Source organism: Pleurodeles waltl, chromosome 3_2, assembly GCF_031143425.1.
Source record: "Pleurodeles waltl isolate 20211129_DDA chromosome 3_2, aPleWal1.hap1.20221129, whole genome shotgun sequence".
NCBI classification, from domain to species: Eukaryota; Metazoa; Chordata; class Amphibia; order Caudata; family Salamandridae; genus Pleurodeles; species Pleurodeles waltl.
Window position 1 is genome coordinate 156072636 of NC_090441.1, and position 288358 is coordinate 156360993.

Below are 288358 nucleotides of genomic sequence, written 5' to 3' on the forward strand. Positions count from 1 at the left end.
TAAGCTATCTGCCATCCTAGACTGGCCAACTCCAACTTTTGTCAAGGAGACTCAAAGTTTTTGGGGAGAAGCCAATTTATGCTATCAGTTACCCAATAATTTCACTAACATGACTAGTCACATCACCCACAAAGACTGAGGAAGTAGAAAAAGCCTTTCTAGGGTTAAAGAAGGCCTTTACTCAAACACCAATCCGTGTTGAGATCCAACACGAATATTTATAGTAAAGACTGATGCTTTTGAAACTGTGATAGGGGCAGTTCTACTTCAAGAACAACATTAGGATTATCTGCACAAAAACAATCCTCAAAGGCATTTTCCTCTTTCCACATGTGCTGAAGAATGCAGCACACTTAGAAAGAGGAAACAACAAGGAGAAATAAAGATATTTCTCCTCATTGTGCCTCTGGAGGGTAGGCAGACAATTCTGATGCATTCCCAGGTCTACCAGTGCTGTTAAATCTGGGAATGTGTCAGAATGCAGGGGTGGATGCATGGGAACACCCATGCTCCACCCATGGCACACCGCCCTGCTGCAGAGTAACTCAAGGCAGTGATTTGTGCTACCTTTTATTACTCTAGATTTATCAAGCCACACAGGGCCACGCAAGGAGGCTTTGTGTGCCTTGATATAATCTCATTTAGGTTTTCCATCACTCTTGGGTCCCCTTACATGGTGTAAGGGTGATGCAAAATTGATAAATATGGTCCTAGATGCTTTATGGCGGGGGTATACTGTTGCACCTGCCTGTCACTCACAGGTGGAATCTCTGCAGGAAGGTACCTCCCAAGGGAAGACAAGAGTATCATTGGTTCCCAGCCAGTGCAGAGCTGGTGGCAGCTGAGCGCAGATAGGCTCAAACTTACCTGCAATGCTTAGGGGCCGCACCTTGTCTGTCTTTTCGGTATCTGATAATGGCAGCTCCTTGGTAGTTCCACCCTGGAACTCAGTGCTGGTTGATAATGGAGGGGTGAAAGGCAGAGACTCACCAGCAGCCTCGTCGCCTTCCTGAAAAAGGAGGACTATCACTTGTCTAAGGGCTTATGAAAATCTTTTAAAAGGTTTCTCTTATTTAATCCAGTCTAGGTCTTTTATTTCTCTTTTCAGTAACTCCAATATGGTGTATTCCATTTGTTCACTCCTTTTCCAAATCCAACATGGTAGTCCTCATGTGAACCTTTTTGTCATTTCCATTTCTTATGTGTCTGCTATTTAAGGACAGCCTTCTTCTTTTTTCACTGTGTCGCAATGCACCCAAAGTAGTTTTCAGCAGGTTCTATGGCACCTAAGCCTCTTTATTTGCCTGATTTTGACCCTTCTGGAGTCAGATAGAGGATGCAGTCAAGTACTTTTCCTCTCCTCAAGTTTCTCTGGAGCTGTCCTCTTATACACCCCTTAATCTCCTTGGTTTTGAAACTTTCTTACAACATCCTGAAGGATTTGCCACTGGCTTTTCCTCTGGTGAACTGAAACCCTTCCTGCAGACACCTGTATTTCACACATTTAACAATAATGGAAAGGTATAGTGGTTACTTGAAAGAATTGTCCTCCCCTCGGACAGATAAGGAACCGGACCAAGAACAACAGGCTGCGTCCAGCCCTTGGCAACCAGTCCAGTTCATTGGTCCACACCTGTATATTTGGAGGTTGCGTTCCTCTCCATTTTTGAGCTATGTCCCGCATTATTACAATAAACCCTATGACGTAAAATGTTTTTGGTATTTAAGTGGTACATCATCACTGCATAAGCCCAACAGTGTTGCTCTAGAGACGCGGGTCTTAGTTCCATATTTCACCCATAGATTTGGTGACCTCTGTCCAGTATTCTGTATTTTGGGGGCACAGACAAATAATATGGCAAAAGGTTCCTGGGTAACCACAACTTCTGAAGTATTTTTCATCACAAGCTCCACAAAAGGTCTTCCCTTGTATTCTTGTATGTTATAAATTATTTAGTATATTTTAATCATAGCTGTACTAATCGGAATCTGGCTTTTATTCATTCTGTTCTAGGGTGCCTGCACACTTCACCCCCATCCATGTCTTTTATATGCATTTTTTCCAATGTAACCGTAGTTCCCATTGTGATACGGTTATTACATTTGTGCATGTTTGAGAGTTCACATTCAATCTGCAGCTCTTCAGGTGTTTTCTCAGATCCTTGTCCACACGCCTCCCTACCTTTGAGATGCCTAGAGTGTCCCATTTTAAAGCCCCTTAGGTCTCTTACTTCCCCGAATATACAAATTTCCTAGAGTGGCGTTTGCAGTGTTAACCTTCCCTTTAACTCCATCTTTGCAATGGCTGTAGGCTATGCTTTAATAACTGCCTGACTAACTCTTGGTTGTTGTTCTGAAATGTTGGTCTTCCATAGCAGGGAAGCATAATCTCGTAGGTATATTGCATCCCTAACAAGCCTGGCTGAGAGCTCTTGCAGTGCTGCAAACATAAAGTCGTTGATTATCATTAGTACATAGGCCAAAGGTATTTTCTCATACAAGGTATGCTATTGCATCTTCATACACTCCTATCTTCAGTGTCTCTAAGGAAATTCTGGGGGGTACCTCTATCCCACAGCAGAGTATGTGTTATTGTGTCAAAATAACGTCTCAGGGACCCGAAATGCTGTTTGGCATCACAAAGAAAACTTTTGGTAATGTCATCATTTTAAACATGTCTTCTCTGCCCAACAGAGATAGACACAGTTTTCTCCAATGTTCCATGTCCCATACAAATTTTGTAAAAATACACTTTAAAATTATCAATATCAATAGGTCTCTATATTTAGTAATGTGTATTCCAACATATTTAAATGTTGAATTTGTGATATGCAGATGGATTTGTGATGTCCTTATATTGGACCCTAGTGTCAGATAGTACATGATAGATTTTCCCCATTTCACTTTAAGCTCTAAATATTGTTTTTTTTATTTGGCGGCTGTATACGATCTTGTCTAGTAACATTTATGGGTTTGCCAGATATAAGAGTGTCATTCACATACTCAATATGCAGTCTTCCTAGTTCTCTGTTCATCTATAGCCCTCTTTTAAAGCCCCTCCTCCCTGACCCTCAAGGAGGTCCTGGAGACTCCATCCCTTAGAGCCGATACGCACCATAAAGGGGAGGGGCATGCAGCCTCCCTCCCCAAGCCTATCCAAGGGCCCGGGGACCCCATCCCCTGAGATCAGTATTTTTACCAAAGAGGAGGGGGGCGTGCAGCACAGTCATTTTATGGCCCTGGGGACCCCCATCCCTGGGGACAGCTCAGAGATGGTGTCCTAGGAATCCCAACCCCTGGGACACAGTCTTTTTCCCTTCCCAAGAGCACAGGCGGGGAGAGTATAATGTGGTCCCACCCCGCAGGAGCAGAAAGCTGCTACCGCCAGAAGGAAGCACATACTTTTTTCCCTACCCACATTCTTGGGCAGGGAAAAAACACAGAATTGATTCCTCCCAGCGGAGAAAAAGCAAACTGCTTCCACAGGAAGACAGGAGTCATGCCCACCACCCCAATGGCCAGCACAGGGGACCAAGGGACCCTGGGTATGGCCACTGCACCCAGTGCCATGTAGGGGGGGCCATTTCAGGGCCCCCAATGGCACTTAAAAAAAATACTTACCTTTACTTACCTATACTTACCTGGGATGGGGTCCCCCATCCTCTGCTGTCCCTCTCGTGTGGGTGGGGGTGTCCCTGGGGTCTGGGGAGGGCACCTGCAGGCTTATTCCATGGTGTTCCACCATGGAAATAGGCCCACAGGTTCCCTAACGCCTGCCCTGACCCAGGTGTTAAAAACTGGTGCAAAGCAAGCTTTGCACCATTTTTGGACCCCTCCTCCCTCCCGTGTGTGATTTTAGCATGAGGGGATAAATATGGCGCTAAGGCCATAGAGTCATTTTTTGCACGGGAACGCCTACTTTGCACCTCATTGATGCAAAGTAGGTTTCCACGTCCAAAAAATGACTTTAACTCCATAAATTTGGCACTAGATGGGTCTAGCACCAAAGTATAAATATGGAGTTAGTTTTGCACCGAATTTGCGTAAAAAATGATGCCAATTCGGCACAAAACAAGTATAAATATGCCCCTTGGAGTTCTGTTAGGTGGGTAATGTTCTGTTCTCACTCCTCAAATATTGAAGTATTTCTTCTTGCTTTACAGTGAGGCACTCTATCAGTTTGTGCAGACCTGTTTAACTGTACAGGAATCACTTACAATGGTTGTTCCTTTAGGTCTCAACTCAAGACCAAGGGCGAGGAGGTCCAGGATTGTATGAAGGACCCTACAGCGTTCCAGTAGGTAGAATGCTCCTTTACTTATAGGTGAAACCAGTTTACGCTTGTTCCATATGACCATGATTTGGGACCTGTCCTTTAGTTTATTTGTTAATCTCCTAATAAAAATTATTTTATGGATTTTAAAAACGTGCACTTCCTTCGATCGTGGTTACTACAAATAGAGATATGGCGAGTGGAAGGCAGGCAGGTTGAAAACATCAAAATTAGGTCAGGCTATTTAGGAAGCATCGCCTCCGTGATAAAAAGGACACTGTAAAAGGCTAAGGGACAGATTTATCAATCTTTCAGGAAACACAACGCAGCAAGACACCTTGTTGTACTACACTGCTTGAAAGGAAGGATAGCACCATATCTAACAATGTATGTTGCTTTCTTGTCCTTTCCTTTCGCTGGTGCATAATGTGCTGCCTTGCACCAACTCAGGCACACTTGCGCCTCAATACAAGGGTATCTGCGTTGCAGGCAGGATTGTTTTTGTCAAGGAGGAGGGCGGCGAACGGACGACAGGGGAACTACATAAAACACTTACCTCGAGCTGCCCGTCCACCGCAGCCGTCTCCTGCTGCCTCACTCCCCTTGTGGTGTCCCAGCATTTTCCCCAGCTGGGACACCAGCACAGGCTCCCTGGCAATCCTGGCACTGCTTATATGCTAAACATAGCATGAAGCAGCGTCAGGATTGGTCTGAACGGCAGTCACCGCCACTCAGACACAAGCCTGGGGTCTGTGCTGTTTCTCCAGCCCTGCTGTGTATACACCCGGGCTGGAGAAACCTGAGTGCGCACGTGTGTTTGGCCGGCTTGAGACGGCTGGCCAAACACACATGCGCACTTAGGCCCATATTTATACTTTTCTAGCGCTGCATTTGCGTCATTTTCTTATGCAAAAGCGGCGCAAACTCAGAAAATTCAATTATATATTGTAAGTTTGCACCACTTTTGCGTCAAAAAATGACGCAAATGCGGCGCTAAAAAAGTATAAATATGGGCCTTAGTGCACTCTCCCCTCCCCGTGGCCCAGCCCCTCCCTGCACCTGCTGGCTGAGCCAGCAGAAGAAAAATGAAAAATAAAACGATAGCAAGCTATCGTTTTATTTTTCATCTGCTGGCTCTGCCAGGGGAGCGAAGCCCCTCCACCCCTGCTTCTCTGAGCTCAGAGTAAATAACTATTTATATATTTTAGTGGTTTATATAGCACACATCATATCACAGGGGTATCAGAGAGCTTTAGATAGGTAAATTTCAGCTTTACAATAATAGGCATAGACATGAATGTGGGATCAGAGACCACGTATAGGGACAATGAGAGAATGCCGCACACCTTGGTGAAGTCCAGCACACTTTCAAATATTTAAAACTCCCATGAGCAAGTGATGGCTGCAAGTTCAGGAGGGGTCCTGGAAAGGACACTGTCGCTGGAATAGGGGGGCTTTCTGCCCTTTCTTGAGGAGTGGTAGACTCGGTTTAGCTGGATCTCAGTTGATAGATGGAGCTCTACAGATCATATGATGAAACGACTCTTGGGCTATTGATTCTGGAGAAATAACCAGCCCATCAGGAGTTCTCGGTGTTCAGCCTAACACGAGAGGCTGCAACACATAATGCTCAGTGGAATCTAAATACTGAAGCTCACACTCTTTCCTAAGGAGACACATTGTCCCTAGCAGAACTGACACTTCTTTTTGTATATAACATCACATGAAAAACGGGGATAAATAAACACAACTTCTGAAAAACTTTTATTGCAAGCAGTAAAGAGAAATGAAATTAAAAAAAATGTCTTAAGGTTATCTCTTCCCTGGCCTTCTCAGTATAGGGTCTTCATATTTTACCATCGAGCCCCCCCCCAATCCCCTATACTGTAGGTCTAAAGTGTGTAGGGGATTTGCGCCCTTGGTTTTAAAAATGCATCGAAACAACGATTCCGAGAGGGCTTTGAGATGCTGTGAGAGCCGGGTGTAGATTAATAATCCGTTTTAGGGCAAACAGGCTGGTTTAGACGGAGAGGGTAGCCCAGAATGGGCCTTAAAACAATAGATTGCCCGTGTGCGGCTCCAGGAGCATAAATGCCCTATTTCGTGTACCCTCGATAGCTGACTTGCTGCTGGCAAGAAGACCCCAGATTAATCTTCCAAGACCCAGAGATGAGTCTACGAAACATGGCGGCAGGACAGTTGCTCATCGACAGTAACTGCTCAGTCAAGATGTCTGCCGGAGTAACCTCTATGAAAGTCGGACATGAACAATGACTGACTTTTCAGCAGTCTCCATAACATAACGGGAGGTCCCTGGCAGCAGGTGTGGGCGACAATTATGCACACACTGACTGGGCAAACCCACTTTTGGGGACATTCCCAAAGGCCTCACTTCCTGGTGAAATGTCCAACAGCTTCATCAGTCACTGGTGGATTTCCTGCTAAAATCTTGACCCCCTCAAGTGGTACCTCCAGTGGAGGATATACTGAATCCGGTTGAAAAGCCTCCACTGCTAAACACACCTGAATGTGGTGTTTTTTGTTAACCCACCGCCTTTCTAACGGCTCTACATGTGCCATCATGGCAGACAGAAAATCTGACGCCCAAATAGGTTAGCCTCACTTAAAAGCTAGGGTTTTAATGTGTGTGACTGCAACACTTTTAATACTAAAGAAATAATTATAGCATGTGTTGATGAAAAAAGGGCCGTAGCCTTGGACTAACGCTACTCCTGACATTGAAGATGGTGTAGAAAATATTTGTCTTCTTTTCTGGTCAGGGGAAGTGTTGACAGTTTGGGCTTTTGTGAGTTTTTTTTTGGTACATTAGAATACCAGCTCTAAGATAATACAATGTCTTCTGGTCTGAAGGAACTTTTATTTAAAGAGATAAACATCTTCTTCTTAGGTTAAAGGGACCATCAATCCCACAATGTGATATATTTTGGCCAAGTATGAGGATTGCATTGCTCTAGTGAGAAGAATGACAAGACGTTGTAGTGTGTCCAGCTGTGGAGAGTGTTTTCTCCTGGTGAGATAGAACACCTTCCCGCGTGGATACACATCATGTCGAGGTTAGGAGACATCTTGTTCTGATGATGGGAGCACTTGTCCGACAAGGAGAGGTATTATGCCTACTTCTGGAGCAAACTACCTCAGAATGAGTTTGTGCAGCTTATGAGAAGTGAGATATAGTCTGAAGTAACCTTTTGTATACATGATGTGTCACGTGCACAGAGTGGCCGGAGTGAGAGAGGTGATATGGTTAACAACCACCCATTTGGCCCTTTTACCAGTTCCATTAAGCGCCCATCGAGAGTTAACTGCTCTCTACCCCGGAGTATTTATATTAGCGTTTCTACCCTGAGAGCATGGGCGTCGTTTGGGGTCGCAGCTGAGACCCCTGCCTTGCCCCTTGCGACCCCGGGCACCACCTTTGTGACCTCTGACCTCAGAGGAGACAAAATGAGTGCCTGGAGCACAGGGGCAGCTCGTCCTAATGGACGTTGTTTGGGGTCCCACTTTCCTGGTTTTCGGTCCATTTTTTGACTTCTCAAATACCGAATAATAATATTCACTATTTGTGCAAAGAAATGGAACACAGTTAGCTGGAATATGTCCCTATCTGGCAGCTAAGGTAAGTAAAAAATGTTTTTAAATGTATGTTGTGTGCGTGTTTGCAGATGGGAGTATGTTTATGTGAAAGAGAGTGTGTAAATATGTGTGTATGTGTAAGCATGTGTGTGTGAGTCAGAGTAAAGGTCAAATGGCGTGTGATGTCACTTCCGCCACCCCTGGACTTTTGGTGAATTGACCCCCATGCCTGAGTGGCATCATTTTCAGGGTCGACCTCAGGCAGTGGGGTCTCTCAGTATGTAGTCATTCTTGACTCTCCCTATGGTGGTTGGGAGGGATGTACTCTGCATTGAGCTGCAAACAGTCCGACACTTGAATCAACCTTGTGAGTCAATATACAGCCCGTCTGATTGTCCAAGCTATACTGAAGAGGGCTTATATACTCTACGGATGCGTCCCACCATAGCTGATCTTACCCACCCAAGGGAATGTGCAGGGGGCTTCTATGCGCCAGTCTTCATTCATGCCATAGCGAACATTACTCACCCAAGTATCACTGTAGGGGGCTTTTATGCTCTGTGTTTGCAACCAACCAAATCGAGCCCCACAATGTATGGGAAAATGAAAAGATAGGATCACATCACCCCCAATCTTACTCGCCAGTGTGAGGCAATCAAAGGGTGCACATGCTAGCATCTAGTAAGACTAACCATGAATGAGGTGCACAACTGAAACCAGCCAACCATGAGGTATCCACTGAGGTCAGCACAGCAGGGGGCATTGACTAAAACCAGCTGTGCACAAAACATCCAGAGTTTAGCTGCTCCGCGATGCAACCACTGAATTCGGCTGTGCGTGAGGCCACTGAGATTAGGCTTGTACAAGTGCTACGTAGAGACCAACTGTGCATGAGGAACCCTGCGAGAGACGTCATGGACGAGGCATCCTCTGAGGTCTTCGAAAATGAGAGGACCACTTAGATCAACCAAGCAAGAGACGCCCATTGGGATCAGCAACACACATGATAGCCACTGGGATCAGTCTGAAGGCTCTTACGACACATTCCCTAGGTTGGGAAGGATTCAGCGCCAGATTAAACTTGAGAAAGAGCCTTCCCATACGGAAAGTGCTGAGTTCTCTCTATGCAGCAGAGCTCCCCCTCACTCATACTATGTGTGCACTCATACTATGTGTGCTATTAAACCATCCCATGGATTTCAACTGGGAAAGTAGAAATCTTAAAGATAGCTCACAAGGGATTCATTTCAGTGTTGTAACTGAAATATTGACTAGGTCTGGGGTCTCCAGCCTCTTATGTAGTAAGAGCTAATTATGCTCTATAAAACGCACAGGGGCTACCAATACTATTAGAGTTGTCATAGTGACCACATCAGACAAGATTACATCAGTGGCCACCATTTGCAAGGTTACTAGCAGTGATCCCTTCAGTGCATAATACAGGGTTGCCAGAAGTAATGTAAAAAAGTGTTTTGTCAATTTGAAAGTGAAAATTAAGGGTTCACATCACTACATGGGTAATACAAGCCAGTCACAGCTGAGGTGCCCCTCGCACAAAAGCCCTAGTAGTAATAAGCCTCCCCACTTGATTTGTGACTCATAAATCAGCTTTAATGAAAATGTCACTTACCCAGTGTACATCTGTTCGTGGCATCAGTCGCAGTAGATTCGCATGTTCTGCAATAGCTCGCCATCTGGTGTTGGGCCGGAGTGTTACAAGTTGTTTTTCTTCGAAGAAGTCTTTCGAGTCACGGGACCGAGTGACTCCTCCTTTTGTTTCCATTGCGCATGGGCGTCGACTCCATCCTCGATTGTTTTTCCCCGCAGAGGGTGAGGTAGGAGTTGAATTGTAGTAATAGTGCCCATGCAATGGAGTGACTAAGTATGCACTTATTTAAGGTTGAGATGATACATATATAAATAATTGAAGGTAACTTCCAAACTGCTACAGGCTCCCGGGGAGGCGGGTGGGCACATGCGAATCTACTGCGACTGATGCCACGAACAGATGTACACTGGGTAAGTGACATTTTCAGTTCGATGGCATCTGTCGCTGTAGATACGCATGTTCTGCAATAGACTAGTAAGCAGTTATTTCCCCAAAAGCGGTGGATCAGCCTGTAGGAGTGGAAGTAGTCTGAAATAATGTCCTTAATACAGCTTGACCTACTGTGGCTTGTTGTGCGGATAACACGTCTACACAGTAGTGCTTGGTGAATGTGTGAGGCGTAGACCATGTGGCTGCCTTACATATTTCTTGCATTGGGATGTTTCCTAGAAAGGCCATGGTAGCACCTTTCTTTCTGGTTGAGTGTGCCCTTGGTGTAATGGGCAGCTGTCGTTTAGCTTTAAGGTAGCAGATTTGGATGCATTTAACTATCCATCTGGCTATACCTTGTTTTGAAATTGGGTTTCCTGCATGAGGTTTTTGAAATGCAATAAAGAGTTGTTTAGTCTTTCTGATGTTCTTTGTTCTGTCAATGTAATACATTAATGCTCTTTTGACATCTAATGTATGTAGTGCCCTTTCAGCTACGGTATCTGGCTGTGGAAAGAACACCGGAAGTTCCACTGTTTGATTTAGATGGAACGGTGAAATAACCTTTGGCAAAAATTTAGGATTGGTCCTTAGGACGACTTTATTTTTGTGTAGTTGTATAAAAGGTTCCTGTATAGTAAACGCCTGAATCTCGCTTACTCTTCTCAGGGAAGTAATGGCGATGAGAAATGCCACCTTCCAGGTTAGGAACTGTATGTCGCAGGAGTGCATGGGTTCAAAAGGTGGACCCATAAGTCTAGTTAGGACAACATTTAGGTTCCATGAAGGAACAGGTAGTGTTCTTGGTGGTATAATTCTCCTAAGGCCCTCCATGAATGCTTTAATGACTGGTATTTTATATAGGGAAGTTGAATAAGTAGTCTGCAGGTATGCAGATATTGCTGCAAGGTGAATCTTAATGGAAGAGAAAGCTAGGTTAGATTTTTGTAAGTGAAGCAAGTAACCCACTACATGTTCTGGAGTTGTGTGTAATGGTTGTATTTGATTAATATGGCAGTAGCAAACAAACCTCTTCCATTTACTTGCATAGCAGTGCCTGGTGGATGGCCTTCTTGCTTGTTTTATGACTTCCATACATTCTTGGGTAAGTTGTAAGTGCCCGAATTCTAGGATTTCAGGAGCCAGATTGCTAGATTCAGCGATGCTGGATCTGGGTGTCTGATCTTTTGGTTGTGCTGTGTCAACAGATCTGGCCTGTTGGGCAATTTGATGCAGGGTACCACTGATAGGTCTAGCAGCGTTGTGTACCAGGGTTGCCTTGCCCAAGTTGGTGCTATCAATATGAGTTTGAGTTTGCTTTGACTGAGTTTGTTTACCAGGTAAGGAAGGAGAGGGAGAGGAGGAAAAGCGTAAGCAAATATCCCTGACCAGTTCATCCATAGGGCATTGCCTTGGGATTGTTTGTGTGGGTATCTGGATGCGAAGTTTTGGCATTTTGCGTTCTCCCTTGTCGCAAACAAGTCTATCTGAGGTGTTCCCCAGAGTTTGAAATAAGTGTTCAGTATTTGGGGGTGAATTTCCCATTCGTGGACCTGTTGGTGATCTCGAGAGAGATTGTCTGCGAGTTGATTTTGTATCCCTGGTATAAACTGTGCAATTAGGCGAATTTGGTTGTGAATTGCCCAATGCCAAATTTTTTGTGCTAACATGCTTAACTGCGTGGAGTGCGTCCCTCCCTGCTTGTTTAGATAATACATTGTTGTCATGTTGTCTGTTTTGACGAGAATGTATTTGTGAACTATTATTGGTTGGAAAGCTTTTAGTGCTTGAAAAACTGCAAGAAGTTCTAGGTGATTGATATGCAGTTTTGTTTGATGTACGTTCCATTGTCCTTGTATGCTGTGTTGATCGAGGTGTGCTCCCCACCCTGTCATGGAAGCATCTGTTGTTATTACGTATTGTGGCACTGGGTCTTGAAAAGGCCGCCCCTTGTTTAAATTTATGTTGTTCCACCACAGAAGCGAGAGGTAAGTTTGGCGGTCTATTAACACCAGATCTAGAAGGTGACCCTGTGCTTGAGACCACTGTGATGCTAGGCATTGTTGTAAGGGCCTCATGTGCAGTCTTGCGTTTGGGACAATGGCTATGCATGATGACATCATGCCTAGGAGTTGTAATACCATCTTTGCTTGTATCTTTTGTGTTGGATACATGCGTTGTATGATGGTGTTGAAATTTTGAATTCTTTGTGGACTTGGAGTGGCTACTCCTTTTGATGTGTCTATTATGGCTCCCAGGTATTGTTGTACCTTGCGTGGCCGAATGTTGGATTTTGTGAAATTGACGGTGAACCCTAGTTTGAAGAGGGTTTGTATGATATGATTTGTGTGATTTGAGCACTCTATTAACGAATGGGCCTTGATTAGCCAGTCGTCTAGATATGGGAACACATGTATTTGCTGCCTTCTGATGTGTGCAGCGACTACCGCTAGACATTTGGTAAAGACTCTTGGTGCGGTTGTTAATCCGAAAGGCAGTACCTTGAATTGGTAATGTATTCCTTTGAATACAAACCTTAGGTATTTCCTGTGCGATGGGTGAATTGGTATATGGAAATAAGCATCCTTGAGGTCTAAAGTTGCCATGTAGTCGTGCAGCTTTAGCAATGGCAATACTTCTTGTAGTGTGACCATGTGGAAGTGGTCTGATTTGATGAAAGTGTTGACTACTCTGAGGTCTAGGATTGGTCTCAGTGTTTTGTCCTTCTTTGGTATCAGAAAGTACAGTGAGTAAACTCCTGTGTTTATTTGTGTGTTTGGCACTAATTCGATTGCATTCTTTTGCAATAGTGCCTGCACTTCTATCTCTAGGAGATTGGAATGGTGTGTTGTTAAATTTTGTGCTTTTGGTGGTATGTTTGGAGGGAACTGTAGAAATTCTATGCAGTAACCATGTTGGATAATTGCTAGAACCCAAGTGTCTGTAGTGATTTTCTCCCATGCTCTGTAATAATGACCTATTCGTCCCCCCACTGGTGTTGTGTGGAGGGGGTGAGTGACATGTGAGTCACTGTTTAGTAGTAGGGGTTTTGGGGCTTTGGAATCTTCCTCTATTTCTAGGGAATTGCCCTCCTCTATATTGTCCCCGAAAACCTCCTCTATACTGTCCTTGGTAACTGGACGGTGTGGCTTGTGAGGTGCTGGCTTGTGTGCTTTGACCCCGAAACCCCCCTCGAAAGGGCGTTTTACGGAATGAGCTGTAATTCCCTCTGCTCTGCGGGGAGTAGAGTGCGCCCATGGCTTTGGCAGTGTCCGTATCTTTTTTGAGTTTCTCAATCGCTGTGTCCACTTCTGGACCGAACAGTTCTTTTTCATTAAAAGGCATATTGAGAACTGCTTGTTGAATCTCTGGTTTAAATCCAGACGTTCGGAGCCATGCATGCCTTCTGATAGTTACAGATGTATTAATTGTCCGTGCAGCTGTATCTGCAGCGTCCATGGAGGAGCGGATCTGGTTGTTGGAGATGGCCTGTCCCTCCTCAACCACTTGTTTTGCCCTATTTTGGAAGTCTTTGGGCAGATGTTCAATGAGATGTTGCATCTCGTCCCAGTGGGCTCTGTCATAGCGCGCAAGTAGTGCCTGGGAGTTCGCGATGCGCCACTGGTTTGCAGCTTGTGCTGCGACTCTTTTACCAGCTGCATCAAACTTGCGGCTTTCTTTATCTGGGGGTGGTGCATCTCCAGATGTGTGAGAGTTGGCCCTTTTCCTAGCTGCTCCTACAACAACAGAGTCTGGTGGCAGCTGTGTTGTGATGAAAGCCGGGTCTGTAGGAGGCGGCTTATACTTTTTTTCCACCCTTGGTGTGATTGCCCTACTTTTGACCGGGTCCTTAAATATGTCTTTTGCGTGCCGGAGCATACCAGGGAGCATAGGCAGGCTTTGGTAGGAGCTGTGGGTGGAGGAGAGTGTGTTGAACAGGAAATCATCCTCGACCTGTTCTGAGTGGAGGCTTACGTTGTGAAATTGTGCTGCTCTAGCCACCACCTGAGAGTACGCGGTGCTGTCTTCTGGTGGAGATGGTTTTGTAGGGTATGCCTCTGGGCTGTTATCTGACACTGGGGCGTCGTATAGGTCCCATGCGTCCTGGTCTTGGTCCCCCTGGCTCATGGTGGTGTGAGCTGGGGAGTGTGATGGCGTTTGTGCTGGTGAAACGTTAATCACGGGCGGAGGAGAGGGTGGTGGTGTAACTCTTTTCACCACTTTTGGTTGTGGTGCTTGTTCCGTCTGGAACTCCAACCTTCTCTTTCTCCTAATGGGGGGAAGGGTGCTTATTTTTCCTGTCCCCTGCTGAATGAAGATACGCTTTTGCGTATGGTCCGCATCAGTTGCTTGTAGCTCTTCCTCAAACCTATGCTTCTGCATTTGAGAGGTTAGCGAGTGCTCTTCTGTATAAGAGCCTGAAGCTGGGTCGCTTGCAGTTTGTTTCGGCGTCGAAACTGTGTCTGCGTGTTTTTTCGGCTCCGAGGTGACTTTTTTCCTTTTCGGGGCCGAAACCTCTCGGCGTCGATCTGTTTCGGTGCCGCTGTCTCGGCGTCGAGCCGTGTCCACACCGGCATCTCGGTGTCGAGGCTTGTCTCCAGCACTTTCTCGGTCCCGAGAAGGCTGCGTGCCGGTGTCTCGACCGGAGTCGGACGATCTCGGCACTGTTTGGGCCTTTTTCGGTGCCGACGGTCGGTCACCGATTTTATGGGTTGAGCCATGGCCTGGTGGCAGTGGCGTCCCCTGGGCCTTGTAAATGTTTCTTTGTGTGGTTTTCGACGTCTTACTCACGGTTTGTGTATCGTCGAATCCTTCGGAGTCTGAGTCTTGGATCGAGAAGGTACCTTCCTCTTCCTGTTCCTCGAACTCCCGTCGGGCTGTCGGTGCGGACGCCATTTGAAGTCTTCTGGCTCGACGGTCTCGGAGTGTTTTTCGGGACCGGAACGCACGACAGGCCTCGCAGGTGTCTTCGCTGTGCTCAGGTGACAGGCACAGGTTGCAGACCAAGTGTTGGTCTGTGTAGGGGTATTTATTGTGGCATTTGGGGCAGAAACGGAACGGGGTCCGTTCCATCGGCGTTCTTCAGCACGCGGTCGGGCCGACCAGGCCCCGACGGAGGATCGAAAAATTACCCCGAAGGGCACCGGAGCTCTTCGATCTTCGATGCGGTGTTGAATGTAAGTATGCCGATCCCGAACGCAACAATACCGACGAAAATCTTCCGAAATTAACTATTTTTTCTGTTCCGAAACTCGGAGCGACAGGAACACGTCCGAACCCGATGGCGGAAAAAAAACAATCGAGGATGGAGTCGACGCCCATGCGCAATGGAGACAAAAGGAGGAGTCACTCGGTCCCGTGACTCGAAAGACTTCTTCGAAGAAAAACAACTTGTAACACTCCGGCCCAACACCAGATGGCGAGCTATTGCAGAACATGCGTATCTACAGCGACAGATGCCATCGAACATATATTTAGGAAATTCAGCCATTTTTCTCCAAACATCAACTTATGAGTTCTGAAAATACACGTTTGTCTTCAGTATACAGTTTAAGCATACATACATTAATTCAACCAAGCAAAAGGTTCTAATTTAGTAGGAAGGATGCACACAGGAGAGCGGATTACAGGTAGCTTGGAGACGCCTGGACTAAGGCATCCTCCTTGTTGGTAGCATCTGCCACTGCTCATCTACTAGTTTTTTCTGTAAGATGGGAACAGGAATCAAGCAAGAATCAGTGGACAGACCTTCCAGTGCACAGCAAGTCTGTGATGCGCTTACAAAAAGTAAACAAAATTTAAAAACACAGTCTACACTTTTGTAAAAGTCAATTAAAAAACAGCCACAAAATTAAAAGAAAGAAATGCTCACTTTTCCTAGGATGGAGTACGGAGCATGTGTATACTAAAGGCACGGCGTGTTTGTAAAGTTGTAAGTGCAACAGACAAGAAAGATGTTTGGTTCCAGTGATGAACTGTGAGCTGAAGGCAGACTTGGAAAAATGTAACTACCGGGTGAGCCTCGCCACCAACAGGAGCATTTAAGGGCCATGAGCGGTGATTAAATACGTGTCAACAATTAAAGTGTGTGCATTACATCAGGGCTAATTACCATGCTGGATATCTATCTGATGATACCTCCATCTTTCCACCAAGAAACGTAGATCCCTAAATTTTCCTCTGAGAAAGTAAAGGGGTTGAGAACTCTCCCTAACATTTCAGCTACTGTTCTCAGACGTTAACAAGGGCTGAATCAGTCTCCAGCCATGCGCCACAGTACATGGTGGTACTTCCTGAGTATTAATATGCATCTGTATGTGTTTAGAAACACACACATATGTCGCCATTGCCGGGGCACCTCCTTTCTCTCCCCACTAAAAGCAATTTATAGAAATGTTTCTGGTCTCTCGATGGTGATTGGAACCAGCCATATGTGAGGCTTCTTCGGGGAGCTTTGATAGCCTTCCCCACTCTGCCTCCATCTTAGCACATAGAGGACCATGCAGCATGTCTGGGGTGTGGGGCAGGACAACCATGAACGAGTCAAACCGGTGGAGGGGAAGTCAAGGCAGCCAGGTGTGGTTCCCTTTCATGGGAAGTGGGGGCAGGACATAGGTACAAGTCTATTTTGAGAAAGTGGACATCTAAGTAAGTCTGTTTGAGGGTCAGGACGACCAGGCACTAGGTGTGCGTATGGGTTGAGGGGTGGGTCCTACCAAAAAGATTGGGGACTGAAACCTGAGTTGCTGGCTGAATTTAAATTCAAAGATGAATTCAAAGATGTGGTACTACCGCACACGTGCAGAAATCACTGCAGAAAGACTAATATGTACAGTACTTCCCTACTGCTCAAGGCACAACCCACACCCCGCAGTACTTGTGTTTCTGGGTTTGGTACCCCCCGCACAAGGATATCAGTGACTTTCAGGATTAGTGCTTAAGAATGTCATATATCCAGGGCAACTGGAATTATACAAGTTTGTGGACGATGCGTTTTCCATTTTCCACATAATTTTTGATTTGCTGCATTTTCAATAGAAACCATCGCCTGCTATATAATCTGCAGATTTTAATAAAAAAATGTTTCTAGCTCAAACGGATCAAAAGTTACTAAAAGCACAGCAACACATGTTGCCATGCTGGGAAAATGCCTTTGTAAAAGTTGACTAGTCCCCGATAAACGGGTCCCAATGAGGTGAAACGTTTGCACAGTCAGTGTTAACCTGTGTAAAAATGACAAAATAAGAAAATAATACTATCACAAAATGTGCCATATTAGGATACATAATTTGCCTTTTCTTGCCACATAATTTAGCCAACTCTGCTGCATAATATGGTCCTCCCCTTCCACATAATTCAAGTGGCCCTACATATAACAAAGCACTATTGTAGAAAATTTATTTTATTATTTTGCTGCGACTTTGCAGGTGATGGGGGTCATGAAAGCTGCAGCATTTGATGCATGCCGCAGGAGCCACAGTGCAGAGGGAAGAAGCTGGTCCCTCTCTCTGAAATAGGTGTCCCTGCTGCATGCTGAAGGTGTGCTGGGGGAAACATTTAACCTGTTCAAATCTATTTTTACATATATTAGTGCCTTCTAGGATTGCAAAGCCCAGGCAGTGTTACAGCAATAGTTGCCTTCACGGTAACTTGCATCGTTTGCAGGAAGAGGAAGGGAAAGCTTGCAGCGTTATGGGGCAGCTAATTTCTCGTAATGCCCTCGAAGTGCACAGGGTCAGAGTTCTCGCACTTGATCTTGATGCGCCGTCTCCTGCCCTGGGACCTGTAGTTGCAGGCTGGTGGCTTCTCGTTATTGTTCAGCGGGTCGTGGTAGCAGTCGGTGAGGGGGTACTGGTTGTTGCTGAGCACGGACCCATCAGGGCCGGCGCACAGACCCTTGATGGTGCCTGGCGAGGCGTGAATGACGGTGTTGCGGTATTTGCACCCGGTGCGGTCGGTGATTCTGCGATGGGCCATCATATTGTTGCAGTAGTTGTTGTCTCCGCGTTGGACCGTGCTGTCGATGTGTTTCCTCTGGAATGAGGACCAGGACTGCGAGGAGGCCTGCCTGAGGCAGGAGAGAGCGAGGACCACCGCCATCAGCAGGAAGGCGCCGGAAGTCGCTTTTGTGTCAGCCATCTTGAAACAGCAGAACCTGCAGGAGAGAGAGGACAAGGTGAATGAGGAGCAGAACTGACTTTGGGACGCAACAGTCTCACACGCCAGCATCAGAATCTCATTTATGCAGTGGCGGTTCCTCCGTATGGGTGGAGGAGCGTCGCCCGCCCCTGTCAGCCACAACCACTGCAAACCCATTCACAAGGAAAGGATAATAAGCAATGTTTATTATCCTTTCCTTGTGAAAGGGGAGGGGCCTTGTGGGGTGACCTGTGTAGGAGGTTGGACTGGCTTGTAGTGAGTACCAAGGGGTACTTACACTTTGCACCAGGCCCAGGTATCCCTTATTAGTGTAGAGGGGTGTCTAGCAGCTTAGGCTGATAGAAAAGGTAGCTTAGCAGAGCAGCTTAGGCTGAACTAGGAGACGAGTGAAGCTCCTACAGTACCACTGGTGTCACTTGCACAATATCATAAGAAAACACAATACACAGATATACTAAAAATAAAGGTACTTTATTTTTATGACAATATGCCAAAGTATCTCAGTGAGTACCCTCAGTATGAGGATAGCAAATATACACAAGATATATGTACACACTACCAAAATATGCAGTAATAGCAATAGAAAACAGTGCAAACAATGTATAGTCACAATAGAATGCAATGGGGGCACATAGGGATAGGGGCAACAAAAACCATATACTCTAGAAGTGGAATGCGTACCACGAATGGACCCCAAACCTATGTGACCTTGTAGAGGGTCGCTGGGACTGTAAGAAAACAGTGAGGGTTAGAAAAATAGCCCACCCCAAGACCCTGAAAAGTGGGTGCAAAGTGCACCTAAGTTCCCCAAAGAGCATAGAAGTAGTGATAGGGGAATTCTGCAAGGAAGACCAACACCAGCAATGCAACAACAATGGATTTCCTGACGAGAGTACCTGTGGAACAAGGGGACCAAGTCCAAGAGTCACGATCAAGTCGGGAGTGGGCAGATGCCCAGGAAATGCCAGCTGTGGGTGCAAAGAAGCTGCCTCCGGATGGTAGAAGCTGTGGATTCTGCAAGAACGACAAGGGCTAGAAACTTCCCCTTTGGAGGATGGATGTCCCACGTCGTGAAGAGTTGTGCAGAGGTGTTTCCGTGCAGAAAGACCGCAAACAAGCCTTGCTAGCTGCAAGGGTCGCGGTTAGGGTTTTTGGATGCTGCTGTGGCCCAGGAGGGACCAGGATGTCGCCAATTGCGTGAGAAGACAGAGGGGGCGTCCAGCAAGACAAAGAGCCCACTCAGAAGCAAGCAGCACCCGGAGAAGTGCCGGAACAGGCACTACAAAGTGGAGTGAACCAGAGCTCACCCGAAGTTACAAAAGAGGGTCCCACGACGCCGGAGGACAACTCAGGAGGTCGTGCACTGCAGGTTAGAGTGCCGGGGACCCAGGCTTGGCTGTGCACAAAGGAAATCCTGGAAGAGTGCACAGGAGCGGGAGCAGCTGCAAAACACGCGGTTCCCAGCAATGCAATCTAGCGTGGGGAGGCAAGGACTTACCTCCACCAAACTTGGACTGAAGAGTCACTGGACTGTGGGAGTCACTTGGACAGAGTTGCTGAGTTCAAGGGACCTCGCTCGTCGTGCTGAGAGGAGACCCAGAGGACCGGTGATGCAGATCTTTGGTGCCTGCGGTTGCAAGGGGAAGATTCCGTCGACCCACTGGAGATTTCTTCGGAGCTTCTAGTGCAGAGAGGAGGCAGACTACCCCCACAGCATGCACCACCAGGAAAACAGTCGAGAAGGCGGCAGGATCAGCGTTACAAGGTCGCAGTAGTCGTCTTTGCTACTTTGTTGCAGTTTTGCAGGCTTCCAGCGTGGTCAGCAGTCGATTCCTTAGCAGAAGGTGAAGAGAGAGATGCAGAGGAACTCTGATGAGCTCTTGCATTCGTTATTTAAGGAATTCCCAAAAGCAGAGACCCTAAATAGACAGAAAAGGATGTTTGGCTACCTAGGAGAGAGGATAGGCTAGCAACACCTGGAGGAGCCTATCAGAAGGAGTCTCTGACGTCACCTGCTGGCACTGGCAACTCAGAGCAGTCCAGTGTGCCAGCAGCACCTCTGTTTCCAAGATGGCAGAGGTCTGGAGCACACTGGAGGAGCTCTGGGCACCTCCCAGGGGAGGTGCAGGTCAGGGGAGTGGTCACTCCCCTTTCCTTTGTCCAGTTTCGCGCCAGAGCAGGGCTGGGGGATCCCTGAACCGGTGTAGACTGGCTTATGCAGAAATGGGCACCATCTGTGCCCATGAAAGCATTTCCAGAGGCTGGGGGAGGCTACTCCTCCCAAGCCCTAACACCTTTTTCCAAAGGGAGAGGGTGTAACACCCTCTCTCTGAGGAAGTCCTTTGTTCTTCCTTCCTGGGCCAGGCCTGGCTGGACCCCAGGAGGGCAGAAACCTGTCTGAGGGGTTGGCAGCAGCAGCAGCTGCAGTGAAACACCAGGAAAGGCAGTTTGGCAGTACCCGGGTCTGTGCTAGAGACTCAGGGGATCATGGAATTGTCTCCTCAATGCCAGGATGGCATTGGGGTGACAATTCCATGATCTTAGACATGTTACATGGCCATGTTCGGAGTTACCATTGTGACGCTATACATATGTTGTGACATATGTATAGTGCACACATGTAATGGTGTCCCCGCACTCACAAAGTCCGGGGAATTTGCCCTGAACAATGTGGAGGCACCTTGGCTAGTGCCAGGGTGCCCACACACTAAGTAACTTAGCACCCAACCTTTACCAGGTAAAGGTTAGACATATAGGTGACTTATAAGTTACTTAAGTGCAGTGGTAAATGGGTGGCAAAAGAAATGCTGCAGCCCATAGGGATCTCCTGGAACCCCAATACCCTGGGTACCTCAGAACCATATACTAGGGAATTATAAGGGTGTTCCAGTATGCCAATGTAAATTGGTGAAATTGGTCACTAGCCTGATAGTGACAATTTGGAAAGAAATGAGAGAGCATAACCACTGAGGTTCTGGATAGCAGAGCCTCAGTGAGACAGTTAGTCATAACACAGGTAACACATAAAGGGCACACTTATGAGCACTGGGGCCCTGGCTGGCAGGGTCCCAGTGACACATGCAACTAAAACAACATATATATAGTGAAATATGGGGGTAACATGCCAGGCAAGATGGTACTTTCCTACAACCTGGACGAGGGGAGTGCACTCCCCTCAGAGCGCATGTGTGTATGGCCAACTGTCTCCGGCCGGCCAAACACACATGCGCAATAGGCTGTCTCCAGCCCAGCGATTGTGTTGCCAGGCTGGAGAGAGCATGCACAGGCTCCCAGTCTGCTGGGGAGCGCCGTGGCTGGGCGCTCCCAACCAATCCTGACACTGCACTGAGCGGCATCAGAATTAGCGCAGGGCAGGCTGGGAGCCTGTGCCTGGAGTCTGCAGGAGAAGAGCAGTGTGATGGTGGCGGTACGGGAAGATAAGTGTATTTTTTATTTTTTTTATTTTATTTATTCCTTCCCATGTCCCCCCCCTGCGCCGCCCTGCCCCCTTTATAACATGCGAGCCGTGACTGCATTTATGTACGTCAAACCCCTCACTCTGCCGTCTGATTAAATGGACCCCTGGACGTGTTTGCTACTTGTAGGTAGAAAAGTGCTATGCCATATAGCACGGATCCTCTGAAGCTCCCAGTGTTAAGTAGGATATCGGGGAAGTAAAGCGACCTCAGACCCAAGTGTCCGATGCACCAAACATAGGCACAAAATCGTACTGGAAAAGGTACTTGGTCCAAGCTCCAAGAAACAGCTGGAGCAGAGGACTAAAGAGAGGGAGTGCAGCCAGATTACATCAGAAGCTGCTTCTGACCAATGAGAAGCAAGAAAAGGAGAGTGACCGGGGAAACTTACCAATGGTAAGTTATTGGAAGCCTGTGGGTGGGCTAAAAGCCCTTTTTAGGATTTTTTTTAAAAATACAAAAGATTTCACACCAGCACATGCGCTGTGCACACAAAAGTTAACAAGCATTTGTAATGCAATGTGTCTTGAATTTGCTCCAGTTAGAGCTATTGGCGCTGCTAATTCCTCACTAGGCTTTTCTTGCCACATAAATTGAAAATGAAAAATAAAACAGTTGACATAAACAAGCTAATTCAAAGCGCATTGGCCGCCATGAGCACGAAGAAGAAACACAAAAAGAAAAAGAAGTTCGCTCACAGTCAAACATATCGCCAATCATACAATATCCATGTAACGGAGAGTCTGCAAGGCGGTAACAAAACCGCCCCAAGGAGGGACAAACGTAAAGCATTTACCAAAGTATAACAAAGGATTTTTGAAAGGCAAGCCCAAGAACAACTAAAAGTGATGGGCATGCGGAGGGTGTGGTTAAAAGCCCAGAACACTTACAACAGGTCAAAGCGCTTGCATGCTCGACCTAACAAGATGCTGACATGGCAGCAAACCTTAAATTTGGCACTCTTACAACAGCTTTTCCACGGATGGTCATGCCTCCTTAGTACCAACTTTATGGCTTTCAGTCCACCGTACTTAAACAAAGACACTATGGGCCTGATTGCGCATTGTACTTGCAGGGAGGTAAATCCACATGTAAAAATAACGTTACCATGAGCTAACATGGCACCTGTATCATGCTTTTACCAGTTAAGCGCCATGCAATGGGGTATTACCATTTAGGAACGGTTGGTTAACCGCATGGAGTACCCAGTTGCATGGGGATTAATGCACACGTTTACCACCTGCTGCTCACTCTATGTGAAGTGGGGTTGGAGGGAGAGGTGAGGGGGGAGATGGGGAAGCTATGTCCTGAAATAGGAAGCATTGTATGCACAGCTCCCCTGTCAGAAAAAAAACAGAGACACGGTTACTGCAACCAAAGCCCCGTGATTTTTCCGGGTGGAATTACCACCCAATAAAACTGAGTCCAGTGTGCCAGCCCACTGAGAATAAGGCTCAGTGGGATCCATACATTAATTCCGCCACGCCTGGCTCATGATCAGGGCCTGTGAACCTTGTTCAGATGCTACTCGCCTCCTCAGGGGTAGTAAGCGCTATATAAATACTAGTACAATACAATACAATTCTGATCCGAGTTTAAAGATGGTTGCACACAAGCACCGATGCACACTATATCTGGGTTTAGAAAGAGTGACACCTGACTCCAGCTTTCCTGTGGCTGATTTCCTGGCTTTTAAAGGGGACGTGTACTTTTACTCACAGTGCCTGTAAAGCTAGGGAATAATTATCTACATAAAAAGAACACAACCATTTCTGGAACAATCAGACAGAAAAAACATCCATCTGACAAGTAAGAAATCAGTTGTTGATGTGTCCATCTACGTCATCTGGCCACGCCTACCAACGCAATAATTAAAGGGGTAACCAGACACCCGTGCGGAAAAGTGCAGTGTGCTGGTGCCCCCACGGCCAGTGCCAGGGTTTGGTGCCGGGGGAGGGTGAATTCCTGGGTGAGAGAAACCGGATTACACAACATCAGACACCACCACAGGTTTTAGAATTTCTCGACGAAATAGTGCACATGAGGACGTGTTTTGCAGACTGTGTTTTTTTTTACAACAAACATGCCTCTCAAAGGTTGGTAGGGGCTGGGCCATGTCAGTCAAACAGATGTTCAGCAGACCGGAGCCCTAAAACCTTTTGAATTAAGAAAAATCTATCATCATACGGAAAATGTGTCCACATGGGTAAAAGGAACCAAAAAAAAAAAACGCGGTGTGGTTGTGCAGTTGTGTTTGTCATCGCAGCTTTAGTTGTCAGAGCCGGCGGTGACATGAAGGCGCATTGTACTAACTCCGCTCTGAGGGTAAAACCTTGTGTAACCTTCACAACCCCGACCCCCCTTCAGGAAACACTTCCCCCTGCTCCCCGGGAGTTTTACACTCAACAGGCGCTCTCAGGACAGACGAGGCCGGTTCCCAGCAGCCTCGGGGCGGGCACTTCCTTTAGGGTGACCACCCGTCCGTATAATTTTCACGGACTGCCCGTAATTTCGCCCTGCAGTCCGTTGTCCGTGATGAAAGGCTTCACGGACTGCATTTGTCTGTAATTTTAGCCTTTCACCAAAAGGACAATGGAGGGCAAGGCGAAATTACAGACAGGTTAGTTCCGGAAGCTGGACAGAAAGGCAGGGGGTCTCCTGTGCTATGAGGGAGGGAGGGGCCGACAGATAAGAAAAGGCCTTCTTGCCAGGGGGTCTCCTTCCCTAAAGACATGCAAATGTGGGCAATCTGCAAATGCAAAGGGGCTTGGAAACCTCCCTTGAATTTCACCAAAGGAGTCACTGGAAGCTTTCTGATGGCAAAGGCATTTTCTTTTAGAGAGGTACCTTAAGGGTGTTCCAAGGTGGACTGTGTGGTTTTAATGGAGTGTTATAAAGAATGTTAGTAATATGTATAAACTGCATATTATTCAAATCTGTATTTGAGAAGCACTTTTTTAAATTTAACCGAAATGTATTCGCACATTTTGTAGCAGCCTATATTATGATGTAATTGTATTTATATAGTGCTTACTACCCCGGACAAGGCGTCAAATGCATGTTTAAAATAAGGACTTTACACATTCACAGTTCTTTCAGGGACATCAGAACCTTATAGTACTAACAAACATTGGCAAAGCCAATAGGTCTCGTCTACGAAAGAGATATTGGCTTTGCTAATGTGTTTTAGCCATGTTATACACCAGAGTGGCTGCTGTTCAGCATGGCTAAAAGTTAGTGGCATAGTAGTGTGGAGTGGAATAGAGTGGCATAGGAGCAGTGGCGTAGTGGTGCAGAGTACAGTGCAGTGGGTTACAGTGCAGTTGTGTAGAGTGCATTGGCGTAGAGTGCAGTGAGTGGCGTAGGGTGCCGTGGCGTGGGACAGAGTAGAGTGACATAGAGTGCAGTGGAGTAGAGTGGCATACAATAGAGTGGCAGAGAGTGCAGTAGTGTAGAGTGGTGCAGTGGCATAGAGTGTAGAGTAGACTTGTGTGGTAGAGCGCAGTGGCGTAGTGTAGAGTGGTGCAGTGCACAGTAGAGTATAGTACTGTAGAGTGCAGTCACGTAGAGAGGAGCGATGCAGAGTAGAGTGGTGTACAGTATAGTGGCAGAGAGTGCAATGTTCCAGAGTAGAGTGTCAGTGCAGTGATGTAGAGTGGCACAGAGAGCAGTGGTGTAGAGTACAGTAGTGCAGAGTAGAGGGCAGTGGCGTACAGTGCAGTTGTTTAGAGTGCATTTGCACAGAGTGCAGCGGCATAGAGTGGCATGGGGCAGAGTAGCATAGAGTGCTGTGGAGTAGAGTGGCAATCAATAGAGTGGCAGAATGCAGTAATGCAGAGTGGTGCAGTGTCAGAGTGCAGAGTAGACTCGTGGCATAGAGTGCAGTGGCATAGAGTGGTGCAGAGTGGAGTATTGTAGAGTGGTGCAGTGCAGAGTACAGTATAGTGCCTAGAGTGCAGTGGCATAGAATGCAGTGGCACAGAGTGCAGTAGCATAAAGTAGATTGTTTCACAGTAGAGTGAAGTGGAGAGGTGCAGGGTAGAACGGAGTTGCATAGAGTGGCATAGAGTGTGATGGCATAGAGTAAAGTGTTGTAGAGTGCTGTGGCATAGAGTGCAGAGGTGCAGAGTAGATTAGAGTGATGTACAGTGTATTGATGTAGAGTGCAGGGGCATAGAGTTGAGTGTTATAGAGTAAAGTGCACTAGCATAGAGTGTATTAACATAGAGTGCAATGGCGTACAGTGCAGTGTTGCAGAGTGGCATAGAGTGGAGTTGTGTGGCCCAGACTGGAGTGGTATAGCATGCAGAGGAGTAGAGCACAGTGGTGCAGAGTGGCGTGAAGTGCATTGGCACAGAGTAGAGTGGTACAGAGTAGAGTAGAGAGCCATAGTGTGAAGTAGCTTAGAGTGCAGTGGCATAATGTGAAGTGGTTCAGAATGGAGAAGAGTGCAGTGGCGTAAAGTGGAGTGATAAAGAGTAGGGTGCAGTGGTGTGGAGTGGTGCAGAGCAGAGTGGAGTGGAGTATGCATGGTGTGGTAACACACTGCCATTACAGACAACACATTTTTTTTATTGAAATTAGCATTACATTGCACAGATATACAGTTTTTTTCAAATCAAAATATACTGTGCACAGATGATGATGTGTGGAAATTGCATCACCTAATGCAATGATTTGTTTCATATAAAGGAATTTGTTTCCAGCACAGTTCAGAATTAACAAAAATGTGCTTCACTTGATCTCCTAATTCTGATTTATTCTGAAGTTTATTTAAATGTTTTCATTTGATGGAAAAAAAAACTCTTACTGAACCCCAGGATCCAGCAAGATTGTTGCATAAATCCTCCCACTTTGAAGTCAGAGAAAGAAAAGTAAACACTAAGTTCCCACTGAAGACAGAGCCCGACATTTGACTTTGTTCTTTGAATGCACAGCAAATCTAGCCCCTGCTCACTCTTCACAAGCACGAACAGCAGAGCATTGCACCAAAAGAGTTTGCCAAGGTGGATAAGTGTTGCTTGTTCAACCACTTGACAGTGCCTCTTCTGTTTCTCTCCTGTGTGGAGAGACAATTCCCCAGGTACCCAATACCTTCCGATAGTCTTGGTGAACCCATCTTGTCTGATTTTAGGAATTGTCCCACCTTGGTCTTCTTTTCCTTATTTATCCACTTCTTAGCAACAACCCTTTGAATCACTTGCTGTGGATCTCCCATTTGATATCCATTTCATCCTCCTCTTTTATTAGCTTTGATTGGTAGTCCGGGCTCCCATTTCTGAGATAAATGTAGAGTCCCAGATATACACTCTAGTGCTGTGAGACTGCAGGCAAGTTGTGGGTACCTCACATCCTGGCATTAGGTGTGAGACTGTCACCCACACCATTTGCCCTGCCTCTTTAAAGATTTTTTAGGTTTAACATCCATGGGCAGTCGGGGTAAGCCATATGTTTTTTTAAACTAGCATAAGGTTAATTACCTTAATGTTTCCCAAACTGTTTGCTAGGGGTTTTAAAATGTTTAGAAACATAATAAAAATTTAGCTGTTCAAGAAAGATTGGGTAGATTTGGGTAGGGGTGATGGCCTTGCCACAGTACTGAAGGGCATTCATTTACTACTGAACAAGAACCTAATGTGACACGTGAATGTAGCATACCAGGAGGCAATCCCAAAAAGACCACAGTGAATAAATAGTGCTATGTTAAAAAAGAGTAAATAAGTGCACTGACAACATAGTGAGGCATGGCCTCTCTCGCGTGTGTCTGTAAAACTGATGTTTGTTCTTGAATTTTTGTCCTGAATTTTGACCCTTTGTCCTGAATTTTTTACAGTCCTGTCCAGAATTTTCCTCCTCAATGCCAGGTGGTCACCCTACCTTCAACTCTGCTGGGACAATCCGTGTCTGAGGGGCGCTGTGCACTTCACAGGACTGTAGGACCGGCACTTCAAAGCGGGACTGCTGTGCGTTCAACAGGACAGCGCCAGCACTGCACGGAAGGACACATGCACTTTAACTGGACAGCGCCAGCACTGCACTGAAGGACACCTGCACTTTAACTGGACAGCGCCAGCACTGCACGGAAGGAGAACTGCACTTTAACAGGACAGCACCAGCAATGCACGAAAGGACACCTGCACTTTAACTGGACAGCGCCAGCACTGCACAGAAGGACACCTGCACTTTAACTGGACAGCGCCAGCACTGCACGGAAGGACAACTGCACTTTAACTGGACAGCGCCAACACTGCACGGAAGGGCAATTGTACTTTAACTGGGCAGCTCCAGCACTGCACGGAAGGACAACTGCACTTTAACTGGACAGCACCATCACTTCACGGAAGGGCAACTGTACTTTAACTGGACAGCACCAGCACTGCACGGAAGGACAACTGCACTTTAACTGGACAGCACCAGCACTGCACGGAAGGAGAACTGCACTTTAACAGGACAGCACCACCACTGCACGGAAGGGCAACTGTACTTTAAATGGGCAGCACCAGCACTTCACGGAAGGGCAACTGCACTTTAACTGGACAGCACCAGCACTTCACGGAAGGGCAACTGTACGTTAACTGGGCAGCACCAGACCTGCACAGCACGGCAACTGTACTTTCAGTTGGCCAGTAGCAGCACTGCACAGCACGGCATCTGTACTAGCACTGCACAGGACGGCAACTGCACTTTCAGCTGGCCAGAAGCAGCACTGCACAGCTCGGCAACTGTACTTTCAGCTGGCCAGTAGCAGCCCTGCACAGCACCGCATCTGTACTAGCACTGCACAGCACGGCAACTGCACTTTCAGCTGGCCAGTAGCAGCCCTGCACAGCACGGTATCTGTACTAGCACTGCACAGCACGGCAACTGAACTTTCAGCTGGCCAGTAGCAGCTCTGCACAGCACGGCATCTGTACTAGCACTGCACAGCACGGCAACTGCACTTTCAGCTGGCCAGTAGCAGCTCTGCACAGCAGGGCTGCTGGAATTTCGAGTGAAAGGTAGCTGCACTTCTCTGTATGGCTGGTGTGCTGTGACCTGGTCAGTACCAGCATGCCTCGGGTGGGGAGCTGCATTTTTCCAGAAGAGAAGGGATTGCAGATTCCAACTGGACAGAGCAGACACTCCTCAGCAGGGCTGATTTCTTAGAAGAGTGTATTCACACTTTTCAGCAGGATCGCAGTACTACTGTCAAGAAACAAAGCAGTACTTTCAGGACGGATTCTGTGTTTCCAATGAGTATGTGTTAGCATACCTTGGAGGTTGTTCTGCTTATGACTTGACAGAAACTGCACTGTTCAGCAGTGCTGTTGTACCTTCAAGTGGACAGTGCCATCACCTTTGAGCTGGTGCACACTGAACTGGACAGCATCAATACCAAGGCACCAGTACTGGTGAGGCCGTACTAACACTTATCAGCAGAGCTCCGGTACCTTCTCTAACGCAGCCTCAGAAATTACCTGCAGCACTGTTAGTGCCTGCACACTTCACCTAGTTGGATGTACTTTTTAGGTCTGGCCTAGAAACACACAGCGGCACAGTATATAACATCACACAACAGCAAGTCCACCACGTGACAATGCAGCACAACAATCACAGCACGTGACGTACCATGCCAGCACAAGATGAAGTACAGCCAATTACAGGGCTTCACTTCCTGGCAACGCTGATGACAGCAAAAAACAAAACGTCACATCCGGGGACAGCGCATCACATGACACCAAAAAACACCCCACCACAGTACAACTTGGGAGTATGTGAAACGCAACCTCACAACATGTACAACAGCAGTTCATGAGATATCATTGCACGAAACACCGAACTACAGCACTGCAAATCACTACACAAACATATCAGAATAATTTAACACAATGTCAGCTCGCTAATGCTGGAGCCACAAAGTCGACATGAGCCTCTGTGCTGCCCCAGAGGGGAGTGTTGGGCCGTGAGACAATCACAGATGACAAACTACTGTGCTAATAGGCTAACACTACCCTTTGCACCACCCCACATTGATAATAACGTGATTTTCAGAAGAAAATCACAGTCGTTAACTATAATACATATTTGGATAAAATAAATGATAATGAAGCATACACATGCGCGGGCAAAATCTGCCAGATGCCCGTCCAGAAAAATCAAAGTGAAGTCTGCTGTTAGGCAGCAGGACACCGTCCAGTCATGGATATCAAAATGTATCTTCAGTGTTAAGTCCTGTTATAATTTATTTACTTTGTGTTTGGTGACTAGGGGCCAGATGTAGAACGCGTTTTGCATGGCGCAAACAGTGAAAATCGCAGTTTGTGCCATGCAAAACGCACATCGCAATGCACATTCCCATTTTGCGAGTCGGTACCGACTCGCAATTTCCGATTGGCTAAACCGATTTTTGCTACATCTGGCCCTTGATGTCATTGCATGCAGCCTAATAGCGACTTCACTGAACAATCATTCTACGGGGGTTGTGTACACGTCCTCTGCCTATAACGTACATAGGATAGTCAAAAAAGAAATTGTGATTCGTGCAGGAGAAATTGTGCGTTGTTTGTTGCACAAAGGAGAATTTAAATGGCAAGAATCGGGGGCTGCAGTCATCCTGCCCTGTCCTCTGCCTGTGGAGACAGCTCCAAGTGATGCATGAACTGTGCTCTCCATGGACTCTATTTGCTAGGCTCATTGATGCATACATTCTTGCAGTTGGCTGCTAAATACAGTCTCTGCAGTGTTTATAACAAACAACACTTTTGAAATAGGCCAGGCCTATTGGCTTTGCCAATTCTTGTATAACACTAGTATAGGCACTAGTCAGAAGAGATGTTGTGACAGTATCAAGAGGCAAACATTAAGAAGCAGCACTGAGAAAGGGGCTGGGCTCCACCCTATGTTGATGTTAAAGTCTACAAGATTTTATTGGGCAGACATTGTGTGCTTCCACTGAAAAAGAGTGCTTATGTTGCAAACATTATCAATACAGTAGGCCCACGCGGGCTCATTGGGGGACAGTAATCAAGGCTATCCCCTTGATTTGTTCGTTGGAATAAGTTATGTCAAAAGACATGGGTCTGTTATAAAATGTTATGACAAAGCCATTAGGCTTGACTTATTTATGGTTCAATACATATGCAAAAGCATTAAAGCAATTGGCCTGTAAAGAGGCTTTGTTATTACACTATGTTAAAGCCTGTAGATAGGCATTTTGCTACGTGTTATCTCACATATTATCAAAGTAGACACGGGGGTTTGGTGTTGTTACCTGTATGCATTTCTATACTGCATGTTTGTCATGTCCGATCACATGTACACATATGCCTAAAAGTTAGTGCTTTTCAATGCCAGGGCTGATAGACAAGCCCTTTAGTTTTTAAATACCTCTTTTCATTAGTCTCAGTTATTTTCTTTCCTTCTCCTATTTTTGTTTTCTTTATTGTTTTAATTTCTCGCAGTTCTCCAGGCAGTGCACCGTGATCCATACATCCACTGCTTCTAAACACGCAACCTTCTTGTGATGGCATTGTCCTTGGTGTGTCAATGTTTCACCTTTCCAAGATGACAAGATGGACACATCTTTTAAACGTGGTGGCCATGTTGGAACTTAAAAGGAATGATACATTTTGCACAATACCATTTCAAGATGGCCATCTAATGCAATGTCTACGTTTTTTTGGCTGATTTTTTTAATGCAAGCATTTTTTTACCTTTTTCTGCTTGTATTCTTTTAATATATCTTGCATATCCTTGTTGGTTTTCTGTGTGTATTTTACTGTTGATGAGTGAATGCAATAATGAGTCATTGGGCGGATAGATGCAGAAGTGGAAGAATAAGCAAGTGTATGTATGATGAGTTCAGTGCCTAAACTCATGAGTGGCTAAACAGGCACGTTCAGTTAGTTATAAGTCCGACCTAGTGGCATTAGCAATGCTAGTTCTTAAAAGACAGTAGGAATGTCTCCAAAGGTTCCTGCGTTTTTAATAAAAGAGCACGGACATTCTCCGCAGAGCTTCTGTGTCTTAAGTATAACACCACCAGACATTCTCAGCTGCGGTCTAGGCCCTCAGTTGGAGATCACATAACTTTACTGTTGTGCTTTCATTACACAGGCCTGCACTTCTCAGAAAGACTGATGTATTTTCAGTTGGACAGTACAAACTCTCTCCACAAGGAGGTGTACTTCCTGTGGCGCTGTGTTTGCAGTTGGACAGTACCAGCGCCAGATGTACTTTTCAGACTTTAACTCGACTGTTGTCCTTTACATGAGAATTCGCTGTCCTCTCGGCGGAGGTTCCTTTCTTTGAACGTGCAGGATGTCCCGGTGTTAAATGGACGGGACCAGCTCTTTCGATAGGGCTGCTGTACTGGGGACCTCCGCTCTCAGCCAGGCTGCTGCATAGCTCAACAGCAGAAGCACATATTCTCCTCGGCATTAGTGGGGAGGAAGTGCGCGGGGGTGGGGCTGGGGATGAGATGGCGGGGGTGTACGAGCAGCAGCAAGGGCGCTAGGGCGTAGTGGGGTGCTCAGACTCCCCGGTGGTGGTGGGGGGTGGGGGGGCAAAGGTGGTGATCAAATGGCAGCAAGGGGACCCGGGTGCGACTTGTGGTTGCTAGGGTGCACTATGGGTCCTCCAACTCCACGGAGGTGCCCTATACGTAGACGGGGTGCGCAGGCAACACCAGGGGTGCTTGGGGTGCAAAAAGAGGTGTTCAGACAATTTTGGGGAGTTTCCGGAGCAGCAGGGGTGCCCTCTGGTGCACGTGGGTGGATGTGCTGCATTGGAGGGGCGCTGGCTGCATCCCGAGGCGCTGCAACAGGGTTACAGCTGGAATGCAGAGGGTGTAGTGGGGTCACCATAGATAATGGGGCGGACGTTTTGGGTACAAGCTGCATCAGGCTGGTCATTCTAAATTAGGGGTGTTCGGACTACATTGTGGTGTCTTCTCTGCAGCGGCGAAGGGTGAGGTGTGTCCAACGTGCGTCCGGGTCTCAGAGGCGGGACTCGGGGTGCAGCAGGGCTGCCCGGTTGTGATAGGGGTGCATAGGGTGCAGGCGGAGGGGGTTTCGGGACGGACAGGAAGGGTACTCAGGCAGGAGGACGGTTGTTGTTCAAGCTCCAGGAGTGGTGCAAAGGGCCCCAAAATGGGCCTGTGGTGCGCTGTGGCAGAGCCACGGAGAAGTCTTGAGGGGCAGAGGGGGTGCAGCAGGGGTCCCCCGACCAGTGGCAACGGTGCTGGGGATCTTACCTGCGGGAGGGGCTCCCTCAGGCTGCGGGGACGGATATCTGGGTGCGGTTGGGAGCCAGGCAGCGCTGTGGAGCTCAAAGTCCAGGCTGCGGCAAGACTCGGGCGCCGCTCTCACTAAGAGCCAGATGTTGATATTGGGAAGGCGGCTGTGGGGCGGATTAACAGTAACTCTGCTGGAGCTCTCTATCCCGCCTCCTTGGTAACGGAGGCTGACATTGGACAGAGACTGCATCTGGGACATCCAATCAGCCGCAAGCTGATGACCTGAAGGATGGGCGAGGCTGAGCAGCGGGGACAAAACAAGGGAAGTGGCACAAAGTCCACAGCCGAGGAGTGACCGGCCCAACAAGCGGCCCCGGGCAGAAGCGGCCATCAGGGCAGGCCGTGCCCATAGTAGCCTGGGTCACGGAACTATTGTTGTCACGTGGGCTGGAGGGGGGGTGCAGATGAGATCATGCCTGGGAGTAAAAGCACAAGCATAACCTGAACCACATATACACACTTATCAAAACATGGATGATGTCAGGGGTTTTGGATTTTTATTCTAGCCACAGTAAACAAATATCATACAGCAGGCCTTTCAAACGCATGGAACATGACCTTCGCATGCATCAGTGGAAGCGTCCTTCACACACACAGGCGGAAGCGAAGCCAATTTATTCATTATTGGACCACATGTGCAAGCTTTTGGGGTGCTAGGTGGTGAATATGCAGTTTGTACCCCTGTAATTAAGTTTTAAGCTTCTGGTTAATTCCACGATGTGTGCCGCCATCAAATTCATTAACTCAATCTGGACATCAGGTTTGTCTGATTGAAAGTTCAGCACTTCATTTGGTTGTTGTAACATAGTTAAGAATGACCCCCTCCCCCCCACTGTTTAGTGTGGTACATGTGCGTACCTACTAGTGACGGTGATTCCGTTTCGTTTGTAGATGATAACGTGAAGGGTGACAAAGAGCGTTGACATCATTTGGAGTTGGACTTTTTACCCTGTTTCCGTGACCTGTCAAGGGATTAACCACTGGGGTTAATTTGGGAAACATTATTTGGCTTGAGTTTTGAGATGGCGTGGTGGCGCTCGCTTAACCTTCGTTTCCTCGTCCTGATTTCTACTCAGCTGAGGGGTTACTGGGACTTCTTCATGGTCGTTCCTTTCTTGTTCATTATGAAAGGAGGGTGTGAAGGGACCTCGGTTGTGGCCCGGAGACTGGAGACATATTGTTTTGCATTCCAGGGCTTGTCATAAATCAGAGTTATTTGATATTGACAATGAGCGAGTCCAGGAGCCATCTTTCTGGATCTCCTGAGTCCTGTTGCTGGGATGACTGTCTATAGCCGTATCTCCAACCTTGCTCTCCTCCTTATACTGTATATGTCACCTTTGTTCTCCTCACCAGCTCTTGAAGTCCTGTCATCTGCCTCTGGTGTGTTTGTTCTCTGTGATGGCGTGCTTACATGTACCTGAGCGGCTACCTGTATTGATTTACCATTTGGGATGGGCCCAAGCGGGGTAGATATTCCTGCTTTGTCTTCTACCACAGGCAACAACAACTGGGATCCGCCTACCCCGGGAAGCCCTGTCTGGGTTGTTCCATTCCAGTGCTTAATTTGTGCTTGTTGTTTCCGGCGCTTATTCTTCGGCCTCAAGCATTTACTGCGAGCAAAAGACACATATGGGTCAGACGGAGGAAGAGAAAAACGAAAAAGCGTCACAAAGGGAGCAAATAGAAAGCTGCAGGATTGAGCTGAAGGGGCAGGGAGTGGCTTTATAGGGATTGAAGAGGCCCGAGATGGCTTCAGGACTGCGCCGCCTCAGTTTTCCGTGGTCCGAAATTTAATTGCAGCAGAAGCGTGTAGGAGGAGGGATTTGGGCACCTGCACCTTTTTATTTACAAATTAAGCACTGTTTTCAAATTGCCTGTTTTAGGGAATTTAAGTCATTATCCGTTTTCTGGGGAGTGATAGGGCAAGATAGGCCAGGTACCTCCTCTGGCGTGGCATATATGGCGGCCACTGGGTCTTTTAAGAAAGAGAATTTCTGCTGAGGATGTATTTTCCCAAAGTATGAAACGAATAATTCAGAAGACGGTGCTGCAACGAACCTTTTTGTTTTTTCTCCTTTTTTAACAAAATGAATCTGAGTCTTTTGGCGAAGCTCGCAGGTTGGTGGTTGGCAAGACCTGCCCGATCTCATTCTTTTTGTTATGAAGTGTTTAGTAATAAGTTTCTGTTGCTGCTGCAATCATTGATCCCAACTCTCCTGGAACGCCTATTTCTGGTTCTCTCTTCTGAGCCTCAGATGATCTATTTGCCTTCCTCCTCTGTTTATGGGAGTTTGGCAATAATAGTCAATGAAGTCTGCTGGTCTTTCCTTTTTTGCGAACAGACTGCGCTGCCTCTAATTGCGTCGCCTCCTCAAGGCTGCCAGCGAGCACTACAAGGGTCGGTGGACGAAGGTGAATGTTCGAGGGGGATGGCCCAGGGGCCTTCGTCGCGTCACCTCCTCAAGGCTGTCAGGCACCATGGGGGGCACAAGCATGCGGCCTAATCTGCATTACTTTATCCCCAATGGTCAAGGGCCAGTGGTCAGAGGTGGTGGCCCCGGGGCCCAGGGCAGCTCTTGTAAGCCAAGTGGGCTGGGGGGTGAACAACCGTTGTGGGGGACGATCCAGCTGCAGAGTCGGGGTGCTCGCCTGCTTCCACAAGCCGCACCCAGGCTGGGCCGTCTCCATGGACCGGGGCTCTAGCCTGGAGCTCAGTCAGCCCCCCCGGCTGCGGAGACTGACTGCTGCGGCCTCTGCCTGCACGCCCACCTTCGCCACTTGTCTGGAACTTGAGCTTGGACTGGTCTTAATCCAGTGAAACCTCCTGTCCCTCGCTGTCCAGTAGAAAAAGCTATGGTAATTGGGGTGCCGGGACAACGGGGCGACTGTCAGATCGCCCCTGTCACACCTCAGCTTCCGGGTCTGCATTCTCCCCAGGCCTCCTCTGCCCTCCTCTGCGCTCCTCTGCACTCGCCTGCCAAAGCCACCAATCCTCCAATCCTCCAGGCCCCGGGCCCCAGACTCCGAGCTCAATGTACGAGGGGGGCGCGGGCTGGCAGGTGCAGGATGCAGGGCTGCGGGATGTTTCATGCTGCAAGGTGTAATACGATTACCAAGTACTGTTGCTTACAACCTCGGTTCTGAATGGGCCGGGGCGGTCCTGGGTTTAGTCCGCCTTTCACCGGCAGGCAAGCAGGCAGTAATGTCCTGGGTTCTCCTCGGGTTCCTCGGTTATCCTCGAGCGCCGATCGCGGGTAGCGATACACAGCAGCCTCCACAACGGCTACTGCAGCCGCTGCACACGTCAGCACACAACAGCACGTCAGCGGTGTCTGTGTACGTGTATACAGGGCATGGATCACATGGGCATCAGAAGTGCAAGCTTCTCGCACACACAGAACTGCTATCACACTGGCATCTGTGGCGCAAGCATCACTTGCACACACAGGGCATGGATCACATGAGCATCAGAAGTGCAAGCTTCTCTCGCACACAAAGAACTTCCGTCACAATGGCATCTGCAGTGCAAGCTTCACTTGCTCACACATAACATGGATCACATAGGTATCAAACGTGAAAGCTTCTCTCCCACACGTAGAACAGGAAACGCACGGGCAATAGAAATGCAAGCTTCCCTCACACATTACATGTATCACTTAGGCATCTACAGTGCAAGCTTCCCTGACACACACACACACACACAGGATATGTATCACATAATCATCAGAAATGCAAGCTTCCCCAGCACACGAAGAACAGGAAACACATTGGCATCTGCAAAGCAGGCTTCCCTCACACACACACACACACACACACACAGAACATGCATCACAGCCATCAACAAAGCAAGCTTCCCTTCCACACACAGAACTGGAACCACACTGGCATCTGCAGTGCAAGCTTCCCTCACACACATAGGACGTGTATCACATAGGCATCAGAAATGCATGCTTAGCTCGCACACACTGAAAAAGAAACACATTGGCATCTGCAGTGCAAGCTTCACTTGCACTGGATTGGACTGCCCTATGGGGCAATCAGACAGCACCCAATTGGCTCGTCTGATGAATCAGTGTGTGGGCCAGTTTTTTGTCTGTTTGTGGGCCTGTTTTATGGTCTGGTGGGCAGATTGTATTGTTGATTTCCCTGTTATTACCACAAATATTGCATGCAGCAACCACAAATGCATGCAGTCTACTCTACACGGCAAACACCTAAACAGCGTGTGTTTACAAGTTAAAAAGTTTGGGCCACATTTTTAGCTAACTGATTCGCTAATGGGGACCACTTTTATTTTGATGCCTGGGCCTATTTTCTGTCCCAGTCTGGGCCTACACTTTCGCACATAGAAAATTTATTACATGGGAATAAGAAGTGCAAGCTTCCCTCACTAACAAAAAACAGGAACTACATGGGCCTCAGTAATGCACAGTTCTTACATGCACAGATCTAGTACCACATGCACACCAGAAGTGAAAACCTCCACCTGACACAGGTGGAGAACAAGCAGCACAAGTGCAAGTGTGCAGGAGGCTTCTCTCACATACACACCAGCACTCCCACATACCTGTGCTGGTCAGGGCACGCCCCAGTCCCTGAAAAATCAAGTAATAGCAGCAGCACTCATTGGTACCATGCTGCACCATGAAAGACGATTTAGGACTTAGAAGAGTTTGCTCCTTACTGAAGCCATGGGAACAAGCTACAATGTGATGAAAGGACTGCTTCAATTAATCCTAAATAAATACTTGCAATCATAATTTCACCACTCTGCCCAACTCCCACTTTCCGGCTCACTCTGTCACCGACGACTGTCCATTCACCTCCACATTTCACCACTCCGCCTGACCCCACTCTCCGTTTCGTTCCCCCACCGACGACTGTGCATGCGCCTCCGCATTTCAACACCCTGCCGGCCCACCACTCTCTGGCTCGCTCCGTCAACACGGAGTTGCTCGTGCATCTCCGCATTTCACCACTCCGCCCGACCCCACTCTCGGTCTCGCTCGGTCACCGAGGACTGTGCATGCGCCTCCGCATTTCAACACTCTGCCGACCCCCCACTCTCTGGCTCGCTCCGTCAACACGGAGTTGCTCGTGCATCTCCGCATTTCACCACTCCGCCCGACCCCACTCTCGGTCTCGCTCGGTCACCGAGGACTGTGCATGCGCCTCCGCATTTCAACACTCTGCCGACCCCCCACTCTCTGGCTCGCTCCGTCAACACGGAGTTGCTCGTGCATCTCCGCATTTCACCACTCCGCCCGACCCCACTCTCGGTCTCGCTCGGTCACCGAGGACTGTGCATGCGCCTCCGCATTTCAACACTCTGCCGACCCCCCACTCTCTGGCTCGCCCCGTCCACGCGGAGTTGCTCATGCACCTCCGCATTTCACCACTCCGCCTGACCCCACTCTCCGTTTCGCTCCCCCACCGACGACTGTGCATGAGCCTCAGCATTTCAACACTCTGCCGACCCCCCACTCTCTGGCTCGCTCCGTCAACGTGGAGTTGCTCATGCACTTCTGCATATCACCACTCCGCCCCACCCTCCTTTGCACTTTACTCTCTTCTTGCTAGCATGGAGTTTATTAACTTTGTATTTGCTCTAGCTTTTCATTGTTGTACGCATTTATATTATTTTGCTTTTAGCACTTTATACTGGAGTACTGTATTTTGTAATTTACACATTTGTGATACGCAATGTTGGATTCTTTATGGAATCTTATTATTGGATAGTTTTTTAAATGTGTTCCACTTGGGTTTTTGTAGCATGCTGGATGTACTGTTTTTATTGTTTATGTGGACCTTGGTTGAAATTTAAAACATAAATATAATAAAATTGAATTGCGTGCGCCTCCGCATTTCACCACTCCACCGAACCCCCACTCTCTGGCTCACATTGTCACCGAAGACTACGTGTGCGCCAATTGTGGCTTGTGGCGCGGGTGGTGCGAAGTGTGGTGGGAAGGGGGTAACAAAACAAAGGAAAACATTAAATTAAAAAAAAAAAAACTTACCTGTCTCCCCACCGCCGCTCCACTCTTCTGACTCCACTTGCAGGCACAGGTTCCCAGCCTGCCCTGCGCCTAATCCTGACACTGCTCTCATGCTGCTGGCAGCATGAAAGCAGTGTTAGATTTGGCCCCAGCGCCCTGGCTTTGCGATCCCAGGTAGACTGGGAGCCTGGGCCTGCTGTTTCCAACCCGGCCACAGTCGGAGAGAGCTCAGTGCACATGTGTGTTTGGCCAGCCAGAGACTGCTGCCCAAACACACATGCACACAGAGAAGAGTGCACAGCACTCCCCCTCTGACCCTGTCATCCCCCATGGCCCGCCCATTTAAAAATAAAAGAATAATAAACATTGTTTATTGTCATTTTATTTTTAAAGGTTTACAGCTGCTGCTGCTGGCAGGGAGACGACCCTCCGCCGCCATAGCTGGTGTGCACCTCCTCTTTTCACCACCACGCCCAACCCCCACTCTCTGGCTTACTTGTCGCTGCGGACTGCACGTGCGCCTCCACATTTCATCACTCCGCCCATCCTCCACTCTCCAGCGTGCTCCGTCTGCGTGGACTGCGCATGCGCACCCGCATTTGTCCCTACCACATTCCCAAGGAGTGGTATTGAACCACCAGCTCTCCAGGGCCACAGGCGCGACACTATGCTTAGGGGAGCCTCGCCCACAGTAATATCACAAAGAGAAGATTTGGAAAATAATTAAAAATATGTTTAACCATTAGTGAGATTTTAAATCATACAATGCATTATCTTTTGTATTTGCTGTATTTGGTATTCACCATTTATCTTGTATGACGAAAATGAACTGAATATATTTCAGAGACTTATTCCCCTTAATTGTTTGGAAATCTAAATTTGTGTGCATTGATATGCTTTTCAGCTAATTTCAGTCAACCCTGGTTAAAGGTGTATAACACATAAAGGTGACTTTACACGGGTTTCTGGAGTTCCCCAACCCCCTCCTTCCCTAAGCTGCCCCATCCGTATAATACAAACACTGAAAGTGCTGTGAGAAACATGAAGATGCCAGAAAGTGCACAGGAAGAGCCAAGGAAATGATGCAGTGACTGGAAATTCAAGGAAATGATGCAGTGCCTAGAAACTCAATGAAGTATCAAGCACAGGCTGGCATGCGCGCTAAGTCTGGGAAAAGCGGTGTGAACTGGCAAAGACGTTCTACTGGATGCGAACTGTACACCTGGTGAGCGATAGCATCTGGAGCTCGGTGTGCCGTTCTGAGGCTCTCTGTGCCAAAGGCAGGTGCCTGACCATGTGTGCCATGTACATGGAGCGTGACTGCTGCCAAGAGGACCACTTCTCACAGACCAGATGGAGCCATTGCTCTGTCTCCCCCATTCAAGCTCACCTCTGCCCCCCTGAGGGGCATCCGCCGCAGATGTGTCCCATCCTAACCTCCCAGGATGCAAAATGCCCGAACGACTGTGCAGGATGCTGCTAGATGGGATGCCATGGAGACACGGCAGAGGGGCACACCGCTAGCCAAAGCCTTAACCTGCAAGTGTTCGAATCAGAACAAGACGAGGCTCAAACATCTGACCAGGGACAGCCAGGAAAGCCGGGAAGGCATGTAGGATAGAGGCGTTAATAACACCTTGCAGTGTTCGTTTTGTAAAGTGCTTTTCGACTGTCGAGCCCATTTCTTGGCACACACACACACACACATATATATATATATATATATATATATATATATATATATATATATATATATATATAATATTAGTAGCATATATTTAGGAAGCCACTGCGTGTGCGTCAATTTGTCATCCTCTCTGCAGCTACCACCCATGTTCGCTGAATTCATATGCAACATTTTGGGTAACATCTGAAGTTTGATTCCTTGGGTGACAATCACCATGAGCATGGCACTTGATAAAGAATTTATGGATCTTCGAACTTGTCTCAAAACAAAGTGCTCGTACACATTGTGAATAAATTGCAGTGCAGCAAACCTTTGCATACATATTGTAGAAAGTCATCAATTCTAACCCAATTCACCAACCTCCTTCTCTGCGGTATATGTTACCTTTCAAGTGTGGGGCCCCCTTAGAACTATCCAATAAATATAAGGTAGGTTAGTGTTGTAACAGTGTATGACCTTGTATGTGTCAATCGTGGATCTAAGACCCACCTCCTTCCCTTTCATCTCAAAGTCATAACTACATTAAGCTGGATCCAAGAAGTCAGTTTCTGTTGAGTACTGGTTGCTGCATTATTGTATGTCACTATTGTCAAAATCAGTGCATGTGACTGTGTCCCGTGTTCGGCATAAAACCCCCAGCAATCCTGAATAGATACTGGTATCCTTTGACTACGCAGAAGAGGTCTACATTTATTCTCTCAGTCCTTCACCTGACATCCTAGGTGGGAAACAAGTGCACAGTGGTTCTATAGTAGGCATTTCTGCCAGCTCTTCTGATCTCAAGATGTATTTTGCATGCATTTCACAGCCAAGTTCAGCCTCTCCATTTTGTGCGGGGATATTAAAACCAGGAAAATGACTGAGTTTCTGGATGAAATATTTAGAAGAAAAGGGTATACAGCAGGACTGGTTACAGATTATGAAGCAGTTATCTTCTGAGGAGATAAAAGAGTATTTACCAGGAAGGCCATTGCCCAACAGAGGATGGTATTACATAATCCGAGACATAATAGATTAGTGGAAAGAACAAATTGTTTCATTAAGGACAGTTAGATAGAACTGGTGGATTAGTGTGATAGAGGAAATGTCATAGATTCATCAAACATTGGCTAATGCAGGAATGGGAGTTAAGAGACTTTCATTATTAGGAAACTGCGGGCAAGTGCCAATTTGAATCCAGTGTCCTGAAGGGCGGTCATTGTGTGGGAAGAGCAAGCTTGAGGAGAAACACTAGTTAAAAAAGGCTCACTGTGATGATCATAGCAGCTGAAGTTGACAAACCTGAATGAGTAGCAACGTGAACTCATAGAGCAAGGGAGGTGCACTTTTGCACTTGCTCTTATGTTTCACATGCGAGAATACACACCAGAAGCATCCTGACACTCCCACATAACAGCAGCATTGGACTCCCGACAGCAGTCACACTGATCACAGTAGCAGCCGACACTATCAGGAGCCTCCACCACTCACAGACTAGTAGCCTTGCACCAGCTGCAGCACTCACACCCCTCACAGAGGAGTGTTACGCTGCCGACAGCTCGCGCACTCCTCATACGCTGGCAATCCCACACCTCTGACAGCACCCTCACACTCCTCACTGAATAGCAGCCTCACTCCACCAATATTACTCTCACACCCCTCACAGACTAACAGTCACAGACTGCCAGACATCTACAACCCTCACACGCTAGCGGCCACACACTCCTATCAGCACTCTCACCCCCTCACTGACTGCCACTCACACACTATCAACAGCACCGCCACACAACTCAGAGGCTAGGAGCAAGGCAAGTCACTCTGGCTTATAACTGAGCGCTTGGTCAATGCTTGTTTGTTGTAGTTGTAGATGCAAAGATGGCGGTCATGGGCTTACTGTCTGTGCCACAGCACCCAATGCAGAAGATGCCTCTGCCCCTTCCTCCCTGCCACTAGTGCCATGTTGTGTTGGAGCTGTAGTGTTTTTTTCTGTGCCTCTGTCCCTTTGCCCCTGCACCACCTCCCATGCTCCCATGTGTTGTCCCTGCTCCTTCAAGCAGATTCCATCATGGACGTCATTTAGGGGTCGCAGCTGTAACCACTAGCTTGCCCCGTGCGACCTCTGGCTTTGCGATCCCTGGCCTCAGAGGTGGCAAAATCAGTGCCAAGAGCAGAGGAGTATTTCACATTTTCAGTGCTTGATTCCAAACTCGCTGTCTGCTCATTTGTATTATACTAATGATGAAAAATAATCCATTATTCACTACTATTGTAGTAAAACGTGGAGTAGCAGGATCTGGAACAGACCTTCACTGGCATTTAAGGTAAGAAAAAGAAAATGGCTTTAAATGTGTGTTGTGTACGTGCACGTGGGTGAGAGTGAATTTGTTTGAGAGTGTGTGTAAATGTCTGATCATTTATCTTTGTATGTGGGATCGTGTGTGTGTTTGTGTCTGTGTGTGTGTGTGTCAGCGAGTAACTATAAGTGAGTATGAGTGAGAGAATGTAAATGAGTCAGGGTAAGACTGAGTGCAAGAGATGGAGTAAAAGTGAAGAAGTGCAAGCGAGCTCTGAGAAAGACCGAGTTTAAGTGAATGAGTGTAAATGAATGTAGGTAAGCATAAGTGAGAATGTGTTATGCTTGCAAGTCTGATGTTGGACTAAATATGCTTCTTGGCTTATAGAAACACAATTGTTAAAATGCTATCACTGGTATACTGGAGTCAGTACTTGCACATGAGATACCCATGGCAAAATGCTAGTGCTGGCCAAACTGTAGGTCAATTTTAGCATGGGGCACCCACAGAAAAACGTCGGCACTGGCACACCAGAGAAAATGCTTGGCATAGTTAACACTTGTGACAAATTGCTGATGCTGGCACACTGGAGGAAATTGTTTGGTATATGGGAGGACAACGTGGCTTATGTCAGGGGGTCATCTATGACAAAATGTGGTCCTCAACATGCTAGACATAACTTTTTAAATAAAGGCCCCCCCATAGTTCATGGATAGAAGTATTAGCAAAATTCTGGCACTGGCATATTGTATGTAATGCATCAACAAAAGGGGCGCCCAGAGAAAAATTTTGGCCCCAGCATTGGAGGTAATTTTTGACATATGCGACATAGGATATTTTAAAAACGTAATTGGTTCAACTCATTGGGACTATCAGATTTCAATAGCTTGGCACACAATGAAAGGACTTGAAATGCACTATTAGACACAATTTTTTTCAAACTTTTACCAGGGTAGAGAAACCCCGCCCTCCAGCCTCCACTAGAAGACATCAGACTCACTTTGCTTGCCTACTGCAATTCAGGTAGCTGTTCCCACAACAAATTATATCCACACCCTTACAGAGATGATATCCAAAAACAGACATTTGTGTGAGTTATATTAATCATGCAATTATTATAGAACTTCACCAGTATTAATTATTGTGATGTCATTGGGATTAAGGTTATGTGACATCTCTGCCTAGGAAGATTTAAACTCAAAGGTCATATGACGTCACTTCTTGTGACATCATTAAGGTCAAAGGGTATATGATGTCAGTTATGCTACCCCAGGCATTTTGGAGAATTTAAGTCCATGCATTCCATCCTCTATGTTGTAATACCACCTCTCTCTTCATCTGTCACTGTGTGGGTGCTTATGTGTTGTTTATTTTCTGTAGCCCCATTCTCTGCTTCATCTTTCCCACACTATTCCAAGACATCTGCATTGGCTTTCCATGCCCCATTCCAGCATTCCGTAGCTGCCATTTTGCATCAGTGGTTGCGGGATACTGTTTTTTTTATTGGGGACACTACACCCTGGCCTACACCCTGCCTCTTCCCCAGCTCCATGCTACATCATCCAAGGTATATTTACTATTGTCGAGCTACCTTTGGACTGCACATGTCTGCCTTGGTGATCAGATCTAGTCTGGTGCCTTCTGGGCTTGTGGACTTCAGTGCGGATACATATTTCCAGGTCCCAGTAGATGCAGTTATACGATGATGATGATGATGATGAATTTACTCCCTCACCCTCACCATTTCGTTCACCATCTCTATTTTCTCCATGTTCCTTTTCAAACTTTCTGCCTCTGCATTTCCCGGGTATTTATTTATATTCTTTCCTCTTGCGTTCCCCACTGTATATATTCACTGTTCCAACCTCTGTTCCCCCACTGTCTCTTTCTGCTCCCCCATTTTTTTCTAAAGTCTCTGTTCATTCTTGCAGTCTGTCTCTGAGATCAGGAGTTCCTACAATTAAAGCAGGACACCTGTAAAATTCATGATTAAGCACTTTTTTCTTGGCAGAGATCTCATCTTTTTGCATTGATTACTCCAAGCAGAAGGGCTGTTTGAAATCCTACCTCTGGCCATTAAGCTGAATGATTTTGTCCTAATTCACAGGTAAACTTAAGACCAACTGGCCTCAGTTTGGATGCTAAAGATCACCTCAGAAGAGATCTCATACCGAAGAGCCTTCAAAAGTGCAATTTGGGAAGCTTTGGACCAAAATCCCTTGCGTATGACCAATGGGACCAGTGAGTATAACCAAGAGTGGAACTGAATCAGTGACTCACACCCGGTGAGACTCTGCTCCAGGATGTGGGGTTCACACCAAACCAGTTAGACTGTGCTTTAGCACATTTGAGTCACATTCAGTGTGTCAAGGTGCGGTTCAAGTTTGAAATTCACAAGTAAAAACTGTTTAAATTCACAGGCAAAGAGTGTGTAACAATGCGTGAGCACAGATGTCAAGTTTCCCAGGTCCATGCGCGATCTGCTGCTCCAGTTCAGTTTTTTTTTCTTTGTACTGTGGGGCTTGTAGTCCTGTTTTATAATGCAATAAACAAGACTACAAGTCATGGACGTTGATTCACCAAAACACCAGGGGTTGTAGTGAATCCTAGTTCATTTTTAATGGGATAACGGGAGTTAGCTTCGCCTCTGGCTTGCAGACTCGTGCCCCCGTCACCTAGTGACTGTTAACCTACTTAGCTTGCTCTGTCTTAGCCCATTTAATTATTTAATTCTTCTAAGATGGCTGCCTTGTTTATAGTTAGGCCACTTGTTATGAGTTACATTATCAGTGTCACCCCGTTAAGGCGTCAAGATCTAGCAACAAAGACAAACCAACAGTAGGTGTTCACACTTAGGGATTTTCCCTCTCTATAATTTCGAGAGATTGTTTATATTAATTGCCGTCCCAAGCATGTCTGTTATCTATTGTTTGGGAACACACCTACGTCAGGGGTCCTTGTAGATCTGTATAAATACATCACACTTTAGACAAATAATCAGAGGGATTCCGACCAGAGGGCATCGCCACCATCGCTGATACCGATGCTGCAGTCGTCTTGACGCTGACCCAGTCTTCGGGTCCCTGCGGAGTCTGAGATAGAGACCTCATTCCAAGGTAACGAGGGTTGGGGGCTCCTCTCATGGACATGGCATTGGCAGATTAGGTTTAGCAAACCCAGCTCTCCTTTAGGTAGGAGGTTAGGCCTCTTATATTAGGGTAGTAGAGCATATTACATCTCATATGTCTTTTCCATGCATTGCAAGATGGTGGGGATTTTTGTAATAATGACTCTTGTCTTCACAATTCTGTTTGTTGCATTATTCATTATCCTAATCATTGCAGTCCATGCAACTTATCGCAAATTGCAGTTATGTTAAATAAAAACTATTGAAACTTTACTGCATCTTTGTCATTGCCTGTGTTTGTATGAGACATGATGTATCTGTGAGAAAGGGGTAATCTCCGTTTAACCACAACACTCCCTGAGATGTCTTATCCTCGAGTCCATGCGTAAAGGCTGCCACAAATCACCTTTTACTATTGTGTTTCTGGTGAGGTGCTGCTAGTGAGCCGGTAAGGTTGGGACAACAGTTGCGACTTGTTGTAGGAAAGGCATAGTCGCCTACAAACAAAAGTACTGTCATCCTTTAACCAGCAGTCTTGCCCTGAGCAAGAGTCCAAACTACGACAGGGTAGGGCTAGTGACATCACACACCCTTGATCTTAATAACATCACAGGAAGTGACATCATAATGACCTTTGAACTTGGATCTTCACATGAAGTGAGGCCACAAAGTTTAGGTACTTACATGGTATAACTTGGAAACCCTACTCCGTTCTCTTTTAATTGTAAAAAAAAAACATGTGAGAATATAGTGCAACAGAACACTGAACAGTACTGGGAGCCTAAAATATTTATACTACAAAGAGCCATGGCTTAATGGTTCCCTGAGTGTTTGGCACAATAGGATATCTATTAATAGATCATAGGGAGTACTAAGGTTCACATGAATAAATTAATAAACACCTTATATTGAACATGAACTATATTATTCTTCATTGCCAATGCATTTTGATTTCTGATCATTTGCAAGGCACTATCATTTGTGCAGCTCACAGAGGTTAAGGTTTTTCACACACATACTTCATGTATCAGCAGTAATTAAACAAAGCAGTAATTTGTACAAACGTGTTTGTAGTAATTTTGTTATTTAACTAGAAGAATATGCCCTGGTGAAATTATGGGGCATATTTAGGAAAAGTGGGGCTGCACACAGTGCAGCCCCACTTTTCTTGTGCCCCTTAGAGCCCCCCAACGCCACTATGTATGCGCTGTATTTAAAATATGGCGCACCATGGTGATAGTTAGGGGACTAGCGTCAGAATTTTTGACGCTAGCTCAGAGCTTTGCAGGATTAGTGTCAAACATTTTGATGCTAATCCTGCAAAGCTCATTGAGGCCTATTGAAATCAATGATGTGCCTCCTTTTAAGGCCTGCTCTGAGCAGGCTTTAAAATTGCCGAAAAAAAATGACGCAAAGAAATCTCTTTTTGCACCATTTTTTTCACCCCCCTAACGCAGGAACACCCTTTGCATACATTATGCCTGGCGCAGGCATAATTAAGCGCAAGGAGTTACAAAGTGGTGCAATGCATGCATTGCACCACTTTTTAAATATGGCGCAATGATTTTGGCCTCGTTGGGCCACATTACCATAAAAAATTACGCTAATGTGGTGCAAGGAAGATCTAGGGGCTCTTAAATATGCCCCTATGTACTTCGGAAAACCTAAATGTAACACCTTGGTCCCAGAGAAAGCTGCAGAAAGTAAACAGTGTGCACTAAGATCCCCTACCCCCATATGCCATGGGTGTCATCTTAGGCCAAAACACCATCCAATATGCCAGTGCCACAATAATTCAATCAGTGCTGTCCATAGGTGACCCTTATGTCAAAAATGACCTCTTGTATGCTAGGCCAGTGGTTCCCAACCTTTTGACTTCTGTGGACCCCCAATTTATCATTACTGAAACTTGGGGACTCCCCCACTGAATCATTATTGGAATCTGGGGACCCCCTACTGAGTCATTACTGAAAGCTCGGGAACTAATCTGTTAATATTTTTTAACTTTCTAAGAAGTCACAGACCCCCTGAGGAGGCTTCATGAATCCCCAGGGGTCCCCGGACCACAGATTGGGAACCACTGTGCTAGGCCACAGAATGACATGGTTGTCCTCTTTTAAGCCAGGAGTTGCCATTAGTCAGTGCTAGCATTGTACAAAAGGTACCCCTATGCCAAGAATTTTCTAGAGTGCTTCAGCAATAGCATTTTCCCATGGTTTTCCCCATTTGCCAAGTATAACGCTAGCGTGTTAGCCCATAGTGTCATGCTAAGAATTGTCTCTAGTATGCTAGCACAAGCATTTTGCCGGGGGCCTCAATAAACCAAGAATTACCTTCAGAATACCAGGCCAACACCACATTTTCTTTCACATTCACTCAGATTCACTCACTCAATCAACTTTAGTCGGATACACTCATAAATGATGACAAAGTCACCTAGACTCACTCATTCTTTCTCACTCAGTCACACATATTCTCACACTAATGCACTCATTCTCATTCTTTTGCACTCACTCACTTTCAGTTTTACTCATACTTTCTCACTCCCTCAAACTCACTTGTAAGCAGTCTTACTCTTATTCATTTATTCCCACTTACTATGAAGCATACATTCTCACTGTTAGTTTCACTCACTGTCACTCAATCACTTCTATTAATTTCCATTAACACTGCCTCACACTCTCTGTCTACACACTCATTCTTATTCATTCTCACAAAATCACCCCCAATTTCTCTTCACCCTCACTAATGTTAACTCACTCTAACTCACTTGATGACTCTGTCTCACTAGTTCTCACTCACTACTGGTCACTCCCTCTCTCTCCCTTTAACTCACATCCACGCTTAGAAAGACTATCTCACACAAGTGCACTCTCACCTGCACACAACATACATTTAAAAGCATTTACCTTGCCTCAGCTATCAGCAAAGATCTTGTTCCACCTCTTTGTGCTACATTTTTTCTACACAATTAATAAAAGACCATTATTAGTATACTAAAAATGGGCAGAAAACAAGGAGGTGGACCCCCAATACCCATGAGGGTGATTAAAGATAAGCCCTCTGTTCTTGGCACTGATCCTGCCACTTCTGAGGCAGGAGCGGTCACAAAAGCAGTGCTAGGGGTTGCAAAGAGCAAGCCAGGGTCACAACTGCAACCCTTGAAAACCTCTACACAATGTTTATTCCCCCGTTTCTCAAATCTCATCTCTTCTTTCCATCCCATTTGCCACATTATGCTCTCTCTTTCTCAGGTTTCCCTCTAGGTCCCTCTGTGTCTCTTTCTGAGGTTTCCACACCAGCCTCTCTTTGTTACTACTGTCTTCTTACCTGCCCCTCGCTTTGAACTTTTTGCCTCACCCCTCTCTCTCAAATAGCTCCCCTTTCTTTCAGGTGTCTCTTTTACACATGTCCACCCTCTCTGCTCTCTGTCTAGACTATCTCTTTGTCACACACTTGTCTCTAATTCTTTCTCGCTTAGCTGGGTCTTACACATTTGCTCCTTTGTCACATCTCTCACTCGAGTTTCCCTCTCTTACCCGGAAGTCTCTTTTTATTTTTTCTGTTATTTCTCACCTGTCTATGTTGTGTTTCCTCTTGCTCTCCTCCAGTCTCTCTTCTGCCCCTGGGCATCCATTCAGCAGCGGCTAGCACTGCATCAAAAACAGTGAAAACAGTACACAAACATAACAGAAGCATGCACAATTAAAACACTCGCATGCATTATATTAAAATTAGAAATAAAATAAATGTACTTACCCAGGCTGCGTGGTCCTCTGTGTCCTTCCCAATCTCTGACCAGCACGAGTGGAAGAGGAAACTTTCCTAAGCAATCCTGGCACTGCCCTCATGCTGTTATCAGCATGAGGGCAGTGCCAGGATTGGATGGAGCGGGCTGGCCAGTCGTTCTTTCATGCCCTTTAGGCCTGTGCTTGGTCTCCACCCAGATGTCCAGGCAGCCAGGTGGAGAGCTTCAAAGTGCGCATGTCAGTTTGGCCGGCGCAAGTCTGCTGGGCAAACTGAAATGCGCACTTTGCAGTGTCTGCCCAGCACTGCTCTAGTCCTCCATGCAGCAGAGGACACGCCTATCATTACTTGGCGTACCTTGTGAAAAAAAAAGGTAATTAAATAATTTCATTGCCATTTGATTGTTCACATCTAGTGCGGCACGCAGTGGGCAGGGTAATGCGCCCCCACCCTCAAGGAGAAACTGTCATTGCATCCATTAACTCTTCCCAGACTCTCTCTTTCACCTGACAATGTTTGAGTTGATATTTGGACTCCTGTCTTGTCGGCTCTCTCAACTAGCAGCACAAAAGTATGTTGCACGTTATTTTCGATTTCACACCTTCACCACGGGCTGCAAAGGCCGCTCACAACAGGGCCCCCACTTCACCAATGGTGGTAACATTTTGTTTAATTGCAGTGTCAGTTTCACTGCTGCTGAATTTAGACCTGTCAGTCAAACATCCAGTCTGCTGAGGACCTTCTGCCTCTCCAGGTGCAGCGGAGTGCATCTATTAACTCTCCAGCTTTGCAATCATTATCCATTGTCTATCCTTCGTACCCTGATGCAGCTTTCTTTTACGTGACGCACAAACAAAAAACATAAATAAAAATGTCACTGTTCAGCTGACCCATCATTTGCCCCCCCCAGGCAACCATAGCTCCCTCCATCTGAACAGCAGTCTCCCTACTCCATCCCCAGGAGATATGGTCCATGGGAGGGAACCCAGACTCCATGTCCTTAAGAGTCTAGCATCACTGTTCAAGTGCAGAGCAGGAGACACTTCCCTCCTACACTGAGATAAGCAAGACACCTTCCCGTGAATCATATCTTGATCTGTTTCTTACTCTAAAGGGTAGGGTGGTGGTGGTGGTGGTGGTGGTATTTAAAGTGGGAAACCAGACTGACTGGCAAAGAATCCGAAGTCAATCAAACTATTTCACTGTCTCCACCCAATATCTTCCGAATCGTGATCCAGTTCCTACAGAAGGAAATGCTTTGTGGCAAGAGCTAACACGGAGCTCCCTTCACTACAGACAAGAAACTTGACAACTGTTTGGTTCCCTCCTCCTGGGCTCCCTCTATTCTAAAACCACTCAGAAGACTGTCCCAGCATCTCCCTTGAAGAAGCCATTTGCGATCGCAAAAATGTTTGATACATCTGGCCCCTTGTCTTTTATATAAAGGTTCTTGTGTTGTGACATCTATCCCTGGTACTCGGAAGCTCTGCGTCTGGAAGCAGATGTCTGCCAGAGGCAAACCCTGCAGCATCCACACAGAAAGGCAGGTGATAGGGCTGAGCCAGAGGGCAAGTGACCACAGAGCACAGCAGCAGGCACCAGCAGACAGGAACAAGGATACTCTTTTTGATTGTGAGTATTTACTGATTTGCAGCACAGTCTCACTTTGCTTGAGTCTCTTTTTTCGGAGCACAGTCTCGTGCCTGGTTAGTAAGCTGTACTTCTTGGAGCAGTTTCACTCATTTGGTAAAAGTCTCCTGCAGCCCTGCCAAGTTTCCCAGGTCCATGTGTGATGTGCTGCTCCACTGTGGGTTTTCCTTTGAATTCTGGTACTTGTAGCATGGAGGTATTTTAGGGGTCATCAGGGGGTCGCACATGCAACCTCTCGATTCTCCCTTTGGCCCTTGGCACAGGCATTGCGACCCCTGGCATAAGAGGTCGTTAAAGCAGAGCCAGGAACAAAGCCTTTTTTAAATGTGCATTTTCTTGGGCAGAGCTAAGCTGCTGCTGCAAAGAGATCAAGAGTGCCGGTTGTAGCAGGACAATCTACAATGAACCTCACACAGAGTTGTTGGAAGCACCTTGCAGCTGAAAGCTATGTGATGGAGACTGAGGAACCAGTCCTGAACATCTGCACATGTCCCACCAAAGTACTTAACGTTAAGGGCGTTCTTTTCTTTCATTGTCTGACACAATTATGGCCCTTTTTTGAACAGCAACTCCAGACATGTTCCCTTTTCTTCTCCTTTTCAAACAGACTTTTACCAATAGTCATGTGTGCCAATGATGCTGTAACCTCTTATCTCTACATCAGATACTTTTAATTTTGTGACATTTTACTTTTTGACTAGCTTGGCTTGGGGATTTTTGCATTCGTTATTTTCCAAAATGTCTTGTTGTTTTGGTCAGTTGCTATACATACACCGGACATACTTCTCTGAGGAAAGACTTCCTGTTCGAGTCAGGTATTACGTATTAGCCAGGTATTCCACACAGAAGCTAATTTACCTAGTAGAAGACAGGTTTCAGAGGTTCGGGGATATTTTAGTCACAGTTCAAGACTGTGCCATCTTTGTCCACATATAATGCAACAGTCTGCCATGTTGTGCTGTCATGGAGCAGTGGCTCCTCTGCTAAGGAGTGTTGTCCCAGACGAAAGGGAAAAATAAACGGATCATAACGTGATGTTATTATCATTTTATTTTTCCTGGAGAGCAGGGTTAGGGCGGGGTGGGGGCTGGGTTGGAGAAGGGCTATGTGCACATAACTGCTCATGATGCTTCGGCTGGCCGTGTTGGGCCGGTCAAACAGTCATGGCAACTTTGCATTTCTCCACCCGGCTGTATTGAAGAGCCAGGAGGAGAAAGTGCACAGGGCTCTACTCCCTATTTGAGCGCCGAAGCAGGTCGCTCAGACCAATCACGACGCTGCCGTTATGCTGCTGACAGCAGCGTCGTGATTGGAGGGGAGTCTGGAAGCCTTGTGCTTCTGGGAGTCTGAGAATGAAGGAGAGACAGAACCATCTCTCCCAATATTAAGGTAAGTTTATTTTTGTTTTTGGTTTTCATTTCAGAAATCAAGTTTTGAATGACAAATGCGAATTTAGGCTTAACACTTTTCAGGTCAAGTTTTATGTGTTTAGCCGGCATGAAATGCTGCTTAAAGATTTACATCTTGGATTCTTAAATTCTTCATACAAAAAGAGACTATAGGACTCAAATTGGGAAGATGAAAGAGATAATTTTGATGAAACACATTTAATGATCCTGTAGCCCAAGGATGCAGCCAAAACATCTTCTGTGAACTACCTCTCCTCAAGACAGTGATTCACATGGTCCATAGAAATCTTCTATCACATGGCTTATACTGGAGGGCTTGGATCTAATGTAGGTCCAGCAGTGCTGGATCTATGCTAGATAGTTTGGGACAGCCACATTAAAAAGTTCACACAATGAATCTAATTCAAACACAACTGCATGTTCAGCTGTTATTCCTGCGAACTCTGACACAAAAGAATTGCCAACATCAACAAGGATCTGAGAGTACAAGATCTGTGAATACAAAACATGGGAGTTCGTTTTGAGAGGTATGCTAGAACCTCATTTTGAGAGGTTTGCGCTAAAAAGGTACAACCATGTATCTGATGCCTGAAAGGCCTGACTTCTTTTGTAGTATATGTCAACAATTTCTGCATAAGTGCAAGTCAAACTCAGTACCGTAATATTTCCAAACAGAAATACACCCTTACTATCAGACCTCAAGGACCTTATGATTGTCTGATAAAAACTGTTTTGTTCAACCCCCTTGCCATTTAAATCATAATATGAGATGCCATTTTTTCAAGGTTACCTCTCAGCTCTGAAATGCACTGTCAAATCTGCTACAGACAAGAAGGTCCTCAAACTATCTATTGATATCTCTTGAAGACTTGTACATGTCAGGTTTATTGTTTCCACATGGTCAAACAATTAAGAAAAGAGTGTTTAGCAAAGCTACAAAACACTCTATCACTTTTTCCTACTGCCAATCCTCCTTAAACTCTAATCACGCTTGACTCCACCCTTTCATTCTGAATCAAGTACTTGCTGTATTGTGTGCATCAATTGTTTTGATGTTACCATAGTGAATATAATTTGCAGAAAGGGGTTCTAGAATGGGGGGGCAGTCTGTGCCAGCTGTTCTGTGCCCTTTCACTCTGTTGGATGCAGTTCATTATCGGTAAATAAAGTTACACTTTCTTTGTACAAGTTGTCAACACTTCCTTTCATCTAGTGTTGAGGGTGTTCTGACAAAGCTTACCCTGTACCATCAGTGTCAAGTCTCAAGCCACTGTGTCCGGTCCTATCAATAGTGTTCCAGTGCCTGATTTGGCGTAGTCCAAGTTGTGCCTAGATACTATTGAAGAAACAAAAACTGAAAGGAGGAATGCTGGCAATTTTTGAGGGTAGCATTCCAACACAACATTTATTTGCTCAACATGTCACCTGAGATTAGATTCAATCATATGTAAATCAGCCTTGATCCTGCTCCAATAGGAATAGTTCAGTCTGAACTGACAAGGAAGGTCCTCTCTGAACCCGAACACAAACAACCCAGGACTGGTTTCGCCTAGTTGGCTTTTTCCAGTGGCACAGTGAGAATGAGACCCAAGTCTTGGCATACTCATTGTCACTTACAGCACTAGATCAAACACACCAAAAGCGATGGAAGAAATATTTGCAAATAGTGTACCAAGTGCCAATTGCCTGAGGTAGCATTCTAAATAACCGCTTTTACCTCACCGCTGAGGCCTAACAAGGCCGAAACCAGTCTGGAGTTGCTTGTGGTCACTTCTGTAAGGGCCCTCACCTGGCAGTTTCATATGGACTATTCCCATGAGGAGCATGGAAGTTTGTGATTTGCAATAGGTAGGCCTTTGTTTAGTGTGACACTGTGGGTGTAAAAAGATAGGTTGGAATAGTACCAAGTGATTGCCAATGGTTAAACTATTTTCAAACATTCCTCCCATCACCTTTTGTGTGATTGTTCTAAATATTATTGGTTCACTCAGGATGATGAAAGAAATCACTAGATTTGGAATTGTAGTTGTGGATTACCATTGGTGTTGGTTCTAGGTCAAATTTGTTATCTGTGCTGACAGCAACAATATCAGGAAATTCTGGGTTTATTTGTTTGTTAAGGAGGTAATATCAAATGAGATAGTAACAGACAATGGTTCTCAGTTCACATTTGTCACATTTGTGGGACTTCTAACTGAGCTGGGCATCTATCATGTAGCCAAATTGATGTATCATCCTCAAAGTAATGGTTTAGTGGAAAGGATGAATCGAGTGATTAAACTGAATATTCCACTGTCTCTCACCACTGAACTGAACTGCTCCGTAGAGTTTCAGAACATGTTGTGGAGTAGTCGCACCACGCCTAACACTGGTGTGTTGCATTTTGCCCATTTAAGAGAAAGAGATCCTTAATAATTTGTGGATGGGCAATCAGGAGGTGCCAGGTGTGAGAGTACATGAGGTGAGTGGAAGGAGGACAGCTGAGTCAAAGTATGCTGATTCTGCTGGTCACCTTATGCTGATTCTACTGGTCACATCTTAGTGTGTTTGTTGGTGATATAGTAAGAATGAAAATACCAGATGTTCAGTCAAAAGCTCACAGAAGGTTCATGGCTCCTAAGGGAGTTGTAGATGTGAAAACTAGTAGTGAAATTGGAGGATGACAAAGGTGGAACAAAAAGGATTTTTGTGTATCCAGTGATGGTTGGTTGTTGGTAAAACCCTGGGTGTTGATTTTGCTTGTTTATATATATCTTTTTCTGCTTGATTTTTATGGGTATATCCAAAACGTATTTAATTTGCTGTACCATAATTACGGGCAGCTATGGCAAAATGCATCTTGTACTCCTAAAATTACCTAAATGGTTTGTTCAAGTAAAATTTCAACTTGAAATGTAATTTCAAGTTGATATCTGAACTCTCATGTTCAAAACACTGCTGTCCATGTTCTGAAACGCTGGTTGGCTGCCCATGATAAAGAGACGGCTGCTCTTGTTCAAAACACTGCAGCTTGCATTTGTATTTGTAGTTTGTGTTCAAGAGTTGTCCGTTCTGGTAAAAAATCTACCTGAAATGTCGCTTGTGCTAAAAAATTACACAAACTGTACATCTCGCATTAAATTTCTCCCTGAAATTACACAATGTGGCATAATGGCATAACCTCAGTAATTTTGCAAAAACATTGTCATGCAAAATTATCAAAATTCTGCCAATTATGCAAGTAAAATTTCACCCGGCCTAGTTTTTTTTTCTCATTTTTCTTCCTATTGTAAGAGGGGGAAAAGTGTTGGGTCCTCCGTCTCCTCTCATCATGCCTGAATCTAGCCAATCTGATTAATGTCAACCTGCCACATGCCTCCTCTTGATTTGAATCAACCCAGTTCTCGTGCCAGTCTGAATCCATTCCTTCTTTATATCACAGTGGAGTCCACTGTATCTTTCCATCATGCCTCAATCTAACCTGTCCTCCTATTTGCCTGTCTAAATCCACCCTATCATCTTATTTTCAGTTCGTGACACGGGTAACTTACCAATTCCAGATGTTATCTTTTTATTGTGGTGCTAGTAGCCATGATAATATAATTGGATAAACCGGGCTACAAGTACCAGAATGTAAATGAGGAGCTTGAGTGGGTAAACTATTCATGAATGGAACAAGAAAATAAAAAGCTCATGTCTCAATCCACCCTTTTCTGCTAGGATGATATTCCTTTCCTTATATGTCATAATCAATGCATTCTTTATGCATGTCTGATACAATCACATGCTTCCGGCATATCTCACTGCACCTCTTCTTTTTATTTTATTTTATCAGAACCCATCCTGTCCACCCACCATGCCTGAATACACCCCATCTTCTTGTTATTCATCAGTGTAACTCATCCTCCCACCCTTCCTGAATCCATTCCATTCTCTGTGCCTCAACCTTCTCCATCCTTCCATTCAGCCTGAATATAACCAATCCTGTCAGCATGCCAAGATGAGGCTACCCCAGATGATAGAGGGCACCGCCCTATCTTCTTCTCACATTTTAATCTTTGTTACCTACTTGTGCCTTAATCTGCTGTATTCCACCACCACTGAAAAAGTGGCTCTGAAACTTAAACGCTGCTGTGATCTGCAGGACCTGAGTTTGAATCGCAAAAAGCCAACTCAGCCTTCCATGCTTCTGGAGTCTGTAATTGAGTACTGTATTAGTAACCCCTAGTACTTATAGAAACAACATTATCATATGATTTTATCATATGTAAATCCCTGTCGTTCTGTCGTGCCATAATCATTCCTATTTCCCTAGAAAACACTTTTCTTTTCCATCTTTTCCATAGTTGTCTTGACACAAGTTAATCTCATGTCTTACTTTCAATCTTTAAGATTGTCCTAAATGTGTTTCCAGATTTTATTAATCTTGTAAAGAACACAAGCCACAGATACACTGGGTGGTTAGACATCATGTTTATTGCCTTCAGTGGTGCATTTTGATACATATCATAAGTACACTGAGTATGTGTCGACGCACTAGCATCTGTAGTACCTACATTAGCTTGCCTCATATAAGTACCACATATGTTTGGTTTGGACTGTATGAATCCTGCAGCCATTGTAATGCCACCCTATAGAGGTGAAGCGGGCCATGATGTGACATGTTACATTGCTGCTCAGAGACTACCAGTGCCATGCTTCAGGGATGGAGTATTGTTGCTTCACAGCATTCCTTCAATTACAAATTCTCATTGATTCTGTATTGGTAACAAGACGCGTATTCACAGAAACCATTTGAATCAGGCACTACCGTGCTGACCAAGGTTCAGAAAGCTATTGTTCCGCGGCACATCCCACAGCAATGATTTGGGATATGGGTTGCTTCAAGCAGCTCTGGGACCTCTGAACGACATCTTGCACATTGCATTACAAAGGTCGAAGGACATTGGATCACATCATCCCCACGCTGAAGCAACTTCACAGGTTTCCTCTCCAGGCCCAGGTGCCCCTCAAGGCTAGCTGCATCACCCACAAGGCCACCAGTACCACCTCCCTGACCTACCTGGCCAGGAATGAATCCCCTCCAGTGGCCAGTGCGAGATGAGAAGCCATCCTGGAGGCGAACACGTGCAAGAAGGAATCCACTAGAAAGCGGGTCTCTTCCATCTATCGCCTCAGGATATGGAACAGTAATGCAATTCAGAAAGAAACCCAACACTCCCCTCCTCAAGGAATGCTAGGTCCTCACATGACGAGGATGCTCCTGTTACCTGCCTCTCGGTAAACAACCTGGACCGAACCCTTGGATTGGTGCTTGTGCAGAACTCTGGTTCTTCCTAGCTAGGTTTGTGCTTTATCAATACCCACTCATACACATACAAAAATGCACACATACACAAGCATTGGCTAGGAAAACATTTGTGCATTAGGGTAAATACAAGTAAGTAAATATGCTTCTGAAGACACTTTTTAGTTCCACAAGTAATATAGGGAAATGTATTGACAAGTGGCCCATTGCATGTGTGAGCCAATCAGCTAGTTCAGACCTTGTAGCCACAGAACATCACATTCTGGGAATCGTAGTCTAGCCTTTACTACTATAAGCATTGAGTATAATCCCAGCAGCTCAAAAGATGCTGTATAACGGAACAGGTCTGTCTGAAGGGTGTCACGCATGAAATGGGTCCTCCTGCAGCTTCATGGGTGTTCATGTGTGTCTGCAAGTGAGTTGTCCGTGTCTGTAAGTGTGTTCCTTTGTGTTTGCTGTGCACTTGGTCATTGGTGCAAACAAGTAGCTTCCAACCCTTGTAAACAAACCACCCAACTGTATAAGAAGGGCTTAAGAGTGACCTTATTTTTCGTCCAAACTAAGAGACGTGATTGGCTTATCCAGCCACCCATATTTGTTATTATATTCTGGTAAATGGGATTCACAGCCCTGCTTTTAGAATAGAAAGCTGCAGCTGTGCATTTATAAAAGGAAAAACACTGCACATTCAAAATGCAAATAAAAAAACACTAGTTCAGTGGTTCACAACTAGAGACCTCCCTGTCATCACCCTTTGCTTATATGCTATATTTTCAGCCGTGGCACCTGTTGTACACACCCTGTGCTACATTCTGTGCACATAGCTCTGTGCCCCTCACCCTACATTGCCCAGTGCTCCCTGGATGCACAACACGCAGTGCTCACCTCATGCAAAGCAACCAGTGCTGCCACGATGCACAACCCCCACTTGTATCAAACGGGGTATCAGCCAGGGCGCCCATAAAGCACATCAGATGGGGCTTCAGGAGGTGCATTGCCCTATGGTACCTTAAGGTGCATCCCAGGTACTCTTCCTCATGGCTGCCTCCCCTTTGTCCCTTTGTATCCATCCTGCCCCCCTCCCCCCATGCACCTCATTACTTGGTGCATCGGCTGCACGGGTTATGTGCACTGCTGACGAACATCGCCCTATGCATAGGGCTGTAATAGGTAGTATAGGACTGCTGTTTGTGCACAGTAACCTTTCAGTATTTGTTGGTGTGTGTGCGTGGGTGCCTGTAGGTCTGCTATTGTTGAAGCTGTGTGTCTCCAGACTTGTTGGTGCATGTGTGCACTTTACAAAAGCCAGACTCGTTGGCTTTGTCAATGCTTCTTAGAAAAGTGTCTCAAGTACACAATAAGCAAATGTATTTGAGGGATGTTTTGTCAAACAACACAAACAAATGGACGTGGGCATGGCCTTATCACCAAGTCCAGAGGCTTTCAGGCTTCTTCAAGCTGAAAACAATCAGCTTCTCCTGTCCTAGGATCCAGATGAACAAATGGCATGATTACTGGTCCTGAACATGTCATCTGAGACCCTCAATAAAGCGAGGACCACACCTCACCTTTTTTTGGGAACTTGTAAGATGGTCTGCACTGGGGATTGACATGGTACCTACAGTGCCCAGAAAGCGCAGTTCATTGGTAACCGGTCATACTCAGGGGCTCCTTATTCAGCCCCACAATGCCAAAAGGTGCCGTACAGGGGTCTGGACATCTTGATATGTTTTCATGAAGATTAGCACCGTTCGTCCCCAAGTGACTCATCTGCAGCCTGCAGGTTCCGGGGACGGTCCATGGTGCGGTTGACCGTGTGGTCCCGGAGGAGAACCTTCCTCTGCAATTCTGAATAGAAATCAACGCTATCTGACACCGAGCGGATGGGCTGATCCCGAAAGAATCCCATCTCTGTGGACTCCGGGAAGCCCTCTGGATCAGGAGGGGTCTGATCATAGGCCTTCTGGTTGCGTCTGAACTCCAGCACAGTCTTGGTGTAGGTGTTGAGGGTGGTGACGGCGGAGGCCATGCAGCAGGTGAAGGATGCCCAGGCAGTGCTGGAAAAAGGGCATATTGGCAACATGAGTAATGGCAAAACTATGCAAGCATTACACTGGACTTGTATGTACAAACCACAACATGTAACTAGTGCAAACATGCTACTCTACCACACATGTGTCCAGATCACAACTCCTTGGTACATAATGCAGTTTTAACGTGCGCACTGTCACAATCAACATATTGCAGTCTATCTTCATTGCTGCATTCATTCATAGCATTCCAACATACACAATATAGCTGAATTTTACTAACAGTTGTTAACCACAGAACCACATTAGTATTTACTTGAGTGTCCTGCAGAAGGCATCCCATGTATCAGAGTGAAAAGGTTGAAACGTAGGTTGACAGACAGTTTGTCAAATAATGCCTCACCTTATGCTTTCTTTATGGACTAGCTGCAGTCCAGCTGCACTTCCACTGCCTAGTCACGTTTTTACGCTTGAGGTAAGGCATTGGCAAATTTGCACACCCACCCTGTAGGTTCACATTCCAGGAACGACCTCCACCTCCAGGCCTCACACGCGCTACTGGAGCACAGGAAAGGACTCAAGGCCTGGCTGCTAGTCTGAGCCTCTGAGCAAGATCTTCAGCGCCTGGATACCCTCATGGGTGATTAGCCATGCTCTATAAGTCAGGACTGACTGAGTGAAACATGCCCTAATGCCTGACAGGCATGCAGTTGACCGGTTTGAGTGGCCTCTATATTCAAGCAATGGGCTTTTCCTTTCACATTTTCAGGCTCTAATGCTGAAGGCTGCCTGCACCCCGTATATCTGTTCTGTCACAATCACACAGCCTATCGCTGGCGTACAGGCCACAGGAAAGACATTCACAGTTTTTCACCTTTCCTCATTAGACTTCATTCTAGAGACTCAATGAACTCCTATTTCTAGCATCAGCCTCCTACAATAAAGTGATGCTGAAGTGGAGGAGGACTGCTGTTTGCAAATCAAAGGCACATTCAGTTTCACAGAAACTTAAGGCCTGATTTAGAATTTGGCGAACACAATGGTGACAAAAATCCCATTTGCCGAAATATAAATCCCATTATTTCCTATGGGATTTGTATTTTGTCAGGTGGGATATCCATCACCGTTGTAGTGGAGTAACCCATCTGTTGAAATCTAAATAAGTCTGCAGATTGGGTAACTGGAAATAGCAAATTATAAATTGAGCTATCTTGCCCAAAGACTCCAGACGCTTGCCTATTGAGATGGGAAGCAGGTAGAATATCATTGTCTAGTCTTCTACTTAGGCCTTTAAAGGCGGGAAGCAAGAGTGGAAAAGCACTTCAGAAAAGGGATTAAACTTAATAAGTTTTAATCAGCAGGGTTAAAGGTGTAGACACACCTCTATTAAGTAAGCACCATGAGAAGGGCTCTCTCACAAATTATAGGTGCAAGACGCAGGCGAGGGAGATGGACTTAACTAACTGTTGTTGCTCGAAGCAGGGTTGTAGCAGTAACAGAGCATTCACCCAATAAGGGTAGATTTTTTTTTATATTAAACACAGAGTAGGAAAAAGTCATGCCTTGGAAACTGGGAGCAGAAAGCCTCCACCTGTGATTATTATCGCTCTACCACTCCACAGAGGTCAGTGCACTTCACTGAAGTAATACAGCGGAATAGCCCCCATAAAAGGCTACCCTGGTCATTAAAGGCCCTTTATCTAATGTGGAACCACTAAGATGCATGCAACTGTTGTAAAAGCAGCAATTTGTGGCTTCTATTGTACCCCTCATAAAAGCCCAGCCTTATTCATGTGATTATTTTACTGTCATTTGTTTTGTTTTTCCTTATTTCTTACATTAGTAAGGAGTCTTCTTTTGTATGCCTGGTTGTTGATTTATTTTTTCTTTTCTTTCTTCATTTATTTGTTTGTATTCAATACATATCCTTATGAATAGATTCTATTTTCATTAGGTTTTGAGTTGATCCTACAAATAACATATTTCATAATTTTCTTGTTCACACCTTATTGTTGTTTGCAATACACCTAAGCTCACCAGGGGTTGTTGAGTTGCCTTTCTCTATTCTTATTGCAGTAGAGTAGCGAGCAATACGTACTAGAAAGCCCAGCCGTAGTCCCAGGAGTGCGGCCTCCAGTCTTCGGGTCCAAGGCTGACCGTGGCCTGGAAGACTTGCGTGTACATCATGTGAGCCACCATCCCAAGAAGGCCTGAGGACACAAACGAGGAACATCGTTCAATGAAGCAACTTGTGTTTCCTATTTCTATAAATATTTTACTGATGGCCTCCCCACTTTTAATTAACTCTATCGTTTATTCAAGATTATTTGGCTCTGGGCCATGATTTAGATATTGGTGGATGGGTTACTCCCTCACAACGGTGACGGATATCCTGTCTGCTGAAATCTAAATCCCATTATGGTTTATCGGATTTATATTTCAGCGGACGGGATATCTGTCACCATGGTGACGGAGTGACTCATCAGCCAGTATCGAAATCAGACCCTTAGAGTTTGAACTACTTGGCTGTTTTTGTCGAACCTCCAAAAAAATAAAGGTTAGCAGCCCTGTGTACAAACCTTTAGTCCCACAAATATTTTTGTCTGAGTAAGTCTACTCCAGATGGGGAAGAGTGGTATCTCCTGAGCAGGAATACCTGGCATTCTTCCTGAGAAATTGTTATAGATATACTTTGGTCAGGTTTAAGACAAAATTGGTTTCCTATGTGAGGCAGGCAGGGAAAACCCATAAACAGATAAACGATGCAGGGCAGGGGTTTTTATCCGTGGAAAAAAGCATGTTCCTATGGAGAAGCAAAATGTGGAGAGATAGCAAGTGCATGTGTGTTGTCAAAATAAAATGAAATTGATAAACAAGGATTTTAGGAAGACTTTGGGAAAACTGCATTGGTCACAAAATCTCAGGAGTGCTCCTAGAAACGTTTGTGGATTCCAGAACAGTTGGAAATTTAGTGCAAACAAAGGAGGAAACCGCTGACACTAGGGGGCCATACTTGCACGATGGTTGCACACATAGAAGGAGCAAAAAGCCTCTCAAAATTGTTTTTTTTGCAGAAAGGTGCCCGTTCTTGCATAAAAACAATCCTGCATGCAACACCTGCACCCTTGCACCATGGCGCAAGGCTGCCAAAAGGGCACCAGCGGAGGGAGAAACGACAAGAATGTGCTTTATTGCATAAATACGGAGCATCCCTGCCCTTTCCCTGTGCCGCAAGGTGCCTTGTTGCGCTGCCCTGTGCCACAAAACTCATGAATATGCCCCTAGATTTCTTTGTGTGATCCGGCCCAGAAAGAGGCAGCTGCAATGACGGTGGTGTAGCACCGAGAGGGCAGGAGTAAGGATGTACACGGCTCAGGAGGAGCAGACATTTCCCTGTATCGAGTTTATTTGCTAGGGTAGGACACTGTTATATAAATAATGTATTAAAATCTAAGTACACTTCACGCCACTACAGTTATAATTATAGTTTCATAAATCAGTAATAGAAGTTTGCACCTAGCAGACGTCAGACAGATGAGCTATTATCTGATGATTCTAATATCAATAAACAAAATACTCTCAATATTTAAACATCACTCTGGAATGGTTCTCAATAACAAAATAATGGTGGGTGGTTACCGCATGAGAACCCTAATCTAGGCATCACTGAGATAAGAAGGCTGGACCACGTACAATTTATTAAAGTATATTGTTTTACTTTATCTCCAAATCAGAATGATCAACAAATATGCATATAACCTGCACTGACATTCATTATCTGTCAATTTTCATGAGAATGTACTATGGGTAACCTGAAAACCTGACTAAGGTTCACTACTAAGTGGCTGAGAGTACCAGCCCCAGTGTGTATCAAAGGGAACACGTCAGAGAACTGGCCCATGGCTCAGCAATAACCTCAACCTTTATACAGTCAATTGTAAAGTGTGGCATCCTATGAAAACGAGTTATAAAGTGATCCAATGCCGGATTCTTTCGATAGCTTGATGATCCAGTACTGAAGCATCTTGTATCACCCAGTCATCTCTACTAGAGTTACAGCAGTGGAAATAAGTGAGTTTTCTTCAGTTGAATGGAAATGAGATAGAGGTGCCACAGACTGGAGACAGTATAGTGTGCTCCCTGGACCAGAGGCACTATGCCCTGCCCTAGGGCGACTGGGACACATAAGTTGTTATAGGAACTATGCTAAAAATATGAAATCAGTAGAGAAACTAGTAAAGCTTTGGAACAAACTACCACAGGGTGCATTGTTCTGATGAGAATTACTGTACAGCTCAGTTGTTGCACATGTTCCTAAACATTCAGATCCCAGTGAACCACAAGATTTGTGATCAGCTGAGGACACTTGTGGTCAAACTAGCTCGAGACGCAACCTAGTGTAGGTTGGCACACCGTACAATTATCATACAAGGCGGGCGGCTTTGCAGCACCCAATGTTTAGGTATACTGCTTGATCTCACTGGCACAATATGCACACTGCTGCTATCACAATATTAAAGATGCCCCACATTATCAAATAGAACGAAGCTTAGCCAGCCCATTCACTCTGCAAACAAACAGTAAGAAGAAATTCAGAAACATGGAAAAGAAAGTGAAACAGAAGAAAACAGCAATGGACAAACACAAGAACCCAAAGCTATTAAACAGCTGCACCACAGACAAATGTTTAAAATGAGAGACATATATGAAGATAAGAAATACATTATCTTACCAACCTGTAAAATCAAAGCATCACTGCACTTCTGAATATATTACAATACCATAGACTCCACAATGTCATTTAAGAGATATTCCCTAAGTCCCCAAATGAGCCAGAAGAGTGGAAACAGCTTTCCATGGTATCTCCAACCCCATACAAACTAAACTGATTGCAAATCTGTATAATATCCTGCTGATTGACATACATATGGATAACAGCAATGCAAGAGATAAATGGGCAACAGATACACAACAAATCATTCCAGTCCCTCAGTGGAGCAAAGATACTTCTCACAAGTGGAGGCGTTCATTATAAGTTCATTCAAAGATGCTGCACACCTGCCAGTTTGCTAAGGCTTGGCCTCGAATCATCAGATTCACAATGTAGGCGTTGTTGCTGATTTCATACACCTTGCATGGGGATACCCACCTTTCAGAGAATATTAGTCAAATATGTACACTGAAAGATACCTCGTTGGAAATGTCTACACTAATTGCACTTTTAGGCTACGTTAAATACAATCCTAAATCGGATAGGAAATGCACTGTGATAGCACTTTTATTGACAAAGCATAGGGTCCCCGTAACCCTCGGGAAGAGGCACATCACCTAAAAGAATAAGGTAGAAGTATTTGCAACTCTCCTACTGAGTACATCAAGACCCAAAAATATCTGGAACCCGGTGAAACAGTACCTCGAGACACATGAAAACAAGAGATACATCATCTTACTACCAGGAGCAGATCTCTGAGGACACCTGACTAATGGGACCATGTCAGTTACACGGAAGAGTGGCTTGAGAAAATGGAGATAACTCTGAGAAAATAGTTTTTATTGTTTTATATGCTATGAGGTAGTTGCTTCCTACAAGAAAGAGTTATGTGATTAATAAAGGATGAAAAAATAGAAATAGGTTGTGGTAATGTTTACCATTATGTTGTACCGCTTTTAGGCATGCGTGCCCAAATAACGAAAAAACTCAATAATGAAGTATTAAAAAATACTAGCAGTCCATCAGGATGCAGATCTCAGGTTTTGCACCCATATTTACCAGCTTTGGATCCTACAGCAATGTTTTCTTACCTGCCTGTGCACAGCATTTAATCTGGTCCACCTGCTATTACTTTGGTAAAAATCCACCTCTTGGCCTGCTGAGACACCAGATTTCTGAGATTTTCGGCCAGATTTATGAAGTCGTAGTGCCACAGAGCGCCACTTTTTGTGACGCTCCGGTAGTGCTGTGCAGTGTGATACACTTACAAAGCGGCGCTAAGCTACTTTTTGTGGCGTAACGTCACCTTGTAAATATGGGTCCCTCCAATGCAGTTTTCTGCATCAGAGGGGCGTGCAGCGGGTGTTGCTGTGGGTGTTTCACCGCTACACCCATTGCTTTTACTGCTGCCCCAAATTTACAAGAAGGCGTAAATCTGAGGCAGCACCAAAAACTAACGCCACCCCACGGAGTGGCGTTAGCATGGCGCAACGAGGAGAAATACTTTTATTTCTCCTTGTTTTTGCTTTTTCCATGGTTGCTGCGTTCTGCAGCACAAATTGAAAGAGCAAACGGCCATGAATTATTGTTTATGTGTAGGAAGGTGTCCCTTCCTGCACAAATATAATCCTGCCTGCAATGCAGACATCCTTTTCCCAGGGACACAAGGCTGCCTGCATTGGCGCTACGTTGCGCTGAGTGTGCCAGCACAGTGAAAGAGCAGGAATGAGCCATATCATGATAGAGATGGCATAGTCCTGTTCTCTCTATTGGACGCAGCACAGCATAGCAAGTTTTCTTGCTGCATTTTGCTGCATCAAATGACGATAAATCTGCCCCCAGGTCTCTTACCTGCCCTCTTTCACCATCATATTCCTCCCCATCTTCCTCGCTCTTTTAATGAGGAACTCTTAAATGTTTGTAGGCTTCCAAATCAGGACGGGTCTGGCTATTCGGGCACCTTGCAATGTCCTGGGTGGCTGCTGGCTAAGAGGCTGCCTTTAGAGTAGGATGGATGGCTGTGAGTTAACCATGTCCCCAAGGCCCACTCTAGTCCTGATGAAGCAGAAAATGAAGGTTTTACATTTATTAACACGTAAACGTAGTGTGAAATAATCATGTGTGACTTTAACCGAACTAATAAAGATTGTACGGGGACAAAATGTGCCCTCAGAGTAGTTTGCCAACATTTATAAGCGTGCTTTATATAACGTGGTGTATTAGAATTGCACTAATCCGACATAATCGTAAACGTGTGCTATGATTTGCTTGTTTGAAATGTTTTAGCTTAGCATTACTTTAGTGCAGGCTTCGGCCTAGTGGCCTGGTCTCACGGTTTTAGATGCTCGTATTTTTCCAATGTGCTATTAAACGTGTATTTTTGCTTGAAGCTGTACTTTTCCACTGAGATCGTTCACATGCTTATCTTAAGGTTTCGTGCCAGCCTGGCATATTTTCTCTTTACTCCAAGGTCGATCTGCAGGTGCGGACAATGGAAGCTCTGAAAGTGAGTTAATTGGTATAAAATGTTGCAACTTGCGTACCCATCTCCAAGGATAATGTATGCTTAAGTAAAAGCTTGAGAACTGTCGTTTTTGATTGGACAATTTGAAGCTAACCTATGAACCCTCCAATGGAAGACCCTACTGGATTTGAACTGTTGTCTATAAAAACCAGGTGCACGAGAAGAAAGTAGCCATTACCAGCTCGATACCCGCCATTTTGTAGACTTCGTAGCTATTATGGCCCACTTTGCTGCGACGCCATTTTGAAAGAGACTTTGATGCTTTCTCTAATCGAGAGAAAGAGACTTTAAATGATTCTTGCCCTAGAGACTTTAACTTTGATTTGTCCCTTTGCATGAAGTAGTAGTTTTACTTGCCGCCGTGAGGCAATTGCCCCGTCCACCCCTGCCCCTTTGCCCCGTCCCATGCTGATCGAAACGGTACCCATGCTGATCGAAGAACGGTACCTGTGAGACGAAGATTTCCTTGCATGCTGATCGTAATTGGTAAATATGAAAGGAAATTGTAAAATTGCATTGTGTTTCCTTTAGGTAACCAACTGCTGATTTTGTAAAGAGCCCTAGTTAGGAGTTTTCTAAATTAATGTTGTTAAATTGTTTTTGCATGAAGCCCCACATGCCGATGCTAATTTGAGGTTAGACGAAGATTCCATATGTCGCATGATGCAATTTGAGATCTTGTTATGCTGACTAAATGTATGCGATTAGTTCATTACAGATTATCGTATTAGTGATTTGCATTGCTATTATCGAATGCCTTGTGATTCAAATGCTACATAGATTGCACCTGTTTCGCCGCTATGGACAGCTATTAATGTTCATTTACGGTTATCATTTGGTGTTGAGACACATCTATATTGTGCTAGCTTTGTTAATATAGGGAAATAAAATTCACTAAATTTGAATAAACTGGTGTGGTTATTCCTGGCTGAAAGGTCAGGGTTCGCCGAAATGTATTCCGGATTAATTGTTAAGTGTTATGTCGATCAAGGTATTGCTTATGTCCGTTATTGATTACTGATTTGATTAAAATTAGACGATATAGAGTACGGAGAGTCCCACTTAGTCAAAAGATTCATCGGCCTAAAGAGCGTCCGGATACAGGTAAATTATTAGTACGGACCGCTCTATCAGTAGATGGTAGCAGAGGACGGTTTCGTCTTTTGGGACCCTGTACTCTTAAAGTACATGGTGTTGAATTAACGGTTACGCATTTTGAGACCCCACTTGAGAAGTTGAATTAGATTTTTCTTGGATAAAATAGATTGACAGAATGATGATGGGCTAGGTCCACCGCGACTTTCCCGGGATCTCGGAGCTTGCGAATGGAGAGAATGGAGGTGTGGAATCAGCGTTGGCGGTACTAGTGATGGTATGAGTGAAGTTAGGGTTTTGCGCTTGCACAGCTTATTGCCGCAGGGTGTGTGAAAAGGTTGCGAGGGTTTTTCTTTTTAGAGGATAGCGGAGGTGCGACTCCGAGTGTAGAAGTAGAGAAGTCGTCGAACTTCATAGAAATAGCGGAGGTGCGACTCCGAGGGTGAGAGTAGGGAAGTCGTCGAACTTCATGTGCGTGTGGCGCTTTGTGCATAAAAAGGTCCACGTGGTTGTTGTTTTTGAGACGGGCCCTGCGAGGTCAAGAGACTCCGGAGTATGTTGATCTATGTTGTGGTCTGGGCGGTTTAGTAGGTTGATCGGGCGTGGTCAACGAGTCGGTACGTGTGTAAGGGAGTGAAAGAAACTTCGACTTCGGGCTTTGACAAGGTTCTAAGTGCACTAGAACAGATCATTGACAAGTTGAGAGTAGGTCTGCGGGTCAGATTTGCTTGAGAACGTGGGGACCGAGAAAGATGGAATAACTGCCGAGGCTAGTGAAAAATCCCTAACGTCCTGAAGCGATTGTGGTACCCCTCCTGTATTAAACCGACAGATCTGTTTTATATTTTTGGTAGCTCGCGATACACGCAAGAAGTTGTTACGAGAGGAGGTGAGTGAAGGAAGACTAGCTGCGAGGCTTTGTCAGCCGCAGTGGGTGTGAGTGTGACGTCACTAGGAGCCGCGCTGGGATAGGTTGGTTGCAGAGAAGGGTCGCGCACGGATTGGACGCAGTCCGTGGGACTCGATTGGAAGGGGAAAGGCAAGTGAAGAGTATTCCGGGAATTAAAGTCACCTATTGATTACAAACTTTGTGAAATAAAAGACGAGAAAATGAAATTCTTTAAAGCATTTAGGAGTGCGATGAAGGGGGAGTCCTACATTAAAGCGAGCGTAGGAGAGGAGACGCCGCCCGAAGGCACACCAGCTTACATTGTAATGGAAGAGAAGGGGGTAGCTCCGTGTCTTTGGCTAAAGCAATGGCACAAACTGACAGAGAAACATGGGAGCGTAGCGTTCCCGATACATGGGACATTCAATATAAGGATCTTAGAGAATTTGAGATTCACGATGTACGACATGAAGGTGCCTCCAAGGCCAGCCCAGTTTGAGGCTCTAGCAATTTGGGAACTAATGGCCAGACAGCAACAGCAGAAGAAGTTTGAGACCAGGATGAGAAAGGTAGAAAAGACACTAGCGGATGCTAGGTGGGATAATGCACAGAAGGTGTGGAGGTCAGATGTATTGCAGGGGATAAAATTGTTTCCCGCAATTACTAAGGAAGAAGAGGAGACAGGTAAGAAAGCTACCTGTAAGACGGACAGGAAGTGTTCCAAGGATAGAGAGGACGAGGAAAAGTTGAGAAGAGAAGAGGAGTTAGAGGATGAGAAGTTAATAATGCAATTGCTGAACGACCGTCCACCACCTTATGCGGAGAATGGACAAGGTCCAAGTACCAGTTCTGCCCCTCCGGCACCGGTGCAGAACGGTGAAACCCAGAGTTCAGGAGCGTCATCGGGATATAAGGACCCGAGTTTATTGTTCACCCAGCAGATACCGCAGGTTAGGAGAATATATCCAGATGTGCCCATGCTGAAACCAGCAGAAAATTATCAGCCGCAGATGCCAGGGTACTACAGCAGTGACAACAGTGGAGGAATGATTCTAGAACAAACTGTAAGGGGAGGACAGAATGGTCACAACCAGACATTGACACAAGCTGAATCAACCCAGTTTTTGATGCCCCAAAAGCAGATGCAGGGGGGAACAGCACATGCTCAGATGACGGGGAGTCAGATGGGCATGCCGACAATGATGACCCATGGTGTGGGAATGAACATGCCTCAGAACATGGGAAATGGACAAAACCCAGATGCGATATCGCTACCCATTACTGTAGGTCCACCGGTACCTTTGTATAGTCAGCCTAACTTAGGTAAGAGCAGTCAGGGATCAATGCTGCAGAACGGGACAGAAAGAAGGTGCATAGAAAACACTCCAGGGATAACTCCGATAACGGCTCAGCCAAATGGACCCGGATCCCTGATGGAGTTTAGTCCCATATGTGCTCAGTCAACGCTGGTGAGGTCAAGCCCCCCACTGATAATACCTCTAACATCGAACACTGAAAAGTTGCCGCAACCATCGATGGCAGTCGATGTGAACGCTACACTTATGGGATTGAATGCGCAACAGCTGACACAGTGGTTCAACAGTCTGAATTCCACACAAAGCTCAGCCAGTGGGAAGGGAGAAGATTATATGAACAGGATGAGGCTGAACATGGAAGCACAAGAATTGGTGGAAGGGACTATGGGTGTGAATAGATTAGAGTCCTACTCGGAAGAGGAGCTGAGGTATCTATGTCCAAAGATTACGAAGGAAGTGAACAAGGTACATAAAAGCTTGCAGGAAATAGCTGACAAAAACGGGGTTGACATAGACAAGACAAAACATTTGAGCAGGAGCTACAGGTTGGATTTTGGGGCCACAGATTTTGAACACATGAGGTCAGCAGGCATGAAGGCACACCTTAGAGAATTGCTGCAGAGTGCACAAGTATGGAGGTGCTTAGACAAGTGGGAAAGCAGGTGGGTAAAGAGAAAGGAAAAGAGGAGGGACAGCGCTACAGAGCACAATGAGAAAAGACCACAAAGCAGCAAGACAGTGACTATGTTACCAATGAGGGAGACAGCAGGGGGGCAATTAATACATGTACCATGGCACAGAAGTGACATTCAGTCTTTTACGGACGATTTTCCCAAACTGAGAGAGAAGCCGATTGAATGGTATCAGCAGACTGACAGGTTTGTGAAACTTGCAAAATGTCTCTGGGAAGACCTGAATACTCTCTTTGAGATTGTGGTTCCGGCAGATTTGTGGGAGGATTGCAAAAGAGCTGTAGGTTGGCCGAAAAGTGAACCAGAGAGAGACAGGGAGACGGGTGCACCATCACCTATGGTGATGAGCTTGTACTATAAGGTGATTGAGCATTTGAAGACGAAGGTTGCCGCGAAAAATGTGGATTGGCAGAAGATCGATCGAACGGCTCAAGAGGCTAAAGAGTCGATTCATAGTTACTATGAGAGGTTGTTGAAGGCGTTCAAAAACTACAGCGGCACGGAAACAATAGAGGCGAAGGATATGCTTCATTTCGTGTTCAGATTTGTGGAAGGGCTGAGGCCAGAGATAAGTCAGATGATAAAGTCGCATTTGATTTGCTGGCAGTCGAAACCGATTGACGAAGTATTGAATTATGCGAAATACTGTAGCGACGAAATTGAGGTGAAACAGAAAAAGTTGAAAGAGAAGGTGATGATGATGCAGCTTAAGGCAGCTCAGACAGGTCTGCAAGGTTTGCAAGGGATGCAAGGGTTCCAACAGCAGGTACCGCAACCGCAGCCGCAGTTGCAGGGAAACATGGCGTTTCAGCCACAGGCCAGAGGCAGAGGAGGTTTTGTGAATAGTGGTCCGGATTTGAACACTGTTGTGACGGGTGTGCAGGCAATGAAGAAGGTGATGCCGTGTCACGTGTGCGGAATAGTAGGTCATTGGAAACGCGAGTGCCCGATGGTGGTGCAGGAAGGTGCAGGTGCAGGTGTAGGTGTTGGTCAGCAAAACAATGATGTCAATGCATTTCAGACAATGAAGGGACCGAAAATGAGAGGTCCAAACCCAAATTTTCAGACTGTAAATCAGTTGCAGGGATTGCAACCTATGCAGCCGCAGCAGATGCAGATGCCCCGTATGCAGATGACGCAAATGCAGCCAATGCAACAGCAGTTACCCATGGTACCTAATCAGCAAATGCAAATACCCTTGGCACCAATGAGTCAGCAGCAAGTGATGGTTCCTCCACAGGTCTCGGGTCTGGTAATGAGTACAAATGGCACCGTGCAACAGTTCCCACTACACAGTGAGAGTGGAATAAACAATGTATGGGAGAGTGAAAGCTCAGAAGAAGAAGGAGATTGCGTGCTTGCAGCATCCTTGGAAGTTGAACAAAAGGGTCCGTACGTAGAGGGAAGAGTAATGGGTCATCGTGTTTCATTCTTGGTTGACACAGGGGCCACACGTTCAACTGTTAAGAGCAGTGAAGTACCAAATTTGCCACTCTCAGGGAGGACAGTTCAAGTGGTGGGAGTAGCAAACAGACATCTGACGAACCCAATAACAGATCCGGTACCAGTCAGCATCGGTAACTATCAAGGGGTACATCAGTTTGTGGTATGTGACTCAAGCCCGATAGCACTATTAGGGAGAGACCTATTGTGCAAATTGGGTTGTTCGATCATGTGTTCGAACGAAGGAATAACAATACAGACGAGCAGTGATGGGGAAGAAGAAGACAGTGTAGAGGGGGACGAGATGGAAACTGTGGATGAAGAGTATCCTCTGATTTGTCTTTTCCCGATGATGACTGAAGAGGATATTCCAGCCGAGTTACGGGAGACAGTCGGAAAGCAAGTGTGGGATATGACAGGGAAAGAGGTGGGATTGATGAAAGGAGTGGAACCAGTGAAAGTGACTGTAAAGCCCAATGCAATCTTTCCCCAGACCCCACAATACCACATGGCACAAGACACCCTCATGAAAGTTGCTCAACTTAATGACGAATTTGTAAAACAGGGAGTACTGAAAGAAGTGTTAAGCAGTCCATGTAATTCACCAATAATGGGACTAATAAAGCCGAGTGGAAAGGTCCGACTCGTGCAGGACTTGAGGAAAATAAATGACATCATAGTCAAATGCTGCCCAGTAGTACCGAATCCAGCTGTGATAATGTTCCAGGTCCCTTGCGATGCCGAATGGTTCTCAGTCATCGACTTGTCACAAGCATTCTTCTCGGTGCCTCTTCATGAGGACAGCCAATTCCTCTTTTGTTTCAAATTCTTAGACAGAGTGTACAGTTGGTGTCGAATTCCTCAAGGGTTTTCTGAGTCACCGTCAATTTTCAATCAGATTCTAAAGAAAGACTTGGAAGCATTAGAATTGCCATTCGAGTCAACTTTAGTACAGTACATTGATGACTTACTGGTTGCATCAAAAACAGAAAGTGGCTGCACAGCCGATACCATTGCTCTGTTGAATCAGTTGGGAAGGAATGGACACAAGGTGTCTCCTTCCAAATTGCAGTTCTGTCAGAAGAAAGTGAAATACTTGGGTCACCAGATAGAGAAAGGGTCACGGAGAATAATGAAGGAAAGAATAACAAGTGTACTTCAAATGAGTCCACCAAAGACAAGGAGGGAGGTGAGGAAGTTTTTGGGAATGGTGGGCTACTGTCGCCAGTGGATTCCCAACTTCTCAACTCTAGCAACGCCTTTACTGAAATTGACCCAGAAGGATGCCTTGGATCAAATTGAGCTGAAAGGAGATGAGATGGATGCTTTTGTTGAACTGAAAGAATGCATGTGCAGGGCTCCAGCTTTAGGTATGCCTGATTACACAAAGCCTTTCACGTTGTTTTGTCATGAACGTGATGCATGTTCTTTGTCTGTCTTGACCCAAGCCCATGGTGGCGTAAACAGACCAGTAGCGTATTTTTCAGCTACTTTGGATCCGGTCGTAGCAGCACTCCCAGGGTGTTTGCGCGCCGTAGCAGCAGTTGGTATCAGCCTCACTCAGAGTGAAGGAATAGTGATGGGACACCCAGTAACAGTCATGGTCCCTCACTCAGTTGAGATACTTTTGACCCGCTCCCGAACGCAGCACATGACTGGAGCAAGACTCACAAGGTATGAAACGATAATTCTGGGCTCACCAAACGTGCAGCTGAAAAGGTGCACTACGTTGAATCCAGCAACCTTGCTCCCTGGAGAAAATGCCGAAATTGAGAACGCTGAAGACGTCGAGCATGACTGCCTTCAGGTGACTGAATTTTGCACAAAACCTCGACCGGACATTAAGGATACTAAGCTTGATGAAAATTATCAAATTCTTTTTGTTGATGGTTCATGTCTAAGAGACGGGATGGGGATTTTGAAAGCAGGATATGCTGTATGTACTGTAACAGGGGTCTTGGAAGCGGGATGGCTTCAAGGAGTCTATTCTGCACAAGTAGCAGAACTCGTAGCCCTTACCAGAGCATGTCAACTGTCTGCATTGATGAAAGTCACCATTTACACTGATAGTCAATACGGGTTTGGGATTGTGCATGACTTTGGACAACTATGGTCACAGAGAGGTTTCCTGACTTCTTCAGGATCCCCAGTGAAGAACGGGGAGAGGATAAGGGAATTGTTACACGCCATTCAAATGCCAGCCAAAGTTGCAGTGGTAAAGTGTAGTGCTCACACGAAAGGACAGGACTATGTTTCTCTGGGAAATGCATATGCGGATCAAGTCGCAAGATTTTGTGCCTTGAACTGTATATTACTCAGGGACGAATGGAATTCGATAAGTGAACCAGAACTCGAACCAGCTGAAGCATTTGCCTTGAAGGTCGTAGACACAATAGATGAATTAAAAGTATTACAGAATAGCGTCAGAGAGGATGAAAGAGATTCCTGGATTAAATCACAATGTATAAAGAGACCAGACGAGTTATGGGTTTCAAATGAGGGAAAATTTGTTTTGCCAAACAGTCTCTTATCACAGCTTGCGAGGTTCTATCATGGGCAAGCTCACCTAGGGAGAGATGCCATGATAAGACTGTTCAAAACCGATTGGTTTAACCCCAGATTTCGTCAAGCTGCAGAAGCAGTTTGTCATCGATGTGTCACTTGCCAGCAGATGAACCCAGGAAAGGGAACAGTTGTGAACGCGAGCCACATTGGTAGGGCAAGCGGGCCTTTTAGTCGTATGCAGATGGACTTCATTGAGATGCCTGTGCATGGAGGTCTGAAATATGTGTTGGTGATTGTGTGCATTTTTAGTCACTGGATTGAGGCATACCCCACACGTAGAAATGACAGCCTTACCGTTGCCAAGCTATTGTTAAGAGAGTTAATACCACGTTTCGGATTCCCAATCTCTTTAGAATCAGATAGGGGAAGTCACTTCAATAACGAGGTGATAAAGTTACTTTGCGAAGCGCTGAACATTGAGCAAAAGCTGCACTGTAGCTATCGCCCTGAAGCCTCAGGACTGGTGGAGCAAATGAATGGTACACTGAAATCAAGAATGGCGAAAATATGTGCATCGACAAATTTGAAATGGCCTGATGCATTGCCCTTAGTGCTAATGTCAATGAGAAACACCCCTGATAGAAAGACTGGATTGTCTCCGCACGAAATTCTCATGGGCAGGGCTATGAGACTTCCTGCAGTTCCCGCAAACGCGCTTTTGAATATTACAGATGATATGGTATTAGACTACTGCAAGGGTCTGGCTGACGTGGTTCGCTCTTTCTCTCACCAGGTGGAAGCGACCACCTTGCCACCGATCCAAGGTCCAGGACACGCACTGAAAGCAGGTGACTGGGTCGTGGTAAAGAAGCACGTGAGAAAGTCGTGTCTGGAACCCCGTTGGAAAGGCCCTTTCCAAGTGATCCTGACGACAACTACCGCTGTGAAGTGTGCGGGGGTTCCCAACTGGATTCACGCCAGTCACACAAAGAAGGTGTTGTGTCCCACAGATGAGGAAGTTGAAGCGCTGAAACTACCAGTGCCTGACAAAGCAGTGCTGAGTGCTGAGACAGAGCAAAACCGAACTGAAAGCGAACAGGCAGAAACGGGAGAGAGAGAGATATTCTCTGACGACGAAGAGACCAACTCGCTTGGGGGAGACCAAGGAGAAAGTTCAGACAGCGACGAAGCAGCTGAAGGTGACAAAGAACCTGAAGCAGCTGAAAGTGATAAAGAGCCTGACGAAAGTAACGGTGACGAAGGGCTCGAAAAAGGTGAAAAAGCAGGAGAGCCTGATCAGAGGAGGGCTTTCCCAGAAGCAGACGATAGAGAAAAAGAAAAGGAGAACGTGATTGATTCCCCAGAGGGAGGGGACAAGGTAGAACAGAACGAAGAAGTTCAAGCTTCCTCAGAAAAGATCGCAGGTCCATCAAATGGACACGGTGCAAAGAGGAGACTAAGTATATCACCAATAAAAGAAAGGACTAAAGAAAGTTTGAACGACGGGGAAAGGCCAAAAGTGAAAGAGAAAAGAAAGGAAGTGACTGTTGTGGATCAATCCTCAAGTGAAGAAAAAGACTTGACAAAAGAGGAAAGTACCAGCGAAGCAGAATCAAAAAGAGAAGCAAAATTGAAAAGGAAAAGGATACCAAACAGGAGGTATTCCGGTCCTGAATGGGCATATGTAGCCAATGACGATTGGACTGACGAGTTTGTATCTCTAAGCATCGAGAACGAAGAAGAGGAAGAGATACCAATAGAAAAGAAAAGTTTTATGGACAGTGTTGATTGAAAGGGTGATAAATGACATTGCTTGCTACAATCTAACGTGAAACAAACAACCAGCTGAGACATTGCTAAATCGGATGAGACACTTGCCGAACTGATAAAGACTGAATTATTGCCGAATTGAGACAAATGCTGCTAACCGATAAGTGACTGGCCTCCTGAAGAAGACGGTGTGAACATTGTGCTCGCTCAGCTTTGTAACTAAATTGCTAAATAGTTTCTTTTACAGGTGCTTCCAGCTCTCTGATTCTATACAGATCATGACGCAAAACAGTAGAAAGAAATATTGTAAATATGTGTGTATAGGCTTGATAATTGCATGCGTACTAATAATAATGGCAATAGTGCTTGGAATGCATGGAAAGGGTGAGGATGAGAGAATAGATGCTTCTACTTTTGCTCCTGTTACTGTCACCGAACTAACCGCATTGAAAAGACTAGCATTGGATGAGAGGCTCTTGCACGATAAGAAAGAGCTTTCGTATAACGTTTTCTATCGCTTGCTAACAGAATATGTTGAGACTATGGATGCGAAAGATTGTTATGTGTGTACACAGATATCGACATCAGTGAAGGAAGGGGTGACATATCACCACATGCCTCTTACATACGGGATTACATGTAGTATAGTAATGTCTAGATTTTATGGTCAAACTAACATACAGTATTTTTACTCAAATTATGATGTTACCTTTGCATATGTTCCTATAATAGCGCAGCTAAGCCAGATTGCTAAAGATTGGGATGCTAAAATAATGAGGGAATTTTTCGAGCCAATGCAACCTTTTGAAACGGCTCACGCTCATAGGGAAAACCTTACCTGCTCGCTCTCTGCAATAGAAATAAGCTTTTTAGATCGCACAGATGATAGAAGGGCACAAATGAAGGCGAAATTAGAAAAAGAGCTACATAAGAGGACTTCAGTAGATAATTATGATTTTGCCGCAATAAAGACACAAGGGAGAATAGCTTTAGATGCTTGGCATGTAGGGAAATTTTGTATATATCGGGGTGAATCCTATTATGACAATATTTTTGTAGGAGCGAGTGAGTGTAAACATACGTTTATTTTTAAGGCCAAATGGACATTCATGATGAACGGACTTGACCCTGTCATTCCAGGGGTATATTACATTTGTGGGTATAATGCCTATTATCGTCTTCCAAAGGGATGGTGGGGGAGATGTTATTTGGGTATAGTGTTCCCAAAGGTTTATCAACTGGATGACCTATCGATGATTCAAAAGACATCTGGATCCCATCGTATCCAGAAAAGAGAGACCGCAGCTGCTGTGGTAGGAGATATATTTGGAGCCATGATTCCTTCGTTGGGAGTCGTGTTGAATTCCATCAAAATAAGAAAGTTGTCTACTATAGTGGATAACATGTTGACAAAGTTTTCAGGTGCTATAATCCTGATAGATGCTGAACTTGCAGCGGAAAGAGCTATGACTCTTCAAAATAGGCTTGCTTTAGACATTCTTTTAGCAAAGGATGGTGGCGTTTGCAAAATGCTTGGTGCACGACACTGTTGTACTTATATTCCAGACAAGTGTGAAAATTAAAACTATGCTTGCTAATCTAACAAAAGAGAGTGCAGATTTGAAGGAACTGAAAGAACCAGGAGTGTGGGAGAAGGTTGGAAAAGGACTTGCATCAGTGGGACATTGGATTGGGGGAATTTGGAATGGAATATTACTGAAAATAATAGAAGGAATATTAATAGTAATAATTTGAATATTTGGAATTTGGGGAATAAAAAGGGGGATAATAATGATTATGGAAAGAATTAAAAGAAGAAAAGAAGAGAAAATTATGAAAAGAATGGCAGAAGAATACAAAGCGCAAACTAGGGGAATTAAAAGGAAAAGAGAACTGACAGAATTTTAATGGAATAAAATTTGTGGGCATGATTTGGTGTGATGACAAGTAGTCATCAGAGGAGGGATTGATGAAGCAGAAAATGAAGGTTTTACATTTATGAACACGTAAACGTAGTGTGAAATAATCATGTGTGACTTTAACCGAACTAATAAAGATTGTACGGGGACAAAATGTGCCCTCAGAGTAGTTTGCCAACATTTATAAGCGTGCTTTATATAACGTGGTGTATTAGAATTGCACTAATCCGACATAATCGTAAACGTGTGCTATGATTTGCTTGTTTGAAATGTTTTAGCTTAGCATTACTTTAGTGCAGGCTTCGGCCTAGTGGCCTGGTCTCACGGTTTTAGATGCTCGTATTTTTCCAATGTGCTATTAAACGTGTATTTTTGCTTGAAGCTGTACTTTTCCACTGAGATCGTTCACATGCTTATCTTAAGGTTTCGTGCCAGCCTGGCATATTTTCTCTTTACTCCAAGGTCGATCTGCAGGTGCGGACAATGGAAGCTCTGAAAGTGAGTTAATTGGTATAAAATGTTGCAACTTGCGTACCCATCTCCAAGGATAATGTATGCTTAAGTAAAAGCTTGAGAACTGTCGTTTTTGATTGGACAATTTGAAGCTAACCTATGAACCCTCCAATGGAAGACCCTACTGGATTTGAACTGTTGTCTATAAAAACCAGGTGCACGAGAAGAAAGTAGCCATTACCAGCTCGATACCCGCCATTTTGTAGACTTCGTAGCTATTATGGCCCACTTTGCTGCGACGCCATTTTGAAAGAGACTTTGATGCTTTCTCTAATCGAGAGAAAGAGACTTTAAATGATTCTTGCCCTAGAGACTTTAACTTTGATTTGTCCCTTTGCATGAAGTAGTAGTTTTACTTGCCGCCGTGAGGCAATTGCCCCGTCCACCCCTGCCCCTTTGCCCCGTCCCATGCTGATCGAAACGGTACCCATGCTGATCGAAGAACGGTACCTGTGAGACGAAGATTTCCTTGCATGCTGATCATAATTGGTAAATATGAAAGGAAATTGTAAAATTGCATTGTGTTTCCTTTAGGTAACCAACTGCTGTTTTTGATAAGAGCCCTAGTTAGGAGTTTTCTAAATTAATGTTGTTAAATTGTTTTTGCATGAAGCCCCACATGCCGATGCTAATTTGAGGTTAGACGAAGATTCCATATGTCGCATGATGCAATTTGAGATCTTGTTATGCTGACTAAATGTATGTGATTAGTTCATTACAGATTATCGTATTAGTGATTTGCATTGCTATTATCGAATGCCTTGTGATTCAAATGCTACATAGATTGCACCTGTTTCGCCGCTATGGACAGCTATTAATGTTCATTTACGGTTATCATTTGGTGTTGAGACACATCTATATTGTGCTAGCTTTGTTAATATAGGGAAATAAAATTCACTAACTTTGAATAAACTGGTGTGGTTATTCCTGGCTGAAAGGTCAGGGTTCGCCGAAATGTATTCCGGATTAATTGTTAAGTGTTATGTCGATCAAGGTATTGCTTATGTCCGTTATTGATTACTGATTTGATTAAAATTAGACGATATAGAGTACGGAGAGTCCCACTTAGTCAAAAGATTAATCGGCCTAAAGAGCGTCCGGATACAGGTAAATTATTAGTACGGACCACTCTATCAGTCCTCGCCTCCTGCAGGATGCTGATGGTTTGAACATTTGGCTAGGGCCGATTTTGTTTCCTCCAGGTCAGCCCTGTTGGTCCATCCCACACTGGGGAGTATAACTGGGAAACCTTGGGTGAATATTTGATTCCATTTCACCTAACAAAGCAACCAGAGAAACACCTTACCTTGTTTCTCACAAACAGCTGAATGCCTGCCTGTTGCTCCATTAATGTTGGTGAGCCAATAGCTGTTTAGTTTCTCATTAAGCACCAAGAAGCCCTGTTGACAGTCGAGCGCTTTATACAATCATAAATTAAATAAATGAACACATTTCAAATGCAGTCGATAAGTTCCTTTCACTACTTTATTTAAATATCAAAACTCTGGAGCAACTTGTTGCTGCTCGCCCACATTGTTTTTGTTAGTACTAGCACCTGAAAGAGGAGCATGCCTCAGTACCAGAAAATGCTGCATACCTGAGTACGGGACACACTCCCCTACTGTTATAAAACAGAAACCCGTGGCAGAACTTCCAGGTTGCCATCTCTCTATGAACTTGAACTGTTCCAGTGCTGTGTCACTGTAGGACACTAAGGAGATATACCTTATACCCTATTCACTTCACTTGTACCCATCAGTTCTACAGCTAGAATTGCTGCATTTTCAGGAAGCCCTGCTGAAACCCACCATGATCTATCTTCCAAGCTAGTCAAATCTCAAAAAGTAAGAAACAACGTAGTTGGGCACAAAACATTGCACAGGAGCCACCTTTATTTTAAAAACAAACTTCACAAATTCAATTGGTGGCAAATCAACCGGCTACAATTATATTTCGTAATTGCGTAAGATGCTAAATTGAATTTTAGGACTCACCATTGAAAATGGGCACCATATGCAAACATACCATCCAATAATTTAATTATACTAGCTTACGGCCTCATTTTAGGTTTGGCGGTGGGCCGCCACCAGCTGGCTTCCAATCCCCTGGCAGAGGACCACCCACTATATTTAGAGACCTTCACCTACCTTGTGGCATTTCTGTGACATGCCACATTTACTTAAAAAATCGTTTACACTGATTTTAAAGCAGTGAATTGAAAGGCTTTTTAGACAACACCAGTTATTAAAACCAGTAAGATCTCGAAGCCTTTCATTGTTTGTGTCATCAGAAACTAATCATCCAAATACACACTCTGGAGAGCGCACAGAGGCGCTACACTTGACTCGAATGTGGCGTGATGACGAGGAGGAATCAGCTGGAGGGTTCATCTGCCTATTTCCACTGAACCAAACTCTCTTTGGTACGATGCAGACATTTGTGGCAGATCACTGCATTGGCTCATAGACTTTCTCGGTTTGCAGGCTGCATGAGAGAAATGACTGATTGGATGACCAAAAACTGTCCCCAACTGAATGGCGAGAAAACCAAGATTGCACTATTTGGAAAGGCACAGGATATGTGGTTGGCTGATTAGTGGTCAGCTGGATTCGGTCCAAAACAGGGGTGAAGAATCTTGGCATAAAGCATGAGCAAACTTTACCCCTGAAAGAACAAATTAACACAACTTGTGGCATCTGCTTTGCAACAATGCGCCCCCTAAGAAAAGTTTTCTCCATGGCGTCCATCCACTTCAAGAAAGACCCTAGCACAGGGACTAATTACTAGTCGCCTGGACTATGGGATGCACTGCAAGTGGCGGCTTATGACACACTGCTGTCTAAACTGTAAGTGGTGCAGAACACCTCAGCTCAGCTAATCTGTAACCCTCCCTCACGTTCTTGTTCTGCACCCTTTCTGAGAGCCTTGCATTGGCTGCCCATTAGGAAACAACCCATCGTTAAGTTAGGTTGTCTCACCCACAAGGCACTAAATAGGTCTCTACCTGCTTACTTGCACTCCGGCCTCCGCCACCACCATCCCACCAGACTGCTTAGGTCTGCAAACGAAGCTTTACCAATGATCCCTTGCAAACGCACCTTCAGATTTGGTGGTAGATCCTTCTCCTATCTGGCCCCGCTTCATTGGAACAAACTCCCTTTCCATATCTGCACTTGTGCTGATCTTCCCAAGTTCCAAAACTTTTAAAGACTTGGATGTTTTAAGAGCATCGTTCTGAACTTGAGTAGCAAGTGCCATAGTACTCCTTCAGGAGTAATTCGTGCCCTATAACAAGTGCCAATAGCAGCATCCTCTGGTAGCAGCTGCATCTGTGGAGATGCTGTTCTCTGACTCTACAACACTGAGGCTACCCAGAACTGGTTCCCCTCAACAGCAGTACCGTCTAATGGGCAGATTCTTCTCAGCTCCTCACCACCTAAGCTTATTTGAGCTAGCTCCTCCATGGGGTAGCCTCTTCTGAAGAGATGGGTCCAATGGAACATGGACCCAAAGACGAGAAAATAGCCATACCTGTAAGCAAAATAAACGTTTAGATCAAAGTTGGGGTTATCTTTCCCCACAAATCATAGATGGGCAACCAGGAATAATTTAGTGGACAAAGTCAATGACAGACGGGAAAAGGCACAAGTACATTAATATGTTATTATGTTTTATAGAGCAAATCAATGCCTTGAGCAACTTCTTATTAGTAGGTTGCTGACATCAACCCCAAGGAAAATAGTCTACAAAAATCAAATAAAGCTTCCACTAATACATTTTTTAGCTTTACTAATCTGAGCTCTAAATGTATCAGTGTTAGGGTTGTCACTTTTGTAGAAAAAAAAAAATACTGGCCATTTGTTCTACTATTCTGGATGTGCCAGGAGTTTGCAATGTACTACCATTTTCCAAAAATCCTCCCTATTCTTTTAACAGTTTCCTTCTGAGTACTTTAGTAATCATTCATAAATAATTTATACAGCTCAAAATTACTTTCAAAGTGATTCCCTATTATATTTTGTGTCTCAAGAACATATTTCAAAGGGGAAAGTATATTGGGTTTTCCTAATTTTATCCATTTATTTACAGACCTTGACATAGAAATACTGATCAGACTGGTACTATTCTGAACAGGTGGCAACACTATTCACATTTGCTCTTGAATTGTACAGGGATGTTGGAGCCTAAAACGTTAGTAATGCGTTTAGTGACCCAGATGTCAGCATTAGATGACATTTATATTCACGTTTTAATAAGCCTAACAAATAGAAAAGCTGCATTGGCCCGTATTTTAAAAGTGTTCTCATTTTATTTTGAGTTGGATATCGTGCCTACCAGAATTTACAATGTGCTAACAAGATTAAAATAATGTTGAGGTATATTTCTAATCATTAGAGTAACTGCTAGTATTGAAACACATTTGATTTCTAATGTTTAATGTGATTCATTAGTATAAAGCCATGTGCGCAGAAAAAAAATGCACTTCCCTCTCATACCTATTGTGATGCTTTAACAAAGTTTGCAATTATTAATGAAGTGTTTTTACACATTCTGATGATACATTAAATAATGCTCAATTTCTAAATTTGCATATTATGTGAGTTTTATTAAAAACAATGTTAGCGCATTATATTTCTTATGTTAGCATGACTAGGCCTGAAGATTTTGTATTGGCAGTCATGTAAAAGTGGTGAATCATTTCATTTCCTCTAACATGAATTTTTCCATTAGGCTGTTTCTCATAAACAGTAAAGAGTCCCATTGTTCAATGTGTAAAACGTGTTTCCTAGTGAGCTTGATTCTGGAACATTCAGACCTATAGACTGAAAGCTAAAGTAGTCAATACTATTTAAACTGGTCCTTTCTCATGAGAAATGTGGAAATCGTCTTACACCATGAGAAGAATGTGGATTGCAACAAGTGATGTACAGAATTGTTAAACTATTGGATTCACACAGAAAGAAAAGATGACTTTGTACCAAACCTGAGAATTTTCTGTTATGTTGCAAACTTGATTTGTACTCAAATTCTAATTGGACATTGCCCCTTTTGCGTGATGTGGACTCATCAAACTGACCAATCAAACTGTTTGGAGTATTTTTGATTAGGGATGGACTTTGTAAGATTCAGTCAGTCCCTCTTTGCTCCTTGGATGTTCCTGATTTCCCTGTGCAGACCGGGTTCTGCACTTTCACCTGATGGTGCTTCTTGACAGACTTTGTTGATGATCTACATGCTTTGTTGATGATCTACATGCTTTGTTGACAAAACTGAATTGAATCCTGACTCTAGGAGAGATATATTTTATTGTAAATGTTATTTTCTCCTGACCTGCATTTTTTTAGTAGAAGATGGCATGCTGATACCTGCCTATTTTATTTTTCACAGTTTAACTAAGCCCGAGACAAATGATTTTCCAAATTATTTTTGTCTTTCCTTTTGACTTTTGCCTCCATGTGTAGCCTGCTCCAACACGTGCTTGTCCTAATTTTGTTAGAAGTAGGGACAACCTATGTCCAAAATCCTGATATTTGAGTCTTTGTAATTTGATTTGCCTAATGTATTCACAATCTGATATGAAGAGTATTTCTGCTACTCAAATTGTGTCATTATTAATAAGCAATCATCTTCTTGAATGTTTAATGGTATTGATGTTAAGTAGATTAAATTTGTTTCGTAGATTTGGTCAACCCATGGTTTTTATTTATCTTTACAATTTGATTTAGCACCCTATTTATATGATTTTGGCTTTGTGGCTATAAAATAAAGCTTTGAAACTTTTATTGATTGGAGTTTTCTTCCGTGGCCACATGGGTCATGGTGTTAAAAACTGTTGTTGAGTTTGAAATGATTGTGTATGGTTAACCCCATTCTTCACTGGGTCCAAAGATCCCATCAACCTCAGGGAAGCATTTTCAAATCCTGGGAATGATGAGAAAAATGAGTTAACAGGGGTCAATTCAAGGCCTGAGCTGCTTCGACTGCAAAATCTTTGCTGTATAGTAAAGATTTTCGAAGACTTGGAACAAGCAACTGAACTTAATGACTCTAAAGAGGGATTCTAGATGAATAAGAGGTTCATAGAAGTTCTCTGTGTAAAACTCAGTACTTTGAAACGTACTGCGTTCTTTAGTAGAAGCCATTTTGAATTGATCAGAGCCAGGGCGATGTATTTGCATGTCTGGATGCTCAACAAGGTGGCCTAGGAGAACCAACAAACCCCATGATAATGCTTCTCCCCTCTAAATGCAACAGACAACTGTGCAAGTCAACAAAAGCGATTGCTTTCAAAGCAATCCCTTATTTCATGAAAACACTTCCTTCATGAATACACTCAGCAAAGAAGCTAATTCTAAAGGCCTGTGCTGCAGTTCAGGAAACAAACTTCAAACTATTTCATTACTTATCAAACGGTCAGTGAAACTGCTCCTGCATGTTCAGGTGAAAAACAGCATGAAGTGGGGGTGATATGCTGTAAGATTCTCTGTAATGAATGCATTTGTGAAATACATGTTTTACTTGCCAGCTCGTCCCTTTTAGTTTGAGCGTGCAAGCGCTTCTGACCTGTTGTGTTTCTGTTGGGCTTTTAACCACGCCCCATTCACGCCCATAACTTTAACTCGCTCGTGGGCTTGCCTTTTAATATTCCCTTGATTTCATTTGTGAAATGCATGCACACGTCATATCTTTTCTGGTGTTTAGCCCTCCTCGAGTGCATTGGCCATGTTTCCCACATGGTTTCTGGACTACTTTTTCTATTTATTTCCTACACAGCACGCTCTCGCGGGGCAGTAATTGAGTGCTTTGCGTGACTACCAGTTTACTTCTATTGTTCATCCAAGCATTCCTTGGTGAATTCAAGGTTTTACACAGCGCGATTGCGCTGTTTTTAGAAAATATTTATTTCTAATTTCCCCCGTCCCTATCACCACCCCTGCCCGCCCGCCCCACCCCTTGAGATTTGCAGCAGCCGCTACTGCACATACGCATTGCCAAGCTTCCTCTAGTGTGATCATGCTTTGTTTCTTGTGTACACACATCAATGGCTGTAGTTGATATTTGAGTTGGTTCTCAGATGAAGAGGGTAAATGGAAGTGCTCTAGTTATACGCAGGGACACAGGTTTTATTTTGTTCTGCCTGCGCGTTTGAAATGTTGGCTTTTATTTCTGTGCTGGTTTATCCCTCTCTACTTTAGGATCAGCATTTGTCATTTTCCTTACAATTCAGTTTAGGAACAGCATTTTGTTTGCTTTCGCCAATGTGTTATTAAAAGTTTTCACGTGGGCATTTCTCTGCAGTTTTGTAGGCACAGGGAGAGCCCACCATGGGCGTAGGAAGTGTGGGGGACGCGGGGGATGTATCCCCCCCAGATTTTGGAGGGTGGGGGACACGGGGGACGAAGGTGGGGGGGACAAGGGGACACAATTTCCCCTCTCACATCTATTATTCAGAGGGCCATTAGTGCACAAAAGCGCTACTTATAACAGCCCTGTACCGACCATCCTCCAATCTGATGGTAACAGAATGAAGGTGAGTCAGGAGGCCCCCTGCGCCCTCTGCTCTTTTGTTTGTCCTGTTCACACCTGTGGGCATTAAGGGTGCTCATAAGAACAAAGGGCACGAGGAGGAGAAAAGAGTTTTGGATGATTACTGTCTGCATCACCTGCTGCCTTGAAGAGGAGCACTGCAGGATGCCTTCAAGAGGAGCTGCAAGACATTGAGCAAGATCTAAAGAGATAACAGAGTCCCACTTAGCCTGACACCTGCAGGCTAGAAAGGAGACTCTGTGAAACACAATGTTTGTATTTGCCTAGGATCAAACCAGTTGGTGAAACAGTGAAGTCAAGATTGGGCCCAGATTTTACCTTTTCACACAACAATTTAGCTATTAGAAGGGTATATTTTTCTAACATTTATGTTTAATGTTTTGTTATCTAGGTAATGAAGGGCTTGATTATACTGTAGAGTGGCTAACAGGGAGAATGCCATATTTAATTTTGGGCCGTTATGTCTAGCGTTATTATTTATGTTGTTATCGTTACATACTTCAGCATATTGAAGTATATTATCTTTTCTCTATCTTTTCTTCACTGTACTCTGAAACAATCTACCCTATGCCACTGCACCCTACACCACTTTTCTCCACTCTGTGCTAATTTACGCCACTGCAATCTATGCTGTACCACTCTACTCTACACCACTCTACTCTGCAGCACTCTACACTACGCCACTGCAATCTATGCTATTCTACTCTAACCATTGCACAATACACCCCTACACTCTTCACCACTTTACTCAAATCCAATGCACTCTATGCCACTGCACTCTATGCCAATCTACTCTGCACCGCAGCACTCTATTCCACTGCTTTCAATGCCACTGTACTCTGCGCCACAGCACTCTTGGCGACTGCACTCTATGCCACTCTACAATACACCACTGTACTCTGCGACCCTCTAATCTGCAACATTGCACTCTGCCACTGAACTCCACGCCACTCTACTCTGCACCACTGCATGCATTCAATGACACTGTACTCTGTCCCACTGCACTCTTTTCTGCACCACTGCACTCTAATCTACTATACTCTACACTACTCCACTGTAGGCCCTTCACTCTACTTTGAAATCATCTCCTCTATGCGACTATAATCTACGCAACTCCACTCTATGCTATGCCAGTCTAATCCACCCTGCGCCACTCCAATCTGCTCTGCACCGCTCTATGCTATTGCACTCTACATCACTATGCTCCACTCTGCAACAATCTACTCTTCACCACTATACTGTACTCTGCAGCAATCTACTCCATGCCACTGCACTCTATGCCACTCTATTCTACTCAGCACCACTGTACTCTAAGCCACTCTTCTCTACTCTGTATCACTCTACATTACTGCACTCTACACCAATGCACTGTATGCCACTCTACTCTACACCAATGCATTCTATGACACTCTACTCTACACCACTGCCCTTTATGACACTCTACTCTGCAACACTGCACTCTGCCACTGAACTATACTGCTCTCTACTCTGCACCACCGCACTCTACTCTGCACCACTCAACTATATGCCACTCTACTGCACTCTACACCAAAGTACTATATGCCACTACACTATGCCACTCTACTCTGCATCACTGCACTCCACCACTGCACTCTACACCAGTCTACTCTACCTTGCACCACTCCAATCTACCATGCACCGAATCACTCTATGACACAGCACTCTGACCAACTGCAATCTATGCAGTGCCACTCCACTCTGCTCCCCTCTACTCTTCACCACTCTACGCTACTGCACTGTACGCTAAACCAGTGCTGTCTTCGTCAATGCACTCTACACCACTTTACTCAAAACCAACGCACTCTATACCACCACACTCTACGCCAATCTACTTTGCACCACTGTACTCTATGCCATTTCACTCTAGACCACCCAACTCCACTCTATGACACTTCACTTTGACATTACACTCCATGATACTAGACTCTGACACTCTATTCCATTAAACTCTAACACTGTCTCCACTCTGTAACTCCCTACACAACTCCCTGTACACCACTCCATTCCACTTTACTCCACTCTATGCCACTCCACACCACTCTATGCCACTTCAATCTACGATACTCTACTCAACGCCACTGCACAGCCCTCTATGCCACTCCACTATTCAACAATGTACTATGCTCAACAACACTCTACCCAACTTTCTCTATGCTAGTTCATGTTACTTTACTTCACTCTACTCCAGTTTACTCTTATTTATGCCTTTCCACTCTACGACACTCTGCCACTCCACTCTATTACACTGTGACACTACTCCACTCTACTACTACGTTATGGCATTGGCGCTTGATTAGAGATTCAGATCTCCATTGATTGCCTTGTCACTCATATGAGACGTGAGTCAGATTTATCTTCGCCGTTTTGGTTACAAGCACTATGTAACCCTTTTAACTCAAGCTTAACGAAGGCTTAGGATGATCCTGATACCTGTCTAGGGGATCGAAATATCGTCGGCCAAAGTACCTTGACTTGAATTTGTGATATTGTACATAAGTTGGCATAAGCATAGGTACTATGAGCTAATGACTTCTTGATTCACTATTTGAGTCATTCATGTAAAAGTGGGTGTATAACAGCGTGTAAATCACTATTGTGGATGCTAACCTTGTATGAAAGTAGCCTCTTTCTAGCTTGGTTACCCCCATATTTGGCCTGTTTGCCAGTGTGTTTGAGTGTGTCTACTGGGATCCTGCTAATCAGGACCCCCGTAGTTATGCTCTCTCCCTTAAATTATGGTTGTTGCATACTGGTAACCCAGTATTTCACCCAAGATTGGCATACTGGTGCCCCCTTATAAGTCCCTAGTATATGGTACTTAGGTACCCAGAGCATTGGGGTTCCAGGAGATCCCTAGGGGCTGCAGCATTTTTTTTGCCACCCATAGGGAGCCCATGCAATGGCTTCTACAGAACTGCCATTGCAGCCTGCGTGAAAAGGTGCATGCACCCTTTCACTGCCAGCTACACCGCACCAGGTCACTTATAAGTCACCCCTATAGCAGGCCCTCCAGCCCTGAGGGCAGGGTGCAGAGTACCTGTGTGTGAGGCCACCCCGGCACTAGCAGAGGTGCCCCCACGACCTCCAGGACCATTTTCCCAGACTTCAGGAGTGTGGGGATGCCATTTTACACGTGTACTGGAAATAGGTCACTACCTATTCCCAGCTACATAATGGTAACTCCGAACATAGGTATGTTTGGTATCAAACATGTTGGAATCATACCCCAAGGCTTTTGCAAGCATTGGTTGTATGATTCCATGCACTCTGGGGGCTCCTTAGAGAACCCCCAGTATTGCCATTCCAGCCTTCTGAGGTTTTCCAGGCAGCTCCAGCTGCTGCCACCTCTCAGACAGGTTTCTGCCCTCCTGTTGGTTGAGAAGCTCAAGCCCAGGAAGGCAGAATAAAGGATTTCCTTCGATAGAGGGGTGTTACACCCTCTACCTTTGGAAACAGGTTTGGAAGGCTTAGCTTCCTTCCCCAGGCCACTGGAAATGCTTTGAAGGGCACATTTGGTGTCCTCCTTACATAATCCAGTCTACACCGGTTAAGGTACCCCCAGTCCCTGCTCTGGCACGAAACTGGACCACCACCCCAGGTGTGCTGTTCAGAGCTCCTCCAGAGGGTCCCTGGGTTTTGCCATCTTGGATTCCAAGTTGGCAGCAAACTCTGGGAGCATCTGAGTGGCCAGTGCCAGCAGGTGGGTGTCAGAGCCGTTCCCTGATAGGTGCTTACCTGTTTAGCTGACCAATCCCCCTTTCAGGGCTATTTAGGGTCTTTCCTTTGAGAGGTTCTTCAGATTCAGATTGCAAGACTCTGCATCCTTTACTTCACTTTCTCACCTAAGAAACTGCATCTGGACCCTCCAGGAACTCCACAAACTGCAACAACGAAGCAAAGACGACTTCTGCAACATTGTATCTCCAGCTCTTGCCAGCAAATGCAACTGTTTCCCGGTTGTGCATCCTCAGAGGACAGCCTGTCTTCAGTCTGCACCAGAAGAATGAACGAATCTCCCTTGGAGTGAAGGAGTCACTCCCCTGCTTCAGCAGGCACCTCTCTGCAACGATGACCATCTTCATGGGTCCCCTCTCCTGACGAGTTGCATGGATCCTGCATCACGGGTGGTGGACTGAAGTGGTCCTGATGGTCCTGACATCCTACTGTCCAACTTTGGTGGAGGTAAGAGCTTGCCTTCCCACGCAAGACAGTACTCCTGTGCACCACGTGTTTTTCAGTTGCCAAGGCTTGTTGGCATCCTTCTATGAAATTCTTTGTGTACCATGTAGCTTCGGCCCCCAGCACTCCTTCCTGAGATGCACCGCTTCCTGAGTGGTTCTCTGGCGGCGTGGGATCCTTTGTTTTTGTGCTGCGTGGACCTCCTTTTGCAACTCCTTTGTCCCCATGCTGGGGACTCCTATGTGCGCTGCCTGGTATTCCGTGGGCTCTCTGAGTTGCTGAGAGCCCCCTCTGACTCCTCCTCCTGGATGGCCATTTTCCGGTAACCATGAGCTTTGCCTGTGCCAAGGCTTGTTGGTGGAATCCAGCGATGCAAACCAGACTGCAATCATCTATCCGGTGTGGGATATCATCTGCACCAACCACGAACCAGCATCCATCTTCTTGGGTGCAGTACTGACTGTTGTTCTTCACCAGTGGTTCTTCTTTTGCACCTTGATTTGGGTTAGCAGGGGCTCCTGTCCTCCCTGGACTCATCTGTGCTTCTTGGACTTAGTCCCATTGTTCCACAGGTCTTTAGGTCCAGGAATCCACCCTTTGTGTCTTGAAGTATCTTCTGGTTCTTGCATTATCTTCTTTCTCGTGTTCTTGTGTGTTCTGGGAAAGTTACTGTGATTTACTTCTGCTTTCCTGGGCTCTGAGGTGGGTTCTATTACTTACCTTTAGTGTTTTCTAATACTCCCAGCGCCCCTGTACACACCACATTTGCCTAGGTGGGAAACCGACATTCGCATTTCACTTTCTTAGTATATGGTTTGTGTTTCCCCTAGGCCCATTTCTAACCATTGTAATTTTCGCTAAATGCACTGTTTTCTAACTGTTTTTATTGCTATTGCTGCATACTAGTGTATATAATTGGTGTATTACTTACCTTCTAAGGGAGTAAAGTCTCTATGGTATTTTTGGCATTTGTGTCACTAAAATAAAGTACCTTTATTTTTGTAACACTTAGTATTTTCTTTCATGTGTGTGAGTACTGTGTAACTACAGTGGTATTGCATGAGCTTTGCATGTCTCCTAGATAAGCCTTGGCTACAGCTACCCCTAGAGAGCCTGGCGTCTAGGCACTGCCTACATGTCACTAATAAGGGATAAATGGACGTGGTATAAGGTGTAAGTACCATAGGTACCCACTACAAACCAGGCCAGCCTCCTCCAAACCACTGTACTATATAGGTTACCTTTTACATTTTTCTTGTAATTGGTGACATTGGGTCATCCAGATAACTTGTGTAATGCCCGAATACCAGTCTTTCTGGATTTCCCCTGTTGATGTTTTCCCACTACATTTGATCTTTTATATTTTGATTGAATAAATGCATAAAACATTCCATTTGCATACTACTTTAATATCATTGTTTATGGGAGTGGTGTTGCATTTTATTCAAGGGACCCCTGTTCCTTTAAAGTTAGTTTACTGCTCCATTCTAGGACACTCTACTTACTCCATGATACTACGCCACACCAGTCGGTGACACATCATTCTCCTTTATGCCATTAACTTTAAGCCATGCTGAATAGTAGTCTCACTAGTGTACAGCATGGCTAAAACACATTGGCAAAGGCAATATAACTTGCATAGGCGAGACCTATTGGCTATGCCAATGCTTGTTTATAAGGTATGAACTTTAAGGTGATTATGTACACAGGGGGTATTTTACCCCATATAATACATGGTCACACCACCAACTTTCCCACAAACCACTTAAAACCCTAGTGCATTGCTTCTGTCATTCCAAGCTATTAAAGTACAGCAGAAGAAAGAAAAGCAACATTCATTTTTTTTATTTAAACAGCTGCATTAATTATGCTCTGTGACCTGATCTGCCTTTTACCTTGGCTGCTAGCTCTGGCAGAAGACAATGTAATGTCAGAATTCGACTGTAATAACCCTATCATAGTCATTTTCTGATGTATTTTCTTTCTAATCAGTGAATGTCTTTTCTTTACACGCAGTGACTTGGTGCATCACAAACAGCCGTTTCTAAAGAAATTGGTGACTGTAGTTTATACAGAGATTAGAGAATCCATGTTTATATAGCTTGTAACTCCAAGAGCTTCTTCAGTTGAAATGCTCCTAGTTATGATTGATGTGGAGCTGAGCTTCCCAAGTTCACACAAAGGAGTAGAAGTGTTATTAGAACTATGGTTTCCGAGCACAGTTTACAACTGTTGTAACTAATCACTTTTGATCTCTCCAGTGTGGTTCCAATTGGCATGAGGCGAAGGGCATGATGGGTGTGGGGCGCAAAGAGTATGTTCTTCCTTTTTACCCTCCTACCTTTATTTGCTTGGTGCATGAAGATGCAAGGTTAATCAACATGTTATTTTCACATTTGAGCTATTTACTTTGTGAATGTAAATAACAATAAAAGATACTTTCAGACTGTGAAAACATGCCTTCCTTTCTCCCTATTTCACTTCCAATATATATATAAGATTCTGCATGCTGCAGATTCACATGCTGTGCACAGTCCGCCGTCTGGTGTTGGGCTCGGAGTGTTACAAGTTGTTTTTCTTCGAAGAGGTCTTTTCGAGTCACGAGACCGAGGGACTCCTCCCACTTCGATTCCATTGCGCATGGGCGTCGACTCCATCTTAGATTGTTTTCCCCGCAGAGGGTGTGGTAGGAGTTGTGTATGTTAGTAATAGTGCCCATGCAATGGAATGAATAGTATGTACATAATAAAGGTTAAAGTAATATATTTACAAATGTACAAATGTTGAAGATCTACTTCTAAACGGCTACAGGCTCCCGGGGAGGCGGGTGGGGGCATGTGAATCTGCAGCGACTCATGCCACGAACAGATGTACACTGGGTAAGTGACATTTTCCGTTCAATGGCATATGTAGCTGCAGATACACATGCTGTGCACCGACTAGTAAGCAGTTATCTCCCCAAAAGCGGTGGTTCAGCCTGTAGGAGTTGAAGTAGTTTGAAATAATGTTCTTAGTACAGCCTGACCTACTGTGGCTTGTTGTGCAGTTAACACATCTACACAGTAGTGCTTGGTAAATGTATGAGGCGTAGACCATGTTGCTGCCTTACATATTTCGTTCATTGGAATATTTCCTAGAAAGGCCATGGTAGCCCCTTTCTTTCTGGTTGAGTGTGCCTTTGGTGTAATAGGCAGCTCTCTCTTTGCTTTACGATAGCAGGTTTGAATACACTTAACTATCCACCTAGCAATGCCTTGTTTTGAAATTGGATTTCCTGTATGAGGTCTTTGAAAGGCAATAAATAGTTGTTTTGTTTTTCTAATTAGTTTCGTTCTGTCAATGTAGTACATTAGTGCTCTTTTGATGTCTAATGTATGTAGTGCTCTTTCAGCTACAGAATCTGGTTGTGGGAAGAACACTGATAATTCTACTGTTTGATTTAAGTGGAACGGTGAGATAACCTTTGGTAAAAATTTAGGATTTGTTCTTAGAACTACTTTATTTTTATGTATCTGAATAAATGGTTCTTGTATGGTAAATGCTTGAATCTCGCTCACTCTTCTTAGAGATGTGATGGCAATCAAAAATGCAACTTTCCACGTTAAGTATTGCATTTCACAAGAATGCATGGGCTCGAAAGTTGGACCCATGAGTCTTGTTAAGACAATGTTGAGGTTCCATGAAGGAACCGGTGGTGTTCTTGGTGGTATGATTCTCTTTAAGCCTTCCATAAACGCTTTAATGACTGGTATTCTAAATAGTGAAGTTGAATGAGTAATTTGTAGGTAAGCTGATATTGCGGTGAGATGTATTTTTATGGAAGAGAAAGCTAGATTTGATTTTTGCAAATGTCGTAAATATCCTACTATATCCTTTGGAGATGCGTGTAATGGCTGAATTTGATTATTCTGGCAGTAATACACGAATCTTTTCCACTTGTTTGCGTAGCAGTGTCTAGTGGTAGGTTTCCTAGTTCGTTTTATGACCTCCATACATTCTTGTGTGAGGTGCAAGTGTCCGAATTCTAGGATTTCAGGAGCCAAATTGCTAGATTCAAAGATGCTGGATTTGGATGTCTGATCTGTTGTTTCTGTTGTGTTAACAGATCTGGTTTGTTGGGTAGTTTGACATGAGGTACTACTGACAGGTCTAGTAGTGTCGTGTACCAAGGTTGCCTCGCCCATGTTGGTGCTATTAGTATGAGTTTGAGTTTGTTTTGACTCAACCTGTTTACTACATATGGAATGAGAGGGAGAGGGGGAAAAGTGTATGCAAAGATCCCTGACCAGTTCATCCATAGAGCATTGCCTTGGGATTGATCTTGTGGGTGCCTGGATGCGAAGTTTTGGCATTTTGAGTTTTGCTTTGTTGCAAATAGATCTATTTGAGGTGTTCCCCAAATTTGAAAGTAATTGTTTAGTATTTGGGGGTGAATTTCCCATTCGTGGGTTTGTTGGTGATCTCGAGAGAGATTGTCTGCCAACTGGTTCTGAATCCCTGGAATAAATTGTGCTATTAGGCGAATGTGGTTGTGAATCGCCCAATGCCATATTTTCTGTGTTAGGAGGCACAACTGTGTTGAGTGTGTCCCTCCTTGTTTGTTTAGATAATACATTGTTGTCATGTTGTCTGTTTTGACAAGAATGTATTTTTGGGTTATTATGGGTTGAAATGCTTTCAGCGCTAGAAATACTGCTAACATTTCCAAGTGATTTATGTGAAACTGTCTCTGATGTATGTCCCATTGTCCTTGGATGCTGTGTTGATTGAGGTGTGCTCCCCACCCTGTCATGGAAGCATCTGTTGTTATGACGTATTGTGGCACTGGGTCTTGGAAAGGCCGCCCTCGGTTTAAATTTGTACTGTTCCACCATAGAAGCGAGATGTATGTTTGGCGGTCTATCAACACCAGATCTAGAAGTTGACCCTGTGCTTGTGACCATTGTGATGCTAGGCACTGTTCTAAGGGTCGCATGTGCAATCTTGCGTTTGGGACAATGGCTATGCATGAAGACATCATGCCTAGTAGTTTCATTACCATTCTGACTTGTATCTTTTGTGTTGGATACATGGCCTGTATTACTTTGTGAAATGTTTGAACCCGTTGTGGACTTGGAGTGGCAATCCCTTTTGCTGTGTTGATTGTCGCTCCTAAGTATTGCTGCGTTTGACACGGCAAAAGGTGTGACTTCGCGTAGTTGATGGAGAAACCTAGCCTGTGAAGGGTTTGTATGACATATTTTGTGTGCTGTGAACACTGTTTTAGCGTGTTGGTTTTGATTAACCAGTCCTCTAAGTACGGGAACACATGTATTTGCTGCCTTCTGATATGTGCAGCTACTACTGCCAGGCATTTTGTAAAAACTCTTGGCGCAGTTGTTATTCCGAATGGCAACACTTTGAATTGGTAATGTATTCCTTGGAATACGAACCTTAGGTATTTCCTGTGTGAAGGATGTATTGGTATATGGAAATACGCATCTTTTAGATCTAATGTTGTCATGTAGTCTTGCTGTTTGAGCAGTGGGATTACGTCTTGTAATGTGACCATGTGAAAGTGGTCTGATTTTATGTAGGTATTTAGTGTTCTGAGATCTAGTATTGGTCTCAGAGTTTTGTCCTTTTTGGGTATTAGAAAGTACAGTGAGTAAACTCCTGTGTTTTTTTGTTGAATTGGTACTAATTCTATTGCCTCCTTTTGTAGCAATGCTTGAACTTCTAGTCCTAGAAGATCTATATGTTGTTTTGACGTATTGTGTGTTTTCGGTGGGACGTTTGGAGGGAATTGGCGAAATTCTATGCAATAACCATGCTGGATAATTGCTAAGACCCAAGTGTCTGTTGTTATTTCCTCCCAAAGTTTGTAAAATTGGCTTAGTCTTCCCCCCACAGGTGTTATGTGATGGGGTTGTGTGACTTGTGAGTCACTGCCTATTTTGAGGGGTTTTGGGGCCTTGGAATTTTCCTCTATTTTTTGGGAATTGGCCCCCTCTAAATTGCCCCCGAAAACCTCCCCTCTGATATTGACCCTGGTAGGTAGGCCTTGTTTGTGAAGTTGTGGTTTCTGTGGGTTGACCTCGAAACCCTCCCCTAAAAGGTGTTTTCCGAAATGTACCTCTGCTCTGCGGGGAGTAGAGTGCGCCCATGGCTTTGGCTGTATCAGTGTCCTTTTTGAGTTTTTCGATGGCAGTGTCTACCTCCGGCCCAAACAATTGCTGTTCATTAAACGGCATATTGAGCACAGCCTGCTAGATTTCCGGTTTGAACCCAGAAGTGCGCAGCCATGCGTGCCTTCGTATTGTGACTGCAGTGTTTATTGTCCTTGCAGCTGTATCTGCTGCATCCATGGAAGACCGTATCTGATTATTTGAGATACTTTGTCCCTCTTCCACCACCTGTTGCGCTCTTTTTTGGAACTCCTTGGGTAAGTGTTCGATGAAATGTTGCATTTCATCCCAATGAGCCCTGTCGTATCTTGCTAAAAGTGCTTGTGAATTGGCAATACGCCACTGATTTGCTGCTTGTGCTGCAACCCTTTTTCCCGCAGCATCAAATATGCGGCTCTCCTTGTCTGGAGGTGGTGCGTCGCCTGAGGTATGAGAGTTGGCTCTCTTACGAGCTGCCCCCACAACTACTGAGTCTGGTGTTAGTTGTGTTGTAATATATATTGGATCTGTGGGCGGTGGCTTATATTTTTTCTCCACCCTTGGAGTTATGGCTCTGCCTTTAACTGGATCCTGAAAAATTTGTTTTGAATGTCTTAGCATTCCTGGGAGCATGGGAAGGCATTGATACTGGCTATGGGTGGAGGATAGGGTGTTAAAGAGAAAGTCATCCTCAATTGGTTCCGAATGTAAGGAGACATTGTGAAACTCGGCTGCCCTTGCGACCACCTGTGTATAGGATGTACTGTCCTCAGGTGGTGACGGTTTTGTAGGATAAGAGTCTGGGCTATTGTCAGACACTGGAGCATCGTAGAGGTCCCATGCATCGGGATCATCCTGACTCATTGTGGTATGAGCTGGTGAGTGCATCAGTGGTGGAGTTGTTGCTGGTGATGCATGTATTGATGGTGGTGGAGACGGTGGTGGGGTTGTTTTCCTTGCCACCTTTGCCTGTGGTTGCTTGTCCTTTTGTTGAAAGGCAAGTTTCCTTTTTATTTTGATTGGGGGAAGAGTGGTTATCTTCCCTGTGTCCTCATGAATATGAAGCCTTCTTTGTGTGTAGTCAGGCTCTACAGCTTGAAGCTCCTCTCCAAATCTATGTAATTGGGAGGTTAATCCTTGTTCCTCTGTATAGGAACTAGTTTTCGGCTCCGAGGCTGGCTGTTTCGGAACCGAAACCTTTTCGGAAGTCTTTTTAGGCTCCGAAGAAACCTTCTTTGTTTTCGGCGTGGTGTTTCGGTGCCGAAATTCTTCGGTGCCGCTGTCTCTGTGCCGAAGTTTCTAGGAGCCGCTGTCTCGGCTCCGAGGTTGCTGTGTGGCGGTATCTCGACCGGAGTCGGATGACTTCGACACCAGCATGCCCTTTTTCGGTGCCTTGGATGGGTCAGCTATTTTTCGGGTTAAGCCATGGCCTGTTGGCGGTGGCGTCCCCTGGGCTTTTGTAGACTTCTCGTGAGTCTTGATTTTCGACGTCTTACTCACGGTTTTGGTTGTTTCTTCGGCGTCGAGTTCTTCCGAATCCGACTCGCGGACGGAGAAAGCTTCTTCTTCCTCCTCGAAACGATCTTGACCTGTCGGCGTGGACGCCATTTGTAGTCTCCTGGCTCTTCGGTCTCTCAGCGTCTTCCTCGACCGAAACGCTCGACAGGCTTCACAAGTATCCTCCTTGTGCTCGGGGGACAAGCACAAGTTACAGACCAGATGGTGATCCGTATACGGATACTTGTGATGGCATTTTGGGCAGAAGCGGAATGGGGTCCGTTCCATGAGCCTTGAAGTCGCACGTGGCCGGGCCGACCAGGCCCCGACGGGGGATCGAAAAAACCCCGAAGGGCCACCGGAGCTCTTCAAAATTCGGTGTCGATTTGTTCTAACTAACCCGATACCGAACGCAAACAATACCGATGTTTTTTTCCGAGATTCTAACTAACTTTCCGACCCGAAACATGGAGCGAAAAGGAACACGTCCGAACCCGATGGCGGAAAAAAAACAATCTAAGATGGAGTCGACGCCCATGCGCAATGGAATCGAAGTGGGAGGAGTCCCTCGGTCTTGTGACTCGAAAAGACTTCTTCGAAGAAAAACAACTTGTAACACTCCGAGCCCAACACCAGACGGCGGACTGTGCACAGCATGTGTATCTGCAGCAACACATGCCATCGAACATATATATATATATATATATGTGATTGTGTATATTTATCGGAGCCTGCAGTTCGTAAACAACAAGCGATTTGTATAGGGTTGATTGAAAGTCCCCCAAGGCTGTGCCTGTCCCCCCCAGAAATGTATTGTCTCCTACACCCCTGGAGCCCACACTGAGACCTGAACCCGGTTCTCCAGTTTCAAAGTCAGCAACTCGGGATGTGAGGCCACAGCCTCTCTCTAGAAACATTGGCATGTTTGGATGTTTTTGTCTCCATTTCCCTTACTGAGTGGCCCTCCCACCAGGCGTCCACCCTTAACCCCTTCCTCCCTTTTGTTTCCCTGAGCGCCCCACTGGATCGTTGATGCGCTATTATTATCCATTTGAGCGCCTTGAAGCCGTATTTATGAGCTCTGTGTGGAAAATTACTGTCAACTCAAGCCTATGACAGATAGCCAGAAATCATTTTCATAAAAAATAACTGTGTTTTGAATACTGGAGGAGAAAGCAGTGAAAATGTGATATACAGGAGAGAAAAAAGCATAATGCTTTCAAAGCGAAAACTGAGACATTGGCAAGGGTGCTGGGTAGCCGATAAGTGGCGAAATTGATGCAGACAGTGTTAAAAATGCACGCGTAAGCGAAAAGCGTGCTCTTCACAGTCGGTAAACATACGAGCCCACACAAACACTGGCATACACACACACACACAGCACTGTGGGGATCACTTCATTCGCTCTCAGAGCAACCGAGATGCTCTCTCGGCCCGTGACTCTGGGCCACAGGACAGGCACCAGACGTTTAAACTTCTAAGCAGGGTTGTAAAATACTTTCATCCTTCCAAGGTCAATTCAATGCGAAATGTTGAATCGGGTCTTTTGTATAAACTGCTACCAAAGAGAGGAGCGAATTGAGATGCGAACCCCAAATTTATTTTGACAAGCAAAGCATAAAATGGAACACGTATGGTATTTTAAGTGTACTTGTATATCAGCATTTTGCCATTTGTATGCCCCATGGCACTTAACACTGTAGTTTTGTTTACTGTTTGGTGATAAATTATCATGTATTGTATATACTTCTGCAAGCGCAGTATAGACTAATTCTTGGGTAATGATGTTTCAAATGCAGGGCCACTGGAACTATGCTGTTCTGTGGCCGTGGTCTTTTCTGTGTCATTATGTATTTTCCACTCTTGCCACATAATCTATCACCTGATTCGTAATTTGCAGATTTAAATGTTAGAATTTTTATGTCACAAACAGGTAAAAAGTTATTAAAACACTGCCACTTGAGTTGTTGTGCAGTGGCAGCCCCTTATACCCCTGAACTGGTTGCATTTCTGTTGCTGATTACTTTATGTAGGTGTTAAACTGAACCTTTGCCCAGAAAGTGTTTGCCAATGCCTGCTTACATTTATAGACAATAAAGTACATGAAGGCTTTGAAGCCTGAGTAAACAAGCACTGGGACAGAGACATGAATTCCTGCAGCCGCTGACTCTGGGCATTCTACGGCCACAGATGATCCTTAATGGCTATATCACTAGGCGCTACAGGTGGCTGCCAATAGACCACATGGCGAAACTGCGCAGTTTCACTCTGGATTCCGACAGGAGTCCTTCTAAGGTGAATAAAGTGAAAGCCTGCTGGCAAACTCGATGGCCGCACTCTCTGGCCTGCCTGAGCCCCTTCTCCCTCCTTTCTGCCTCCCCTATTACTTGTCCTCCTAACTCCCTCTTTGTGCTGATCCAGTTCTGCTGCCAAACACATGGGTAAAAGCCATTGTCATTTACAACGCCAATAGCTCTAACCCTTGCAAATGCGAGACCTGTTGTACAGCAAATGCTTCACAACTTTTTCAAGTTATCCATCCTAAACTGGCTCCTATATGAGGCAAGGATACAGTTATAAATTGCCTGCTTGACCCATAAAGCCTTACACTACAACACCCCAATGTACCTAGCTCAAAAAGTAGAACTATCTGGTGTCTGCAGATCCTCTAGGAGAACCAGCACCCAATGCTGGAACCTCAGAAATGCCATAAAAAGAAAACTTGTGACAGAGCCTTCCCAGGTATTGCCCCAAGAATTTGGAACTCCTTACCACCGGAAATTAGACTGAACCACTCAAATTCTTTGTTCAAAAAAGAAGTTAAAGTACTACTTATGTACACATTTCTGCTCTAGTTCTCAAAAAGACACACTTCAAACACCCATGATTATTATGTGCATGTTTGATCGGGTCTGATGACTTATCGACTTGGTCCTGTAGCGGCATCTCTCCTCAATTTGTGCGCTATTTACACTCTGTACTTCCATTGATTATGTTGTTGTTTACTCTTCTTGTTTCTTCCTTCTGAACATTTGTAAAGTACTCCGATACTCTCTCATGGGTGATGTTCACGCTATATCAAACTTTATAAGTAAATAAAAAAACAACGCCCCTGACACATGGCCTTAGATTGCCTGATCACTCATCAATCTTGGGCTCTTCCATTGTCTTAGCTCTTCAAAGTGCATGTAGAATGGTTAATAGTTAATCAGGGAAGAAGGACATCATGAACAGCCTTAAGGCCCCGATTCAGAGTGAGCGGAAAATATGTGCTGAAAATCCAGGTGGCTGAAATTTATTTATAAAGCCCGATATTTCCACACATATTTCCTTGTATTATGAGTTAAACCTCACAGAATGGGGAATTACTGTGCAGACCCGGATTAACAGGGTGGAATTCCGCATACTAACAATTAATTGGTGTTGAATGTACCTACTGTAACAGGTGATAAATGTGTGCAAACAGGCAGAGGGTGTTGGGGGAGAACATGGGCGATGAGTGTGGTCTAGGAAAGGGGAGGGTGTTGTATAACCGGGTTGAGCATTACATGCTCTTCTAGTGCCTTGGTAGAGGGTCAGACAGGGACCAGGGACAGAAGGCCTGGGCCGGGCTGCCCTACATCCCTTTCCCAATGTGATTTTATCAGCAGGATTAGCCGGCTGGTAAAATAGGGGTGGAGAACATCAGTCCACTCATAATTGTGTGGATCTGTGTTATGCACTTGCATTTCACTCTCCACAACTAGTGATCGAGCTATGGCTGGTACACTGACATAGGGCTACCCATGCTGACACTAGCAAAGTGACACAGAGGCACAACAATGACAAAGAGCCACCAACAAGGGGTTACCAACACTGTCATTGACACACTGCCACAGGAATACCACACTGAAGTGGACATTGACTTGGGTACAGTTACTCAGAGGCACTGACAATAGGACACAAACAAAGGGACAGTGACTCAGGGGCATTGGGAAATAGGCACTGTCACTAGGATACTGGTACAGGCAAATCAACACTGTCATTAGGACACTCACACAAGGGACACTAAAAAAGGAGGATCACGGGAACAGAGACAATGGAAGTCCAACATGGGGCAGACCACTAATGCTGAAACACTGGAATGGGGGTTTTCCCTACGACACTGAGACAGGGGTTTTAGGGCACAAGGATACCTACACTAAAAGAATGGCACTTAGACACAATACCAGACCAGTGGCACAACATAGGGACACTGACACAAGTACACCGACTGGGAGATGAGACACTAGTGTATTGAGGGAGCACAAACATTGATGCAGAGCCAATGGCATGTTGCGGTGACACTGGGAGATTGCAACACAGGTACCAGTAGACTGGAACTAAGATACGGATGCCTAGACACTACACTAGGACAGTGACATGATACAGGGACACTAACACCTCGGCACCTATGATTTCTTACATGCCTTGCTAATACTGGGACAACGACACAAGGATGCTAGCCTTAATACAGTGACATAGAAACATAGGGCATGATCTAGATTTTGGGGGACGGGTTACTCTGTCACAACTGTGACGAATAGCCTGTCTGCCGAAATATAAGCCCCAAAGGATATAATGGGATGTATATTTCGGTGGGCAGGTTATCCGTCACCGTTGTGACGAAGTAAGCCGTCTGCTGAAATCTAAATCAGGCCCATAGTCGTACATACTAACACTGGGACACTGACATTGACATTGGGCAACGCTGCACTCCCAAGGGTTAGTGTCACAGTGCTACTACCTGGGTACTCCGACAGACACTAGACGAAGAAGAGACTGGCAAGGAGATGCTGACAATGGCACATGAGCAATGATACAGGAAACTGAGAAGAGGTCATTGACATTGGGACACATGTAAATGAGGAGGAAGGAGCACTTATATGGGGAAACAACCAAAGGGGAGCTGACACATATTCACTAACAGTGACAAGGAGACACTGTCCAAGGAACACTGATCAGCTCACAAACAGTAATGCGGATAATGTGACACAAGGGCACCCGCATTAGGACACCGACACAGGGATGCCACAACACATGGTTACTAGCACTAACACTGAGAAGCTACAAGGGCACTGACACTAACACTACAAAGACACCAGGGAACCAGCGGAGAGGCACTGGCATTGCTCATTGATGCCAGTGGGACTCAGCCACAGCTTCTGGGACACTTACACTTACATGGGGACATTGACATTGGAATGGTGGCACAGGAACATTGAGATGAGGTTATTGGCACTGGGACACTGAACCTGGCAAAGGGACACATGGACACAGATACTAATGTAAGAACATTGACATTTGGACACAGATATGATTTAACTGAGAGACGGGTATTGTGGCTGATACTGCCACTGGAAGACTGACACTGCTACATTGACACTGGGGCATGGGGAAACAGGGACACACAAGGTACTGACATGGACACTCACACAAGGTCTGAGACAAGAGGACACAGGGACACAAGTACATGGTCATAAAGAAAAGGACAGTGTTATAGAGTGGGAAAACATGGACACTCGGACCATCAGCATCTGAACGAGCAAGTCTATGGCCCCAACTAAATACCAATTGTTCTTTAACAGCCCTCAGCACTAGAAGGTAAATGCAGCTCATCAGCAAAAATTATTATCCTTTGTTCTTCAAATAACCAGAAACCGTGCATCAGTTATAGGAGTTCCCAGAATACACCTTTTTGGTTTCCAGCACTGGGAGAAGGCCACCTGCTTTCCACTGTTCCAATGTAGGAAAAGCATTGTTCACTCTGGCTATGCCAAGGAGAAGATGTGATCTTCTTTGCTTGTTGGTTGAGCCTTTTTTGCAAAGCCTGCCACCTTACCAATCAATTTAGAAGCACCTCTCATGCAGCCACAGAAAGATGCCAATACAAAGTGAGAGTCTGGAGCTAAAAGAGATGACCACCAGTAACTGTCAATGGCATTGGGGCCAAGCAGTGCTTAATTTGTAAAAAGAAAATAAGTGCAGCGACCCAAAGTGTACCTTAGGGGTTGGCCACTGGCATTACTGAATGCCAGCGTTGTGGAACACCAAGGCTACTTCTTCCACCACCCTACATTCCTATCTATTGTTCTTACTCTTGTTGGTTCTTTTCCATCCCTCCTATCCTCCCTTGTCCCTGTTTCCATATCGTTTGCTTCTTCCTTTCCCCTTCCTCTGTCTTTCTATCCTTTGGTCTGAGTTGAAATCTAATGATGAAAAACAAGGGCAAGTTCCCAAATATGAGAGTGGGGCTCACCGCCTGCAAGCACCTGTAGAAATTTAGTATTGGGTCAAAGGCCTTGGAATGAAGGCCGGGCGGCTACCTGGCTACGTCTTTCCCCTTTGACCAGTGGAAGCAGCTTTCTGGCCACACTCACTACATGAGCTGTACCCATGATCCCCCGACAATCTGTCTAACTTGCTTCCCTGTCCGGCGGACACTTCCATCAAGAACTCTCCCACAGGAGCCGGGTACAGCCAACGCAGCACCGACTGACTGACAGTGGGACCATGTCTTTGCATGTACAATGTCTATGTGCTCTAAGCTATGGGCCAATGTGTTTAGAACTGCCTTTAAACCCATTTAATTATTATTAATGGTGGTTAGCAAAATATACAGAGAGGTGCAACATTTTCCAGGCGCGTCCCATAAGATATTTTAAGGTATAGTACACAACTCTGTACATACTTGCACACATGTTCTATTTGGGGTGTGTCAATATTAGGCAGAAGATACCTCAGAAAATCATTTCACACATATTTCCTAAAATGTCCCAGTGTTTCTGGCTCGATGTGCTTTAAAAGGCCCCATTTCCTATTAATTATCACACATAGCTTTAAAGGTATAATAATGTTAACACTTTAAAATATACAGCAATATATGCTGTGTCCTCATGTGTCATTTGTTACAGATATTTTCAAAGGAGCCAAACCCCTGTCCATAACCAAGACCTCTTTTAGGCTGTAATTGTCTTTTCGGGGTCTCTGAAAGGAAATATATGTTGCACATTTACGGGATGAAGCATGGCCTGGCCTGCATTATGATGCTATAGCAAGTCACAGTGGAGTTTGTGGCAATGGAGGAACGAGGGATTCCTTCATAAGGTCATTGAACTATGAGAAGTTTTGAATTGCAGCTTTGGTTACCCTCTCTGTCCTGCCTTTCCACTGTGCTACTGGCTCTGGCAGCAGGTACTGTGGTGTTACAACTAAACGGTAATAAGTTATTACAGTTCAGCAGCTACATTGTTTCTTTATTACGGGCAACCAAACACGTCATCATTTGCCTGTACAAAATAGATTAGGGATGGGCTTTTATATAGGAATTGCAGGCACCCGTGCATTGTATAGATTATATACAAAAGAAAGAGATCCTTGACAGCCCAAGACAACTACCAACTCCTGTGCTGTGCTCTGTGTGAGAGGCCCATTAAAGAGTACTAGACAGCACAGTAAACACGAGGCCCACAGCGGAAGTGCCTCCAGAATAGACACATTATATTTACGTAGTTATGCTGATGGTCCTGGAGAAGTGGCTACTAGGAAAGCATGCAGTCTAAAATATCACACTGTTATTAAATTGCAACTGGGAAATTCCATCCTTTACTACAGATTGCCAAAGCAATACTCTTGGCAGCTGCAGGGGGAAACTGCAGAGAGAGAGAGAGAGAGTAATTCTTCAAACAAATATGTCTATCATTTAAAAGGGTAACAGCGGAATCTATAGCTGATGCCCATAGCAATAATATGTATTGAGGAAACACACCAGAAGGATGGATTTCCACTGACTATGACACTGATTCCCCTTTAGATTAATTTAAGGTACATTTATTTCATTTGACTGACCTGAAAACAGTCCTAAAACAGGAACCATTCAGAGAAGGGCAGAGGTAGTACTCAGAGGGGGATGGTACACAGAGGGGGCGGTACTCAGAGGGGGGCGGTACTCAGAGAGGGGCGGTAGGTACTTGGAGGGTGGCAACACTAAGAGAAGGGCAGTACTCATAGGCCAGATGCACGGTTCGCATGTACATGCCAGGGTGCAGGTACACTACAAACATGCCATATACCAGATATTTGATGTTTTGATAGAATTTTGGAGCATCTGCTCGTTTTGAACACTTTTATTAAAAGGATGCCTGAATGACATTGAAAACTCTGGGTCTGCTGGAGAGCAGAGACAATAGCTAATTCCTGACCTGAAAGGTTGCTCCGTTTAATGGCAGCAATAATCACAAAAAGCACACAAAGTAGTGAAAAACACTGCTGGTACTTGAGGGTACATGAAGAAACGAAAGCCACATTACATTCCTGGAGCTGGATTACATGTTTGAACGGTCATTTCTGGATTACATTGAATCCTGCATCACTATCACAGAAACCTTTGGACCTACCATCTGTTACAAAATAACACTTCAGCACTGATACGTTGCCATGATGTCAATGTAAAATTGCAAGAGCACTGTTGCATTATGTGTGAATTGGAAGTGATGTTGCAAAATTGTAGATGCACTCGGACAATCTATGTATTTCGACCTGAGGGTAGTACATAACATAGAATCAACCAGTGGTGATAGTAAAAAGATACTACCAAGTGTAGTTCCTCGGGATGGCTTTGCCTTGGAAGGAGTTGTGATTAGTAGGTTGGGTTCTGATTTATTTAGTAAAGTAGACAGTTCTCACCTGAGAGCACCGAGGACATTGCAGCGAAGGCGTTGACCTTCAGTTTGCATACTGGGTTCCCCGTGTAGAACATCTCGAGGATCAGCAACCCGAAGCTGGCTACCAGGAAAGCAATGTAGAGCATCTCGGAGCCCAGAGACAACCAGAGTATGCCTGCAATCAGAAACCATGAACACCTTATGCACAGGCTTTAAGGGCATGAGGCTAGAGGAGTGTCCATGGTCACACATGGACACAGCCAGCCACAACTGGAGGTGAAACACTCCCCATCCCCATCCATCAGCGGCTGAAGCTTTGTACCTACACCTGGAGATTAAATATATCACTAACACAGCTGAAATTCTGAATTGACACCTTCTGTCATAACCTACAGCCAGAAGACATCACCCACACATTGCAACTGAAGTACTTCCCTGAAACACTTCACTGCCACCTGCAGCTGAAAAGCTCTACTGACACATGCAACTGAAGCACTTCATGAGCCAAACACTGGTACCCACACCTGAAATAGTTTAATTGCAACTGCAGCTGTAAGGCTTTGCTGACAACTGCAACTAAAATACTTCACTTACATCCCTGGCTGAACACGTCTACCAACACACACAGCTAAAACACTTCACTGACACCTGCAGTTTAAAACCTTCAGTGACACCCACAGCTAAACACTTCACTGACACCTGCAGTTTAAAACCTTCAGTGACACCCACAGCTAAACACTTCAGTACACCTGCAGCTGAAAACCTTCAGTGGCACACAGCTAAAACACTTCACTGACACCTGCAGCTGAAAACCTTCAGTGACACACAGAGCTAAAGTACTTTAGTGATATCTGCAGCTGAAAACCTTCAGTGACACACACAGATAAAACACTTCACTGACACCTGCAGCTGAAAACCTTCAGTGACACACGGAGCTAAAGTACTTTAGTGACACCTGCAGCTGAAAACCTTCAGTGACACACACAGCTAAAGTACTTTAGTGACACCTGCAGCTGAAAACCTTCAGTGACATACACAGCTAAAGTACTTTAGTGGCACCTGCAGCTGAAAACCTTCAGTGACACACACAGCTAAAGCACTTCACTGCCACCTGCAGCTGAAAACCTTCAGTGACACCCACAGCTAAAAGCCTTCATCGATGCCTGCAGGTGAAAACCTTCAGTGACACACACAGCTAAAGCACTTCACTGCCACCTGCAGCTGAAAACCTTCAATGATAATTGCAACCGAAATAGTTCGCTTACACCTCCAGCTGAAGACTTCTACCAACACACACAGCTAAAACACTTCACTGACACCTGCAGCTGGAAACCTTCAGTGACATCCACAGCTAAAAGCCTTCATCGATGCCTGCAGGTGAAAACCTTCAGTGACACACACAGCTAAAGCACTTAAGTGACACCTACACCTGAAAACCTTCAGTGGCACACACAGATAAAGCACTTTAGTGACACCTACACCTGAAAACCTTCAGTGGCACACACAGATAAAGCACTTTAGTGACACCTGCACCTGAAAACCTTCAGTGACACACACAGATAAAGCACTTTAGTGACACCTGCAGCGGAAAACCTTCAGCGACACACACAGATAAAGCACTTTAGTGACACCTACACCTGAAAACCTTCAGTGGCACACACAGCTAAAACACTTTAGTGACACCTGCAGCGGAAAACCTTCAATGAAAATTGCAACTGAAATACTTCACTTACACCTCTAGCTGAAGACTTCTACCAACACACACAGCTAAACACTTCACTGACACCTGCAGCCTAAAAAGTTCACTGACACATACTACTAAAACACTTCATCATCACCTGCAGATAAGAACCTTCAGTGACACTTCCACCTCAGGCTGATAGAACTGAGCAGAAACTGCAGCTGAACTACTCAATGCCACTAGCAGCTTTAGGACTAGCTGGCACCTGCAGCAGTATCACTGCATCAACAACTGCAGAGGAAACACTCCACTGACGTGCAGGAGAAAGGCTTCACTGAAACGTGCAGCTGAAAAGTGTCACCAGCACCTGCTGCTGAAAGACTTCCATCACATCTGCAACTGTATAATGTCACTGACACCTGCAGCTAAATTACTTTAATGGAATATTTTACTGATGCATGGAGCTCAAAAATGTGACTTGCGCTTGCAGCTGAAATACTAAATTCACTCCCTCATCTGAAAGACTGCACTGACAAATGTGGCATAAAAATGAAAAACATTGACAATTACAGCCAAACCACCACTTAGTGGCATGTGCAGTGGAATGATTTCCCAAATACCAGCTGCTGTAACACTTCAATGACGTTTGTCTGAAAGGATTTACCACCATAGATTTCATGTCATCAGTTATGTAATGTGTGAGGTCCTAAGCAGTGCATCTTAGTGGTGCAAGTTATACTTAGGCCAGCTACATATAACTTGTGAATTTTACTGTTTTTTGGTTTTGAAACAATAGTTTTTTAGTATTAAAAGACCTACATATAACTCCACATTAAGGGCCAGATGTAGCAAGTTCCGATTTTGCGAATCGGAAATTGCGAGTTGGTGCGACTCGCAATTTCCGATTCGCAAAATCAGATGCAGAAGGATGTCTCAGACACCGTCTGCGACTCGCTATGGGGTCGCAAAGACCCACCTCATTAATATTATTGAGGTGGGTCGCATTTTGCGACCCCATAGCGAGTCCCTGCACTCACAGGGATGGTGGCCTGCTGGAGACAGCAGACCTCCATGTCTGTGACTGCTTTTTAAAGAAAGCTGTTTTTTAAAATTTATTTTGCAGCCCGTTTTCCTTAAAGGAAAACGAGTTGCAAAACGAAAAAAATAACGAAACCATTTGGTTTCGTTTTTTCAGAGTAGGCAGTGGTCCATTGGACCACTGCCAGCTCTGAAAAAACCTTTTTGGCAACATTCACAAAGGGGAAGGGGTCCCATGGGGACCCCTTCCCTTTTGCGAATGAGTTACCACCAGTGTGACACTGGTGGTAACTGCGAATTGCTTTGCGACCGCGTTCGCGGTCACAAAGCAATTTGGCATGGCGATGCGAGTCGCAAATAGGAAGGGGACATCCCTTCCTATTTGTGAGTCGTATTCACATTTTGCGAGTCGGTACCGACTCGCAATATGTGAATGTGCATCGCGATGAGCATTTTGCATGGCGCAAACTGCGATTTTTGCAGTTTGCACCATGCAAAATGCTTGCTACATCTGGCCCTAAGCTATGTTTTTCAGTGAATTTCTAAGGTTATTTAATGCAAGTTCAAATGTTACTACTTTACTTATGTATAACTCCACTTCAACCTTGTTTGTTAGTGAATTTCTATGTTTTTTAACATAAAGTAATGTCTTATTACGTCTGTGGCCAAACCCCTGCTGAGCACGGCCTTTGGCAACTAACCCCCCTGCGGGCAGCCAACCCGTTACCACGAACAGCCTTCTGCCATAGGGGGTCTAGGCCCCGTGAGTGACCAACCACACCACATTCTTAATTTTTTTATATTTTTTAAAATCCTGCAGGAGTGGGAGGGGGTGCTGCGCTGGCCACCGTGGGAGTCCTGTAGGCCCACACGGAAATTCTTCAAAGCAAATTAAAGTTAGCTGACACTTGAGTGTTTCCCAAGCATTGTCATTGTGAAGATAATTGGTGATAAAACTGATGAGCTCATCAGGGATTCATCATGATATTATTATTTGAGATATGCAATGTTATTAGTGATGTCATGTGTGAGGTCATGAGGCTGACGTTGAAGTGCACGAGTTAAAATGTGCACAGCTAACTATAACTAATCTATTTCAGGAGTTTTAGGCTTTGAAACTGTAACGTTAATTAAACTGTGTTTTTTTCATGATGGGTGGATGGATAGAGAGTTAGATAGATAGATAGATAGATAGATAGATAGATAGATAGATAGATAGATAGATAGATAGATCATCTTACCTCGTTCTGTGGGTGGTGTTAGCTCCAAAAAACTTCTGCATTTTTCGTCTGAAAACAAATGCAAGAAAAGAATATTAGTATGACTACATGTTGCAATAATGATGCTTCAGCTTAATATCGTTTGGGGCATAAGGTTTGCAATGCGAAACCATAAAATGCAGCACCTCTGATACATAAGTGTTTGTCTGGTCCTTAGTAAATTATGGTACGTTCTAAGGACTAAAATGAGCCTGGAAGTAGTCATATGATGCCCAGTATAGGTGTGTGTTCAGGTCTAGTTTGGTCTTGAGGTTTGCAAATTGCTCCAGTAGGCTCATGAATAACTTATTGGAGTTTGGACAGGAGGCTCATAGAATTGGCTATCCGCCCGATAAGTGAATGAGGCTCTGATTATGGTAATCCCTAAGGATGGAAAATGCCAAAGGAGGTAGGGTCCTACCACCCCCTATTTGTGATTAATACAGTAATTAACATCATCACAAATTGATATCCCACAGAATATTGAACGTAATCTCCACACGTACATGCAGACCAATCTGTGTGTATTATTTTACACTCTGGAATTTCAAAGACGAAGGAGTGGTTGAGGATGGAGTATTGGTGGCTGGGAATGGATGTGCAAGTAGAAAGGTTTGTGAGGGATTGTGTGCAATATGTGGTAAATGACAAAGCACTTAAGTCTAGGGTTCAACCCATGACAGAGAGGTAATTACCTAATGGTCCATGGGAAAAAGTAGTGTTTAATATTGTAGGACCTATACATTCAAAGGTGGGAACAACGTATGTTCTGGTACTGCCAGATATGTTTTCAAGGTGGACAAAGGTTATATTCACTCATGGTATCAAGGCAAGACATGTAGTGGCGTTCTTGAGAGAACTAATATTGAGAGAGAGGGCACCCGTTACGGTTCTGACAGACAACAGGCTAAAGCTGGTCTCTAACGAAATGGAGGTATGTCTTGAAAAGAAAGGTATAAGGCACAAGAAGTGTGCGTTGTATTACCCAGAGGCCAGTGGAATGGTTGAACTGTTTAACAGGGTTCTGAAAGAAACCATTCAGCTAGTGCAAAATGGTGGGTTTCACTATATGAGGAAAGTCTTGAAGAAAGAGTCTTCAAAGGTTTATTCTTTAGTACAGCACTCATGAACCATCCCAGCTACCACTCCTCGGGCTGCTCGCGCCACGTCATTTCGAAACATCACATACACTCTTCAGAACAGTCTTAGATGATGTCCTATACATGGCACATACACATTCCATAATAGAATATATTACCCCCAAACCACCACCTATTTTTCTCTCTTTTCTCCCTTGTGGTGGAGTGAACAGTGCTATGAAGCGATTACTTGTGCTATGCCCTATGGTGCTGGAACAATTTTCAAAGCAGGGGTGCTGCCATTAATGTTATATCACTGAAGTCATAGAAATTGTGAAAAATCCAAGTGTCAGTCACAAAAAAAGAGGAGCAAATGTGCCAGGCCCATTCAGCAGAAGAGTATGGTATGTAGCTAGGGGTGCATTTTGGATCATTGGTGAGGTACTACACTGTAATTTACAGACAGCATATTTTCTGTTGAAATGGCCACTATATTTGCGTAGACATGCAGTTATACTGGTAAAACTATATAATGCACAAACGAAATGTGTGGAAATTGGGTTTCAGCAATTATTTAACATTTACACATCACCCAGTAAAGTGTCTTTATTTGTTTTGTCCTAATAAAATCTTTGTTTCCAATACACTTCAGAATTACAAAGAATGTGCTTTCTTTGTGCTTTCCTAATCACTGACTTTTAAAATATTTATATAGTTGATATACAGGTATTTAAATGTTGTGTATTAGAAAAAGAACTGCTATCCTATAGCCATTCATTTCACTTCTTGTCCTCAACCAAGACTTTCACTTTTACAAAATCCTCTCACCTTGCAATTAGAGAAATAGAAGTATTTACCAGTTTCCGAATAAGCAGCAATCTGTCAGAAGACATAGTCTGACAGCTGACCTGAAGACCAGCAAGTGTGACAAGATAAAAACAAAGTCTAATGGCATTCTTATTGCTCAGTCGCCTTCTGAACTCCAGCATGGTCATTCCTGGGAACGCCGCACCCAAGGTGAATAGAAACCATGTGAACATGTTCTTGTTTATTATGTTTTTGGTTATATCTAGAGGGAGAGATGCCACTTCTGTCTTGGCCAGGACTGTGAAGTTTAGAAAAAGACCAGAATTCCGATACTGAGCTCATGTATCATTGGGCACCATAAGAGGTACAATGAAAGACTGCAACCCGCAGAGAGCGCTTGCCATGCAAATGTTATAAGCAATGCACATAAATTGCCCACCCTCCATGTACATAATGGGGATGCTGAGTATTCCTAGCTTCTACTGCAACTACTAAATAGCCACAAAATATAATTGTATTACCTGGAATGTGAGGGTTTCGGAACTCCTGATGAATGATACAGAGTTCACACCTTCCTTGGGAGTAGGAGGCATACTTTGCTTCTCTACAAGAAACACATCTGAAAGGCAGCTCAGGAGATTACAGAAGACATGAAGTGTTCGGATTGTTGGCATTTCTTACTCTGCATATGCTCGGGCACTCTGATATGGATAGCACCAGGGGATGCCCTATGCAGTTGAAGTTAAACACATTGAGGCAAATAATTATGAAAACTCAGGCGGCACAGATTCGGACCATAATCCACTACCGGTGACAGTACAATGAGGGCACATTACCGCAATGGTACCCACTTGCCACTTTCCTCGACGCGTCCTTCTGATCATCTATAAGTGACAATATAGATGAGTATTTCAGTATTAACAAGGGAACAGGCAGTAGCAGGACGACTGTATGGGGTTCCTTCAAAGTTGCTATGAGAGGCATTTCTACCAAAACCATCACTGGCAGGGGACCGACACTAGGCAGTGACATCGCTGCTGGTGAAGGAACTGTTGGACAGACAGAATGTGCCTTACCAAAGGACCCTCAATGGTGCAGCAGTTAGCTGACACGAGGAAAAGACATACCGACTTGACAGATACATATTGATGTCTGGACTTCAGGGAGTACATCAATAGGTAGCAGTCAAAGGGTGACAAGGCAGGGAGGTTGTTGGCCTGGCTGATAGAGGAGAATCCTCCAGACTACCCATATAGCACCACACTGAGATAAATGCAACATTTCTGGCTTGTCACAAGCAATTCTACAAGGTCTCGGCAGGGGAGAAAGCTTGCTACATACTGTTGGGTACCTGACAGCCATACCAATCTTATCTCATGCACCTTTGTAAAGCACATGGTTACCCTTGGGCATCCTAGCACTAAAAATGCAACACGGATTACGCCACTATGCTTAACGAAATTTAGGACATTTATAATTCTCAAGTTTTTAGAGATTTCTGGAATGCCATTGCTGGTAATAACGCAAGAAGCGAAGAGATGCGTTGGATGCACCGCTCATGTCGAAAATCGAGGCGCTGGTCTAGGAAAGTCCACAAGACTAGATGGGGTCACAGAACTACTTTATGGAGCTTTTAAAGATAAACTGGAGCCTAAATTGGTGCCAGTGTTCGAAGAATCCTATGAGAAGGGCATCCTACCTTGGTCTACAGGGGAGGCAACTGTTGTGGTATTGCTGAAAGAGACAAAGAGCCATTAGGCGTGAAGTCATGCCGTCCCTTGTCTCTGCTGAACACTGAATATAAAATATTGTGCAAGATCATTGTTAACAGATACCGCAGCCGTTGCCCCGGTATTGTGCACCTTGACCATTGCTGGTTTGGCAGAAACACACAAACTAAACAGGGTTCCAATGGAAGGCCCAGCGCTGGTGGTTTCCTCATTAGATACAGAGAAGTCCTCGGATACGCTTCCATAGGCACGCCTCTTTGCTGTTCTTAAAAAGATTGGTATTGGCGGAGGATTACCGAGGTGAATTATGGTATTTTACAATAAGCCGCCTATTGAGTCCAGACCTGGAGTATGACTTTGGAGCGGTGGACGATGGGTGGATACACCAGGAAGGGATGCCCGCTCTTTGATCTGGCCATGGAATCAGTGGTGCGCCTGCTTCAAGGCAAGGGTCAGGAGCGGGGTTTTAAATTAACAAGCGGTTTGCAAATCGTATCTTCATACACTGATAATTTTCGCTTTCCAGATAACATAAGTAACGAGTGTTTCATCAAAGTCTGGCCAGGTATCGGGAAATTTTCACACTTAGGACCCCACTTACCCCAGATTTGCTGCCACAACAGAAAATGACTTACTCTGTTGGTATCCCACTATGAAATGTGTAGATTTATGTAACGCGGCTTATCACCCGCGAGGGTATCCAGGCGCTGTCCATGGGCACAGGAAGATTAAGTGATTTGCCCAGATTCACAGGATGTTGCACCAATGACGAGGCGTGAACCCAGATCCCCAGCTACCAAGGTGGTTGTCTGACCGCTGGGCTACATCCTCATCCATCGCCCCTAGTTTCAACAGATTGCACACACCAGGGCCAGCCTTTCACGGAAAGAGACAGGCATAGATACTATTGGTAGGGCCACTGGAATGATGCAATTATGCTGCAGCGGATATTTTTATATAATTATAGATCTGATACAGATTTCCATCAGTTGCCGCATAATCTGAAGATTTTAGCAAAAACATGTGCTGGACTGATCACCCTTCTGCTGCTTATTGCTGCATCTGGGTGTCAATCAAGTACTAATGAGATTCAACCAATACCCAGACAGTGTTACCAAGTTAAAACAAGCATTTGCAATGCAACGGGTCTCGCATTTGCTCAAGTTAGAGCTTTCAACGTTGTAAACTCCTAACTGGACTTTTCTTGCCACACAAATTAAAAGAAAAAAAATTATTGTGCTGAAATAGAAAACTGAAAAAAACGAGCGCGATTGTGCTATGTAAAACCAAGCACGATCGCGCTGCGTGGAAAAGAAAAAGATAAAGTAGTCTCAAAACCATCCTGAAAACATGGAGCCTCGTATGTTTTTTTTGTAGTTGGCCGGTGCGCTCGAGGAGGGCTAAACACCGGAAAAGACATGACGCATGCATGCCTTTTACTAATGAAATCAAGCAGATTTTAAAAGGCAAGCCCACGAACCAACCAAACTAATGGGCGTGACCTGGGTGTGTTTAAAAGCCCAAAGAGAGATTACAACAGGGATGGAGCGCTTGTGCGCTCGACCCTAAAAATGATGAAATAATGAAGTATTACTTTGACAAAATGTGCCGCATTATGCAAAATAATATATCTTTCCTTGCAGCATAATTTAGTCAATCCTGCCACTTATTTTGGCCCTCTCGTGCCGCGTAATTCCAGTGTAATGACCATTGGAGATCTATTTGAAAATGGAGCGCTATGTTCATTCGAACAGCTCCAACATGTCTGTGGCCTAGGGCCGGGACACTTTTTGATATACGAGGCAGTGGCAAATTCATTAAGATAGATCTAAGGGGAATATACTGCGCAGCCCCTACAGTCTAATTTATTGCATCTATTACTCACCCACGGGTTAGGTAAAGATGCTGTCACAGTACTTTATAATGACATATTGCCAGTTCTTTACTCTGGTGATTCCAATATGTGAAGAAGATGGGAAGAGAAACTGGGGTCAGCCCTGCTGGATGAAAAATAGACTAAAACACTTGATTATACTAACACGGTCTCTAGGAACTCCAGCCTAAAACTAACACAAGTTAATTATTTACATCAGACCTACCTGACGCCAAAGAGGTTGGCTAAGATGTCCCCACAGACATCAGATTCTTGTTCCAGGTGCGACAGAATGGGGGCAGATTTGTTCACCACGTGGTGTGGAGCTGCCTGCTCATCACACAGTTCTGGGAGGAGGTACCAACCTTATTGGCTGAAGTCACAAGTAAGATGTCGGATGCCACACTCACTACATTTAGGTGCATAGATCTTGCATTAGTCTTCGCGGATCGCAGAATAGCTGTGCACTGGCAATCGAGAACCATTATTAAGTATTAGGGTACGACTGGTAGATGTTAAACGATAGGTGGACTCCAGGGGCAGCTGTCCTGGCGTTGCAGAAAAGTGGAGCGGGATGGGAAGCCCATGGTCCTGTCGGGGGTACCATGATGTCAGTCGTGGAGGCCTAAGTACACCTGTTACTGTTTTTATTTTGTAGTTTGCTCTGAGTTTATGACACAAAGGGCCTGATTACAACTTTGGCGGAGGGGGTTAATCCGTCCCAAATGTGACAGATATCCTGCCCGCTGTATTACGGGTCCATTATATCCTATGGAACTTGTAATACGATGGACGGGATATCCGTCACATTTGGGACGGTTTAACCCCCTCCGCCAAAGTTGTAATCAGGCCCAAAAATGTTTTGCTAATTTCCAAACTTCTCAGGAACAGACTGTGCAAAAGTTCCAGTATGTTTACAGCAAACTCAAAGACTGCCATATTCTTCTATGTGTGTTTTTCTGTTTCTCTCTTATTAATTTAGAATATTCTATCCTCAGCAGGTGCATTGTTCCAATCAGTGGCAGCTGGTGACCTTTAAAAGTGGCGGGCATAGTCCGTGGCTCAAATTCCGAATAGCTTTTTCTTGAAAGGCTCTCTCACACTTTCTTGCACTTAGTTTACTGTCTCACCCTGATTTACGCAGACTCACTTATTCTACTCAGGCCCACTCTGTCTCACTCAGTCCTACTCATTCTCACTCATTCTGAATTAGTCTTACAGTGACTCCGTCTCACACACAGTAGCACTCAGTTACACTTGCTGTCATTCTCCCTGACTCGCTCACATTCATTCTCACACATACTGGTCCTTAATGTCACTCACTGTCACTCACTGTGACTCATTCCTTCACTGACACTCTCTCACTTTAACTCACGCACATAGTCACACAGACGTGCTCACAGTGCTGGGATTTCACCAGCTCTGAACAGGAACTCTGATGGTCTGACGCAGGCACCTTCAGGCTCCCGTGTCAGCAATCAGACATTGTCACGAGCTGCCTTAGTTTGTTGCTGGACATGAAGCGGGTCTGCATTTTATTTTTCTTATATCAAGAGTGAATAATTACTCTTGATACAATAAAGATGGACCACAAAACAAAGAGGGTGCAGTGTAGCTGGAGAGCCCATAAATGAGAGCCACACCTAGTCAAGGGTCACCTATCCATCAAACCAATCCATCCACTCAGCCATCCACCCTTACACCCATCCATCCACCCTTCATCCCATCCATCCATTCATATATCCCTCATTTACCCTTTCACTCAGCCATCCATCCTTTCACTCACTCATTCATCTAGCTATGTATTCATCCATCCATCAATTCACCCTTTCATTCATCCATCCTTTCATCCAGACATCCATTTACCTTGCCTTTTACTCATTCATCCATTGTTTTACTCATCCATCTTTACATACATCCTTTCACTTATCCATCCTTTTGCTCATCTATCCATACTTACCATCCATCCGTTCATCCATCCATCCTTTCACTCATTCTACCATCCATCCATCATTTCTCTCATCCATCCATCTTCCCTTTCACTTATGCACCCTCCCTGCCTTTCACTCTTCCATTCTTATGTGCATGCTTTAACTCATTCACCCATGCATCTATCTATCCACCATTTCATCCATCCATCCACCCACCTATCCTTCCTTTCACTTACTCATCCTCCCAAGTTAATTATGAGCCTTTGTCTGTGGAGCTGCAGACAGAAGAGGCCCATCAAGAACCCAACCCCACAGTAGCTGCTAAAGGGGAGGTAAGGGTGCCGATGCCCCTGATGCAAGCAGAGGCTTAACTGCACATGTACCCCTTAGTCCACTAGTGAATTGTTGGCCAAAGCTGGTTACTTCCCTCTCTTGGGCCTCTACAGTCGCCACAAGGAGCACTTTGTTACGCTCAGCTCCATAATGTTTTTTTCAAACTGAAACCAAATGCAGTACTAAACACATGTTACTGCGAGGAGAGCAGCCCCTGCTCCCCCTACAGCCTGCTTCTCTGTGCAATCAACAAACTGTTGCCACCCACTCCCTCCTTGTCCTCAAAGTCCTGCCCCACCCCAGCTACTTAAGTGAAGGGAGCTTTGATAACTCCTCCATGGGCACTCAAGAGATTCAGCACACTGTCTCCAAGAAGTGGTTTATTTTTATCTGCTCTGTGTTTATTTCCCTGTTCTTGCCTCTCCATGGCAGAGGGTGGCAGGGCAATGCCCCTTTTGCCCATGAACACCCGTCGCCTCGGGTTCTAATAGCACTACAGCTATTATCCTGTGGGCTATATTGGTTGTTAAAGGCACTCTCCTTTGTTATAGTCCCCTTTCCTGCTGCCTGGGCCAACAATGCGGGTTCAAGGCATTTAACAACCGGCATAGACGTCGACAACAGAATGTAAAGATTGTGACTATTAGCAAAGAAGAAAATAATGACACATTGGCTACAATCTCAGGGCCCGTGCTGACATCTATGCAAAATAGATGCAAATGAGTGGCTGGTGACTGAAGAGATTTTTATGGCTACAAAAAAAACAAAAAATAAATAAAGAGCAAGAAAATGATTTAAAAAACTTCCTTCCACAATAGGACAGGACATTTAGAAATGCCACATTTTAACAAATTAAAGCATGGAGTGGAAGCCACAGGATGGATTGAGAGAAGGTGCCGTGTGTTTGGTGACATGTAGAAAGGAGACATATTCATAATAGCTGACAAGGCCGCACATAGATTTTACAATAGGGGCAGAACTGTTTTTTACATTCACAAAAAAACAAGAACTGCAATATTTAAATGATGGGGATTCCCAGGACACAAATATAGCACCATGGTCACTATTACATATGTCATACAAGAAGGAAGTCCCATGTCTAACATCTATGGGGCACTACTGCAAGATTGAGTGCATCGCCACCTATTAGATAAAAATGGGAATGAGATAACACAAGAAAACTTGTGGATGCTAAATGGAGCAAATTATTGAAGTACCATAAAATAGTGTCTAGTAATGCAAAGTTCCACCTCACCCAGTTTCAATTAGTACATTGACCCTGCCTCCCTTCACAAACACTGCCAATGATCTACCCAGCCACGATAGGGGCATGTCTGAGGTGTCGCTGAGATGGCATTGACATCTTACATATCATATGGTCATGCTTGGTAGTAATAGAATTTCTGGAAAAAGTGGTGATTATCCTTAAAAATGAATAGAGAGAGTGTAATAACACATTCATTATCGCACCATGTTTTATGCATACGCACAAAACCTAGAAAGGGGAAAAAAGTTGTACATTTGTATTAGAACTATGGAATGTTGAAAGCTCCATTAAAGACAATGAAATAGCAGCGGCCTGTATAAGCTGATTTAGGCGTGCTGCTGTCAACATTTCATTGTTTTATTCCACAGCCTCTGCCTTTCTCTTTCCCCTGTGTCTCCAAATATATGGAGTAGGCAAGGGAAAGCAGGGCAGACCAGAGCCTTCATCCTCCCTCCTCTCTAGCTCAGAGTCACTGGTCAGCTTCTGGATCTCCCTGGCCCGGCTGAATGAGAAAAAGCAGTTTAACTGAACCATGGGAGCGAACCAGGGTCTGACTTCAGCCCCCCCTCACAGGTCTTGCTGAAAATGTTCAACAGCTAACAGCCGTGGCCCTGCCCATGACTGTAAGCAAGAGCTGTGACACAAGGAGAATTTTACCCCCTCCAGCTCTGAGAGACCTTTGTTTTTATAATTAGGTCGTTCTGCCCTCAATGGGCGGAATGTTCTAACAGCCTTATGGCCCGCTGGAGCAGGCTATACAAGCCATTAAGGGCCCGCTCGCTTGTTAAAGGCCCTCACATTCGGCTCGGGCCTTCAACGGTGGAGCAGGCCTTTAGTGGCTGATGTAGCCCACTACGGGAGGCTAAAGGGCTATATTAGAACACTGGAATGTTGGAAGCTCCACTGAAGACTTTGAAGTGACTCAAGGCAAATAATGGCGGGTATAAGCCTCCTGCTCCAACGTTCCAGTGTTTTTCTGTTTCTCTGTTTTTAATTTAGAATATTCTATCCTCAGTGGGTGGATTGTTCTAATGGCATTACAGCTATTCTGCTTTGAACTATACTGGCAGTTAAATGCCCTGTTTTTTGTTATAGGCCCTTGCCTGCCGCTTGAGCCTACAATGTGGGTTCAGGAGCTTTAGCAACACGAATTGGCCTCAGCAATGAGATTTAAGGATATAGCGTTATTGTTAGGTAATTGATATAACGCTACAACCCCAGAGCCCCTCCTTACATCTATAAAAGGTAGATTCAAATGAGTGGTTGGTGACTGTAGAAATGTGTATGGCTACAGTGCAAAAGGATGGAAGGCTGCCACGTGATGATATCCAAGAATAAAGAGATTGTCAAATAAGATGAGTGAGAATAAAGCAGGCCTCAGTCCTCCACATGGCTCCCTTCCATGATGTAAGCAAAAGAAAACATGAGTGACCATGGTAAGGCCTATACATGATTTAAAAGAATTGGTAAATGCTGTTAAATGTACCAGGAAAATATTAATTTAGCGCCCTGTGTTATCACTGTTCTCTTGGATGTTCTTGTAATGATATGTTATGAGAAAAATAATGAAAGTGTTTAAAATAATAGGGGAATCAGAGAATACGAACCCACAGAAGTAGCATGCCTACAAAATACACAAAAATATACCTAATGTATTAAATGCTGGTAGATACCCGACTGCATAGTCCTAATATAAGCTGTGGAGCCAAAGAACCAGAACTAAAGCTACAAATTAAGAAATAGATCACTGGGTTGTATAGTACCTAACATATTTTGGCTCTCAGATCTTCATCACCGGCTTGCTTGAAACACCACTACACATTGCCTCCAAGGACTCTTCTCAACCGTCTTGTGATTTACCACCACTAGGTACAATTTTAACTCACCTACCACTCCTACTAGGCTGGTTCTGACTTCCATCACATATTTTTTAACGCGTTTCACCCACAACTTGAGTAAAAGCATCCACCTCCTAGTGCTCAATCCATTCCTTGTTCAGTGTTTATTCAGCAACTCTTCCTCTCAGCAGGGTGAAAGATGGAACCTCAGTTCTAAAATGTGGAATTATCCGGATTGCCCGTAACATATTACATTCGGTTTCCTACCACCTCAAGGTACTAACCGAAGTCATCTGCAATTGGTATGTATCACCAGGTTGAGCCACTCCATGAGACCATTGCTCCTGGGGTGATACAAGGATTTGTTGACATGTTTGCAACTAATGAAATCTCACTGATTCTGTGGGGCACACTCAACCTCTAGAAACTTTCACACACGTAATGCCTCATTACTAGTTTCCCAAACTGGGGGGAGCCGCTTTGGCCCACTAAACGCTTTCAAGTATTTCTGGGCCAGAATTTATCGGGCATCATGCTTTGGATCCGACCTACCCAGAGACAACACACCCCAGTATACTACAAGTTGTGAGGGATGCAAGCAGCTCCTTCACCTGGTCTCCACATACTTGCATTCTCCTGCTGAGCCAGCAGAATAACTTCCTCCAACTGATGTTTAAAGCTCTCTGACCTAGCACCACATTCCCTGCATCTGCACTACAGTCACAAAAAGGTCCCCTGCAACTTTTACTACCTGCTTTAAACAGGTGGCAAATGTGTGTAAATTTGTGCCAGTTATTCTCCCCCACCCACACACACGGAGGGAGGAAAACATGCAAAATCAGACTTGTTGTCCCTTGTTTGTGTGTTATTCCCCTTTCTGTGAGAAATAATTCATAGTTTGTGTCAACTCACAGGGGAAATGCTGTCTTGAAAATATGATGACACCCCCAGTATCTCCCTGCGGAGTAAATGGTCATCACCAAAAGAAGACCCCATTGTTTGCATTCTTCACATTAGCTCCAGTTCCTTCGATATGCAGTCACCCATCACTATAGCAAACTGGGGGGTTTCTCCCAAAACTCCACCTGGTCTGCTTATGCCTAAAGCGAACTTGGACCAGGGCAGGTTGGATACTTTGATTGCTTCTACCATGACTGGGATTTGCTGCTCAAGATTCAGGTGCTGCAATCTCTGACGAAGCGCTCTGCTACCTAGCCTAACCCAGGATATCATAAATCTTCACTGATCTTCTGCTTCATGGCCATAATCCCAATTGGTTCCTGGTTCATTAGCTCCAGTACCCTACCACATACCAGCTAGAGTAACCAGTAAATCCTTCCACCTTACTAGGCCTCGCTCAGATGTCAACTGTTTGACAATCTGACCATCTAGCTTCATTTCACCCTCCATTATCAGGTGAGCCTTCCACAGCTCCTTCTCAACCAGACTTTAGAAAACCAATCCTCTTCAATATAGCTCTTCCATTTTTCTTCCTTAATAACACCATTCATCCCCATACTGATTTTCCTTCTCATGTATATAAACTATTTGCTTATACCTTCCCATTCCCCATTGTCACTCAGTGGCTTATGTGATAAGAAACCGTCCAAAACATTGGACGGTTTCTGTAACATGTTCCTTGAAACTAAGTGAGGTTATTTCATGAAAAGTATTGTTTTATTTATTTTAAAATGAACAATGTATTTAACAAGTAGGGCAAAAAGGAAGTGAATTGGGCTCTGTTGTAACCATGCCTGTCAGAAACAGTGACACTATTTTCATCCAAGTTACTTATTTCAGACATGGCCATTGGGCAAATTGACAAACTAGTCAAAAGGAAAAACTACTTTTAATGGCTTGTGCATTATTTCTGCCTATGGTGTCTTTATCAACAGTTCATAACGTAAAATACCTTTATAATATAAACATAAGCACGCACCTCAGTATTCTGTGGTTGATGCAACTGGCCTTAGACATATGTAGTTACATGAATAATTTAATTAGAATGATAGTGAAAGTGCACCTTGATAAAAACCTGTGTGCCTATCATTTGCTCACCATCATTTCAAGTAAGGTAGCACGGGGAGTAGGTGTACAGGGACTCTGGATGGATAAATGATGGCATGTGCATCAAGCGAGGCAAACCCAATAGGTTACACTTGTCTTAAATCTGCAATGGCAAGGCAAATAGGTCTGTCTTTTTCTTGAAGAAAGTGGTTGGTAATAGTTGGGCGACTGTGTGTGTTACTCCCTATGGTTCTAGAATGAAAATACCATAATAAAGCAAACTCTTGAGCAATAGAATTATGACAGGTTGGAATAGAACCACTTTGTTGAAAAGATTACATTAGCAGAGTTAAGCTGCACCTTCAAAGAAGAGTGTTCTTCAAAGTTAGAAAAATAACTTTATGTATTTAGTGAACATGAAAGCCAAAGTCAGCAAACTTTTGAATGTAAAATAGCAATTGGCTGATATTTTTGATGTAGCTGTAAAAAAGCCTATGTGCGTGTGTATAATTACTATGTGAATTAAAAAAAGCTGTAAATGCAACCATGGGTTAACATAGTAAAGTAAAACATATGAACTTGCAAGGCTGATTAGTGAATGGCTTTAGTCTGCCATTAATGCAAATAGGATATGCTTCCTGAAAAGCCATAGTACAGCAATTAAATTGTCATAATTGCATTAAAGTAAATAAATAAAAAAACACACAATGCAATCTAGCAAAAGGTCCATTTGAGCATCATCACCATGTCCATAGCTCTCACAAGCTGGCGCTATGGATGTGGAGGTCACGGCCGAGGGCAAGGACTCCCTCTGGTTCCCGAACTTCCCTCTGGTTCCCGAACCAAAGGGATTCTCTTTTTTTCTTTCCAGGTTGGGCTACTGGGGAAGACATTTCCCAGCAACCCAAGGCTGTTTCTTTTTTTTTTTGTAATGACGATCAGTGCTCATTGTGAGCTGATGTCTTTACCACAAAAGTGTAACTAAAACTAGCTGATCGTCTCATTTTACTTTAACTGAATTGGTGCTCGGGGACATATCTCATCCCTGAAGCACTGATTTAATTGTGTGATCATTGGAAAGACCAGGGTAGAAAGCCCACAAGACACCAGGGAAAATATTATTTTTTATTTAAAAAAGGGGGTGTGGAGTGGCCCGCCATGGCACAGGGCCTTGCTTCCCACCCCAAAGTGGACAGTTCAGTATTTCTGCCCCTCCTGGGAGGCATATTGGTGGGGTTTTCCCCCAATTTGCCCCCTGGAGGGTGGAAAAACTAAAAGACACAAGGAAACAAATATATATTTTATTTAAATTAAAAGGGAGTGGTGGCAGCCCACCCTGGCACAGCGACATGCCTGCACCCCAAATGTTTTATCATTTTTTATTACTTTTTATTTCAACAGTGAGTTATATTGAGGTATCTACATTAATGACTCCTTGCTGAATTTAGGGTTTTGGCTCATTTTTAGAAAAGTATACCTTTCTGGGTTCACTCATGGGTTTTACACCTGTTTGCACCAGAAGCACAAGTAGGCTCAGATCACAAAAATTAGGAAAAATGGTTAAACAGTGGCAAAATAATTGTTTTTATACAACTCTGTGTGTTTTTGAAACTGGGGGAAATGGTGATGCAAGCACAGCAGACATTTTATTAATGGCATTGTTAGGAAAAAATATGCTTTATGGCACCACACTTTTCCCATTTTTCCCACAAACACCAAACTTTAGGTATATTTCGGCAATTTTCTCAGTTCCCTTTAGGAGATCTACAAACTGTGGGTACCTCTGGATTCCTCAGAATATATAACAAGCATTTGCAATGCAATGGGTCTCGCGTTTGCTTGAGTTAGAGCTGTTTGCACTGTAAACTCCTAACCAGACTTTTCTTGACACATAAATTGAAAATGAAAAATAAAACAGTTTCACACAACTAACCGGACTTTTCTTGCCATATAAACTGAAAAGTAAAAGTTTCACATAAGTGAGCCGACGGCCGCCATCAGCGCAAAGCAGACACACAAAGCGAAATAAAAGTTCACTCGCAGTGAAACCTATCGGCAAAAGTGCAATTACCTATGTAACAGGATCGATGTTATGTAAAGTGCTCGACTACTGCCCAGAGAGATTGTGCTGCTAAATAAAGAGAAAAAGTAGTCCAGAAACTTGACGGAAAACATCAAGCCTCGTATGTTTTCAGTAGTTGGTCGGTGCGCTCAAGGAGGGCTAAACACTACAAAAGGCATGGCGTATGCATGCCTTTCACCAATGAAAGCAAGGCTTATTTTAAAAGGCAAGCCCATGAATCAATGAAAGTGACTGACATGACATGGGCGTGGTTAGAAGCCCAAAGAGAGATTACAACATGGGACGAAGCGCTTTGCACTCATCTCTAAAAACAAGCACTTGCAAAGTAAATAGGTCTGGCTTTTTTCTAGTAGAAGTGTTTGGTAAAAGATGTATGACTTTGTGTGATACCCCCACCATTTGTTCTAGAAATTAAATCCAGGAATGATATAACATCTTGGTCTACAACAAGATGGAAGCTGTGAAAGAAGACTACTGTGGAAAAGAGTGAGAAGATGTAGAGTGCTTGAAAGGCATACAGAATAAACTATTGCATATTAGATGCTTTTGACAAAGAGGGAATACTTCTGTTGCATCTTTAAGAAAGCCTATGTGCGCATGTCTTTAGATAGTGAAAAAACAAACATGTCAAACCAGCATGATAGCAAATAAATCGAACAGGCAAGGGCAGCTGGTGAGTAGCACTGTGACTTTATGATAGGATAATACATCCAAACAGCATGCACGTCCTCATGTCCAAACGTCGTCATGTCAACAAAGTAAATACATAAAAGAGCACATAGTGACTCGAGCCAGAGAAAAGCAGAACTTGATGCCCTATCACCAAAACCTTAAGAGAAATACTGGGCAGTGTAACCAACCAACATATCCATTGACATTTCAACGCAATGATAAACCATGAAAAACACATGAAAGTAAAGTCTCTGTGTATCTCTGATTGTATTTTTGTTTAATAATTTATCACAAGCTGTCATCTACACAAGTAAAGCAGTCACATCTGAAAAAACGCATGCATGGGAACAAACTATACTAACTTGCACCCTGTAACGTACTAGCTGGAATTGCTTTTGTTAATAGAGAGTTGAAATGGGGCAATGACCAACAGTCAAGAAGACCGGATTACCTGTTTTACCTCTCACTTTGGTTAACTTCCAAACTATACTTACAAGCTAGCATGACAACAAACATAATAAGAAATAAATCTGCTTCTAATGATCAATAAATTATTTTGAAACATCATGAAGTTAGGAAATCTCAACTGCCAAAAAGTCACACAACATTCATTTTGGTTCAAACAAAATGAAATCTGAAAGTCAAATAATATTACACTCTTATCTTTAGGGAATCAAAGCAGGCAATAACCAGTCCATTTTCAATCTGACAACTCTTAGGTGGATGTGCAAACCTGCATTCCTCATCAGACCGCGAGCAAGTTCCCCTCTGAAACTGCCTGCACACTTCAATCGTCAGCCATTTTATAACACGTACAGGAGAGCCACATTCAAAGCCATGTTGGAAACACAGGTTTCCTCTGTTGGAAATATAAAAACAAAAAAGGCAACGCAAGACCCAGCGGGTCTCAAAATTCACGTTGAGAATAAAAACCATGCACCGAACGGCGATGACGTGAGGGAATAAAATGTTTTATGCAGTTCCACAGTCGCAAAGCAGCATATATGAAAACTTGGGGCCTGATTACAACTTTGGAGGAGGTGTTAATCCATCCCAAAAGTGACAGTAAAGTGACGGATATACCACCAGCCGTATTACGAGTCCATTATATCCTATGGAACTCGTAATACGGCTGGTGGTATATCCGTCACTTTACCGTCACTTTTGGGACAGATTAACACCTCCTCCAAAGTTGTAATCAGGCCCTAGATACCTGACGAGTGAAAAATAATCACTCATCTATCAATAATCCCCAGGTGAGGATTCAATGCAGCAAACAAATCATGCTCAAAGGTAGCCCATGTGGTTATTGAGGAATCTTGATTGTTTCGGCCAATAAACTTTTAAAATAGTTATTTCAGGGCAGGAGCACAGTTACGAGTTAATTGCTCAGTCTGCTCGTTGCTGCTGAAAATTAAAAATAGATGTTGGCTCAAATACTGTGAGAAACTGTCCTCGCCCAGAAATTGTTTCCCGTTTCTGTTTCCTGTTGAGCGCAGCAGAGACTTGGCAAAATGGAGTTACAGCTATTAATAGCAGTTGTAAACTCCCAACCGGATTTTTCTTTCTACACTGAAAGAAAAAAACAGCGCGATCGCTCTGCTACAGTTCACTCGTAATGAAACCTAACGGCAAAAGTGCAATTAACTTTAACAGCACTTTTACGAGTGAACTGTAACAGGGTCGATGGTATGCAAAGCGCTCGACTTCTGCCAAGCGAGATCGCGCTGCAAACAAAAGATAACAAGCATTTGCAATGCAACGGGTCTCGCGTTTGCTCATGTTAGAGCTGATCGCGCTGTAAACTCCTAACCCGACTTTTCACCTATCGGGCAAAAGTGCATTTATGTACATAACCCGAAAAAGTGAAATTAACTATGTAAAGCGCTCGACTTCTGCCATGCGAGATCGCGCTCGTAAATTAGAGAAAAAGAAGTCCACAAGCCCGATGGACTTGCATGTTTTCTGTACTTGGTCACTGCGCTCAAGGAGGGCTAACCACCAGAAAAGGCATGACGTATTGCGTGTCTTCCACTAATGAAAGCAAGTAGATTTTAACTGGCAAGCCCACGAACCAATGAAAGACACTGACGTGACGTCAACGGGGCTCCGAGCCCTTTTCTAATTCCTAAAGCGTCTCGCAAGCGAAATGCATGCTCAAGCACATGCGACGCAGGCTCAACCCTAAAAAGGACACAAATTTGGCTTGGATACCTTTTGTTATGAAGTTTTAAACGCAAGCTGCCCCTAACATCCAAAAAGAAGCTTAATTCAAGATGCTGAAATCCATTAACTGACAACGTTACTGTTAAGCACAGCACTGCTTAAGCATATCATGATTGCCTTTGAATATGTTTACGGTTCCTATTGATTCTAATCGTGGTATATTTGTCATTGCTAAAGTATAACGCATGGTCATTGTTATTAATGTGCTGGCATCATGTCAAAGTCAGTAGGCCTGCCCTATATATATTTATGTTGTGACCCCCTTGACAAAGCCAATAGCCTTGCCATATATATATATATATATATATATATATATATATATATATATATATATATTGATGTGGTCACTGCTTGACAAAGCCAGTAGCCTTACCTTTTAACTTTTGAGCCCCCATATATTGTGAAACTGCCTCTGGTATTGGACAGTGATATTGTGATTTTGGGGTTCAGGACCCACTACGGGTAATATGTGATATGAGGGTGTCAATAAAGGTATTTCCATCTAACTGATATATATATATATATATATATATATATATATATATATCCACAAGAAAAACGAAATTCAGAAGCCTTCCAATTCCAGTCTGACACAAGTTTATTTTATAATAAATTGGCAGCAAATCATTCCTTCCTTTCCTGACGCGTTTCGGCAAACAGCCTTGTTCACAGGAGAGCAGTTGCATACAATCACAGATGCTTTGAATTACATTTATACATGTCACATGATTCAATGGCTGAATACTTCAACTCCCAAAATGCATCCTTTTTATCATCATATTGTCACATTGTGGCGTATTTACATTATTTTGCTTGAATAGTGTTTCTTCGCCACATTTCATATTGTACTTCATATTTAACCCAGTGCAAATAAAGTGATCACGTGCAATTGGTTTAAAAAATAAAAAGAGCTATCAAAGTCAAGCAACCCTCATTATCATAGATGCTGCCATAAACAGTGCTTTAGTGTCTCTGTCTCTTACTGTGAAAGTTTGGAATGGTGAAGGACTATTTATGACTGAGGGGGCATGACCCACTTGCCTGTGTGCCAAAGGATGGATTTAACCTGTGATTAATGAACAGACAGACAAGAAAGGGAAGAGAGAGGGATTTTTTCTCCTTCACTAATCCAAACTTTGCAGTTCCCACTGCACTACATATAACTCTCATAGGGCATCAGTAATTGTCCTGTTTCCCTGGCTCAGCTCATAATCAGATTCCAGGCCTTCCTTCCCCAACACCTACTGTGCTAAATTATTAATCTGCTATTCAGCAGAGGAAACAAAGGGCTCTCCACACAAGAGAAGCACTTATCAGTGATTGACCCAGTTCCTGGGAGATGAAAGGGCCATTAGGGAAATCTGTACCTGATAATTAGCTTGTCACACTGCACCTGGGCTGGAGCCGCCGAAGCCCATTGAAGAAAGTAGGGAGCCCAGACGTCTGGAGAGTACAGAGGAGGGGCACGTCTGAGTAGGCGTTTGACTGTTATGCTTTGCTACCCTGAGAGAGTCAAGTGCTGCATAAGGTACTTGATTCTCAGTAAAGCAACAACTGCAGACATATTACGTGTACAGGACTCACATTCTTGACAACTAATAACCCAATTTCTTACGTGGAGCATTAAGGGGTCGTAAGGGGTTGATAATGTTCAGGGACTGGTAGCACTACGAGGTAGTTAGGGGGTTGTCAGGGAATGTTTTTGGGGTTCTAGGGAGGGTAGCATTAAGGGGTACTTCAAGGTTTAGGGCTGGGATGTGTTAAGGGATACTAATAGGTTATTACGATACAGTTAGGTAAATTAAAGTAATAACAAGCATTGGCAAAGCCAATAGGTCTTGCTTATGCGAGATCTACTGACTATGTCAATGTTTTCAGCCCCTTTGAGCAACAGCCTGACTGCAGTGCAACATGGCTGAAAGTTTTAAAAAAGTGCTGTGACATAGTCTACGCAGGCCACTTTATAGCGCTTTTTTTCTTAATTTCAACCATACTTCGCATCAGCTACACAGCTGTACAACATGGCAAAGAAAACACTGAAAAGCCAAATAGCTCTATCACAGCCTCTGGATGGTGGGATGGTGTCAGGGCGACCCAGAGTTACTGAAGGAAAGAAGGAATTAAAACCAGATTCTAAATATATTGTCTATATACCATAACCTCCTCAACATGAGTACATAAGAATCCAGGTCCACGACTGCCACGATACTCTGTGGGCATAGAGAATTTGCTTGTGAGCCCACTCACCCATTAATAACATCGTAGTGCTATTTCTTGTTTAAGTGCTCAAGGAAAGCCCCAAAATAGCATATTGTGAGAGGTTACTGTACTGTGAAATGTTTTCAAAACCAACAGAGCAGCTGCGAGGCTGATTCAAGGGCCATCTAGATAGACCATAATGAAGGCCTATATTGTGGATCTAAATCTCTGTACCAAGAAAAAGTCGATGTTCAGTATTGCATGTATAAAAAGTAAGGCTGGGCAATCTGTTTACATTACAGTGTCAACACATCCGAATGGCTGCAGCTCGTTCAGGAGCCATAAAACCAAAAAAACACTACTAGGCGTGCGAGTCACTGTTCATTTAAAAGCAGAGCTTTAAATAGACTTTTAAGGCAAATTCATTGAACCACTAAAAGATGTGCTTACCTTACTCCCATCTGAACAAAAACAAGAGAAAGATGTGTTGTGGAAGGAGCAGCCAGCAGGTGTAGGGGGAAGAAATAGCACCTCTATCACAGAGGGAACAGCAGACGAGCACTGATGACGTTGAATTAATCTGTGCTTGGTCTCTGCTCCACTGAAACGATCTGAAGTGATGTTTGCCCGGCACTGGCTAATTAAGGAGACGGCAAGGAAGAGGGACATTGGAGCCAACAAATGGTGAACAGTAGGCAGCATTCAAGCCCTTTTTTGTTAAAAATAGTGTCTCGCAAGCAAGACACATGCATAGCGCATGCTCTCGCAATCTCAATCATTAAAATTACTTTTTGGCATCGGTAATGCAGGACACAGTGTTTATTTCCTCAACAATTTCAGCTCAGCTTTAATGGAATTAACATAAAAGTAAACTTTATTACGTACAACCAATTACTCTGGGGAGCATTTAATTCCATTACTTTTGGTTGCTGTCTCTCCATTTCAAGCGACCATGGTTTGGACACAAGTCTTAATTAGGCTAGGGCAAAGTTGAAATTATGCAAAGATAATTTGCATAATTTTGTGAATTTCATTTTATACTAGGTTTGTGCAATTCCTGAAATTGCTCCACTTCGTAATATTATGGGCCATTCATGGTAAACATTTACACCTAATACGCCTTTTGCGGTAAAAATTTACGGCAAATGGGTGGGACCAACAAAACATTAGTGGCTGTTGCTCACAGTGCTTTAGTTTTTTCTACACTATTGTTCAACATGAAATGAGTCCTCATGTGACAAAATTGATGTGAGGAAGCATTTTGCAGTAACATATAGAAACAAAGGAGAGATTTTCATTTCATGAAATTATGCATAATTTCAAGTAATTTTGCTGAATATGAGAAAGCACACAGCCTTAGGGCCTGATTACGATCTTGGGCGACGGGGTTACTGTGTCACAAAAGTGATGTATATCCAGTCTGCCAAATCAAATTTCCATTATGTTATATGGAACTTGTAATACGGCGTACGGAATATCCGTCACATGTGAGGGCGTATTCCATCTGCCAATATCCTAATCAGGCCCTTAGTCTTAATATTTCTGTAGCACTGACAAAACAGAGATCTTGATCCTAGGTAATTCTCCTAACTTCTGGTGGTCCAAGTGGTGTCCTGAAGACCTTGACCCGGCTCCATCTACAGTGGCCTTGGTTAGGAATCTGGGTTTCCTATTTACAGTCTTGTTACAGACAGCTCCAGCTATCTGCCGCAGAGAGGCTTGTATACCCTACTCCACAGAGCCAATCCTTGGACTGGATGGCTTTTGTATCATTCTCAGTTGTCTTGTTCTTGTTTGTGACTTTCTTTCCTTTGTTTGACCCACCTACAGGAGCTTTTTGGTTTCACCGCTGGTAGAATTGTCAGTGGTCCTGGTCCAAACGTAGTATTACATCTAAAAAACAGATCCATGTTTAAACGAAACCAGTTTGCTACATTTCAGTGCCCTCAAGTGGTCACCGGAAAAACACTCCTCAGAATGTGGTGATACAACCTCGATCTTGACAGAAATTGAGGGCTATTAGGAGGGCCACTGGAATTATGCAGCAGGAGAGCATCAAATTATGAGACCAAATTGAGTAAATGATGCGGCAATAAAAGGAAAATTATGCGGCATAAAGCGGCACATTTTGCAATAGTGTTACTTCATAATTTAATCATTTTTAAACTTGGCAACAGTCTCTGGGCATTGGTTGCACCTCTTTAACACAAGTTTAACACCCAAATATAGATATAAGCAACTGAAAGGTGGCCTGTCCAGCTTTGCAAAGGGACCTTCGCTGCGCTGCAACCCTTGTTGCTGCCTTTTTAGTAACTTTTGGACCATTTGAGGTAGAAACAACATTTTTTTTGTTAAAATCTGCAAATTATTCAGCAGATGATACATTATGTGGCAACAACAGCACATCTATAATTATGCGAAATCGCCGAGGTTGCACAATCGCATAATTCCAGTGGCCCTGGCTATTAGTTAGAGAACCCAGAGCACGTGCACGCAATAATTAGTGAAATTCTGAAATAATGTGAGATGTAGGCAGTCCTAATGTAGTGGTCGAGCGTGTAGGAGCGACAGTTACCTTTTTTTTTATCTGACTTTTTACATCTTTGTTTTTCCTTTGACGCTCTGCCGCTTGCCTTTTCCTTCATGCAAGCTTTGCTAAAATGTATTCTTCATTGAAATGTTGAGATGGCCACTATTTCTCACTAACATCACGAGGGCCAAACGTCCACTTTTCTGTGACAATAGTGGAATAACTGGGCAATCCTGGCTGCTCTTATCACACTGGTTAACCTCCGGGTGACCCCGCATTTAGCATTCTTGAGCAGTTTATTGTAGATATTGTGTTGACTGCTCCAAACGAATCTATTATGTGGCCTTGATAATGTCAGATGAGAAGTGTTGTCCAAAAACGGGGCCTGTAAAGGAGGCAAGACGTTCGTTTTATCACTGTTTCAGAGGGGCTCTATAGAGGGGCAAGGTTTTTCATTTAATAGACCAAGGCTCCCCTACAAGATGAATATTTGAAATGTAAAATTAAATTGTCCACCACATCCCCTTATTTAAGAAGCAAGAAAATTGTGTGTGTGTGTCTCACTCTCTCTCTCGCACATTTTCTCTTTCTCTCTAAAACGACAAACATTGCCAAAGACAGTTTGTTTCACTTGCTTTTACATAGAGCGAGACAGTTTGGTATCGCCAATCCATGTTGGTAATTCTCTTTCTGTTTCCGTATAGATTAATCAACATGGACGTCATTTAGGGGTCGCAGCTGCAACCCCTGGCACTGCCTTTCCGACCCCGGCCTCATAGGTGGGAAATTAAGCGCCTGGAACACAGGGTCAGATCGTCCTAATGGGGCTCCACTTTCCTGGTTTTTTCAATTTTGTATTTCAGAAATAGTGAATAACATTATTCACTATTATTGTAATAAAAATGAGTACAATTAGTTGTAATATGTTCCTATCTGGCAGTTGAGGTAAGTAGAAAAATATTTTATTTATATATTTATATGCCTTCTTGTGGGTGGCAGCGTGTGTATGTGAGAGTGTGTGTAAGCGTGTGTGTGAGTAAAAGTAAAGGTCAAATGGCACGTGACATTACTTCCGCTTCCTCTGGCATTATGACGTCCGCTGCTTCTGTGCAACACAGCTAAAAAAAAAAAAAAAAATTGACGCGATGACACGGCACATTGGTATTTCATGCGCACACCTACAAATGGACAAAGGCTTGTTTTTTTTAAATTACCACTCTAAAATGGATTGATAAATAAAACAAAAAATAGTACAAAAGTACTCTTATGAAATGGAGCATGAAAGCACTTAAAAAAAACACAAAATAATTTATGAGTGGCGAACATGCTGGGGAGGGTGGGTGCAGCAACACTACGGACAGAACAAAAGAGAGCAGAGGGAAGCAGACTAGAGAAAGAGAGCGACAACAGCGAGGGTGGGGGGAGAGAGGCAGGTAGGCGAGAAAGAGCAATGCAAAAGGGGAAGAAGAGCAGTTGAAGGAGACAGCTGGAAAACAGACGCAGAAGCACTCATGGAGAAAAAAAGTAGTTCCCTGAAGAGGGGCAGAGGATGCATAAAAGCCGGCGAACCAAAAAGATGATAAATAGGCTATGCTGCAGAGTAGAGACAAACACAAGGTGGACAGCCTGAAACAAGGAAAGCCAGACAGTAAAGGCAACCAATGAAAATCAAACCAAATAGCTTTTCTGGTAGCCTCCAACTAAAATGGATTCTAACTTTTAAAAGCTGCAATCTGTTGAGGATACCTCAGTGCTAAAATGAGGGTATTGGAATACATTGCAAATGATGAATATTTTGGTTATTAGCAGGAATGGTGTCAGGCGTGGCCCGTCCTTTAGGGCGGAGGGGCCGCGCCCCCCCACCTTTTGTCCCTCATGAAGAGTGTCTGTCAGGCTGAACAAAGGTCAGCCTGACAGACACTCTTCATGTCAGTTCAGGCAGCCAGGAGCAAACATGTGCGATTTGCGCAGACTCCTGGCTGACTGATCTGAACTTTGCTGGGCTGAGGAGGTCACAGCTCCTATGGGCGTGACCTCCTCAGCTCAGCAAAGGTGCCTCGAGGCCCTCCCCCTGGGTGACGAGGAAAGCGTCACCCATTGACTTCAACATGGGCGCTTCAGGTTTAAGCCCTGAAGCGCCCCGGGCGAGTGTTAATCAGTGACACCTCGTCACAGAGTGGGGTGGGGTCAGCAGTCTCACTGACCCCATCCCACTCTGTGACGAGGCTGGGACTGTTGCCTTCCCTGATTGCCTGACCTAAGGTCAGTCAATGAGGGAAGGCACCAGTCCCAACCCTCCTGGGACCTCGAGGCTGAAGATAAGTGTGCGTGTGTGTGATCTTTTAAAATGAATGTTTGGTGCATGCGTGCATGCTATGAGTGTTGTTAATGGATGTGCGTGCGTGAAAGAATGAGTGTGTGTGATCTTTTAAAATGAATGTTTGTTGAGTGCATGCATGTTTGAATGTTATGAGTGTTGTTAATGGATGTGCATGCGTGTGTGTGTGAAAGAATGAGTGTGTGTGTGCTTCCCGCCCGCCCCCCTCCCTCCTAAAGCTGCTGGCCGCCACTGAATGGTGTACATGTCCACAGAATAATGGGGGTTAAATGAGGGATCAGCCTTTTCAAGAAGGCCTCTGAGCTGAATACTTGCATAACATAAACAGTGTGCCTCACTGAAAGCCTACACTGTACACTGTTCAGTGGAAAAGCAGGTCCTAGAAACCTATGATCAGATTTATTGAGACTTTTCTCCAGTCCACAGTAACACTAAGTGATGGAAAGCTGTGCAAAGTATTGAAAGGGTATTTACTTTCTAGTGCAAAACCTTTTTTTCATACTAGGCAGACTGTGCCAGCGCATGGAATAACAGCAGCAGCAGGCCATTTTTTAGGTTCGAGCCCACGAGTGCATGCACTAGCGTATGCAACGCGCTTGAGAGACTTTGTTGTGCACAGTAAAGGACTTGGAGCCCGCCTGTTGCTCACCATTTGTTGGCTTGCGTCGCACTCTTCTTTACAGCCTCATAATTCGCCACTGCAGAGCTGCCATCATTTCCGTTCCTCTCTGTGGCTCAGGGACCAAGCACTGATTGATTTACCTTAATCAGTACCCGTCCGCTTCTCCTGACATCACGAGGTACTATTTTGTTCTTTTTAACTTCTAGTGCAGTGCAAACAGAAAGCTTGTGACTGGCAGAAACATGCCCTTAGTATTCTGTAATCGACCTGCTAATAGTGACCTTTTCCATTGCCAGTCTAACTCCATCTGGCACCAGGTATTCAATTCACAACATTCTTTTCTCAGCTTGGAACGCGTGCGCGCCTTAATGTGAAGGTTCCAAGTATGACAATTATCTTGTTTGAGATATTGCAATGCAATATTGTTTCTTTATTACGTGAAATTTATTACATTTATTAAGCTTTAACATATAATCGTGCAGTACACCCCAGTACACCTCACTCCAATCCGCCCCACTACATTCCATCCCAATCTACTCCACTTTACCCCACACCAGTCCACCCCACTCCAATCAAAACTACTCACCCCAATCCCATCCAGCCCACCCCACTCCAATCATCCAAACCCTCTTCATTCTAATCTGCCTCACTACAATTCACCCCACTCTAATCCAAAACAATCTGCCTCACTCCAAAACAACCTGCCCCACTCCATTTCAAAATAATCTGCCCCACTCCAGTCCAAAACAATATGTCCCACTCCCATCGACCCCACTTCACTACAAAACAATGTGCCCCACCCTAATCTAGAGCAATCTGTACTACTCCAATCTGCCCCAGTCCAAACAGTCTGCCACACTGCAATCTGATGCACTAAATACAAAACAATCTGCCACACTTCAAACTGCCCCACTCCAATCCAAAACAATCTGCCCCCTCCAGTCCACAGCACTCCCATCTGCATCATTTCTTTCCAAAACAATCCGCCCCACTCCCATCTGCCCCATTCCAATGTAAAATAATCTGTCCCACCCAAATCCACCCAACTCCAAACCAAGACAATCTTCCCCACTCCAATCTGCCCTAATCCAAAACAGTTTGCCCCACTGCAATTTGCCCCACTCCAATCCAAAACAACCTGCCCCACTTCAAAGTCCCCCACTGCAATCCAAAACAATCTGCCCCATTCCAATCCAAAACAATCTGCTCCACTCCAGTCCACCTCACTCCAATCTGCCCCACTTTAATCCAAAACAATCTCCCCACTCCCATTTCACCCACTGCCATCTGCCTATTCTAATCTAAAACAATCTGTCCCACCTTAATCCACCCCACTCCGATCCAAAACAATCTGCCCCACTCCAATCTGCCCCACTCCAATCCAAAGCAATCTGTCCCACTCCTATCCGCCCCACTCCAACCTGCCCCAATCCAGTCCAGAACAATCTGCCCTACTCAAATCTTCCCCTCTCCAATCCAAAACAATCTGCCCCACTCCAGTCCAAAACAATCTACCCACTTCAATCCAAAACAAATTGCCCCACTCCAATCCATTTAAATCTGCCCCACTCCAATCTGCACCTACTTTGATTCAAAGCAACCTCACTCTACCATACCCGCTCCAATCCCAAACCCAAACAATCCACTCCATTCCAAAACAATCTGCCCCACTCCAATCCACCTCAAATCACCCCAATCCAATCCACTCCACTCACACCCAATTCACACCACTCCAATCCACCACAGTCCACCCTACTACAATGCAGTCTACCCATCACAATAAAATCCACCCCAATCCAACCCAGTCCAATCTACCCCACCCCAATCCAATACACCTCACCCTAATCCAATCCACCCCACTACAGTCCAATCCAGTCCAATCCACCCCTCTCCAGTCCAATCCACCCCACTCCAGACCGATCCACCCTACTCCAGCCCAATCCATCCCACTCCTCCAATCCACCCCACTCCTTCTCACCCCAGCCCAACCCACCCTACTCCAATCCAACCCACTCCATTCCAACTTACCCCAATCCAGTCCATACCAACATCCTACTCAAGTTCAATCCATTTCACTCCAGTCCAATTTACTCCCACCATCCCACCACCCAAATCCACCTGACTCCAATGGAGTCCACATTAATTCACCCTACTTAAGTCTGACCCACCCCACTTCAAATCACCTTAATCTACCCCAATTCAACCCACTCCACCCATCTCCAATCAATCCACCACACACTGTTTCAATCCACCCCACACCAATCTATTCCAATCCACCCACTCCAATCAATCCAGCACACTCCAATGCAATCTACACCCACTCCAGTCATAACCACCACAATTCACTCCACACCAATCCACCCTACCCCCTCGATCGACCTCACCCCAATCCAACCTAATTTACCCCACTCCACCCCAATTCAGCCCACCCCACCCCTATCCAATTCCCACAGTCCAATCAACCCCACCCTCACCCACCCCACTCAATACAATCCATCCCACTCAATACAATCAACCCCTCTCTATCCAGTCCACCCCACTGCAATCCACTCCACTCCACACCACCCCAATCCAAACCACCCCACTCCAATCCATGCCACGCCAATCCAAGCCACGTCACCTCAATGCAATCCACCCCAATCGACCACACCACACCCCAATCCAACTCACCCCAATCCAATCCACCCCACCCCATTTCAATCCAATCCACCCTACTCCAATCCACCCCACTCCACTCTAATCCATCCCAGTCTACTCTAATCTAGCCCACGCCATCCCAGTTCAGTACACTGCACGCCAATCTAATCCATCCAGCCTACCCCACTCCGATCCACTCCACTCCAATCCACTCCAGTACACCACGCTCCAATCCATCCCACCCAAATCCAATCCCCCCCACCTCAACCCATCCCAGTTATTTCCATCCCACTCCAATCCAATCCATTCACCCACCACACTCCAATTCACCTCAGTGCAATTCAGCCCACTCTAATCCACTCAAATCCACCCCAATCCAATCCAACACACCCCACCCAATTTCAATCCACCGCAATCCACGCCAGTCCAATCCATCCTACTCCATTCCAATCTATCCCACACTACTCCAAATCATTCACTTTATCCCAATCCAATTCCCCCATTCCAATCCAATCCACCCTAATCCTATCCACCCCACTCGAATCCTATCCACCCCACTCCAGTCCAATCCACCCACTCCAGTCCAGTCTAGTGAATCCAATCCACCATACTCCAATCCAATCCACCCCACTCCAGTCCAGTCTAATCCACCCCACTCCACTCCAATCCTATCCACCCCAATCCAATCCACCCCAGCCATATCACTCCATCCAAACTCGAATCCACCCCAATCCCATCCACCTCATCCCATTTCAATCCAACCTAGTCCAATCCAATCCACCCCATATCAGTCCACCCCATTCCACACAATCCACCCCACTCAACCCAATCCAATCCACCCCACTATCTCAATCCACTCCACCCTTTTCCACCCCACTCCACTCTAGTACACTCTCTGCCACTGAACCACTGAACTTCACTCCCCTCTACTCATCTCTATGACACTCTACTCCTCCTACTCCACTTTACAACATTTCAAAAAATCCACACTACAACACTCTACTCCCCAACTCCACTCTGACACTCCATGCCACTAACTTTTAATCATGCTGAACAGCAGCCACACTGGAGCACAACATAGCAAAACACATTGTAAAGCCAATAGCTCTTGTATAGGCGAGACCTGTTGGCTTTGCCAATGCTTGGATATGGCCCTACTAAGCTCTATCATCCTGTTGCAGTGATGTCCTGAAAACTATTACATCTGCCGCATAGTATGCCTCACTGAGATGCTAAATTACCCACTTGTTCAAGAGAAAAGTAGAGTATAGGATCATACTTACTTGCTAATAGTCTAAATTTTCTCATTCTTCAAGAGAAAAGCAGGTTCTAGAAACTTTACTGAAAAATCTGCCATACAAACAAACCCGGTGTTGAAAGACCTTCAACAGTATGTCTTCATGCAGTTCCACAGTAAACAACCAACACTAGCGAAAGATGCTTGGCTCTGCTTTCCAAAGTAAATAACAGAACAACCTTCCTCATGACCCAAGAGTGAATGGGACCTGACATCAGACTCAGGGAGCCTAGACAGGTGGAAGAAACCAGCTACAGAATGACCTGTCTGGGTACCACCATTACCTGTGCCAAGAATGTTCTCCTCACAGGAAAACCAGATTCCAGTATGGAAGTATCGGAATGCGAAGCGGTCGTCTCCAGTTTCCCAGCTGTAATGCACTACCTCGTGGCCCGATGCATTGGTGCTCTCAACTGCAACTGGGACCACGATGCACTTGGTGGTCTTGCCTTTCCCACACAAGGGCTTGGGGACTTTCTGTGTTCCTTCACACCAGTAGCTGCTGAGAAGGGCTGTGGTAGACAGGGTCAAGGACAGGAGATTCAACACCACAGCCAACACCGCGCGACGCCAGTGCAAGATTTCATTAAACTCCATCTGCGAAAGCAAACAGAAGAAGAACATCAGTCACTGTACTCCAGAAAGGACTCATTGAAGTTGGTTTCTCCAGAATGAACTCAGTCCTGAGTCTCTACACGCCTACTTTACACCTTCCTTTGTAGATGTGGTGTGGCAGGAAGATGTTATACATCTCAATCCCTAAGTCAAGTCATGCTAGGATAATTTTCTGAATTCCCCATTTTGCTTTGTTTCTGTATGAAATCCATCAGCATTCCTCCACTTGCATTACATCAGGAATGGCTTTCGTATTTATCAGGGGTTATTGCTGTTGGAACCATCAGACAGAAGCTTCAAAGATTCAGACGCATATGGGCACTTCCTTCCTGGATGTTGGCTTCTCTTGCTTTCCAGTGTGAGACATCACACACACTTGACCAGATGACTCTACCCCATCAGGAACACTATATTTCAGACCAATTTACCTTCTACAAAAATGTTATTTAACCCGTTAATTCAAATGATTTAATGTACCCCAGCAAGAACTACAACTCCCAGAATGCATTATGATGATCTGGTTACCTCAAAGTAATTTGCAGACAAGAAAGTCAATATTCTGACTGTCAGGTGTTCTGCTACAGACACAAAATACTCATATCATGACATTGTAATACCTTGAACATATGCAGAAATGTGAAATGTCCCTCCAGGACTACCCTCATTCTTATCCTCTTCTGTTCTATAATTTCAGAGTGCAGATATGGAAGAATCCCCCCAATAAGCTTGCTGTTAGTTTAGACTTTGGGCACTGGGAAACTGTTATATAGCTAATTGTGATTGATATATGTGAATTTTAAATAAGGCTTAAGTAAGATGATACAGCTACATGGGTTAATGACATAAAGGTCCAATGCAACTTCTGCACTGAGCACATTACGGGCTCTAAATGAATAGCACCAGGCATGTCCTGGCAGCCGACCTGGACTGCAGCCAGCAAGTTAAGGGTAAAAATAATTTTACATGGTGAACAGCCTACTGCTCACCTTAGCTAAGGCACCAGTATTAGGTGTATTATGACATTAGTCAGAAGTTTATATACATCATTCATTTCTGGCACATTGTTTATTTCTGACTGAGTGAGTGCAGCTAAGTTCATGGTGCCTACCTGGGGCTTTCCCTCGCCCACCTGTATGACTGTAACCAGACTTCCTCAGAGAATAGCTGACTTAGGCTCCAAGTCAGAAACCCCCTCAAGGCCCACTGGTAGGCCAGGGAGCATATTTAGGGCAGCTGGCTTGCTTGAGCATGTCTGGCAGGAGGAAAGGCAGGGGTATTACCTGACGAATGTGAGGAGTGGAGAAAAGCTACGCCCTTCAAACAATTGCACCAGGCACTAGCAGGACCTACAGAGGTATACTTCATGTACCAAAAGAGAGCTATGGTTTGCAGCAACTGAGCAGCGAGGAGGGAACAACATCGAAAGGTAGAACCGTAGAATGTCACTGTAAGAAACTGGATTATTGTTTAGGGTGGGCAGTCAACCACCTCAAACAATAATAACACTAACTTGCAAGGGTGCGCCCCAAACTCACTAAATTAACCTGAGCTCAAGCCCTGGTAGCTATGGCACAGAGCAGACAGACTAAACTTAGGACAATGTGTAAAGTAAACCAAACAATAAAAATCCCAAACAAATTAGAAGGATAGAGTAAAATTGAATAAACAAAATTATACAAAAACTCAAATAAGAGAAACTAGAGATATGAATGTTTATAGTTCAAAGTAAAAATGGTGGCAAAAACCAATAAGTGGCAATAATAGTCTACAAAATCAGTAGATGAGGGTAATCCAAGAAGGCACAGACCTTCTGCCCTTGGAGTGAGCTAGTATGCCTATCAGTGGTGTCTTTAGAGAAATGAGCAATCCCCTCCTATTCAACTACCAGAAACTGGTTCTGGCATCAGCCCCCAACCCCTGGTCTGGTGTCCAACTGGCTACCTAGGGCCTAAATAACAAAGGCTGTCCCTTCCTTAGTTTTCCCTTTACACTAAACTATGAATGGGCAGGCTTAATGTCTGTCCCTTTCAGGTTAGCAAAGTTCCTAGAAACTCCCAAGCTTACTGTGCTGATATGTATGACACTCTCCACCCCAGCGTCTCCTGTCACCAGGCCTAAGCCATTGTTCCGCTCTGAGGACAGTGGTGACACCTCATTAAGGTCAAGTATAGGCTGTGTAGCTGCTGACATGCAAGGAAAATGTAACTTTATAAACATTATTTTTCTTACATATTTATTAACAATCTAACTTCATCAAAGAATCGGATTTTGAACAAATATGAGAATTAGCCTTTGAATTACCTTTTTCACAGTTTATTATCCTTTATAATCTGTACTTTGAAGTTTTGTAGGATCCAGCTGCAGCCATACAGTGAAAATAGTGTTTGGGGTCTAATCACTTGATGAACATGCCAACTTTAATTTCGCACATGTACCACCTTTACTTATAAGACACGCAACCATGTGGGCAACAAGGTCTACCTAGAGGTGATTTATAAGATTTAAGGGCAGGGTTTTCTACCTGTCTGAAAGATTTAGGGCCAGATGTCGGTGTTTCTTGAGGAGCTCCACTCAGTGAATGGAGAAAAGAGCTCTCCCAGCCTTGGGGTGCCCTATCAAATTGAGGCAATAGTGAATACTTTATGCAGTTTGGCTATGAACAGAGACGAAAGACGGAGCTGATTTCTTACAAAGTATACATTTCTGCAGGTCAGGATTTCTTAAAGAGGTAGTTCATTAATCTCTGCTTGAAAGGAGACTCCCTATTAAAAAGCACTAGCAAGTCAAAACGTCTATCTTCAATGTTCCAGAGCAGGCAAAACAGGCACTCACAAATGCTGTTTATATGCATGGCATGCACACATGCTATTTATGACTTTCAAGACTGGCTTTGCTAGTGCTGAAACAAAGTAAGTAGCAAAAGTGATTTGATTTTGTACACAATGCACATAGAAGGTAAAAACACTAATGTGACAAACTGCATACTGTTCAGATATAAATCACAGCTGTATGTTTTACAATGGAAACACTTCCCGGAAGATAGAATGATATAACAAATAGCCACCCCATAGCATGAAGTATGAAGGTAGTGGTTCTGCGTAGAGCCAAAGCCCACTCTATATACTTTAAAGAACTGGGAAATATATGTCATGCAGACAGAAGAACTGCCAAACCAACCCCAATTAATCAATGTGAGTGAAAATAGAAAGTCAGTAGGAAATTCATAGCATATTGTGTTGTGTGAATGACAAGTAAAAGGGAGCACGTGGAGAGGACTTGGCCATTTTGTGCCACAGAACATACAACTCCTATTTTTGAAATATGTCTACTATTCAAGGAAAATCAAGGAGGCCAAAAGATATGAGAATACTGAACATGCATTCAAAGAAATTATCTGAAAGATTGAAAAAACAACATTCAGAATCTGCAAACAGCTGGATTAATTAGCAAGGTTAGTAATAAACGGGAGGTTAATATGGATAAAACTGAAAGCACCTCCAGGGCACAGCAGATCAAATCACTGCAACTAAAGGCAAATGCTCAGAAGAGGTCATCGGGGAAATGTCAGCATCAAGCCTTGACGAAAGTAAATAAGCAAGCAGAGGTTCACCTAGACAGAAAAGATAAAACCAAAAGAGGACTGCAAGAATAGTTTATACAAAGCTGGCTTGATGGCCAACTGAGCCACAATGTAAGAAATCCTGGCTCTGAAGGGGGATGTAGTGAGCTATCTCCCTGTGGAATGTGAAAAATATATATTCAGGCAAGAAGAAGGCAGAACAACAATTTATAGCCATGTGGAATGATGAGGCAGTCAGTTCCATGTGATTATTTTAGATCACTAAATAAGAGTAATCTTAGGTGATTAATCGTAGACTATTAATTTTGCAACCTTTTTTGACATGAGGACCCTTTTAGTACCCTGGTTGGGCACCCATGTTTTAGCTTAGTTTCACAGCTTGTGCCTTATTTACATCTACACACGTTTTATTCATGATTTAGCAAGACTTCCTTTAGCGATAGATTGTACATATTTTATCAGCTGCTTCATTCTAAAAAGGCAAGGATCACATTGTACATTTAATCAGCCTTTGCACCATCTATAATCTGTAGGTTTATCCAAGGCTGTTATACAGTACATGATATGCCAACTCGTGCTGCTAGTTCAGGAGCCAGCTTCTATCTCCGAGACACAGCATTACATCAGAACTGTGTTCCAAATGAGGCATGGGTTGTTATATAAACTACACATTCAGCCAAGGGGGGTAGAGGGAATTCTGGTGATGAACATCAAGGGACTCGTACTACACCACACCCAGCGGTGCTGTTGCTGACTTCTCAGCTTCCCAGGAGGCTTGCCATCTAACCAACAGTTAAATCCCTGCTATCCTATTCAGGTTTGGGACCGGGGCAATTCCTTTAGATCGGGTCAGGCAGGAGGTTACAATGAATATGCTCTGAGATGTAGACATAGGGTTAGGTTAGAACCTCTAGAACATCTAGAACTACACAACATGGTGGGGCTGTTTATCTTCTTCACTTTGATCATGATGTTGATTACCTTGCTTTGTTTCATCTGTCTAACTATTGCAGCACGTGCTTTTTGTACCAGAATGAGATTGCATCAATAAATGTTTTTCATCCTTTGTCTTGCCTTGGCATGCGTGAGTAACTGAACGAAAGGGGTACAATCTGTTTCCATGACTTCCCTGAGGAGTCAGAGTGTCAGGTTCAGGTTTCCAAAATCAGCTTTCACCCCACAGGTTTGGAGGTTTGGGTGAGGCACCGCAAGCTAGCCAGGAGTTAGACCAACAGCTACTAGTGGTGTGGGTTGCATTCATTCTCCCTCACTTGGCAGTGCTGCCATCCCAAACATGCACTTCTATTACGAAAGTAAGACCTGTAAAACACTTTATTTTTCACAATCATTCAGAAGTGAGTCATTTAGAAATCTTAGTAAAACTAATCACCGTGGATTGGTGTTTATGGAATACCGATTGCAGAGGTTAAATGGGTTGTCACAAATAAGTTAGAGTGTGAACCAATACAGCACCAAGAGTTTACACATCTTATATAGTATCCCTGAGAAAAAGGCTAGCTTTATAAGGAGAAAGTTTCAGTAGCTGGTTTCTAGGACAGTGGTACGATATGATGACTGTGGATTTAACATATTTAAGGATAGGTGCCAGGATGGAAACAGTGACTGAAGTGTTTAGGTAGGACAATACACTAGGAAAAAGCAGCAGAGGCTGAATTTAGTAAGTGAAGGTGTGTAGAGGAGCATGTTTGAATAGATAAAATAGGTAGATAGGTAAAACAGACTAGAGTTTTCTGGGAATTTCCATTTAGAAATGAAAGCAGTTGTTATTGGGGCAGGAGGGAAAGCATACATTTTCTTGTTCGATTAGGACACAGTCTGATTGAGAGTGGGGCTAGAATAAGTGGTCAGAGACTAGTTGGTAAAAATGAATCATGTTCCCATTAAGGTTCAGAACAACAATGAAGGGATAGCAGGTGGACAAAAAGTCACGAATCATAGGTAGTAGTACAAATAATTGTCCACTCACTTAGGACACTACAGTAAGATGGTATATAGGCAAAAGACAGTAGTGGAAATCAGGGGAAGAATTGGAATCTGCTAGATCCGCACTATACAAACACCACAAACATACATGCATCTATACATATAATAGAGGTGAATAACTTATTGAGAAGGAATTCACCTCTGCAATCATGTGTGTGTGTGAGGGAGTGCCTGTGTGAAGGGCAGCAGGATCTTAGTCACTCAATATCATGAGGCACATTTCTGAAGGGTACATATCTCCCTATAACATGGGGTACAGTTCAGCTATGTAACTATTACTTGACAGTAGGAGGGCAGAGTTCAGCAGGACGCCAATTAGTCATGATTATGAGGCAAGAGGTCACCAGGATACCGTTTAGTAAATGATATGGGGCATAGCTCAACAAAGTTTAACCACTCACTAATTCGTTCAGCAGCTTATCAATCATTCAATGTCATGAAGGCAGATTTCAGTAGGCAACCAATGTGAGATTACAGTTTCCTGCTGCCTAAAATATATTATGTACACCTTTCGTGAGCATTATCCCTCCCTAGCGTACCTAGAAATCCTTACAGTAACTCGCTGAAGTGAGAGGCAGTGCTCATAGCAGTAGTTCCTTGGAGTACTAAATTCCTATGTCCCAGTTAGTGGACAATTCCCTTGGGATCATCCAAAACATTGGCTCATGCCCCCTAGTGCTTCAAAACAATAATGCAATATTTATTTGATTAATAGCAATACATATTTATTTATTCAATCTGGTTATGTGCCAATCACCAGAAGCCCAGGGAATGGAGGAGGAATAGCAAGAATAAACAATAAGTCAATGAAAGTACAGTATCATAGATATGGACCTACCATTCGAGAAAACAGGTAGTCCGCTTCACTGTAAGGGGCCTTAGTCTAATGGATAAGGTGTTCCTTTACATATTTTACTCATGAGCTGTAGGTTTGCTTTAATAGCTTTGTCTTAAGATTTTTTTAAAGAATGGTAACCTGGGAGGGGCTCACACCAATGGCACCAAGGAGTTCCAGAGAAAAGCTCACTGAGTTCTCATTGCTTTACAGTGTTTCTTTACCATGAATTAAGATATGGTGATCTTTTCCTTGTGAATGACCATTGCAGACATCATTCAGAAATGGTTTAGGATATATCTGTCAGCAATTGGACTATTAATTTGAAGGGGGAAGCACTACCAACTTAATAACAAAATGTGGTTAGGTAACAATGCAGTTCTAGGAGAATCTCTGCTCAAGTCCTGATAAGAACGACACGAGGTGCTGGGAATTCCATAAAGAAAAAGGCTGTTAAACTCAAGGAGTACCAAATAACAATAACGTCAAGAGCACAACACATTACATTTCCCAACTAAAAAAGTAAAAACGTAATGAGCAAAAAGATACCAAAATCTTTAAAATAGAATGAGAGAATTCAGAGCTATGAAGGCAAAACGTCTACAATTAAGCAAGGGTCTTGTAAGCCAAGCAGGTCGCATTAGACAAACATTTTAACTTGGGAGTATGAAGATTTTCTGCTTTTTAAAAACCTCTAATGGGGCAAGGCAGGATGCTAAAACCAATGAGATACTCTTGAAGTTGGATATGTCTGTGTTGATCAGTTTTGGAGTGAAACGCTTCAAGCAGGGTAAAGCAAGATTCAATATTCACTGAGGTCACTTTGCTGTTGGGATAGATATGCTGCCTTGCACCAGTCCAAAATGTAAGTAATTTTTTTCAATATTGAAAATCTTTCAGTAGAGCAAGACTTGAAGCTGCAGCTGGGTAGGGCTCCATGAAAGCAGATTCATTGAGAGGTCTTTTTCTTTGCCTCGAAAAGCTCAGAGCAGATCAACCTGTATATCATACTCGGCACCGAAAGCCTCAGCATCTTGTCCAAGATCATAGAGCTCAGAACAAAAGTCCCAATCAGTTCTAGGTTCTGGAAAGCCACTCCTACTGCCCCAGGTGATAAGGGCTGGCATCTAGGCACCACATTACATGTCAGACAGAATTTCTTCACAATCTAGCCTTCAGTGGGTACCTGGGATTTCTTGGGGTCAGGAAGCCATTCTGCCTTTTGTGTCCCTTAGCATCAACAGGAAGCTAAGCACTTTCACCTTGGAGAGTCTTCTGGTGCTAGCAGGAGTCAGCGTTTAGGCTGTCTTCTTTCTTCGGGTGGCGTAGTCATTGGCGGGTACCCAGGCTCGGGATGGCGCTACATCTAGAACTTGGCACTTCATTCTATGGCTTCAACTCTTCTCAAGCTTACTCTCACCCACTAAGTTATCTCCCTTTTTCCTCCATTCCTTCCTATGCATCACCTTTCCTTCAGTATAATGTAAGTATATTCATGCTGCTTCGCGCTCTTTACTTGGCCTCAGTAAAATAAACAATGAAGCTGCTCCCTAGAGTACAAGGTTATCCTAGCAGTAGCCCTGTGGAACACCAAAGTGTTCTTATATTACAAGAATATTGTCACAGTAACCCTCTGGAATCAATCAATCAATCAGAGATTTGTAGAGTGCACTACTCACCCCTAAGGGTCTCAAGGGGGTGGGTCCTCGATGCATGTCGAAGAGCCAGGTCTGAAGGTTCTTCTTGAATTGAGGTAGCGATGGTGACTGCCTGAGGTGCAGGGGCAGGGTGTTCCAGCTCTTTGCCGCAAAGGATCTTCCTTCAGCCGAGGTCTTCCACATGTGGGGTAGGGTGGCTAGTGCCTGTTGACAGGAGGGAAGAAGTCTGGCGGGGGAGTAGAAGGTGATGAGGTGGTTGAGGTAGGTGGGCCCAAGGTTGTGAAGAGCCTTGTAAGCGTGTACAAGGAGTTTGAAGTTGATCCTTTTCTCGATGGAGAGCAAGTGGAGGCCTTTCAGGTGTCTGGTGATGTGTTTGCGGTGGGAGGCATTCAGGATGAGTCTGGCGGAGGCGTTCTGGATGTGTTGTAGTTTCTTTCTTCTTCTGGGTGGTGCCCGCGTAGAGGGCATTGCCATAGTCAAGCCTGCTGATAACCAGGGCGTGAGTTACAGCCCTGTGGCAGTCGTTTGGGATCCATTTGAAGATCGTCCAGAGAAGTTGGAGTGTGTGGAAACAGGAGGATGTGACAGAGTAGACCTGGCGGGTCATGGCGGGAGATGAATCCAGGATGAAGCTGATGTTGCGTGCGTTTTTTGTTGGTGTGGGAGGGTTCAGAGTGTAGCAGGCCACCAGGAGTCATCCTAGGCTGATGTGGAGGCTCCCAGGATGAGGATCTCAGTCTTGTCTGAGTTGAGCTTGAGCCAACTCTCCTTCATCCAGGTGGCGACAGCTTCCATTCCTTTGCGGAAGTTCTTCTTGGCAGTTGTAGGGTTTTTGGTCAGTGAGATGATCCGCTGGGTGTTGGCGGCATAGGAGACGATGTTCAGTCCTCGGCTTTTGACGATGGACACAGACGGGGCCATGTAGATGCTGAAGAGTGTAGGGCTCAGAGAGGAGCCCTGGGGCACTCCGCAGCTGATCTCCAAAGGTTTCAACAGGTATGATGGGAGTCTGACCCTCTGGGTTCCTCCGGTCAGGAAGGAGGGTAGCCACTGAAGGGCCTTCTCACAGATGCCAAGTGTATGGAGCCTGGAACAGAGGGTGTGATGGGAGACCATGTGCAAGGCAGCCGATAGTTCCAGTAGGATGAGGGCTGCTGTTTGGTCACAGTCACGGTTGAGGTCAAGTGGATGTCATCTGTGGCGGCAAGGAGGACGGTATCTGTGCTGTAGTTGCTCCTGAAGCCTGATTGGGTGATGTCCAGGATGTTGTTATCCTCTATGTGTTTGAGTAGCTGTTCGTTGTTGGCCTTTTCAGTGACCTTGGCTGGGAAAGGCAGCAGGGAGATGGGGCAGTAGCTCTTGAGATCCAGGGGGTCATCTGTGGGTTCCTTCAGGAGCTAGCGGATCTCGGTGTGCTTCCAGTCCTCGGGAAAGGTAGCCGTCTCCATGGAGCAGTTGAGAGTGTGGCAGAGCTTGGGTGCGATCGAGGTGTTGGCTTTGTTGAAAATGTGGTGGGGACAGGGATCAGTAAGGGCTCCGAAATATCACAACATCATCAGAGCTTCTTGGCGTCCTCATGGTAGTTTCTTGGGGTAGCAGGAAGTTCTTGCAGCAGCTCTCAGAAGTACCAGAATGAGCTTGCAGCAGCTCACTGAAGTACCAATATGCTTACAGTACACAACCATGCTCAAAGCTGCTCTCTGCAATACCAGGGCATCATCACAAGACCTCCATAAAACAGTTTAATATGAGCAACGTACCTGCATCAAGTATGATAATGTGCTAGTGGTGACTCTCTGGAGTATCACGCTGTAGTCTCTTACGGATGCCACACTTGACTACATTGTGTGACATCTCTGTACCATAAGCCCATCACTCACCAAACTGGGAAACCATTACAAAGTTGTGGACTTCTCACTGGTAATAGATACACATAAATAGATCAGTGGTAGAAAAACCTAACCTCACTAGAGCAGTGGAATGTTTGTGCTTGAAAGGTTTCTGCAGGGATCGGGTGAGGTCACATGGTTCCATGGGCGCTGGACTTGGCCTCTTAGGAGACGGGGAGGTCCATGTAGGCTTCTAATCATCTTGCAAATAAAGAAGTTTCTTACCTGTTTGAACTCAGCGTCTTCACTACCATTTGGCAATGAGTGTCTGCTGAGAAGACAACACCAGCAGGCTGCTGTGAAGGTGCACCTCAAGACGTGATTGCTGTCATTTGACATTACAACATCTATTGTAGGAATAGAACAGCGCACGGACATTGTGACAGAGCAGTGAACTAACTGCAGTTTGTGAACACTTTCCCTCCTTATGCTAAGGCACATTTAAATGAAAAAATATGTTGGGGCATTTTTCTTAGAGACTGGATAGTTATAAATAGTTTTCCCACTCTCAACATTTCAGAAATTATGTTGCTACTTAAACATGTCATGTATTTCAAGAGTTTAAATTTAAAATCCGTGTACCACCAAAAAAGAATTACACCTAAAGTTTAAATCTCTAATGGCCTTTGTAATGATGAAGCAATGCGTTTCAATTTACAAGGCTTACATTAGATTTAGAATGCACATCAAGCGTTTTCAACACATGATGAGCAAGAACAAGATTACATTTTGATCTTTGGAGCAACAGAAGAAGAACTTCTCTGGTGGTTAGGGGACGTTTTGACAGTTTTGAGGCAGTACGGTCTCACTCCCCTAAAAGATAAATGTTGATTCCTACTAAGAGTATTTGAGTATCTGTGGCATACTATTTGAGTCCAACCTGTTAAGCCCAAGGAAGAACTGGTAAAAGCAATAAGGTTACAACCATCACTCCAAGGAAGGGACCAGCTTTGCTTGTTCAAGGAATTGATTGAATAGTATTCAAAATTTGTGAGACATCGTGCAGAAAAAAAATAATCTTCAAGAAAAGAGGACGATTCAAGAAAATAAACAAGCATTGGCAAAGCCAATAGGTCTGGCACTGGCTGCCAGCCTTTTCTCAATTCTTGTTTTGTCATGGTTTTTGCAAAACTTCATCGCTCTGGAAGCTGCCGGGGACCCATTAAATCGAAAAAACATACATATAAGTATTTTTCTGCTCTAGAAAAAGTGCACATTACCACAGTACACTCAGAACTGAAGGGAACTATCTTGTGCATGGATGTGCTCCTTGTGAAAGGGCAGCATGTCTTAACTCCTAATCGAGCCAGCTAATGGTTGAAGTGGGCTAACATTGCCTCTTGGTACATGCTGGAGTGGGTAGAAGAAAAATGTGAACAACTCAATAATAGACTAATGGACAAAGTTTGTCTTAAAACCACTATAAGTAACTTTGCTGTTCATAATTGTACTAAAAATCAAAAGTCCTTGGCTAACATAGACCTAAAAAAGCCATTGGTCTGGCATTGGCTGCTAGCCTCAAAAACGACAAGAAAGAAAGTAAGGAAGGAAGGAAAGAAGGAAAAATGGAGGAAGGCAGACATAAAAGGTACAAGAAGGGCAACAATTGAAGGCAACGGAGAAAAAAGGTGGGAAGAAGGAAAGAAGGCAAAAAGAAGAAAGAAGGAAAGAAGGCAACAAGAAGAAAGAAGGAAAGAAGGCAAAAAGAAGAAGGAAGGAAAGAGAAGAGGAAAGTAAGAAAGAAAGAAAGAAAAAAAGAAAGAAAAAAGAAAGAAAGAAAGAGAGAGAGAAAGAAAGAGAGAGAGAAAGAAGTCAAAACAAAAAAGCAAAATAAAACAGTTAAGAAAGAAGGAAAGAAAGGAAGAAAGAAGGCAAAAAGAAAGACAGGACAGAAAGCACACAATAAAGAAGGAAAGAAAATAAAGAAAAACGCAAAGAATAAAAAAGAAAGAAAGATGGAAAAAATAAAGAAGGAATGAATGAAAGAAAGAAGGCAAACAAAGAAAGTCTAAAAGAAGGAAAGAAAACTGAAAGAAGGCAAAAATAAAAAACGAAGAAAGGAAGGTAAAAGAAAGAAAGAGTGAAATAAGATAAAAGGGAAAGAAAGAAGACAAAAAGAAAGTACAAAGGAAAGACTGCAAAAAAGAACAAATGAAAGAAAAAGAAAAAAGTAAAGAAGGCAAGTAATAAATATGCAAAATAGAAAAGGCAAGTAGGAAAAAGGAACAAAGGTAGAAAAGAAAGAAGAGGGCTAACATTACCTCTTGATGCATGCTGTAGTGGGTAGAAGAACAATGTGAACAACACACATATGGACAAAGTCTGGGGCTGAAAATCCCTATAAGTAACTTTTTTATACATACTTCCACTAAAATCAAAAGGGCTTAGCTAACATAGACTTTAAAAAGCTATTGGCCTGGCATTGGCTGCTATCCACACCTTGGGAAATAAGGCAAGAAAGAAGGAAAGAAAGTAGAGAGGGAAGGAAAGAAGGAAAAAATGGAGGAAGGCAGACAAAAAAATGAACAAGAAGGGCAATAAAGAAAAAAAGAAAGCAAAAGTGAAGGAAAGAAGGAAGAGAGGAAGGCATAAAAGAAAGGAAGGAAGGAAGGCAAAAATAAAGAAAGGAGAGAAGAAGGAAAGAGGAAAAAAGGAAAGAAGAGTGAAGGAGAAATGAAAAGAAGGCAAGAAAGAAGGAAAGACAGAAAGAATGCAAAAAGGAAGAATGAAAGAAAAAAGGAAAGGAAGGAGAAAAGAAAGGAAGAAGGCAAAAAGAAAGAAAAGGATAGAATGCAAAAAATATGGAAGGAAAGAATGAAGAAAGAAAGAAAGAAAGAAAGAAAGAATGAATGAAAGAAAGATGGAACAAAAACAGAAACAATGCAAAAATAAAGAACAGAAAAGAAGGTAAAAAGAAAGAAAGTGAAAGAATGCAAAAAGGAGAGAAAGCAAAAAAGAGTAAGAAGGAAAGAATGCAAAAAGGAAAAAAGAAAAATGAGAGAAGGCAAGTAATATAGATGCAAAAACACAAGGAAAGAAGGAAAGAAAAAGGTACAAAGGCAAAAAAGAAAGTAAGGAAAGAAATAGGGAAAGAAGCAAAAAAGAAAAAAGGAATGAAATGAAAAAGAAGGAAAAAAGGAAGCAGGAAAGAGAGAAAGAAAGAAGGAAAAAGAGAAAGAAGGAAAAAGAAAGAAAGAATAAAAATAAGACGGAATGAAGGCAAGAAAAAGGAAAGAAAATAAAAGAAGGAAAGAAGGCAAAACGGACAGAAAAAGAAAGAGAGAATGTAAGAAGGAAAGAAGGTAAAAGGTAAGAAAATAAGACATCAAAAAAGAAAAAAGGGAAGACAAAAAATGAAAGAAATGACCAAAGTAAAAAGAAAGGCAAAAAAGGAAGAAAGAAGGAAAGAAAGAAGGCAGAAAAGGAAAAACGAAAGCAACAATGAAGAAAAAAAGAAAGAAAAGGGAAAGAAAGAAAAAAGGAAAAAAGAAGATAGAATGAAGGGAGGAAATAGGGTTCATAGTATAAAATATTGTATACTAAAACACAAATCACACCCCACATATTCTTAAGTAAAACTGTTACAGGTTAGCTGCAATTTAAACACCACAAATGTTGGCTTTATTCCTGGGCAAAGATTATCAAGGAGCCATTGGTGAAAAACCCAGTCCAGGAACACAATAAGGTGAGCTGTGAAATAGCAGCAGTCCACTTCAAATATAATTTACAACAGACAGCATTAGATGGAGTGAATAACTGCTAAAACTGGTATGTGCCCTGTGCTCACTTTAGATGCGTAGGGCACTAAAGGGAACTCCTTGTGTGTGAATGTGCACCTTGTGAAAGAGCAAAATGAAATCACTCAAAAATACATGAACCAGAGTCTTAAGTAGGCTGACCCACTACCCCGTGCTGTATGCTGTAGAGGGCAAATGCAAAATGTGAATGCCACAAAAACAGACCAATGGGTGAAGAGAGGTGGCTGATAGTCCCTTTAAGTAAGAATATTATGCATATTATTTTAGTAAAGTCAAAAGGGCTTTGTAGGGAGCTGGCCTGCTGTGTGGTTAGCACCTACGGTGTTATCACCTTATACAAGGTCAAGGTATTAGTGAGGTGTAGTTAGTGTCTAGGAAGCCAGGCTCTCTAGAAGTAGCTGTGGATAAGCAGCCTAGGCTTATCTAGGAGACATTGAAAGCTTATGAAACATCACTGTAGTCACAAAGCACTTACACACATGAAAGAATCACAGAGTGTTACAAAAATAAAGGTACTTTATTTTAGTGACACAAATACTGAAATACTATAAAGGCAATATCCTAACTGGAGGTAAGTAAACACACTATTATATGTACATTAGAAGTCAGGAATTCGCATAAAATGCAATAGAAAACAGTGAAAGCAATAGAAAATACTGAAGGCCTAGGGTAGGACCGAACCATATACATACCAGAGTGCCCCTCAGAGACCAGGAGAAGAGAGGTAAATACCTGGTTTTCCCCAAACCCACCAAAAAGACTTCAGAAGAGGATAATGCAAGACTCAGACAAGAGTCCAAGAAACCAAAGGTGGATCCTGGAAAAGAAGGGGACCAAGTCCAGTTTACGTTGCAGTGTCCGGTGGTGACAGGAGCCACTACACACCCATCTGTGGATGCAGGACCAGGTCGACAGTGGACGAAGACAGTCAGCAGTGCAGCCCTGGAGCAGCTGAAGAAGGATTACAGTCAGTCAGTGGTGTGGAAAAATCACCAACAAGCCTTGGCAAAGACAAATGTTGTGGATGAAGAAATGCGGAACTGCCAGGAACCAGCAAGGTCCAGGGGACTCAACCCATATAGAGGAGTCCCGGGTGACCCTCAGCAGTGAGGAGAGTCACAGGCAGAGGAGGCAGCCCCCAGAGGCGACCTACAGGTAGCAAGCATAGGAGTCGAAGTGAGGCCCATGCAGCACACCTTGGAAGGAGTCCCAAGTCTCAGGAAAAGCACGCAGACAGCGTTGCATCACAGGGAAGAGTGCTGGGGGCAGGGGCTACATGGAGCCTGAAGATCCTTTGGAGGAGATGCCAACAAGCCTAGGTATCTGCAAGAGATGCATTGCAAGGGGGTACTGTCCTGCATGGAGAGGTAAAAGCTTACCATATTCCAAGTTGAACAGCTGGTAGAGAGGACCAAGGGAACCACTCCAGACCACCACCGTGATGCAGGATCAATGCAGCTCTGGAGGAGAGGAGATCCACACAGCCGTTCGTCGTTCCATTTAGTGCATGCAAGGGAGATTCCTTCTTGCTTCTTGGTGCATACTGAAGACTCTCCGCCATCAGAGGATGCACAGTCGAGGAAATGTTGCAGTTGCTGGAAAGAGCTGGAGAAACAATGTTAAAGAACAGAGTCGTCACCGTAGCTGCAGATTGTAGGTTCCTGTGAAGTCTACTTGCGGTTCCAGTGGCCAGAAGTCAAAGAAAACCTATGCAGAGGAGACCTGCTGGAATCTTGCACCTCAGATCTGAGGACCCCCCCAAGAGGGAGATCCTAATTAGCCCTGAAAAGGGGATTGGTCACCTAGCAAGGTGACCACGTATCAGGATGGGGCTGTGACGTCACCTGCCTGACCTGGCCCCTCAGATGCTTCCAGAGGCCTCTGCCCATCTTGGATTCAAGATGGCAGAATCAAGTGGCCACCTGGAGGAGCTCTGGACTTCCCATTGTCCAGTTTTGCACCAGATTACGGACTGGAGGTCCCTGACCAGTGCAGACTGGTTTATGCAAGGAGGGCACCAAATGTGCCCTTCAAAGCATACCAGTGGCTTGGGGAGGCTATTCAAAAGGGAGAAAGTGTTGCTTCCCTCTCCCAAAGGTAATCCTTTGTTCTGCCTTCCTGGGCTCGAGCTGGTCAATCAGCAGGAGGGCAGAAACCTGTCTGTAGAATGTCAGCAGCGTGAGCTTCCCGGGAAAACCCTACAAACCGGTAGGAGCAAAGCTGGGGATCCACTAAGGAGCCCCCAGAGTGCATGGAATCATGCAACCAATACTGGATAACAGTATTGGGGTATGATTCCAACATTTTGTATACCAGACATGCCCGGGTTCGGAGTTACAATTATGTAGCTGGACACAAGTAGTGATCTGTGTCCAATACACAGGTAAAATGGCTTCCCCGCACTTTCGTACGTCCAGAAAAATGGAGCTGGAGTTGGAGTTCGTAGGGGCACCTCTTCTCATGCAGGGGTGCCCTCACACACAGGTATTTGCACCCTGCCCTCTGGGCTAGGAGGGCCTACCAGAGGGGTGACTCACACTGACCCGGTGCAGTAACCTGAAGTGAAAGGGTGCACGCACCTTTTCATGCAGGCTGCAATGGCAGGCCTGCAGGCACATTTTACTTGGGCTCCCATGGGTGGCACAACACATGCTGCAGCCCATTGAAATTCCCTGGTGCACTAATGCCATGGGTACCTGGGTACCATATACTAGGGACTTATATGGGGGCATCAGTATGCCAAATGTGGGGTATGTGAAGTCCAAGCAACCAAATTTAGAGGGACAGAGGACAATCACTGGGGTACTGGTTAGCAGGATCCCAGTGAACACAGTCAAAACATATTGCCATCAGGCAAAAAGTGGGGGTAAGCATGATAAAAAGTGCCTACTTTCCTACAGTCTTGGCTAAAGCCAGACTTAAAAATGAGAATTTCAAAGCAAGTTGAATATCCTGTTTGATAGCAAATCCGCAAGTGTATAAAATGTGAGTGCTCAATGTGTGGGCGTTGTACTGTCACAAAACAGAGGGAGCATAGAAAAGCAGGTGACTTTTGCATCTAGGTCACTAAGCCCAGCAGAAAGCAATCTTGCTGTGATCGGAAGAGAAGCATTAGTAGCAGCTTGGGGTGCGGAGCACTTTCACACTGATTTGTGAGGCCTGATTTTTAAGTTAAAAAGGGGCCATAAACCATTGGTAAAAAGTATCGGAGCCAGGAGGGGTGAAGAGTGGGAGCAGGCTGCTGGCACTGACATGGGGATGCAGGTGCTGACAAGATGTGTGAGTACCTGCAGGGTGGAACAGAGGAGCAGATGTGATGCCTGCCTTGCGGAGTTACTTTCAGGTCCAAGAAGAAGTGAGTTTAGATGTCACCAACAGTGTAGTGATGGAGAGGAGAGGAGAGGTGAGCAAGCCACCCAAATATCAGAGAGAGTTGACCTAGAGCCGAGCCAGGGGTGTGGCTTGGCTCTAAGAGCCGTAACACGAGCCGAGCCCTTCAAATATGTTCTATGTAAATTACACTACAAATGTTGTTTTAAAATATGATGGCCTTTAAAATTAAAAAGAAGTGACAATTTCTAAACATAAATCTAGAAACATTATAAACAACCAGTCTCTCTCCAGGAGAAGATAGAATTTCTGAACAAGTAGCAGGTCGATTTTCATGTCGCCACTCCATATTGGCCACTATTGTTTAACTACATGAAGTAGCAATATGGTCAATTGCGTCCAATCAAGACAGGTTTTGAACAGAGCCCAGCAGGTGCTTTCCAATACCACGAAAAGAAAAGGAGCTAAAGTAAAGTCAAATACTTGCCTAGGATGACACCATTTGGTCTAACGAGAAGCTGGGATTAATCCCGGGTTTCCTGGCTCCATACTGCGCAATTAAGCCACAGAATGGGTGTCTCCTCATATCTTCTGCTTAACTCCAAAGGACAGTGCTTTATGTTCAATTCTTCAGTTAACTAAATTGGTAAACTCGCCGATTGTCACACATTAAATAAATTGACCCAAGAAGTGCTTCTAAGGTTGAAAAAAATAAGTATTCATGTTAGAAATGGGGGATCTAGTTGGCAGAGGTATACACCCTTGTCCAAGTAGGGACCACAACCCTAGTCAGGGTAAGTCACACACAATCCAAATTATCCTGTGCCTACCCTCTGGTAGCTTGGCACTGAGCAGTCAGGCTTAATTTAGAAGGTAATATGTAAAGTATTTGTGCAAATAAATCACACAGCAACACAGTGAAAACACCACAAAAATACACCACACAGGTTTAGAAAAATAGATTATATTTATCTGGTTAAAATAATGTCAAAACGATAAAGATTCAATAAGCACAAGTTGAAATATCACTTTTGCAGGCTTAAAAAGAGTCTTAAATCTTAGAAATCGACAGTTGTCTCTTGATTACACAAAGTATCTGGTTTGCGTCAAAAATAACACGCACGGAGACCGCAGAGGAGGAGATGCGTGGAAAAATATAGTGTGTGTCGGATTTTCCAACACGGCACAGACAATGCGTCGTCTTTTTCCAAGCTGCAAGCGGCATGCGTAGTTTTTCGTCTTGGTTCCTCACTGCGAGCCGGGGATCTTTTTGATGCCCAGGGACGATGCAAGGAAATCCTGGGTGCGCTCGAAGAAGTCACAGGCGTTGCGTAGATCCAGTAGGGCTATGCGTTGAATTTTCTGTCACACAGCAGGAGTTGCATTGATTTTTCACTCGGAGAATCGGCTGCGTTGTTCTGGTTCAGCTGTGCATCAATCTGGTAGGGCTGTGCATTGAATTTTCTGTCACAATGAAGGCACTGCATCAAATTGCCACTACGGAAGTCAGGCTGTCATTCCAGTTCAGCTGTGTGGCGAGTTCTCTGTCGCAAGACGACTGTGCGTTGTTTCCGGTAGGATGTGCGTCGATTTTCGGCGCACAAGGAGTTTCCTGAAGAGATTATGGCCCTCATTACAACCCTGGCGGTCGTTGTTAAAGTGCCGGTAAGACCACCAACAGGCCAGCGGTTTAAAAAATTGAATCACAACCATGGAGGAAACCGCCAGCATAGACAGCCACTTTAACACTCCGACCACCACGGCGGTACAAACAAACAGCATGGCGGTCACCACCAAAAGACAGGCGGAAGACAATGTACAGCCCACACTATTATGAGAGGCCAATCCGCCACATTTTCCGGGGTGGATTCAACGCGAACAAAAACACGGCAGAAACAGGACTTGGAAGGGGAAACACTCACCTCTACACAACCCACGAGGAACCAGGATACCATGGAGCCAGAACTCCAAATCCTCCCTGCGATAGTATTCCTGCTCTCCTACCAGGAGCACGAAAGACGGCGGCGACGACCACGGTGAGTACTGCACCTACAACACAAGGGGGGGAGGGAAAAGAGAGTGACACACGCAACACGCAACACCCCCACCCTCACCCACAACAACACACACACCAATACATGCTGCAACAATAGATTTACACCCCCCAACCCCTCCCTGGAAGAACGCAATGACAAAAGGAAATGATTGTAACGATTGTAATCAATAAAAATCCATTAGTCAAAACTTTAAATACAGTATAAACAAATATGTACACCAACTATACAAGTCCGGATAGTGCACCATTCAAAGTCCGTGGACCACTGGGCCCAAAATGAATGGGCGAGGCCCACACTCGATACCAGACTGCAAACGGAGAGAATACTGCTGCGGCATCAGATCGGAATGACGCAGGCACCTCAGGGGGAAGGGAAGGGGGGGCACCTCAGCCGGATGAGTGCACGGCGCCAGCTCCGCGAGGGGGCTCAATTCCCATTGATGTATCCTGGGGAGTGCAACGCCACAGTCTCTCAAGTCTCTCCAGTGGGTGGTTTGCCACTGCTTTATCCTGAGGAGTGCAAAGCCACGGTCTATCAAGTCTCTCCAGGGGGTGGTTTGCCCACTGCTTTATCCTGGGGAGTGCAAAGCCACGGTCTCTCAAGTCTTTTTAGTGGGTGGTTTTCCCACTGCTTTATCCTGGGGAGTGCAAAGCCACAGTCTCTCAAGTCTTTTCAGTGGGTGGGTTGCCCACTGCTTTATCCTGGGGAGTGCAAAGCCACAGTCTCTCAAGTGGATGCCTTTCTCCACTAGTTCTGGAGGGGGCTTTGTGCCCAGAGTGCTTCATCCTGCCAAGGACTGAGGGAGTGGATGTGATACTCCACTGGTTCTGGAGGGGGCTTTGTGCCCAGAGTGCTTCATCCTGCCAAGGACTGGACTGAGGTAGCGGATGCCTTTCTCCACTGGTTCTGGAGAGGGCTTTGTGCCCAGAGTGCTTCATCCTGCCAAGGACTGAGGTAGTGGATGCCTTTCTCCACTGGTTCTGGAGGGGGCTTTGTGCCCAGAGTGCTTCATCCTGCCAAGGACTGAGGTAGTGGATGCCTTTCTCCACTGGTTCTTGAGGGGGCTTGGTGCCCAGAGTGCTTCAGCCTGCCAAGGACTGAGGTAGTGGATGTGACACTCCACTGACATTGGTGCAACATGCAAGCTGGCCAGGCTCCTGGAACTGACCACCAGCCTTGTGCGACTGACCGCTGGGGATGGCAGCCATGTCTGCGGTGGTGCCACTGGCTCAGGATGTCGCGGGCCGCTGGCGGTGCTCGCGGCGGTGTCAGTAGCGGCGGTGCTGGCGGTGGTGTCAGTAGCGGCGGTGCTTGCGGTGGACTCTGTGGCATCAGTGCTGGCGGTGGGCTCTGTGGCATTGGTGCAGGCGGCGGGCTCTGTGGCATTGGTGCAGGCGGCGGGCTCTGTGGCATCAGTGCAGGCGGCGGGCTCTGTGGCATCGGTGCTGGCGGCGGGCTCTGTGGAAACGGTGCTGGTGGCGGGCTCACTGACTGCGGTGCTGGCGGCGGTGTCAGTAGTGGCGGTGCTGGTGGCGGGCTCACAGACTGCAATGCTGGTGAAGGGCTCAGTGTCTGTGGTGCTGGCGGCTATGCTGGTGGTGGGCTCACTGACTGCGGTGCTGGTGGCGGGCTCACTGACTGCGGTGCTGGCGGCAGTGCTGGTGGCGGCGGTGCAGGTGGCGGTGCCGGTGGCGGTCTTGTCCGCCGTGCAGGTTGGCGTTGACTTGGACCTGCCTTTGATTTTTTGGCCCTTTCCCACCTTGGATGGTGGCGCAGCTGTCTTCCCACTTTCCACTCTTGTTTTGCCTGAGCCCTTGGTGGCAGGTGTTTTCGCCTTCTCCCTCCGGGATGTGGGCACCTTTTTCTGTTTTGGAGGTGGGGGAATGTCCTTGCCCTCGCTCCTTGGGACACTGGCAGCCCTGTTGCTTGGCGCACTCCAGAATCCCGCTATTGCTGGCACCACTGTGTCTGGTGATGTGGTGGCTGAGGTGCTGGGTTGGGACCTGGAAAGGCGGGCCCTAGGGGACGGACGGGGGGGTGGAGGTGTAGGGAAGAGGTCAACATTTCATAGGAAAAGCCTTTTTTAGACACACTGGGAAGGGTAGATGGAGGGGGTTTGGAAGTGGAGGAAGAGGTAGTGGTTGTAGGAGGTGTACGTTTGCTGACTTTGGGTGAAGGTGCATGGGCTGGAGGCTGTTGTGAGGTGGATGGCTGTTGGGTGGGTGTGTGACTGCGTTTGTGTAGTTTGGGAGGAGGGCTCACAGACACACTGGGAGAGGACACAGGGGATGTGTGAATGGTAGTAGGGGTGGTGAGTGCACGTGAGCGGTGTGTGGTGATGGGCGTGCCGTTGATGGAGGTAATGGCTGAAGATGTAGTGCATGCAGGTGTGAGTGGAGACGAGACAGGGAGGGAGGAGGGAGACGTGGAGGAGGTGGACGCAGTGGAGGCAGTGGATGTTGGTATGTCTGCATGGGTATGTTGCTTGTGTGAGTGCCTGTGGGATGTGTGGTGCTTATGTTTGCCTGAGCCACTTTTGTATGTTAATGTGTGTGCATGCTGGTCTGATGGTGTGCTTGGGATAGGCTGAGGTACAGGGGAATGGGTCTTGGTGGAGGAGGTTGGAGGGGGGAGGCTGGACACAGGGACAATGGCTGCCATCAGTGCTGAGGCCAGAGCCTGAAATGCTCGCTGAAGGGCTGCCTGGCCAGAATGAATGCCCTCCAGGTATGCATTTGTTTGTTGCAACTGCCTCTCTACACCCTGGATGGCATTCAGAATGGTAGACTGCCCAACAGGGAGGGATCTCAGGAGGTCAATAGCCTCCTCACTGAGGGCAGCAGGGCTGACTGGGGCAGGGCTTGAAGTGCCTGGGGCGAAGGAGATGCCCACCCTCCTGGGTGAGCGGCCACGGGACACGCGCTGAGGGGCTGCTGGTAGGGGGGTTGGCGGCTGTACCTGTAAATGCAGTGGGCACAGAGGGGCCCGCCGCCGCAAGGGAGCTCCCATCAGAGGAGTTGGTGTCGCTGGTCTCTACTCCTGTCCCTGCCGTGGAGCTCCCCTCGCCCTCCGTCCCGCTGGTGACTTCAGACTCCATTGTCTCGCCCTCCAGGGCCATGTGGGATGCAGCTCCCTCCTGCTCCGATGGCACTGCTCCTCCGCCTGATGATGCTAATGCACACAAGAACAGGGAGACCACAAAAAGGGGAGGGTGAGAAAGAAGAAAGACATGTTCAGTGCATGCAATACCGCTACCGTTGGCGGACACTACAGACCCAGCAGCCCTCTGCACTACGCCATGCACTTAGAGTTCCCTAATTAATCACAGGGACATGGGGTACAAGGCCTATGCCCGATTGCTGCACACATGGAAGTCACAGCAGCCTGACTAGGTGCAGATGGCTCTTCCACTGGTGGGGTTGGGGTGCCGCATAGCCTGCCTCACAAAGGGTCCTTGCCTACAAAGCTCGCACTGGCCTAGGGTAACCCACTGCCCGCCTCCCCCACCTAGACACCTCGTAATGCGCGCAGAGTCAGATGGATGTGATGGTACTCACCACCTTGTGGCTGCTGTGATGCCCTCAAGCGCCCATCCAACTACGGATACGTCACCGCCAGGATCCGGAACATCAGGTGGGTCATGATGCGAGGGGCACCCCTCCCACGTTGGGACGCCATCCACAGCTGGGCCTCCGCCGTCTTCTTGCTCCAGCGGCGAATGTCCTCCCATCTTTTCCGGCAGTGGGTGCTCCGTCTGTGGTGGAACCCCAGGGTCCGGACGTCGTTGGCGATGGCACGCCAAATATCCTTCTTCTGGTGGGCGCTGACCTAGAGGAATAGTACAGGGGAAAAGGAAAATCTTCAACCGTCCAGACCGCCACAGTCATTGGCCCACGTTCCGCCCCCTAGCTCTGATGCACATACACTCACCGTCCGGTCATGCAGGCCTCAGCCCCTCCCTGTATCTTCCATCCACACCACTCCAAATAGGCATTGCCCATACAGCATGCTCACAGTGTACTCACCTGTTTGTCTGGAGGACCGTAGAGTAGCGTGTACTGGGGAAGGACCCCATCCACTAACTTCTCCAACTCCTCCGAAGTGAAGGCAGGGGCCCTTTCCCCAGACATGTGAGCCATTGTCGCTTCCAGACACAGGTCACAGCAGCACTTGCAGTGTAGGTCCTCTCCTGTCGAAGGTCAGGTATCAAGTGAGTGAACAGAGAGAAAATGGCGGTCACATCCGCGACGGTGCGTACCATCACCACCGGCGTACATCGACATTGCCTCCTCGGACCCATAGGGCCCAATGTTAACCAATGCAGGATTGTGCTGCGGTCTTCGACCGCCTACCGCGACGGTGCACGACGCCAGCGCAGTTACCTCATATCCCCTTGTCCCACATTACAGGTCAGGCAGCCGCCATTTCAGGTGGCCACATGGCATTATTTTTAAATGCGTCACACATATGTAGGCCTTGCATACACACAGTGACAGGCACATAGCGGATTGACAAAGGTGTGCAATAAATTCTTTTTTTACTACCTCAGTGTTGGCTGACTCTGTGCTCGCTGTTCTCGTCCATAGGGCACGCCCGCTGGGGCAGGTGAGGAGATGGCGGCATCCTCCGGTGTACGTACCGCTGGTGGACCTGTCGACAATGGAAGACAGACACATCATTATCACTTACAGACTTGATCATGCCACAATCCTGGAACTGTGTGCCCAGTTGGAGCCAGACCTGATTTCAGCTATCCGCCATCCCACAGGAACCCCCCCTCTAGTGCAGGTCCTGTCAGTACTCCATTTCCTGGCAGGTGGGTCTTTTCAAACAACAGTTGCCATTGCATGAGGGATGTCCCAGCCTATGTTCTCAAACGTGTTGTCCAGAGTGTTGTCTGCCCTGCTGAAACACATGCGCAGCTACATCGTTTTCCCTCAGGTGGAGGATTTGCCCACAGTGAAAGGTGACTTCTATGCCCTGGGACATATCCCCAACATCATAGGTGCCATTGATGGGACACATGTGGCCTTGGTACCCCCCCCCGCAGGAGTGAACAGGTGTACAGAAACCGGAAGAGCTACCATTCAATGAATGTGCAGATGGTGTGTTTGCCCAACCAGTACATCTCCCATATGAACACCAATGGTGTTCATATGGCTCAGTGCATGACGCTTACATTTTGAGGAATAGCAGCATCCCTTATGTGATGGGGCAACTCGAGAGGCACCCTGTGTGGCTAATAGGTGAGGACAAGGAACCTATACCCTGTGAATAGTTGTCTGGGTCTGGGGTTGTCCCTAAGGGTTAGTGTGTGTCTAACAGTTGTCCCTCGACATTTGCAGGTGACTCTGGGTACCCCAACCTGTCATGGCTACTGACCCCAGTGCGAAATCCCAGGACAAGGGCAGAGGAACGCTACAAAGAGGCACATGGGCGAACTAGGAGAGTGATAGAGAGGACCTTTGGCTTCCTGAAGGCCAGGTTCTGGTGCCTCCATATGACAGGTGGTTCACTCTATTTCTCACCAAAGAAGGTGTGCCAGATCATCGTGGCCTGCTGAATGCTGCACAACCTGGCTTTGCGACGACAGGTGCCTTTTCTGCAGGAGGATGGTCCAAAAGGAGGTATTGTGGCAGCTGTGGAGCCTGTGGACAGTGAAGAAGAGGAGGCAGAAGAAGAGGATATCGACAACAGGAACAACGTGATCCAGCAATACTTCCAGTGAGACACAGGTAAGACATCACTGCCTCCTACATCTCATACAATTGTTAGACCTACCATATGTCTGTCACTTTCACCCAGTGTCACTTTGCCTTTCCATTTCACAGATGTGGGTCCCACTGTGTGACCTCTGCTATGTTACCTCATGGACTACAGCTGAGTGACATAGGTATGTTGACAATACAATTGACATTGCTATGTTCCTTAGTTATAGCAAACACACATTTGTGAAAGCACAGACTGACTCCAGCTTGTTTTGCGATTCAAGGGTGTTTATTTAAGTGCAAATTAGTGGAGGGGGTTGGAAAATGGTCAGGGGTGATGGTGGAGGAATGTCCATGGCAGAGTCCAGTTATTTGTCTCAAAGGTGCATTGTCCAAAGGGGCATAGGAAGTGGAGCTAGGGCAGTTTAAGGATGGACAGGGTGATGAAGTGGGATAGACGGATGACATTCAGGGTGGTCTCATTTCTTGGCGGGGTCTTGGCATTGTTCTCTGTCTTTGTCCTGGATCTCAGGGACCGTTTGCGGGGTGGTTCTCCATCTGCAGGGGGTGGGGTGCTGGTGTCGTAGTCCTGTGGTGGTGCCTCCTGTTCACTAGCGCCGGCGGAGGTGGTGGGCAGTTCATCATCGAGGCTAGTGTCAGGGGCCCCTTGTTGTGCCACAGTGTCCCTCCTGCTGTTCACAAGGTCCTTCAGCACCCGTACAATGGTGACCAGGGTGGTGTTGATGGACTTGAGTTCCTCCCTGATGCCCAAATACGGTTCCTCCCGCAGCCGCTGGGTCTCCTGACACTTGACCAGTACCATTGCCTTCGTCTCCTGGGAATTATGGTACGCTCCCATGATGTTGGAGAGGGCCTCGTGGAGAGTGGGCTCCCTGGGCCTGTCCTCCCCCTGTCACACAGCAGTCCTCCCAGTTCCCCTATTTTCCTGTTCCTCTGTTCCTTGAACCGTGTGCCCACTGCCACTGCCCCCAGATCCCTGATGTTCTTGGGGTGGTGAGTTTGCCTGGGTTCCCTGTAGTGGTGGACACACTGCTGCTTGACGTGTCCTGGGGACAGAGGTATGGGCCCACTGGGTGGGTGCTGTGATAGTGTTTCCTAAGGGGAGGCTCTGTGGTGGCATGTGCCAGTGTGTGGGGAACCGACTGTCCTGAGGTCCCAGTTGGGCCGGGCTGGTCATCTAGATCCAGTTGGACAGAGCTGCTGTCATCACTGTGGGCCTCTTCTGTGGGGGGAGGTGGGGTGGACATGTCTGGAACCTCCTGTCCGGTGACGTTGGGTAGGGGTCCTGCAGGGGTGTAAAGGCATGATTATTGCATCTGTGTGTGCCATCGTGTGCAATGGGTGGGTGACCCCAGTGCTTACATTCTTGTCTAGGACCTTGTGTGATATTTGGTTTGGGGATCTGTGTGGGTATCTGTAGTGGACATGCTTTGGTGATGGGTGTCCATGCTTTGGTGTTGCCTGCAGGGCTTGGTGTTGGGATGGGTGGATTGTGATAGTGGGACATTTGTGAGGTGTTGGAGTGATGGGGGTGAGGGTGGGGGTGGGGTATGTGATAGCATGCAGGTAGGCTGGGGGATGTAATAGCTAAGATTTGACTTACCAGAGTCCATTCCTCCTGCTACTCCTGTGAGGCCCTGAGGATGCAGTATAGCCCAGACCTGCTCCTCCCATGTTGTTAGTTGTGGGGGAGGAGGTGGGGGTACACCGCCAGTCCTCTGAACTCCAATCTGGTGTCTTGAGACCACAGAATGCACCTTCCCCCGTAGGTCGTTCCACCTCTTCCTGATGTCATCCCTAGTTCTTGGGTGCTGTCCCACTGAGTAGACCCTGTCTACGATTCTGCGCCATAGCTCCATCTTCCTAGCAATGGAGGTGTGCTGCACTTGTGATCCGAATAGCTGTGGCTCTACCCAGATGATTTCCTCCACCATGACCCTGAGCTCCTCCTCGGAGAACCTGGGGTGTCATGGTGTGGTGAAGGTGATAGTGAGGTGGTGTGTGTTGTGATGTGTGAGGGGTTGTGTTTGTGTATGTTGTGTGAGGTGTGTGGATGTTGTGTGAGTGATGGTGTTTTGTGCCTGTGGATGCTAGTTTGTTGATGGTGGTGTATCTCTCTGTGCTTCGTTCTAAATTTTTGTCGTAGGGGTTTGTGGGTGATGTGGGTGTGTGTTTTATATTGTATTGGGTGTGTGGGAGTGGTGTGTGTATGTGTATCGGGTGTGTGTATTTTGATTTGTCCAATGTGGTTGTGTTTTGTAAATGTGTGTGTATTTTGAGCGCGGCGGTGTGTACCGCCAATGAAATACCGCGGTTGATAGACCGCCGCGTGGATTTGTGGGTCGTGATAGTGTGGGAGTATTCTTGTTGGCGTGACGGTGGAGGTTTTGTTATCGCCAGTTTATCACTGACCTTTGGTGTGGCGGACTTGTTTGGGTGTCTAGATTTTGGCGGATTCCGGCCTGTGGGTCGTAATAGCTGTAGCGGATTTCCGCGGCCGCAGCGGTGTGTTGGCGGTCTTCTGCACGGCGGTAAGCAGCATTTACCGCCAATGTTGTAATGAGGGCCTAAGTCTTTTTGGCCCTGAGACTTCAGAAAACAGGAGGCAAGTTCAATCCAAGCCCTTGGAGAGCACTTCTCAGCAAAGTTAGAGGGCAGCAGGGCAGCAGGGGAAAAAGCAGGGCAGCAGTCCTTCTCGGCAAATCAGTCCAGATGATTCCTTTGGGCAGCCAGGCAGTTCCTCTTGAGAGATTGCAGGTTCATGTCCAGAAGTGTCTGAGTTGGTGGGGTCAGAGACCCACTTTATATATCCAAAAATGCCTTTGAAGTGGGGGAGACATCAAAGAGTGGTTTTGAAGTGCACAAAATCACATTTCAATACAGGTCTTTGTGCCAGGGTCCCAGAATGGGGTTTGGCAGTCCATTGTGTGAGGGCGGGCAACTAGCCTTTGAAATGTGTCAGGCCCTCCACCCTTCCAGTCCAGGAAGACCCATTAAGTATGCAGATTAGTGCAGGTGTGACTGAGTGTCCTGTGTTTGTGGTTGTCTGGGTGAAATGTACAAGGAAGCTGTCAACCAGCCCAGACGTTGATTGGAGACAGGATGTAAGGCACAGATGGTTTTTAAGTGCAGAGAAATGCTCACTTTCTAAAAGTGGCATTTCTAAAATAGTAATATAAAATCCAACCTCACCAATAAGCAGGATTTTCTGTTACCATTCTAGCCATACTGAATATGACCTGGTTACACCTTTCTGATCAGAATCTACCACTCAGACAGTATATGAGGGCAGTCCTAATGCTAGCCTATGAAAGAAGCAGGCCTCACAGTAGTGGAAAACGAATTTAGGAGTTTTCCACTACCAGACATATAAAACACACATGTACACGTCCTGCCTTTTACCTACATAGCACCCTGCCCTATGGGTTACCTGGGGCCTACCTTAGGGGTGACCTATAATTAAAAAAAGGGGAGTTTAAGGCTTGGGAAGTACCTTTAAATGCCAAGTCGAAGTGGCAGTGAAACTACACACACAGGCTTGGCAGACCTGAGACATTGTTAAGGGGCTACTTATGTGGGTGGCACAATCAGTGCTGCAGGCCCACTAGTAGCATTCAATTTACAGGCCCTGGGCATTTGTAGTGCACTTTACTAGGGCCTTACAAGTAAATCAAATACACCAATTGGAAATTACCAATGTCGCCATGTTTAAGGGAGAGAGCATATGCACTTTAGGAGTGGTAAAGTGCGCAGAGTCCTAAAACCAGAAAAAACTGTGTCAAAAATGTGGAGGGAGTCAGGCAAACAATTGGGACATGACCACCCTAAGGCTGTCAGGTCTAACAATTGTGTTGAACAATATGTGAAGGCTCTAAGGACACTCTGTTTTTATGCTAGAGTCCCCAGACTTAACAAACACACCTACAGCAAGAGAGACCCAAGCCCCTCAATGCCTCAGAAAAGGCAAATAGAAGCATGTGGAAGTCAAAGGATTTTAGAGAGCCCACAGCTCTAGGTCTGCACTGAGACCGTACAGAGCTGGACTGCAGACAGACCTTCACAGAGAGCTCAGTTGGGACTGCAGGCCTTTCTGTTTTTGCATTTTTGATTACCCTCTGTGGGAAAGTGGTGGTAGTTCAGATGAGCTAAATAAGATCAGACTGAGCCCCAAAGATGTCATCACACATGTAAAACGAAAAGCTCTACTCCACTCACCTGCCTCCTCCCCTCTCTCCTCCGATCCTTATCTTTCCCTTCTTGCCTCTCACCATCCTACGTTTGTCTCTTATGCTCCTCTAACTTTTCTCTCTCCCTTTTGCTCTCCTTCCTTCCTCCTCCTCACTTTGGGTCTCTCTTTTCACCCTCACCAATCTCCCTAATTTTGTTCTTCTTCCCTCTCACCCACACTAGTATGTCTTTCTCAAGTCATTGCAATATGTTTCTGCTCCCTTTCTCTCTACCTTTCTCCAGTTCTCATTCTAACTCCTGCACATATTTGGTGCACCTGCACCGTTTAGTGTACCTCTTATGTGACCGAGTGGCCTTATAGGAGAGAATTTTGAGAGGCGCAAGAGAACGAGACTTAAATTATATAAAATGAACACACAAACATTCAGTATATATGGCTTAATTCCGTTTTTTTTTACTGTATAAGCATTACAGTCTTTTGAAAACTATCACTTAAGAGCACAAAATCTGTATTTTAATGTTCTGGGCACTGTGAGACAGAGGGTGTGAGAAATTGGGTTGTTGGGTGAAGCCTTATTCAAGCAGCAACCATCCGTCTCGGGGTGAACCATAATAGGTCACTAAATGTACCTGTCCTTAATCGTCTGACAGCTTGGCACAAAAGCAGTCAGGCTTTATTTGGAGGAAATGTGTAAAATATTTATGGAGCACACAAAAAGCAATACGATGAACACACAACACAAAAAAAATCCCACACTATTTTAGAAAAAAAGAATAAATAACTAGACGACAAAATGTCAATAATTAAATCAGTAGAACCAGAGTTATGAATTTTAAAATTTTAAAGTGAAATTTAGTGCCTAAATTATCAATCCGCCAACCCTGGACATCTAGTTGTAAGAGACTGGGGCGAATATTATGGGTGATCACCATGGAGTGCAGATTGGATACAAGAAGTGGATTGGGCCCAGTTTCCGCTTACCTTTAGATTTAGAACAAAATCTGACCAAAAATGTCAGATAAGTAAAGCTCAGCAGGGCGAAGTGGCTGGTGATGTCTGAGGAGGAAGCGGCATTGTTGGGAAGCTGCTGGTCGAGGTCATGGTGAAGAATCCTTTGTTTGGACTTAGTCTTTTTTGGGGGGAAGATGAAGATCCCCAGTGGGATGAAGCTAGCCAGAGTCTGTAGCTGACGAGACCTCCATGAGGCCAGTACCGTGTCAGCAAAGAGCCGCTGAACAGGGTTTGCTGCTACAGAGAAGATTGTAGCGGGAGCTGCCACAAAGTCAGGCCAACCAGCGATGCACCATGGGCGGATGGACAAGCAGGTTGGTCCCTATCTCCACTCGGTTCTCAGAGCACTTTTTGGTTGAAACCATGTTTTGGGTTGTGGGTAACTGGGCACCCACAGCACCACTTCCAAGAGCCCAGGACTGGAGAGCAGGCTGGTTCCAAGTTCAGGATCAAGATGGTTGGAGCCTTTTCTGTCCCTGAGGTTCGGATCATGAGACCAGCCAATTAGTATCTGGTAGTCCTGGGTTCAAGCAGTAGAACAGGGCTCAAGCAGCAGGGTAGTCCTCCGAGGGTTTGAGGCAGGCTTCAGACAGCAGAGCAGTCCTTCTTGGTGCAGCAAGCAGTTCCTCTGAAGTACACAGCAGCTCACAACAGCAGGCAGTACTCTAAGAGTTCTTCCACAGGCCCAGAAGTGAACTGAAGAGTGGGTATGAGGGTCCTATTTTTAGGGTCGACCCTGCGAGTTCATGCGCTAGAGCATACGTCTTGCTTGCGAGACGCTGTTGTGTTTCATAAAGGGCTTAGAGCCTGCCTGTCACTCACCATTTGTTGGTTTACGTGGTACTCTTATTCACAGCCTCGTAATTCATCAAGGCATGCCTGGCATCATTTCAGTTTCTCTGTGTGGGGCAGGGATCCAGCACTAGTTGATGCAACTTAATTAGTGCCCATCCACTGCTCCCTACATGATCAAGGTACTATCTGTTCTTTTTAACTTCTAGTGCCCCGCAAACAGAAAGCTTGTGACGGGCTAAATCGTGCCCAGCAGGCACAAAATTGCAAAGTTTTATTTTTTAAAGCTAACATTCTGTTATTTTGCCAAGTCGTCTTTTCTAAGTTTCTTCTCATGTTTTCTTTTGTTTTTGCTTGGCGCTGTTGTCAAAAGATGACAGTTGTTCAAAATATGCAGACCTATTGCATTGTAAATGCTTGTTATACATGGTGCATCATTTGAAGTAGGAGAGGTTTCTAGAGATTTCCTTTTCAAAAGTGCTTGGGATTTCCTGCCTCTTTGCCCTGGCTACAGGCACAATGGGCTAGTGTGAAGATCTTTGTGTGTGAGCAAGACCCTTCCCATTGATGTGTGAGTGGAGTTGTGCACAGCTTCGCCTTTCCCATCCTGCCAGTGATGGCCCATTAAGGCACACCTATTGTCTCTATTATGCAGCTGTCTGGAAGGAAGACGTAATGGGCAACTACACACAGTCATGTGACCTGACCCAGGAACAGGCTGAAGGCACCAAATTGTTAGGACAGGAAAATGCCAACTTTCAAAAAGTGGCATTTTCAAAATTGTGACTTACAATCTGACCTTACCATGAAAGAGGATTTTAAATTACAATTTCTCAGACACCAAATGTGATTTTCCTACCTTCTTCCAATCAAAGGTTAGCACTTAAATGCAATAGGGTAACCTATTGTAATCCTATTGGAGAGGTCAGCCTCACAATAGTGAAATATGTGAGTTTTTCACTACCAGGACATATAAAAATTAAACGTACATGTCCAACTTTTTAATTACAATACACCTTCCCATGGGGCTGTCAATGGTCTACTTTACAGATGGCTTGTATGTAAATACAAGCATTTGCAATGCAACGGGTCTCGCATTTCTCTGAGTTAGAGCTATTAACAGTTGTAAACTCCCAACCGGATTTTTCTTGCCACATTAAATGGAAAAAAGGGTGCAATCGCGCTGCTACAGTTCACTCGTAGTGAAACCTATCGGCAAAAGTGCAATTATCTACATAGCCGGCAAAAGTGCAATTAACTATATAACAGGGTCAATGTCATAGAAAGCGCTCGACTTCTGCCAAGCGAGATCGCGCTGCGAAAAAAGATAAAAAGTAGTCGACAAACCGGACAGAAAACAGCGAGCCTTGCATGTTTTCAGTATTTGGTCGCTGCGCTCGAGGAGGGCTAACCACCGGAAAAGGCATGACGTATGCATGCCTTCCACTAATGAAAGCAAGCAGATTTTAACAGGCAAGCCCATGAACCAATGAAAGACACTGACGTGACATAGACAGGGCTCCGAGCCCTTTTCTAACTACTAAAGTGCCTCACAAGCGAAACGCATGCGAAAGCGCAAGTGACGCAGGCTCAACCCTAAAAAAGTACATTAAGGCTTGGAAAGGGGGTTATTTTGCCAAGCTTAATTGGTAAACTGCTAACAGGCTACAATGGCAAACTGGGACATATTTTAAGGGTCTACTAAAGTGGGTGGCACAATAAGTGCTGGAGACCAACTAGAAGCATTTAATTTACCAGTGCTGGGTATATGGTATACCACTTTACTAGGTTCTGATATGTAAATTACATGTGCCAATTAGGTGTAAACCAACTTAGCATGTTTTGGGAAGCGAGCACAAGCACTTTAGCACTGGTTAGCAGTGGTAAAATGCACAAAGTCAACAAAACCAAATTCAGCAAAAATAGGAGGGGTGAAGGCAACAGGTTTGGGGGAGAACCTGCAGAGAGGGCCAAGTCCAACTGAGGATATCACCCTGCCCCATGGCCCTAGGGAGGTAGCCTGCTGGGCAAGCAGAGCAATGAGCAGCATTAAAGCAAATTATAAAATACACTGACTTTTTAGCTACTTTTTCCATTTTGAGCAGTGTGAGAAAAAAGCAGGTCAGACACTCCTTGATCTGTTCTTCCTCTGACTGAAATGCAATGCTTAACTCACAAATGTCACAGCAACCTTTGTTGTGAGCTTTACATGTACAGGTAAATTAATTCTATATGCAAACTTGAAACTTAACTGGTTTTGTTTTAGAAGGTTGGAAATGAAGTTTGTGAGAAACATAACCATGAAAACGGTCATTAGGCTGTTATGGAAAGTGCTCAGCAGGGAGAGTAAGACACGAATAATGGAACTCAACTCACTTTTGGATTGATGCAAGACTTTTTGATACGTAAAGGCATATAACATGTTAGAACTTCATTGTACAATCTGCAGAGAAATGGCATAGTGGAGCGTGAAAACTGAGTTGTCAAAGGTACTATTGAAATGTTGGTGATAGGAAATATGTGACAGAGGTTTTGGAGGAAATGGTCTGTGCTTATAATACTTCTCAGAATGGGGAAAAAGGTAGAACACCTTTTGTGAGAACGAGAAGGAGGGAGATAAAAAATAAATTGTCACAATGGACAGGAAATGTAGTCACAATGGACAAAAAATTGAATCAGATAATGTAGAGAGTGAGGAAGGGCAGGTTGCACAAAGCAGTCTAAGGACAGTAGAATTTGTAAAAATTAAATTGGGGAGAAAAGAAATATGATATTAATAAATTCTCTGGGCCAGAGGGTGTGCACACATAGCAAGCGGTACTGACTAATGGTCATAGAACAAAATGAGAGAGGCTTTCTATTGTAAGTGAAGTGTGAGAAAGGTCAAAATGATGAAAGGAAGAGGAGGTGAGGAAAGTAGCAGGCTTTTTATGATGAATGATGCAGAGATGGTAAATGGACTATGAGAGTGCTTGAGAGCGAGAGAGAGGAGATGGTAGAAAGATGGTGCTTTCAGAAGAGGACGCATTATGTAGGGCACAGGTGGAAGGACACAGGGAGCGAATTGAGCCAGTAACGTTCTGTGATCTTGTGCTGATGTAAGAGAGGGAAGACATTTATTGCAGTTTTCTGAGTCATCGAGAAATCATGTTATCACAGTTTTCAGTTGTTATTTTGAATTTGTTATTTGTTTAATTGCAGAGAATGGAGGTATGTTATGATGTTATGAGTGGATTATTAAAGTGCAGCATCAGTGGTAGAAATACCTAACCAGACTGGGTCTGTGGAATGCTTATGCTAGATGGATTGCCACAGGTATAGGGTGAAGGCACAGGGTTCTTTGGACGTTGTGCTTGGTCTCTGACCAGGCCAAGGAGATCCATGTATGCTGCTGGTTACTTACCTGTTTCAACCCAGCATCTTCACTTCAAACACATGCCAAGGAGAGGTGAAATAATGGAGAAAGTTCTTAAAACAAAACGCTACACATTTTAAATGAACTGTTTCAGTCTGTTTTCCATTTGGTATAAACTGAATTCCAACCCCATGGTAGAACCTATAATTGCCTGTACGTAAAGAAAGCATTCTGTTTTCTCAACTGCTGTCCTGTGCCTAAAGTACTGGACAACAAACATCCATGCTTAGAGTAAAGAATGTGAAAAGATAGCCACCTTCCTCTTGGTCTGCAGTGACTCCAGGTCCCTGGCCTTCTGACAGCAGCAGTGATCAATCTCCTTCACCTTGAGTATTTTTATTGCATTCTCATTGGAACTTTCCATTCCTGCAGTTAGATAGAAAGGAGATTCTTGGTTACTTTAGGTTGTTTCTTTCACTGCAGTGGCCTAACTAATCAAATGAGAAATACTTTTGTTCTTGAGAAACAGGTAAATTGTGGTTTTCCTGGTAATGCTGGTGCTCTGTGTATGAAAGGGTCACTGGCAGCATCAGTATATCAGACAGGCAAGGGCTACTTTGTAGCAGTCAGATTTAGAAATACTGTCATTATGCAATGATGGACAGATGACAATTCACCCTTAGGTATTCTAGCATCACAGACACCATCACAGTGTGAGAGAAAGCAGTATCCACACAAAAAAGCAGGAAATGAACCAGCAGTGTCATAGAACCGAACAACGGGGAACTGTTTGGCAACCTTCTATTCGGACATTCCAGTGCAATGAGACAAAAACAAATCAAAGAACCAAGAACATTATGAAAATACACAACCCAGACAGCCCACACTGTGTCGGAGACACACAACCCAGAAAGCTCACAACCAGCTCAGGACTGGAAATCACAATTGGCCCTGGCAAATATGTGGCACTGCATTGTTGCTCATAGCACCCCAACCAGATTTTAAAGTAGAGCCCAAACCTGCAGCTCAATTGCCCGAGTGGAAGAATGACGAGACTGGCCCTGTTCACAAACTGTACAGATAGCCGATATATATGAGGCAACACATAGTCCTTACAACCCATAGCTGAGTGTGTAATACACAATCCAGCCCATAACCATGTGGCAAAGCAGAAGGGAGGCACCCCCAAGCCATGTGTCAACAGAGAGCCATGTGCTATGTGACAACACTCAATCCAGAGTCATGAGCATAACACAAAATGCAGACAGCATGAAGCTGGCTGGTGACACAATTCAGACATCCCTAAGAGGTATGGACAACATACCAGACAGGAGCACCAAGAGGTCACATCTCTGGCAGACATGAGCTACACAAACACAAATAACATAATAATGTCCTTTGTAAGGCTGCTCTGTCGACACCAGAATCATCCATCCAAGAAGGGACTGGCCCCAATTCAACTCAGAAGCAACAGCTTTCAAGTAAGTTGGCATCTGCCCCCAAAAGCCAATGAGCCAACGGATCTACGGTGCTCTCAGGTGGCTGAAAGGCAACATGTTAAATGTGATTAACAACATAAAATAAAAGTAAAAAATATAGGTTCCACAAGAAGATGTGACAACATAGGCATAGATAGCTCTTGCTTAATTTGTGCCCGTGGTTGCAGGTGAGTGGCACTGACACTCATTTTTGTAGTCTGGTACTTATTTTTCATAATCAGATTTTTGAAAGAGAGGGAGAGATAGAACAGCTGAAAAGGGAGGAAGAGAAACAAGGAAAACACTCACAAAGGGAGGCAAAATGCATGAAAAAGAGCCTACAAGAGTAAGATAAAGAAACAAGGATTGTAGGGTGGTGGGAGAAAGAGGCATGAGGTGAAATCAGGACTAAGCAAGCTTGGTTTTTGACATATCAGGCATTTGGCACAGCAAGTGGAATGCTCCTGAAGAAAAAAGTTATGCCCTCATCTTTTTTTAAATTATGCACTGGACATAGCTACCAGAGGACATATTAGTCCTGGTGATAGACCCTTCATTACCACAACAGGCAACACCATAAGGGAGTGAGAGAAGGAGACGGCAAGACATGTTCCTTTCTTCCATTCCTTTCCATTTTGTTTGTTTTCTTCTTCCCCCACCCTCATTCTCTTGGTCTGCCTATGAATGTTGCCAATGGAAGCATTCATTATGTTACAGTTGGGGACGCTTGGGATATGACTCTCAACAGAACCAGTGATGAACAGATTAACTCTCAATAAATTATTGTAATCCTACGTTGCTTGGTCTGAATTACTATACCCAGAGTGGCAATGAGAGCGGGATCCACAGTTACTTGGCAACTCCTTTGTTCAGTTCCATCTGGTTGTAGGTAATCTTATTGCCTTGCGGTGTGCCATCTTAAGAGAGCCATCAGTGCATCACATCCTTCAAAGAGACTTCAATGCGGCCATTTAGATGATTTCCCCATGCGGAAGACTTTGTTTTGTGCTACAGCTTGTCATCATGGATTTTGTATTTGGATGCCTCCTATGTCAATCAGAGAGGAGACATGACCTGGCATGTCATTGAGGAGCAGAGGTCTCAAAACCTGTACTTTCTCCAGCCTGTGTGCCTCTCCCTTACAGGTGGGAAGTGGAATAGGGATCGAGTCAGGGTGTTTTTTATTGCCTATGTCAAAGACAATAATCTCCTCAGGGGTGAGGCATTCCAAAACCTCTTTTGGTACCCAGAAGCCATCTTTGATTTACATAGACTTCCATTCTACATTGCATTCTACTGTGGAACACACACAGTGTAATTGATGATGTACCAGGATCTTGCTCCCTGCAATCTGAACACTGCTTATACATATTTTTGTGTCAGTGATGCCACTGTCTTGCCACTATTTTGGTCCTCAGTGAACTCCTTTGTAAGGATAAAATATTCAAGTTGTACCCCAAGGTTTACAATGAAATGTTGGGTAAATTAAAAAACTTGGTACATAAAATTCAACTGAGGGAGGGGAATGTACCACTCAGGCAAAAATTGTGAGAAGTACCAATATGTGTTTGCAAGGAACTTCAAGACCTCCTTGATTCTCTTCAACAAGAGAACTTATTTGGAGAAGAAGACTCCTCCTAGTGGATTTCCTCTATTGTTCTTACTAAGAAAAACAATGGGGTTTGTGCTTATGTGTTAACTTGAGGGCACACAGTGTAAATAGAATATCCGACATACATCCACTGTCTAAACTAAATGAAATGATATCCATGTTGGATGGGGCTACTGTTTTTTCCACCTCTGGCCTCCATTGAGCATATCATCAACTAGAACTTGTGGAAGAATGAAGGGTGTTACCTCCCTTTACAGCCCAATTTGGGTTGTAGAGGTATAGACATATGCCTGGTATCCACTCCCTCAGTGTTCCAGCATGCCATGTATCACATGTTTATAAACAGGGGAGACTGTGGTGTTTTCAAAATGGTATATTGGGTTTTACAAGAAATTAGTCAGAATATGATCTTGTGCTGAAGGATGCATGTGCTCGCTTAGAAAAAATGGTTCAGTGCTTCCACTGGAAAATGCAACTTGTTTTGTTCACAACTGGATTACTACACACTACGGGCCAGATGTATGAAAACTGGGGTCTGCGAATCGCAAAATGCGATTATTAAGAAATCGCTATTTCCGAGTCGCAATTGGCCATGTAACAAAATTGCGATTCGGAATTAGCGATTTCTTAAAAATCGCAATTTGTGGTTTGCGAGGCCCATATACCGACTCGCAATTTGCATTCTCGCAATTTGCGATTTGTTTGCGATTCGGTAAAAAATCGCAAAATGCGAGAAGGTTCGAGAATGCACACCTGGAGGAGCCTGATGACATCACCAGCAGGAAATGAGTCATCCCAGGCAGTTTCAGGTGCCACACCCAAACCTGCATCCTGAGTGAGAGCAGCCCAGCCACATTGAGCAGCACCCTGAAGGAGCAGCATCACCTGAGCCACAATGGAGCCCCAAGGTACATCACAGGAGAAGCAGGAGAGGAAGCACAAACTCAAGTTCAGTGAACAGGAGCTTGAGGTACTAACAGAAGAGGTTGTGAGGAGCCATGACCGCCTCTTTGGTAAATCATCACTCCAGGTGCCTGAGAGCGAGAAGAGAAGGCTATGGCTTGAGATCCAAGGTAAAATCTGCGCCATTGGAGTGGCACAGCGCTCCATTGAGGAGATCAAGAAACGCTGGTACGACCTGCAGTCCTGGGCAAAGGAGAGGGTGGCAAGGAGACTTGCAGAGGCCAGGGGCACAGGAGGAGGACCACCAACCGAGCCACCTGCCACACCACTGGAGGACCTGGTGGAATCGACACTCCTCCCAGAAGCAGTGACAGGGGTCACAGATATAGACACCTCCGCTCAACCGAGTACCAGCCAAGGTAAGTGCAATGTTGTCGTGTGAACCCAATATATGCATGCATAAAAGCCCCTTAGGAATTAGCATGTAATGTGAAGTAGTGTGTGAAGTAGTCCATTTTTGGACAGAGAATATAACATACAGAACTGACATGCTGCATATTGTTGTTGCAGGTGGGCCTGGCCCAGCAGCCACAGAAATTCCTTGTGTAGGGGAGACGGACACACAGCAGCCCTCCGACACCAACACCAGTGGGTCCGTCAACATCTCCACTGTGCGCCGCAGGCCCAGGCCATTGCCACTGCCAGACCTCAGTGGTGACTCTGATGTGCAGCAGGAGGGGCCAAGCACACCATCTGCAACAGATAGGCACAGCCAGATACCGGAGGACAGGGGTCATGCAGCACATCGCAGAAGTTCCACAGTGTCCCAGCAGCAACCGCAGGAGGCAGCTGAGGGTTCATCCTTGTTCGGGGGACTTGAGGCTGCTATGTTGCAGCAACAGCGCCTGCAAAACAGGAGAATTTTGAGTCTGGACAGGAACCTGAAAGTCCACAACAGACATATGATTGGCCTGCATCAGCGAATTGACACCCTGAACGACAATATCACCCAGCTGCGTGAGGGACAGGTGCAGGCCTCTCAGGACACTAGGGAGCTTACCAATGCAGTGCGTGACCTGTGTGAGGAGCTGCGCCACGAAAGGGTGAGTCGACGCAGACATGAACACCGCTTCCGAACCATGTTTGCTAACTACTGCAGGTCCTCAAACAGGATGGCAAACTCAACCGCACTCTTCGCCCGGCGCGCTGTGGCGGCCCAAGTGGAGGCTGCACACACCAGCAGGGATGTGGTCCAGGGCCTTGTCCAAATCACTAATGTGACTGAACTAGTCATGGGACAGAGATCAGCCACTCCCAGTGAGGTAGCCCTGGGGGACACTAAGGACAGTTCGAGCCTTAGTAGTCTGGCAGTACCTGCATCAGACACCAGACGGCGTAGTGCCAGGCGCAGCACTGCCACTGAGGGTGACATTCAGGGTGCCAGTGAGTCAACTGGGCACCCCAGTGGTGTGCGTGGGAGGAGGAAGTGACTGTTGCCGCATTGACACTGGTGTTCCCACTATGATGTAATAGTGTGGGACTCAGTTTTTTTGTTTCTTTTCGTTGTTCTTATTCACCTGTTTACTTCATTTTTCACCATTCATTACCTGACGCAAGGTAATAAATTTCTATCACTACAGGTACAGTTGTCAGTGGATTTTTTTCATTCATACTCACGTCTGAAATGGTTGTGTGTGATGTCAGCACGCCTTTGCCTTCCCTCTGCTGCACTAGTCCTGTCTGCTGGCTGTAGAGGTGGTATGGGATCGTCATCCTCATCTGATTCAGTGTCACTGATTTCTATAGGTATGCCCCTGGTTGTAGCTATATTGTGCAAGATTGCACAAGTAGCCACTATTCTACATGTGGTCTCTGAACTGTACTGTAGTGCCCCTCCACTTTTGTGGAGGCACCGGAAGCGACTCTTCAGCAGTCTAAATGTGCGCTCTACCACGTTGCGGGTTGCCCTGTAAGCTGCATTGTATCTCCGTTCTGCTGGTGTTGTGGAATTGAGGTAGGGCGTAATCATGTAGGTGCGCACTGCCTAGGCACTGTCTCCTGGAAGGGACAGAAGGTGTGATGAGTAACTGAGCCATCTGACATGTGTTCGCCATCTATGCACCAGTGTACAGAGTGACATTACCTAGTAGATATCCTTCTCCAAACTCCCCAGCTAGCAGTCTTGTGTGAATGCCGCTGTGGTGAAAGATGTATGAATCATGTGTACTCCCTGGGTACCTGGCCACGAGATCAGTTATGATATAGGAGGCATTGCATATCACCTGAATATTCATTGAATGTTGGTATTTACGGTTTCGGTAAACATACTCTGTGGCTGATGGTGGACAGATTGCCACATGTGTGCCATCTATGGCACCTAGGACATGGGGGAACTGTGCTATCTGGTAAAACTCTATTTTTTCCTGCTGTATTTCCTGTGGGGTGTGGGGGAATCTGATATACTGTTGGAGTTTGCTTAGCATGGCGTTGATGAATGCATTGAAAAGTCTGGAGAGGGTACTCTGTGAAACCCCTCCAGCTGCTGCAATGACCCCTTGATAGCTCCCTGAGGCAAGTAGGTGTAGGGAGCATAATACCTGCACATGGGTGGGTATGCTGTGAGTCCTTAGTGTTCTGCGCTGCAGTATGGGTTGTAGCTCAGCTATCAGATCAAGTATCATGGCTGAGTTCAACCTATACCTCTCAAATATTTCCTCCTCTGTCTGGTCAAATAGTGTAATGCGCACTCTGAAAATGCGCTCCTGTCTCCTTCTCCCTCTCCTCAAACCTGCCAAGATCCTCATCCTCCTCGCCATGACGTAGAGTGCAGTCATTGTGGAAAAGAGTCTGAGGCATTCTGGGCCTCTTTATATAGGTTGCATCTGGTTACCACCAGGTTTCACTTAGTGGTATTTTGCATGTGCAAATTGCCATTCTGTGAAAAATCGCTAATTGCGAATTTTTGCTGCATCTATTTGCGACTTGGAATTTGTGAATCGCATTTTGCGCCTTGCAATTTCCTACTGGAAATACCGAATCGCAAAATGCGACTCACAAAACCAGGTCGCAACGCAGAAAATCGCAATTTTTGTGATTTCTTATTTTTGGTCTGCGAATGCCTTTCATGCATCGTTTTTGCACTCGCAAACGGCCGATTTTGCGATTCGCACCGTTTGCAAGTGCAAAAACTTTTGATACATCTGGCCCTACATCTGCAAAGACGGTTGTACCCAAGCACTCCATGGTACATGCTATAAAGGAAGCTCTTGCACCTGATGATAAGGATAAGTTGTTATCCGTCTTGGGACTTTTTGAATTTTATTCCAAGTTTATACCAAACTTTGCAACTTTGATGGAGCCAAGGATAAGAATTTTGCATAATGGGGATTTGTACCTTTGGGATAATGAGTAACAGATCGCTTTTGAGAACGTTAAAAAACAAATTCACCTTGCAGACCGACAACAAGCCCCTTGTTCATATACCATCTCCTGGGGTGGTTTATTTGCTAATGCCAGGACTGCAAGTTTATGGTCTAAGCTGCAGGAATATTGCTCTTTGAGACTAGATATGTACCTGAAAGAATGAATCCACTGCAGATTGCTTGTCATGCCTGCCAATTGAGAGTAAAGTGGATCACAATGATGAAGGGAAGGTTGATATCCTGGCGGGAAATATAGATGTGTGTTCTGTGGCTGAACCTCAGTTGACTTAAGAAGTGTGGAGACTGGAGGATAGTGTGATGGAACTGGTTTGCAACTTTATCAACTACGGTTGGCCTTCTGTTAAGTCCTGGTAGACTCAATTACCTCGCTATTACCGGGTTTTCGAGGAATTGAATGTTGAGAATGGGTTTGTTTTCTCGCAGAGATAACTGCATTTTACATGGAAGGATTTCTTCCCTGATCCTTAAAGCCAGTCTTTCTGGCCATATAGGGATGTCGGTCTTGAAGAATCTTGTCTGGTTGCCTTTTTGAAGGCTACAATGGATGCTGAGGCAGATAATTTTGTCAGAGATTGTGAAGTTGGTTTGAGAAGAGATAAGTGTGCATGGTGCCATATCCAACCTCTCCAGCCCATTAAATGGCATCAGTCTCTCTGATGGTCGTTTAGACTTGACATTATTGGAGCATTTAAAAGGCTCTCTTTCTCTTTGCTGTGGTAGTTGCTGTTTACGATTAAAAGTGGCCTGAGGTTAGGTTTGTGGAAAATATCACAATTTGTGGGGTAATCTATTTTTGATGAAAGTGGTTAGCAAGGAAGGTTGCTCTGATGCACTGGTTACTGACAATGGTGAGCAATTGAGACCTCAAGAAATGAGCACATTTTTGGGAGCACATAGTATGTCTCATGCTATTTCTGCCTTTTATGACCTGCAACGTAATGGTCAAGTGGAACGCTTTAACTGTTACCTAAAGGTTATCGCCCAATTGGCTCTGACTAATCATAAATCTGCAATCCAAACTGTAAGAGAAAGAATGTGCTCCTATAGATTATCACCTACTTCCATTGCCAGGGAATAGTCCTTTTCCTTTTATTGAATGGTAGGCAACCTGTTTCTGATTTATGTCTGTGGCGGCTGAGGAACAAAATTTCAGTAAGCAAAGGAAAAGACCCTGTGGTTGACTGCATTAGTAGTTCTATCAGATAAAGTCCAAAATGAGATACAACCACAAGCATATGGTTCTACCCCCTGATTTCCGCGTTAGAGAATCTACCAGAATTAAGATTCCTGGGCATGCTGATCAAAGAGTCTCATGAAGATAATTAAGGTGAACAGAGGTAGTGAGATAACCCAAGATGGTAAATGTTGGAGCATGAAACCCCTGGCAAAAGTTGTGAAGGGCAGTGATGTAAAAGTTGGCACTGAAATTGTTGAACTAGAATATGATGGTAGAGCGGTGCATCGTGATTTGGTAAATCCTATTTCTATTCATGACTTCAGATCTGATCCATCTCTTATTAACAAGCATGGTTGAGATGCAGCTATCCCACATGAAACTCTGGTGGAGCCTCAAGTTTTTGGTGACTTATCTGATGCTTCTATTGCACAACAGGTGAAGTCATCTGCCAGAATTAGAACTCTATGGAGGATTTCACAAGGGTAATTTTATAGATTATTTTTATCTGTGTTTTGAAGAGGAAAACGTGTTATGTACTGCCTTTCTCACATATGTTGTACTGCACATTTTGTTTCTTCCATTCCTTTCTATTTCCTTCGGTTTCCTTTTTTCCACCCTCCCAGGTTCTCTTGGTCTTGGATGTTGGTAAAGTGGGCATTCTGTTGGGTGAGAGTTGTGGACAGCTGGGATGTGACTCTCAACAGAGCAGGTTGTGAAGGGATTGCCTCAATACATTTTTATAATCCTACCTCGCTTGGTCGAAATTACTAGACTGGGTTTAAGAAAAGGGAGCTGAAAGCAAAGAAGAGGAAAGGAGACAGCAGAGAAAATGTGGATAAATTGGATGGGGCAAAAGAGGTTCAAAGGGAAGAGGGGCGGGAGAGAAGAAAAAGAGATGAAATGGAGTGACGACTAGAAGGTGAGAGGAGAGAAAGGGAGATCTGAAAGGGAGAGAATGAGAGGATTTGAAGGTTAGTGAGGGGGTGAAGGAGCGTGGATGGTGAGACAGGAACGAAGGGGAATCCCAAAACAATGGGTACAAGGTCACAAGAGGAGAAAGAAGCCAAGAGCACCAAGATAAGGGAAAGGGAGTGGGAGAGATTAACAGGAAGAGACGGAAAAGGCGATAGAGAGGACAGAAAGGTGGAGAGGGAGAAATAGGAGGAAAGAATAGATAGGGGAAAGGTGGAAGAGGAGGGAAACAAGACAAAGGAACGCAAGAAGGATGTGAAACAAAGGTGAGGGAAGATGAACAAGAGTGGGAAAGAAAGAAGGGGAAAGGGGGAAAAGGAGGGAAACAAAACAAAGGAACGCATGAAGGATGTGAAACAAAGGTGAAGGAAAATGAACAAGAGTGGGAAAGAAAGATGTGGGAATGGGGGGAGTGAATCAGAAGAAAAAAAGTGGGAATATAGGAGAGAAGCGCAGGGTAGAGTGTGAAAGGAACAGAAAGTGTAAGAATTACAAAAATCATATCTAGAGAAACAAGGGGAAGGAGGAAGCAGAACGTAACTGAGGAGAGAAGCAAAGAGCGCCCCACTCTGACTGTCTCTTCGGCCATTGTGTATCCGGAAACAGACAACTTACGTTGTTCTTTAGATGTAAAACAATCTTCCACACAGAGGTTCTGTTCGCCTGCCCCCCCGTTCATACTAGGGGTTTGCAAAGTTTTTATTAAGAATGTGGTTTTCTTTTAGGTGACCCGCTATTGACCAACTCGTAGTTCGCAGAGTTTCCAACATTTCCTTTGTTTACTTCCTCAATAATACAGACTTGTGAGTGTGAGTTCCCACTGGTAACTCACTGCCATTTCGTTTATAACTCCAGACCCTAATTCTCTATTTCTTGCACATTTTCTGAAATCGTTTTGCGTTGGTAATTCACAAGTACACCGCCCGCTTGGCGTTGCCTCTCAAGTGACCCAACACAAACTGCGCTTAAATACAAAGGGCCAGATGTATCAAAGCTTCTTGCATTTGCAAACGGTGCGAATGCCCGTTTGCGAATGCAAAAAGCCCTTTCAGAATGTATCAAAGGCATTCTGAATGCAATTTTAAGGAATCGCTAGAATAGCGATTCCTTAAAATTGCGACCCTGTTTAGAGAGTCGTAAATTGCGACTCTCCAAATAAGAATCGCAAATAAGGAATCCTTATTTGCGATTTCTAAAGCACATGTATGAAGCAATTCCTTAATGCGAATTGGGCATTAAGGAATCGCTATTACCACCAAGTTGAACTTGGTGGTAACCATGTGCAAATTTTAAAAATGTATTTAAAATGCATTTTTAAAATGTACATGTAAAGCACACATGCCCTTTTGGCATGTGTGCACCTTACATGTTGTAAAAAAATGTTTGGGGTGCAGCAGAGGGGGCCTTAGGCCCCCAGCACCCTGGACTTTGCATGTCCCAAAATTGCGAATTCCAGTTAGGAATTCGCAATTTGGGACATGCAAAATATTCACAAATATGTGCCGACAGGCCCATAGATGCAAATGGGGGCTGTATTGCAATTTGCGATTCGGTAATAGCATTTGCGATTTTTAAGAAATCGCTATTACCGAATCGCAAATATGATACATTGCATTTTGCGAATCAGAAATAGCGATTTCTTAAAAATCGCTATTTCCGAATCGCAAAAGGCTTTTTTTCATACATCTGGCCCAAAATGCTCACGAAAGTCCAGATTTTTACACAAAATCCTAACCTGCGTGAATGTTTGAGCCCTGCACGTATTTTTCAATGTTTTTTCCGAGAAATACGCCAAAGGGTCCAGAGTTTTGCTCAGAAGCCCACCGCCTGCATTATTGAAGGACGGGGTGCAGCATCCCCAGGCTGGGTGGTCTTCATTCCACCTCATACAGCTTCAATCCACAATCAAACACTCCCTACCTCTTTATCTCACTCTTGCAGGTACTTCCTCATCCACGCATTCTCCCCTGGTCATTGTTTTTCCAATTTCTCTTCCTCCTTTTTGCCATTTTCAGTTTTTTTCTTTGTTTCTCTGGATCAAAGTCTGTCGAGGAAAAATAAGTTCCAGCCCCAAAAATGTGTACTGGTGAACCCCACCTGCGACCACCGGTTCAAATTAAGCACTGCATACCATGCTGGATGCTTTTCTCTATGTAGCTTAGTTCCATTTTACTTTCCTTGTATTTTACTCTTTGTTTTACTAGGATTTAGGATAGGAACCTTTCCTGTTCCGTGGTTACGTACTGGCTTCACCGTGTGATGGAGGTCAACCGGCAGTACATTTTGCTTCTCCCACTGTTACATGATAATCAACTTGTCTTTAAGACCTGATTCTGAGAGCCGGATTATTTCTGTGCTTTGTGGTCTGTGATCCGTCAGCTTTAAGGAGTACAGAGGTATGTTGACACACTTTTGATGGCCAGACCAAGTGACAGACGATAATCACGTTTGGGAGTCTAAAGTCTTGCAGAGCTGGCGGTAAGAGACTTAAATCAATCAGAACGTTCTTGTAGAGCACAAGCTTGTCACCCGATGGGTCTCCAGTCGCTATGGTGGTCCTGCAAGTCTGACCCAGAGGGAGATGGTGGTTGAAAAGCCAGGTTTTGAGCTGCCATCTGAATTCATCAAGTGAGGGGGATGGGCGTAGGTGGAGGGGGAGGTTGTTCTAGGACGTGACGGTGAGGTAGGAGAAGGAGCGCCTTCCGAGTCGTTCTCTGCGGATGCAGGGTATGTCAGCCTGGGCAAGGGAGGCTGATTGGAGTTCCTTGGTCGGTCAGTCAAAAGTGAGTCACTTGTTGAGGTAAGCGGGTCCAGCGATGTGTAGGGCCTTAAAAGCATGTGTGAGGACCTTGAAGAGACATCTATGCTGTATGGGGAGCCAGTTGAGGACCGTGAAGTGGGGAGTGATGCTGGTTCTTTTGCAAAGGTTGAGGATGAGTCTTGCTGCGGCATTCTGGATGGTCTGAAGGTGGTTATGGAGTTTCTTTGTGGTTTCAGCACAGAGTGAGCTACCTTAGTCGAGGCGGCTGGAGATGAGGGTGTGAGTGACTGTTTTCCTGGAGGGGAGGGTTATCCAGTGGAAGATCTTGCGGCGCATGCAGAGAGTGTGGGAGCAGGCAGAGGAGACAGAGTTGATCTGTTGCTTCATGGTAAGTTGGGTGTCAAGAAGGATTCCGAGGTTACGTGCATGGCTGGAGGGAGTGAGCGGGAGGCCAAGGGCGGTAGACCACCAAGAGTCTTCCCAGGGTGGGTGGCTTGTTTCCGAAGATGAGGATCTCTGTTTTGTCTGAGTTGAGCTTGAAGCAATTGGTCTTCATCCATGCGGCGATGCTGGTCATGGTGCTTTGGAAGTTGGAGCATGTGGAGGTGTCGTCAGTGAAGGAAAGGACGAGTTGGGTGTCATCTGGGTAGGAGACGATGTTGAGTCCGTGGGTACATGGGACATCCGCTAAAGGGGTAATGTAGGCATTGAAGAGGGTGGATCTGAGAGAGGAGCCCTCGGGTACACCACAGATTATGTCTTTGGGAGTGGAGACATAGGGTGGGAGGCAGATCCTCTGTGTTTGACCGCAGAGGAAGGAGGTGATGCAGTTGAAGGTGATTCCTAAGATGACGATGATGTGGAGTCTGGTGATGAGAGTGTGACTAAGGCTGTGGAAAGATCGAGGAGGATGAGGGCTGCTGATCCACCGAGGTCTAGGATGTGGTGATGTCGTCAATTGCAATGATGAGTGTGGTGTTGGTGCTGTGGTTTGGTCGGAAGCCGGATTGAGATCGGTCGAGCAGGTTGTTATGTTTGAGGTAGTCCGTGAGCTGATGGACTTTTCCAGGACCTTGGTGGGGAATGGGAGGAGCAAGATGGGGCGGTAGTTGTTGAGTTTGATGGGTTCCGCTGAGGGTTTCTTTAGAAGGGGTTTGACTTCGGCGTGTTTCCAGGCATTGGGAATGGTGGCTGTGGCGATGGAGGTATTCAGGATTTCTGTGAGGGGTTGCTCCTAATATCTTCTTTCCTAGGTTGTAGAAGTGATGCGGGCAGGTGTCTGTGGGAGATCCAGAGTGAATGGAGGTCATGATAGAGATGGCGTCTTCGGTGGAAAGTTGCTTCCATTTGGTGATTCAGTGAAACGTTTATTAATGCAGCATGCAATAAAGTATAGAAGGAAAGATTGGCAGCAAAAAACAATACATGGGGCAAACAATGGACTCCAAGGAAGACAGCCCGGTCAGGACAGGAGGTGCTCATTCAGCAAGGGAGGTAACAAGGAAGAAGAAGAGGAATCGCTTGGATTAAGGGCACCATAAGGAAGGGAGGAACCATCAAAACCGAGCAAGATAAGCAAGAAGGACAGAAAAGGGATGGAATGTGAAAAGTGGTCCTAGGGTAGACCACATTTAAAAAAATTGGAAAATATTAGATAATTGGAATTAGAAAACCCAGGCATGTAAAAGAGTAAAAGTCAGGGAAATCATGGGGCGTGTGGAAAAAAAAAGCAAAGAGCAGTGTGGGAAACAAGAAAGGGTAAAAGAAAAAAACAAGAAGAGGTCAAGGGAGACAAAAGAGTACAGAGGGATAGATATATTTTGTAGAAAAAAAAGGAAGCAAAGCCAAAAACTAAATCAAAAACGATAAATGAAAAAGAAGCAAAACATTTTCAAAATGTAAAAAACAAATCAACACTATAAATCTTCCAGATGCATTCTTCTTGTACCTCACCTTAATGAGAGTTGGTCTTACTTTGTTAAATTACTTCTTTTTAAGTGGGGTCTTTCCTTCTAACCATTGGGTATAGTTTCAATCCCTGTCACCCGTAAGGGGTCGATTGACTGTATGTTGGCTGGCACTCCCATCCCTCCACTGCTTGTGGTACTTAGCTGTACGATTGCCAATTGCCACACCAGTTGCTCTACAGGGGGCACTTCCTGTCTCAGCTGACTTTAGAAGTCATCTAACATTGGCTTATCATCCTCAACCCTGCGCTGTCACCAGACCTCTCTTGAGCGTTGCGATTGACACTTGGGAAGCGGGTGACTGGCGAGTGGAAGTCATGGCAGTGTCCGAAAAACCCTCAAAGCATGAGGACTGGGATGAGGGTGAGGGACAGGTGGTAAAGGTTTGAATATGAATCTACAATCCTCATAGTCCTCTCCATCACTGTCCTTGCTGTGGGATGTGTCTTGGACCTCTGTGGTACTGCTTGAGTATTGCAAACACCACTTCTGGGCGAAGGGCCAGATATTCATGCACTGAGGGCAAGAAGGAGCACCAACTGTTAAGTTTAAACCCATGGACTGTTGCCTTTGGATACTCCTTCGATGAAGGCGACGAAGAGTAGGATTCAGCGTAGTGGGGATAACAATCAGAGTAATTATTTGACCCACCATCAATATGTGTCAAAAAGGACCTGACTTGATGCATCATAAGATAAACCACTGGGCGAGGTAGGAACATCACTTCTTTGCACCATTCAATCGCTGCCTGTTTATATAAATTGCTCATTACTTTCAGAAGTCTCAGTGGATAAGCTGATATGGAGATTGTATTTGTAATGTGCTATTTTTGGCATTGTTCTGTATGAGGGGCCATGATTCACAAGAGGCGATGCTTTGAGCGAGTCATGTAGATGTATAGGTTTTGCCATGCAGTTTTTTCATGAGCAGTAGTTATACAGAAAGGCATTTAACCTTTATCAGAACACAGAGGGGTAAATATGTGCAGTTAGAGAATAACATGATAGCCTGGCCCTGTGAGTTTGCCCCAATTATTTTCTTTTGTAAAGTGATTCCAGAATAGAATCAGTTGGGCATTAAGCATTATGTTTTTCCAAGCCACTTAATCTGCATGACTGTAAGAACTAGATCTGCGCGAATTCTTCATTATGCTGGTGTAATTTCGCATAATTGCTGGTATTTCACATTATGCTCGTGATATGAAATGTCTGAAATTACGCCAATATACCACGGCAGATAATTTCATTTTTGTTTAGGTGAAAATTCTTTTAAGGAAGCACTGGAACTACACAAGTGAATAGACCGTGAGCAGCTGTTATTCACGGTACGTGTGCTTTTTTCGCTTTTTTTTTATTGTGAAATGTATTCTCCTGTCCAAAGTGGACAGAAGGACTCATTTCATGTTAAAATATAGCTCTAAATGTCAGATTTGCATTTTGCATAACTTCATGTAATTTTTCCGAAATTTCACGTAATTATGCACTTTGGAAATTCTGCGAATTTCACACACTCCTCTGAATTTTGTACTTTTAGAACCATCGGTATTTGAATCATTAACTGCAATCAGACGAAATGCATGTTTTGTACTTTCCTTTTTTAATTTTTTTATATAAAACTTGTTCATCCCCTTCGCCCCCTGTAGTATTTGTTATGTGATGTCTTGAAAGCTCCCATACAAGAAGCACTAATAAGGTGAATAAACAAGCTTATATGTTGCCAAAAGAGTTTTATTTGAAATGTTTATGCCTACCTAGAACTGTAATGGTACATTGCTACTTCACTAAGTATGAACTATTAGCAGCATTAAGTTTGACAATATCACGTACATCTTTTATCATTTACTTCGCACGTGCTGGAGAAAAACACATTCTGCTATTGCGATGTACCATTAGAAGACCCAGCTGGCCGGCTTCGCGTTGCCAAGGCTTGTTGGACGTGTGTCCCTGTTGTTACCGGTGTGCAAAGCAAGCCTGTTCAGACAATACACCCGTCCCGTCAGTGCACACTCCACACCCACTTCACGAAATTGGTTACGAGAGGTACCTTTGAGCAGTGCTGCCCCCCATCCAAAAGCTTAAACAGATTTTTTAAATTGTATTTTTGGTTTTATGTATCGCGAACTCGCCCCGAACTTATTGGAGCGCTCCAGTTACGTTACACGATGACACATTCATTTTTAGCTATCACGAGAAAAGTAAGTAAAGTTCATAGCATCAGAGGATGTCGAGACTCGACGCTAAAGTGGGTAGCTCTGGCCATTAGCCACATCCTTGGTAACTTAAAACACTGCCGTCGCTAAGAGACTGAAGTGTGATAGATAGTCCGCTGTGAAAACATGAAATACAAGAACACGCTTGTTCTTGTCTCGCAAGCTCGCCCCGTGTGCGAGAAAAAGCTGTTTTTGACAATAAAAGGCATACGACAAAAATTCGGAAGCGTGCGACAGGAAAGCAGCACATTGTCACGTGCAGTGTGATGCAGACTGTTACACACATCAATGACGATGTCACGCACACTTCCACAGGATGCTACGCACCTGCGGTCACAGACGCGCACCCACACAGGTTTAATCACCGCCATGCACCCTGCAACAAACTGTTCTGTTGCGCGCACTATCATAGCAACACATTGTCATGTATATGGTCACATGCCATCACACAAAGTAGCGCATTATTTCATCGACACACCAGTACCAAAAAACAACGCCTCTCCCCAGACCCCCTCCCCTCACCCCAAGAAGAATGTGATAAGGGGCCCCTGAGGCACAGAGAGTCAAAGGCCTGGACCCGAAGAACGCCCCCCGTTCCCCGGTGGGTCCCACCTGTGCGGGAGGGGCCTGCGTTACGCACCTGTGGGACACCATCCCGCACCCTCAGACACATTGTCACCCGGACTAGAGACCGCACCAACCTCGCAGTAGCTCCTTCTGGGCGCTATTTTCGAGCCAGACCAAGCATTCTGACTTCATTCGCCAGCTCTGAGGAGTCTCCTGTTGCGCACGGCGGCCCCCACGCCTCCTCTTCCGCCCTCTCCCGCGCACTCCCACTGCTCCCCGGCAGCCGGGCCACCGCTGTAATCCCGAGGCCCACCCAGCACCCTGATTAAAGGCAGGAGAGCAGCTGTCGGGGGCGCACACTGTCTAATCCTTGGAGCAATCAGCCTCCAGCTGTGCGGGGGAATAGAGCCTTTTATCATCATTAGTGGCTGTCATATAAAGAGGAGATGGGTTGGGGTGGCAGTCACCCTGCTCCTCTGCACCCAGACGGTGTCCCCAGGCTGAGCATCCACCGAGCAGGGACGGTTCCTCAGGCACATCTGTGGCCACCACCTCAGGTGCATGTACAATCACCAGCCACACATGCAAACATACCATTGTGTACTCGTGCAGTCACCATTCACCCCTCTGACCGCCACCCCCTGTGGCGCACATACAATCACCAGTCGCACATGCAAACATAACATCCTGTACACGCGCAGTCACCATTCACACCTGTGACACCCATCCCCCGGTGCTCATACAATCACCAGCCACACATGCAAACATACCATTGTGTACTCGTGCAGTCACCATTCACCCCTCTGACCCCCACCCCATGGGGCGCACATACAGTTGCACATGCAAACATAACATCCTGTACACGCGCAGTCACCATTCACCACCTCAGGTGCATGTACAATCACTCATGCACCTGAGCAATCACGACACGTGTACCTGTAAAACAACGGGCACATGTACTGTTCAATCACTGCCACATGTACCTATGTAGCACCACCAACACCTGCAATCACCATGCACCCCTGTGATCACTACCTCAAGTGCAACTACAATCATTACCTCATGCACCTGTGCAACCACACCACTAAATGTACCTGAACAATCACATGCACCTGTGCAATCATCATGCACACCTGCAGTCACATGCTTATACAATCATCTCATGCACGTTCATTCCCCACTCACACATGCAATCTCCACCTTATGCACCTGTGCATTCACCAAAACATATCCCTGTACTTCCCTTGTCCCAGTCATTATCTAGGAGGTGATCCTACCTCCATGAGACAAAAACAACAGGAACTGCTGAAAAGGAAGCCCACTCACCCTACTGGGTGTCATAAAGAGGATGAAGGTGTGCCAAAGGCAAGCCCATCCGTGCCTGGACTGCACCTAGCACCAGGAACCCTGCCTTTCCCACCACCTGACGAGAGACATCTACCAATCTCCGAGCCCTGGACTCTGAGCCCCACATCAACAACTGCTGCTGCACTTCGCATCTATCCACAGAAGGACATTTTACCTGCCGACACTGTCTGTTCTTCTGCAACATGGAAGCATCCGCATGCACAACAACCACCACCACTCCAACCACAACTGCTCCAGAAGAACTCCACTGCATCCTACTCAACACACAATCACTCCACAAGCATGCCACCGAGGTCTGGGACACCATCACCCACCTCACCCTAGAAATCATCCTCCCCACGAGACCTGTCTCAAACCCACATCCACATCTGTCATCGCCGCAACTACTCCAGATGACTACAAGATAGCATACTGAGACCGCATCAACAAAGACAGAGGTGTAAGCGTCATCCTCCACCCAGAAACCAACCTCTCCATCACCACAGCAGACGACACCACCCTGATTATGGAACACCTCAATTTCCAACTCCGAACCAACAGCAAAACCACCATCAGAGGCGCCCTCGCCTACAGACCACCAGGACCACACCCCAGTTTCTGTGACACCATCCCCAAATCTATCGCCCCACTCGCCATTGACTTTAAATACTACATCTTCCTTGGAGACCTCAATTTTCACTTTGATTACCTTAATAACACTAACACTGCCAACCGCCTCAAAAGCATGAACAATATCAGCCTCACCCAGCTAGTCACCAACTCCACACAACACAGGACTCACGCTCAACCCCATCTTCACAGCCAGTTACAGAGTCACATACAGCCAAGTCACCGAGCTCACCCTGACAGACCATGCCATTGTCCACTTCATCATCACAGGATCCTCTGCCACTTTCACAAAGCCATCCAGACCTAACACTGCAGATGGGACAAAGTATCAGAGAGCCAGTGGACCAACACCCTCAACACCTCCCACCCTGACACCACAGCTAACCTAGAACAGGCTGTCAAGAACTTCTTAGGTTGGATTACCAATTGCGCCGACAAAGTGACCCCATCAGGCCCTCAAAACTCAAGAGACCCACCAAGCAGGCTAGTTGGTACACCACAGAGCTGAGAACTACGAAACACAACTACAAGCGACCAGGAAGGAAATGGCATACCAGCAAGGGGGCCCACAGACCGAGCCACCTTCAAGTCATCACTCAACCAATACCACCAACTATTGAAAGAGATGAAAAAGAGCACCCTAGCTGACTGCATCAAAGGCAGCTCTAACCACAGCAAGGAACTCTTCAACATCATCAAGAGTTCCCCAATCCCTCAGCCACTGAAAACATCTTCACCCCTTCTCAGGAACTCTGCGACACCATGGTGGACTTCGTCCATGACAAGATCTCTACCATCTACAACATCTTCAAACTCCAACTCACTGCCACCGACACCCTCGGCCTCCTCGCTCTCACAGATGCAAACCTTGATGCAGACTCAGACTACCTGCTCACCACCTGGGACCAGCTCAACACACAAAACACCGCAGCCATCATGAACTCCGTCTACTCAGGAGCACCCATGGACCCCTATCCCCACCACATTTTCAAACTCAGGAGCAAAATGATCAGCAACAAGCTCACTGCCATTTTAACTCATCCATAGCCACTGCCACCTTTCCCAAAGAATGGAAAATGCAGAAGTCAAACACCTTCTCAAGAAACCATCTGCCGACCCCAGCGTACTCAAGAAGTACCGCCCCATCTATCTGTTCCCCTTACCCACCAAACTCCTCGACAAGGTCATCACCCGCCTGTCAGAGGTTGGCCCTCTATGTATTGTGGAAAACTAGGCAAACTATGCACAGGGTCCAGAAAACGGCACGTTGGTTTCCAGAGGTAAAAATGAGACCACCTAATGCTCCAATTTTTAAGGTAGCTGGTTGAGCATTTAGGCTAATCCAGGAGATGTGCTAAGCATTTGCTGTACTCACAAATCCAACCATGCACCCCACACACTCAATGAATAACTCAAGACCAGATTTTTTAAAAATACTTCAGACTTTTATATACTTTTTAATACCAAGATCTTTAAGATACGTAAAGTACTTTTTGAGATACGACTTTTCAAAGTTTTAATAAAGTTAGTCTTTCTGTGTGTAATTACACACCAAAGGAATCAATAGGCAGTCACTTTTAAAAATGCATTCAACATCATACAGTTGGGTTACCAGTCTCTTCTTTTGCAGGGTGGTCGAGGTAGTCCGTGGGCACTGTGTGCCAGCTGGAGAGCCTCAGGCGGCTCCCGGTTCTGGCAGGAGCAGCATTGGAAAACCTCTTGGCACAGGCACAGGGCCACCTGGTTGGGCCACTTGAAAAGGAGCTGGTTTGCAGATTTAAAGTTGGTGCCTGGAGGTCCCCTTGGGCTGTTGAGGTCGCAAGAGGTTGGGGACCTGTGGAGCACAGCTGCTTCCTCATTGCAGTGCGAGTTGGAGATCCAGGAGCTGTGCGTAGTGGAGTTCTTTGGAGCAGGAGGTGAGTCTCTTTAAGAGCTGCTTGCAGGTCAACAGGGCACTCTGGGTGGAGGTCCAGGGTGTTCCTGAAGTCCCTCGACTGGGGCTTCCCCCTGATCCATTTTCACCTCTGAGGCAGCTGATTTTCTGGTTCTCCAACGTCAGCTGACCAGTACCCAGGGTATTGGTGTAACTCGGCCACTGGAGGGAGCAGTGCCACCAAATGTAACAGACTTGTAGGTCACGTCCAGGCAATCATTGGTGTGTCGTCGGGTCCAGCTGTAACTTCCAGTTGCGGAGATATCGGCCGGTCAGTGAAGTGACCCTCACTGGCTTGTTGGTTCTTACTTGATTTTTGAATGGTGCCTCCACTCAGAAGGGAGATCTGGGGTGAGCCTTGAAGCCCAGAGGTCCCCGTCGTTTCTTGGGGTTGGTCCAGTGTCCAGCTCCTCCTTAGCGGCGCTTTTCGGGTCCTGGGTGCAGCAAGCAGGGTTTGGGACCTTTTCTTGTGCAGCAGGTCCACAGTTCTCTTGCTTTGGATCTTCTTTGGTGCTGGTCTTCTTTGTCTTTTCCAATCTGATTTCTTGGTCTAGGGGATCCCACTAAATACTGAATTTAGTGGGCCTTTTCAGGGGGAACCTGGTAGTGTCCAATGAGACACTTACCCTTGGGTGGCTACACCCGTTACACTGACCACTTCCTGTGGGAAGGGTCACTTCCCTACACCTGATTGGCTATTTTCGTGCCATCCAACATGGAGGAAAATGAAATGGAGGATTCGCCTCGCCTGCAAGCCCCTAGTGGTGGTGCATGCTCAGTGAGACCACTCCTCCTAGCCTTTTTGTGGTTTCCCGCCTTTGCTCTCTCCAAACGTGGTGGTTTGCAAAGGGGGAGGCCATCTGCTGCTAGCAGCAGGCCTGGGGATCGAGTTTCAAAAGCAGTAGCCCTTTGAAGCTCACTGCCAGGGTAGTGTACATTCCTGAGGGAAGAGGTGTTAGCTCCTCCACCCAGGAAGGGCATTGTTTTACAAACCAGAGAGACAGGGCTCTCCCCCAGGTTTGTATATTGGCTGTCTGGATGAGACAGGCTTGCTGGAACCAGTCAGCAACCATGCCAGGATAGTTAGCTTTTGTAGGGGCACCTCTAAGGTGACCCATGGGTACATTTTATAATAAATCCAGTACTGGTACCAGTTTGGATTTATCATTCTGAGTTGTTTGATACCAAACAACCCCGGGTTCAGAGTAGCCATTATGTAGCTGGAAAACTCATATTGACCCGTATCCAGCACACATATTAAAATGGCTGCTCTGTTCACTCACTATGTCCCAGTTTTACCAAGGACGCAGTGGGGGCATATTGCTCATGCAATTATGCCCTCACATATAGTATGGTGCACCCTGCCTTAGGGCTGGAAGGCCTGCTAGAGAGGTGACTTACCCATAACATATGCAGTGTAGGGAGGACAGGGCACACAGGGAGTGTGCCATGTCGAGTTTGTATTTTAGGTTTGCTCCAGGACATCCTACTGTCCAGGTCACACCCTCTGGGGAACTGACCTACCTCAACAGCTATAGGACCCTATCTGAAATGTCTTATACCTGTGTCACACGTGTCTGCACCTTTCCCTTCTGTCTAGGGGTCAGAGGTGTCAACCTCTGCTATCCCTATCTTAGCCAGGGCAACCCCTAGCTTACCCATAGAGGCTACCCATATCTGGAGTAACCCCACCATGACCAACAGGGTCAGGAGACCTAACTTACTATTTGGTATGGGGTCAGCCCACCATGCCAAGGACAGTGCAGCTATAAAGGCTAACACACAGCAGAGGCCACTGACAGCTGTCAGTGCCTAGAACCACCCCGTTAAGCTCCATACCCACAGGGGACAGGGCTAAGTTATAGGCTTCTTTGGGTTCAGGGTGCCTGTCTGCTGTAAGGGAGTGGGGGATCTCTACATCCTGCAGAGGAAACCCTCCTTCCACTCTCCTTTCTGACAGCTGAGGAGCAACCAACTCAGGCTGAGCAGTTGCCTGACTAGTCAGGCTTTCTTGGAATTCAAGCTGGGCTTCACCAGTTCAAACAGTGGAGCTCTCCCCTAATGGAGTAGAAACTCCTTGGCTTTCTGGTGCCTTAGTTAAAGGTTGCGAACATTTCCTTTTCTTTGGCTTTCCCCTTTTCTTCTGGGGCCTACTTGCACTCACTGCAGGGGCAGCACCTCCAGAATCCTTGGGAGAGGACTGGCACTGGACCAGTTCCTCTTTTGGGCTCTTACCAACCTTTGGGTTGTCATTTCCAAGGAGACAGTCACGAGGGAGGTCTGCACTGACTACCATACTTCTCCAGCTAAGGGACCCATCTATCTATAAAGGCACTACAGCTATTGGCCTATCAGTGACTTTCCCTGGAATGACCCATGCCCTGGCAGTCTCTCCTGGGACATACTGGTTTGAGAGCACCAGTCTGTCATGCACAATTGTGTGACTGGCACAGGTGTCTCTCAGGACAGTGGTTGGGATTCCATTCACCAGTAGGTGGTGGAAGTGGATACTCCCCTGTGGAATCTCCAACTCACCTGTGGGGCTCACTTTCCAGTTAAAGGCTATGAGGACATCCTCATCTGAGGAGTCATCCCCAGTGGCTACACTGGTTACCCCTGGGGGTTACTAGTGGGTCTGTTTTTGGGACAAGAAGTGTCCTTGGTGTGATGCCCTGTCTTTTGACAGTTGTGGCTCTATGCCTTAGTGGCATCCCAGTTTTTACCCTGGCACCCACCTTTGTTTTGTGAGGTGTCTTTGGGCCCACCCTCCTGAACAGATTTTTGGGGGCCTAAGGACTCCTTTTCTTTATTTCTAGGGTGCTCCATCTTTTTCTCTTGGTGGGTGGGGGAGGCTTCCCTGACTCTTTCTGTTGGTCACACCATCCAGTTATAGTTTTGGACACCCTAGTTCTCACCCAGTGATCAGCCTTCCTCCCAAACTCTTGGGGGGAGTCTGGTCCCAAATCGACCAGGTACTGATGCAACGTTTCATGGACACAATTATTTAAAAGGTGTTCTTTCATCATTAAACTGTACAGCCCTTCATAATCATGTACCTTGTTGGCTTCTAACCAATCTCCTAGCATCTTTACTGAGAAGTCCACAAATTCTACCCAGGACTGACGCTGAGATTTTTGAGTCTCCCTGAATTTTATGCAGTATTCCCCAGCGGTAAGTCCAAAGCCCTCAATTAGGGTACTCTTCATGTAGTCATAGGATTTAGCATCTGTTTCACTCAGTGTCAGTAGCCTATCCCTGCACTTCCCTGAGATCAATTCCCATAATAGAGTGCTCTAGTGCTTCCTTTGGACATCCCTCCAATGCAGGCTTTCTCAAAGGCAATGAACCATTTTTGGATATAATCTACTTCTTGGTAGAGGGGGACAACTCCTTTTGGGAGTCTTAGGTTGGAAGGTTTCTCTTCCACCGCATTTATTAATGTGCTCCCATCAGAGATGAGTCCTAGGCCCAACTCTTTTCTTTGTTTCTCTATTTCCAAGAGCTGCCTCTCTAAGGCCAGTCTCTTGGTCAGCCTGGCAATATCCAGGTATGTTCTGGGGTGCGCTAGAGCTGCTGAGTGAAGAGGAGCTACCATCATCCCCATTCTCTACAGGATCTTCATCCTCCTCAGATGCATCATTATCTTCTCCTGGTGGATTGTCTCTTTCATATTGGGCCACCAGAAAACTACGTTTCTCTGTTTTGGGGCTTTTACCACTATAACATTTGTACAGCTTTCAGAGTTTCCTCAATTGGTCATAGCTATATGCTTCCTAAGGTTCCAGGTTGAGCTCCTGGTTTCTGGCCTCTGCTTCTTACATGTTTATCTCACTAAAGATAGAACCTTTTTGGAATTTAGAACTCCCCTTTTTGGATAACCAACTAAAGCAAAAGACTTTTAAACTTTTTCTGAGTTGTAGGGACCTCACCAGGGCCCTAACAATTACTTTTAGAAATTTTGTAACAAATTGTTAGTCAATTAGAAAATCAAAACTAATTATCCAAAGGCAATTTAGAGAGTTATTAGTGTATTCACACAATAGAAAACGTGGTATCAGTAAACACAAAGGCGGTCATTACAACCCTGGCTGTCGGTGTTAAAGCAGCGGTAAAATTGCCAACAAGCCGGCGGTAAAAAAATTGAATTACGACCGTAGCGGAAACCACCAACATAGACAGCCAGTTTAACACTCCGACCGCCACAGCGGTACAAACACCACGGCGGTAACCGCCAACAGACAGGCGGAGGACAATGTACCGCCCACACTATTACAACCCACCAATCCGCCACCTTAAAAACACGGCAGAAACAGGACTTCCAAGGGAAAACGCTCACCTCTACACAACCCACGAGGAATCAGGACGCCATGGAACCCGAGCTCCAGATTCTGCCAGCTTTTATCTTCCTGCTCCTCTACCAGGAGCACGAACGCCGGCAGCGAAGACAACGGTGAGTACTGCATCTACGACACAGGGGAGGAGGGAGGGAAAAGAGAGTGACACACACACGCAACACCCCCACCCCCACCCTCACCCTCATCCACTACAACACACACACTAATACATATTGATACATAACAGTTACACCCCCCAATTCCCCTTGGAAGAACGCAAGGTCAAAAGGAAATGAGTCGAATAATTGTGATATATTCAATTACATACATCAAAAATATTTACAAATACATACATTTGTACTATATACAATTATATACACCAAGAACACAAGTCCAAGGGATTCCACCATCATAGTCCGTGGGTCACTGGGCCCAAAAGGCATGGGCGAGGCCCACACTCAATACCTGATCAAAACGGAGAGAACACTGCAGGGGCATCAGTTTGAAATAAAACAGGCACCTCAGGGGGAAGGGAAGGGGGGGCACCTCAGCCGGTTGAGTGCACGACGCCAGATCCACGAGGGGGCTCCATGCCCACTGTTCAATCCTGGGGAGTGCAAAGCCACAGTCTCTCAAGTCTTTACAGTGGGTGGTTTGCCCACTGTTCGATCCTGGGGAGTGCAAAGCCACAGTCTCTCAAGTCTCTACAGTGGGTGGTTTGCCCACTGTTCAATCCTGGGGAGTGCAAAGCCACAGTCTCTCAAGTGGATAACAGTCACCACTGGTTTCTGGAGGGGGCCTTGTGCCCAGAGTGCTTCATCCTGCCAAGGACAGAAGTAGTGGATGTATCTCTCCACTGGTTCTGGAGGGGGCCTTGTGCCTAGAGTGCTTCATCCTGCCAAGGACTGAGGTAGTGGATGGATCTCTCCACTGGTTCTGGAGGGGGCCTTGTGACCAGAGTGCTTCATCCTGCCAAGGACTGAGGTAGTGGAGGTATCTCTCCACTGGTTCTGGAGGGGGCCTTGTGCCCAGAGTGCTTCATCCTGCCAAGGACTGAGGTAGTGGATGTATCTCTCAACTGGTTCTGGAGGGGACCTTGTGCCAAGAGTGCTTGATCCTGCCTGTGGCGGACTCAGTAGCGTTGGAATCATTTGCGCTGACTGGCCTGCGGGGCTGCTGGCGGCGGTGTCCTGGGCAGCGGTTCAGCTCGTGGCGGTCTTGTCTGTGGCAGCGGGGATGCTGGTGGCGGTGTCCTGGGCAGCGGTTCAGCTGGTGGTGGTCTTGTCCTGGCCTGCGGGGCTGCTGGCGGCGGTGTCCTGGGCAGCGGTTCAGCTGGTGGCGGTCTTGTCTGTGGCAGCGGGGCTGCTGGCGGCGGTCCTGTCAATGGCAGTGGGGCTGCTGGTGGCAGGCCTGTCTGTGGCAGCGGGGCTGCTGGCGGTCGCTTCCTGGGCAGTGGGGCTGCTGCTGGCGCTAACCTCCTGGGAAGTGTGGCTGCTGGCGGTCACCTCCTGGGCAGTGGGGCTGCTGCTGGCGGTCCTGTCTGTGGCAGTGTGGCTGCTGGCGGTCGCCTCCTGGGCAGCGGGGCTGCTGCTGGCGGTCGCTTCCAGGGCAGCGTGGCTGCTAGCGGTCGCTTCCTGGGCAGCGGGGCTGCTGCTGGTGGTCCTGTCTGTGGCAGTGAGGCTGCTGGAGGTCGCCTCCCAGGCAGGATGGCTTCTGCTGGCGGTCCTGTCTGTGGCAGCGGGGCTTCTGGCGGTCGCTTCCTGGGCAGTGGGGCTGCTGCTGGCGGTCCTGTCTGTGGCAGTGTGGCTGCTGGCGGTCTTGTCTGTGGCAGCGAGGCTGCTGCTGGCGGTCCTGTCTGTGGCAGCGGGGCTGCTGGCGGTCGCTTCCTGGGCAGCGGGGCTGCTGCTGGCGGTCGCCTCCTGGGCAGTGTGGCTGCTGGCAGTCGCCTCCTGTGCAGTGTGGCTGCTGGCGGTCTTGTCCGCAGTGCTGATCTTCCCAGACGTGCCGGTTTTACTGTGCCCCTTTCCCACCTTGGATGGTGTTGCAGCTGTCTCCACACTCCCGACTGTACCCCTGGGAGAGGCTTTGGTGCCTGGCTTCTTTCCCCTCTCCCGCCGGGCACTGGCCAACTTCTTATGCTTGACAGGTGGGAGCTGTCTGTGCTCTTGCTCCTTGCCACACTGCCTGCCCTGCTGCCTGGTGCACTCCAGAAGCCGGTGACTACTGGCACCACTGGTCCCGCTGATGTTGTGGCTGAGAAGCTAGGTTGGGACCTGGAGAGTCGGGCCCTAGGAGACTGACAGGGTGGGGGAGGTGAGGGAAGGACGGCAAAGCTGGCCAGGAAAAGTTTCTTAGGAACACTGGGACGGGTAGCTGGAGAGGGGTTGGGAGTGGAGGAAGAGGCTGTGGTTGTAGAAAGTGTCCGTTTGGTGACTTTGGGTGAAGGTGCATGGGCTGGAGGCTGTCGTGAGGTGGATGGCTGTTGGGTGGGTGTGTGGCTGCGTTTGTGTACCTTTGGAGGTGGCCTCACAGACACACTGGGAGAGGACACAGGGGAGGTGTGAATGGTAGTGGGGGTGGTGAGTGCACTTGAGCGGGGTGTGGTGGTGGGTGTGCTGGTGATGGACGTAGTGGCTGAGGATGTAGTGCATGCAGGTGTGAGTGGAGATGAGACAGGGAGGGAGGAGGGAGACAAGGAGGAGGGGTACACAGTGGAGGCAGTGGATGTTGGTGTGTCTGCATGTGTGTGATGCTTGCATGAGTGCCTGTGGGATGTGTGGTGCTTATGTTTGCCAGAGCTTCCCTTGTGTGTTGAGGTGTGTGCATGCTGTTCTGATGGTGTGCTTGGGATAGGCTGAGGTACAGGGGAGTGGGTCTGGGTGGAGGAAGTTGGAGGGGGAGGCTAGAGACAGGGACAATGGCTGCCATCAGTGCTGAGGTCAGAGTCTGAAAAGCTCGCTGAAGGGCCGCCTGACCAGAGTGAATGCTCTCCTGGTTGCATTCGCCTGTTGCAACTGCCTCTCTACACCCTGGATGGCATTCAAAATAGTAGACTGCCCAACAGTGAGGGACCTGAGGAGGTCAATGGCCTCCTCACTGAGGGCAGCAGGGGTGATTGGGGCAGGGACTGAGGTGCCTGGGGCGAAGGTAATGCCCACCCTCCTGGATGAGCGGGCACGGGGCAAAGGCTGAGGGGCTGCTGGGAGGGGGGGGGGCTGGCAGTTGTACCTGTAGATGCGGGGGCACAGATGGGGACGCCACCGCAAGGGAGCTCCCATCAGAGGAGGAGTCCGTCTCACTGGTGTCAGTTCCTGTCCCCACCGTGGAGCTCTCCTCGCCCTCCATCCCACTGGTGAATTCTGAGTCCGTAGTGCCGCCCTCCAGGGCCATGTGGGATGCAGCTCCCTCCTGCTCCGGTGCCACTGCTCCTCCGCCTGATGATGCTAATGCACACAAGTACAGGGAGACCACAAAAAGGGGGGGGGGAGACAGAAGAAAGACATGTTCAGTGCATGCAATACCGCTACCGTTGGCGGACACGACAGACACAGAAGTCCCCTGCACTACGCAGCGCACTTGGAGTCCACTATTCAATCCCTGGGACATGGCTTACAAGGCTATTCCTGATTTCTGCACACATGGATGTCACAGGAGCCTGACTAGGTGTAGTTGGCACTGTACTTCAAATAAAGAGAAGGGATCGGAGGATTATGTGGTCCAGTGTACACCCTCCAGTCAAACTGATAATATAATATAATACACTGTTCCAAAACTGGTGAACGGGAAAGGGGAGAAGTCCTGATAATCAGGAGCACAAGTCCTCACACACCACATTTGGTGTCATGCTTCATCATAGGACAGCTCCTCGTCAGGCCGGCACTGCAATGCCTGACGGGCACCCCCCGAAGGGGGGCTCTTTGCCGGAGATCTTTTAGTTAATGATGAAGCCGCGGAACCACATGTGGGTCCGAAAAAGAGGAAAGAGAAAAGACAAGAAGAGGATAAAATTGGCTCAAAACCCTCACTAAATAATTTATTGTTCGCTGTTGGGAATTGGTCAAGATTAAAAAAGTAGCAAGGGAGTGAAACAAGAGGTAATGCTCAAACACTCGTACAAAAATCAAAACAAAGGAAGACGGTAATTATCCGAAGTCCCTCAGTATAAGGTCAATATACGGTCGACATGTTTCGCGTCTCTCATGGTCCAACAGGATCCCTTGACGCTTCTTCAGGACCTATTTATTCATTGGACTTCTCCAATTGAAAACAAAGGAAAATTCATCAGCTCCTGCAACCTAACGCTCACAGTCAAGACGTCATTGGTCACTTACTAGAGGTAAACCGGACTGGCTTCCCTTTCCTATTAGTCACCCATCTCTATTTAGAGGAAGTGTTTCATGGGATCACGCAGGCCTGTTGCCCGGTTCACAATGAATTTGTGAGGTTACCGGCGTGCGATGAGACACCTACCCCCGCGGCTGCGTTCCCGAATATGTTGGCACTGTACACAGGTGGGGTGGGGTGCCACAGGGCCTGCCTGAAAAAGGGAACTTAACTAGCAAACTCGCCCTGGCCTAGGGGAACCCACAGCCCACCTCCCCCACCCAGACACCTAATATGCACGCTGAATCAGCAGAATGAGAGTGTACTCACCCCCTTGTGGCTACTGTGATGCCCTCAAGCGCCCATCCAAGTCCGGATACGCCACCGCCAGGATCCTGAACATCAGGGGGGGTCATGGTGCGACGGGCACCCCTCCCACATTGGGAGGCCATCCCCAGCTGGGCCTCAGCTGTCTTCTTGCTCCAGCGGCGAATGTCCTCCTATCTTTTCCGGCAGTGGGTGCTCCGTCTGTGGTAGACCCCCAGGGTCCGGTCTTCCTTGGCGATGACACGCCACATGTCCTTCTTCTGGTGGGCGCTGACCTACAGGAATTGTACAGGGGAAAAGAGAAGTAATTACCAACTGTACTGTCACAGTCATTGGCCCGCATCCCTACCCTTGCCATGACGCACATGCACTCACCGTCGTTTCATGCACGCCTCATTCCCACCCCCCCTATCTTTCATCCACCCCACTCCACACAGGCATTGCCCATACAGCATGCTCACAGTGTACTTACCTAAGGTCACAGCAGCACTTGCAGTGTAGGTCCTCTCCTGTCGAAGATCAGGTATCGAGTGATTGAACAGAGAGAAAATGGCGGTCACGTCCGAGGGGGTGCGTACCGTCACCGCGGCGTACATCGTCATTGGCTCCTGGGACCCATAGGGTCCAATGTTAACCAATGCAGAATTGCGCTGCGGTCTTCGACCGCCTACCACGACGGTGTACAACGCCAGCGCAGTTACCTCATATCCCCTTGTCCCACCTTACAGGTCAGGCAGCCGCCATTTCAGGGGCCCACATGGCTTTATTTTTGACTGTGTCACACATACCTAGACCTTGCCTAACCACTCATACATGCAAATTTCGATTTGTGAATATTTTCAGAGTAAACTGTGTTTATGTACCTCAGAGTTGGTTGACTCTGTGCTCGCTGTTCTCCTCCATAGGCACCTTCCGCTGGGGCATGTGAGGAGATGGCGGCATCCTCCGGTGTACAGACCGCTGGTGGACCTATCGACAATGGAGGAAAGTCATGTGATCATCACCTACAGGCTTGATCGTGCCACAAATTCAGGAACTGTGTGCCCAGTTGGAGCCAGACCTGATGTCAGCTATCCGCCATCCCACAGCAATCCCCCCTCAAGTGCAGGTGCTGTCAGTACTCCATTTCCTAGCAAGTGGGTCATTTCAAACAACAGTGGCCATAGCATCAGGGATGTCCCAGTCTATGTTTTCCAACGTGTTGTCCAGAGTGTTGTCTGCCCTGCTGAAACACATGCTGAGCTACATCGTTTTCCCTCAGGTGGAGGATTTGCCTACAGTGAAAGGTGACTTCTATGCCCTAGGACATATCCCCAATATCATAGGTGCCATTGATGGGACACATGTGGCCTTGGTACCCCCACGCAGGAGTGAACAGGTGTACAGAAACCGGAAGAGTTACCATTTGATGAATGTGCAGATGGTGTGTTTGGCAGACCAGTACATCTCCCATGTTAATGCAAAATTCCCTGGCTCAGTGCATGACGCTTACATCCTGCGGAATAGCAGCATCCCTTATGTAATGGGGCAACTACAGAGGCACCGGGCGTGGCTATTAGGTGAGCACCTGGACCCAAATCAGTGGGAATAGTTGTCTGGGTCTGTGGATGTCCCTATGAGTCAGTGTGTGTCTAACAGTTGTCCCTCGCCATTTGCAGGTGACTCTGGTTACCCCAACCTGTCATGGCTACTGAACCCAGTGAGGAATCCCAGGACAAGGGCAGAGGAACGCTACAATGAGGCCCATGGGCGAACTAGGAGGATTATAGAGCGGAAGGCCAGGTACCGGTGCCTCCATATGACAGGTGGTTCCCTATTCTACTCGCCAAAGAAGGTGTGCCAGATCATCGTGGCCTGCTGTATGCTTCACAACTTGGCTTTGCAACAACAGGTGCCTTTTCTGCAGGAGAATGGTCCAGATGGAGGTGTTGTGGCAGCTGTGGAGCCTGTGGACAGTGAAGGTGTCAACACCAGAGCAGTACGCGCTCTATTGGCGACAAAAATGCAAAAACCCAGCACTCTCAAAACAAAGTAATTTATGCATTGTGCTGATATGTTGTGGTTTAACCTTTTGCATTGCAGAGTTCAATCCTGAAAACTTATTTTTAATATGCTTACAAATACTGTTCCTTTGCAATGTATTGTTGCAGGTTTTCAGGGTGTGTTAGGGTGTGGCCCCTTTCCAGGGCCTTCCAGAGACTTTCCCTGCAACATGCCTGGGCGTGGTTCTGGGCTGGGCCAAGACTCTATAAAAGAGAGCCAGCCCAACTCCCAGTGCTCACTATTCAGAGGTCGCGGTGCAGAGCAGCAGTTTCTTCCTGAGCTCCTGTCCTGGCGGCCTACTTGGATCTTCCAGTCTTCTGCCTTTCATCCTTCATTGGTGATCATTGTTCCAGGCAGTAAGACGGTGGTTGGACTGTCCCGACACCGTTATTGAGAATTTTCATATTCTTGATTTAATTCTTAAATGATTAACAGATTACTTGATCGCTACCATTTCTTGACAATTATATGGTAGTTTACAAATAGGCAAGGCACGCGATTTGTTTCATAAATGTTTGACTTTGTTATTCATTGCGTGCTACCATTTCTTGACATTGGCATGGTGGCTTAAGAATCGGCAAGACGCGCGATTCGTTTTACGGTGTTTAAACATTGTTGTCCATTGCACGCCACTATTTCTTGATATTTACATGATGTTTTCCAAATTGGTAAGACCCGCAACTCGTTTCATGAGGATTTAACTTTGTTGTTCATTGCGCACTACCATTTCTTGACATTTACATGGTGGCTTAAGAATCGGCAAAAGAAGCGCGATTCGTTTCATTGTACTTTGATCTTGCTATTTATTGTGATCTGTTATTTCTTGACATATACATCGTATTTTACCAATCGGCAAGACGCACGATTCGATTAATGATGATTTGACTTTCATATTCATTGTGTGCTACTATTTCTTGGTATTTTACATGGTAACACTCGAATCGGCAAGACGCACAATTCTCTCCTTGAGTTTATTTCATGTTGTTTATTGTATGCCATTATTCTAAGATATTTATTATGTAATATTCGAGTTGACAAGTTATGTGATTTGTTTCCTGAATCCATATTGTGTTATTCAAGGTGCACAATCCTTATATGGTGTTTAATATATATATATATATATATATATGCAATATGCGCAATTTGTGTTGAAACATTTTAAGAGTACACAGAAGGCCAGAGTTTCTAGATGCAATATTGTATGGTCCTAGTATACATTCTCAAAACATGATTTATATGACTGGTTTAAAATTTAGTCAGAATGTTTTTATGATTCATATGTAAAGGAAAGTACTTGAATAAGAAAGTTTTCATTTAATTCATCTTAATTCCCCTAGAGGTACCCGGCCATCTTAAAACTTAGTAATTTTAAACTTAACTCTTAGATTGTTCATGTTTTCAGAGTGACTAGGCTTAGAATCAGAGTCTAGTATTGATTTCAGGAGATATAATTTTCATATTGTGTGTTCTAACCTTTTTCTTACTACAGGTCTCCTTCCCAGCTGTTCCCTTCCTAATCCCCTCTTCCCCTCTTGAACTCTCTCAGTCTCTGTGATTTATCTATCAGAGTCTTGGAGCTGTTCAGTGGTGGATGTGTTGGGAACGTGCACAGACCCCGAGGATCTGGTGACTCTGACAGAATAGTGAGCCCACAAATTATTATCCTCCTGGCTTGTGTATGTTCTCAGCATGGCCACGCTAGACAAGTTAGTTAAGGCTATCACCCAGAAGAGGTGGTATCATCCAAAGAATTGACAACTAGCTTAGCAGAGAGAGTGAGTCAGTTGCAAGATAAGGTAGAGAAGAAGTAACAATGTCCCACAGGTGTGTCTTGACCAGGTACTTCTTCTCAAGCATCAGGAAGTAATCCAATTTCCCTAAATGTTCCTTCTGCAATTCCTTTAGCTCCTCCAGAACGTTTCTCAGGTGACCCTTTGAAAGCGCAATCTTTCCTGGTTCAAGTGGAACTACACTTCACCTGCAGACTAAATACTTTCCCCAATGCCCAGTCCAAAGTAGCTTTCTTGTTATCATATCTTTCTGGGGATGCAGCTACTTGGGCAATTCCTCTTGTGCGTAAAAATAGTTCCTTGTTGTACAACTGGAGAAATTTTGTTCGTGAATTTGAGAGAGTTTTTGATCGTAGAACTGTAACACAGTCAGCAGATCGTGAATTATTAGATTTACGCCAAGGAAATCAAGACCTAGTGTCGTATTTAGCCAACTTTAACCGGCTGGTTGCCGAGACATCCTGGCCTGAAGAAAAACAAGCGGTTTTGTTTTACAAGGGACTCAAAGAGGAACTAAAAGATATCTGAGCGCAAATCGACCCACAACCTACAGACTGTCAAGAATTAATAAATCTTGTCTTGAGACTTGATCATCGTTTAGCAGAGCGTAAAGGAACGCGCAAAAAGACTGAAAAATATTCATGGCGCGTTCATGATAACAGAGACTCAAGAACTCCGAAAGAAAGAACACCAGAATCAATGGAAATTGGAACCATCAGAAGACCTTTGACCAAAGATGAAAAGGACCTACGCAGATAAAATGGACGATGTCTTTTTTGTGGGCGAAAAGGTAATTTTGCCAAAGATTGTCCAATCAAACCAAAGAACAAGCAAGGTCCAGTTCAGAAGGTCGCAGCCAAAGCACCAGTCAAGTTGGAAAACTAAAACACCCAAGATGCAGAGAAGGGTTGCTCTTGGGTGTCACTGTGGACCCTTCACAATCTAGACATCTTAAACTGGAAATAAGAGTTCAGGTCAAGAAAAAGATCTATTTCAAGAAGGCTCTAGTCGATTCTGGGGCTACTGGGAACTTTGTTGATGTCCAATTGGTTTGTGCATGGGGGATCCCATGTATTGAAAAGAAGACCCCAGAAATCATCCAGGCAGTGAATGGAAAACTCTTGACTGGAGGTCCGGTAACTCTTTAGACTATCCCCTTGTCAATGATTTGTGAAGATAAGAATCAAAGAAAGAAACATAAAGAGAAAATCATCCTTGACGTGATCCATGCTCCCCAATATGGGATTATCCTCGGCTTGCCATGGTTAACTCATCACAATCCGGAGATCAATTAGGCAGAACGAAAAATCGTGTTCTCATCTGCTCTATGTAACGAACAATGGGGGTGATTCTAACTTTGGCGGGCGGCGGAGGCCGCCCGCCAAAGTTCCCCCAACAGAATACCGCTCTGCGGTCAGAAGACCGCCGCGGTTATTCTGTGTTTCCCGCTGGGCTGGCGGGCGACCGCCAGAAGGCCGCCCGCCAGCCCAGCGGGAAACCCCTTCCCACGAGGAAGCCGGCTCCGAATGGAGCCGGCGGAGTGGGAAGGGTGCGACGGGTGCAGTTGCACCCGTCGCGATTTTCAGTGTCTGCATGGCAGACACTGAAAATCTTTGTGGGGCCCTCTTACGGGGGCCCCTGGGCACTGCAGGGGCCCCCAGGGGCCCCACGACACCCCTCACCGCCATCCTGTTCCTGGCGGTGAAAACCGCCAGGAACAGGATGGCGATGAGGGGGTCAGAATCCCCATGGCGGCGCAGCTTGCTGCGCCGCCATGGAGGATTCCTCAGGGCAGCGGAAAACCGGCAGGAGACCGCCGGTTTTCCCTTTCTGACCGCAGCCAAACCGCCGCGGTCAGAATGCCCTTGGGAGCACCGCCAGCCTGTTGGCGGTGCTCCCGCGGTCGTTGACCCTGGCAGTCAATGACCGCCAGGGTCAGAATGACCCCCAATGTCTCCAAAAGATTCAAGTGCCAAAAGTTTGCAACTCTTACATAGCTACTGCCGCGGAGAAAGAAATTCAGCTGCCCAAACAGTATTCATCTTACAAAGATGTATTTGATGAGAAAGGAGCAGAGACTCTACCTCCTCATAGATCTTATGACTGTAAAATTGATCTAGCCCCACGTGCGATACTTCCCAACTGTCGTGTATATGCCCTGTCAGAACATGAAAATCAACATTTACGAAAATACCTAGATCAATTTTTGGCCCCTCTAAGTCTCCTGCAGCTTCGCCTTTGTTTTTTGTTCCAAAAGCTAATGGAGAACTTTGAATTTGCATCGACTATAGGGGTTTGAACAAAGTCACCATCAAGAATAAACATCCTTTACCCCTAATTCAGGTCTTATTGGAACAAGTAAAGAGAGCAAAAATCTACACGAAGCTTGACCTTCGAGGTGCTTATCATTTGGTCAGAATGAGAGAGGGTGACGAATGGAAAACAGCCTTCAAGACAAGATATGGCCTTTTTGAATACACCGTCATGCCTTTTGGTCTGTGTAATGCTCCAGCAGCATTTACATTTTTCTTGAATGACGTTCTTAGAGAGTACTTCGACATATTTGCCATAGTCTACATCGATGACATTTTGATCTACTCAGACAATGAAAACGAACATGTCCAACATGTCAAGAAAATTCTTGCAGCCCTTCGAAAACACCATTTATATTGTTAACTAACCAAGTGTGAGTTTCATGTTACCACAGTTGAGTTTTTAGGGGTTATTCTTACCCCTAAAGGTATGGTGATGGCAGAAAAGAAAGTAAAAGCCGTATCTGATTGGCCCAACCCAAAGACTGTTTGTGATGTACAATGTTTCCTGGGGTTTGCAAATTTTTACCGGAGGTTCATGAATCATTTCTCCCAGACAGTGGCTCCAATCACTGAGCTACTAAGAAAGAAAGAAAAGTTTGTATGGTCCCCAGAAGCTGATCAAGCCTTCTCGACTTTGAAGGAAGCTTTCTCCACTGCCCCAGTCTTGACTCATCCTGATGCAAATCAACCTTTCATAGTGGAAGCTGATGCTTCAGATGTAGCAATAGGAGCCGTCTTATCACAACTAAATAAAGACACTGGTCAACTTCATCCTGTAGCTTATATGTCTCGGAAGTTGAACGAAGCTGAACAGAACTATGTCATTGCTGAAAAAGAGCTTCTGGCAACTCGTGACGCCTTTAAAGAATGAAGACATCATTTGTTGGGTGCCAAATACACTGTCACAGTATATACTGATCATCGTAATCTTCAATTCATGAGTTCCGCAAGACTTTTGACCCCTCGGCAATTACGCTGGATGCTTTTCTTTTGCCGAATTTGATTTTGTAGTAACCTTCCTGCCTCTTAAAGATAATCGCAAGGCTCCCGTCAAGAGTCTACCACGTTGTCTGCATTTCAAGCCTCCAGAGCTATCATTGCTCCCGACAAGGTTCTATGTATCATAAAAACTGAAGATTTCTTTGAAGAAATTCGCAACTCTTTCACTGTTGAAAAATGGCAAACATGGGCCCAAGCAGATCCCAAAAGGTCAATCAAGCAAGGTTTACCCTTTCATGACGCTCGTTTGTTCGTACCCACTACCAAGCTTCGCAAGATAGTATTTCATTGGTTGCATGTTATACCTACGGCAGGTCACCCAGGTACTCCTAAAACTCTTGAACTGATCCAAAGCTATTTTTGGTGGCCTACCCTAACAAAAGATGTAAAAGCAATGGTAAACAACTGTGAAGTTTGTGCTTGCATTAAAACAAGTCATTCAAAACCAAAAGGGTTGTTACATCCACTTCCAACCCCAAGTCGTCCATGGGAGCACATTTCTTTAGACTTTATTACCGGTCTGCCAGTGGTTCAACAGCATTCAGTAATTCTGGTGGTAGTAGATAGTCTCACGAAATATGGACATTTCATCGCCTGTAATAAATTTCCCACTTCTAGTAGATTGGCAACTATTTTACTGAACAGAGTGGTTCGTTATCATGGACTGCCAAAGGTTATCCTCTCCAATCGGGGGTCACAATTTTCCTCCAATTTCTGGAAGACATGGTGTAAAACACTCCAAGTGACATCTACACTATCTATTAGTCACCATCCTCAAACAGATGGTCAAACGGAGAGACTAAATCAGACTTTGAAACAATACCTATGTGCCTACGCTGAAAAGGCACTTCATTCTTGGACATCTATGCTCTGGTTAGCTGAGTTAGCTTACAATAACTCATTCCACACTTCTATTGGCGTTACACCCTTTTTTGGTTTATTTGGCTATCATCCTGACACCTTGCCCATCACAATTCCTCAAGAAAGTTCTCTTACTCCGGCTGTGTCAGAAACCATTCAGCATTTACATCAAAGCCAGAAACTGATTCAACAGCATTTAGAAAAAGCCAAACAAAAATATAAAAGGCATTATGATAAGAAACATTGTGAGGGACTGCAATATCAACCAGGTGACAAAGTGTGGCTTTCCACAAAACATATAGACTTCAGGAAGAAGCACATGTTTAACCCCAAATTCATAGGTCCTTATACTGTCCTTCAGCAAATCAATCCGCTGACCTATAAACTACAATTGCCCAGATCCTTACGGATTCATCCAGTGTTCCACACTTCCCTCTTGAAAAAGGCAGTCCAAAAGGTCCACCCTCATCCAGCTCCTGTTCTAGTATAAGGGGAAGAAGAATACGAAGTCAAGAAAGTGTTGGATTCTAAACTGAGAGGGCGTAATCTATGGTACTTAATCTCATGGAAAGGTTATGGTCCTGAAAGTAGCTCATGGGTTTCCGCATCTGATGTTCATGCTCCAGTACTTGTGAGACGCTTTCATCGTCTTAATCCAAGCAAACCAGGCCCTAGAGCGCGTCTGGGAGAGGGGAGTACTGTCAACACCAGAGCAGTACGCACTCTATTGGCGACAAAAATGCAAAAACCCAGCACCCTCAAAACAAAGTAATTTATGCATTGTCCTGATGTGTTGTAGGTTGACCTTTTGCATTGCTGAGCTCAATCCTGAAAACTTATTTTTAATATGCTTACAAATACTGTTCCTTTGCAATGTATTGCTGCAGGTTTTCAGGGTGTGTTAGGGTGTGGCCCCTTTCCAGGGCCTTCCAGAGACTTTCCCTGCAACATGCCTGGGCGTGTGTCTGGGCTGGGCCAAGACTCCAGAAAATAGAGCCAGCCCAACTCCCAGTGCTCACCATTCCGAGGTCCCGGTGCAGAGCAGCAGCTTCTTCCTGAGCTCCTGTCCCGGCGGCCTATTTGGATCTTCCAGTCTTCTGCCTTTCATCCTTCATTGGTGATCATTGTTCCAGGCAGTAAGACGGTGGTTGGACTGTCCCGACACCGTTATTGAGAATTTTCATATTCTTGATTTAATTCTTAAATGAGTAACAGATTACTTGCGCGCTACCATTTCTTGACATTTATGTGGTAGTTTACAAATAGGCAAGATGCGCGATTTGTTTCATAAATGTTTGACTTTGTTATTCATTGCATGCTACCATTTCTTGACATTGGCATGGTGGCTTAAGAATCGGCAAGACGTGCGATTCGTTTTACGGTGTTTAAACATTGTTGTCCATTGCGCACTACCATTTCTTGACATTTACATGGTGGCTCAAGAATCAGCAAAAGAAGCGCGATTCGTTTCATGGTACTTTGATCTTGTTATTTATTGTGAGCTGTTATTTCTTGACATTTACATCGTATTTTACGAATCGGCAAGACGCACGATTCGATTAATGATGATTTGACTTTGATATTCATTGCGTGCTACCATTTCTTGGTATTTTACATGGTAACACTCGAATCGGCAAGACGCACAATTCTCTCCTCGAGTTTATTTCATGTTGTTTATTGTATGCCACTATTCTAAGATATTTATTATGTAATATTCGAGTTGACAAGTTATGTGATTTGTTTCCTGAATCCATATTGTGTTATTCATGGTGCACAATCCTTTTATGGTGTTTAATATATATATATATATATATATATATATATATATATATATATATATATATATATATATCTGCAATATGCGCAATTTGTGTTGAAACATTTTAAGAGTGCACAGAAGGCCAGAGTTTCTAGATGCAATATTGTATGGTCCTAGTATACATTCTAAAAACAGGATTTATATGACTGGTTTAAAATTTAGTCAGAATGTTTTTATGATTCTCATGTAAAGGAAAGTACTTGAATAAGAAAGTTTTCATTTAATTCATCTTAATTCCCCTACAGGTATCCGGCCATCTTAAAACTTAGTAATTTTAAACTTAACTCTTAGATTGTTCATGTTTTCAGAGTGACTAGGCTTAGAATCATAGTCTAGTATTGATTTCAGGAGATATAATTTCCATATTGTGTGTTCTAACCTTTTTCTTACTACAGGTCTCCTTCCCAGCTATTCCCTTCCTAATCCCCTCTTCCCCTCTTGAGCTCTCTCAATCTCTGTGATTTATCTATCAGAGTCTTGGAGCTGTTCAGTGGTGGACGTGTTGGGAACGTGCACAGACCCCGAGGATCTGGTGGCTCTGACAGAAGATGAGGAAGCAGAAGAAGAGGACATCGACAACAGGAACACAGTGATCTTGCAATACTTCCAGTGAGACACAGGTAAGAAGACAAACCTGCCTGCTACATCTAATTAAAATCTACTACCTCTCTACTGTCTGTCATTTTCACCCAGTGTATGGTCACTGAGTTGTCACTTTCCCTTACGATTTCACAGATGTGGGTCCCATTGTGTGACATCTACTTTGTTTCCTCTTGGACTAGAGCTGTGTGACATAGATGTGTTGACATTACATTTGAAAGAGCATTTTGGCACTGTAATTGCTAATACACTATTTTGAAATCACAGACAGACTCCAGATTGTTTTGTGCTTCAAGGGAGTTTATTTAAGTGCTCAATATTGGAGGGGGTTGTAAAATGGTGAGGGGTGATAATGGAGGAATGTCCATGGCAGAGTCCAGTCTATTAGTCTCACAGGTGTATTGTCCAAAGGGGCATAGGAAGTGGAGCTGGGGCAGTTTAAGTATGGACAGGGTGACAAGGTGGGACAAATGGATGACAATCATGGTGGTCTCATTTCTTGGCGGGGGTCTTGGCATCGTTCTCTGTCTTTGTCCTGGATCTCAGGGACCGTTTGCGGGGTGGTTCTCCATCTGCAGGTGGTGGGGTGCTGGTGTGGTGGTCCTGTGGCAGTGCCTCCTGTCCACTAGCGCCGGCAGAGGTGGTGGGCAGTTCATCGTCGATGGCTAGTGTCTGGGGCCCCTTGTTGTGCCACAGTGTCCCTCCTGGTGTTGATGAGTTCCTTCAGCACCCCTACAATGGTGCCCAGGGTGGAATTGATGGATTTGAGTTCCTCCCTGAAGCCCAAATACTGTTCCTCCTGCAGCCGCTGGGTCTCCTGAAACTTGTCCAGTACCGTTACCATCGCTTCCTGGGAATGGTAGTAGGCTCCCATGATGTTGGAGAGGGCCTCGTGGAGAGTGGGTTCCCTTGGCCTGTCCTCCCCCTGTCACACAGCAGCCCTCCCAATTCCCCTGAGTTCCTGGCCCTCTGTCCCCTGAACCGTGTGCCCACTGCCACTGCCCCCACGTCCCTGGTGTTGTTGGGGTGGTGGGTTAGCCTGGGTTTCCTGTACTGGTGGACACACTGCTGCTTGACGTGTCCTGGGGACAGAGGTATAGGCCCGCTGGGTGGGTGCTGTGCTGGTGTTCACAGAGGGGGAAGCTCTGTAGTGGTCTGTGCCAGTGTTAGGGGAACCGACTGTCCTGAGGTCCAAGATGGGCCGGGCTGGTCATCTAGATCGAGTTGGACAGAGCTGCTGTCATCACTGTGGGCCTCTTCTGTGGGTGGAGTGGACATGTCTGCACCCTCCTGTCCAGTGACGTTGGGTAGGGGTCCTGCAGTGATGTAAAAGCATGATTATTGCATCTGTGTGTCCCATGGTGTGCAATGGGTGGGTGACCGTGTACCCCAGTGCTTGCATTCCTGTGTAAGACCTTGTGTGATGATGGTTTAGAGGGGTGTACGGGTATGTGCAGTGGCCATGCTTTGGTGATGGGTGTCCATGCTTTGGTGTTGCATGCAGGGCTTGGTGTTGGGATGGGTGGTTTGTGATATTGGGACATGTGTGAGGAGTAGGAGTGATGGGGTGAGGGCGAGGGTGGGAGTATGTGATGGCATGCAGATAGGGTGGGGGATGTAATAGTAAAGATTTGACTTACCAGAGTCCATTCCTCCAGCTACTCCTGTGAGGCCCTCAGGATGCAGAATAGCCAAGACTTGCTCCTCCCATGTTATTAGTTGTGGGGGAGGAGGTGGGGGTCCGCCGCCAGTCCTCTGTACCGCGATGTGGTGTCTTGAGACCACGGAACGCACCTCCCCGTAGGTCGTTCCACCTCTTCCTGATGTCATCCCTATTTCTTGGGTGCTGTCCCACTGCGTTGACCCTGTCCACGATTCTTCGCCATAGCTCCATCTTCCTTGCTATGGAGGTGTGCTGCACCTGTGATCCGAATAGCTGCCGCTCTACCCGGATGATTTCCTCCACCATGACCCTGAGCTCCTCCTCAGAGAACCTGGGGCGTCTTTGCCGTGCCGTGGCGTGGTGTGGGTGACGTGTGGGGTGGTGTGTGTTGTGATGTGTGGGGTGATATTTAGTGGTGTGTTGTGTGAGGTGCGTGGATGTTATATGGGGGATGGTGTTGTGTGCCTGTGGATGCTCGTTTGTTGATGGTGGTGTCTCTCTGTGGCCTTCAGTCGCAATTCTGGTAGTAAGGGTTTGTGGGTGATGTGGGTGTGTGTTTTATATTGTATTGGGTGTGCGGGAGTGGTGTGTGTATGTGTATCAGGTGTGTGTATTTCGAATTGTCCAATGTGGATGTGTTTTGTATATGTATGTGTATTTTGAGCGCGGCGGTGTGTACCGCCAATGGAATACCGCAGTTGAAAGACCGCTGCGTGGATTCGTGGGTCGTGATAGTGTGGGCGCATTCCTGTTGGCGTGACGGTGGAGAATTTCTTATTTATTTTATTTGCTTATCACTGACCTTTGGTGTGGCGGACTTGTGTGGGTGTCTAGATTTTGGCGGATTCCGGGCTTTGGGTCATAATGACCGTCGCGGAATTCCGCGGCCACGGCGGTGTGTTGGCGGTCTTCTGCACAGCGGTAAGCGGCTTTTACCGCCAATGTTGTAATGACCCCCAAAGTCTTTATCCCACCACTGAACCAAATGTCAGAGGCTGGCCATCTATGTAGTGTGAGAAACTGGGCACAGTATTCAGGGGGTCCAGACAACCGCAAATTAGTTTCCAGAGGTAAAAATTAGACCACCTAATGCTCCAATTTTCAAGGTAGCTGGTCGAGCAGTTAGGCTAATCCAGGAGATGTGCAAAGCATTTGCTGTACTCTCAAATTCAATCATGCAACCCACACACTCTATGAATAACTAGAGACCATCTTTTATTAAAAAAATACTTCAGACTTTTTAAGACCAGGATCTTTAAGATACATTAAGTACTTCTTCAGATGTGACTTTTCAAAGTTTTAATAAAGTTAGTCTTTCTGTGCATGTTGGAAAATGGGTTATTGGTAAGGGCAGGTAAGTACCTACACTTAGCAATAGGCCACTGACCTCCCCTTAGGTCCAGTTAGGACTCAATAAATTAAACCTAGCTCAACCCTTGGTAGCTTGGCAACGAGCGACAAGGTTTAACTTAGGAGACAAAGCGTAAAGCATTCAAATACAACAAAACAGTAATTAAATAAAATACAGGAAACAGTTTAAAAATCCAAAACCAATTTATAACAATAGGAAATATTTTTAGCTTTAAAATGACACCAAAACGAATAAAATCAGATAAAGGGAACGAGAGATATGAATTTTTAAAGAATTAATGCTTTTTAGCGCTTAGAAATGAATAGCGCCAATCTAGTCGCACCTCAACAGGGGCAAAGTCAAAGTTTAAGGCTGACCGCTCAGCTACAACCCGCAGGAGGCCTGGGTCAAAAGTTTACCTTCGGACTTAGTTGTTTTCTTGAAGATTTTCTTCAGCGGGACCAAGTCACCAGTCCAATCTGACCTCCTGGAACTCTTCCTCGGATACGCGTCACGGGAGCCTTCGGTGCAGATTTTTACCTTCGGACTTAGGGCCAGATGTATCAAGGTTTTTTGCATTCGCAAATGGTGCGAATGCCCGTTTGCAAATGCAAAAAGCCAGTTCAGAATGTATGAAAAACATTCTGAACGCAATTTTAAGGAATCGCTGAAATAGCGATTCCTTAAAATTGCGACCCTGTTTAGAGAGTCACAAATTGCGACTCTCTAAATTAGAAATCGCAAATAAGGATTCCTTATTTGCGATTTCTTAGCACATGTATGAAGCCATTCCTAAATGCGATTTTGGCATTTAGGAATCGCTAAATACTACCAAGTTGAACTTGGTGGTAACCATGTACAAAATTTAAAAATACATTTAAAATGCATTTTTAAATTGTACATGTAAAGCAAACATGACCTTTAGGCATGTGTGCACCTTACATGTTCCCCCAAAAACTTTTGGGGTGCAGCAGAGGGGGCCTTAGCCCCCCAGCACCCTGGGGTTTTGCATTTCCAAAATTGCGATTTCTGGTTCAGAAATCGCAATTTTGAAAATGCGAAATATTTGCAGATATGGGCCAACAGGCCCATACCTGCAAATGGGGCCGGTATCGCAATTTGCAACTCGGTAATAGCATTTGCGATTTTTTTAGAAATCACTATTACCGATTCGCAAATGTGATACATGGTACTTTGCAAGTCGGAAATAGCAATTTCTTAAAAATCGCTATTTCCGAATCGCAAAGGGTCGTGATGATACATCTGGCCCTTAGTCGTTTTTGCTAGATGAAAATCCTTTGATCGGGGCAAACCTGAATCTTGTCCGACGTCCTTGGAACCCTCTTTGGAAAACTGCCTACGTTGGGACTTAGTCACTTATTCGGAGATTTTCAGGTCGCTGTTGAGGCAAGCCGGCTAGAGTTGCAGCAGCGTCTTTTTTTCAAAAAGTTCTCCAAACTTCTCCAAACTTCTGGATCATCTCCCGGATGTTCTTTTAAGGTTCTTTTGAGGCCCACAAATCACCCCAAGATACCAGAAGCTCTGAGATGCTCCTTGAGGTTACGGACTACAACTCCCAGAATGCACCTGGAGCAAACTCCAAAGTGGCCACTGGACAATGGTCAGCTGGACAGTTTCTTTAGGACTTGGTGCAGGGATCTCTGGTTAGCAATTTTTCACCTGTAGCAAACAGGGAGTCCCTCCTTGAACCAGTTGAAGCCAGGCAAAGTCCTTCTTGTGGTGAAGCCCAAGTGTGCAGCTGTTGCAGTCTTGCTGAGTGCAGTGTCCAGGTGCAGGTCAGGGGTCGAGCAGGGCAGTCCTTCTTCTCCTGTAGTTCTTCCTTGTAGGGATCTGGTAGGTATCGGAGGAGTGGGTGCAGGTCTGCCAGTTTTATCCTTGCTCCTGGGTGAAAAACAGGGGGGTCCTGGTTCTCCAATCAGGTGCAGGGTCTTTCTCCCTGTGATGACTACTTCCTGGGAAGTGTGGCAAAAATCAATCCCAGGGAGCAACATTCCTCAAAAATCCATCATGGCTGAAAGTGATTTTTGGAGGTGTTATCTGGCTGAGCTCACCCACTGGTGTAGCTAAAAATCTTAAACACACCCTTCTCCTGCCCTCTCCTAATCTAAGCAGGGGGGTACCCCATTGTCTGGGTTTGCAGGATGAGAGGGAGGTGCTGGGTTGCTCCAAATGTCCTTCCCTGCATTTGAAGACCAGTTTGGCAGCCCTCCCCGCTTCCTGCCTCTCCATCTGCTGGGGGAAGTTCTCCTCCCCAGGCACATCTCTTTGTCTTCAGCCCAGGCTACTTCACACCTCATCAAGGCAACCTGGCAAGGCTGCCAGAAGTTGGCCAATCAGAGCAGAGCACTACAGGGCTGAAGTTGGAAACTTTTTAGGCAGAGTTTAAAACTCTTTATATGAAATCCAACAATTGTAGGTTGTGGGATTTATTATAACAAGTTATTTGATGCCAAACTTGAGGTGTCTGACACTTACAGGGACTTTATAAATTAAAATAAAGTCTCCCCATTCTAGCCAATGGAGGCCATTCACTACAATGAGGGAAAAACAAATTGACTGTTTTACCTCACCAGGGCTTATAAAACGCACCCAGCCCTAGGGGCAAATTGGGCACACCTTGGGGGTGACATATGTAAAAATAAGGAAGTTTAAGGTTTTGGAACTATTTTAATTCCAAAGTCGAATTTGCATGTAACTTTAATTTAAAAGCAGCCAGCAAGACAGGATTGCCTGTAAAATGACACTGGGCACTTCAGCAGTGCACCTGAGGATGCACCACCTATGCTGGGGTCCCTAAACCTACATGCCCTACCATATACTAGGGACTTATAGGTAGGTTGACTTAGCCAATTATAATTAGCCTAATTTGCATACTCATTTATTACAGAGCACAGGACCTGGGACTGGTTAGCGGTACTAAGGGCACCACCAGAGTCAAGAAAACACCAGCAAAAAGTGGAAAATAGGGGCAAAAAGTTAGCTCCCCCAGTCCACACACCCAGGAGACTCAGCCCAACCCTGGGAGAATCTTCCTGGCTTGTCAGGCAAGGAAGACAGTGAAGAAAAAACTGTCTGTCCCTTTTGCAGGTCCTACTCTGCCATACGTCCTCCTGTCATGGTCACTCCCTCTGGGTAGTGAACCCCCCCAGAGTGAAAGGACCCATCTTAAACTCACACGTCCCTCTGGGGGGTCTTCCTCCACTCTCTCTGCCAACTTGGATAGGGAGGTGCCCACCTCCCTATCCCTAACTTTGCTAGGGCAACACCTAGCTTACCCAAAGAGGTCACCCAACACTTGAGCAACCCCCCTATGACCAAACGGGTGAGGGGACCTAACTTGCTTTTGGCCCTGGGGTCTGTCTCCCAGGCCAAGTACAGTGCTGCTAGCACCCAGCAGAGGCTACTGACAGTTGGGTGACCTGCTTTAGGGGCAGCTCAGGGGTCCTGGCTCCCCTCTTGCTATCTAGAGTGGGGGGCTACTTCCTCCTGTGACTGACACCCTCAATCCACTCTCCCTTCTTTCAGTGCAGGGGCAACGCCCTGCTTCTGGACAGCTGCCTGACTACTCAGGACTTCCAGAGGGTCAGGTGAGGTCTCACCAGTGTCAACTCTGGGCTCCCACCCTACTGGGGCAGAAGCCCTTTGGCTCCCTGGAACTCTCTTTAAGAGTGGCCTACCCTTCCTTTTCTTCTTTCCTTTTCTTGGGGTACCCCTCTCTCCTAACTGTAGGGACAAGCTCCCCAGCACTTTGGATTGGGGGGGGGACACCCTGAGCGACCGCCCCATCTGGGACCAGACTCCCCTCTGGGAGGTCATGGCCCAGGATACAATCCAGGGAGAGGTCAGCACTAACTACCACCCTAAACCAGTCAAGGATACCCTCCACCTCTAGGGGCACTATGGCTACAGGTTTGGAGGTAACCTCCCCTGCGGCTATCGTAACCTCCCTGGTCTCTCCTGGGACATGCATGTCTGGGGTCACCAACAGGTCACTATGGTGTGACTGGCACAGGTGTCTCTCAGGCCAGTGGTAGGGATCCCATTCACCTGAATGGGTGGAAGTACCTACTCCCACCCTCAGGGATCACCAGCTTTCCATCTGGTCCTGTCTCCTAGCACAATGCTATCAGGACCTCATCATCTGAGGAGTCCTCCTCCATGGCTACATTGGACAGCCCAGTGCTAACCACTTTATTAGGACAGGCTGCATTTCCCCTGAAGTGACCTGTCTGCTGACAGTCAAAGCAAGCCTTACTGTCTATGAGCTTTTTCAACCCTCAGTCTCACTGCCTCTGCTTGTCAGAGTGAAAGTGGGATTTGCTCCCCTCCTTCTCCGGGTTCTGTGGTACAGAGGGAGTCTCTGTGGTGGGCTTATCACCTCCCTCCTTAGATTTTTGGGGACCCGACCCCCGTTTTCTTTGAGTCTCCCCCCGGGACTTGACAACCACCCTGGTTCTCAACCACTCATCAGCTGCCTCCCCCAGCTTTCTGGGATTGGTCAGTTTAGAGTCCACTGGATGCTGGCATAATCTTTCTTGGATACAATTGGTCAAGATGTGCTCTGTAATGATCAAATTGTATAACCCATCATAAGTATGTACTTTGTTACCACGGATCCAGCCCTTTAGCACCTTAAGTGAGGTGTCTACAAAATCAACCCAAGAATGGGTATTGACCTTTTGGTAGTCCCTGAACTTCATCCTGCACTGCTCTGGGGTCATACCAAACTTCTTGGTTAAGCACCTCTTCATACTAGGGTACGAATCTGCCTCCTCCCCACTTAAGGTTAGAAGCCTATCCCTCCCGGAGCTGGGGACCAACTCCCATAGAAGTGAACCCCAGGATTGAGGCCTAACCCTTCTCATTCGGAGTGCCCTCTCAAAAGCCTCCATCCAATTGTCTATGTCATCCCCCTCTACATACATAGGAACCATCCCCTTGGGTAGACTAGAACAAAAAAAACACCCAGGGACACTTCAACTTCTCTGTGACTGACACCATCTCTTTGTTCAATTATTGCCCACTTCTCCAACTTCTCTGCCTCCAAAGCTATGAGGGCAACCTGGGCCTCAAGTTCCCTTTCCCTGAGGTCCAGTTCTGCTTCCTCTTGTTCTGATGCCACAGACCCTCCCCTCCCACTAGCTCTGGGTGGGGCCCTCGCTGCTGAAATTACAGTGAGGCAATCATCTTCCTCCTCCTGGAGGTTGGAGAGGACATCTTCCCTCTCCCTTCCTACCTCTGAAGCTTTCTCTGTCTCTTTTTGCACTACCCAGGCTTGAAGGGACTTGACCATCACAGCCTTTCTAAGGTTATTAGTAGCAGGTAATCCCCTCTTTCTACACAACAACCTAAGCTCAGCTGCAGTAGGTGTGGGTAGGCTAGCCAGATCATGCTCCATGGTCTCCCTTAAGTTTTGTGTCACTTAAAAAAAAACTTTTGCAACAATTGATCAGAACAATTTAGAAAAATAAAAAATGAAGTAATTAAAAAATTAGTCCAAATTTGAAAGATCAAAAATACTTTTGCTGCAGGTCTATTTAGAGAATTTTTAACTTATTTCACTTAAAAATGTAGTGTGATATTAAACACAAGTCTTGGATCACACTACTGCTCACCAAAAATGTTGGAAACTGGTTTATTGGTAAGGGCAGGTAAGTACCTACACTTAGCAATAGGCCACTAATCTCCAATTAGGTACATTTAGGTCTCAATAAATTAAACCTAGCTCAACCCTTGGTAGCTTGGCAAAGAGCGACAAGGTTTAACTTAGGAGACAAAGCGTAAAGCATTCAAAGATCACAAAACAGTGAATAAATAAAACACAGGAAACAGTTTAAAAATCCTAAACCAATTTATGATAATAGGAAATCATTTTAGCTTTAAAATAACACCAAAATGAATAAAATTGGATAGAGAGAACCGGAGATATGAATTTTTAAAGAATTAATGCTTTTTAGCGCTTAGAAGCGAACAGCGACAATCTGGTCATCTGGTCGCACCTCGACTGGGGCTAAGTCAAAGTTTAAGGCCGACCGCGATGGAGCCCTGCTTGGCTACAGCCCGCGGGGGGCCTCGGCCAAAAGTTTACCTTTGGACTTAGTCGTTTTCGTGAAGATTTTCTTCAGCGTTACCAAGTTCCCAGTTCAATCCGACCTCCTGGAACTCTTCCTCGGATACGCGACGCGGGAGCCCTAGGTTGAGATTTTTTACCTTCGGATTTAGTCATTTATTTTTAGATGAAAATCCTTCGACCTGGGCAAACCTGACTCTTGATCCGACGTCCTTGGAGCCCTCTTCGGATACACTGCCTGGGAGGTCCCGGTCAACTTTCTACGTTCGGACTTAGTCACTTTTTCTGAGCTTTTCTTCACCAGCACAAGCCTGCAAGTCAGGCCGGGTCGCTGTTGAGGCAAGCCGGCTAGAGTTCCAGCGGTGGGTCGGTCCCCTTATGGAGCTTTTTTTCCAAAAGTTCTCCAAACTTCTGGATCTTCTCCCAGATGTTCTTTTAAGGTTCTTTTGAGGTCCACAGCTCACCCCAAGGTCCAGAAGCTCTGAGATGCTCCTTGAGGGTGCAGACTACAACTCCCAGAATGCACCTGTTGCAAACTCCAAATTGGCCACTGGACATTGGTCAGCTGGTCAGTTTCTTCTGGTGTTGGGGCAGGGGACTCTGATTAGCAAATTTTCACCTGTAGCAAACAGGGAGCCCCTCCTTGAACCAGTTGAAGGCAGGCAAAGTCCTTCTTGTGGTGAAGCCCAAGTGTGCAGCTGGTGCAGTCTTGCTCAGTGCAGTGCCCAGGTGCAGGTCAGAGTCCAGCAGAGCAGTCCTTCTTCCCCTGTAGTTCTTCTTTGTAGGGATCTGCGGTGTGGGTGCAGGTCTGTCATTTTTATCCTTGCTCCTGGGTAAAAAACAGAGGGGGTCCTGGTTCTCCAATCAGGTGCAGGGCCCTTCCCCCTGTGATGAACATTTCCTGGGAAGTGTGGCAAAAATCAATCCCAAGGGACAACATTGGCTGAAAGGGATTTTTGGAGGTTACATCTGGCTGAGCCCACCCACTGGTGTGGCTAAAAATCTTAAATACACCCTTCTCCTGCCCTCTCCTAATCTAATCAGGGGGCACCTAATTGTCTGGGTTTGCAGGAGGTAAGGGAGGTGCTGGGTTGCTTCAAATGTTCTTCCCTGCCTTTGAAGACCAGTTTGACAGCCCTACCCCTTCCTGCATCTCAATCAGGTGGGGGAAAGTCTCCTCCCCCAGGCACATCTCTTGTGTTCAGCCCAGGCTACTTCACACCTCATCAAGGCAACCTGGCCAGGCTGCCAGAGGCTGGTCAATCAGAGCAGAGCACTACATGGCAGAAGTTGGCAAATATTTAGGTAGAGTTTAAAACTCTTTTCCTGACCAAGTTATATTAAATACAACAATTGTAAGTTGTGGGATTTATTATAACAATTAAATTGATACCAAACTTGAGTCATCTGACACTTACTGGGACTTTATAAATTAAAATAAAGTCTCCCCATTCTAGTCTATGGAGGCCATTCACTACAATGAGGGAAAAAACAAAGTTGGCTGTTTTATCTCACCAGGGCTTATAAAACTATTTTTATAAGTTCCCTGCTTATAGTTACATGACACCCAACCCTAGGGGCACATATGGCACACCTTAGGGGTGAAATATGTAAAAATAAGTTAGTTTAAGGCTTTGGAACTATTTTTTAATTCCAAAGTCGAATTTGCATGTAACTCTAATTTAAAAGCAGCCAGCAAGGCAGTGCTGCCTTTCAAATGACACTGGGCACCTCGGCAGTGCACCCATGGGTGTGCCACCTATGCTGGAGTCCCTAAACCTACATGCCTTACCATATACTAGGGCCTTAGAGGTAGGGTGACCTAGCCAATTATAATTAGCCTAATTTGCATACTCATTTTGGACAGAGCACAGGCCCTGGGACTGGTTAGCGGTACCCAGTAGAATCAGGAAAACACCAGCAAAAAGTGAAAAATGGGGCAAAAAAGTTAGGGGGCCTCTGCAATCAGCCCTGTTTTCTCACAGTGTGTAATTACGCACCATAGGAATCAATAGACAGTCACATTTAAAAATGCATTAAAAATCGTACAGTTGGGTTACCAGTCTCTTCTTTTGCAGTGTGGTGGAGGTAGGCGATGGGCACAGTGTGTCAACTGGAGAGCTTTGGGCGGCTCCTGGTTCTGGCAGGAGCAGCATTGGAAAACCTCTTGGCACGGGCACAGGGCCACTTGAAAAGGAGCTGGTTTGCAGATTTAAAGTTGGTGCCTGGGGGTCTCCTTGGGCTGTTGAGGTCGCAAGGCATTCGGGACCCGTGGAGCACAGCTGGTTCCTCGTTGCAGAGCGCAGGACGGCCAGATGCAGGGCGAGTTGGAGATCAAGGAGCTGTGTGCAACAGAGTCCTTTGGAGCTGGAGGCGTGTCTCTTTGAGGGCTTCTTACAGAACTATGGGGGCACTCTGGTTGGAGGTCCGGGGTGTTCCTGAAGTCGTTTGACTGGGGCTTCCTCCTGATCCTTTTTCAGCTCTGAGGGAGCTGGTTTTCTGGTTGTCCAATGTCAGCTAACCAGTACCAAGGGAATTGGCGTAACTCAGCCACTGGAGGGCGCAGTGCCACCAACCTTGGCACATTTGTAGGTCACGTCCGGGCGGTTTTCAGTGTGTTGTGTCTGGCTGTGACTTCCGGTTGTGGAGATATTGGCCAGTCAGTAAAGTGACCCTCACTGGCTTGTTGGGTTTTGCTTGATTTTGGAGTGGTGCCCCCACTCGAAGGGAGATCTGGGGTGATCCTTGAAGCCTGGAGGTCCCCTGGGTTTCTTGGGGTTGGTCCAGTGTCCAGCTACTCCTCAGTGGCGATTTTCGGGTCCTGGGTGCAGCAGGCAGGGTTTGGTGCCATAGTTCTCTTGCTTTGGACCTTCTTTGGTGCTGGTCTTCTTTTCCAATCTGATTTATTGGGCTAGGAGAGCCCACTAAATACTGAATTTAGTGGGCCTTTTAGGGGGAACCTGCTAGTGTCCAATGGGACACTTACCCTTGGGTGGCTACACCCACTACACTTCTTGTGGGAAGGGTCACTTCACTACACCTGATTGGCTATTTTCCTGCCATCCAACATGGAGGAAAATGAAATGGTGGGTTCACTTCACCTGCAAGCCCCCAGGGGTGCATGCTCAGTGAGATCATTCCTCCTACCCTTTGTGTGGTTCCCACCTTTTCTCCCTCCAAAAGTGGGGGCTTGCAAAAGGGGAGTGTTGTACCTGGCTTTTTGACAGGGTCATCCCCAAACTTTTTGCCTCCTTCCTCCTATTTTCTCTGACCTGTTGTTGTTGGCTTTTGACCTCTGGGCACTTTACCACTGCTAACCAGTGCTAAAGTGCATATGCTCTCTCTGTGTAAATTGTACTATTGAATGGTTTATCCATGATTGGCTATTTAATTTACTTGTAAGTCCCTAGTAGAGTGCACTACATGTGCCTAGGGCAGGTAGATTAAATGCTACTAGTGGGCCTGCAGCACTGGTTGTGCCACCCACTTCAGTAGCCCCTTAACCTTGTCTCAGGCCTACCATTGCAAGGCCTGTGTGTGCAGTTTCACTGCCACTTTGACTTGGCATTTAAAAGTACTTGCCAAGCCTAGAACTCCCCTTTTTCTACATATAAGTCACCCCTAATGTGTGCCCTAGGTAACCCCTAGAGCAGGGTGTTGTGTGGGTAAAAGGCAGGGCAGGTACCTGTGAAGTTATATGTCCTGGTAGTGTAAAACGCCTAAATTTGTTTTTACTACTACTACTGTGAGGCCTGCTCCCTTCATAGGCTAACATTGGGGCTGCCCTCATACATTGTTGAAGTGGCAACTGCTGATCTGAAAGGAGCAGGAAGGTCATATTTAGTATGGCCAGAATGGTAATACAAAAGCCTGCTGACTGGTGAAGTCGGATTTAATATTACTATTCTAGAAATGCCACTTTTAGAAAGTGAGCATTTCTTTGCACTTAAATCTTTCTGTGCCCTTCAATCCACGTCTGGCTAGGTTTAGTTGACAGATCCTTGTGCATTCACTCAGACACACCCCAAACACAGGGTACTCAGCCTCACTTGTATACATCTGCATTTTGAATGGGTCTTCCTGGGTTGGGAGGGTGGAGGGCCAGCCCTCACACAAAGGACTGCCACACCCCCTACTGGGACTCTGGCAGACAGGATTGAACTGAAAGGGGGGCTTGGTGCATTTCTTAGACACTCTTTGAAGTCACCCCCACTTCAAAGGCACAACTTACTATACAACAGGGCCTCTGCCCTACCTCATCAGACACTTGCTGGAGAAGAAACCTGAACCAGAAATTACATCCTGCCAAGAACTGCCTGGCTGCTCAAAGGACTCACCTGTCTGCTTTTCTACAAAGGACTGCTGCCTTGATGTTGGCCTGCTGCCTTGCTGAACTCTTGTCTGTCTGTAAAAGTGCTCTCCAAGGGCTTGGATAGAGCTTGCCTCCTGTTCCCTGAAGTCTCAGAACCAAAAAGACTTCTCTTTTTCACTTGGACGCTCCGTGATTTTCGACGCACAGCTTGTTCCGCGGCGAGAAAAACACCGCACACCGACGCTGATCAACGCGACGCCTTCGGGACGACCGGACTTTGACGCACAGCTTCGCAAGGACAACGCCGCCCGACCTCCAGAGGAGAAATCGACGCGACGCCTGCCGTGAGATCGAAATTTCGACACGCAGAACGACGCGCAGCCGGAAAACAAGCAGGAAAATCCACGCACAGACCCAGGACATCTGGTAATCCCCGCGATCCAGAGAAATAGACTGTCCGAGCACCGGAAAACGACGCACGACTTCCCCGCGTGAAAAATAACGACGCAAGTCCGTGTGTGCTGGGGAGAAATCGACGCACACACCCTTTTTCCACGTATCTCTTCTTCTGTGGCCCTCTGAGGAGATTTTCCACTCCAAACCAGGTACTTTGTGCTTGAAAGAGACTTTGTTTGCTTTTTAAAGACTTAAGACACTTTATATCACTTTTCAGTGATATCTCTACAAATTCACATTGCAACTTTATTAGTTTTGACCTACAATTATCCTGATAAATATTATATATTTTTCTAAACACTGTGTGGTGTATTTGTGTGGTGCTATATGGTGGTATTGTATGATTTATTGCACAAATACTTTACACATTGCCTTCTAAGTTAAGCCTGACTACTCGTGCCAAGCTACCAGAGGGTGGGCACAGGATAATCTTGGATTGTGTGTGACTTACCCTGACTAGAGTGAGGGCTTTTGCTTGGACAGGGGGTAACCTGACTGCCAACCAAAAACCCCATTTCTAACAGGGAGGTAATCTGCTGCTAGCAGCAAGCCTGGAGATCGAGTTTCAAGGGTGGTAGCTCATCCTCTCACTATCAGAAAACCCCTCCACCACGAGGGCCAACTTCCGCAGGTGCACGACAAGCCTCTTTAACTGGATGAAAATAAATTGCCTAAAACTCAAAACAGACTAAATGGAAGCGCTGATCTTGAGGAACAACACGTCCCCGTGGAATGACTCTTGGTGGCCTTCTAAGCTAGGACCCGCACCCACTCTGACAGACCACACTTGCAACCTTGGCATCATCCTAGACAGCAAACTCATCATGAAAAAACAAATCAATGCAGTGTCCTCCCCCTGCTTCCTAACTCTTTGCATGCTCCATAAGATCTTCAAATGGCTTCCTGTCAACACCAGAGAAATTGTCATGCAAGCCCCAGTCACCAGTCAGCTGGGCTACAGCAAAACACTACATGTAGAAATCACAATGCACCTCCTGAAAAGACTGCAGACCATACAGAATGCAGCAGCCAGGTTCATCCTCAACCAGCCTAAACAGACCCACACCACACCCACCTCAAGAAGCTCCACTGGATCCCCATTCAGAAGAGATGTCAATTTAAAATTCTGATCCACACCTACAAAGCGCTTCACAACCAAGGAACAGCATTCATCAACCACTGCCTGAACTTCCATCAATCCTCTAGACACCTGGAATCCCTCCCCCCCCACACACACACATCTGCTGAAGCAACAGTGTAGGATGCTCCTTCTCTACCTGGCAGCGAAATCCTGGAACAACTTCTCCCTTCATCTATGGACCTCACCCTCTCTTCTGGAATTCAAGAAAGGGCTCAAAACCTGACTGTACAACTGAGCCCCATAGCAGCTTATTCTCAGCGCCTAGATACCCTTATGAGTGATTAGCCATGCTCCACAAATCCTGATTGATTAATTGTTTGATTACATTCCCAGAGTCCTCCTGTGTTTTTTTCCTGTTTCATACTGAGTCGAGGACTTCTGCAGTAGTTGTAATGCCCCTGCTGGGCTTGAAGCCTTTTTATTATAATTTTCCCTCCTAAATCTCCTTCCCTGTCCGGCTTTGGGAAGAGATTAGTGCATGTCCTAGTTTTTATAAATAAGAGTAAGATCCCTGCTGGTATTTGTTTCTTCCTAGTTCTTAGTTCTTCTTTCTTGTCGGGCTTGGGAGGGGATTAGACCCATATCATTTCATATCAACAGAGGATCAGATCTTACATCCGTATATGTGAAGTAGGAGGCTGGTGGCCTCAGGTTTGGAAATGGTGCTTGCATTACCTCAGACTCTTGCTGCTATATGTAGTATGTATCTATCGGACTGGCTCACTGATTTCTCTAAAAAAGCCCCTGCTTTACATATACCTGTTGGAGGTACACCTTTTGTCTGGTTAGGAGCTTGAAGACTACATTTAAAATTAATTCACAGAGAAGAAACAATCACCTTCATTCAATCCCAGAACCAGCAAAACACCTCCCCTACATCTTCTGTGGGTAAATCAATTCCTCATAGTTTTATACATCAGCAGCAATCTTCTTAACAAGACCAGTGGATACTTCATTGTATCCTCAGAAACAAGGAAGTGAAAAATCGCAAAGATTCTGACTTTGCTGGATATGGTTCTGAATGGCCACATGGAGGAAGGCCACAATTCTTCAAGATGGCTTGAAATGAACCTTCTCTAGACTGTTGGGTTGCCTGAATAATTAGGAAAGGATACTAGACAGAGTTTGTGCTTCTTCCCCTAGACTCAGGAGTTAAGGAGACTCCAAGGACAAAATGTCCAGAGAAGAAGAGGGCTTTTGTTCAGTAAATTCAAGATCTCCAGATGAAGTTAGTTATGCCTTTTTGCCTCACAGGAGTTGGGTAAAGGAGCTCATTCAAGAGTCGTTCCAGTCCCCAAGATGCCAGAATGATATAAAATGATAATCAACAATCAAAATGGAGCTGATTCCAATAGTGGACTACATGGTCTCTATATACCAGAAACATGCTAAATGAGTCAAATGAAAAAATGGTTGCCTGTACCCTTTACTGGAAACTTTTATTAAAGCAAGGTTCAGAACAAACTTAGGCATGCTCCTTGTAGGAGGCTGTCCCTCTATTTAGTGTGCAAAACCAGGCACATTATGCGGGGGTCCATCAACCACACGTTGGTTTCCAGAGGTAAAAATTAGACCACCTAATGCTCCAATTTTTAAGATAGCTGGTCGATCAGTTAGGCTAACCCAAGAGATGTGCTAAGTATTTGCTGTACTCACAAATCCAATAATGCACCACACACACTCAATGAATAACTCAAGACAAGAATTTATAAAAATACTTCAGACTTTTATATAATTTCTAAGACCAAGATCTTTAAGATACATTAAGTACTTTTTGAGATATGACTTTTCAAGGTTTTGATAAAGTTAGTCTTTCTGTGCGTAATTATGCACCATAGGAATCAATAGGCAGTCACTTTTAAAAATGCATTAAAAATAGTACAGTTGGGTTACCAGTTTCTTCTTTTGCAGGATGGTCACAGAAGTTGATGGGCACCTTGTCCCAGCTGGAGAGTCTCGATCGGCTCTCGGTTACGGTGGGAGCAGCGCTGGAAAGTTTCTTGACACAGGCACATGGGCATCTGGAGGGGTCACTTGGGAAAGGAGCTGGATTGCAGATTTAAAGGTGGTGCCTTGGGGTCCCCGTGGCGACGCGGGGCACACCGCAGATCCTGTGTGCAAGGCTTAGGGCGGCCAGATGCAGGGAATTTTGGAGGTCTTGGATGATGTGCACAAAGGGACACTTTTGAGTTGGAGGTAAGTCTTCTTGTTGCGGTCTTGCTGGACTTCGCAGGCGCTCTGGCAGGAGGTCGGGGTGTCACTGAAGTCCCTCAACTGGGACTTCCTCCTGGTCCTATTGCAGCTCTGGGGGAGCTGTTTTTGGTGATGTCCAAAATGCACTGGTCAGTACCTGGGTGTAGGAAAGTACCATCTTGCCTGGCATGTTACCCCCATTTTTCACTGTATATATGTTGTTTTAGTTGTATGTGTCACTGGGACCCTGTTCTCCAGGGCCCCAGTGCTCATAAGTGTGCCTGAATGTGTTACCTGTGTAGTGACTAACTGTCTCACCGAGGCTCTGCTAATCAGAACCTCAGTGGTTATGCTCTCTCATTTCTTTCAAATTGTCACTAACAGGCTAGTGACCAATTTTACCAATTTACATTGGCTTACTGGAACACCCTTATAATTCCCTAGTATATGGTACTGAGGTACCCAGGGTATTGGGGTTCCAGGAGATCCCTATGGGCTGCAGCATTTCTTTTGCCACCCATAGGGAGCTCTGACAATTCTTACACAGGCCTGCCACTGCAGCCTGAGTGAAATAACGTCCACGTTATTTCACAGCCATTTTACACTGCACTTAAGTAACTTATAAGTCACCTATATGTCTAACCTTTACCTGGTAAAGGTTAGGTGCAAAGTTACTTAGTGTGAGGGCACCCTGGCACTAGCCAAGGTGCCCCCACATTGTTCAGGGCCAATTCCCCGGACTTTGTGAGTGCGGGGACACCATTACACATGTGCACTACATATAGGTCACTACCTATATGTAGCTTCACAATGGTAACTCCGAATATGGCCATGTAACATGTCTATGATCATGGAATTGCCCCCTCTATGCCATCCTGGCATAGTTTGGCACAATCCCATGATCCCAGTGGTCTGTAGCACAGACCCTGGTACTGCCAAACTGCCTTTCCTGGGGTTTCACTGCAGCTGCTGCCAACCCCTCAGACAGGTTTCTGCCCTCCTGGGGTCCAGCCAGGCTTGGCCCAGGAAGGCAGAACAAAATACTTCCTCAGAGAGAGGGTGTTACACCCTCTCCCTTTGGAAAAAGGTGTTAAGGCAGGGGAGGAGTAGCCTCCCCCAGCCTCTGGAAATGCTTTCATGGGCACAGATGGTGCCCATTTCTGCATAAGCCAGTCTACACCGGTTCAGGGGACCCCTTAGCCCTGCTCTGGCGCAAAACTGGACAAAGGAAAGGGGAGTGACCACTCCCCTGACCTGCACCTCCCGTGGGAGGTGTCCAGAGCTCCTCCAGTGTGCTCCAGACCTCTGCCATCTTGGAAACAGAGGTGCTGCTGGCACACTGGACTGCTCTGAGTGGCCAGTGCCACCAGGTGACGTCAGAGACTCCTTCTGATAGGCTCCTTCAGGTGTTGCTAGCCTATCCTCTCTCCTAGATAGCCAAACCCTCTTTTCTGGCTATTTAGGGTCTCTGTCTCTGGGGAAACTTTAGATAACGAATGCAAGAGCTCATCAGAGTTCCTCTGCATCTCTCTCTTCACCTTCTGCCAAGGAATCGACTGCTGACCGCGCTGGAAGCCTGCAAAACTGCAACAAAGTAGCAAAGACGACTACTGCAACTCTGTAACGCTGATCCTGCCGCCTTCTCGACTGTTTTCCTGGTGGTGCATGCTGTGGGGGTAGTCTGCCTCCTCTCTGCACTAGAAGCTCTGAAGAAATCTCCCGTGGGTCGACAGAATCTTCCCCCTGCTACCGCAGGCACCAAAGAACTGCATCACCAGTCCCCTGGGTCTCCTCTCAGCACGACGAGCGAGGTCCCTTGAATCCAGCAACTGTGTCCAAGTGACTCCCACAGTCCAGTGACTCTTCAGTCCAAGTTTGGTGGAGGTAAGTCCTTGCCTCCCCACGCCAGACTGCATTGCTGGGAACCGCGACTTTTGCAGCTACTCCGGCCCCTGTGCACTTCCGGCAGAAATCCTTTGTGCACAGCCAAGCCTGGGTCCACGGCACTCTAACCTGCATTGCACAACTTTCTAAGTTGGTCTCCGGCGACGTGGGACTCCTTTGTGCAACTTTGGCGAGCACCGTTTCACGCATCCTCGTAGTGCCTGTTTCTGGCACTTCTGCGGGTGCTACCTGCTGCTGAGAGGGCTCCTTGTCTTGCACGACGTCCCCTCTGTCCCCAGACGCAATTGGCGACATCCTGGTCCCTCCTGGGCCACAGCAGCGTCCAAAACCCCTTTTTGCACAATTTGCAGCTAGCAAGGCTTGTTGGCTGTATTTCCACGGAAAAACACTTCTGCACGACTCTCCACGGCGTGGGGGATCCATCCTCCAAAGGGGAAGTTTCTAGCCCTTGTCGTTCCTGCAGAATCCTAAGTTTCTACTGTCCAGTAGCAGCTTCTTTGCATCCACCGTTGGCATTTCTTGGGCATCTGCCCATCTCCGACTTGCTTGTGACTTTTGGACTTAGTCCCCTTGTTCCACAGGTACCCTCGTTTGGAAATCCATCATTGTTGCATTGCTGGTTTGTGTCTTTCCTGCCTTATTCCCCTATCACGACTTCTTTGTCCTTTGGGGAACTTCAGTGCACTTTGCACTCACTTTTCAGGGTCTTGGGGAGGGCTATTTTTCTAACCCTTACTATTTTCTAATAGTCCCAGCGACCCTCTACAAGGTCACCTAGGTGTGGGGTCCATTCGTGGTTCACATTCCACTTTTGGAGTATATGGTTTGTGTTGCCCCTATCCCTATGTGTCCCCATTGCATCCTATTGTAACTATACATTGTTTGCACTGTTTTCTAAGACTATACTGCATATTTTTGGTATTGTGTACATATAACTTGTGTATAACTGCTATCCTCATACTGAGGGTACTCACTGAGATACTTTGGCATATTGTCATAAAAATAAAGTACATTTATTTTTAGTATATCTGTGTATTGTGTTTTCTTATGATATTGTGCAAGTGACACTAGTGGTACTGTAGGAGCTTCACTCGTCTCCTAGTTCAGCCTAAGCTGCTCTGCTAAGCTACCATTATCTATCAGCCTATGCTGCTAGACACCCTAAACACTAATAAGGGATAACTGGGCCTGGTGCAAGGTGCAAGTACCCCTTGGTACTCACTACAAGCCAGTCCAGCCTCCTACACTGGGGTCTTAGCACAACTCGGCCACACAAGGGTATGTTAAACATTTATGGTGCAAGCCAAACTGTTCTATGCTGGACTTTTACAATACATTCTAAACTGATGTATTCATTAATAATGCATGCTAAACTACTGTATGTAGGACAGTGATGGTGCATGCTAAACAGTTGTATTCACAACAATTATAGTGCATGCTACCCTGCTGCATGTAAAACGTTCATGCAGCAGGTTAGCATGGTCAGTGTTGAATGTCAAACTGTTATATGCAGAACTTTTATGGTGTAGACTAACCTCTTGATGAAGACTTGTCAATATATGCCAAATGGTTTTATGCAGACCCTTTATGGTGCATGTTAAGCCGTTGTATGCAGGACATTCTTGGTTTATGCTAAATTGTTGAATGCAGAAATATTTGATGTATGCTGGTGTATTGAGAACTTTTAAGACACATGCAAAACTATGGTATATAGAGGCCCATATTTATACTTTTTGATGCAAAACTGCACAAACGCAGTTTTGCATCTAAATGTATAGCGCTGGCCTCCATCATTCCAGAGCGCCAGCCGGGTGCCAAATTGATGGAATTTCGCAAGCCAGCGCAAAGAGCTGGCTAGCATCTGGGTAAATGACGTTAGCCGGGTGGGGGTGGCGGTATGGGGGAAGGGGGTTTTGCACCAAAAAATTACGCTAGCCAGGTTAGAGGGAAAAATATTTATTTGACCAGCCCAGCGTCATTTACTGACAAAGCCATCCATACCACGTGACTCCTCTCTTATAAAAGACAGGAGTCATGCCTACCACCCCAATGACCAGCACAGGGGATAAGGGGCATGGCCATTGCACCCAGTGCCATGTAGGGATGCACATTTCAGGGCCCTCAATGGCACTTTAATTTTTTTTAAATACTTACCTCTACTTACCCTACTTACCTGGGATGGGGTCCCCCCATCTTCTGGTGTCTCTCTGGTGTGGGTCTGGGTGTTTTTGAGGCTTGGGGTGGGAAACTTTGGGCTCTTTCCATGGTGTTTGACCATGTGTGGGAAGGTACCCTTTTTCTAGCATTGTTACCCCCACTATTGGCCTGTTTGTGAGTATATGTCAGTGTGTTTTTACTGTCTCACTGGGATTCTGCTAGCCAGGACCCCACTGCTCATAGTGAAAACCCTATTTGTCAGTGTGTTTTGCCCGTCTCACTGGGATCATGCTAGCCAGGACCCCAGTGCTCATAGTTTGTGGCCTAAATGAGTATGCCTGTGTAGTGCCTAACTGTTTCACTGAGGCTCTGCTAATCAGAACCTCAGTGCTTATGCTCTCTCTGCCTTTAAATTTGTCACTATAGGCTAGTGACCACTTTTACCAATGTAAATTGTCACACTGGAACACCCTTATAATTCCCTAGTATATGGTACCTAGGTACCCAGGGTAATGGGGTTCCAGGAGATCCCTATGGGCTGCAGCATTTCTTTTGCCACCCATAGGGAGCTCAGACAAACCTTTACACAGGACTGCCACTGCAGCCTGAGTGAAATAATGCACACGTTATTTCACAGCCATTTTCACTGGAATCAAGTAACTTATAAGTCACCTATATGTCTAACCTTCACTTGCTGAAGGTTAGGTGCAAAGTCACTAGGTGTGCGGGCACCCTTGCACTAGCAAAGGTGCCCCACATAGTTCAGGGTGATTTCCCCAGACTTTGTGAGTGCGGAGACACCATTACACGCGTGCATTACATTTAGGTCAATATCTATATGTAGCTTCACAATGATAACTCCGAATATGGCAATGTAACATGTCTAAGATCATGGAATTGTCCCCCCATGGCAAATCTGGTATTGGGGTGCCAATCCCATGCATCCCGAGGCTCCACTATGGACCCCGGGTACTGCCAAACCAGCTCTCTGGGGTTTTCTCTGCAGCTACTGCTGCTGCCACCCCACAGACAGGGTTCTGCCCTCCTGGGGTCTGGGCAGCCCAGTCCCAGGAAGGCAGAACAAAGAATTTCCTTTGAGAGAGGGTGTTACACCCTCTCCCTTTGGAAATAGGTGTTAGTGGCTGGGGAGGGGTAGCCTCTCCAAGCCTCTGGAAATGCTTTGAAGGGCACAGATGGTGCATTCCTTGCAAAAGCCAGTCTACACCGGTTCAGGTAACCCCCAGTCCCTGCTCTGGCGCGAAACTTGACAAACGAAAGGGGAGTGACCACTCCCCTGTCCATCACCACCCCAGGGGTGGTGCCCAGCGCTCCTCCAGTGTGTCCCAGACCTCTGCCATCTTGGATCCAGAGGTATGAGGGCACTCTGAAGGCCTCTGAGTGACAAGTGCCAGCAGGTGACGTTAGAGACCCCTCCTTATAGGAGCTTACATGACTAGGTGGCCAATCCTCCTCTGAGGGCTATTTAGGGTCTCTCCAGTGGGCATTTCCTCAGATAATGACTTGCAACAATTCACCAGAGTTCCTCTGCACCTCTCTCTTCGACTTCTGCCAAGGATCGACCGCTGACTGCTCCAGGACGCCTGCAAAACTGCAACAAAGTAGCAAGAAGACTACAAGCGACATTGTAGCGCCTAATCCTGCTGGATTTCTCAACTGTTTTCTAGTGGTGCATGCTTTGGGGTCTGCCTGCCTTCATCCTGCACTGGAAGCCACGAAGAAATCTCCTGTGGGTTGACAGAATCTTCCCCCTGCTTCAGCAGGCACCAAACTTCAGCATCACCAGTACTCTGGGACCACTCTCATCCTGACGAGCGTGTCCCCTGGAACACAGGTGGTGGACTCAAGTGATCCAAACTGTCCAGTGGTCCAACTGTCCAATTTTGGAGAAGGTAAGTCCTTGCCTCCCCTCTCCAGACAGTAATGCTGTGCACCGCGTGAACTGCAGATGCTAGGGCTTCTGTGCACATTTCCTAGGAATCCTTCGTGCACAGCCAAGTCCAGGTCTCCAGCACTCTGTCCTGCATTGCTCAACTCCCTGAGTTGACCTCCGGCTTCGTGGGACCCTCTTTTGTAGTGTTGAGACGACAGCCGTGTTCAGTTTTCTTGAACCCATGTTCAAGGACTTCTGCGGATGCTACCTTGTTGCGCATGGGCTCTCCTTGTTGCTGAGGGCCCCCTCTGTCTCCTCTGCCAAGTGGCGACATCCTGGTCCTTCCTGGGCCCGGGCAGCACCCTTTCTCTTCAACCACAACTCATGCAGCTAGCAAGGCTTGTATGTGGTCTTTTGCCAAAGAAACAACTGTGCATCCTCCAGCACTCCGTGGGACATCTTCTGTATGAAGGAGATATTCCTACCACCTTTCATTGTTGCAGAATCTTCAGCTTCTTCCATCCAAAGGCAGCCCTTTTGCACCTTCATCCGGGGTTTAGTGGGCTCCTGACCCCCCCGGACACTTTCACGACCCTTGGACTTGGTCCCCTTCTTTTGCAGGTCATCAGGTCCAGGAATCCGTCTTCAGTGCTTTGCAGTCTGTTGTGGTTTTTGCAAAATCCTCTATCAAGAGTTTAGTGTGATTCTGGGGAAATAGTAGTACTTTACACCTACTTTCCAGGGTCTTGGGTTGGGGTATCTTGGACACCCTTAGTGCTTTCTTACACTCCCAGCGACCCTCTACACACTACACTAGCCTAGGGGCCCAGCAAGCTTAGCGTCATTATGTAGGCCCGCATCACCCATGCACCTTTTTTGCACAGGAGGATAAATAAGGCGCTAGGGGCTTTGAGTCATTTTTTGGACGGGAACGCCTACCTTGCATCTCATTGACGTAAAGTGGTTTCATGAATCCAAAAAATGACTTTAATTCCAATATTTTGATGGTTTCTAGCATCAAAATATAAATATGGGGTTAAGCTTGCAATGAATTTGCGTAAAAAAATTACGCTAATGCAGCGCAAAGAAAGTATAAATATCCCCCGTAGAGTGTTTATGGTACATGCCAAACTGTTGTATGCAGAGCTTTCCTAATGCATGGTAAACTGTTGAATGCAAAACATGTTTATGCTTGCTGCTGTATTTAGAACTTTTAAGATACATGCAAAACTACTGCATGTAGAATGTTTATGGAACATGCCAAACTGTTGTATGCAGAGCTTTCCTAAAACATGGTAAACTGCTGTATGGGAGTTGTTCATGATGCGTGCTACACTGTTGTCTGTAGAACTTTCATGGTGCATGCCACACTGTTATATGTAGAACTCATATGGAGCATTGTAAGCTAGTCTTTTTTTAGACTTTGTAAGGTACATGCAAAATTGTATTATGTAAAATATTATGGCGCTGCTAAATTGGTGTATGCAGAACTCCTGACATGCAAGCCATAGTGTTGTATGTAGGACATTTATGGCTATTGTTAATGTAATTTTTGTATGCAGACATTCTGTAGCACAGACTAAAGCAGATATCTCCAACATTTTCTGTAATGAGAGCTACTTATGGTCAATGAAACGTATCGAGAGCTGCTAATATTTTTAGTATTTTAATAGTGACCGCATGAGACAAAATTACATTAGTGGCCACCTTATGCAAGAATACTAGCATTGATCACCTCAGTGTATCACACATGGTTATTTGGAGTAATATTGAAAAGTCTTTGTTAATACGCAATGCTTTTAAAAGGGTAAAACATAACAGCCATAGCTGCGTTACCAAGGAATTAATATGTGTAAAAAGTCTGCCCAGAACCACATGTTTTAATCACTCGAATATAAGCTTTAAATATATTTTGGAAATTTGATTATTTTTATCCGAGTATCAGTTTATGAGCTCTACAAAAAAACAATTTTTCATCTTGAATATACACTCTCAATTTTGGTGTATGTATATTGATTCAACCATGCAAAAGCTTCTAATTTAGTAGGCTGGGCTGGACACAGGAGAGCTACTTACAGGAAGCTGGAGAGCTACCATATGCTCACAAGCCACTGGTTGGAGATACCTGGAGTAAAATGTTATATGTAGAACTGTTACAGTGTATGCCAAACTGCTGTGTGCAGAACCTTTGTGGTGGCTGATAAATAGCTTCATGCAGAACTTCATCTATGTTAGTTTTACTGCTCTACGCAGAGCTTTCAGGGTGTGTGGTAAACTGTTGTATGTGAAATTTCTATGGCGCAGGCCAAACTATTGCATGCCAAACAGCTTTCTGTAGAGATTTCCAAGTACATGCAGAACTTCATCACAACATTGAAATAGACTATGGGGGTCATTATGACCCTGGCGGTCCTACCCCGCCACGCTGGCAGTGGCGGCCTGACCGCCGACAGCGTGGTGTGCAGGACCGCCAAATTATGACCACTGAAGTGAACTGGCTGCATCGCAGCCAGTTCACCCCCCATACCGCCAGGGGGGTGGGGCTGCCTGGCCGAAGATTGGCCACCTTCGGCCCGGCAGTCCACCTAACACCACCCGTAGTATAATGAGTATCCTTACTGCTAGGGAGTCCGTGGCAGCAGCCCTGCCACAAAATTCCTAATACTAATTTCTAAAGCCACTGCAGAACTCCCCAACCCCCCTCCCCGTAGGAGCCCCCCCACACCTGACCCCATCAAGAGCCTCCTACCCCCGCAAGCAGCGTTGCCCCCCGATCCCTGTACTGACCCCCGCCTCAATCCCTGTACTGACCCCCCCTGCCCCACCGATCCACGTACTGGCCCCCCATCCAATCCACGCACGCACACACCACACATACAGACATACACTCACACATCCACACATACATACATGCACACACACATACACGTTCACTCATTCACACACACACACATGCACACATGACCACAACACTCCCCCACCCCTGCATAAACGCATTTACACAAGCACACACTTGCACACACACAACACCCTCCCACCCCCCTCTATTCACACACACACCCATTCATGCACACAATACTCAACACCCCCCTTCCCCTGTCGGTTGATCACCTTACCTGGTGGTCGTCCGGGAGGGAACAGGGTCCATGGGGTCCATGGGGCCTGCTCCGCCGGCACCACCCCATCACCACAACACCATCACACCAATTACAAAGTTGTAATCACAGGCGGTGTTGTGATGAAGTGGCTGTGCCGGCGGAGCAACCTCCGCTAGACTGCCGACCGGCAGTCTGGCTGCTGGTGGCTCTCCACCCAATTTATGGCGGCGAGCTACCAGGAGTCATAATATAGAGGTCCAAAGACCTTCATCACTGGCGGTCTCGTGGCGGGCGTAACTTCGGCGGTCAACTGTTTTGACCACCGAAATCATAATGAGGGCCTATGCCTTTAAGGACATGATCACATGGTTAAATAGCAGCCATTATGCTGCGCGGCTGATAAATAGCCAGGCTCCATAGCTGACTGTGATTATGGAGGCATAAGAGTAGTTCCATTCTAGCTCTTTAGCAGCACAACACAGTAGCAGATGTAGACATCTAGAAGTAAGCCTGTGTGGTTATTGTCGCTGGACATGCCAATCTGCCACTCGGTTGTTTTCCTGCAGGGCCACAGGATTCTGTCTCGAAGAAAGTGGGCATCCATGAAACCCCCGGTGGCCCTTTCAAGCCATGATATCCTTCAATGTGAGACCGGTTTGATTTCCAGTTTGGGTCAGCCCAGGATGTCATGGGCTCCCAGTTTAGGAAGAGGCTTTCCTTATGCCAAACCTCCCGATTCCGGCAGGAGTCTACCGATTTCAAGGCTAGTCTCCTGCCTCCCGATTCCTGCATGTAAAAACCCAATTCCTCTAATATGCGATTCTGTACGAGCAGACCTGCATATCCCATACATAACAGTAACCTGATTCAGGCCCCAATAGAAGTTAATGGAGAAATTCCATTCGCCAGATTTTTTTTCAAGAAATATCCCTCTTTTCTCTTTTAAAATGTTGGTATGTATGCTTACAGGTTTCATACTGCACATCATGCGCACTTTGTACAAATTATTTGCATACACTAGGAATGCAGTAAGGAGACAATTCCGTAAAAAAAAATTGAAAAAAGTAATTGCAGTTAAAATGAGCTGCACTCATAACTTTTTATTACTTTAAATTCAAGTATTGTGGTTAGTATTTATGACAGCTTGTTCTAACATAGTAATGTAATTCATGTTTCTACATGTTGCAAAGGACAGGTGGTGATTTTACCCAATTTAATAGTACTACATTTATCAACCTAAGAAAGATGAAAGGCAATTTCAGCATTACAGAATCCGAACTCTGGTTACTTGAACTGCAAATAATATTTTCTGAGCAAAGATGACCTCTGGATTCCAATCTGTTGGTTCCCTGCGATCGGTTGTCTGACTCTGAATTGGTGGTACTATGCCAAGAACGTCTTGCCGATTTAAGGAAATGTGTCCCATGTCAGGAGAGTCTTCCACCAGTATTCTCAATGTCACTCCAGTCACAACAAATACATTATATCTCACTTTGTTCTAAATGGCAGGTCAAGCCAGATGTACACACTCAACTCGCTGAGAGCATGGTGTGTCTCGTCTTCTAGGGCCAGACGTATGAAGAGTTTCCAAATTAGAAATCTGTCGCAAATACGATAGCAACTGGGAAAAGGTGAGTTTGGAATCTATCAACATGTATTTCAGTTCCAATCTCAAAATAGGGATGCAAACCAAATCTTACAGACTCGCTATTTTTGCGACTAGAAATACTGAACTTTGGGACATATGTACGATTACTTTTTCCCATAGACACAGAATGGGTAAAAACCTTTGCTACATCTGGCCCTTATTCACAAATCTAAATTTGCGTTCCATATTTCGGAATGTACTAACATGTCGGAAAATGTCAGCAGTCTCAACAACATGTTTTGGCATTTGCAAACTAGCATCAAGTGGAAGCAAGTGGTAATCAGGTACAAACTATAAAAGGAGTGGAAATTGCCATTTTTCAACAATGGTTTTCTCAGAATGCTATGGTGAGGAGGATGTGGGTTTTTTGCTACACACCAGCAGAGGAGAAGACAAGGGGCCTGATTACGACCTTGGCAGATGGGTACTCTGTCACAAGCGGATAGGATATAATGGAACTTGTAATACGGCGGGCGGATATCCGTCACGTTTTTGACCGAGTATCCCATCTGTCATGTTCATAATCAGGCCCAAAGGCAGGAGTGCATTTTCAGAGTCAAAGTGACTTTATTCCAATAGACTGAGGAGGGGTTTTATGAGAAGTGTAACTGAGCAGCAATGCTATTGTTTATTTAATTGTGGACTTAGAGCCTGTGTTGTATAGCGACGCACACCGGAGTGTGTCTATCCTCACACACACAAGTACTCTGCTGCCTTCACCTTTTAGCCTCAGGAACCAATGTTGTTTAATATTAATAGACACATCAAATTTTCCCCAAGATTTGCAGCAAATACATTTTGTTTTTTTTTGCTTGGCACGTTTTCCCAGGTTATTGGCTGTGTGGATGGGACACATGTTAATTTGTCCCCCAAGCGCTACATATGTGTTTGTACAAATGGAATGCAATGCTGGCTGCCCAATTACAGACCTAGGTGCCAGATTCCCTGGATGAACACAATTCATATATTTTCAGGCACTATGGCCTATATAAATGCCTTTCAAGGGAATATTATTCTACTAGGACATAAACCTAATCCTTAGATTTGATATTTGAGTATCCTGACTTTGTTTACAACCTATATTTGGCGATACCCTCACTGAAGCAACCAGTTGGTGAGGCAACTCTTGCTCCTATTAAATAGGACTCCAGATTACTCGTCCTGTCTCCCTTTGTTACCTAGGAACAGTGTATTGCATTATTAGTAACTTTCATTGGAGGGTATACACTGGACCTTTAATCCTCCATATCCCCTGTATTTTTGATGTGTTCAGTACAGCAGCTTTGCTGTGGGATTATATATTAGTCTAGTCTAGACTCCCCCAAGATGGATAATTTCCAGGGGCTAAGCTTTGACGATGACATCGTATCAGCTATTCTACAGACCCCTTCCATTCTGGGAAATGAGGGTGCCGGACCTTCGGGTCCCACAAAAGCAGAATGGGATAAGTTGTCCTCGCTGAAGCGAGATTTGATCAAAACAGTACTTCATGGGACTATCATGACAGAGTACTTGCGAGCCAATATAGCCCCCAATGGACTACTTGTGTCCAACATGCCGCGGATTTTCCTACAGGACTTGGCCTTTAGGAAAGACTGGGCTCAAATCGCCTGGAAATGTACCCGCGATTGGTTGGTACTTATCATCAACACCTCCAGGCGGATAGCAGAATCCATGGCTGTACAGATCACCTTTATGGAGAACACACTGAAAACCACAGTTTCTATCGCAGCATTCAAGAGTCGATTAGCGGAAATCAATTTAGAACTGAATGAGTCAAAGGAATTCTTGACACAACAAAAAATCACTAAATTGCAGAAAGACATCAGCAAATTTAGCAGAGAAAAAGTCTATCCCTATATCAAGGAAGACTATTCTGCCGACACTCAATCAATCTCGTCAGATGAATCTTCTACGTCGTTTAGAAGACCTCGCAAATATAGTCACAGCTCTTCATCTGACGGGTGGAGTACCGATGATGAGAGACCACAACCATATTTCAACTTTCCTCAATATCACCCTGGTCAGCCCCTGGGTTGGCAACAACCCTTCCCCTTCTATCAACCCCGCCACATGTTACCATATATGCCTTTTTTAGGCAGCGGCAGGGGCAGGGGACGAGGCAGAAGGCAAAAGCAGAATGGGATAAGTTGTCCTCGCTGAAGCGAGATTTGATCAAAACAGTACTTCATGGGACTATCATGACAGAGTACTTGCGAGCCAATATAGCCCCCAATGGACTACTTGTGTCCAACATGCCGCGGATTTTCCTACAGGACTTGGCCTTTAGGAAAGACTGGGCTCAAATCGCCTGGAAATGTACCCGCGATTGGTTGGTACTTATCATCAACACCTCCAGGCGGATAGCAGAATCCATGGCTGTACAGATCACCTTTATGGAGAACACACTGAAAACCACAGTTTCTATCGCAGCATTCAAGAGTCGATTAGCGGAAATCAATTTAGAACTGAATGAGTCAAAGGAATTCTTGACACAACAAAAAATCACTAAATTGCAGAAAGACATCAGCAAATTTAGCAGAGAAAAAGTCTATCCCTATATCAAGGAAGACTATTCTGCCGACACTCAATCAATCTCGTCAGATGAATCTTCTACGTCGTTTAGAAGACCTCGCAAATATAGTCACAGCTCTTCATCTGACGGGTGGAGTACCGATGATGAGAGACCACAACCATATTTCAACTTTCCTCAATATCACCCTGGTCAGCCCCTGGGTTGGCAACAACCCTTCCCCTTCTATCAACCCCGCCACATGTTACCATATATGCCTTTTTTAGGCAGCGGCAGGGGCAGGGGACGAGGCAGAAGGCGAGGAAGAGGCAGACGAGTCCATTGGGCTCAGGAGGAACCACAGATGGTCACGCGGAGCCAGGGCAGAGTCCAACAACCAAAGACTTAGTTGTCAACCTGTCTGCAAGACCCCTCTCCCTTGAAGAAACCATGGTTCTTAATAGGGGTTTGGGATTCGTTCCAACCCCGAGAGAAGACTTCTTTCGCCTTCAATGTGAACTCGCACAATTTTTTAGGAAAATACGATTACAGGCCTTTTTCAAAGACAAACCCACTGGTACTGCCCCTCCAGACTCGGGCCTCAAAAAACCGTCCAAATTTATGCCCCCTACTACCTCAATACCGTGTGAGATTTTGGCATTTGAAAAGGCGGTTAATACCGATCTTAGTAAACTTAGACCCAAACAGAATTTCATTAACATACCCAAAAATGAGAACGACGCTCTCAAGAGACTGGCAGCTGACAACAGTATTACCATCAAATCAGCAGATAAAGGAGGCGCTATAGTCATATTGAACTCTGAAGACTATAGACAGGAATGTCTTCGCCTTTTGAGTGACTCCACTTATTATGCACGCATCAATAATGACCCTACAACTAGAATCCAGGCAGAGATAAGAGGGATGATAAATGAGGCTTCCAGCAATTCTTGGATCTCACAAAAAGAAGCAGAATTCCTGGATACTGCGAACCCGAGGATCCCATACTTTTACTGCCTCCCTAAGATTCACAAAGGGAAGACTCCTCCCCCGGGTCGCCCAATATTCTCAGGTATAGGATCTATCCTAGAACCTCTTTCTATATTTTGTGACCATTTTTTGCAACCCCTCGTGCAGCAATCTTCTACATATTTGCGAGACACCAAAGATGTCCTTAACCTTATAGAATCCATCAATGCCACAGATAATGTTCAAGCTATGATCACCCTAGATGTCGAAGCATTATACACTAATATTCCACAACGAGCCACCTTAACAGTAGTTGAAACTGCCCTCCTTTCTGCCACGCTTGACTCGGCTACCCCTGTGCATTTTATTATGCACTGTGCTGACCTAGCCATGACAGAGAATTTTTTCCAGTTCGAAGACCTACTATTTCATCAGATTCGAGGTACTTCGATGGGTAGCACCTTTGCTCCTAGCATGGCATGTCTCTACATGTATGATTTTGAAAAACGATTCATATTACCTGATTCGAACCCCTTCTCTGAGAATATCAAATTGTGGCGTCGTTATATAGACGACATTCTGGTCATCTGGCAGGGCCCCATCGACAAGGTAACAGCCTTTACGACTTGGGTCAACAATTTGGACCCTTTTTTACATTTCACCTCCTTGGTCTCGACCACTATGATCCCTTTCCTGGATCTGGAGATCAGCATTGATAGAGGCAAACTGAAGACTTGCACTTATCAGAAAACTACAGATCGTAATAGCTTATTACTATACGACAGTTACCACCCCAAAGCACTCAGAGACAATTTGCCTTATGGCCAGTTCTTGCGGTTACGCCGCAATTGCAGCAACATCTGCTCGTTTGACATACAAGCTCAAGAATTGAAGCAAAAATTATGTGACCGTCATTATCCCATCAAAGTGGTTAATACTGCCTATAAGCGAGCTAAGTACAGTGACAGAGATTCACTACTGCATACGGCCACCAGGTGTGCAGAAAATAAACTTACGTGTGTTACCACCTTCACACCATTGTCCAATACCATCAAGAAAATCATTAACAAAAGATGGGATATCCTCTGTAGTGGTGGTGAGAATGTCTCAAAACCGTTATTTGCCTTCAAAAGGACAACCAATCTAAAAGATATTTTGATCCACACGCGACCTAAACCCCGGGCTGCGCCCAGTAGACAAGGGACCCTCTGGGAGTTACCATCAGTTAAGGGCCACTACCCTTGTGGAAATTGCAACGTATGTTCACTTACAAAACAAATAGATACGCTAGATTTAGCACCCATTGGAAACTGGCGGCTACTCAAACATACCAACTGCAACACTAGAAACTGTGTATATTTGATCACTTGCCCTTGTGGCTTACAATATGTAGGGATGACCACAAGAGCAGTTAAACTAAGAATCAATGAACACCGCAGCAACATCCGTTGCGGTCGAACTTCAACAAAGCTTAGCATGCATTACATTGAGGTACAACATAGCCCGGATGACATGTGGTGGGTTGTACTACAGACATGTGCCCTGAAGGGGACCGGGTCTCTCTTTGAATTAGAACAACGATGGGTTTTTAAACTTGGGACCCATCGCAAGGGACTGAATGATGACATCCCTTGGACGAGTTTCCCCTCCTGATCTAGGTATCAGGACCTAGAAAAGCCATGGTGACCCACCAGACATGTGAGTTGTTTATAGACAAAATATGACCACTGACAGCACCTTATCTAATATGACAGATAACTGTCATATGATGATTCAGGCCCTAATCCCTCCCTCTACTCCCACCACAGTGTTTTGAGATACTTTCCACAGCCGACTTTATGAAAGTCCCTTCACTTTAAGATGGCCGCCGCTTTATATTTATCATTGAACCTGGATCGCCACGAGCCCGTCATTCATTTCTATCACCAAGTATCTCCGAGCGCGGAACGCACTCCCGTTACCTAGCAACGGGCGCGTCAGACGCTTCTATCAATTTCCGGGCCCAAAGGGATTTCTACCCCCCGGTTCGCGCTTCCCTTTCACTTTCGGGAGCGCATCCAGGGTTAGGTGGAGCCGCCCGTCGCCAGGCTCTTGACAGTAAGTGTACCGCCGTATTGACTTTTTGTGACACTCTCACGTCACTGGTTTACGCTCGCATGTCGACCGAATCGGTGACAGTTTAACTACTTAAAACGCTGTATAGTTGCCCTGAAGGCCTGACCTCCGTCCAGGTTTGACTATTAAGTGATTTCGGCTTCTCTTTATTTTTAACTCTATTAGACTGATTTCAGTCACAAGGCACTCCTTGTCCTTGACCTTTATGCTGCGTGGATCGTTTCCAATCAGAGATACCTTGAGTGGGCACATAGCAAGTGTTTTTATGTCATAGAAATCCCACATACCCTGCATGGACTGCTAATGATGTTTTCTTCTCACTACTATTTAATGATGATCAAGTATGTATTTGATAGAGGGAAGGGACTCCCTTTTATTATGTTTTCAGTACTATCAAACATCTAATAAGCATCTGTGGACTGTCTCCACTATCCATAAGGGTGGAGTTTGTTATTTTGTTGTAAGGGTGGAATTCCTGACATTTTTTGTTAATCTACACAATTTTTGTTAATCCACACGTGCCCCTTGATTTACTTATTTGTGTGTTTATTTATTTTTTCCATATGACTAGTAGTGTGTTAAACGAACCTGGCCATTGGCCTGCGTGATCCCATGAAGCCCTGACTCAATGTGGGAGGGTAAGCATATCTCTGTTTATTTGGCATGAGTGTGTCACCACCAGCACTATCACCGTGTGCCACACAGTTTACCGTACATTCTGCTTCAACAGAATCGAGAACATTTTTGAGACACAATTTACGCTTTTATCTTTTCTAGGGTGACGAATAGGAACTAAATAAGGGTCATAATGGACTCATGTAAGTGACTGACGATAACTTTTTGTTTGACTGTCAGTTCTGATATGTGATAGCCAATTTAGCTTGTAGTTGGAGAAGTTTTTACACTAGGTCCTGAAGAAGCGTCATTGGATCCATGTGGACCACAAAGACGCGAAACATGTCGACCCGATTTTGAGGAGGGTCTTACAGTTTTTTGACCCTCCGTTATTAGACATACAGTTAGAGAGTGGCAGAGCATTATCTCTATCTCACTCTCCTGATCAATATTTTAATCTTGGCCTTCACCCCACATAGACAGAATAAAGTTAAGTACTCATTAAGGGTCCTGAGCCAATTTTATTTTCTTTCTTTGAACTCTCCCCATTTTCTTTCCCCCTACTTATCTGCGGGATAGAGTGGCATCATCGAGAAAAGATCTCCGGCAAAGAGCCCCCCAGATGGGTGGTGCCCGTCAGACATTGCAGCGCCGGTCTGACGAGGAGCTTGTCCGATGATGAAGCATGACACCCATTTGGGTGTGTGAGGACTCTTGCTCCTATTAAATAGGACTCCAGATTACTCGTCCTGTCTCCCTTTGTTACCTAGGAACAGTGTATTGCATTATTAGTAACTTTCATTGGAGGGTATACACTGGACCTTTAATCCTCCATATCCCCTGTATTTTTGATGTGTTCAGTACAGCAGCTTTGCTGTGGGATTATATATTAGTCTAGTCTAGACTCCCCCAAGATGGATAATTTCCAGGGGCTAAGCTTTGACGATGACATCGTATCAGCTATTCTACAGACCCCTTCCATTCTGGGAAATGAGGGTGCCGGACCTTCGGGTCCCACAAAAGCAGAATGGGATAAGTTGTCCTCGCTGAAGCGAGATTTGATCAAAACAGTACTTCATGGGACTATCATGACAGAGTACTTGCGAGCCAATATAGCCCCCAATGGACTACTTGTGTCCAACATGCCGCGGATTTTCCTACAGGACTTGGCCTTTAGGAAAGACTGGGCTCAAATCGCCTGGAAATGTACCCGCGATTGGTTGGTACTTATCATCAACACCTCCAGGCGGATAGCAGAATCCATGGCTGTACAGATCACCTTTATGGAGAACACACTGAAAACCACAGTTTCTATCGCAGCATTCAAGAGTCGATTAGCGGAAATCAATTTAGAACTGAATGAGTCAAAGGAATTCTTGACACAACAAAAAATCACTAAATTGCAGAAAGACATCAGCAAATTTAGCAGAGAAAAAGTCTATCCCTATATCAAGGAAGACTATTCTGCCGACACTCAATCAATCTCGTCAGATGAATCTTCTACGTCGTTTAGAAGACCTCGCAAATATAGTCACAGCTCTTCATCTGACGGGTGGAGTACCGATGATGAGAGACCACAACCATATTTCAACTTTCCTCAATATCACCCTGGTCAGCCCCTGGGTTGGCAACAACCCTTCCCCTTCTATCAACCCCGCCACATGTTACCATATATGCCTTTTTTAGGCAGCGGCAGGGGCAGGGGACGAGGCAGAAGGCGAGGAAGAGGCAGACGAGTCCATTGGGCTCAGGAGGAACCACAGATGGTCACGCGGAGCCAGGGCAGAGTCCAACAACCAAAGACTTAGTTGTCAACCTGTCTGCAATACCCCTCTCCCTTGAAGAAACCATGGTTCTTAATAGGGGTTTGGGATTCGTTCCAACCCCGAGAGAAGACTTCTTTCGCCTTCAATGTGAACTCGCACAATTTTTTAGGAAAATACGATTACAGGCCTTTTTCAAAGACAAACCCACTGGTACTGCCCCTCCAGACTCGGGCCTCAAAAAACCGTCCAAATTTATGCCCCCTACTACCTCAATACCGTGTGAGATTTTGGCATTTGAAAAGGCGGTTAATACCGATCTTAGTAAACTTAGACCCAAACAGAATTTCATTAACATACCCAAAAATGAGAACGACGCTCTCAAGAGACTGGCAGCTGACAACAGTATTACCATCAAATCAGCAGATAAAGGAGGCGCTATAGTCATATTGAACTCTGAAGACTATAGACAGGAATGTCTTCGCCTTTTGAGTGACTCCACTTATTATGCACGCATCAATAATGACCCTACAACTAGAATCCAGGCAGAGATAAGAGGGATGATAAATGAGGCTTCCAGCAATTCTTGGATCTCACAAAAAGAAGCAGAATTCCTGGATACTGCGAACCCGAGGATCCCATACTTTTACTGCCTCCCTAAGATTCACAAAGGGAAGACTCCTCCCCCGGGTCGCCCAATAGTCTCAGGTATAGGATCTATCCTAGAACCTCTTTCTATATTTTGTGACCATTTTTTGCAACCCCTCGTGCAGCAATCTTCTACATATTTGCGAGACACCAAAGATGTCCTTAACCTTATAGAATCCATCAATGCCACAGATAATGTTCAAGCTATGATCACCCTAGATGTCGAAGCATTATACACTAATATTCCACAACGAGCCACCTTAACAGTAGTTGAAACTGCCCTCCTTTCTGCCACGCTTGACTCGGCTACCCCTGTGCATTTTATTATGCACTGTGCTGACCTAGCCATGACAGAGAATTTTTTCCAGTTCGAAGACCTACTATTTCATCAGATTCGAGGTACTTCGATGGGTAGCACCTTTGCTCCTAGCATGGCATGTCTCTACATGTATGATTTTGAAAAACGATTCATATTACCTGATTCGAACCCCTTCTCTGAGAATATCAAATTGTGGCGTCGTTATATAGACGACATTCTGGTCATCTGGCAGGGCCCCATCGACAAGGTAACAGCCTTTACGACTTGGGTCAACAATTTGGACCCTTTTTTACATTTCACCTCCTTGGTCTCGACCACTATGATCCCTTTCCTGGATCTGGAGATCAGCATTGATAGAGGCAAACTGAAGACTTGCACTTATCAGAAAACTACAGATCGTAATAGCTTATTACTATACGACAGTTACCACCCCAAAGCACTCAGAGACAATTTGCCTTATGGCCAGTTCTTGCGGTTACGCCGCAATTGCAGCAACATCTGCTCGTTTGACATACAAGCTCAAGAATTGAAGCAAAAATTATGTGACCGTCATTATCCCATCAAAGTGGTTAATACTGCCTATAAGCGAGCTAAGTACAGTGACAGAGATTCACTACTGCATACGGCCACCAGGTGTGCAGAAAATAAACTTACGTGTGTTACCACCTTCACACCATTGTCCAATACCATCAAGAAAATCATTAACAAAAGATGGGATATCCTCTGTAGTGGTGGTGAGAATGTCTCAAAACCGTTATTTGCCTTCAAAAGGACAACCAATCTAAAAGATATTTTGATCCACACGCGACCTAAACCCCGGGCTGCGCCCAGTAGACAAGGGACCCTCTGGGAGTTACCATCAGTTAAGGGCCACTACCCTTGTGGAAATTGCAACGTATGTTCACTTACAAAACAAATAGATACGCTAGATTTAGCACCCATTGGAAACTGGCGGCTACTCAAACATACCAACTGCAACACTAGAAACTGTGTATATTTGATCACTTGCCCTTGTGGCTTACAATATGTAGGGATGACCACAAGAGCAGTTAAACTAAGAATCAATGAACACCGCAGCAACATCCGTTGCGGTCGAACTTCAACAAAGCTTAGCATGCATTACATTGAGGTACAACATAGCCCGGATGACATGTGGTGGGTTGTACTACAGACATGTGCCCTGAAGGGGACCGGGTCTCTCTTTGAATTAGAACAACGATGGGTTTTTAAACTTGGGACCCATCGCAAGGGACTGAATGATGACATCCCTTGGACGAGTTTCCCCTCCTGATCTAGGTATCAGGACCTAGAAAAGCCATGGTGACCCACCAGACATGTGAGTTGTTTATAGACAAAATATGACCACTGACAGCACCTTATCTAATATGACAGATAACTGTCATATGATGATTCAGGCCCTAATCCCTCCCTCTACTCCCACCACAGTGTTTTGAGATACTTTCCACAGCCGACTTTATGAAAGTCCCTTCACTTTAAGATGGCCGCCGCTTTATATTTATCATTGAACCTGGATCGCCACGAGCCCGTCATTCATTTCTATCACCAAGTATCTCCGAGCGCGGAACGCACTCCCGTTACCTAGCAACGGGCGCGTCAGACGCTTCTATCAATTTCCGGGCCCAAAGGGATTTCTACCCCCCGGTTCGCGCTTCCCTTTCACTTTCGGGAGCGCATCCAGGGTTAGGTGGAGCCGCCCGTCGCCAGGCTCTTGACAGTAAGTGTACCGCCGTATTGACTTTTTGTGACACTCTCACGTCACTGGTTTACGCTCGCATGTCGACCGAATCGGTGACAGTTTAACTACTTAAAACGCTGTATAGTTGCCCTGAAGGCCTGACCTCCGTCCAGGTTTGACTATTAAGTGATTTCGGCTTCTCTTTATTTTTAACTCTATTAGACTGATTTCAGTCACAAGGCACTCCTTGTCCTTGACCTTTATGCTGCGTGGATCGTTTCCAATCAGAGATACCTTGAGTGGGCACATAGCAAGTGTTTTTATGTCATAGAAATCCCACATACCCTGCATGGACTGCTAATGATGTTTTCTTCTCACTACTATTTAATGATGATCAAGTATGTATTTGATAGAGGGAAGGGACTCCCTTTTATTATGTTTTCAGTACTATCAAACATCTAATAAGCATCTGTGGACTGTCTCCACTATCCATAAGGGTGGAGTTTGTTATTTTGTTGTAAGGGTGGAATTCCTGACATTTTTTGTTAATCTACACAATTTTTGTTAATCCACACGTGCCCCTTGATTTACTTATTTGTGTGTTTATTTATTTTTTCCATATGACTAGTAGTGTGTTAAACGAACCTGGCCATTGGCCTGCGTGATCCCATGAAGCCCTGACTCAATGTGGGAGGGTAAGCATATCTCTGTTTATTTGGCATGAGTGTGTCACCACCAGCACTATCACCGTGTGCCACACAGTTTACCGTACATTCTGCTTCAACAGAATCGAGAACATTTTTGAGACACAATTTACGCTTTTATCTTTTCTAGGGTGACGAATAGGAACTAAATAAGGGTCATAATGGACTCATGTAAGTGACTGACGATAACTTTTTGTTTGACTGTCAGTTCTGATATGTGATAGCCAATTTAGCTTGTAGTTGGAGAAGTTTTTACACTAGGTCCTGAAGAAGCGTCATTGGATCCATGTGGACCACAAAGACGCGAAACATGTCGACCCGATTTTGAGGAGGGTCTTACAGTTTTTTGACCCTCCGTTATTAGACATACAGTTAGAGAGTGGCAGAGCATTATCTCTATCTCACTCTCCTGATCAATATTTTAATCTTGGCCTTCACCCCACATAGACAGAATAAAGTTAAGTACTCATTAAGGGTCCTGAGCCAATTTTATTTTCTTTCTTTGAACTCTCCCCATTTTCTTTCCCCCTACTTATCTGCGGGATAGAGTGGCATCATCGAGAAAAGATCTCCGGCAAAGAGCCCCCCAGATGGGTGGTGCCCGTCAGACATTGCAGCGCCGGTCTGACGAGGAGCTTGTCCGATGATGAAGCATGACACCCATTTGGGTGTGTGAGGACTCTTGCTCCTATTAAATAGGACTCCAGATTACTCGTCCTGTCTCCCTTTGTTACCTAGGAACAGTGTATTGCATTATTAGTAACTTTCATTGGAGGGTATACACTGGACCTTTAATCCTCCATATCCCCTGTATTTTTGATGTGCCTCCTGGAAGCCTACAACAAGGAAAGGCAATTGTTAGACCTGACAGCCTTAGGGTGGTTTTAGGACTCTGCACACCTTACCACTGATGTCTAGTGCTAAGGTGCAGATGCTCTTTCCCCTAATATTGGTTCCTACTCAATTAGCATATTTAAATTACGTGTAAGGTCCTAGTAAAGTGCACTACAGATGCCCAGGGCCTGGAAATTAAACGCTACTAGTGGGCTTGCAGCACTGATTGTGCAACCCACATAAATAGCCCCTTGACCATGTCTCAGGCCGGGCATTGCAAGGCCTGTGTGTGCACTTGCACTGCCACTTCAATTTGGCATTTAAAACTACTTTCCATGCCTCAAACTTCCGGTTTTCTACATATAAGTCACCCATAAGGTAGGCCCTAGGTAGCCCATAGGACAGGGTGCTATGAAGGTAAAAGACATGATATGTACTTATGTCTTTTTCATGTCCGAGTAGTGGAAAAATCATACATTTGTTTTCCACTACTGTGAGGCCTGCTCCTCTCTAGCATTAGAACTGCCCTCACATACTTTCAAGTGGTAGATTCTGATCTGGAAGGGGTAGCCCTGTCATGTTTAGTATTGCCAGAATGGTAATAGAAAATCCTGCTTACTGGTGCAGTTGGATTTAACATTATTCCTTTAAAAATGCCACTTTTAGAAAGTGGGCATTTCTCTACACTTACTGGCATCTGTGTCTTACAGCCCTATCTCCAATCCACATCGGGTCTATGCTGGTTGACAGCTCCCCTTGTGCATTCCACCCAGTCATAAACACAGGACACTCAGTCACATCTGCATTCATCTGCATACTGAATGGGTCTCCCTGGGCAGGAAGGGTGGAGGGGCTCTCTCTTACATTTCAAAGGCAAGTGGACCACCACCACAGGAATCCTGGCAGACAAACATGGGCTGAAAGGGGGACTTGTGCACTTCAACAACACTCTTTGACGTTTCCTTCACTTCAAAGGCATTTTTGGGTATATGAACTGGGTCTCTGGCCCCACCAAATCAGACAATTCTGGATCTACACCTGGAATCTGTCAAAGACACTGCATGGCTGCCCAAAGGACTCACTTAGAGTGCTTTACTGAAGGACTGCTTTCCTGCTTGTTGCCCTGGTGCTCCTGGCTCTGGAAGGACTCTGTCTTCCTCCAAAAGTGCTTTCCAAGGGCTTGGATTTACCCTTGCCTCCTGTTTCTGAAGTCTCAGGGCCAACAAAGACTTCACCCTTTCAGGAAATCTTTGTGTGTCGGAAAGTTGGTACAACGCTGGCAGAAATCGCTGCAGCACCTGCATAGTGGTTTGAAAATTGCTACATCGGCGACCGAAATGAAGCAGAGCTGAACTCGCAACTGGAAATCGAAGCAGCACCTGCCTCGCGGCTGAAATTTTGCATCATTGCCTACCGGATCTCCACAGTACCTGCTCCTTCTAACAGTGCGTCAAGCACTTTCAACGCATCATCTGTGGGTGTCAAAATATCATCACAGTGAGGAACCAATGCTGCGCTCTTGGAAATCAACGCATCACGTTGCAGCATGGAAACAAACAGCACATCGTGTGTGCCGTGCCAGAAAATCTGACGCAGTGCCTTATTTTTCAACGCATTTCCTCCTCTTCAGCCCTGGTGAGTCGTTATTTTGATGCATTCCAATTACAGTGTGTTACATAGATACAACAAGTGATTCTTAAGGATTGAGGATTAAACCTTTAAAAAGTGATATCTCAACTTGTGCATATTGGATTTTTGTCATTTTTAGCTCATTGTATTCAGATAAATATTATCTGTTTTTCTAAACATGTGAGGTGTACTTTTGTGGTGTTTTCACTGTGTTACTGTTTGAGTTATTGCACAAATACTTTACACATCACATTCTAAGTTAAGCCTGACTGTTCTGTGCCAAGCTACCAGAGGGTGAGCACAGGATAATTTGGGTTGTGTTATGACTTACCCTGACTAGGATTGTGGTCCCTACTTGGACAGGGCGAATACCTTTGCCAACTAGAGGCCACATTTCTAATGGCAGTATAGTTCAGAATGGCCCCACTTCCAAGTCTTTGATATGAAGTTCCTCTCTCCTATTACTCTCTGTTCTTGGTTTTTATAACATATCTGATCATTGTTGAAGCTTTTGTAAATAAACAATTAGCAAAAAGAAGGCACTGGCACACTAGCACTTACATTCTGTGAAGCTATGATCTTTGTTTAGTAATAATAATCATGTAGTGAAATTATTAGCTTCTATGAAAACTTGTTCATAACTCCAAAATAATTATTACAACTGGGAAATCAATTCAGACAAAATAACATGAATATATTTAAGCAGACTTGATTATCATATTGCAATGAATAATATGCATTTTATATTCACCATTTATATCTAAATAAATAAATCACAAATGCAATTCAAGAAAGGGCATACCTAGACTGAAAAATAGGATTAACTATGATAATATACCCATGAAGGCTCAAGCCTTGGGATTGCATTTTACATGGGAAGGTCAACAGGCAGTTCCACCTGGTTTAAATAAGCAAACATAAACATATGAATTGGGTGCCATGAGCCAGGGCTCAGAATTGGAGGAGGGATATGGTGCTTTCCCCACCCTTCCAAGACAGCAGTTAGACAAAGAAGTGAGAAGTCCCCTTCTTAGAGGACACCAGTCTGTAATTTAGGTTTCCCTACGGATTAATGCATCCTTAAATTAGTGTCAAGAAGGAAAAACACACAGGAAAGTTTGGAAACAAAAGCAAAAAAAAAGAATGCATGGATACCAGATGCGCAAGGTGTTAGGGATTTTCCTATTTACAGTTGTTTTATTCAGTAATTGGAAGAATTGTGAACTGACAAGCAAACACTGTTGGCCAATTCTCTCCCCCAGATGCAACAATGTTTTTATGCTTTATATGATCAAATTTTTAAAACCTTTTGAGGTGGTGGTTTGGACTCTGAATAATCATTTTCCATAATTTTCCTTTGCTATTCAAAGCAGCACTTTCAAACACCCTGTGACCCTGGGAGCAGCGTAGTGATAGAAATGAAATTCATGATGGCTTACAAAGTAGGGATGAGTTAGGCTCCAATGGTGAAAAGGAGGTGTGGGCTGAGGTACCACTCTTGAATGAAGCATGTGAGCTGGGTAGCGTTTGCTGACGAAAACATTTGAAGGGGCAGTTGAAAAGGATGGATTTCCCTATTTCCTTTGGTTGTTTTGATGGTTTGAAAGAGGTCTGAGCTAAATGGTATACTTCCTGATACTGGAGTTAAGGTATTTCTAGGGCATGAGGCTTAAGCAGCAAGGCTGCTGCTATGGTTGGTGCTTATCGACTGCAGTAAAATGCTAATTTGATGATCATGACTTGTAGTGGACTATATGTGATGCTGAAATTATCACCAGTGTATACAAGATCATAGGAAATGTGCATTTGGTTTTGTATGTAATTGTGAATGTGTTCTTCTTTAATGAGATATAGGCCAGAGAGTATCATTCCGTGCCCCATACTAAGGCCCATATTTATACTTTTTGAGCGCCACTTTTGCGTCAAAAAGCGGCACAAATGCGGCGCTAAAAAAGTATAAATATGGGCCAAGGTACGTGCAACTTACTCAAACTGGTTGGTGAATGGGAATACAATTAATACTGCACCCTACATACTACTATGTCACATCACTAACTGTCCATTCAAAGGAGGTCTCACAACCACTAGCCTAATTATTAATATTAATTAGACCAGTCAGAATTTGCAACCCCACTCTGATTGGCTGCCGGTGTAGGGATTGAAGCCTGCGTGTGCTTTCCAACAAAGGAAACCTAAAAAAAAATTGCCCATCTCTGCTAAAGGTACTGGTGTTGCTTTTAAAAACGTTTTTCCCAGTGGAAAGGCATTCGAGGACAAGACAGTGGTTCAATGGACCACTACCTGCTCTTCCCATCACTCCCTCCAAAGCAGGTGTAGGAAAGTACCATCTTGCCTGCCATTTTACCCCCATATTTCACTGTATATATGTTGTTTTAGCTGTATGTGTCACTGGGACCCTGCCAGCCAGGGCCCCAGTGCTCATAAGTGTGCCCTGAATGTGTTACCTGTGTTATGACTAACTGTCTCACTGAGGCTCTGCTATCCAGAACCTCAGTGGTTATGCTCTCTCATTTCTTTCCAAATTGTCACTAACAGGCTAGTGACCAATTTCACCAATTTACATTGGCATACTGGAACACCCTTATAATTCCCTAGTATATGGTACTGAGGTACCCAGGGTATTGGGGTTCCAGGAGATCCCTATGGGCTGCAGCATTTCTTTTGCCACCCATAGGGAGCTCTGACAATTCTTACACAGGCCTGCCACTGCAGCCTGAGTGAAATAACGTCCACGTTATTTCACAGCCATTTACCACTGCACTTAAGTAACTTATAAGTCACCTATATGTCTAACCTTTACCTGGTAAAGGTTGGGTGCTAAGTTACTTAGTGTGTGGGCACCCTGGCACTAGCCAAGGTGCCCCCACATTGTTCAGGGCAAATTCCCCAAACTTTGTGAGTGCGGGGACACCATTACACGCGTGCACTATACATAGGTCACTACCTAGGTATAGCTTCACAATGGTAACTCCGAATAGGGCCATGTAACATGTCTATGATCATGGAATTGCCCCCTCTATGCCATCCTGGCATTGTTGGCACAATCCCATGATCCCACGGGTCTCTAGTACAGACCCGGGTACTGCCAAACTGCCTTTCCCGGGGTTTCACTACAGCTGCTGCCAACCCCTCAGACAGGTTTCTGCCCTCCTGGGGTCCAGCCAGGCTTGGCCCAGGAAGGCAGAACAAAGGACTTCCTCAGAGAGAGGGTGTTACACCCTCTCCCTTTGGAAAAAGGTGTTAAGGCAGGGGAGGAGTAGCCTCCCCCAGCCTCTGGAAATGCTTTCATGGGCACAGATGGTGCCCATTTCTGCATAAGCCAGTCTACACCGGTTCAGGGACCCCTCAGCCCTGCTCTGGCGCGAAACTGGACAAAGGAAAGGGGAGTGACCACTCCCCTGACCTGCACCTCCCCTGGGAGGTGCCCAGAGCTCCTCCAGTGTGCTCCAGACCTCTGCCATCTTGGAAACAGAGGTGCTGCTGGCACACTGGACTGCTCTGAGTGGCCAGTGCCAGCAGGTGACGTCAGAGAGTCCTTCTGATAGGCTCCTTCAGGTGTTGCTAGCCTATCCTCTCTCCTAAGTAGCCAAACCCTCTTTTCTGGCTATTTAGGGTCTCTGCTTTGGGGAATTCCTTAGATAACGAATGCAAGAGCTCATCAGAGTTCCTCTGCATCTCTCTCTTCACCTTCTGCCAAGGAATCGACTGCTGACCGCGCTGGAAGCCTGCAAAACTACAACAAAGTAGCAAAGATGACTACTGCGTCACTGTAACGCTGATCCAGCCGCCTTCTCGACTGTTTCCCTGGTGGTGCATGCTGTGGGGGTAGTCTGCCTCCTCTCTGCACTAGAAGCTCCGAAGAAATCTCCCGTGGGTCGACGGAATCTTCCCCCTACAACCGCAGGTACCAAAGAACTGCATCACCGGTACTCTGGGTCTCCTCTCAGCACGACGAGCGAGGTCCCTTGAACTCAGCAACTCTGTCCAAGTGACTCCCACAGTCCAGTGACTCTTCAGTCCAAGTTTGGTGGAGGTAAGTCCTTGCCTCCCCACGCCAGACTGCATTGCTGAGAACCGCGTCTTTTGCAGCTACTCCGGCTCCTGTGCACTTTTCCAGGATTTCCTCTGTACACAGCCAAGCCTGGGTCTACAGCACTCTAACCTGCATTGCACGACCTCCTGAGTTGTCCTCCGGCGGCGTGGACTCTCTTGTGCAACTTTGGGTGAGCACCGTTTCACTCCACTTTGTAGTGCCTGTTCTGGCACTTCTCCGGGTGCTGCTTGCTTCTGAGTGGGCTCCTTGTCTTGCTGGACGCCCCCTCTGTCTCCTCACGCAATTGGCGACATCCTGGTCCCTCCTGGGCCACCGCAGCATCCAAAAACCCTAACTGCGAGCTTTGCAGCTAGCAAGGCTTGTTTGCGGTCTTTCTTCAGGAAAACACTTCTGCACGACTCTTCATGACGTGGAACATCCATCCTCCAAAGGGGAAATTTCTAGCCCTTATCGTTCTTGCAGAATCCTTAGCTTCTACCGTCCGGTGGCAGCTCCTTTGCACCCACAGCTGGCATTTCCTGGGCATCTGCCCACTCCCGACTTGATCGTGACTTTTGGACTTGGTCCCCTTGTTCCACAGGTACTCTCATCTGGAAATCCATCATTGTTGCATTGCTGGTGTCAGTCTTGCCCGCAGAATTCCCCTATCACGACTTCTGTGCTCTTTGGGGAACTTCAGTGCACTTTGCACTCACTTTTCAGGGTCTTGGGGTGGGCTATTTTTCTAACCCTCACTGTTTTCTTACAGTCCCAGCGACCCTCTACAAGGTCACATAGGTTTGGGGTCCATTCGTGGTTCGCATTCCACTTCTAGAGTATATGGTTTGTGTTGCCCGTATGCCTATGTGATCCTATTGCATCCTATTGTGACTATACATTGTTTGTACTGTTTTCTATTGCTATTACGGCATATTTTTGTTTGGTGTACATATATCTTGTGTATATTTGCTATCCTCATACTGAGGGTACTCACTGAGATACTTTGGCATATTGTCATAAAAATAAAGTACCTCTATTTTTAGTATATCTGTGTATTGTGTTTTCTTATGATATTGTGCAAGTGACACTAGTGGTACTGTAGGAGCTTCACTCGTCTCCTAGTTCAGCCTAAGCTGCTCTGCTAAGCTACCTTTTCTATCAGCCTAAGCTGCTAGACACCCCTATACACTAATAAGGGATACCTGGGCCTGGTGCAAGGTGTAAGTACCCCTTGGTACTCACTACAAGCCAGTCCAGCCTCCTACATTGGAAGCAGCGACGGGATAAGTACTTTGAAACTACTTACCACTTTTGTCATATTGTACTTTTCATAAGAGAAAAATATACAAAACAAGTTAAGTGTATGTACACATAACAAAAAAGTTTTGCTTTTCCTCCTTCACTTCTTTGCTAAGTGCTGAAAAGTACTTCTAAACTTTCAAAAAGTTCTTAAAAAGTTTAAAAAGTTTTTTTTTCTGTTCTTTAAAAAGTTCTAAAAAAAAAATTCTCACTTGTTCTGTCCCTTAAACACTTTCTATCATGTCTGGTACAGGCCTACCTCTTGATCTGTCCAACATAGCTTATGACAACCTTAGCTGTAAGGAAGCAAGGAGTCTCTGCATAGATAGAGGTTTAGGGGTAGGAAAGAATCCTTCAAGACAACTGTTGGTTAATATGCTCATTGAACAAGATAAGACCTTAGTTGGCACTTCTGGTGAGAAATTAGCTGATGGTTCCCATTCTGATTCTGGGGCACCCCTAGCAAAAGATGTGGGAGGGAATCTTTCCAACCTGCCCCCTAGCAAACCACCTAGCATAGCTGGCACTGATGTGAGTGTTGCCTCACAACACAGTAAAAGTGTTCATTCTCATCATAGTAGGAGTGTTCATTCTGTTAGCCAGGTTGTTAGAGTGCCATCTGTTAGGGACAGGTCTCCTTCTGTTCAATCTCAGCATACTTCTGTTTCTAGACATGCCTCTCCCACCCACCCTGATGACAGAATGTTAGAAAGGGAGCTCAATAGATTGAGAGTGGAACAATCAAGACTGAAGCTCAAGAAGCAACAGCTGGATTTAGATAGGCAGTCGTTAGAGATAGAAAGAGAAAGACAGAAACTGGGATTAGAATCCCATGGTGGCAGCAGCAGTATTCCAAATAGTCATCCTGCAAAAGAGCATGATTCTAGGAATCTCCACAAGATAGTTCCCCCTTATAAGGAGGGGGATGACATTAACAAGTGGTTTGCTGCACTTGAGAGGGCCTGTGTTGTACAGGATGTCCCTCAAAGTCAGTGGGCTGCTATCCTATGGCTATCATTTAGTGGAAAGGGTAGGGATAGGCTCCTTACTGTGAAAGAAAGTGATGCCAATAATTTTGCAGTTCTTAAGAATGCACTCCTTGTTGGTTCTGGCTTAACCACTGAACAGTACAGGATGAAGTTCAGAGAAACCAAAAAGGAGTCTTCACAAGACTGGGTAGACTTTGTTGGCCATTCAGTGAAGGCCTTGGAGGGGTGGTTACATGGCATTAAAGTTACTGATTATGAAAGCCTGTATAACTTAATCCTGAGAGAGCATATTCTTAATAATTGTATGTCTGATTTGTTGCACCAGTACCTGGTGGACTCTGATCTGACCTCTCCCCAAGAATTGGGAAAGAAGGCAGACAAATGGGTCAGAACAAGGGTGAACAGAAAAGTTCATACAGGGGGTGACAAAGATGGCAAGAAGAAGGATGGTAAGTCTTCTGACAAGGGAGGGGACAAATCTAAAAATGAGACTTTATCAGGCCCACAAAAACACACTGGTGGGGGTGGTGTGCCCAAATCCTCTTCAAATCAAAACAAAGAAAAGAAAGCATGGTGCTATTTTTGTAAAATAAAAGGCCATTGGACAACAGATCCCAGTTTTCCAAAGAAAAGCACCAAGCCTCCTACCACTACAACCCCTGCTGCTACACCTAGTGTCCCTACTAATAGCAGTGGTGGTGGGAGCAAACCTACTAATAGCCAATCCAAGGGAGTAGCTGGGCTCACTTTTGGTAACTTAGTTGGGGTTGGTCTGATTAGGGAGACCGCAGAGGCTGTGTTAGTCTCTGAGGGGGCTATTGATTTAGCCACCTTGGTTGCTTGTCCCCCTTAACATGGATAAGTACAAGCAACTACCCCTAATAAATGGTGTTGAGGTTCAGGCCTACAGGGACACAGGTGCCAGTGTTACAATGGTAATAGAGAAACTGGTCCACCCTGAACAACACCTACTTGGCCACCAGTACCAAGTAACCAATGCTCATAACAACACCCTTAGCCACCCCATGGCTGTTGTGAATCTCAACTGGGGGGGGGGTTACTGGCCCAAAGAAAGTTGTGGTTGCCTCAGATTTACCTGTAGACTGTCTATTAGGGAATGATTTAGAGACATCAGCTTGGGCAGAAGTGGAGTTGGAGGCTCATGCAGCAATGCTGGGCATTCCAGGGCATATTTTTGCTTTGACCAGGGCTCAGGCCAAAAAGCAAAAAGGACAGGGTGACTTGGATCCTGGAAGAATGGACCAAGTGCTCCCTAAAGCTAGGGTTAGTAAAGGTAAAACAGTACCTACTATCCCTCCCTCTACAGTGGATTCTACTTCTGAGGAAGAAGAATTTCCACCCTGTGCAGAACCTACACCAGAGGAGCTGGAAGCAGACACTGCTGAGCTTTTGGGTGAAGGGGGGCCTGCCAGGGAGGAGCTGAGTGTGGCACAGCATGCCTGTCCCACACTAGAGGGTCTAATGCAGCAAGCTGTCAAACAAGCAAATGGGGATGTCAGTGACTCTCACAGAGTTTACTGGGAGGACAACCTCTTGTACACTGAAGCAAGGGATCCAAAACCTGGAGCTGCCAGGAGATTGGTGATTCCTCAGGAGTACAGAAAGTTCCTCCTAACTCTAGCCCACGACATTCCCTTAGCTGGACATTTGGGGCAAATGAAAACCTGGGACAGGCTTGTTCCCTTGTTTCATTGGCCTAGAATGTCAGAGGACACAAAATAATTTTGTAAGTCCTGTGAAACCTGTCAAGCCAGTGGCAAGATAGGTGGCACTCCAAAGGCACCCCTTATTCCACTGCCTGTGGTTGGGGTTCCCTTTGAAAGGGTAGGGGTTGACATAGTTGGCCCCCTTGACCCTCCTACTGCTTCAGGCAATAGGTTTATCTTGGTGGTAGTGGACCATGCCACCAGATATCCTGAAGCAATTCCTCTTAGGACCACTACAGCTCCTGCAGTGGCAAAGGCCCTCCTAGGAATCTTTTCCAGGGTGGGCTTCCCAAAAGAGGTGGTATCAGACAGGGGAAGCAATTTCATGTCTGCTTACTTAAATGCCATGTGGAAGGAGTGCGGTGTTACATACAAGTTCACTACACCCTATCATCCACAAACAAATGGACTGGTGGAGAGATTTAACAAAACTCTCAAAGGCATGATTATGGGACTCCCTGAAAAACTCCGCAGGAGATGGGATATCCTATTACCTTGCCTCCTGTTTGCTTACAGGGAGGTATCCCAAAAAGGAGTGGGCTTCAGCCCCTTTGAACTCCTATTTGGACACCCTGTGAGAGGTCCTCTAACACTTGTTAAGGAGGGTTGGGAACAACTTTTAAAAGCTCCAAAGCAAGACATAGTGGACTATGTACTTGGCCTAAGATCTAGGATGGCTGAGTACATGAAAAAGGCCAGTAAAAACCTTCAGGCCAGCCAAGAGCTCCAAAAGCAATGGCATGACCAGAAGGCTGTTTTGGTTCAGTACCAACCAGGGCAGAAAGTGTGGGTCTTGGAGCCTGTGGCCCCAAGAGCACTCCAAGACAAATGGAGTGGACCCCACATAATTGTTGAAAAGAAGGGTGAAGTCACCTACTTAGTTGACTTAGGCACTGCCAGGAGTCCCCTTAGGGTGCTCCATGTCAATCGCCTGAAACCCTACTATGACAGGGCTGATCTCACCCTGCTCATGGCAACTGCTGAGGGACAGGAAGAAGAGAGTGACCCTCTCCCTGATCTCTTCTCTTCCACAGAACAAGATGCTCTAGTGGAAGGTGTAGTACTGGCAGATTGTCTTACTGCTGAGCAGAAAGACCACTGCATAAATCTCCTGGGTCAGTTTTCTGAACTCTTCTCTACTGTGCCAGGTACCACTTCTTTGTGTGAGCACACTATAGATACTGGAGACAGCTTGCCTGTCAAAAGTAAGATCTATAGGCAGCCTGACCATGTCAGAGACTGCATAAAGCAAGAGGTGCAGAAAATGCTTGAACTGGGAGTGGTTGAGCACTCTAAAAGTCCATGGGCCTCTCCTATGGTACTTGTACCAAAACCTCATTCTAAAGGTGGTAAAAGGGAAATGAGATTTTGTGTTGACTACAGAGGTCTCAACCAGGTAACCAAAACTGATGCTCACCCTATACCGAGGGCAGATGAGCTTATAGATACACTGGCATCTGCCAAGTATCTAAGCACTTTTGATTTGACTGCAGGGTATTGGCAGATCAAATTATCAGAAGATGCAAAAGCAAAAACTGCATTTTCAACCATTGGAGGCCCTTACCAGTTCACAGTAATGCCTTTTGGATTGAAAAATGTACCTGCCACTTTTCAAAGGTTGGTGAATACAGTCCTGCAAGGGCTGGAAGCTTTTAGTGCAGCATATTTGGACGATATAGCTGTCTTTAGCTCCAGCTGGGATGATCACCTGGTCCACCTATGGAAAGTTTTGGAGGCCCTGCAAAAGGCAGGCCTCACTATCAAGGCTTCAAAGTGCCAGATAGGGCAGGGGAAGGTGGTTTATCTGGGACACCTGGTAGGTGGAGAACAGATTGCACCACTTCAGGGGAAAATCCAAACTATTATAGATTGGGTTCCCCCTACTACTCAGACTCAGGTGAGAGCCTTTTTAGGCCTCACTGGGTACTACAGGAGGTTCATAAAGAACTATGGCTCCATTGCAGCCCCTCTTAATGACTTCACATCTAAGAAAATGCCTAAGAAGGTATTATGGACAGCAAACTGTCAGAAAGCTTTTGAGGAGCTGAAGCAGGCCATGTGCTCTGCACCTGTCCTGAAAAGCCCCTGTTATTCCAAAAAATTCATTGTCCAAACTGATGCATCTGAATTAGGGGTAGGGGCAGTCTTATCACAACTTAATTCTGAGGGCCAGGATCAACCTGTCGCTTTTATTAGCAGGAGGTTGACCCCTAGAGAAAAGCGTTGGTCTGCCATAGAGAGGGAGGCCTTTGCTGTGGTCTGGGCACTGAAGAAGTTGAGGCCATACCTGTTTGGCACTCACTTCATTGTTCAGACAGACCACAAACCTCTACTTTGGCTAAAACAAATGAAAGGTGAAAACCCTAATTTGTTGAGGTGGTCCATATCTCTACAGGGAATGGACTATACAGTGGAACATAGACCTGGGAGTACCCACTCCAATGCAGATGGACTCTCCAGATATTTCCACTTAGACAATGAAGACCCATCAGGTAATGACTAGTCTTATTGTCCTTCGTTTGGGGGGGGGGTTGTGTAGGAAAGTACCATCTTGCCTGGCATTTCTTTTGCCACCCATAGGGAGCTCTGACAATTCTTACACAGGCCTGCCACTGCAGCCTGAGTGAAATAACGTCCACGTTATTTCACAGCCATTTACCACTGCACTTAAGTAACTTATAAGTCACCTATATGTCTAACCTTTACCTGGTAAAGGTTGGGTGCTAAGTTACTTAGTGTGTGGGCACCCTGGCACTAGCCAAGGTGCCCCCACATTGTTCAGGGCAAATTCCCCGGACTTTGTGAGTGCGGGGACACCATTACACGCGTGCACTATACATAGGTCACTACCTAGGTATAGCTTCACAATGGTAACTCCGAATATGGCCATGTAACATGTCTATGATCATGGAATTGCCCCCTCTATGCCATCCTGGCATTGTTGGCACAATCCCATGATCCCACGGGTCTCTAGCACAGACCCGGGTACTGCCAAACTGCCTTTCCCGGGGTTTCACTGCAGCTGCTGCTGCTGGCAACCCCTCAGACAGGTTTCTGCCCTCCTGGGGTCCAGCCAGGCTTGGCCCAGGAAGGCAGAACAAAATACTTCCTCAGAGAGAGGGTGTTACACCCTCTCCCTTTGGAAAAAGGTGTTAAGGCAGGGGAGGAGTAGCCTCCCCCAGCCTCTGGAAATGCTTTCATGGGCACAGATGGTGCCCATTTCTGCATAAGCCAGTCTACACCGGTTCAGGGACCCCTCAGCCCTGCTCTGGCGTGAAACTGGACAAAGGAAAGGGGACCACTCCCCTGACCTGCACCTCCCCGGGGGGGGTGCCCAGAGCTCCTCCAGTGTGCTCCAGACCTCTGCCATCTTGGAAACAGAGGTGCTGCTGGCACACTGGACTGCTCTGAGTGGCCAGTGCCAGCAGGTGACGTCAGAGAGTCCTTCTGATAGGCTCCTTCAGGTGTTGCTAGCCTATCCTCTCTCCTAAGTAGCCAAACCCTCTTTTCTGGCTATTTAGGGTCTCTGCTTTGGGGAATTCCTTAGATAACGAATGCAAGAGCTCATCAGAGTTCCTCTGCATCTCTCTCTTCACCTTCTGCCAAGGAATCGACTGCTGACCGCGCTGGAAGCCTGCAAAACTGCAACAAAGTAGCAAAGATGACTACTGCGACACTGTAACGCTGATCCAGCCATCTTCTCGACTGTTTTCCTGGTGGTGCATGCTGTGGGGGTAGTCTGCCTCCTCTCTGCACTAGAAGCTCCGAAGAAATCTCCTGTGGGTCGACGGAATCTTCCCCCTGCAACCGCAGGCACCAAAGAACTGCATCACCGGTACTCTGGGTCTCCTCTCAGCACGATGAGCGAGGTCCCTTGAACTCAGCAACTCTGTCCAAGTGACTCCCACAGTCCAGTGACTCTTCAGTCCAAGTTTGGTGGAGGTAAGTCCTTGCCTCCCCTCGCCAGACTGTATTGCTGAGAACCACGTCTTTTGCAGCTACTCTGGCTCCTGTGCACTTTTCCAGGATTTCCTTTGTGCACAGCCAAGCCTGGGTCCACGGCACTCTAAGCTGCATTGCACGACCTCCTGAGTTGTCCTCCGGCGGCGTGGGACTCTCTTGTGCAACTTCAGGTGAGCACCGTTTCACTCCACTTCGTAGTGCCTGTTCTGGCACTTCTCCGGGTGCTGCTTGCTTTTGAGTGGGCTCCTTGTCTTGCTGGACGCCCCCTCTGTCTCCTCACGCAATTGGCGACATCCTGGTCCCTCCTGGGCCACAGCAGCATCCAAAAACCCTAACCGCGAGCTTTGCAGCTAGCAAGGCTTGTTTGCTGTCTTTCTTCAGGAAAACATTTCTGCACAACTCTTCACGACGTGGGACATCCATCCTCCAAAGGGGAAGTTTCTAGCCCTTGTCGTTCTTGCAGAATCCTTAGCTTCTACCATCCAGTGGCAGCTTCTTTGCACCCACAGCTGGCATTTCCTGGGCATCTGCCCACTCCCGACTTGATCATGACTTTTGGACTTGGTCCCCTTGTTCCACAGGTACTCTCATCTGGAAATCCATCATTGTTGCATTGCTGGTGTCAGTCTTGCCTACAGAATTCCCCTCTCACGACTTCTGTGCTCTTTGGGGAACTTCAGTGCACTTTGCACTCACTTTTCAGGGTCTTGGGGTGGGCTATTTTTCTAACCCTCACTGTTTTCTTACAGTCCCAGCGACCCTCTACAAGGTCACATAGGTTTGGGGTCCATTCGTGGTTCGCATTCCACTTCTAGAGTATATGGTTTGTGTTGCCCCTATCCCTATTTGATCCTATTGCATCCTATTGTGACTATACATTGTTTGCACTGTTTTCTATTGCTATTACTGCATATTTTTGTGTGGTGTACATATATCTTGTGTAAATTTGCTATCCTCATACTGAGGGTACTCACTGAGATACTTTGGCATATTGTCATAAAAATAAAGTACCTTTATTTTTAGTATATCTATGTATTGTGTTTTCTTATGATATTGTGCAAGTGACACTAGTGGTACTGTAGGAGCTTCACTCGTCTCCTAGTTCAGCCTAAGCTGCTCTGCTAAGCTATCTTTTCTATCAGTCTAAGCTGCTAGACACCCCTATACAGTAATAAGGGATACCTGGGCCTGGTGCAAGGTGTAAGTACCCCTTGGTACTCACTACAAGCCAGTCCAGCCTCCTACAGCAGGTGACATGATTTACAAAGGGATAGGATCCTAAAGAGGGTTGATAACTCAACTTGGGGGTAGATAAATCTTCAATGGTTTGTGACAACTATTGGTACTTTTTTGTCCGTATCATGTCTAGACACCTCTTCCTTGACTTTCCTGTTGCAATTTGGAAAGGATCATCCCATTTTTACTATACACAAGCCTTTCTAACTTGGAAAAGGACTTTTTACATTAAGAAAAGACGTTCTGTGGTTGCAATCTCTGTGATTTTGGAAACTGCAGGTTCTGTAATCGCAAAAGGACTTTGTGCATCTGACAAATAAAATCTAATTATAAGGTTCCCCGCTCTCCTGATGAAAGTATCCCTCATTAAGACTACTTCTTTGAGGAGGTAGGATGAGACATAGAGGAAATTACTTTTCATTGTTTGTTTTGCTCTCAAAAGTACATAAGATTTGCTTTTGTCAGAATACAGTGGCCATATTGCATGTGGAGATGGCCATTTAAAGAGTCCGTTCACTGTCAAGAAAAGAAAGTTATTTTTGACATGTCCTACATGGCATGGCTAACAATCACCAGTAATAGCATTCTAGAATGTTGTTTTGGTTGATAGTGTCAGCTGTTGTTTAGAGCTCTACTGTGACCTAAATCACTGATGAGCTCCTTTAGGCTACTGTAAGCTACAATTGTGAGATAATATTGAGAAATATAGAACTACAAGGTGGGCAATGCATTGGTAGACCAGAAAGAGAAGAAGATCTACTAAAACAAAGGCACTTATACACCTGCAAGAGAGTGCACCCTCAACCCTGCGCAGTACGTGGTGGAGACGGCTTCCCATGTGCCATCACCTAGTCCCTCTCACCAGCCAGTGTCAGAGGGACACAAGGGGCGCAGGCGCCCACAGACAGAATAAAAACTTGGATGAGAGTATAACTTTCAGTAGATCCCTGTGATGTAGCTGCTCCTCTGCTTACAAAACCCTGACCTTAATAGAATTGTCTACAAATGATTTAGCACCAGGCGCTCCACGAACATGCGGTGCACTAAGGGGAATGAAGGCTGCCCTCTTCGGTCCACACTCCAGACCACAAGCAAGCAGCTCTACTGTATGTACCGGCCCAGAGGACGGCTATCCTAGGCCAACCAAGGCTCCACAGCACTGATTGGCCATAATGACGGTTTGGGGGGGATTCTGACATAGAGACATTCTATCATATTCCCACAGATTGTAGCTTTGATCCACTGGCTTCTCAGCCCAACACATAGGCCAAATGTCTGAACCTGTGGCTCCTTTGTTACTAGAGATCAGTACGGTTATCCTAACCTGTCTCACGATGGTCTAAACCCAGTGTACGCCATAATAGTAGGTGACCAATCCAACGCTTGATGAATTCTGCTTCACAGTTATAGGAAAAGCCAACATTGAAGGAGCAAAAACAGCCGTTGCTACGAATGCACCAGCCAGTTATCCCTGGGGTAACATGTCTGACTCTTGCTGCTTGAAACGCAAAACGTCAGAAGGGTCATAGGACCCGCTTTCACAGTCCGAATTCATACTGAAAATCAAGTTCAAGGGGTAAAATGTTGCCCTTCTGCTCCGCAGGAGGGTTAACTCTTCCTTGAGCTCGGTTATGACACTTGTGTTATTATTTGACAGGTGGACCACCCTAGTCAACTCCCCACCTGGCTCAGTCTCCAGAGGGGGCTGCGTCCAGCAGGTGGCAGATGTTTGAAGCCAGAAGCGAGCCCCGCAACTCACCGCTCTCACTGGGTAAAAGAAAAACAATGAGGGGCTCCCACTTATCCTACACTGCTCATGTCTCTTGACAGGGCCAGACTAGTGTCAAGCTCAACAAGACTTCATTCCTTGCCAATTATGTCAAGTCCATTCCATTGGCTACGGTTTCCCTAGATAGTAGTTTGGGACAGTGGGAATCTCATTCAACCATTCATGTACATCACTGAGCAGATGATGAGGTAATTGGCTTTTTGTACCACCTTGCAAAGGCTCAATCTGGGTTATTAATGCTGCCCTTCAGCATCAAATTGGTCTTGCTTCCAACAACACAAAGATTGTCCCGGAGTGCAGCTATATATAAAGTTGCCCTCAGGAAATCATGAAGCACAGGTTAGACAGATAGAGTACACCTTCCAGTACTTCTCTAGAAATTAGTATTGCCTATTTCTGAAAACCACTTTTTCCACCTATGATTATGAATGTTCTGTGCAAAGTGAGACTGTTAGACAGAGATTGGCTTACAATACCGTAACATGTACTCATTACGTGTTTGTATATCAATATTATACAACTAGCTCACTAAAGTGTATTCTAATCTCATTCACACGTTATTTATTGAACTAGTCCAGTGGTTTCCAACCTGTGGCCAGGGGACCCCTAGGTGTCCGCAAAGCCTCCTCAGGGGGTCCGCAAACCCTTAGAAAATTAAATAATATTAACAGATTAGGTCCCCATCTTTCAGAAATTACTCAGTGGGGGTCCTCAGATTCCAGTAATGATTCAGAGGGGGAGCCTGGGTTCTAGTAATGATAAAGTGGAGGTCCACAAAAAACAAAAGGTTGGGAACCACTGACCTAGTTAATTACTGCGTATTCTAATCTACATTCACACGTTAGATAGCTTACTTTCCAAATCCTAACATCACCTATACTAATGTATTCAAAATCACACTCTAAATATAATGATATAACATAGCTAAATTCACACTATCTTGAATACGCAACGTGTTCAAACATTTATAGCTTTAACATGCTAATTGAAGCCCAAAAGTTTAGTCAGTAAACAATTATTAAGCTTTGCTAATCTATTTGTTGTGCATGAAAACTTGCCACATTTTTAAAGTGTCCATAATGGTAGGAAGGCATACATTCTTCTTGTATAGAAATTACATTTACAGTTCTAGATCAGTTAAAGCAGCATTGTTACATTGAGGCCACATTCCCCAACAACCTAAAATGAAACCATAACATTTCACAGAGGAACAGTTTGTGAGAGTTTTCATTTCCTGATAGAGATCACTGTAATAATTAACTTTACTTTCACATGCTTGTTCATGGGAATTTTGTGAGTTTTCCTGATGGATTGAAATATTGATTACCGCAGCAGTACCATCTTTTGTGAACACTAAATAATGTTTTCGTAATTCACCTTGACTGTCTTTCACATGACGTTCCCTATGTTAACCAACCACATCTTTTGGATTGATCGATGAGTAGCCCCAGAACCTGGTTATATCTTTTATTTCTAATGTTGTTTGTATTAGAACATGTATATTGGCACAGGTGCAGTTGTTTCACATACATCTTTGCAACATCTACACGCAGTGAATTATCGATTTATTTCTCTGGATATTGTTTCTTTAGTGTTCATACATTCGCTCTCATCATAAGCACAGCTATGTAGAGATTTTTCTTTAATTTAATGCAATTCGTGGTCCAAAGGTTTGAGATTGGATTATTTTTCAGGTATTTTATACCATCTCCTTCTACAGAGAATCTTTCCATTTCTCAAATTCTTACATTCTCGAGTCAAAACATGCTAGTCATTACAAAGAGTAGTTCAGGAATCTTCTGTCCAATACTTTTTAAATTGTGAGTTTGTATAATATGATCCATTTTATAGTTTATCATATCTCCTGTGTACAGGTAAGAGCGAGCAATGTACTTGTCTGAGTTACTCTGAGAAAAAATAGAGTGTTCCCTTTGTTAGTTCCAATAGTTGAATAGTTGCACAGTTTTGGTATACCTAAACCATCATTAGACTTTTTGTTTAGTACAACAGACCATGGCATGTGTATGCAGGTAGGTGGAGATTTCTCTTGAAATATTTCTTTATTGTCTGGTCTAGTTCAAGAGTGTCCTTGATTCTGTGCTTGCCATTTCCAATTTAGGAACCAAATATTGACACAGTATTTCAACCTTTTGTGTGGGCTTGTGTGGTAGACTGTCCAGTTTGTTAGCTCATTTTATTAGAATTTTGTTTATTTTGTTGTTTTTAGTATGGCTTGTATAAGGATAAAAGGCAGTTTCCGGTATCTCTTACTGTCACTTGGGTGTATGTTGTTGATGTTTTGTTTTTCAAATTACCATGGTTTGGAATTATTCACCAGAACTTTGTCCCTGTGGTGATGTATGAAGAAGCCATGAGTCTTTTTGACATTTCATTTTAGATGTGGTGATTTGCTGAAATTTACAATCATCTTCATGCTAGTACTCCCATGTGTTTCTGATTATTGCAATGCCATCTGCAAAGACTACAACTGTGATTTGTTCAATAGTCCAGCTTGTCTGGGGGCACAAAACACTAATATCAAACCATTTATGATTGTGCAGAGGTTAGGTGATAGCTCCTCCTCTCATCAAGTCACAGATGGCCCATCCTAACAACACATATTCCCCCTTTGTCTCACTGTCTCGGAACAATACACAAAGACCAATTGCCAGCTACACCTAGTTATGTGACCCAGGATACCAGCTGCAAGCACCAAACGGCTGGGACAAGAAAAGGCCAACTTTCTAAAAGTGGCATTTTCAGAAATGTGGCTTAACATCCAACTTTACCATTGAAGAGGGTTTTAAATTACATTTCATTAGACACCAAAATGATGTTTCCACCTGGTCTCAATTGCAAGTTATCACTTATTGATTGTAATAAGGTAACCCAATGTTATCCTCTGAGAGAGGTAGGCTTTGCAATAGGGTAAAACAAATTTAAGAGTTTTTGAAAACGTAAACATACATGTTCAACTGTTTATAAAGAGTGCATACTGCCACGTGGGGTGTTTAGGGCCTACCTTAGGGGTGGCTTAAATGTATCAAAAAGGAAGGGTTAGTTCTGGCAAAAGGTTTAGTTTACCAGGTTGAAATGGCAGTTTGAACTGCACACACAGACTAAAATGGCAGGCCTGAGGCATGCCTAAATGGCTATTAAAGTGGGTGGCACAGTGAGTGATGCAGGCCCACTAATACCATTTAATTTACAGGCATCGGGTACATATAGTACCACTGTACTAGGGACTTATAAATAAATTTAATGTGTTAATTGGGTGTAAGTCAATGTTGCCGTGTTTAAGGGAATGAGAACATGCACTTTAGCACTGGTTAGCAGTGGTAACATGCACAGAGGCCTAAGGGCAACAAAAACAAGATCAGCAAAAATGGAGGAGTAAGGCAAAAGGTTTGGGGGGAATACCACAGAAGGCAGATGGTCTAACATGTATTTTATGATGAAAGTTCATAGAGTTCCTGCTTTTATCAAAGAAACCTTTTTGTTACTTGAAGTTCATAACTTGCAGTTCTTCTAATATAGCACAGTGAGCTATAAACCAGCATCAAGGAGCTGAATTAAACTTCAGGGCTGTTTGTCCCAATCTTTTGTTATACTATGGTTGCTAAAAAATGTTCCACTGGGTAGTAATAATGTTTTTTATTACCACAAACAAACCCAGTGTTTTAAATCCTGACTTGGCACTGGGCACCAGACCAAGCACTTTTACTATATAATGCCTACCAGTATGGAGGACGTGCCCCCCCCCCCCCCCACACCTCATCTTGCAACCATGTCTTATCTAACATTTTGTCTACTTTGATTTACACTCTTGTATGCTTCAATGTCACTTTATAATATATATATATATGTTGTCATTTTAACTCCCCCGTCCTGCTTTGGTCATAGATACACCCTTGTGTGTTTATACGACTTGTCGGCCAAACATTAATTCCGTTTGTGCAACTGGTCGAAATTCATAGTTTGGTAAAACAGCACCAGACCTGTCAACTGTAAGAAAATACATATATCACCGTGTGAGGAAGGTTGTCATATTTTGAGACCCGTTCTAAGCCCACAGCTGTCTAAGTAGAAGCCCAAACCGAGCCCAAAGCAGAGCTTTTATAAGCCCAAAGGCGCACTTTTAAAATATGCCAAAATAGCCTCCAGGTAACATTTTAAACATGTCACTTTATAATACATGGAATTCTGTAATCCCTGTTGAATGCCACTCACTATAATCTGTGGCTGGTGGCACACCAAGTCACCAATTATAAAGAAAACATGTCAGAACTCGACTATTATAAGGTTATTACAGTTGAGTTCTGACATCACAGTGCCTGAAGCCAGAGCCAGCAGCTGAGGTGAAAGGCAGGTCAGGACAGGGAGCATAATTGAAGCAGCTGTTTAGGTTTATATATGTTTTATTGGATTTCAGATATAATTCCATAAAACAATCTCCCCACCTACATCCAAAGGCCAAAGGGAATAACCAAACTGCGAGGGAGAGGTAAAGAACAAGAACAGGAAAGGAGGGAGGGTAAAAGGAGAACTTCCTCAACAGCTCACTATGTCTATATAAGTGAAATGGGTAGTACAGACAACTGATGCAAGATGCACCCTGCCGGTCAATGAGTGTCATGTTCAACCCTGGTACGTCTTAGGACTCGCAGTTAGGCCGGGCATGTTAACTCCCTGACTTCATCAGACAGGAAACATAATTAGGGCCCCCAAGTTTTATCAAAGAACAATAGTGTGCAGGATGTGACCACTGTCAACTTCTCAATCCTGAGGATGTCCCACAGTTTGTGGAGCCAGTCCAGGCATGATGGCACCTGATTTGAACCCCAACGCACCAACAGGACTTGTTTATCCACCCCAAGAGATAGTGCGATAGCCCGTCCCTTTGCCAATTTTAATGGATACATCAGTGGGTTCAGAAGGGCCAAAAGTATGTAACTGGGTAACCTAGGTATGTCAGTGTCATAGGTCTCATTAGGTGCAGCTAAATTGTCCCCCCAGGATGCTCTTATTTTGGGGCATTGCTAGAGAAGGTGGGTAAGCATGCCAAGCTGTCCCTAATGCCTCAAACAAATTGTGTCACTGCCCTGCTTCCACGCAGCCACCCTCGCCGGCGTGTAGTACCAATAGTGAACAGTCGAGAATAATTTCCTTGCTCAATGAACTTGACGCAGAAGTGGGGGCCCGATACCAAATATCGCCCTACTCTTTGGTGGTGAAAGTGCATTCACATTCATTTTCCCAGCGTTTTGTGTGCAGGGGATTTGGAGGACCTCAAGGAAGTATTAAGAAATTTATAAATATCAGGGATTATGCGTTTGCCAGATAAATGGGTGAGAATCTATTTTTCAAAGGGAGTCAGGGGACGGCTCGAGTGGGGGCAAATATGGGACTGCAACAGCCAGTGTCTAAGTGCAATATATTGTCTCTGTACGCCAGATAGGAGGCTGTAGTGAGATTGGAGTTGCTCAAAAATTTGAGCAGCTGTTTAAAGCAACAAAAGGAACGTTGCTTTTCTTTCTTCTGCTCTATTTCAATAGCTTACAATGACAAACAGAGAAAATATGTTGATTGCACTCCTTAGAGAGTGAAAAGCTAAATTCTTTCTGTGTGTTTCCACACTTTCCGAGCTACTGAACCGTTTTTTTTAAAACTGACTTGTATTGAACCGTTTCAAATTTCTGTTTCCTGCAAATATCTAACAGGTTTTTGATGTGGTTAATTTTGCACTAGAGGTTGTATTTTTAGTGTTCATGTTTGCAAACATGCTCAATCACGTGAAAGAGCTATGCACCAAGGTTGTTGTAAGTGGTTTCTAGAAGATGTGATGGTGTGACCATGTACTCGGCCTTGTTCCTCTATATGGTTATGAAACTTGCAATATCCTTATAATGTACTGCAGAGGGTACTTCTCTCATATAATATGGGATGTAAAGTGCTCCACGTCCTGCATTAGCATGAGTAAAGCTATAAAAGCAATTAAGGTAAAATAACAAATGAGTAAATGCTACTTACATTGTTATTAGTATAATGACTCATATACATGCATTTGACATTGTTAGAGTTCATGTATGTCTCTTACAGCGATCAGAGTAAAACATCTGACTTCCATAGTGTCTCTTAAACACTTGCAAGTGATAACTAGCTGAGTGCCTTTGTTTCCCTCCATTGCCTTGTCATCTAAGTGGTAGGCTCCAGGTAGCTACCAGCTTGGATGAGACTCCAACAAAAGAAGGGCGCAGTGGGGTTGGGAATAACACCCACCACTACCCTTTAGCAGCCTAAATGAGTCTAGTCACTAAACCCGATTACCTGGTAATCTGCCTCCAACTCAAAGTTCATTCATTTTAGACTGGCCTTTTTAGTGTGCAGGGCTGAAAACAAAAAATGTTAAAATGCTCTAGGAAATTAGCAGGGCTGGGTGGAGGAGGTTAAGAGCTACTGAGACAGCCAGGTTCAGTGAAAAAGATGGAGAGAAATGATAAGGACAGAGACAAGCAGATAAGAGTCTAGGGTGAAGGGGATGGTAAGAAATAAAAATCACGAAGAAAGAAAATGGTAGAAACTGGAAGCAAAGGAAGTGTGAAAGGAAGGAAATATAGAAAAAATTTAAGAAAGTGCAAAAAAGGACAGAAGGGGACGTTTGAAAGGATGAATTGATTGAAGGATGAAAGGAGCTATTGGTGAAAGGATGGAAGAAGAATGAAAGAATACGTAAGTGAGTAGAGGAGTGAAAGGATGAACGGGTGGGTGAGTTTATGATCGGAGTGGGTGGGTGTGTCACGGCTCTGTGACGTCAGCAGGCTCCGCCCCTGTGCCCAGGTCACCAGGTAGAGCGCGCGGTGAACTGTTCTATTCTTTTTCTGTACTCTGCTTGTATTTTAAGATTTAACCTAGTTCTCTTGCAAAAATGGATGTGGAAATTACGATTAAGGAGGTTTTGGGGGGGAGCGTCGATATCGGCAGTCTCCCCCCCGGAATGTTTGCGAGGGGTGGTGCAGCCCATTCGCGCCGTTTTGGGCGCTTTTTGGGCTAGGTGGGGCATGCTTTTTGGTAGCATGGGGCTACCATATAAATTGGGGAAGACACTTGGGGAGGCCACCATTTTGTTGGTGACGGTTTGCCAGTGTGGCAGGCTTTTCTTCACTCTTTATCTTTCCTTCCCCAGCATCCGTTCAGACATTCATCCCTTCCGCATTTCGTCATTTACTTATTTATTGTAAGCTCCCAGAAAGCCCTTTTTAGCCGCTGCATGCGCCACTTGATTTCGTTTTACCAGGGATGGTCCATGTGCTTGCTTTAAGCATTGGGTTCCCCGTTGAGGATTAAAGTGTGTTCTCTAATCCTGGGTGATTACTGGGATTTAATGTAAACAGCGACCCAGCCAGGGTGCTTTGCATATGTTCATGGCGGACGTCAGAGCTCATCCGCAGGGTGCTGCGGTGTTGTCATTTTAACTCCCCCGTCCTGCTTTGGTCATAGATACACCCTTGTGTGTTTATACGACTTGTCGGCCAAACATTAATTCCGTTTGTGCAACTGGTCGAAATTCATAGTTTGGTAAAACAGCACCAGACCTGTCAACTGTAAGAAAATACATATATCACCGTGTGAGGAAGGTTGTCATATTTTGAGACCCGTTCTAAGCCCACAGCTGTCTAAGTAGAAGCCCAAACCGAGCCCAAAGCAGAGCTTTTATAAGCCCAAAGGCGCACTTTTAAAATATGCCAAAATAGCCTCCAGGTAACATTTTAAACAAAATTCTAATTTCTATCCAAATCTATATGTATATATATTGGGAGGAGATTCATTCTACAGCTGTGCAGATTTGTAAAAATGTCCAATGTTCTGTTAATAATCACTTTTTTGATAGTCAGTGCCCACTGTGACCTGCCACCAAAAAATCCAAACCTGAACTTTGTTTATTCATGAATGAACTCTCCAAGAGCAGATAATAATCCACTTTAATGAAGTCAAAGGTCAGGATCGTCAAAGCTCTTTCAGCAGTATGGCTCCAAAACAGTACATTAACTGGATCTTCCCAGATTAATACCACACAGAGGTAAACATACTAAGAAACCAGCTCAGTCTTAACGTAATTCCACCACTGCCTGTTTGTTTTATCTATTTGCATGAGATACTCAAACTAAAAAGTCTCTTTCACGAGGTATTCACAACAGGATAGAAAAGCAGTAAAAATAAATTTTGCAGCAGACAATAGGAAAAGGAGATTTCATGCGAAATAAGAGTGCTTAAATGTTAAGTGACAGTCTAAAAACTTTAAAAACTTGAAGAAAAAGTGCCCTGATTGACAGCTGGGAGGGTTGGCACAGTAAGAGGAGAAAGACAGTCACTTAGGCTGTCCAGTTCCCTGCCTTTCGCTCCAAAGTCCTCAACCATGGCCTCTTACTCTTGCACTAAAGGTTATGCAGGACCTATGTTGTTGCCCTTGTGCTGCAGCATAGACTAAAGCACCCCGTCTTGGCACACAGCAGAGGAGTTTATTTTGTGGCCAAATGAATGCAAGACTACTGGAGCAAAAGAAGGGAAAAGATAATTTCCCTAAAACCTTCAGTGATATTCGGTCACCAACATCCGCTCCCTCAATTCTGCTGCTACTTTTCTTCACTGTGATAGGACGTATACGGGAAATAAAGGTGGCTGCGGCGTGCACTCAACTGTGTTGACTTAAAACATGCAGGGCTCCGGAAGGTTTTCTGACGTTTTCGAACTTTGATATCTTCGCTCAGAGGCTTTTTGCAGCAGCAAAGCGATGACGAGGTTTTGGCCCCGAGCCGAGATAACGAGGTTCCTTCGCAGAGATTATCAGTCTGTGTTTGGGGAACGGCGCAGTGACACAGCCACGCCTCCTCCACACCGTGGAGAGCACGCACCGGCAGTCCTCGGTGCCCTTGAGAGCTGCACTGGCCCACCATGCTCTTCGGACGGGAGGAGGACCCCCGGCCACTGCGCGCCGCCAGCTCCCTGAGCAGCATCGAGTTCAATTGTTTGGAAGAAGCTGTTCACAGAGACCCCCGCAGTGGATTCCTTCACTGTGATGAGCAGACCCCCTGACAGAGACGGGCAGCAAAATTCGAGAGTTGCAGTAAAAACAAAGTGAGACAATAAAAAAGAAAGCACTTTGAAAACAAACCATCACAGCCATTATGATAATCAGACCTGAGTAGCCACACGCCGAGCCAACCTGCTTTGGCCGTTTACTAGCCTCTTGCATTTACACTCACGTTCGGATATCCTGGGACGTGGGCGTTATGATGTAGACGATTACTGTGTTTTTGTGGCTATTACTTCAGCGACGACTCCTTCCATCGCACTCGACCGTTGTTGGCGTCGGGCAGTGACGGTGTTCCGAGCTCCACCTCATTCTTCCGGAAATCTCCTCCTCGACTACCTGCAAGACCGAAGTAGAACAAACACTCATTAAGCCAGGAACTCTTTATTATTGAGTAAGGCGCTATTGCACTTAAAAGCCTACAAAAATATACTTATCCAATCATTTCTTTTGATTCTCCTTTCAGGAGGATTGTTCTCTCTGCTTCTGCATAAGTAGCTTTAGCTTCCAAGATACAGTCTCTCCTCCAGCCGCTCCCGTCTTTGCCAACGGAGCCTAGCGGGCACTGCTTTTCGCTTTTCGCGGACTGCCCCTCGCTGACGCGGGCTAGGCAGCGGTGAGCCAAGGAACACAGTGCATCAAGGAACTACGGGCAGCTGGAGGCTATTGCTGGTCGGTGCTGGATGCCCATTAAGCTGACCTTGTCTGGGTCAGCTGGAGAAAAAGTGGGTGAAATTCGTAAAGAGCGAGTCTGCTCTTTCGTCCCAGGTTCAGTCGCAAGTCAGCTGCATTAACCTCCTTGCGTCCTGACTGTGGGTACTCTTCACTATGACTTTGAAGAAGCTCCGTTCAGGTCGCCTTCTCCCAGGAAGATCTTGTTTAAACACCAAATCTAACCCCATGCGGAACAAAAGCAACTCGGCTCTCTTGCTGAAGGGACAACCGCAGAAGCATCTTCTTTCCTTTTGGGGCAAAGAGAACCCCTCATTGCCGGAATCTAAAGGTGAAGCTATTTCCATCGCATCCCCGGACTCAGAGTCCCTTGGAGGTCCTCCTAGGGAGTCCTCAGGGGGGCTATCAAGTGAGCCATCTCAGGCGGAAGCAAGCCAGAGAAGAGGAGCAGGGATCTTGGAGCAGGGCCCATTTGCCCCCCTTGCCGAGCCTTCCGGATCTGTCCGCCCGCTTGGAGCCAGTCGGGGCCGCCGTACTTTCCCTCACTTTCTTCTGCCTGGGCAGTCGGTTCCCCTTCCCAAGCTGACCAGGATCCGAATAGGGGAATTGATGTAATTCCACTCTTACCCTAACCCGCTTTCGGAGGGGAAAAGATAGTGAAAAAGAGCCCTGTGAGACCCCAATCTCCGGTCTACTTCAAAGGCACTGATTTTCCCTTATACAGATCTAGATTAGATCTACAGGCCCTCAAAGTATCCTTAATAGGGAAGGATAGACAGGTGCTATTGCGGGAGCCACGACACGCTCCGAATCTTCTAGCTACCTATGCCCTGGATGATTGGGGTTGGCTCTCGGGAGCCCTTGTGCAAGAACGGGGGTCCAGGGACTCACTCCAACCTTCTTCCTAATAGAGGTTTAAAAATCATTTCCTGGAATGCTGCCGGGGTAAAATTTAGCAGGGAAAAACATCTTACCTCAGTATACTTAAACCAGATTTAATTTGTCTCCAGGAGACTTGGGCAAATACGGATCTATTGTGGGACAACTATTTTGTAGTCGATTGTAAGGCCTCTTCGTCTCGAAGAGGTCATGCTAAGGGGGGTAGCTTGTCTACTCTCCAACTCTCTCAATTGGAATTATTCCTGCTATAAAGATCCCAGCAACCTCTTTATGGCACTTCCGATTCATCTGCATAATATCGCGCTAGGTCCTACTTCACTGCTTCTAATTAATGCTTATGTGCCCCCAGAGGCCGTATATGACTCTTTGTTAGAAAGGGTCTTTGCCTTTATTGAGGACTCCTTAGATACTGAGTTCCCTCCACTGATAGCACTAATGGGAGACTTAAATTGTAAAGTTTCCAATTTCGCCTTATGTCAAGTGCGCGATGTAGAGAGAGAAACAGCGCTGTGTATCCCAGATTGTGTTTTCCCCCCTCTAATTAAAACAAACAAAAGAGGTAAACTTCTCCTCAGTCTTCTTAAAAAAAATGACTGTATTATTGCTAATGGTAGGTCCACTTCGGACTCCCCTGCCTCCTTCACACATATTTCTCAGCGGGGAAGGGCCATTCTGGACTACTTAGTACTTGGTTATTCCTCTTATTGTCTATTGGAAGATCTTAAGATATTATGTTCCCCCTATAGCGATCATAGCCTGCTTTCTATCACTCTAGAAACCTCCATATTGTCACTAGACTCATGGAAATCTGGTGGGTTTACCCAGAGGTTTTCTAATAAGACTGGGAGGACCCATTGGAATTTTAAGAGGATGGCTGGTGTCACTGAGATTTTAGCACCTGTAGTTGCTAACCTGACTAGTTGGGAGGGAATGGAGATGCAATACTTCTCTGATCTCCTGATGCAATTGGTGGCTAACAACTTGTCTGGTGGGCATAAAGTAGCCTGGAAAGCTATTCCCTGTGCATTGCTTGACCTAAACAGAGAAATAAATAACATGGTCAGGGCCCAGTTTTTTGTTTTTTTCTGAGGAGAGGAAAATCAGGGTTGCTCTATTAAAAAGGAGAAAGAAGCGGCTGAAGATCCGCCTTGCAAAAGAAGCGGGGGACACGCTTTGGATTAAGCTCCGGGAAGCTGCTACAAAGGGCCAGGCTAGGCGTTTTTGGGCATTAGTGGGTCAAGGTTGTGGGTCAAGGTTGTGGGTCTAGAATTCGTCCCCCCCGTTCCAATCTCCGAAGCCCGATGGTTAGATTTCATCTCTCGCTTCAAATGGGGTCGTATCTTTCCGGCTTCCAGGAATTCCAGGAACTCTCACTTTTCCTCCCCCGTCAATACAAGAGATTGACTGTGCTATCGGTGAGATGCGCCCCTCTGCTGCAATGGGGCCAGATGAACTTCCTTTATCAGTTATTGAACAGGATAGGAGCTCTTGGTCTAAAATCTTACATGTGGTCTTTAGTAGATGTTTCCATTCTAGATGTATTCCTCCCTCGTGGGTCGGCAGTATAATTGTACCCTTATTCAAAAAGGGTGATCGATCTTGTCCTGGCAATTATCGCCAGATTGCCCTCCTTGATGCGGTGGGAAAAGTTTTTACCAAATGTCTACTTTCTAGACTTATGTCTTGGGCCGAGGAGAATAACATCATCCCCTTGGAACAATCTGGATTCAGGCGCAAACATAGTACTCTAGATAACATCATGGTGCTGCAAACTATTACTGAAAAATATGTAAAACTGAGAGGTGGGGTTGTTTATGCCGCTTTCATAGACTTCTCCACGGCTTTCGATAAAGTAGACAGAGATCTTTTATGGACTAAGCTATACAGCCTGGGGATACCTTTACCACTCCTGGAGTTAATAATTGCCTTCCACTCCAATACCTGGTGCAGAATCCTCTTGGGGGGTGACAGAGGTTTATCCCATAAGATTTTTACTTCTAAACGGTTAAAACAGGGTTGCCTATTGGCTCCACTGCTTTTTTCCCTCTATATTTCAGATCTCCCCTCCTTTTTGTCCAAGGGCAAGGGTTTTCCCCTGTTGGTGGGTGGGCGCCCAATTTGTTGCCTGTTGTACGCTGACAATATCTTAATCCTTGATTTAACCCCTAAAGACCTACAGAACCGCTTGCAGTGCTTATCAAAATATTCCGACTCACAGTATCTGAAGATTAACGTATCCAAAAGTAAGGTTCTCTATTTCTTGGGGGAAAAAAAGACGACCTTCCCCAATTATCAGTGGATATTGGGCAACCAAATCCTTGAAATCGTCAAATCTTATCCCTTTTTAGGGAAAATTGTGAGCGGGAACCTTAGCGATGTTGCCCACATCGCCTCTAATAAAGCTAAGGCTGAATGTCAGGCAAGAGGTCTGGGGGCCCTTTATACAGCTACCGGGAGAAGGCACTTCTTTTACCTTCTATCTGCTTATCGAGTTAAAATTCCTGCATCCCTGCTATACCGGGTGGAACTCATTGACATCTCCAAATGAGGGTTCCTAAACCAGGCAGAGAGTAAAATTCTTCGAAAATTACTATCTGTTAATACGGCAGCCTCAGTGGCGATTCTGAGGCTGGAAATGGGGCTTAGAAGTGCGTATGCTCAAGGATTAGCGGGGGTTATACGGTTGGCCACCTCAATTTTAAAAAGCAAGGAAAACACTTTAAGATCACTACTGAAGAAAGAGCTCCTCTTAGATAATAGCAAGCCCAAATTTGCCTTTTGTAAGAATTTTTCTACTGCCCTTTAGAGGCTAGAGCTGGATCGCAGCCAAGTTTTAGAACTCTCCCCACTGCACTTGAGGGTGACCCTGAAGAGTGCAACGTGGGCCTTGAGATTCCACCAAGACTTGGAGAGCTGTAAAAAAAGAAGTTTCTCTGTGAATATAGTTAACACCCTAGTAATAAAAAAAACACAACCGTACTTCATGTGGAACATCCCCCACAGTGTTAAGTGCTTTTGGACGCTGCTCCGACAGGAATTGCTTCCTTTGAATACACTATTGGCAAAATGGTACGGTACTGCAAAAGAGTGTAACTTTTGTCTGGCAGAATCTCAAGATTTACACCATGTTTTATTTGTCTGCCCTTCTCTTGCCTCATTTCGGCGTAAATGGCTAGAACCAATTCGTTTTCAGTTTTCTCTATTGTTAGTGCCTGAGTTTCTCCAAGCTCTGTATGATCCTCCGAACGAAATTTTTTGTTTTAAAATATAAAAAAATTTAAGTTGTTTTTTAAACTTATTTTAAGAAACTCTCGTTGGAAGGCAAGTCAGGTGGCATAGGATTTTGATGCAATATTTCACCATACTTATCATTTAACTTACCTTATGGTACTTGATTGGATGTAAAGTGTAAATTTAAGATCCAACCTTTTGCTCACCATTGCTGTAAATTTTTATGTGGTTCTCAGCAAGATGTAAATGGTAAATGTGATTTTTTTTCTTTTGTCTCTCTTCTTTTTTTTTCTTTTTTTCGGCTGCAATGTAAATGTAAATCTTCTGCTTTCTTCTTTTATGTGGACCTCGGTCGAGTTCTAAATCATAAATAAAATAAAATTGAAATTGAATTGCTGCTACTGTCATGGTTCCTCCTGCTCCTTCCCCTTTTATCAATTGTGCTGTCCCCTCTCATACCACCACCGACTCTGGGATGGGTGTCTATCGGGCCTGTATTCATGCCCTTAACTTTACTGGCAAATTCACTGATCGATTTTTCAATAAAGACCCTGAATTACCTTGAGTCAGCAAAGCAGTTCATATTTACATTTCACATTTTACTTTGTCCTGTATTCTCTAAAAGTATTTGCTTTTTTCAGACGTTGTGCTTGTGTAATGTTATTTTGATGCAACATATGACTCTTGTATAGTGTATATTATGTTATGTTACCTCCAGGTGTGTGGGTAACTTCAGGTTGTGGTTGGGTGTTTATGGCAGCGTAAGGTTGAGAACCCTAAGGCTGCAGGCAGCAAAACGTTGTCACAGTCCAGGCAAGTGGGTCATTAGGTGACAGACTATGTGCACATCCAGTCCTTTGTGCGGAGTACAAACCAATGGTTTGTGTATCAAAACCGCACTGCGCATGCGCAACCGGAGGCTGGGTCACAGCCTGTTTTGCATGCCTATCTGGGGGAGGTGATGCCAGAGCTTTTAGGGTCCTTTTTAACTCACATCTTTCTGAATCCCTCCATGTGCATTTCTCACATCATGACTTTTATCTTCAGCACCAGCTTTCCACTCTCTCTTCTGTACATATTTATTTTCTTCAGTGCAGGAACTGAAGAGGATACAGGCAGATTGGGTCAGATCCCTGCCAGGTTCAATGAAATATGATGAATTCGAATCAGTGTAATTTGCTGACACTGGGGCTCATTGAGTAGTACCTGAACATTATCTGCATCCTTTCGAGCAGCAACCTGCAGGTGATGAGATATTTTTACTTCCAGCTGGCCCCACACAAAGGCAAACGGCTTTCAGCTAGGGATGTGCAAAATTCATGTAATTTGTTTTCACAAATCATGCAAACTTTTGGGAAAAATACAAAAAATTATGAAAAATGCTTATTTGGCATTTAATGTTATTTTAGCATGAAATACATTTGTGCTCCCTAATTTTGACACAAGGACGCATTTTGTTTTAAAAAATAGTGGTTAAAAACACAAGTGCCCCGAACAACCACAGTTCTTGTTCTTTTGGTTCGCTTTGTTCCTGCACTCCTGTGCTATAATTTCGCTGCTGAGC

The 288358-nt window shown here is 45.5% G+C and overlaps 1 protein-coding gene and 1 long non-coding RNA gene across 3 annotated transcripts; both read right to left on the reverse strand.

Moving 5' to 3' along the window:
* Window positions 1-17291: 17291 nt before the first annotated feature.
* Window positions 17292-32954, reverse strand: LOC138286613 (uncharacterized). The gene is made up of 2 exons (XR_011202024.1): window positions 32775-32954; window positions 17292-18060 (listed from the first exon to the last, which is right to left on the reverse strand). It is a non-coding gene; the product is annotated as an uncharacterized lncRNA (long non-coding RNA).
* A 24189-nt stretch (window positions 32955-57143) lies between these two features.
* On the reverse strand, window positions 57144-193148 carry LOC138286614 (germ cell-specific gene 1-like protein). 2 transcript variants are annotated; one of them, XM_069227043.1, is made up of 7 exons: window positions 192889-192975; window positions 176043-176152; window positions 141209-141521; window positions 111438-111485; window positions 107500-107652; window positions 62127-62238; window positions 57144-60055 (listed from the first exon to the last, which is right to left on the reverse strand). In XM_069227043.1, the coding sequence occupies exons 2-7, from the start codon at window positions 176148-176150 to the stop codon at window positions 59740-59742; spliced, it is 1050 nt and encodes a 349-aa protein (XP_069083144.1). In that variant the 5' UTR covers window positions 176151-176152; window positions 192889-192975; the 3' UTR covers window positions 57144-59739. The 2 variants fall into 2 exon arrangements, with proteins under 2 accessions (XP_069083144.1, XP_069083145.1); XM_069227044.1 differs by having other exon boundaries at window positions 59628-60055; window positions 192950-193148.
* Window positions 193149-288358: the final 95210 nt, after the last annotated feature.

Coding starts and splice junctions, on each gene's coding strand:
- LOC138286614 (XM_069227044.1), bottom strand. CDS start 193,007: ATGAAGTCAGAATGCTTGGTCTGGCTCGAAAATAGCGCCCAGAAGGAG. Junction 111,486..141,208: donor GGAGAACATTCTTGGCACAG/GTAATGGTGGTA, acceptor ATTTGTTTTCAG/ACGAAAAATGCAGAAGTTTT. Junction 62,239..107,499: donor AATGTCCTCGGTGCTCTCAG/GTGAGAACTGTC, acceptor TTGTGTCCTCAG/GCCTTCTTGGGATGGTGGCT.